Here is a 262,463-nt window from a genome sequence, read left to right as displayed (position 1 = left end):
TGCACTGTCTCGCCTTCCCATGGGTCCTGATCTGGCATTCAATAAGGACGAACTTTTGTGTTTCCATCTGGATGTTCCCGAGCAGCGGGTTGTGGACGGATTCCCCACCACGGGACCGGGACGGATTCCCCATCACAGGGGACCGGCTGGCGGCTGCTACGGGTTCTGATCCTACCCTCTCCCGGGTTTTACATTGTATTCAGAAGGGTTGACCAGATCGTCCGTCTGCTAAGACTTCTGATCCATTGCGGAACTACTACGCTTTGCGTTACCGCCTCACGGCCAGGGATGGTGTTATCCTCCTTTCCACCGAAAATGCTTCGCCGTGTGTTGTGGTACCTGCGTCTTTGCGTGCTTCGGTCTTGCACCTCCTTCACCAAGGGCACTATGGTGTCTCTCGCACAAAATCTCTGGCACGCCGTCATGTGTACTGGCTTGGCATCGACTCTGAAATAGCACACATGGTCGCTGGCTGCGGCCCTTGTGCGTCACAGGCCGCCGCCCCGAAGTCATCTTTGTCACTGTGGCCTTTGCCTGAGACGCCCTGGGAGCGCATTCATGCTGACTTCACGGGACCTTTTTTAGGTACTTATTGGCTCCTTGTAATTGACGCGTACTCTAACTTTCCTTTCATTGTCTGTTGCACGTCGCCTACCACCGCGTCAACCACAAGTGCCCTCGCCCACTATTTTTCTTTGGAAGGCGTTCCCTCTACTCTTGTTACTGAAAATGGTCCACAATTTGCCTCTTCCAAATTTTTGGATTTTTGTGCTCGTCATGGCGTTATGCATGTCACGGCCCCTCCGTTCCATCCACAATCAAATGGTGAGGCTGAATGACTGGTCCGCACATTTAAGGCTCAGATGCAGAAACTCCTGACTTCTTCTGCTGCTGATGATGTGCTTCTCCAATTTCTGGCTTCTTACTGTTTCACCCCCACGGGCGACCACAGCCCGGCTGAGCTCTTACATGGCCGACAGCCCCGCACGCTACTTCATCTTCTGCGGCCTTCCACCTCATGGCGGCGGGTGCCTTTGCTTGGCCGGTTCACAGCCGGTGACCTTGTATGGGTACGGGGATATGGCAGGCGGCAAAAATGGAGTCCTGGCCGCATCTTATGACACTGTGGCCAACGCCTGTATGAAATCCAGACGGACACGGGTGTTGCAGTGCGTCATTTGGACCAGCTTTGGCTTCGTGTGCCGGAAACGTCTGTTCCGGATGCCGCTACACCACCTTCGGCTCTACCTGATGCTCGGGATCCTGGACTCTCTCATTACTCACAACGCAGTTCTCTCACCATCATATCGGTGTCAGCACAAGAACTGACGCCAATAGGAGACGTGCCCATGCAGGAACCAGATGACCATCATCTGTCAGAGCAACTCTACTCGCCTCCTTCTCCTACAGACGCAGACACATCGCCCATGTCTCCTGTTATAACAACCGGACTTGCCGCAATGGGCAGATTGGTGCACGGGGCCCCAGCTGATTCGACCCTTACGTCTCCTGTCATCTCGACCCATTATCATCGAGGACACTTCCGTCCGTATGGGAAGCCTCCTCCTCGAGACTTTACGGCCAGTCAAACAACGCCTATGGACATTAGCAATCTACAGGCCACATCCATCAAGACCAGTGCAACAATTTCAAAGGGGGGAAAAGTGTTGTGACTCGCCGATCATTCAAAGTGCCGTCGCGCAATTACGCGCGTCCTCTACATGCGGCGCTGTCTGCCAGCCATGCAGCAGCCGCGCCACCTAAGCTGCCAGCCAGCCAGTGGCCGCTAGACTTGGACTCAGTGCTAATTTGAATGTTACCGTGTTCACATATTTTGCTTGGTCAACTTGCTCTGTGACTTACACGTGTTGTCTCATTTTGAAATATGTGTGTTTAACTTGACGTTATAACAACTTTATATTCTAATCTTCTTTCTTGTGTCCTACTCAAGTAACCCTTACTACAAACTCCATATTTCGGACACATCAAGAGAACAATTTTCAGTTCATTGATTGTGCTGTTTTCTATTGATTTTATTTACACTGTATCTTTATTGTATGTATTTATACAAGTTATGCTTGAACTATGTACAATTCGACTTGTTCCATATCCTTGGGATTCACTCGCTTCCAGGATCTATGGAACATGAAATAACTAAATAAATAAAAAAGTGGCCCTTCTCCTCATTTCAGAACCACTTACCTAAAACACTCAAGTTGTTGGAGTGCTCAGAAATAAAAAAAGGGATGTAGCTCATGCTAGCTTAAGTAACTAGACCTTTATTGATGCTGCAATGAAATATTTATTCAGATGAACGGCAAAAATCAGGTTATTCATCCTTCAGTTGGGAAGTGTTGATTTGATCGGACATTCGTTCTGAAGTTAAATGATGATGATGATGATGATGATGTTTGGTTTTTGGGGCACTCAACTGCGAGGTTATCAGTGCCCGTACAAATTCCCAATCTTTGCTCAGTCCAATCTCGCCACTTTCATGAATGATGATGAAATGATGAGGACAATACAAACACCCACTCATCTCGGGCAGGTGAAAATCCCTGACCCTGCCGGGAATCACACCCGGGACCCCGAGCTCGGAAAGTGAGAATGCGACCGCAAGACCATGGGTTGTGGACTTCTGAAGTTACGGCATCCCAAGTGGATAAAATATAGTGGAAAAATGCTTTAGTATTAGATAGATGAAGGAAGGCTTTGATATTTATAAAATCTGTAGCATTTTTTGGAGAGAACCACAGTCACTGCAGCTAACAGAAACAGTATGAAATAAGCCATCCTCAATCAAAGTTTCTAGTTTTTCATGGACGGTGACTAGTTCACTTGCACTTACCCACAGCAGTCATGTAAGTTTTCTGTGTTCAATTGAGATAACTAGAACAAGAAATTTATGGACTGTACAGAACTTAACTACATTGGTAAAAACAGACATAATAGTAAAGTCTGAACACAGAATGGTTATATGCACAGGTAAAATAATCCAGACATATAAATGAAAGTATTTTGCTTTCTTTATTATTTCCATTACAACTGTAATTAACTGCACGGATTACAATAGTTATTCACTCAATGCAGAATGAATCCACAAATTCATTTCATTTATTTAGAAAATATGCAGTAATACACAAATGTCTTGCTTATAGACCCAAATTATGTTTCAGAGATGACACGTTACCTCAGGCATTATTATAAAGGCTACTCTATTAAGTTTGAATGAAGCAGCACTGACTCGATTATTCTCACAAACACATGCAACAAGATTACAAAAAACTGAATATTGCATCAACTGTCACATCTGATTTTTTGTGATCTCTCAAAGGCTTTTGATTGTGTAAATCATGAAATTCTGCCAGACAAGCTCAAGTATTGTGGTATGAGTGGGACACTGCACAAATGGTTTAATTCGTACCTAACTGGAAGAGTGCAGAAAGTTGAAATAAGCAGTTCTCATAATATGCAAAGATCAGCACATTCCTCAAACTGGGGAACTATCAAAAATGGGGTTCCACAAGGGTCAGTCTTGTGTCCTTTGTTGTTCTTAATATATATTAATGACTTGCCATTCTATATTAATGAAGAGGCAAAGTTAGTTCTCTTTGCTGATGATACAAGTATAGTAATCACACCTTACAAACAAGAATTAACTGATGAAATTGCCAATAATGTCTTTCAGAAAATTAATAAGTGGTTCCTTGTAAATTGACTCTCACTGAATTTTGATAAGACACAGTACATACAGTTCCGTACAGTAAATGATATGACACCATTAATAAATATAGACCTTAATCAGAAGCATATAGCTAAGGTAGAATATTCAAAATTTTTAGGTGTGTCCACTGATGAGAAATTAAATTGGAAGAAACACATTGATGATCTGCTGAAACGTTTGAGTTCAGCTACTTATGCAATAAGGGCCATTGCAAATTTTGGTGATAAACATCTTAGAAAATTAGCTTACTACGCCTATTTTCACTCATTGGTTGCATATGGCATCATTTTTTGGGGTAATTCATCACTGAGGAATAAAGTATTTATTGAACAAAAGCGTGTAATCAGAATAATAGCTGGAGTCCACCCAAGATCATCCTGCAGACATTTATTTAAGGATCTAGGGATATTCACAGTAGCTTCTCAGTACATATACACTCTTATGAAATTTGTTATTAACAACCAAGCCCAATTCAAAAGTAATAGCAGTGTGCATAACTACAATACTAGGAGAAAGGATTATCTTCACTATTCAAGATTAAATCTAACTTTGGCACAGAAAGGGGTGAATTATACTGCCACTAAAGTCTTTGGTCACTAACCAAATAGTATCAAAAGTCTGACAGATAACCAACAAGTATTTAAGAAGAGATTAAAAGAATTTCTGAATGACAACTCCTTCTACTCCATAGAGGAATTTTTAGATATAAATTAAGAAAAAAATAAAAAACCAAACAAAAAATTATAATTAAAAAAAGAAAAAACATAAAAAGTTGTTATATTAACTTAATTATGTTGTTAAATTAACGTAATTATGTCATGTATTGGAAAATTTGACTCGTTCCACATCATTACGAAATATCATATTCATGATCCATGGAACTAGTATTAATCTAATCTAATCTAATCTGAATCAAAAGTAAATAAATGCGTGAGACCATATATTCTACCGATGTACTCAAGTTATACAACAGTGGCAGATGTAATTGACATGTACATCATCTCCTTCAGTGAGAATATAGAGGAACTATGACTCAAGTTTAAAATACTAGTTGACCATCTACTGATTAGATATGAACCCAGTAGAACACTTCATAATGGGAGAGAACCTCCATGGTATACAGTCACTGTAAGGAAACTAAAGAACAGAGACTACTGCATAGTAGGTGTAAAACAAGGCATAGGACTATAGATAGAGAGATATTGAATGAAACATGTTTGGATGGCAAGAGAGCAATGCGTGATGCATTCAATGAGTACTGTAGCAGAATAATGACAAATGATATTTCACAAAACTGAAAGAAATTTTGGCCATATGGAAAGGCTGTTTGTGGTACTAAAGTTAGTGTTTGGTCCCTAGTGGATGAGACAGGAACTGAAACTGAGGTTAGCAAAACAAAAGCTGAAATGCTTAACTCCATTTTCAGATGTTCCTGTAGAAAGGAAAACCTGGAGAATCGCCCCAATTTAATCCTCATTCAACAGAAAAGATGAATGAAACAAGTATTAGTGTCAGTGGTGTTGAGAAACAGCTGAAATTGTCAAAATTGACCAAAGCTCCAGGGCCCAAAGGAATCCCTGTCAGATTCTATAATGAATTTGTGGTTGAGGTAGCACCTTTCTAACCATAATGTATCATAGATTCCTTGAACAAAATACCATGCCCAGTTCTTGGAAAAAGCATAGGTTGCACCAGTCTACAAGAAGGGCAGTAGAAGTGATCCACAAAACTACCGTCCAATATCCTTGACATCAGTTTGTTGTAGAATCTTAGAACATATTCTGAGTTCAAACATAATGAGGTATCTTGAACAGAATGACTTCCTCAATGCCAACCAGCATGGATTCTGAAAACATCAATTATGTGAAACCCAGCTCACACTTTTCTGACATGACATATTGAAAGTTTTGGATCAAAGCAATCAGGTAGATGCAGTGTTTCTGGATTTCTGAAAAGCATTTGACTCAGTATCATGCCTATGCTTATGGTCAAATGTATTATTATTAGGTATCAAGTGAAATTTGTGACTGGCTTGAGAACTTTTTTGTTGAGAGGATGCAGCATGTTACCTTGGATGGAGGGTCATCGTCAGATGTAAAAGTAACTTTAGGTGTACCACCAAGGAAGTGTGTTTGGATCTTTGCTGTTCATGTTGTGTATTAATGACCTTACAGACAATATTAATAGTAATCTCAGACTTTTTACACATGATGCAGCTATCTATAATGAAGTACTATATAAAAGAGGCTGCATAAATAGATTTCAAAGTGGTGCAAAGAATGGCAACTTGCTTTAAATGTTCAGAAATGTAAAATTGTGCATTTCACAAAAAAATGTAGTATGCTGAGACTATGATATCACTACGTCACTGTTGGAATTGGCCAACTCATACAAATACCTGGGTGTAACACTCTGTAGGGATATGAAATGGAATAATCACACAGGTTCAGCCATGGGTAAACCAGGTGGTAGACTTTGGTTTATTGGGGAAGTGCAATCAGTCTACAAAGGAGAGTGCTTATAAAATTTCACGTGTGTCCAGTTCTAGAATATTGCTCAAGCGTGTGTGACCTGTACCAAATAGAATTAACAGGGGACACTGAACGTAAACATAGAAGGGCAGCATGTATGGACACAGATTTGTTTGATCTGTGGGAGAGTGTTACAGAGAATACTGTAGTCAGTGAACTGGAACACTCATTGAATATAGATGTAAACTATCCTGAGAAAGCATATCAAATTAAACATGTTTCAGCTGTCTAGTTTCCAAATTTATTTTATGTGGCTACCAGTTTCAGTGATTTACGACACCATCTTCAAGCCCTTGACCGATGTGTAGGAAGGTTCCACCTCGGTTCTGAGCGAAACAGTGGCCAGCAATACTGGTATTAGTATTCTGCTTGCTCTAGTAATCACTTCAACAATCATCTGTCAAGCTGGCAGAGGGTTAGAGCAAGCAGAAATCTACTAATACCAGTATTGATGGCCCCTGTTTCGATCAGAACGGAGGTGGCACCTTCCTACACATTGGTCAGCGGTCTAAAGGTGGTGTAGTAAATTGCCATAACTGGTAGCCAAATAAAATAAGACTGAAAACTAGATGGCTGAAAAGTGTTTAATTTCACATCCTGTACTGAACAGCCAAATCCCACAACCATCTCCGATAATATGGAAAAACAGACATATCCTGAGAAAGTCTATTGACAAAGTTTCAAGAACGGACTTTAAATGACGACTCTAGGAAAATACTACAGTCCTCTGTGTATCACTCCACAGGGATCATGAGGATGAGGTTAGAATGATTACTGCACACACAGAGGCAATCAAGCTATCAGATACTCTTCAAGAAGGCCTGTCATTATGGAATTACAGGACCTGTAGGGAACTGGTTAAAATCGTACCTCGAAAATAGGAAGCAGAAGATTATTCTAGATGTTTCAGATAGTGTGTCACAATATATAGTGGACTCTGAGTGGGGAATTGTGCAGCATGGAGTGCCACAGGGATCAGTGCTTGGGCCCTTGCTGTTCCTCATATATGTTAATGACCTGCCTTTATCCATCAATAAGCAGTGTAAATTTACAATGTTCGCTGATGATACGAGCATTGTGGTGGATAATGTGTCAACAACTGACTTAGAAACCGAGGTTAATGATATCCTTAAAGAAGTTCTGGGTTGGTTTAGTATTAACTCCCTTTCAATAAACCGAAAAAAAAAACAATTTTATCCAGTTCCAGACAACCCACAAAAACCCAAAAGAAATAGTTATCACACAGAATGATCAGATGATAAAGCATGTGTACTTATGAAAATTCCTAGGCGTATACGTGGACAGTAGGCTGAACTGGGAACATCACGTTCTACAAACACTAAAATGGCTGACGTCGGCAACATTTGCTTTACGAATTTTGTCATGCTTCAATGACATTACCATCTCAAAGTCAGCTTACTTTGGCTATTTTCATTCAGTCATGTGTTATGGCATCATCTTCTGGGGCAATACACCTGCCGCAAAGAAAATCCTCACAGCACAAAAAAGAGCAATAAGAGTCATTTGTGGTGTACCCCCACGAACCTCATGTCGAAATCTTTTTAAACGACTTGAAATACTGACAGCAACATCTCAGTACATATATTCACTGATGTGCTTCATAATAAATAACCCCACTCTGTATGAAACAAATTGCCTACATCATGAACATAACACCAGAAGAAAAGAGGATTTCCACTGTGAGTTAAAGAACTTGGCACTTATTCAGAAAGGGGTAAAGTACGCTGGAACGAAAATTTTCAATTCCCTACCCAACAGCATCAAAAGTATAAGGAGCAGTACATCAGTATTTAAATGTAGCTTGAAAAATTATTTACTTGAGACCTCACTTTATTCACTAGAGGAATTCTTTCAGAGAAATAAGTAAAACCCAGATTGGAAAGATGTTTTTAAATTTTTTGACACTGTTTACTGTTAAACTAATGTAATAATGCCCTAATGTAAAAATTCCTGTTTTTCTCATTTCCATTTTTGGGTCACTTTTAAACCCAAAGTGGGAAGTTTTGATTACTGTTCAAGGTTAAAATAAATGCAATAATGCCCTAAATGTGAAACTGCTATCTTCACATTTATGATGACTAGTTTTTAAGCTAAAAAGTATGACTTTTGTGCACTGTTATTAATACTATAACAATGTCTTTATTCTATGTATTTTATTATGTATATTGACACGTTCCACATCTGAGTGACTTGCTCACATGTACAGATCTATGGAACAAGTATATAAATAAATAAATAAAAATAAATAAATAAATATCATACTTCCTGTGCTGCAAACGTGTATGAAATGGGAAGAAACCCTAATAACTGGTACAATGGATGTATCCTCCACCATGCACCTCACAGTGGTTTGCAGAGTATAGATGTAGATGTATAATATTGTATTTATCAGTCTATTTACATAATCTTCATTTTTCTGAAATATATATTAATAAACAAACCTATAATGTTCCTTGCTCCTTCCTACGGTTCTTTGTTGCCAAGGTTGTAAGCCATTACTAATCAAAATACATCTAAAACTGTTCACGTACAAACAGTACACTATATTTGACACATAATGCTCCTAATTAAACATATTTTTATTTTCTGATGAGCCAGATACATGCAAATAAAGAATATGCTTACATGCCGTGAAACTGCGTATTCATAACATAATATACAGCAAAAAATAATCTTCATAATGATCTCTCTCTTACACACACACACACACACACACACACACACACACAAACTTGAAATGTTTTTCCTTTGTGACAGAGATCACCCATGCTAACGCAAACTGATAATAATGATATAAACTTATATGCATCTTACGGGACAAGTAGGCCTATTGTATGATATGAATCAACGCCATATGGTTTTCGGTAGTACTGTGTTTGTGCTGATATGAAATGCTTGAGAATTGGTGAGAAAAAATTGACAGTGTAGCACTCTCTAAATACACAGTGAAGTATCTTGAGTAAAATGAATAAACATAGTTTTTAGGCATTTGCACTGAATGTAGAAATTATTCTCAGTATTTTAGAAGCAATAAAATTTACTTAATACCAATACTCCCATAGTTTAATCACTGCAACAAGGAAGATAACAGAGATAAGATATAAAAATTGAGGCTGACAAAGTCCTTAATGTCACATTAATGTGTCCTTACATGTGGAATTACTAAATAGAAGCAAAGAACACAAGTGCATATCGAAAGATCTGAGGGGAGATTTCGGGTTGGTTACACCAAACAACACCCATTTAGCAGTAGTTCATTTATTCACCTAAACATGTGCAAGGCTCACAAAGAGCTGACATGGCGGAACAGAGCAAAGACAATGCTCAGAGTCCAAAGACGATGCTCAGAGTCAAAAGACGAACGCATATCGATGCTGGTGTCGACCTCATTGGCACCACATAGTGACCCCCCCCCCCTCCCAGTATGGAGTACTCTTGAGAGGCCAGGAGGGAAAGGGGGGGGGGGTGTGACTCAGGCGTCGGCAGGGGTGGTTCGCAGGAGCTGGACCACGGTCAGCTTGACAGCGTCGTCGGGGAGCTGTGTGGGTAGATGTGAAGGAAGGTTCGGCCACCGAACCTGGAAGTCGTTGAAGCGAGCCGGGCGTCGTTCTGGGCGTGCTGGTCGTGCGGCGACAGGTACGCCGGCGGTTTGCGGGCGGAACGGAGCAATGACAACGATTTCTCCAGTGGGCGTGGCGAACACACGAAGCATGTCCAGGTTGATGTCGAGTGGGAGGGGAACACATTTCACCAGGTGGCAGGGAATGGTGGAGGTTGTGTCATGAGCACTGGATGAAGAGAAACATACGACGAACAGTGTATAATTGCACAGTATTATTGAGATGTCATGGAATATGTCCAGGGGGACAGGCACAAACACCTCGAGCGAGGGCACGTTCAAGATGGGTGGGTGTGAGAAACCTCGACAGGGTGAGGCAGGCAACGGTGAAGAGATCAAAGGGACCGGCAAAGGGCCCGGCAGCGAGGGTGTGATTGTAGGTAAGCTTGACGTGGGCAGCATGTGGTCACTCGACGGAGTGCGTGAGACCAGAAAACAGGGCGAGGTCGGAGAAGAGTTCGATGATTGGAGCTCGAAGTCACCCGATCGAGTGTGTAAGTCTGACGTGGTGGGAGTGGTCGGAGAGTTGTGAGCCATGACAGTGAGTGGCGTGGTCGTGGCCTGAAGGGGGGTAGAAGCGGGCTCGACATGAGCAGGCTTAAGTCTGTTGAGAGAGACTGTAACAGCTGAATCTTTCATCTGGATGTCATAGGTGTTGTCTGAGCGCCGGAGAACTCGGTACGGGCCGGTATATGGAGGTTGGAGGGGACCACGGACAGTGTCATCTCGGAGCATGACGTACTCGAAATTGTATAGAGCTTTCGGGAGGTGAGCCTTAGGGCGGGAATGGCTGGTGGGTGGAGGGATATGGAGGTTGCTGAAGTGGCGTCTGACGCAGTCCACGAAGGAAGGTAAGCAAGTTCGCCAGGGAAAATGATGTTCTGGCCATATACGAACTCGGCTATTGTGTCTTTGAGGTCTTCCTTATAGATCCCACGAAGGCTGAGTAACACAAGGGGAAGGGCCTCTGTCCATAAAGATTCGTGGCATCGAAGAGCCGCCTTGAAAGTGGGGTGCCACCGCTCGACTAGCCCGCTACTTTGCGGGTGATATGCTGTGGTATGGATGCGTCGGATGCCGCAAATGTTGCAAATCGCGTTGAAAAGGTCCGACTCAAATTGTCTGTCCTGGTCAGTCGTGATGATAGCTGGACATCTGAAACGCGATACCCATGACTCGACAAAAGTCCAAGCAATAGTTTCTGCCGTAATATTAGGGAGTGGGACAGCCTCGACCCAGCAAGTTGTTCGGTCAATAGACGAGAGAACATAACGAAAGCCATAGAGGGGGGGGGGGGGGGGGAGGGGGGGGAGGGGGGGGGCCGACAATGTCAATGTGAATATGCTGGAAACGCCCAGGAGGGATCGAAAAGGCGCCGAGGGGGGGTGAACTGTGCGTGTGTTCTTTGCAGCATTGGCACGCGACGCAGGAGTGTGCCCATTTCTGGCAGTCCTTGTTGACATTTCTCCACAAAAAGTGCTCTGCTATGTGGTGGGCGGATGCACAAACACCGGGGTGGGCTAAATTATGCAATGTGTTGCATACAGCTCGACGAAGCGTGGTTGGGATGAGGGGGTGTATTGTGCCCGTACTGTCGTTGCACCAGATCTCACCAGAAATGCCAGGGAAGGTGGTGTGGACGAAATGTAGTGAAGAAGTAGAGTCTGAAATCAGGTTTTATGTTGGGTTGGAGGTTAGGCTGTTCATAGAGGTCTAACAGTGAATGGACAGTCTCGACTCGTGAAAGGAAATCAGCAACTATATTGTCAGCACCCTTTATGTGTCTGACATCGGTGGTGAACTGAGATATGAAGTCCATGTATCTGAAGTGGTGAGGAGGCAGGTCAGCTGGCAGGTTTGTAATGGCCGCAGCCAGGGGTTTGTGGTCTGTTAACACATAGAAAGCACATCAGTCTTAAAATGCTTCATTGCTTTGTAGACCACGAGCAACTCCCTGTCAAACGTGGAATATTTCCGGTGTGCATTGCTGAGCTTGCATGAAAAGAACTGCAGAGTCGAAGTTTGGCCATCGATTGTCTGGCTAAGGACATCACCGATTACAGTATCGCTCACATCTGTGGTGATGAAAAACTGCACATTGGGATGAGGATGCGCGATGGTGCAGGCCTTGGCAAGAAGATTTTTGAGGGCAGTGAAAGAGTCAGTCATAGCAGGGGTCCATGGAACGGGCTGAGATCCAGAAGTGTTGGTGCCTGCCAAGGCATCCGTCAGTGGAGCCTGAATCTCCGCAGCCCGAGGTAGATGTCAATGATAATTATTAACCGTCCCCAGAAAGTGCCGGAGCTCTTTGAATGACGAAGGTCTGGGTAGGTTTAGTATTGTCTGTACTTTCTCAGGGGGCGGTGAAATGCCGTCGGCAGAGACACAAAAACCAAGAAAAGCGACAGCAGGTTGATGTAGCTGCAATTTGTCCTGGTTGGTCTCGATGCCTGCTGCCGCGAGAGTTTTCATAACAGTTTGCACATGTCGAGGAGCTGAACACAAGAATGTCATCAAGATATGTAAAGCAGAATTTTAGGTCGAATAGCACTTCGTTGATGAAGTGTTGCCAGGTCTGGGCTGCGTTTTTCAGACCGAAGGGCATGGATCGAAACTGAAATAACATAATCGTGGTGGTGATTGCTGTCTTCTCAATGTCTTCAGGTGCCATGGGGATCTGGTGGTAGGCCCGTTTGCAATCAATGACAGAGAACGTGGTCGCACCTGCGAGGGAACTGGTAAAGTCGGCAATGTTGGGTATGGGGTAGGTGCCCATTATTGTTCGTGCGTTTAGTCGACGGTAGTCTCCGCACGTGCACCAGGACCCGTCTTTCTTCGGTGTCATATGTATGGGCGTAGACCAACTACTGGCAGAGGGTTCAATGACGCTGGAGCTTTAGAAATCTGTTTTTCTAAGGTCGGAGAGGTGCTCGGGACAAAGACAACGTGGTTTACTGGAGATCGGGGGACCTGGCGTGAGGCGAAGCTTGTGAACCGTGCCATTGGTGATGACGGAAATGTTGCCGGCAGCGCAGGAGGCAGTTTGTTTGGTATGTGTGGTGGGTGTGGCAGCGAGGTGTAGTTGCGGTGTTCGGAGCCATTCAGCGGATCCGATGGGAGCCGAGGCAGTGAAGTGTCCCAGGAGTCAACGTGACAAGATGGCCGCCGGCGCAAAGCAGTGGCACCTTGGTCGGGTGAGCTCATGAGCCGTTAGTGAGTCCATTGTCCGAGGGAGCGGCCTGTGGCAGCACGGTCGTGGGTGAAATGCTTGGCGCGAGTGCATTGCTTGTTTTGTCAGCGGCAGTTGCATGGTGGCGTGCAGGAGCCGAAGTTGCGTAGTTTGAGGTGCTGTCCGCGAGGGGTGAGGTAGGAGCCGTCAGTTCGGGAACACGTGACGCTCGTTGCGCATGCGCACTTGTGTCCGGCCGAGTGCCAAACGCTGCCGTGTTAGGGGGGGTGTGGCCCTGCGGAACTGTCAGTACATATTATGGCAGAATTTATAGCACAGTTGCGAGGGGTAGTGGGAGGTAAACACACGGAGACTCGATTGCTGGGATTGGAAGCAGATTTGGCGCACTTATTGACCTTGCTTTGTCCTTGCTGTAGTGTCTGTAATTCCTTTGCTGCATCAGAGACCTGGAGCTGTGTTTCGTGGACCTGGAGGGAGTGCTTGAAGTTTTCCTTGCGTAGGTGAGCAATGTGTTCAAGCTCGACAAGGCACTTGTCCGAAGTTTCTTGTAACATTGTTGACAGAGACAAGCATGTACGGATGAGATGAGCCTGGACCGATGTGTCACAGGGGGAGGGGGGGGGGGTTGCTAGACGGAGCACAGGGGAAGTGAGTCTTGGATGGATGATAAAACATGGTGTTTCGCACTAGGTCCGGTGAAAGTTTGTGGTGTCGCAAGAAGTCAATGCCTAGTATAGGTTTGTCAATTTCGCACACTTAAAAAGTCCACTCTAGTTTGCAGTTTGCAGAGAGTGATACGACGTGTGAAGTTGAACCCTAGCATTGTAGTTTAGTTGAATTCACGGCTTGCAGTGAAGTATGATGAGGGTGGATGTTCGACTTCGCTAAGGACGTAGGCAGCAGCGAAACATCGGCGCCTGTGTCCACGAGGAAAAGGTGTCCCGACGAAAGTCTTTAATGTAAAGTCGTCCGCAATTATCCGGTCGTTCCCGGACAGAATGGAGCACTGGGGGGTGCCTGTCATGTTGTGCGCAGGGGGCGGCACCTGGACCAACCTGCGATTGGCGTTTGGGAAGCAGCAGGGTGGTCTGCAGTTCCGTGCCGCCTCACTAAACCATGTGTGGAAGTAACACTACAGGTAGTGTGGTTGCACTTCCTGTGGAACATTCGTTGTCAGTGGCGGTGGCCAAGGTTCGGTGGCTGCAGCAGGCTCGGTTGCAGGAGGGGGTGTGACTGTGGGCGGAGCCGGTGATGTCCCAGTTGCTTGTTTACTGCTTCCTGGAGCGAGCAGAGCGGTTGGCACAGTGCAGCCCTGGCTGCAGGACGATAAGCTTGAACCTGAGACTTGTCAGGTAGGCAGTGGCTGGCGAAATAGAGCAGTGATGCATCGTGTAGCTTGTCAGCAATTGTCATTCTTTGCTCGACAGGTTCAGGAGACCTTTGAGCCAGAGCAAAGCGGATGTGAGGAGATAGTTTATCTGTCCAGATGGCGAGGAGAGCTGTGTCAGAGAATATATCGGCGCTGACCAGGGCACGTAACCGTCTCCAGAGCTGGGAAGGTTTATCGTTGCCTAGATGCTCAACGTGGAGCACTTGCTGTATTGCTGCCTCAGTTGAGCGTGCAAGCCGACGTAGAACTGTCTTTTTGGCTACAGTGTACCGGGTGGATGAGTCTGGGGTGTCGACCAGGTCAGCAATCAAGTCGTCCTGGTCGTGCAGGTGGGTGATGAGGCACAGAAACCTGGTTGACTCGTCGAGTTTGTAATGGTCGAACACTTCATCCACAATTTTGAACCAGGTTGTTGCTCTGTCGGGATTAAACGGCGGCAGCATCGGTAAGCGTTGTAGAATGTTCGGAAGAACAGGTTGAGTTGAGTTCGTCGGGGCACTGCCTGAATCGAGCTGTTGTTGCTGTAATATTCCAGGAGAGTGTGCCTCTAGGGGATGTGGCAACAATGGCTGTTCGGGTGGTAGCGTGAAGGTGACTCATTGTGGTTGAGCATGATCCGTCGCGATGCGGAAGGCCGACGCGGGTGAGACACCTTAATGTGTCGATTGCGGTCACGGAAGCTCAACACGTTGCGGGTGTGTTCGGATTGATGCTTCGCGGAAGACTGATGCGGATGAGGCACTGAGCTGTTCCAAGAATGGTAGCGGAAGCTCAACTGGAGCCGGCATGGGGGCAACAGGTGAGTAAAAGTTCAGAGTTGGAGAACACTTGTCAGTCCGCGGAAAGCTCGACGTATGACCAGAGAGCCGGGGCCACCTGTGTTGCAGGGAGGCTGGGGAGGTGCGGGCTGTCCAGAAGCACAGTGTGGGAAATGATGTCGAACATGGGACGGGGTGTGTGAATGTTCACTGTTCATAGTCACTCCACTCAAAACGGTGTGTGGATAAGGTGAATGTCATGGCACAAAACACTGAGACATAGCAGTGGGACGGAGGTGGGGGTCAGGCACAGATAACAAGTAATTGTTCATGTTGGAGGACGAGGTATCCAAGTAGGAAGGCATGTGCTGATGCTGAACCGAGGTAGGCGCTGGCGTGGTCGGATGCTGAGGTGGTTGACCTGTGGACCAAGCAGTTCCGGCCACGTAGCAGGTATCCGCATGGTACTGCACGGATTTTGGCGTGGTAAATCATTGTCCTGGTAGTAGTAGGTTGTCCGACGAAGCATTTGCAGAAATCGGCATTGGTCCCGCACTGCACAGAGATCCGTAAGAGGTAACTGCTCAGTCGATGAGGGAGGACACATGTGGTGGGAACAAAGGCGTTTGATAGCCGGAGTCATGCACACTCCTAACCTCGCTTATTGTTGCAGGCTCAAAAACGTCCAGCGAAATCGGCGGAATCATCGAGTGAGAGGCATTGTGTTGCAGTCCTGGCGGCTGTACATTGCCCGCAACACGATGCATGTCGATCACAAAATCCAGCATTAGGCACTGGGCCGAAGTCATTGTTTGAATGCTGTGTTGATGTAATACACGCGAAAATAACCGACGCGGACACAGTAAAACTGCGAAAACGGAAGACGTTACAACTTGGGGTCACCAGTGAGGGGAGAGTTCGGGTTGGTTACACCAAACAACACCCATTTAGCAGTAGCTCATGTATTCACCTAAACACATGCAAGGCTCACAAAGAACTGACATGGTGGAACAGCCCAAAGACAATGCTCAGAGTCCAAAGACAATGCTCAGAGTCCAAAGACAATGCTCAGAGTACAAAGACAATGCTCAGAGTCCAAAGACAATGCTCAGAGTCCAAAGACGAACGCATATCAATGCTGGTGTCGACGTCATCGGCGCCACTGATCCAACAGAAATTTGCTAGTTAGTGAAATTATCAGTGCACTTGTGCCTCATCTTACCATCCTTAGTTTCTGTTCATTTGTGGGAAGCTTTTTGACAACAGCAAGGGAAATTTTTTTTGCTATGATAAAAATCTCTCTCTACAGCAATTTTTTGTTTTGTAGTGTCTCACTTTTCTGGGGAAATATGGTTACCTACAAGAAGTAGAGCTGTGCAGCAGGACTGAGAATTAAAATTAATATAACTGGAAGAAAAACAATACCAGTTTATGAGCACAGAAGCAGCTTTCACCACATATATTTCTGTGTGGTTGTCTACATTAAATGAAAATTAACAAAACAGTCATAATTACCACATAAAAAGGTTATATGAGCTTGTAGTACCAAATCATATAATCAAGCAGCCAGTATAATAGGCGTAAAAACAACATTTAGCAATGGCAGGAAAACATAAATTTACACAACACATTAATAAAAGTATATTACTGTCTATCATAAAACAGTAACTCCAGAGGCTCTAGTTCTCAAAACAAAAAATTAAAATAAAACAAACAAATGAAATAGTAGCATAACATGTAGCATATGGCATGTTGTCACAACAGTTTACTCAATTATATTTGCCAAAACGAATTGAGACATTAGCATGCAGTACAAGACAATTGTTTGGGAAGCAAAGTAGGAAATATAGATAAATATTGTTAGCTGCTTGTGTCTGTATGTGTGGATGGATATGTGCGTGTGTGCGAGTGTATACCTGTCCTTTTTTCCCCCTAAGGTAAGTCTTTCCACTCCCGGGATTGGAATGACTCCTTACCCTCTCCCTTAAAACCCACTTCCTTTCGTCTTCCCCTCTCCTTCCCTCTTTCCTGATGAGGCAACAGTTTGTTGTGAAAGCTTGAATTTTGTGTGTATGTTTGTGTTTGTTTGTGTGTCTATCGACCTGCCAGCGCTTTCGTTCGGTAAGTCACCTCATCTTTGTTTTTATATGTAATATATGAAAAGGAAGAGTAATTTTTGTTTCTCTGTGGAAAGTGGCAGTAGCAAAATATTTTTTTTTTTTAAATCTTTTATTCTTGTGAGCTTAGATTTAGAATGCATGGGCTAGATAGTGAAACTTGAAACAGTGAAGATTTAGCATGCTGTAAGATTTCAGAAAATCCAATGCATTCCTTAGTCACATTTTAATACAGATAGTGTGTTCTGTGACAAAATACTGTTTACATAATAAAATCTCATTGGACATTTTTCTAGTAAACATAATTGACTTTTGTGGTAGATTGAACAGAGTAGACATGATCTAATCCTGTGTTAGGCATTTCTATGATACCTAGTTTAATTGCTGTACGACTGTGAGAGGGTACAAGGTTTTCCTTTGTTTTATTAGTAAGATTTAAGGAAAAATGAAACCATTTGATTAATAGGCAAATCCCATACTAGGATGATGCTTAAATGAACAAGCATACATAGCTGTGCATTATGATAAGTTGAGTAGAAAGATTGTTTCGAGGATTAGAACTATATTTATCATGTATCAAGGTTTATTACAGAACATTTTCTATTGTGGTTGTTCTATTTATTGGGGAAGTATTCATATGGTCTTCATGCGGAAACAAGAGCTGTAGCACTGCACTTGACATCCCTGCGCTGCACTGCACTGTAAATAGCATTTTGTTTAGTTGGTTGAATGTCAGAGTCTGAACTGGATGTCAGCCAAACATAAAGACACATGCTAATGAGTAATCTCTTGATTGATGAATAGACAATGTGCAACCATTATTAGGAAAGTAGGGTCCAAATCACCATGGCTAATTGAATGTCACATGAAAATTGAAACGTGCGTGTACATTGACTCCCAGCATGCCTTGCTTGTCAAGCAGTGCTGCTGCACTGGTATTGTCACAGTGTGCATTTACAGTGTCACTTCAAAATTTTTAAAACAACTGATCAGTCCACTGACTGTGAAATACAGTCAGTGACTTGGTTTTTGACAGCAAGGAACATTCCAGCAGTGGAAATTCACTGATAGATGAGTAACAACAAGTGCATAAGTGGGTGAGAGCTTTCAAGGACGGACAGGAAAATGTTCGTGATGAACCGTGATCGATGAACCGTGATCAGGCTGACCATCAGTGATCTCGGAAGATTTGGTCAAAGCTGTGGACAAAAGATTCAGGAACATTGGTGGTTCACAGTGTCAACTTTAGCATTGGAATTTCCGAATGTGAGCCAAAAAGCTTTGCACAAAATTGTCTCTGAGAAGTTGCAGTTTCACAAATTCTGTGCATGTTGGGTTCCCAGGCTGCTTACTGCAACACACAAAATGCAAATACTTGCTAGTGCGCTTGATGTTTTGGACTGATAGCATAAGGAAGGTGATTGTTTTTTAGAGAACATTGTCACTCGGGGATGAGACTTGGATTTCTCACATGACCTTAGAGTCTAAATGTCAGTCAGTGGAATGGTGTCACATGCCATCACCTGTCAAAGTCAAGGCCAAGCAGACAACCTCAACATGTAAGGTTATGCCATTGGCCTCCTGATGTCTGGAGGTTTGTTGTTGCATGAGAATGCCAACCTCATTCTGTCTTTCACACCCAAAATATGATCAGATATTTTGGATGGAAACAGATGTCCACCCACAGTACAGTCTGTCCTTTGCATCAAGTTATTTTCACATGTTCCACTATCTAAAGGAGTTTCACAGTGAAAGAAGCAGTTAAAGACTGGTTATCTTTCCAGGCAGCAGACATCTGTGACTTACAGGTGCAAAAGCTTTTAGAAGGTAATCACAAATGTTTAAACAAATGTGGAAACTACATATAAAATAGACAAACATGTAAGGAATCAAATAAAACAGTTTTTTTGAAAAAAAAACCTTGTAATGATTATGTTTTATGAGAAATTGGACCTTACTTTCTGAATATCCCTTGTGTAATAAATTCTGATTGTAACTGCAAATCATTGAAGTACCAGTTTAGTAGAAGCTGGTCTTGAATAAAGATTTATGATGATTTCATCTAGTCAGGAGTTCAATAACTACTAGAGAGAAAGTGTGTCATTTATTAGTAATACACGTATCGACCAAACTCTTGCAACTGAGATGATGACCAACAGAACTGCAATAACTAAAAGGAGTGCTAGGGCACTAGATTTGTGCACTGGGAAAGTTCATTAACCAAAAGTCAAACAAAAAGTTCCATTGACATTGTGTGTCAATCAAGTCCACACTTTTTAATAAGCAGGACAGAATTAAGGCTTTTTTTATTTGTACAGGATAGCACTTACTTAGGTTCTGGAAGTTATGCAATATATAAAATTTGCAACAGTGTCCTTTTAAAAGAAATAACTTTTATCATGTTTCAAAATAAACTGTTTTCTGTTTAACATTCAAAATGACATAGATATGTCTAAGTTAGATACAGTGGGCACCAGTGAAGTGTGGTGGCAAGGAGGACAGGAATTCTGGTCATGCGAGTATGTAGTGGTCAATATAAAGTCAAATAAGGGAAATACAGATTGGAATATCAACAGTATTATGAACTCTCACTACAAACATGACAATTTGAGTTGCAAACAGGCACAACGAAAACACACACAACTACGGACTCTGGCTCCAGCTGCCAGAGACTGTGGCCACGTGTGTGTGAGTTGCATTTGCATGCATGTGGTGTGTGTGTGTGTGTGTGTGTGTGTGTGTGTGTGTGTGTGTGTGTATTTATTTTTGACAAAGGCCTTGTTCGCCAAAAGCTAACTTTCCGACAGTCTTTTTGTTGTGCCTTTCTGCGGCTCAGCATCTGCGCTATATGATGAATAGTAACTACACTTTTCATTATATTTTTACATTATATTGTTCATTATATTGTTACATTCCATCCTGGATTTTCCATTCTTTGGTTATTATAATATGTTTTTTATTTTTTTTTTTTTTACATGTGAAAATATTATAAATATCTTTTATATAATGAAATCATGATGACCTGTAAAGAGATCACATAAATTCTCATCTTTTTTCTAACATGGAGTAAAAATATCTTAATGTCATACAATGTAAACTCCAGGTTGGAAAATCAACAATATTATGAAAAAGATATATTGGTACTCACCATAATGATGACACGTTGACTTGCAGACAGGCACAATGAAGAGATTGTTACACCTTTAGCTTTTGTTTTAAAGGCTTCTTTAGGAAAGAAAACACACACACATTCACACAAGCAAGCATGCCTCACACACACCTTACCATCATCTCTGGCAGCCATTCCGAATGTCAAGGCATTCTGGTCTGAGCTACCAGAGATGAGTCATGTGTGCATGAGATGTATTTGCTTGTGTTACTCTGTGTTTTCTTTTCTGAATAAAGTTTTGGCCAAAAGCCAAATGGGTTACAGTCTTTTTGTCGTGCCCCTCTGCAACTCAACATGTCATCTTTCGGTGTGTAGCAATATATCCTTCTCCTTAACACTGTTAATAATATTATAACTACTAAAGTACAACTGCCATCAATCTGAAGATTGGTATGAACACCACAGTGCTTCACTAGGTCCTGTTGGAGGATGCCACTGCCTGCCTCCAAACATCAAGCTGGCTTACCCAGCCAATTATAGGGGAACCTACAGCTTAACGTAGACTCCGACCCATGGTACAACTTCGCATTTTTACACATGACATAACACCACACAAGGTAATTTCAGTTAATGTTCTGTACTTGCTTGTAACACAGCTGAGCTGCTTCCACCAATAACCATGCTTACATCATACATAAACAAACTCTGACTCAAATCATGCTATGGAAACCATAGAGGTTTAAAAGTGCTTAGGATTTAAACAGGTTAGTGCAATTAAAAGTAGCCTGGTTCCCCTTTGAATGTGAATCCAATATTAAGACTTCTGAAATAGAGTACAAAGCTACAACATTGGACAGTTCTATGCAATAACTGATTGTTAGCATTCTCCTGTGAGAATTTCAGTTTATTTCATCAGTGAAGTTAGACATTTCTCTTTGTGGTCTGCAAAATGACTTTCGTGATAGAAGAAAGAATTGAAATTGTGAAAGCATATGTGAAAACAGGTTTGATTAGGGAAACTTGCAAAAGTTTTGGGAGCAAGTATCTGGATAGAGGACTAGCAGCAAAGAGAGCAATACAGAGTCTGTATGAAAACTGGCACACCCATGGATCAGTGCAAAGTGTAAAATGACAAAGAATTCTTCAGTCTGTACACCAGAAGTTACTGAAGACATTTGCTGAAGAATTATTCAGAGCCCAAAGAAGTGTACACATAAATCAGCCCAACAGGCAAATGTCAGTAGGGGGAGTTGCCAGTGGATACTGAAAATTCTTAATTTGAAGCCTTGTCATATGACAACTGTTCAGCAATTATGAGGGGATTCCAGTCATAAATTTGTAGATTACTGTGCTTGCCTTTTGCATGACACCAACGATGGTTTTTTAGACCCTTTACATTACATCATGAGTGATGAATCATGGTTTCATATTCCTGGGCATGTGAATTCACATAACAAAAGGTACTGAGCAACTGAGCAATGAAAAACGCTAACGTTTGTGTCAGGAAATACTCCATGATGAAAAAATAGGCTTTTGGTGCACAATAACAGGAATGTGCATCATTGGACCAACATTTTTTGACACTACCCTCAAGACGGAAGCCTGTATGGAAATTTTTATACATTTTGTGCTCAACTCACGGAATATGAAAGACAATACTGCTTCTTCCAGGGCAACATACCACCCATCTAACATATCTCTAGAATGAGTCCATGACGTCTTCACTGAGGAACAAACTGTTAGCGAACATTTATGGCCACCACATTCACCAGATCTAACAGTATGTGATTTTTTTTTTTCCTGTGGGGACACTTAAAGAGCAACACACAGCATATCCGAATATGCTGTGTGTATCTGAATATCCTTAGATATGCACAGCTGTGTATTGATGTTGCAGGGCGTCACTTTCAGTACCTTTTATAACCATATTTTTCACTGTGAATAAATTTTAAGTGAAATTCAGCTTTTCATTTCTGTAATTTCACTGTATTTCCTTTATATTTCAGTGAGCTACATTTATCTGTGCCAATCTGTATATTAATATTAAATAAACAAAGTATAGCAGAATTGCTGCATATGCACCATGCTAACATTTTTAAAAATGCACCCCCTAGATGTTTTAGGTGCTTTACAGCTCTTGCAACTTATGATAAATAATGATGAAAAATGTTAAGGCATAGGAAAACTAATGTGAGATTCATCATTTACATCAGCCTCATTTTACTCTTCATGTTGCACTGTTTTTCACTTTCTTGATCCTTACCAGCCATGAAGCAGTTACGCAACTGGAATCCTCCACGAGACGCTCACTGTCCGTCACAACCACATATTACATCACACAGGCAAAATCAGTGACAGATGTTGCTGGTCTCTCTCTCATCCTCTATTCAATTTCATGTTTATAGTGGTCATAGTGAGTCGTGTAATGGAATACCCATTAGCTGGTACAAACCTCCTGGTGACTCTAAGAATATTTTATGCAGCAGTTTTCACAGATAGGTGATTTGCAGCAATGTGACTCCACTGCCAGATAAGGATACCTGTTTTCACTTTTTGCATCTTATTTTCTTGTGCTGAAAAGGCCTCATGAGGATATGAGATAGTTCTGTTGATACATGTTATACATCTTCAGTCTTCTCATTTAGAAAAAATTTAAACAGAAACTACTGCACTGGCTTGTCTTATATAAAGGAATTTTGAAAAAACTGAATGCAAAATTTTACCTTCCCATATATGACTTTTATTTAGATACTAACTTCTCAGAAAACACGTTTCTGTTACCTCTCATGTAACTACAACATTCAACAGCAAATCTTAACTTCAAACATTTTGGATATTTAAACTGATGCATATAGGCAGCTATGCTACTTTTAATAGTCCAGTCAGGCTACAGCATTGAGGAATGTAGTTCTGTCTGTCCATATGCTGGAGACGAAGACAAATTTTAATGCTTATGACAATATTCAACATCTTACTTATGTGGATATTCACTGTTCATGTTTTCCTATATACCATGCACGATTTATTTTACTATTTATTTTACTCATCATATTACATATAAAAGCTGACTTAAGCAGAAATATTAGGTACCTACTACCTTACTCTCTTGCAGAAATGGTTTCATTGTAGATCAACACACTGTTGTAGACATTATGCATTTATTTAAAATAATATGGAAATAATAAGCAACATTCACCTTAGAAATTCGATAACGGGTATGTTTGTATGTTGTGATGCTCACAACTTGGTACCTTTTGAAGTCATATGTTTGACTGTTAGGAATACAGATATAGGTCACAGGATTGTATAAATTTGGGGTATCTACATAGAAAATCATTTCACATAAGCCTCAATAAATACCATTTTATTTCATGTAGTCATTGACTTTTATCTTCTGCAGCACTGCTTTATAAATATAACCACTAATACACATTTAAAAAGTGAATGAATACATTTCATTCACTTGGAGAGCGGAAAACTTTCCCATTTGTCACTGGCTTGCACTATGTACCGAAGTAAAGAACAGACTTACATAACCAAATTACATTATATCTGACTTAATGGTTGAGTTAATGCTGTAGTGAATACAGGAAACACAATATCCAATGGAGCAAAGCTTCATGCATTGTGCCTTCTATGATTTCTAACCATGTTATATGTTAGACAGAATGCATTCCTGATATGTTACTTTTGATACCCTTGGTACTCGCATACTGCAATAAAGTGGCCCAAGTTATCAGTTCTACATTGTTAAATTATCATAGCAAACAATTTCTGAATATTGAATTCATACACATATGTACATAAGAAAGTACCATAATTATTTTCATAATCATGGTGTAAACTTCTGCCTCAAATAGTACAAACATAACATTAATTAATAATTTTATTGCCAAACTTGCTGCATTATTAAGTAATTATGTTGCCACGGAAGCACCAAACATGTAGCTAATCACATTCATATCACTGGAGCTCTTATGGTGTGAGAAGCATTGACATAAATATGGTTCCATCATTCAAACCTGTGACTACTGTCGCCAGTTGATCAGCAATAGTCCAATCTATAGAAAGACCAGACACACCATAACTTTTAGGGCCAGGAGACTTGTAGCGTTTCAGTTCTTGCACAGGTGACAAAGTACATCCTGATGGCTGAAATAATATGAATACAATGAAAGAAGATTTGCCATCATGTGAAGCTTAGAAACATATAGGAAGCAAATATTTAGAATATGCTTTAGTTATAACAGTACTGTGATCAGTGGAATAAATGCTAAGTTTCATAACAGAAGATGCAGTACAAACATAATCTTTATTTTAATTGATGTGCATATTTCAATTTTTACTCTTGTATTTCTCAAAGAATGCTAAGGAAGCCATATAGTTCCTGTATACAACTTTTGTTCTTCATGTAAATATTTCTTCATCTCTACACAAAAGTGTGAATTGTGAGTCATCTTATTCAACAAATCTGAACAGTACTTACACAGGCCTTTAAAAGTTTCTCTGACACATTGCACAGCCTTGAAGGCAACATCACTTTGGGTCTACAGAAGGAACTGTATACCAGATCTAATCTAGTCTATGACTGACATGTATTCTCAAAAACTTTTAACAGTAAAAATTTATCTGGATGGAGAACATATAAAACAGGTCATTAATTTCAAGTACCTATGTAACAAAATGAAAGAATATAAAACTGTTCAGACTTTCATTGTACTTACTGATGTATTCCATATTGGCTTTATCTAGGGATCTTCAACCAACATTTGTTTAATGATTTTCTTGACTTATGCCAGCATGAGTAGCTGACATTCTCAAAGATTCACGGTCTACTGCTGCTGGTAGACAGGAGTCTAGTCCTTTGCTGGAGGTTATGTATACCCCTCACAGATGTTAGCACGAACATTATGTATAACTTCCAGGCAAGGACTAGACTCTAGTCCACCACCAGCAATAAAGGGTGAATCTTTGAGAATGCCATCCACTTGTGCAGGCAAAATATCAACAAAACATTAAACAAATGTCTGCTGAAGATACCAAAACAAAGGCCATCAGACAATAAATCAGGATATATGAGTTTGTTAGACCATCCCAGAAGATTAAATGCAGAACTCCATGCACTAAAATAGCTTCAGTAATAAGGAGAAACCACCTACATTGAACAATAGTAGTTAAGACACTAGGAAACAATATATAAAACATTTTGTTTGGAGCATTGTTTTCTGTGTCCCAGAGATAGACAGTAAGGGAGCTGTAGGTCTTCGGGACATGGTATTAGGAGTGCTAAAGATCTGATGGATGGACAGAATGGCCACTGAAAAAACCTTCAGCAACATAGGAGAAAAAAAGAGTGTTGCAGAGGACTGTCAAGGAACGAAGGGACCAGTAGATGAGAAACCTGTACAATTTTTTTCGAAAAGAAAACATTATCCCATGATGAGTATTCTATAAACAAAATTCTTGAGTGTGACTGACAGTTTCAGCATTTACTCCTTTTTCAAATACTTGGAGAGCATATCAAGAATCAAGTACAAACAAGCCATGTCGTCGTCACCTCTATTTGATATGTAATCTCGTTTGTGCTTGATCCCTGGTATATATTCCAAGTTTTTGAAAGTCATGTTGTTGTTGTTGTTGTTGTTGTGGTCTTCAGTCCTGAGACTGGTTTGATGCAGCTCTCCATGCTACTCTATCCTGTACAAGCTTCTTCATCTCCCAGTACCTACTGCAACCTACATCCTTCTGAATCTGCTTAGTATATTCATCTCTTGGTCTCCCTCTACAATTTTTACCCTCCACGCTGCCCTCCAATACTAAACTGGTGATCCCTTGATGCCTCAGAACATGTCCTACCAATCGATCCCTTCTTCTAGTCAAGTTGTGCCACAAACTTCTCTTCCCCCAATCCTATTCAATACTTCCTCATTAGTTATGTGATCTACCCATCTAATCTTCAGCATTATTCTGTAGCACCACATTTCGAAAGCTTCTATTCTCTTCTTGTCCAAACTATTTATCGTCCATGTTTCACTTCCATACATGGCTACACTCCATACAAATACTTTCAGAAACGGCTTCCTGACACTTAAACCTATACTCGATGTTAACAAATCTCTCTTCTTCAGAAATGCTTTACTTTCCATTGTCAGTCTACATTTTATATCCTCTCTACTTCGACCATCATCAGTTATTTTGCTCCTCAAATAGCAAAACTCCTTTACTACTTTAAGTGTCTCATTTCCTAATCTAACTCCCTCAGCATCACCTGACTTAATTTGACTACATTCCATTATCCTTGTTTTGTTTTTGTTGATGTTCATCTTATATCCTCCTTTCAAGACACTATCCATTCCATTCAACTGCTCTTCCAAGTCCTTTGCTGTCTCTGACAGAATTACAATGTCATCAGCAAACCTCAAAGTTTTTATTTCTTCTCGATGGATTTTAATACCTACTCCAAATTTTTCTTTTGTTTCCTTCACTGCTTGCTCAATATAGAGATAGAATAACATCGGGGAGAGGCTACAACCCTGTCTCACTCCCTTCCCAACCACTGCTTCCCTTTCATGTCCCTCGACTCTTATAACTGCCATCTGTTTTCTGTACAAACAGTAAATAGCCTTTTGCTCCCTGTGTTTTACCCCTGCCACCTTCAGAATTTGAAAGAGAGTATTCCAGTCAACATTGTCAAAAGCTTTCTCCAAGTCTACAAATGCTAGAAAAGTAGGTTTGCCTTTCCTTAATATAGCTTCTAAGATAAGTCATATGGTCAGTATTGCCTCACGTGTTCCAACATTTCTACGGAATCCAAACTGATCTTCCCCGAGGTCGACTTCTACTAGTTTTTCCATTCGTCTGCAAAGAATTCGCATTAGTATTTTGCAGCCGTGACTTATTAAACTGATAGTTCGGTAATTTTCACATCTATCAACACCTGCTTCTTTTGGGATTGGAATTATTATATTCTTCTTGAAGTCTGAGGATATTTCGCCTGTCTCATACATCTCGCTCACCAGATGGTAGAGTTTTGTCAGGACTGGCTCTCCCAAGGCTGTCAGTAGCTCTAATGGAATGCTGTCTACTCCTGGAGCTTTGTTTCGACTCAGGTCTTTCAGTGCTCTGTCAAACTCTTCACGCAGTATCATATCTCCCATTTCATCTTCATCTACATTCTCTTCCATTTCCATAATATTGTCCTCAAGTACATCGCCCTTGAATAGACCCTCTATATACTCCTTCCACCTTTCTGCTTTCCCTTCTTTGCTTAGAACTGGGTTTCCATCTGAGCTCTTGATATTCATACAAGTGGTTCTCTTTTCTCCAAAGGTCTCTTTAATTTTCCTGTAGGCACTATCTATATTACCCCTAGTGAGATAAGTTTCTACATCCTTACATTTGTCCTCTAGCCATCCCTGCTTAGCCATTTTGCACTTCCTGTCGATCTCATTTTTTAGACGTTTGTATTCCTTTTTGCCTGCTTCATTTACTGCATTTTTATATTTTCTCAATTCATCAATTAAATTCAATATTTCTTCTGTTACCCAAGGATTTCTACTAGCCCTCATCTTTTTACCTACTTGATCCTCTGCTGCCTTCACTACTTCATCCCTCAAAGCTGCCCATTCTTCTTCTACTGTATTTCTTTCCCCCATTCTTGTCAATTGTTCCCTTATGCTCTCCCTGAAACTCTGTACAACCTCTGGTTTAGTCAGTTTATCCAGGTCCCATCTCCTTAAATTCCCACCTTTTTGCAGTTTCTTCAGTTTTAATCTACAGTTCATAACCAACAGATTGTGGTCAGAGTCCACATCTGTCCCTGTAAATGTCTTACAACTTAAAACCTGGTTCCTAAATCTCTGTCTTACCATTATATAATCTATCTGATACCTTGTAGTATCTCCAGGATTCTTCCATGTATACAACGTTCTTTTATGATTCTTGAACCAAGTGTTAGCTATGATTAAGTTATGCTCTGTGCAAAATTCTACCAGACGGCTTCCTCTTTCATTTCTCTCCCCCAATCCATATTCACCCACTATGATTCCTTCTCTCCCTTTTCCTTTTCATGTAAATGCTGAAATTACCAGTCACAGTGAAATCTACACAGGAATTTTTAGAACAGCCTGTGAGGTATAATGACTTGAAACTTATAGCAGCTGAGGACCGTAGCTGCAAAGTTATCAGCATAAACATTATGCTTTTGTAGTAAAAGTTATAAAATGAAAAATGCTAGTAAAGAGTACACAGGAGGTCCAGTGTTTCAGTAGGTACAGCAGGTAAATGAACATCTAAAATCAACAGCTTTGTAATCTGAAGAGACTTGTGGAAGATTGACAGAATTGAAAAGATGTTACCAGGGTAGTTATTGCAGCATAACATATCTGAATCAGTAAATGAGGATTGTTGCCCCAAAAGGCAGTGAGAGTTAGTATGTTCTGTATGCTCGTAATGCTTACACATTACATATATGTGATTACTGATAAATAGTGTGGAAAATGTTTCTCTATGCTATGTCACTATTACGGTACCACACTGCACGTACCCCATTCCCCACAGTGATGACCCCAAATTTCCGTGTTGTGCCACGATTTTGCTATAAGTCAAAAATCTGCTGTGCCAGTTATGCCATAAAGAATGCTGCCATTACAAATGGTACAACCTCACAGTTTGTTCGGAGATGTCGGCAACATCTCTCAACAAGGGTTCATGAATTCCATGAACACCCCTTGTGCAAAATAGCTACATATTCACCAAGGCTTGGATAACACTACAGTGCTGAACGACAAAGTGACAATGCCTTCAATGTTCATCACATCTTCGGACCAACCTCGCATCACTGCCGATACCAAGTAGCAAACTGTGCGACAACGTGTGTCGGATGTACCGAGACACTTCACAATAAACATTCCAGATTTGAAATCAAGTGAATCTATTCCTGGTATTTGAGACAAAAGTGCAGCAGAGAGTCACAATAAACAATGTAGCAAAAGTTAATCTAAGTGCCTTTGACTTCTGCTCAGAAAAAATGTCAAGCGTTCCAGTGCTAGTGTTTAGGAGCGTTCTGACATTTGCATTAATGATCCAAACCATACGGACACCTCTGACAGTGCCATTACAGTTGAACAACAATGGCCTGCATGATACCATCCCTTCTGAACTGAAATGATGTGGTCCTTAGTTGGCTAAAAAAATGAAAGAAAACAATGTGTCATGTGCTCCTTCATCATAATCATTGTTGCTGGCCTTGCCCTTATATAGTCATGGTGCTGAATGTGATGTCACTGGTGCTTGGTCTTTTGCCATATTAGGCACTGTTTTGTTTGGTGTCTGCTGCTCCCTCTTTAGCCTTGTGGTGGTTGAGTTCCACATTGTACTGAACTGCAAGCCACATTTTATTGAGGATGTTGTTGCATAATTTGATCTCAATAACTTCTTTTATTATGATATCCCAGAAGCAGTAAGCTCTTGTGATGACAGAGGTATTGTTGAACGCAATTTTATATCAGTTTCCAAAATAATGTCTAGTTCTTATCATTTCTTTTTTTTTTCTCTTCTTTTTTTGGGGGAAAGTGTAGCAATAGGCACCTCCCATGTTCAGTCCAGCACTGTTTAATCATGTGCACAGACTGCATGAAGTAACACTGCCCTCACTGATGCACTATTTTGTAGAAGCCCAATACATTACACCAAAAATAGTGGGTTATAAATGGCCATAAGCTCTCGATCATCTTAATGAAACTTATGGAATCACTATCAGCCTTAGACTGGAACTAGATCAAATCAATTGTTATGCTAATTATTCTCACAAAAAAGAATAATTAGCATAACAACTGATTTTTAGCAAAGATTCTTTTTAACAAATGCTCAACATACCAGCCATCATTCATCTACAATACCTGTAACCAAGGGGCAATGTTGGGAACATCACTGTACAGCATATCTGTAGGTATAGTGAGAAATTGCCATCGAATGTTGTCTTTTAGCATCCCTGATGATGTCAGATAATCATGGTACACTTGCAACTTTTGGTTATCCCCCAACCAATAATCACATGGATTGAGGTCTGGGGACCTAGAAGGCCAAGCATGACTGAAGTGGCAGCAAACAATGTTTGCAAGAAATCTTTCACTCATGTAGCAATATAGGGTGGAGCACCATCTAAAGGTTGGACCTTCCAGCAGGGGTTTATCAGCCTCGCTAGGGATGATGAGATTCTGTACCATATAAGCGTATCTCGCATAATCACGCTGACTATTTTAAAAGCAGCACCCCATATTTCCTCGAACAAAACAGGTCCAATCACGACGGATGTGATAAATCCACATCACACAGTGATTATCTTGTCATGCAAAGAGATTTCCACTACAGTTCTAGGATTTCCAGTAGCCCAAATTCTGCAGTTGTGGGTGTTGACAGTCTCTTGGAATGTGAAATGGGCATTATCAGTGCACATGCTAGACAACCAATTGTCATCTTCCCCCATTTTTTGAACTGACTACACTGAAAATGCTCTGTGCATCACAAAATCGAAGACTAACAGCTCATGCTGACGCCAGATTTTGTACATATAGCATTGGTGGGCACACCTTAATGCTCTCTTAACAGAAGTGCATCTAACCCCAGTGCAACATGTTACTTCATGAGTGCTGACTTCACCATGCAGAGATGAATCTGCTGAAGTCTCTATTTCTTCCTGAACTGTCTGAACAACAGTAGCACTTATGCCTGGTTGTTCACTATGAAGCCAATCATCTAAACAACCCTTGGCAACATGCCGTAGTTGCTACGGCATATGACTCTCTATATCATTGCAGCTACTTTTGTGCATGATTCCCATGTGGCATCATTGATGTGTTGCTATCCAATGCCATTTCTTGGCCAGATTTTGCACTTGCTTTTGATTTCCGTAACACCTCATGTCTTTTCAGGCATGTACGTGAAATTTTACCTCTATACCTACATTATTCTGTGAATTAGTGCATTTTCAAATGTTAACAGACTTTTGGGTCACCCTGTTCATATGAACAAACATCAAGAATAATGGAGAAGAGAGAGAGAAAGAGAGAGAGAGAGAGAGAGAGAGAGAGAGAGAGAGAGAGTTATTAAGAATCTCTTCCAAGACCACCCATGTTTCATGACCTGCCAAAGGCATTTAGTTATACACACAAAGATGCACTTATGGCTCATTGTTAACACCACTGGAAGGTGATATTATGGTCAGCTTTGATGTGGTGCCATGTCTAAGGTGATATCATCATAGTTCTCCATCAACAGGATAGCTATGATTAACTAGCCCCTCAACGCAACACTGTTCAACTGGTCAAAATGCTCCCTGCCATACAAAAAATTAGTCAATATATGTTTTACTTAACCAGATCAACCATTGTGCCATGAAAATACTGGTAGAGAAGATGTAACAAGTGTTTGATGGGAACATGGGCGAGTAATGAAATGTGCATTTGAAGAAAGGAAGCTAAGACAATAATGTAAATAATCAGTGTGTTGCCATATTATTCACTGGAAACGTGTATTATAATTGTGAAACTGATGTGTTTTAAATCATAATGAGCACCTGCAGTTATGATCCATGGTATATGCAAATAACTAAACTAAACAATATACTTGCTGAAGAGAGGAGAATAGCATCAAGTAGAGAATAAGGCAGAAATGAAAATGTTGCAATGATGCTTAGACAGTGTGGCAGATGAACAGTTTCTTCCCTAATACAAAGGAGAGGCAGAGAAGGAGGCATCTCAATTCCTCAAGATGACTGTGAGAGTTTTTGAAAGTTCACGGCTCTTAAATGCTACCTACTGGTATTGAACTGCAAGATGCTGAACCTCCCTGTGTGCCTATAATGAAGAATGTACATCAGAAAACACTATTTCGAAAATGGTTATTGCATCCAAATGTCTGCTGGCCAGTAGTAACTGAATCAGCATGGAATAGCAGATGTCAAGGAGAACATGGCACCACAACAGGAGAGAAATAGCAAGTATTTAAAATAACTAAGGAAACAAGAGTTATTTTAATCAATGTAGTAGTCTTCTTTCTAAATGACTATGGTAAATGTAGCTGGCCTAAATACAAATGGCACTAGGCAGTATAGTGATGGTTTAGTGTCAAAACAGTGTGCAGATAAGTTTCTAAGGGTTTCTTGTCTTTTCTCTTCATAGATAGGATTTAAAGGACATTATGGCTGAAGGAAACAATGAAACCCTGTCTAATATTACTGATTGCATATATAAAGACTTGAGTAACATGAAATTTTTTCAGTCAATCATATCTACTCCACTAACGGAAGTTCTAATATAAGATTGAGTAGCACAGTAGCTAAGAATCTTGGTCAACAACTGAAACATATAAGCAACAAACAAAGCAGGTTGGGTGACCATAACTGTAACATCTAAGTGTAAGTGCAGTAGTACTTTCATGTCTCACCTCCCACAGACCCTGAAAAATCAGGCTGACCCACAACAACACAATAAAATGCATCCACAGAAACAGGAATCATGTTCCAAACCAGAGAAGCAGGGAACAACGGCAAAGGCCTCCTATATTTTCACAAGTTGTCATCCCACTATCAAACATTTTTGAATAAAGGAGATCCTCAAACAAATTACAATTTTCATAGCAAGCAGATATTTTAGCACTCAGACAGACTTGTATGGAGTTCTCAGGTTGCACACTGTAAACAGTCCACCAGGAACAGCAAGGTACAGTTATGGTTATGCACTGGAAGAATAAGGGGAAAACTGTACTATTCAGTTGCACATGCAATGCTGAAATTCTGCAATAATGTCAAAAGAGAAAGAGGAAACAGCGAGGAGTTTTTGATCATGATGATGCTATGACTAGAGGGTGTCTCACAGACCAGTGCCTGTCACATTACTCTCCGCCGAAGAAATGGTGAAAAAAGTGATGTGACAAAACAATATTTAAGGTTTACTAAAACCAAAAACTATTGTAGGGTTCATATATTCTGGTGAAAAACAAGCCTCACCACCACCAAACACCACCAACACAGCAACAACAACAACAACAACAACAACACTACAGTACAGACAAGCGAATGCAAGTGATTATTGATTGCAATTGATGTTATTTGTAAGCTAGCCATATATGAAATGCACAACATATCTTCATTTCTTAGGAAGACATTTTCCTGATCTCATACCTCCACAAAAAGGAAACAACACTTAACATGACAAGGTGTAATATGCAGTACCATCTGTGTTAGTAATGCTAACAGAATATATACAGAGATCTGATGATGTTGTGTTGATTGTACCTTTTCCCTCCATGTCGTTCCATGTTTTGTGTTTATCACACTTCCAAAAACAGTATAAGCAAACATTTTCTACTTTCAGGTTTCATTAGTTATACTGACATTCATATTTTGATAATTAATGTGATATTTGAGAATTAAATAAATTTCAGTTGCTTAAAAACATTGGCCTGATTTAATTTGGGTACTATTTTCTACAACATAGGCAGCTAATTCTACACCTTTCTATAATAAAATTCTAAATATTATTTTCCATTCCTCCTTCACTAAAAGCAATTGAAATGTCTAATTATAAACATGATTAAGTGCTATGAAAAGACCAAATGTGAAGGTATTAAAATCTTGTTTGAAACCAGTCAATTACACAAGCCACATTTCCTGACAATCTTAAATACGCAAGAATTATATCCACCTATAAAATTGAGATAAACCACATCACCAGTTTCATTGTGTGACATGGTAATGACCTCTTACTTAGGCTTTTGCAGAGGATTCTCTGTGGAGAAAGCACTATATGATATCACAAATCCTGGCAGAGATAAACAAAAATTGTACAGTTAGTATATTGTGTGTCCTTGCCAATGTTGTGTAGACAATAAAATTTTACTTGAGGTACTAAAATATTATGCCAGTAAAGGCATGCCTCTTACATGAATGGAGTCTTACCATCATAACAGGAAGCAGAGGGCTGTACAGAAAAACTGCACTGCAGAAATAAAGCAGCTCAAAATAAAGGTCATAAAATATGGAGTCACTGCTGTCCATAACCAAGACAAATATCACCCCTCCCCCAAATTACTTTCAAGCATTGCCAAAATCTCTTAATTCTTCTTATGTTGTATGCACACCAATCAAGGGTCTAAAATAAAACAAATTAGATAAAGCCCAGATGCTAACTTTATTAACCCCACAGGAACTGCAAATGGAGGAGGACTAGATTAGTGTTTACACCCCATCGACAATGAGATCATCAGAGACAGAGCACAATCTCAATTTAAGAAAGAATGTGGAGGGAAATCAGATTCCTTTCAGAGGAACCATCCCGGCATCTGCCTGAAGCGATTTAGGGACATCACGGAAAACGTAAATCAGGATGGCTGAATGTGGGTTTGAACCATTGTCCATTGTGCTAACTACTGCACCACCCTGCCCAGTAAAGTGCAAATGGAAGAAGCACATGTATACTGTAGTGCTGTTTCTTTTATGTTACAGCTTATGACTGTGTTCTTTTCAAAGAATTTTGACTTCTCATAAATATTGAATAATCTGACCTGAAGATCATTAAATGTGATCAAAACTAGTTATCAAATGTGACCAATTGCAACTGAGGATGTTTTAATAAACATTTTTAAAAAAATTGTACAGTTGCGGCTTCTCTCATGATAGACTGTCATCCATTAGTAGAAATGTGAATTATTATGTACAATTTGTTGCTCAGGCAGCCTCCACATTCCACCTGTTAAATTGTCTCCATAAATAGGGAGCCACTTTTCAACTATCCAAAGTATGCCACTGGGCTTTTTAGGAGTTAAAATCTACCCCCTAATTAGCATCCTGCCTTGTGATTTACCAGCCCCACTTGCTGTCAGTGTTGGCAACAGGTGCATCCCCACACGGCATTATGCCCATTCACTCTCTTAAGTTAGAGGACAGTATGAAGGCATCAGTTGCATTTATGTCAATGGAATTGTTGGCCATCATTTACAGTGTCCATAAATTACACATTTGTTGTGTGGTCACAAATTTAATCTAATTACTGACAATAAACTGCTCAACACCTTTTGGACCTAAGGCAAAATTTGAGGAGCATACAGGATGTTGCCTTCATAAATGGATTCTCTGTCAAATTTTTAGTACTCCATTCACTATCACAGTACCCCTCATCGTTCTAATGCAGATGGACTGTTTTACCTTAACCCCGAATTAGACAACCAACTGAAGCAATCGCTAGGTGAGTTCTCTCAGAATTCCCTAGATGTTGCAACTGCAGGTAGGTATGTCCTGCTACTTCAATGAATCCTGCAATATGTCCAGTTGCACCGTCCTCTGAAGCTTTCAGATGAAGAACCAGCTGACCTTTGCTGTTTTATCATCAGTGGCACCAACTTCACATTTGGCGTGGTATGGTGATCCTAATGACACGTGATGAATGGTATGGGATGGTGGTGTCATTCCCCCTGAAACATCATGTGCTCAAAATCCTGCACTGATCCCACTGGGTAATTTCCAGGACAAGCAACTCACACTCTACTACATCTACTGGCATTTTACGGATGAAAAGGTTGCACAGGCGGTTCGATAATGTGCTGCTTCGCAGGCACACGAGCTGACCTCATCTCAGTTGTTCTCTCTGTGGCCTGTGGTGACAAACCCGAGGTACAGAGCACAAGCTGCCTTCACAGGCCTTTTCTTGGGATTCACGTGGGTGGTCATTGTGGACTCCTCCCCCTCCCACTTCCTGCATGTCATCTGCATCCAGCAGACAATGACTTTTACAGTGGGAGCCTTGATACGGATCTTCTCAACAGAGGGTGCTACTGACTGATAATGGTTCTCAACACAGAGCAACTCATTTCAAAAGGTTTTTCAATCCATAATGGTATTAAATACCTTACCACAATACCTTTCTGTCCAGCCTCAAAAGGGCAAGCAGAATGGTTTGTATACACTCTCAATATGCAAATGTTAGAAATCCATTGTCTGTTAAAATCAGCTTTAGCATTTAACTGTTTCCTATCTTCTTGCAGGCCCATGCCCATCAATGTTTGAGGCACTGTGGAGCTCCAGCAGGCACAGTCACACTGTTCTGTGTATGTGCCCCAGTACGGAAACCTAAATTTGAGCAGAATCCAGGGTGGGTCTGGGGGTCTGTGGTGGAACTGCAGGGGCACCAGGCAGTGTCGGTGGCTGTAACACCCGAGATGCCGTGTCGGCACTACGACAAACTCCGGTTGCGGCAACCCGATCGGTGGCCTATCTCATACGCAAATCCACTGTTGCAAACCATGTCACGGTACTCTCTACTTCCGAGTCACAGAGGATGGCTATCCGGTGCATCCTTCCTGCGAGCCGAGGGGTCTGCCCACGAATGTCGAGCTAGCTTCGATAACAGTCAAAATCGGCAGACCCACCACATCCGGCAGGGGGGCCCCTGTTCCTAGAAGTCTCTGGGGCTATGCGTGACACTCAGAACAGAGCACAGTGATCACCAGAGGACTCAGGTGTCTCATAAATGCCTTCTGTCACGAAACTGCCCTCCTCCTGGTCGCTCCTGCTGCACACTTCTCCCCACACCGACTGGGCACATTCGGAGAGGCAGGGATTCAGCAACCCTGCCAGACTTGCAAATGGAAGATATAGACATATTGTCCTGCACAGTGTTGCTCACATACAGCACGATTGCCTGTGGCAGGAGCATTGCCAATATTGCTGGCCAGTCACATGAACTTTACGTAGTGGACTCCGATCGTGACAACTGTTTACTATTTGCTCTGTGCTACGAATTATGAATGTGTGGTTCCCACCACTGCTAGAATCGATGGAACATTGTTTAATATCAAACTTATTAAAGGCTTGCTAGTGTACTAGTAGTACTGGCAGTGCTCCTGCCACAGGCACTCGTGCCATATGTGGGCAACACTGTGCAGAACAGTACTTTAAAGTATCCAGCCGAAAAGCACGGTCCCTGCTTTGAAAACTAGGGGGAGCCAGTCGTATTACTCAAAAAGAAAACCCCACGACACCTAACAAAATTGCTTTGCACATTGTTAAAACATCTAAAGGGATAAATCACCGAGAGACAACAATACGCATGAACTTAGAAAGCTAAAAGCAACAGCCAGTGTTGACACTAAATATTCACGCGACATCACCCCCGAACAGATCTCGGCAGCAATAAAGGACACAAAACTGAGTAAAGCCCCCACCTCAGATGACATCCTCTCACAGTTTCTTATCAATTCCGCTAAATATACAAAAATATGGTTAGCAAAGTTCTTCACATCACTACTGCAGACAGGAATCATACCACAAGAACTTAAACATGCCAAGATAATCGCCCGCCTCCAGTCGGGTAAACCGGGAAATCTTATGCAAAACTACCGGCCCACAGCACTGCTCAGCATGGTGCTCAAACTTCTGTAATGAGTACTACTTAACAGGATCGGTCAGACGGATAATACTCACGGCCATCCCAGTAGGACAAGCCCGCTTTCGTCCCAACCGAAGCTGTGCAGACCAAGTCCTGGCCCTTACAACACATACTGAAATGGGATTCCAAAAGGAATTTAAAAACATCTGTGGCCTTCATTGACTTGGCAGCAGCCTATGATACCGTCTGGAGACAAGGCCTCCTCTATAAACTGATGAAAATAATTCCCTGTTAAAAAATGACAAAGCTTATTGGTAACATGATTGGTAACAGAGGATTCCAGGTCATCATGGGAAACAAAGTCAGTAGCTAGAAATTCCTTCAAAATGGCTTACCTCTAGGATCAGTATTAGTCCCACTGCTTTACAGCCTATACATTGCTGACATGCCAGAAACAGCTTGTAGGAAATTTAGCTATGCTGATGACTGGGCCATTGCAACAACGCACACCGATTTTGATTCAGTGGAAGAAACCCTGACATCTGATCTGTCAGCCCTGGCAGCATACTTCAGTAAATGGAGGCTTAGGCCTAATGCCATGAAGACAGAAGTCCATCTCAATAACAGAGAAGCTGACACTGCTCTGGAAGTATACTTTTAATGACACATACCTCAACCACAACAAGGAGCCAAGGTACCTAGGGGTCATGTTTGACAGAACCTTGTCATTTAAATCACACTTTACAAAAGCAGCTGCCAAGGTGAGAACAAGAAACAACCTCATACATAAACTCTGTGGGTCCACCTGGGGATCAACACAACAAATCTGAGGATGACTGCAATGAGCCTGGTATACTCTGCGCCACAGTACTGTGCACCAGTATGGCTGAACAGTAGCCATGTGAACAAAAACGATGTTGAACTTAACAACAACATGCGCATTATTTCAGGAACTGTTAGGTCCATACCTACCATATGGCTACCTGTACTGAGTCATATACCACCCCCAAAAATATGACGAGAAGCAGCCTTGGTCAGGGAATACAATAAGATTGAAGCAAACCCTGAACTACCGGTACACATCAATATACTCAATCTGAGTACCAAGAGGCTTTGTTCAAGACATCCTCCTCTTGCTCTCAACAGCCTCACTGGGGCTGACATCAACTGTTGGAGAAGAGAATGGCTCCAAAATGCCCCAACAACTTGCCACCTAATGCCTTGTATTACTGAGGCAGTCCCTGGGTTTGATCAGCCCCACAAGATCTGGTCAACTCTGAACCGACTAAGATCTGGGTGTGGAAGATGTGCTGACTCACTCTTCAAATGGGGACTGCTGTCTTTGCCACCATGTGACTGCAGCGAGCCTAAGCAGACCATCCAACACATCAGACATGAATGCAGTGCCACAGTGTTAAGTACGGACTTTGAAGAATTCCTCATGGCATCCTAAAAATCCATTAAATACATACAAGGACTAGATGTTTGTCTGTGAATATATGTAATGTCGTGTAATGTAGAATAACATGATCCAATACTGAAATGTACTTAAATTCCATACACTAAATAAATAAATAGATAATAGATTAATTTCCAAAAAAGGCAAAAAGAATTTCCAAATGGAAAATAACTTACTTGACATATAACACAATAACTTACTTGACATATAACACCACCTGCATTTCCACACAGTAAGACATAGGTGCCAGAAGGATCCCATGTGAACAACTGCCCATGTGGTTTTGTCATAGCATCCATATTGAATAATTCTGGTAATGTAGCTTCCCAAAGAACCTGACCCCTTTGATTAAGACTCCGCTGTGAAAGCTGAAAGCGATATGTAATCTTTAATAACTGAAGTAAAATTACATTACACAAAATGTATACTACTTGCAACACTTTGCCATTCATCCTACTCTCCACAGTTAACCCAACGTTCACATCAAACTGTGATTAATGATTATGTCTTCAAAGCTGTTTCTGGTGGTCCTGCAGAAGAAGCCTTTTCTTTCAATGATCATCATTTCCAACCAGTTTCCTATAGCCTCCCTTCCAACATCCAAGACATTATAATTTCTTCCATTGTCTCCCCATAGTCATTTTTTAACTGCTGATTGGCACCAGACTCCTTACTTCATACTGTACACCAATACCACCTATGCACTTAGCCTTGCAACCATAGTACACTATCTTTCCCAGCATTCTCCAGAAACCAAATCCACCATCACATTCCTAATCTGTTTGGCCCTTACTTATTTTTTCAAAGAAGGACAAACTTACAAACAAATCCACAAACTGCAAGTGCTTGGAACCTTTCTATGACAACCCGTTTATTTTATGCGCTACCTAGACAAAGCATTTCTATATAATTAAAAACTTAAAGCATCTTACCTGTTTTACATTAATTAATACCATCCTCATTATGTGCTCTTTCTTCTGTAACTTCAACACTGCTTCCAAATTAGCTTCACTTGGGCTTTCTCACTTTAATGAGCTACCTTCCTTGATGTTGATCTCCCACACCCTTATGGCTTCCTATAAAAACTATGTCAACTGACAGTACCATCAGTTTGACCAATATCAGGCCTTCCAGATCAAAAAGTCCTTTGCTTAAAGCCTTGGCTTCTATTCAATGCATTTGGCACTGTGTGTCATGACCATCATATCAACAAATCCACTGTCACTGACGTGTACTCTTCCTATTACCTAAGCCTTGAAAAACTCAATTACATTCTTCCCCTATGCTCCCACTACCTCTAGCCATGCACTGAGTTGAGGGACATTCTACTCCAAATGCTACCCTTATTAACCAAAGAGAAATTTCATCACCTTTCTAACCTATGCAATATCACAGTCCATTTCTATGTGTACAATTGTATACCCCATGGGGCAGTCCCATGCTGATGACCCATATGCAAAAATCTTAGAAATAAATATGTAAAAACAAAAACCAGTCACTATTTTTGAATGACATATTTATTAAAAACAGTCCACACTGCAATTTTTGTAACTATTTACCAATTTTGATCTAAAAATATCATCATACTGGGTTTAATCAACCAATGGAAAGTTCAGTTTGGAATATCATCAATATTATGAAAACAATAGATTGCTACTCACCATAAGGATGACACACTGAGTTGCAGCAGGCACAACAAGCCAGAGCTTCTGGAGATAGTGGTAATGTGTGTGTGTGTGTGTGTGTGTGTGTGTGTGTGTGTGTAAGAGGTATGCTTGCTTGTGTGAACGCAAGTGTGTTTTCCTTCTTTGGCTGAAAGTTCATTGTGTAACAGTCTTTTCATTGTGCTCGTCTGCATCTGCATCTGCATCTCAATGTGACATATGAGAGCTTAGAGGTGGGAGGTAGGGTAATAAGCAAGACAGAGATTACTGACAAATCATCAAAGAGTTAATAAGAGTGGAAAGCAAAGTGCATTGTATGTGGTAAAGGTGGTAGGAGGGGGGTGGGTGGTGGAATAGAAAGGTAAGAAAATTAAAAGATAAAGAAAACTAGGGGGTGAGGAAAGAATAGTTACTAAGAAAGGAATGCTGAGAGCAAAGATATTAACATACATTAAGACCAGATGCATGGTGAGAACCAAAGACATGTTGTAATGCCAGCTCCCATCTGTGGTGTTCTGAGGAGTTAGTGCCTGGGGGAAGAATCCAAATGGACCGAGGTCATGACTGTCATGTTGTAGAGCATGCTCTGCATTACCAGTGTAGAGCCTCTGTCTATGTTCATTCATAGTAACTGATAACTTTGTGGTAGTCATGCTGAGTAAAATGCTGAACAGTGTTTACATAACAGCTGGTACAGGGTAAGTGCCATTTCACAGGTGGCTTTCCCTTTGATAGTGTATGTTTGACAGTTATAGAGCTGGTGTAGGTGGTTGTAGGAAGGTGCATAGGGCAAGTCTCACAGTGGGGACAGTCACAGGGGTAGGAGCCATAGGGTAGGGAAATGGGTGCACAAGGAGCATATGGGAGGGAGTGGGAGAAGCATGAAAAGCTGTTCTAGGTGTGGTGGGCAAAATATCGGGCAGAATGGATCTCACTGCAGGGCATAGTTTTAGGATTTTGTCAAAGTAGCTGATTAATACATTTTTTACACAAATTTTATTTGACACACCATGCAATCATACTTCCTCTTTGGAAGCCAAGAAATACTATATCTACCTGATTGCCTCAATTCACGGCTGTCGAGATGTCATGTCAGAAAAGTTTGAGTCAGGTTTCACACAAGCAATGTTTTCAGAGGTCATCCTGTTTCATATATCACACTATAGTTTAGCTCAGAATACGTTATAAAATTCTGCAACAGGTTTCTAACATTGACCTGGAATGGAGATCTCAGACGCTTGTTTTCTCTGTCATTTCTGCTACTCTTCTTGTAGACAGGTGTGATCTGTGCTTCCTTCTAACTAATGGGTACAGTGTTTTGTACAACAGATCAGTGGTACGTATTGCTTCATCATCATTGACACGCAAGTCGTCGAAGTGGCGTCAATTGAAAAGACTTGCGATACGGCAGCCGAACCCCGAGGGGATATCCTGGCGAATAAATGTCATACAATCATTTCATTTCATTACAAGAAAGTGTAACTCACTTACTGGTTCTGTACAGAATCAGATAGTGATTCCAATGGGCCCTTAGGGCATTTCGCCAGGTTAGATTCCAGGGGTTCCATTGCCCACCTTCTTTCTGTGTAACAGTGTAAGAGGGGAGGGGGGCATGGCATGTACTGTTGTTTGTAATGGGTGTCTAGAGTAGAGATCAAATAGATCACATGGACATGTTTGTGCACTGTTTGGGCTAACACAACATCTCAGTTGCTTCTGAAAAGCAAGTGAAACAGTTTTGTTGCATTCTCCTCATAGTACCTACAAACTATAATTTCTATGAGGATTGGAACTTAAATAGTGGCAACTATTTTTTCACAACCGATACAAAAGAGTTACATGTTTGCACCTGTTGCTGTCCTTCAAAGTAGTCACCAGCATAGTGTAGAAACCACTGCCAGTGATGTGGAAGGTGTAGTATGCTGTTAGCAGAGCCAGTTCTGTTGATGGTGCGAATGGAGTGGTTTACTGCCTGTTGAATCTCTGGAACAGTTCTGAAGCGAATGCCACAAAGTGGCTGCTTCATCTTTGGAAGCAAATCAAAGTCACAAGGACTTAAGTTGTATTACTGTTTGTTTTTGGAGCATCACCTGTGACCAGCTTTGCTAAAGAAGCGGCTACACTTTCTGCGCAACCCACCCATCATTTTGCATGACTATGCGCAGGTGTATACAGCGTAAGCTTTGGCTGCTCTGTTCGGTCGATGGGACTGGGAAGTACTGTACCATCCACCATACTCCCCAGACTTAAGTCCTTGTGACTTTGATTTGATTTCGAAGATGAAGGAACCACTTTGTGTCATTCACTTCAGAGCTGTTCCAGAGATTCGACAGGCAGTAGACTGCTCCATTCACACCATCAACAGAACAGGCTCTGCTAATGGTATACTATGCCTTCCACATTGCTGGCAATGTGTTCTACACAACGCTGGTGACTACTCTGAAGGACAGTAACTGGTGCATACATATAACTCTTTTCTATTGGTTGTGAATAAATAGTTGCCACTATTTAAGTTCCAACCCTCGTATGTAGTGATCAACTAGTGTTATTGACTGTGGATGGTGACTATGACTCAGATCTTCTGTATTTTCTGTCACAGCAGTTAAATTTTTGAATGGTGTCTCTGTGGTGTGCACTAATTTAGTAGGGAATTTTCCATGCTCATAACCATTTTTGTCATAAGGTGACAGTGCACACTCTCTGCGTAAGCATTAGACTGAACAGTGCGCACAAGTTCTGCTGTATAACAATAATGAAAATTCCTGGATGAGGCAATACATAAAATAAAGGAAAGGCAACCATGCACATCACTTCGATATAGATGAATGGTTACCTTTTCCTTATTTTACAAGCTGTATTGTTACAGTCATGGTTGGAGGTGAAACACACACCCATGATCTACACTGTAAATGCAAGTTTACATTTACCTCCATATCACATGTGGCTGCATGTACTAATTCTCTGTGGTCGAAAGATAATGAGAAAGACCAAACAATGGAAAGTCCAGGATGGTATAACAAATAAAATTAGTCTTGCCACAGCAGCCAGAGAGAGTGGTCATGTGAGTGTGAGTAGTGCTTGAGTGAATGTGTGTTTGTTTCCTACTTCAGAAGGAGGTCTTGTGGCTGAATGCTTAAATGTACAGCAGTCTTTTTGTTTTGTTTGGCTCTGACTTAACATATGGTGAGTAATATTGTTAAGTATTGAGAAAGAAGTTTAAAATTAAAAAGCACAAACTATGTAAGACAAGATAATGGTGCAAAATGTTTTTGAGCTGCTTATATGATCCATATAAGGATGAAAGAACAGTATGTAAAGACAAATGACATAGGTTGTCTTACAGGAGACTGACATAGAATTGTGGGCAGATCTGATTTGTTAGCAAGGCTGCAACTACCTCACAAAGACCTAGTTTCAAAATTCCAGGAACTGATTTTGACAAGAAATTTTAAAATAATATATGATTAATTACAGCTTCTACAGCGGTAATCAAGCAGGCCACTTTCCTATGCACCATTCTTGATTTTGACACTAAAGAAAATTAACAATCACACTTCCTGTTAATCATATTCCAGAGATTTGCAGAACATGTATGTTGTTTTTGTTGTTATTGTTGTCTTCAGTCCAGAGAGTGGTTTGATGCAGCTCTCCATGCTACTCTATCCTGTGCAAGCTTTTTCATCTCCCAGTACCTACTGCAACCTACATCCTTCTGAATCTGCTTAGTGTATTCATCTCTTGGTCTCCCTCTACGATTTTTACCCTCCACGCTGCCCTCCAATACTAAATTGGCGATCCCTTGATGCCTCAGAACATGTCCTACCAACCGATCCCTTCTTCTAGTCAAGTCGTGTCACAAATTCCTCTTCTCCCCAATTCTATTCACTACCTCCTCATTAGTTATGTGATCTACCCATCTAATCTTCACCATTCTTCTGTAGCACCACATTTCGAATGCTTCTATTCTCTTCCTGTCTAAGCTATTTATCATCCACTCAGAATTTGAAAGAGAGTATTCCAGTCAACATTGTCAAAAGCTTTCTCTAAGTCTCCAAATGCTACAAGTAGATTTGCCTTTCCTTAATCTGTCTTCTAAGATAAGTTGTAGGGTCAGTATTGCCTCATGTGTTCCAAAATTTCTACAGAATCCAAACTGATCTTCCCCGAGGTCGGCTTCTACCAGTTTTTTCGTTCTTCTGTAAAAAATTCGTGTTAATATTTTGCAAACTGACAATTTGGTAATTTTCACATCTGTCAACACTTGCTTTCTCTGGAATTGGAATTCTTAGATTCTTCTTGAACTCTGACAGGTGAAATACCCTCAGAACATGTACATTCAATTAATAATAGAAAAGTTAAGTTTAAAAACTTCAGAACTGAAGCTAGATGGCCTTTGGTATATTCTTTAACTGGCAGATGATGCTTTCCTATGTTGTTCTTCAGAAACTCTATGTACACCTATAATTATATTCTGTGACCACTTTATGGTGTGTGACAGAGGTTACTTTCGGTACTACTGTCACTTCCTTACTGTCTCGTTTCGCCTGCGAGTGCTCCATAGGAAGAAAATTGTCGGTAAGCCTCCACGTGAGCTTGAACCTCTCTTATTTTACCTTTTTACATTTTCCCAACATATCCATAGAAGGAAGCAATATATTGGTTGGCTCTTCTATGAATGTATGCTTCTGGAATTCAAACGCAAACCGCAATACAGCAATAGGGCAACTGACTGGTTCCAACAAGCAGTTGGCCAATCAACTGCTTTTTCAATTCATCAAATATATGAATTTTTTCACTCTGTCCATGTTTGAGTGGTTTCACTCAATGTGAGACACCCAAATAACACATCTCTGATGGTTAAGTTGCGCATGTGAAGGTTTTCATTCAGTCTCCAGGTGTGAATGATTTCTATTAGATACTTTTGCAGTCTTTTTGGTTACATAAGGTGCTATCCAAAATTTCATTATACGAGGGTTCCCCGAAAGTAATGCATCACATTTTATTTTCTCATCCGAAAACAATGATACAGATTTGAAATGTTACATATGTATTATTTGAAGCCTCCTGAGTGAGCTGGCCAAGTTTCCGTCATATCCGACAGACGGCGTAGCTGCAGGATAGTTGAAAAATGCCATCTGTAGGTGATGTAGCTTACAAGCAACATGCCGTCATTGAATTTCTCACTGCAGAGAATGAAACTGTGAGGAATATTCACAAACATTGGTGCAAAGTCTATGGCACATCTGCTGTCAACAAAAGCACAGTTAGTCGCTGGGCGTGGAGGATGAGGTCATCAGAAGGCGGTTCAGCAGAGCTCCATGATTTGCAGCAGTCAGGGAGACCATCCACAAATGTCACACCTGACATGTTGAAGCACGCCGATGTTGACATTTGAAAGGACAGACGCATTACAACTCGAGAAGACATTTTGAGGACAATGAGAAGGCAATTCACACAATGAAGCACTGGCTCCACCACCAGGATAAGGATTGGTAATGACAGGACATACACGCCCTTGTTTCATGCATGAGGAAGGCCATAGAACAGGATGGAGATTACTTGGAAAAATAGAGTCTACATCTACGTCTACATGATTACTCTGCTATTCACAATAAAGTGGCTGGAAGAGGGTTCAATGAACCACCTTCAGGCTGTCTCTCTACTGTTCCACTCTCGAACGGCTCGTGAGAAAAATGAGCACTTAAATTTGATTTCTCTTATTTTATCATAATGATCATTCCTCCCTATGTAGGTGGGTGCCAACAGATTATTTTTGCAATCAGAGGAGAAAACTGGTGATTGAAATTTCATGAGAAGATCCCATCACAATGAAAAATGCCTTTGTTTTAATGATTGCCACTTCAATTCACATATCACATCTGTGGCACTATCTCCCCTGTTTTGCGATAATACAAAACAAGCTGCCTTTTTTTGAACTTTTTCGATGTCATCTGTCAGTCTCACCTGGTGCAGATCCCACACACACAGCAGTACCCCAGAATATGGCGGACAAGTGTGGTGTAAGCAGTCTCTTTAGTACACCTGTTGCACCTTCTAAATGTTCTGCCAATGAATCGCAGGCTTTGGTTTGCTCTACCCACAACACTATTTATGTGATTGTTCCAATTTACATTATTTGTAATTGTAATCCCTAAGTATTTCATTGAATTGACAGCCTTCAGGTTTCTGTAATTTATCGCATAATCGAAATTTAGCAGACTTCTTTTAGTACTCGTATGAATAACTTCACACTTTTCTTTATTCAGGGTCAATTGCCATTTTTTGCACCATACAGATATCATATCTAAATCATTTTGCAATTTGTTTTGATCATCTAATGACTTTACAAGACGGTAAAAGACAGCATCATCTGCAAACAATCTGAGAGGGCTACTCAGATTGTCTCCTATGTCGTTAATATAGATCAGGAACAATAGAGGGCTTATAACACTTCCTAGGGGAATGCCGGATATTACTTCTGTTTAACTCGATGACTTTCCGTCTATTACTACAAACTGCGACCTTTCTGACAGGAAATCATGAATCGAGTCGCACAGATGAGGTGATATTCCATAGGCATGCAGTTTGGTTATAAGGTGCTTGTGAGGAATGGTGTCGAAAGCCTATTGGAAATCTAAAAATATGGAATCCATTTGATATCCCCTGTCAATAGCACTAATTACTTCATGAGTATAAAGAGCTAGTTGTGTTTCACAAGGATGATATTTTCTGAATCCGTGCTTTTACTTCATCTTCTTCGGTGAAGGAGTTTCGGAAAACCGTGATTAATAATTCTACTTTTGCGGCACTGTCATCGGAGACTTCATCGTTGTTATCACGCAGTTAAGGTATTGATTGCATCTTGCCACTGGTGTGCTTTATGTATAACCAGAATCTCTTTGGGTTTTCTACCAGTTTCTGAGACAGAGTTTCACTGTGGAAATTATTAAAAGCATCTCGCGTGGGAGTACGCACTATCTTTCTAACTTCTGCAAAACTTTGCACACTTTTTTTATTGCTTCTGCAACAGCGATCTGACCCATTTTGTATACCATGTGGGATCACTACCATCACTTATTAATTTATGTGGTATTATCTCTCAATTGCTGATGATACTACCTCTCTGAAATCATTCCATGTCTTTTCTACTCTTACATGATCAGAACGGAAGGAGTGGAGATTATCTCTTAAAAAGGAGTTAAGAGCATTTTTATCAACCTTTTTAAATAAATGTTCTTTGCATTTATTTTTGATGGTTGAGGGTGTTACGGTATTCAGCCTAGCAGCAACTGCCTCATGGTTGCTAAGTCCTGTAACTTTCATGATACTCCCTACTTGTCCAGGACTATTTGTTGCTAAGAGGTCAAGTACGCTTACGCAACCATTTACACTTCGAGTGGGCTCGTGTACTAATTGCTCACAATAATTTTTTGAGAAAGCGTTTGGTACAATTTTGGTATGTGTGTGTGTGTGTGTGTGTGTGTGTGTTTTTTCCTTTCTTTTCTGGAGAACACTTTGGGTGAAAGCTCCGTGTAACAGCTTTTGTTGTGGCTGTCTGCAAATCAATGTGTCACCTTAATTAATGATGTGGTTATAATAGAGGGAAACATTCCACGTAGGAAAAATATATCTAAAAACAAAGATGATGTGACTTACCAAATGAAAGTGCTGGCAGGTCGACAGACACACAAACAAACACAAACATACACACAAAATTCAAGCTTTCGCAACAAACTGTTGCCTCATCAGGAAAGAAGGAAGGAGAGGGAAAGACGAAAGGATGTGGGTTTTAAGGGAGAGGGCTCCCGGGATTGGAATGACTCCTTACCCTCTCCCTTAAAACCCACATCCTTTCGTCTTTCCCTCTCCTTCCTTCTTTCCTGATGAGGCAACAGTTTGTTGTGAAAGCTTGAATTTTGTGTGTATGTTTGTGTTTGTTTGTGTGTCTGTCGACCTGCCAGCACTTTCATTTGGTAAGTCACATCATCTTTGTTTTTAGATATATGTCACCTTAATTAGTTACATGTTAAATAACTCTGGAACAACTTAATACAGAGCAATATATTATTTAGTTTTAAATGGTGAAAAGAAGAATTAGTCTATTTACACATAATTAAGTGAATATGTATAATGCTTATTTCAACTTTTGTGTACCCCTGAGATATCTTTATGTATCCCTGTGGGTAGGACTGCTCTCTAGGAGTATGTGTACCCCATTTGCATACCACTGCTTTAGTTCAACTTATGAAAGTATTACAGACTGGAGAAGAATGAATGGATAACTCAGTCAACTAAAACACTAATGAGTGTATTCGCTGAAAGAAGACATACATTGTTAAAACTGATATAAAAACTACAGACTGAGTCCACTAGAACAGAAAGAATGAATAATTCAGTCACTATGTGTAACTGCAACAGATTGTGTTGACTGTTTTCATTCAGTTGTTGCCACAGGCTGATTTCACTCAATAGAATGAATGAATACTCCAAGTAACGTTAAAAATTATGACTGACTGAACTGACTGTTTTCACTGAGTTGCTCCAGTAGAGTGATTACACTCATAAGAATGAAAGAATAATTCAACTGATATGTAACACTACAATCAAATGCATACGTTGGTTTCCAACAACTGCCTGTATCAATTGTTTTCATTCAGTTGTTCCCATCACTACCACACTGTGATGCTCACCACCTCTCTTGTAGCATCTGTCACTCCAGTTGGCTGAACATTTCCTTGACACTTCTGTGCTTACTAAGTGAAATTGTGATGAAACCTGGCACTCTCCTTTGGATTTTCTTTATTTCCTCTATCAATCCTATCTGATACAAATCCCAGACTGAGTTTAGTTGAAAGAGTGTTTTTTAAGGTGCCTCCTTCATGGGTGGACTAACTTCTTTAGGATACTTCCAATGAATCTCAGTCTGGCATCTGCCTTACCTGCAGCAGTTACTTTTATATCATTGTTGGTCTTTAAATTACTATGTACACATACACCCAAATCTTTAGTGGATGTGACTGCTGCCAGTGAATGTTCTGCAACTATATAGTCATACAGTAATGGTCTTTCTGCCTATTTATGTGCAATATGTTACATTTGTTGATGTTGGAGGTCAACTGTCAATCCCTGTACCAAGTGTCGATTCCCTGCATATCGCCCTGCATTCTGCTGTTTTTTCTACCATTGTAATTTCTCTGTATATAGCTGCATCATCTGCAAAAGCCTCATGAGATTAATGTCATTATGTACTAGTTGATTTATCTGTATTGTGAAAATTATTGGTCCTATTAACACCTGCTTGGTGTACATCCAAAGTTAAAATTATGTCTGAAGATTTCTGGGTGTTATAAATGAAATGTTGTGTTCTGTTTGCTTTGAATATTACAGATACACCAATATCAAACAATGGAAAAATCCAGGATGGAATAATGTACAGTGTTATGAAAAGGATACATTGTTATTCACCATATAACAGTGGAACTGAGTTGCAGATAGGCATAACAAAAAGACTGTCAGACAAGTAAATATTTGGCCAAAAGGCCTTCTTGTGAATTAGGCAACATACACGTACTCACTCAACTGCCAGAGACAGTGATTTTGCGTGCGTGTGTGTGTGTGTGTATTACAGATATAGCAATGAAATCCAAAATAGTGGCAATAAGTTCAAATTTATTGATCTCGTCCACTATGGATGTGTTTGGACAGTGAAAGTACAGTAACACTACTAGTACTTACAGTAGTAGAACAACAAATGTTTTGTCAATATTATATTGGTAAACAATATAACTGAATCAGAGCCAAAACAGGAAATTTTTAAAGTTATATTTTGAATATTACCTTTCCATCTCTTCCCATGGTATAACATGCAGTGAAATCTGCTGTCATTTCTATAGATTCAATTGCACCTTGATGAGCCGGCCATACATCTATACAGTCACTACTGCGAACATCATATATTCTCACCGATCCATCATTACAGCCAGCAATCAAAAGCTGTCCATTATGATTGAAGGTTACATAATTTGCTACAATATCATCAGTTGGAAGAGACATCGATGACTGGAAAAAAATAAAAGATTGTTTAACTGTAAAAGTAACAAGAAAAGTGTCAGATTATTATGCTGAGAAACAAACAGATGCAACAAAACCATTTATATAGGTTTACTATCTACAAAACTTGTAATTTTGCAATTCCATTTTTACTTTTATAGTATATCAGTTTGCTTTATTGAGTAAATTATAGCACCAGGTGTGTATCATACGAGCTAAATGGTTGCCCAAGACAGTAGTGTACCTCTCTCCTTGTGTTCAATACTGAAAATAGATATCTGAAAGATACCAAATCTGAATGTCTTAAAGTCCACAGAAAATTTTTTTTGTTCAGTTATCTTGATAGCAGACACTTTTTGTTTCAACATCATGGCATCCCTTACAATATCATAAGCAGTTAAAACACACACCAAATGATGGTACCCTTTAGAGAAATGGCAGCAAGAGAGAGGAAAGGACACCACATGCAATCAGTGTGTATGCCTGGGATCCTCATTCAACATGATGGAGAGGCTATTCTGGCAGCCACTGATAGAACAGGGTGCAACCAGCTACAGATAGTGGTGCAAATTGGAACTAATGATACCTGACGTCAGCATTCCGAGGTTATACCTGGAGCATTCCAATGATTGCCAGAGAAGGTTGAGAAGGTCAGCCTTCCACAAGCAATCTCAATGAAGCTTACAATTTGCAGTGTTGTCTGCAGAATTGGCTGTGACCCTTTGGTTCTGAGTCTAATTGAGGGACTGAGCCAGAGACTTAAAAAGCTATGCTGCGACTTCCTGGACTTACGCCATAGGGCTGAGAACTGTAGGACCCCCCTAAATGCGTCAGGTGTACACTGCATGTCAGAGGCTACTGCTCAGGTAACTGACTCCATGTCATTCTTTATATTAGGTAACTCTCCATACAATCCAGAAAATGGCAATTGTAGGAAACCCAGAAGTATCAGAGTAAGATCAAAAGAAATACCTCCCACAGGTTAGAGTATTAAAGTCCTAAAGACTTTGCAACAGAGTACCAGAGTTTGAAGTGCTCCTGAAAAACACTGAAGTTTACATAATACTAGGTACAGAAATCTGGTTCAAACCTGAAACTGACAGCAGTGAGATTTTTGAGAAAAATTTAAGTGTATATCAAAATAATAGCAAATGGGAAATGGAGGCAGTGTATTTGTCGCAATGGACAAGAAAATCAATTCTACTGAGGTAGAAATTGAAGCTGCATGTGACATTGTTTGAGCAAAACTCAATATCAGGGATGCACATAAAACAACAGTTGGATCCTTCTGTTGTCCACCAGACTCATCTCTTGATGTAACCAAAAATTTTAGAGAAAACCTCAGTTAACTTGTATGTAAGTAAGAATTATACTGTAATCATTGGTGGAGACTTTAATCATCCAACAATTAATTGAGAAAATTACAGTTTTGTTCGTGATAGGCTTGATAAGACATCCTATGTAACTTTCTAAATGACTTCTCTCAAAACTACCTAGAAAACATAGTTAGGAACCCCACTCATGATGGAAATATATTGGATCTAATGCAAACAAACACACCTGAACTCTTTGAGGATGTCCACATTGACACTGGTATCAGTGATCATGACTCAGTTGTGGCAACAACGATTATCAAAGTACAAAAGACAACAAAAACAAACAGAAAGGTACAGTATATACATTCAGTAAACTAGACAAAAAATCACAACTCTTATAGCTCAATGAACTTTCAGCAAAGGGCAGGAGCATGCAGAGGAACTAAGGCCCAGGTTTAAAAGAATAGTTGACCATGCACTGGATGGATATGTGTCAAGTAGGACCGCTCATAATGGGAGGGAACCTACATGGTATACAGTCCCTGTAAAGATTCCTCTAAAGCAGGGCCTCCCAACCTTTTCAGCAGCTGGTGGACTCCTTCTTCAGTCAAAAATCCATGGCGGACCCCTAGTCTGTTCCCAATGAACCCCTCCTCCCCAAAGTATCAATAGACTTTGGTTTAGAGATAAATGAAAACAACTAGCAGGTCAAAAATCGACTTACGAAATAGGTAGTGCACTGACAAAGCAAGTTTAAATGATGCCTGGGGCCGCATACGTGCCAGCGAGTGCTGTGATTGGTCGACAAAGCTCGCTCCACGCACGCGTAAAAGGTTTCAGCGCATTACCGCCATGAGCCGGCGCACAAACGACCCCCGTATTGTTGTGAAACAGCCGATCAGAGAAGCCGCATTCTCGGGCACAATACTGTGTATGTGTTCTCACTTAGGAACTGCAAAGGCTGCTTGGGAATATGACCGGAAGTAAAAGTACACATTTTTTTCACACGAAAAAAAAATATTGAATTTGATTTTCACACTTTTTATTCAATAATTTTACTCATTATTTTACACGATTTGGTGAAGGGTGGCCGTGGACCCCCTAGAAAGAGCCAGCAGACTCCTAAGGGGTCCGCGGACCACACATTGGGAAGCCCTGCTCTAAAGAAACAGATATTTCTGCATAATAGTTGTGAAAAAAAGTGTAGGGCTATAGATAGAGATTTTGAATGAAAATTGTTTGGCTGTCAAGAGAGCAATGTGTGAAGCCTTCTGTGACTACCATAGCAGAATATTGTCAAGTGATCTTTCACAAAATCCAAAGAAATTCTGGTTATATGTAAAGGCTGTTAGTAGCATCAAAGTTAGTGTCGAGTCCCTAGCAAATGAGACAGGAACTGGAACCGAAATTGAGGGCAGCAAAGCAAAAGCTGAAATGCTTAATTCCATTTCCAAATAACCCTTTACACAGGAAAACCCAAGAGAATTACCCCAATTTTATCCTCATGCCAATGGAAAAATGAGCGAAATAAGTATTATTACTGATATGGTATAATAAACCACCAGAGTCCATGAAAAACAGTAATAAAAAGCAATTGAAATCAAAACTAAAAGAATTCTTAATTGAAAAGTGTCTCTATTCACTCAACAAATTTTAAATGGTTAAGTTTAAGAGCTGTAAAATAATGTATAAAAAATAATTGGCTGTATTAATATGTGTAAGATGTAATGTATTTTGGCAAGCATCAATTCACTGTTTAATTACTACCTGTAAGGCTAAGGTCTAAATATATTTTATGTTTGTAGTTGTACTTGACATTTGCAAAAGCCATCATATTGATGACTCCGTGCAAAAAATCTAAATACATAAATAAAATTGTTGAAACTGAACAAAGTGGTAGGGCCTGATGGAATCCCTATCACTTTCTATGCTGAATTTGTGGCTAAGTTAGCCCCTCCCGTCTACAAGAAGGGTAGTAGAAGTTATCCACAAAACTACTGTCCAGTATCCTTGACATCAATTTGTAGAGTCTTAGAACATATTTGAGCTCAAACATAATGAGTTATCTCAAAAAGAAAGACCTCCCCCATGCCAACCAGCATGGATTCCGAATACATCAATCATGTGAAACTCAACTTGCACTTTTTTCACATGACGTACTCAAAGTTTTTGATCACAGCAGCCAGATAGATCCAGAACCTCTTTATTTCTAGAAATCATTTCACTCAGTATCACACCTATGCTTATTGTCAGAAGTATGATCATGTAGTGTACCAAGTGAAACTTGGTATGGAGAGCGCAGCATATTATTTTGGATGGAGAGTTGTCATCAGATGTAGAAGTAACTTTGGATGTGTCCCAGGGAAGTGCAGTGGGAAACTTGCTGTTCATATTGTATATTAATAACCCTGCAGACAATATTAATAGCAACCTTAGGCTTTTTGCAAATGATGCAGTTATCTATAATAATGAAGTACACCAGAAAAAAGGAGCTGCATAGATATTCAGTCAGACTTCAGAGTGGTGCAAAGATTGGCATCTTGCTTTAAATGTTGAAAAATGTAAAAATTGTGCACTTCACCAAGTGTAAAAACATAGTACCCTATAACTATAATATCAATAAGTCACTGTTGGAATCAGCCGACTTGCACAAATACCTGGGTGTAATACTCTTATAGGAATATGAAATGGAATGATCACATAGGCTCAGTCATGGGTAAAGTAGGTGGTAGACTTCAGTTTATCGGTAGAATACCGGGAAGTGCAACCAATCTACAAAAGAGATTGCTTACAAATCATTTGTGCGACCAGTTCTAGAATGTTGCTCAAGTGTGTGGGACCCATACCCAGTAGAACTAACAGGGGATGTTGAATGTATACAAAGAAGAGCAGCATGAATCGTCACAGGTTTTTTTGATTCATGGGAAAGTGTCACAGAGATGCTGAAGAAACTCCACTGGCAGACTCTTAAAGACAGATGTAAACTATCCCAAGAAAGTCTGCTAACAAAGTTTCAAGAACTAACTTTAAATGATAATTCTACAAACATATTAAAGCCCCCAATATATTGCTCACATAGGGATCATGAAGATAAGATTAGAATACATATAACACACACAGAGTCATTCAAACAATCATTCTTTCCACAACCCATATTTAAATGCAATGGAAAGACACCCTAATAACTGGCACAATGGAACATACCCTCTGCCATGCACTTCATGGTAGTTTGAAGAGCATAGATGTAGATGCAGATGAAATAAATTAAACTAGAAATTACTCTCTATCTTCAGAAATGACATCGAACTGATGTTGGAGGAAAACATCTACTTCGAAACTTCAATTGTTCACAGAATGGCCGGTCGTCCATCAGACCAACACATATAGGAAAGGTAACTTTCTGTCCACCACATCTGCCTCTTCCCCTGAAATTTTGAAACTGTTTCATCACACTTTAATGACCACTTAATTTCAGTGGCCTTTTCAGTAGTTGCAGGGGCAAAAGTAGGGAATTGACTGATCTGGCCTTGTTTACATCACCAAAATGGCCTTGCTGTGTTGGTACTGCAAATGACTGAAAGCAAGGGGACACTACAGGTTTAATTTTTCCCAAGGACATGGAACTCTACAGTACGGTTAAATGACAGTGGCGTCCTCTTGGGTGAACTATTCTGGAAGTTAAATAGTACCTCATTCGGATTTCCAGACGGGGACTACTCAGGAGGATGTCGCCATCAGGAGAAACGAAACTGGCTTTCTAAGGATTGGACTGTGGAATGTTAGATAATTTAATCAGGCCTTTGGGGAAAAGAGAACCACCTGAAATATCAAGAGCTCAGATGGTAAACCAATCATTAGCAAAGAATGGAAAGCTGAAAAGTGGAAGGAGATGTAGACAGGTTATACAAGGGAGACGAAGGCATTATTATAGAAATGGGGAAAGGCACAGATGAAGATGAGGTGGGAGATATCATTTTGTGAGAGGAATTTGACAAACCCCTAAAAGATCTAAGTTGAAACAAGGCCCTGGGAGCAGATGATTTTCTGTCAGAACTACTGACAGCCAGCCATGACAATACTCTTCCACCTGGTGAGCAAGATGTAGAAGACAGGTGAAATACCCTCACACTTCAACAAGAATGTAGTAATTCTAATTCCTAAAAAAGTAGGCGTGAAAATTACTGAACAATCCAATCAGTTTAATAAGTCACATTTGCAAAATACTAACATGAATTCTTTACAGAAGGATTGAAAAACGGGTAGAAGCAGACCTCAGGGAAGATCAGTTTGGATTCCGGAGAAATGTAGGAACACGTGAGGCAATACTGACACTATGAATTAACTTCGAAGATAGGTTAAGGAAAGGAAATCATTTGACAATATTGACTGGAATACTCTCTTTGAAATTCTGAAGGTAGCAGGAGTGAAATACAGGCAGCGAAACGCTATTTACAACTTGTACAGAAACCAGAAACCATACATCAGTTATAAGAGAGTTGAGGGGCATGAAAGGGAAGCAGTGGTTGAGAAGGTGGTGAGATAGGATTGTAGCCTATCATCAGTGTTATTCCGTATGTAAACTGAACAAGAAACAAAGGAAACAAAAGAAAAATCTAGAGTAGGAGTTAAAGTTCAGGGTGTTTCAAGGAGAAGAAATAAAAACTTGGAGGTTTGCTTAGACATTGTAATTCCGTCGGAGACAGTATAGGACTTGGAAGAGCATTTGAACGAATGGACTGCATCTTGAAAGGAGGATATAAGATGAACATCAACAAAAGCAAAAGAAGGATAATGGAATGTAGTTGAATTAAATCAGGCGATGCTATGGGAATTTGATTTGGAAACAAAACACTTAAAGTAGTAGATGAGTTTTGCTATTCAGGCAACAAGATGACTGATGATGGCTATAGCAAAGAGGATATAAAATGTAGACTGGCAATGGCAAGAAAAGTATTTCTGAAGAAGAGAAATTTGCTAAGATTGAATATAGATTTAAGTGTTAGGAAGTCTTTTCTGGGGGTATTTGCCTGGAACGGGGCCATGTATGGAAGTGAAACATGGATGAGAAACAGTTTAGACAAAAAGAGCACAGAAGCTTTTGAAATGTGATGCTACAGAAGAATGCTCAAGATTGCATAGGTTGATTACATAACTAATGAGGTGGTACTGAATACATCTACATCTACATCTACATTTATACTCCGCAAGCCACCCAACGGTGTGTGGCGGAGGGCACTTTACGTGCCACTGTCATTACCTCCCTTTCCTGTTCCAGTCGCGTATGGTTCGCGGGAAGAACGACTGTCTGAAAGCCTCCGTGCGTGCTCTAATCTCTCTAATTTTACATTCGTGATCTCCTCTGGAGGTATAAGTAGGGGGAAGCAATATATTCGATACCTCATCCAGAAACGCACCCTCTCGAAACCTGGCGAGCAATCTACACCGCGATGCAGAGCGCCTCTCTTGCAGAGTCTGCCACTTGAGTTTATTAAACATCTCCGTAACGCTATCACGGTTACCAAATAACCCTATGACGAAACACGCCGCTCTTCTTTGGATCTTCTCTATCTCCTCCGTCAAACCGATCTGGTACGGATCCCACACTGATGAGCAATACTCAAGTATAGGTCGAACGAGTGTTTTGTAAGCCACCTCCTTTGTTGATGGACTACATTTTCTAAGCACTCTCCCAATGAATCTCAACCTGGTACCCGCCTTACCAACAATTAATTTTATATGATCATTCCACTTCAAATCGTTCCGCACGCATACTTACAGAAGTAACTGCTACCAGTGTTTGTTCCGCTATCATATAATCATCAATAAAGGATCCTTCTTTCTATGTATTCGTAATACATTACATTTGTCTATGTTAAGGGACAGTTGCCACTCCCTGAACCAAGTGCCTATCCGCTGCAGATCTTCCTGCATTTTGCTACAGTTTTCTAATGCTGCAACTTCTCTGTATTCTACCGCATCATCTGCGAAAAGCCGCATGGAACTTCCGACACTATCTACTAGGTCATTTATATATATTGTGAAAAGCAATGGTCCCATAACACTTCCCTTTGGCACGCCAGAGGTTACTTTAACGCCTGTAGACGTCTCTGCATTAATAACAACATGCTGTGTTCTGTTTGCTAAAAACTCTTCAATCCAGCCACACAGCTGGTCTGATATGCCGTAGGCTCTTACTTTGTTTATCAGGCGACAGTGCGGAACTGTATCGAACGCCTTCCGGAAGTCAAGAAAAATAGCATCTACCTGGGAGCCTGTATCTAATACACTCCTGGAAATGGAAAAAAGAACACATTGACACCGGTGTGTCAGACCCACCATACTTGCTCCGGACACTGCGAGAGGGCTGTACAAGCAATGATCACACGCACGGCACAGCGGACACACCAGGAACCGCGGTGTTGGCTGTCGAATGGCGCTAGCTGCGCAGCATTTGTGCACCGCCGCCGTCAGTGTCAGCCAGTTTGCCGTGGCATACGGAGCTCCATCGCAGTCTTTAACACTGGTAGCATGCCGCGACAGCGTGGACGTGAACCGTATGTGCAGTTGACGGACTTTGAGCGAGGGCGTACAGTGGGCATGCGGGAGGCCGGGTGGACGTACCGCCGAATTGCTCAACACGTGGGGCGTGAGGTCTCCACAGTACATCGATGTTGTCGCCAGTGGTCGGCGGAAGGTGCACGTGCCCGTCGACCTGGGACCGGACCGCAGCGACGCACGGATGCACGCCAAGACCGTAGGATCCTACGCAGTGCCGTAGGGGACCGCACCGCCACTTCCCAGCAAATTAGGGACACTGTTGCTCCTGGGGTATCGGCGAGGACCATTCGCAACCGTCTCCATGAAGCTGGGCTACGGTCCCGCACACCGTTAGGCCGTCTTCCGCTCACGCCCCAACATCGTGCAGCCCGCCTCCAGTGGTGTCGCGACAGGCGTGAATGGAGGGACGAATGGAGACGCGTCGTCCTCAGCGATGATAGTCGCATCTGCCTTGGTGCCAATGATGGTCGTATGCGTGTTTGGCGCCGTGCAGGTGAGCGCCACAATCAGGACTGCATACGACCGAGGCACACAGGGCCAACACCCGGCATCATGGTGTGGGGAGCGATCTCTTACACTGGCCGTACACCACTGGTGATCGTCGAGGGGACACTGAATAGTGCATGGTACATCCAAACCGTCATCGAACCCATCGTTCTACCATTCCTAGACCGGCAAGGGAACTTGCTGTTCCAACAGGACAATGCCCGTCCGCATGTATCCCGTGCCACCCAACGTGCTCTAGAAGGTGTAAGTCAACTACCCTGGCCAGCAAGATCTCCGGATCTGTCCCCCATTGAGCATGTTTGGGACTGGATGAAGCGTCGTCTCACGCGGTCTGCACGTCCAGCACGAACGCTGGTCCAACAGAGGCGCCAGGTGGAAATGGCATGGCAAGCCGTTCCACAGGACTACATCCAGCATCTCTACGATCGTCTCCATGGGAGAATAGCAGCCTGCATTGCTGCGAAAGGTGGATATACACTGTACTAGTGCCGACATTGTGCATGCTCTGTTGCCTGTGTCTATGTGCCTGTGGTTCTGTCAGTGTGATCATGTGATGTATCGGACCCCAGGAATGTGTCAATACAGTTTCTCCTTCCTGGGACAATGAATTCACGGTGTTCTTATTTCAATTTCCAGGAGTGTATTTTCTGGGTCTCATGAACAAATAAAGCGAGTTGGGTCTCACACGATCGCTGTTTCCGGAATCCATGTTGATTCCTACATAGTAGATTTTGGGTTTCCAAAAACGACATGATACCCGAGCAAAAAACATGTTCTAAAATTCTACAATTGAGGAGACAAGGAATTTGCGGCAAAACTTGACCGAAAGAAGGGACAGGTTGGTAGGACACATTCTGAGGCACCAACGGATCACCAGTCTAGTACTGGAGGGAAGTTTGGGTGGTGAAAATTGTGGACGGAGACCACGAGATGATTGTGTTCAGAAGGAAGGGGTATTCTGTCTATGTTATTAGGTCAGTGCCATCGAGGAAACCATGACACTGTTCAAACAATCCAAGAGGACCAACACATAGCATGACTTACATTCTGTGGTATAACAACAGGTAAGATCAGTTAAGTCCTAAATAGGCTTGGAATCAGAACAGTCTTCCAGCTACTCAGGAAAATTAAAGAAATTTTACAAACCCTTAAAGATACTCTCAGCCCGAGAGTTCTGGGAATATACAGGGTGGTCCATTGATAGTGACCGGGCCAAATATCTCACGAAATAAGCATCAAACGAAAAAACTACAAAGAACGAAACTCGTCTATCTTGAAGGATATCAACTGCGTTTTTTTTAAAAAATAGGAACCCCAATTTTTTATTACATATTCATGTAGTATGTACAGAAATATGAATGTTTTAGTTGGACCACTTTTTTCGCTTTGTGATAGATGGCACTGTAATAGTCACAAATGTATAAGTACGTGGTATCATGTAACATTCTGCCAGTGCGGACGGTATTTGCTATGTGATACATTACCCATGTTAAAACGGAGCGTTTACCAATTGCGGAAAAGGTCGATATCATGTTGATGTATGGTTATTGTGATCAAAATGCCCAATGGTTGTATGCTATGTATGCTGCTGACAAGGGAACATCCCCATCACACCCACCTCAGATTTACTTATAAGTTGGCACAGTGGATAGGCCTTGAAAAACTGAACACAGATCAATCGAGAAAACAGGAAGAAGTTGTGTGGAACTATGAAAAAAATAAGCAAAATATATAAACTGATTAGTCCATGCGCAAGATAAGCAACATCAAGGAGGGTGTGCGTGCAGGAGCGCAGTGGTCCCATGGTTAGCGTGAGCAGCTGGGGAACGAGAGGTCCTCGGTTCAAGTCTTCCCTCGAGTGAAAAGTTAAATTTTTTTTTTTTTTTGAGACAATTATCAACTTCGCTCTCAAAAATTCCAGAACATGTTCAGATTTTCTTGGACATATGCAGGATTTGACGGTCTACACATGGAAAAATTTGAAAACTTAAAAAACATATGTTTTGACAGAGCACAGGGAAAACTGTGCGACTGTGAAACTGTTGCATTCATTTGTTGCAGTTTATGTGACAAACTCTTATGTTTTCATCACTTTTTTGGGAGTGATTATCACATCCACAAGAAAACCTAAATCGGGCAAGGTAGAAGAATCTTTTTACCCATTCGCCAAGTGTACAAGTTAGGTGGGTCGACAACATATTCCTGTCGTGTGACGCACGTGCCGTCACCAGTGTCGTATAGAATATATCAGACGTGTTTCCTGTGGAGGAATCGGTTGACCTATGACCTTGCAATCAAATGTTTTTGGTTCCCATTGGAGAGGCACGTCCTTTCATCTGCTAATCGCACGGTTTTGCAGTGCAGTCGCAAAACACACACACTAAACTTATTACAGTGAACAGAGACGTCAATGAACGAACGGACAGATCATAACTTTGCGGAAATAAAGAAATTAAATTTTTAGCATGAGGGAAGCCTTGAACCAAGGACCTCTCGTTTCACAGCTGCTCATGCTAACCACGGGACCACGGCGCTCCTGAGCTCACATTTGCGTTGATGTTGCCTATCTTGCGCATGGACTACTCAGTTTGTATATTTTGCGATTTTTTTCATAGTTCCATACAACTTCTTCGTGTTTTCTTGATTGATTTGAATTCAGTTTTTCAAGGCCTATCCACTGTGCCAACGTATAACTAAATCTGAAGGGGGTGCGATGGGGAGGTTCCCTTGTCAGTATCCTGGACGACATTATTCAAGTGTCCGGACCGTTCACCAGATAGTTACGCTATTTAAGGAAACAGGAAGTGTTCAGCCACATGTGAAATGTCAACCACGACCTGTAACAAATGATGATGCCCAAGTAGGTGTTTTAGCTGCTGTCACGGCTAATCCACACATCAGCAGCAGACAAATTGCGTGAGAGTCGGGAATCTCAAAAATGTCAGTGTTGTGAATGCTACATCAACATCGATTGCAGCTGTACCATATTTCTATGCATCAGTAATTGCATGGTGATGACTTTGAACGTCCTATGCCGTTCTGCCACTGGGCACAAGAGAAATTACAGTACGATGACAGATTTTTTGAACGGGTTCTATTTAGCGACGAGGCGTCATTCACCAACAGCGGTAACCTAAACCGGCATAACATGCATTATTGGGCAACGGAAAATCCACGATGGCTACGAGAAGTGGAACATCAGAGACCTTGGCGGGTTAATGTATGGTGCGGCATTATGAGAGGAAGGATAATTGGCCCCCTTTTATCGATGGCAATCTAAATGGTGCAATGTATGCTGATTTCCTATATAATGTTCTACTGATGTTACTACAAGATGTTTCACTGCATGACAGAATGGCGATGTATTTCCAACATGATGGATGTCTGGCATGTAGCTCGTGTGCGGTTGAAACGGTATTGAATAGCATATTTCATGACAGGTGGATTGGTCGTCGAAGCACCATACCATGGCCCACAGGTTCACCGGATCTGACGTCCCCGGATTTCTTTCTGTGGGGAAAGTTGAAGGATATTTGCAATTGTGATCCAACGACAACGCCTGACAACATGCGTCAGCGCATTGTCAATGCAACTGCGAACATTACGGAAGGCGAACTACTCGCTGTTGGGAGGAATGTCGTTACACGTATTGCCAAATGCATTGAGGTTGTCGGACATCATTTTGAGCATTTATTGCATTAGTGTGGTATTTACAGGTAATCATGGTGTAACAGCATGCATTCTCAGAAATGATAAGTTCACAAAGGTGCATGTATCACATTGGAACAACCGAAATAAAATGTTTAAACGTACCTATGTTCTGTGTTTTAATTTAAAAAACCTACGTGTTACCAACTGTTCATCTAAAATTGTGAGCCATATGTTTGTGACTATTACAGCGCCATCTATCACAAAGCAAAAAAAGTGGTCCAACTAAAACATTATACATTTACATACTACACGAATACGTAACAGAAAAACGCAGTTGATATCCGTTTGACCTATGGCAGCGCCATTTAGTGGACTAACCATAGCGCCATCTGGTTTCCCCCTTTAAGCTAGACAAGTTTCATTCTTTGTAGTTTTTTCCTTTGACACTTATTTCGTGAGATTTTTGGCCCGGTCACCCTGTATAGTATGCCTTGGGAGTATGGTAAAAGTTGTGTTGGCCAGTCTATGCAGGCTGCTGCTGATTGCTACATGAAGCATCAGTGTCACCTTAAATACAGATATTTGGGGAAAAAAATCAGCGGTGGTCAAATAGAGTCTGTTAAATAAGCAAAAGATTTTGTTTGAACAAATGTGAGTACTTCCTCACACACAAAGTATCAGGATTTGGTGACCATGGAAGCTGTTTGACTATGTGAAAACAACTTCAATAGAGACACCGGAAAACACTTAGCAATGCCAGGAAATGTGTACAGACAGGACCAATTCTCGCAGTTTACTGCCTGTTGTGGGGGAAGGTTGCACCTCAGTAAGCACCAGTTCCATGTTGTCATCATGACATAATCCAGCCAATAAGATGCCACACTCTGGGATAAAAGTGGGAGCCTTGCCAGTTTCACAACAGTCAGACTTAGCTCCTTATGATGATTGTGGAGGCAATCGTCGAAAGTTTGGGACTTTATCCAAATTTGATGCACTAACTTTTTTTGTGATGACTCTGCATAGAAAGAATTTGTAGCCATATTAATGTAGATGACAGTGTCCAATCCAGAGTGTACTCTGTTCTAAGTATCGTCAATATTGTTGTGCCACATACGAGAAGGGGCATCAAATCTCACTTGAAGCCATAATTGGCCAAATTTGGTAATAGAAGGCTGGCTGTCTGCAGAGCCAGCGTGTTCCATAAATAGAGCTCTTCACTGATGGAAACAGATACAAATGTTAAAATTTTACAAAGACCTTAGAGCTATGGTACAATCAAGAATTTTTCAGAAAAGAAGAAACCTGGGAAACTCCTGTAAATGAACATTTATTGTCAGATCCATGGGGTACATCATGCAACGTTCTATAGAAAAAAAAATGGTCCGCAGCTTCTCACTGTAACAGATGCATACAAAACTGTGCAAACCTTGAGTTTAAGTCTTACTTAGATCCTTACTAGCAGATAACCACATTCATGAAAATCCTGTAAACAAAAGCTAATTAGCAAAAGTTTAGTTGACACAAATGAAATTATATAATAGTATTCTTTTCTCCTCCTGTGAACCGAGGACCTTGCTGAAGTGGCAGCAATGGGGAGGGAGGAAGGGAGCTGCCTGAGAGCCTCAATGATTCAGATAACTGTAACATAGGTGCAATGACAATGGAGGATTATCTGTTGAGAGGCCAGACAAACATATGGTTCTAGTTCCTGAAGAAGGGCAGCAGCCTTTTCAGTAGTTATACAGGCAGTAGTCTGGATGACTGACTGATATGGCCTTGTAATGTGGCCAACATGGTCTTGCTGTACTGGTACTGCAAAAGGTGGACAGCAAGGGGAAACTACAGCAGTAATTTTTCCTGAGGGCATGAAATTCTTGTTTAAAAGGTTAAATGATAATTGGATCTTTGGGTGGGGACTACTCAGGAGGATATTGTCATGAGGAAAAACAAAACTAAAGTAGAAAAAGAGACACACATTCACTTAAGTACAATTCACACTCACTTGACCACTGCTGTTGGGCACTGCAGCCAGACACAGTGTTCATGTGTGTGTGATCTGCACATGTGTGAATGTATGTATGTATGTTTTCTACTTCAGCTTAAAAGGCCTTTAGACTGAAAGTTAAAATGTACAGCAGTCTTTTTGTTGTGCTTGTCTGTAACTCAACGTCTCCTCTACAAGGCGACTAGCACTCTACTCTTTTCATAATATTGTTGTTTTTCCATACTGGACTTTCCACTGTTGGGGAAAAAAAACTGGGATCCTATGGGTCGAACCATAATAATAATAATAATTTTATTGTCATTCGGCCATTACAGCAATAGACAACATCATATACATACTAAAATACAATTAATAGTTTGAAAGAAACAACAGGTTTCTTGTTAACATTATAGTATTATATTACAGTTGATAAATTCTCTTATGTCATAGAATGGGTGGAGGACTAGCCAGTCATGAATTGTTTGTCTGAATAATTGTTCAGGTAATTCTTGAACAGATTGAGGAAGATTATTAAATAATTTGTACCCCATGATTTCGTAGCTGTTGACTTTGACAATCTGTGGTAAGGAATATAGAGGCACCTATTCCTTCTTGTATTGTGGCTGTGTACATTTTCTCTGGTTTTTGTTTCTGGTAATTTCTTCTTCGTATAAATTAGAACATAGTATATGTACAAGTTTATAACAGTCATGATTTTCTGTTCACAGAACAATGGTTTACAGTGTGCCTTATATGCAGAACCAGTAATTATCCTAATAGCTTTTTTTTGCAGTATTAATATGTCATGTATACAGCTAGAGTTCCCCCACAAAATAATTCCATATGTTATTATACTTTGAAAGAATGAAAAATAGGATGTTCTAACATATTTTTCAGGAACACAATCCATAAGTCGCCTTAACAGGTTAATAACTCTTGACAATTTACCACTAATATATTGTACATGTTGACCCCAAGATAATTTATCATCAGTGTATACCCCCAAAAATTTGACATAACTTGGATCATCTGACAGAAGCTTGTCTCTAAGACTACAGACCATCTGTTGTGTTTTGTTTTCATTCAGCAGGAATCCATTTGCCTTGGTCAATTGTCTTTGCTGCACAAGTTTTAAGGCTATTGAAATCCTCACTAGCATGAAGAAATGTTGTATCATCTGCATACAACACAGTGGTGGACTTGATAAATGACGGCAGATCATTTATCATTACCAGGAACAAAAAGTGGCCCAGCACAGATCCCTGCGGAACACGTACCTTGACTTGCTCTATGCTCGACATTTCTCTCCCTACACAAACAACTTGCTTGCGATTCTGAAGATATGATTTTATTAATTTAAGGCTGTTATGTCTAATGCCATAGAATTCCAGTTTTTCTAGGAGTGGCTTATGCTTTACGCAGTCAAAAGCTTTGCTTAGATCACAAAATGTGAGTTGAGCATAGCCCTTATCCTTAAACACTTGATGTAAGTATTTGACTACAAAGTCTATAGCATCCACAGTAGACAACTTTTTCCTAAAACCATACTGAGATTCACTAATTATTCCTAATTTTTCAAAATAGACAGATAGCTGTTGGTAAATTACACATTCCAGTATTTTAGAAAAAGCTGGGACTATGGAGATTGGTCTGTAACTGGAAGGTGAGTCCATATCTCCCTTTTTATATATTGGAATTACCCTAGCCACTTTGAGTTCTTCGGGAAAATATCCTTCAGATATGCATTTATTTATACCGAATGTTAAGGGGTACACAATATAGTCTATTACTTTCTTTAGTAAATTACAGGATATGTCATATATATCTACACTGTCTGAAGATTTCATGTGTCTGTTGGTGTTCTGCAAACATTTTTATAAAGTAACTCTGATGAACTGATAACAGGTTTGATTATAGTATTTCCTACATTTTCAACAGATTTAATAAAGAAATCATTCAATTTTTGGGGACTTACATTAATTTTTTTGCTTCTTACATCTTTAGCAACACCATTTATTAATTTCCATGCAGCTTTGCATGGTCCCTTTATTGGAAAGGGAGATTATAAATAAAGATGGAAATGGATTGGTTGTAGTTAGGTATGGTGGGAATTAGTGAAGGAGAACACAATTTCTGTTCAAGTGAGTACATGGTGATAAATACAAAATCAAACAGGGGTACTAATAGAGTAGATCTAATAATGAATAAGAAAATAGGAGTGTGGGTAGTTACTATGACCAGCATAGTGAATGCATTATTGTAGTCAAGACAGACCTGAAGCCAACAGCCACTATAGCAGTAAAAGTTTACATGCCAACTAGTTCCACAGATGAAAAAATTTCATGAATGTACGTTAAGATTAAAGATATAATACAGATAGTTAAGGGAGAGAAAAGTTTAACTGTGATGGGGTACTGGAATTGGACAGTAGGAAAAGGAAGAGAAGGAAAAATAGTAACAAAATATGGACTAGGGAAAAGGGATGAAAGAGGAAGCCACCTGTTAGAATTTTGCAAGGAGCATAATTTAATCATTGCTAACACTTGGCTTAAGGAACACAAAAGAAGGCTGTATACATGGAAGAGACTTGGAGACACTGGAAAGTTTCAGGTTGATAATGTAATGTTAAGACAGATATTTCAAATGCAGATTTTAAACTTTATTTGACGCATTCTGAGTAGAACCCATCCTCAGACTGTTGTGAACACCTTGGTGACTAGATATATAAAGACAGTGAGTAACAGACAAAGCTCTCATGGCAGACTTTGCATTCTGCCTGTGTGACTTTATGTTACAGTTACAAGAAATTGCAAAAAGGTAGGAAATTAAGGAAATGGAAGCTGGGCAGAATCAGAGATTAGCAAGATTTTGAGAGGGAGCATTTGACTGAAACAGCAGAGGTAGTATAGTAGACGACAAATGAGCATCTTTCAGAGATGAAATAATGAAGGAAGGCAACAAATGATAAAACAGATAAAAAGACAAGGCCTATTAGAAATCTTTCAATAAGAGAGACAATATTGAATTTAAGTGATGAAATAAGAAATTACAGAAATGCAACAAATAAAGCAAGTGAAAAAGAATGCAGATCTCTAAAAAATGAGACTGGCAGAAAGTGGAAAATAGCAAAGCAGAAATGGCTAGAGGATGAATGCAAGGCTGTAGAAGCATGTAAAATGAAGGGAAAGATGGCTACCATCTCTAGGAAAATTAAAGAAGCCTAGAGGAAAGAGAAGAAACTGTATAAATATCAAGAGTTCAGATGGAAAGACAGTATTAAGCAAAGAAAGGAAAACTGGAAGGTGGAAGCAATATATAGAGGGTTTCTACAAGGGAAAATGAACTTGAAGCAATATTATAGAAAGGGAAGAGGAAGTAGATGAATATGTGATGAGAAATACGATAATGTGAGCAGAATTTGACAGAACACAAAAAGCACAAAATTTTAGGCCCCTGGAGTAGATGACATATCGTCAGAACTACTGATAGCCTCAAGAGAGCCAACCGTGACAAATCTCTTCCACCTGGTGTCCAAGATATATGAGAATAACCTCAGATTTCACAAAAAATGTAAAAAATTCCCTCTCCAAACAAAGCTGGTGCTGACAGGTGTTATATTACTGACCTATTAGTTTAATAAATCATGGCTCCAAAATTCTGACACAAACAATTTACAGAAGAATGGAAAAACTGATAGAAGCCGATGTCACGGGAGGTCAGTTCGGGTTCCGGAGAAATTTATGCACAAGGCAGCATGTGTAGATATGGAGAAAGATTTTGACAATGCTGACTGGAATGCATTCTTTGAAATTCTGAAGGTGGTGGGGAAAAAATACAGAGATTGAAAAGTTATATGCAGCTTGTACGGAAACCGGGCTGCAGTTATAAGAATCGAAGGACACGAAAGTGAAGCAGTAGTCAAGAAAGGAGTGACAAAGTGTTGTAATCTATCCCTGATGTTATTCAGTCTGTACATTGCAAGCAAGGAAGCACCACCGTTCTGTCCACATACAGGTCAATCAGGACCAACTGGCCATTATGGTGTCCTTTGGATGCGATATGGAGGTGTGGGGTCAGCATACTGCCCTTCAGGTGTCAGTTTAGGAGACCTGGTGCCACTAATACTCGGTCAAGTTGCTCCTCAACTGGTGTCTCGAGACTGAGTGCACCCCGTTCCAGTCCTCCCATGAAGGAAAAATCCCTGGCAGTACCAGGAACTGAATACGGGTTCCATGCATGGCAGTGAAGGAAGGAAGGAATATTACACGTTAACATCCCATCAATGAGGTTTTTAGAGATGGAGCAGAGTTTCAGACTGGATCAATTTAGGGAATTAACAGAAAATCTAAATTTGAATGGTCACATGTGAACTTGAACTGTCATCATCCTGAATGTGAGATTAGTATGCTAACCACTGCACCACCTCACTCTGTTGTGGCAGTCAAGCATGCTGACCACTCAGAACTGTAGGCAGTAAAGACATTGAAGGAGAAATTTGGAAAAGGAATTAAAGCTCAAAGAGAAGAAATAAAAACTCTGAGGTTAGGTGATGACTTTGTAATTCTGTTAGCAAAAGCGAAGGGCTTGGAAGAGCAGGTGAATGGATTGTACGGTGTCTTAAAATGAGATTATAAAATGAGCATCAACAACAGTAAAATGAGGAATGTAATCACACAAAATAAGGAGATGCTGTGGGTATTTAGATTAGGACATGTTTTGCTGTTTGGGCAGCAAAATAACTTGATGGCCAAAGTAGAGAGGACATAAAAAGCAGAATGGCTGTAGCAAGGAAAGTGTTTTTGAAAAACAGAAATTTGCTGAATATAAATTTAAGTGTTATGAAGTCTTTCCTGAAGGTATTTGCCTGGAATGCAGTCTTACATGGAAGTGTAACATGGACAATAAGCAGTTCAGACAAGAAGAGATACCAATGAAGCCTTAAATCAAACTGAGGAGAAAAGAAACTTGTGACAGAACTTTACTCAAAGAAGCAATCGCTTGATAGGACACATTCTCAGGCACCAAGAAATTGTCTTGTTGGTTCTGGAGGAGAAGGTAAAAATTGTGAAGGGAACCCAAGGGATGAAGACAGTAAGGACATTCAAATGCAGGTAGGTTGCAGTAGTCATTCGGAGATGAAGAGGCTTGCCGTGGATAAACTAGCATAGTAAGCCGCACCAAATCAGTCTTTGGACTTAAGACCACAATAACACCATTTCTTTTCTCTGATAAGAAACTTTTAAAATGATGTATACTCCCTTAAAGAGTAAGTACTGTGTCTGCTAGATGTGGTTAGCAATATGTTAGAGAAACTTCTGTGTGGCAGAGCTCATGTTATTGAATATGATACAGAATCAGCAAGTAACACTTTCATTTTTACAACTGTGAGTTGACAGAAGATACAATAAACTGTCAGTCAAATTAGCACATACATCAAAGCAAGATATCTCTGGTGCTTTAATTAATGTAGTGTTGTTTCTGTTCCCTTTGTTACAAAGGATACAAGATTCAAGGCTGCTCAAAATTTGTTTGGAAAATATGTACGAATCAGGTACTGATTCTATCACACTTAGAGACATCTGGAAGCAAAGTAATACCCAAATCCTGTCATGAGTGTGCATATTTGGATCCATCTTTTGGAACATTAACATGGAACCACTGATGGAGATCTTACAAAAGAGGAAGCTATGGAGATCTTACAAAAGAGGAAGCTACTCTGGGGGTAAGATTATATGTAATCAACCTGTATGCATATTTACACTTATGAAACTCATTCAAACTTAAAAATGTTTTGTTTGCATACTTAAATAAAATTCCATTGGTGTACATTTTTGTTTATCTACATCCACACCTACACAAATACTTCGCAGTCCACCATTTGGGGCATGGCAGATGGTACTTTGCTACTACTCATCGTCTTTCCTGTTCCACTTGCAGAGTGAGGGAGAAATGACTGTGTATTTGCCTCTGTACGAGCACTAATTGCTCTTATCTTATCTTTACAGTCCTATGTTAAATGTATGTTGGTGGCATAGAATCATTCTGCAGTCATCTGCAAATGCCATTTCTCTAAGTTTTCCAAACAGTGTTTTGTGAAAAGAACATTGTCTACCATCTGGGGAATCCCCTTTGAGTTCACAAAGCATCTCTGTAATACTCATGTGTTGATCAGACCTACCAATAACAAATATAACAAGAAGCCTCTGAATTACTTCAGTGTCTTTGTTTAATTTGACCTGGTGGGGATCCCAAACACTCAAACAATACTCAAGAATGCATCACAATACAATAGTTTTCTATACATTTTCTTTATAGATGAGCTACGCTTTCCCAAAATCCTCTCAATAAACTGAATCTGACTATTTGCCTTCCCTACTAATGACCTTAAGTGCTCATTTGGTTTCTTATCACTTTGCACTGTATTTAATCGACATGACTATATCAAGCACCAAACAAGTAACACTGTAAAATTCGACAGTGGGGTACTGGGTCAAATGCTTACTGGAAATCTAGGAATATGGAATCTGCCCATTGTCCTACATACGTAATTCACAGGATATCATGTGAGAAAATGGAAAGCTCAGTTCTGCACATGTGATGCTTTCTAAATCCATGCCGATTTGTAGACAGAAGCTTCCCTGTCTCAACTTAAAATATGTTCAGGAATTCTGTTGCAAATTTATATTAAGGATATTGGCCTGTAATTCTTTGAGTCTGTTCTTTTACCCTTTTTATGTAGAGGAGTGACCAGCACTTACTTCAGTCACTTGGGACTTTGCACGGGGTGAGATATTCAAGATACACGGAAGCTAAGCGAGGGGCCAATTCTGAAGACTACTTTCTGTAAAAACATACTGGGATTCAACTCTTTCAGTTGCTTCTCAACCTCCAGGATACCTTCAACTATGTCCTCCATATAGAAGTCTGTGTTACCATGAAACGATGGTATGTCTGTACAATCCTATGCTACACTATGCCACACTATGTTAGCTGATGAGTTTAGATGTGGCAGTAATATGCTATATCACTGGCCACACTTCTTTCAGACACTCAATTGAGATAAGAAAGAAGAGTGGAACATAACAGGTATGTATACTTTCTTTTATGTAAGGTATGTATGCTTTCTTTTATATAAGGTATGTATGCTTTCTTTTATGTATGACTGATTGGTGCAAACTGCATCACAAGATAGTTACATTTTAATTAAGCCACTAGAATCAGAATTTGCTTTGTTACGTGATGACTGAATGTGACCACTGTTGCATGGTGGATAGCTGGTAACTTGCAAGTCACCATGGCAGGGTTTCAGAGCATTGTGTCTGAGTGTTTCTGGGGGGCTAGGTGCAAGAATACAATGGGAAAGATCTAAAAGTTAGCTGCAGTTTGCAGGGACAGACGCCCTTAGCAACAAGCAGGTAGGCACGTCCCAAGCCTGAAGTAAGGGAAAAGAATAACAGTCGATCCAAAAAATATGTTTTTAATGAGTCGGCATGAGGATAAAATTATTACAAGCTGTGTTCTGGAATAATCTCCATTGGAAGGACCAGTGTGGGACAAATTATCATCAAAAGTGTAAATAGTACTTAACTGGTCTGTCTGACATCACAGATGCCTGAAAAGTTATAAACATAAGTGACAGACCACTATGTGGGGAAAAAGCGTTGGGTGTTGGCTGAGGCAGGACGTGTCAAATGGGAGTTCCATCTCAGTTGTGCAATAAGCTTTGTAATAGTTCATGTTGACAAAGTACAACTCCATACAGTCCCATAGGCTGACGTAGTGCACAGCTTGTGGGATAGCGTGGCTCGACTGCGAAATGCGCCTTTCGGCTCCTCTCTCTGGCTACAGTATGCTGTTGTCCACAGTGGCACTGGCGTTGCCCATGGGGCTTCATGTAAGGCGTAATTGGTGTTTTGAAGTTATATTTTGATGATTACAGTATCTATAGACTTAGATGTTGGTAGTGTAAATGAACAAAGCTTATGTTGTGTCATTATGTAATCTCTCACCCTGCTGTTGGTGAGTTGGACAATGCTTATTATCTAGTGTGTACATTCTCAGTGTTGTAATTACTTCATCTCTGATGACCTTCTGGTCGTGACTGTGGGGTAGGTAGTTCTGCATTTATTGCCAATCTGGTCCAGAACTATACCATTGCTTCTTTCCAAGTCCAGTGTGACTGCAACAGTGTTACTTTCATTTTATATGAGAATCTGTATTTACTGTATGGTTAAATGATGATGGCATCTTTTTGGGTAAAATATTCCGGAGGTAAAATAGTCCCCCATTTGGATCTGCAGGCAGAGACTACTCAGGAGGACGTCGTTACCAGGAGAAACAAAACTGGTGTTCTACAGATCAGAGCATGGAATGTCAGATCCCATAATTGGGCAGGTCAGCGAGAAAAATTTAGAAAGGGAAATGGATTGTTAAAGTTAGACATAGTGGGAATTAGTGAAGCTCATTCGCAGGAGGATCAGGACTTATGGTCAAGTGAATACAAGGTTATAAACAGAAAATCAAACAGGGGCAATGCAGGAGTAGGTTTAACAATGAATAAAAAAATAGGAACACAGATGAAGTACTACAGACAGTACAGTGAATACATTGTTGTAGCCAAGATACACAACAAGCACATGAAGGCCATGCCTACCACAGTAGTACAAATTTATATGCCAACTCGCTCTGCAACTGATGAAGAGATTCAAGAAATGTACGATAAGATAAAAGAAATTATTCATATAGTTGACGAAGATGAAAATGTAATACTCATGGGGGACTGGAATTCAATAGTAGGAAAAGGAAAAGAAAGAAAAGTAGTGCGTGAATATGGACTGGGGGTAAGGAATGAAAGAGTAAGCTGCATGGTAGAATTTTGCACAAAGCATAACTTAATCATAACTAACACTTGGTTTATGAATCATGAAAGAAGGCTGTATACCTAAATGAGGCCTGGAGACACCGGAAGGTTTCAGATTGATTACATAAAGGTAAGACAGACATTTAGGAAACAGATTTTAAATTGTACAACATTTCTAGGGGCAAATGTGGACTCTGATCACAATTTATTGGTTATGAACTGTAGATTAAAACTGAAGAAACTGAATTTAAGGAGGTGGGGCCTGGATAAACTGAAAGAACCAGAGGTTGTAGAGAATTTGAGAATGATTATTAGGGAACAATTGACAAGAACAGGGGAAAGCAGTACAGTAGAAGGAGAATGGGCAGCTTTGAGAGATGAAATAGTGAATGGAGTAGAGCAGGGCTTCCCAATGTGTGGTCCGCGGACCCCTTAGGGGTTCGCCAGCTCTTTCACGAAAAACCCCATACACACACACACACACACACACACACACACACACACACACACACACACACGACTGTTACAAAATATGCATGCTCCTTACACAACAGTAGCCAAACAGTGGAAGTGAACTGACCACAAGCGTCAGCATTTCAACAGCGAACAGTTTGGACGTGACGTTGATTGCTCTTGGAGGAAGGCAGCTCCAACATGTGAAATGTCAATTATCAAGTAATTTTAATCAGACTAGAGTGTATTGAACAATGGGAGTAAATCCACTAGTGAGTGTCAGGATACAGTGGGAATTCAAATTGGATCGTTAATTTCAAGTTGTTTTCATTCATGTCTAAACCAAAGACTATTGATACCTCGTGTGGGTGGGGGTGGGGGATCATTGGGAACATAGCACTTGCATTAAGAAGCTTTCAATTCGGATGGGTTTCGCTCTGAAATTTAAAGTTACTGTGCTCTTGACTGACTAGGGGTCCGCCTTGGATTTTTGACTGAAGAAGGGGTCCGCCAGCTGAAAAGGTTGGGAAGCCCTGCAGTAGAGGATCAAATAGGTGAAAAGAGGAGATCTAGTAGAAATCCTTGGATAACACAATAGATGTTGCATTTAAGTGATGAAAGGAGAAAACATAAAAATGCAGTAAGCAGTAAGTGAAGCAGGGGAAAGGGAATACAAATGTCTAAAAAATGAGATTGACAGGAAGTGCAATATGGCTAAGCAAGAATGGCTAGAGACCAAATGTAAGGATTTAGGAGCATATATCACTAGGGGGTAAGATAGACACCACCTATTGGGAAATTAGAGAGACCTTTGGTGAGAAGCTAACCACCCGTATGAATATCAAGTGCTCAGATGGACAACCAATACCAAGCAAACAAGGGAAAGCAGAAAGGTGGAAGGAGTATATAGAGGGTCTATACAAGGGAGATGCACTTGAGGGCAATATTATGGAAATGGAAGATTAGATTAGATTAGTACTTGTTCCATAGATCATGAATAGGACACTTTGTAATTATGTGGAACATGTCAGGTTAATAAAAGGTATCTATACAAGATATTACATGACACTTAATACTTTTTTTTTTTTGGGTGGGGGGGGGGGGTGAGGGGGAGGGGAGAAATTGCCCACTTCCTATATCCAGAAATTCATCTAACGAGTAGAAGGAGTTGCCATTCAGAAATTCTTTTAATTTCCTTTTAAATGGTGTATGGGTATCTGTCAGACTTTTGATATTACTTTTGAATTTGTTCGGATTGTTAATAACAAATTTCATAAGTGCATATATACATATATAAATATATATATATAAGAGGGAAACATTCCATGTGAGAAAAATATATCTAAAAACAAAGATGATGAGACTTACCAAACAAAAGCGCTGGCAGGTCGATAGACACACAAACAAACACAAACATACACACAAAATTCAAGCTTTCGCAATAAACAGTTGCTTCATCAGGAAAGAGGGAAGGAGAGGGAAAGACGACAGGATGTGAGTTTCATCTTTCCCTGTCCTTCCCTCTTTCCTGATGAAGCAACTGTTTGTTGCAAAAGCTTGAATTTTGTGTGTATGTTTGTATGTCTATCGACCTGCCAGCGCTTTTGTTTGGTAAGTCTCATCATCTTTGTTTTTAGATATATTTTTCCCACGTGGAATGTTTCCGAATGAAAATAGGCATGGCAAGCTAATTTACTGAGATGTATATTGCCAAAATTTGCAATGACCCTAATAGCATAAGTAGCTGAACTCAACCGTTTCGGCAAATCTTCAGTGTGTTTTTTCTAGTTCAACCCCTCATCAATGCATACACCTAGAAATTTTGAATATTCTACCTTAGAGATCGATTTCTGATTGAAGTCTATATTTATTAATGGTGTCATTCCATTTATTGTGTGGAACTGTACATACTGCGTTTTGTCAAAGTTTAATAAGAGCCCATTAGCAGAGAAGCACTTAATGATTTTCTGAAAAACATCATTTACAATTTCATCAGTTCATTCTTGTTTGTTGGGTGTAATAGATATACTTGTATCATCAGCAAAAAGTACTAGCTTTGCATCTTCGTGAATATAGAATGGCAAGTCATTAATATATATTAAGAACAGCAGAGGACCCAAGGCCGAACATTGCGGCATCCCATTCTTGATTGTTCCCCAGTTTGAGAAATCACCAGTATTTGCATATTATGTGAACTGCTTATTTCAACTTTCTGCACTCTTCCAGTTAGGTATGATTCAAACCATTTGAGCGTTGTCCCATTCATACCACAGTACTTGAGCTCATCTAGAAGTATTCCATGATTTACTCAATGAAAAGCCTTTGAGAGATCAAAAAAAAAAAAAAATTCCCAACGGGTGACTTCCAGTTACTCAGAGCATTTAATATTTCATTAGTGAAAGTAAATATAGCATTTTCCATTGAAAAACCTTTCTGGAAACCAAACCGACCTTTTGTTAAAACTTTATTTTTACAAAGGTGTGAAGCTACTGTACAATACGTTACTTTTTCAAAAATTTTGGATAAGGCAGTCGGAACAGAGATTGGGCGGTAGTTGTTGACATCAGACATATCCCCTTTTTCATGCAGTGGTTTAACAATGGCATACTTCAGTCTATCTGGGAAAATACCCTGCTTCAGAGAGCTATTACATATGTGGCTAAGAATCCCACTTATCTCTTGGGAACAAGCTTTTATTATCCTGCTGGAAATGTCATCAATTCCATGTGAGCTTTTATTCTTGAGAGTGTTTATCATCTTCCTAATTTCAGAAGGAGAGGTGGGTGGAATTTCAATTGTATCAAATTGGGTGGGTATGGCCTCTTCCATTAACTGCCTTGCTTCCTCTAATGGACATTTAGATCCTATTTTCTCTACAACATTTAAAAAATGATTATTCAAAATGTTTTCGACTTCTGGCTTGTTGCATGTCAAGTTTCCATTCACTTTCATGATAATGCCGTCATCCTGTGCTCTTGGTTGCCCTGTCTCCCTTGTAATAATATTCCAATTTTTTTTGATTTTGTTATCAGAGGTATTAATCTCAGACATGATGCACATGCTTCTGGACTTTTTAATTACTTTCTTAATGTAGCACAGTAGTTTTTATAATATTTGACTGTTTCTGGGTCATTACTCTTTCTTGTTGTTAGATACAGTTCCCTTTTGTGGTTACAAGATATTTTTAATCCTTTAGTAAGGCAAGGTTTTTTGCATGGTTTCTTATAATTAGATTTAACTACTTTCTTGGGGAAACAGTTTTCAAATTCTCTTACAAGTGTATCATGAAATAAGTTGTATTTTAAATTAGCATCGGGTTCCTTGTACACCTCATCCCAGTCTAACTGCTGAAGATTTTCTCTGAAATTTCTAATTGTTAAGTCATTAATTGAATGCACAATTTTAGAGGGTAGTTTTCAATTACTGAATGGAGCTATGTCATATACTATAACTCGCTGAGCACCATGATCAGAAAGGCCGTTCTCAACAGGACAAGAATTTATGTTTTTAAACTTATATTGGTCTACAAAAGTGTTATCTATCAATGTGCTGCTGTCCTTTACTACCCGAGTAGAAAAATTAATGACAGATTTCAAATTGAAAGAACCGAGCAAGACTTCCAGGTCATTCTTCCTATTACACTCTTTCAGTGAATCAACATTGAAGTTCCACAAATAATAATTTACTTTCCCCTATCTGACAGATAGCACAACAAGGCATCCAAGTTTTCCAGGAATAAATGAAAGTTTCCTGAAGGGGACCTATATACTGTTACAATTATAGAAGAGCCCTCCTTCAGTTTAAGTTGTCAGGCACATGCTTCTATATGTTGCTCTACACAAAACGTTTTTGTATCTAAGCTTTCTACACAGTGATAACTTTTGACATATATGGCAACTCCTGCTCTCACTTTATTCTCTCTACTCACATGTGCAGCTAGTTTATAACCACTGATATTTACCTTTTCCATATCAGACATAATGTGATGCTCAGGCAGGCATAGTATATCTATTACACTATCAGATTCAATGTCATCTAAACGAACCAGGAGCTCATCTAGTTTATTCTTCAATCCCCGAATATTTTGGTGAAAAATGGTAACATTATTTTTTACTTTACTTTTGTGAGAATCTACTTTTTTCTTTAATCAACCAATGTTTTTGTTAAATATGGTAACATTATTGTTTACTTTACTGTTCTTAGAATCTTGTGAGTTTTCGCTCATTGGACACTGATATTAGTCTAAAAAAAGAGGTACACCCATGAGTAATAGTGTCCCCCCTTATAGATTTCGCTAACAACCTTGCCAGTTTACCCTTCCCTTTCCTAGAGGGGATGTAGATGAAGAAGAGATGGGAGATACAATACTGTGTGAAGAATTTCACATAACACTGAAAGACCTAAGTTGAAACACAGGAGTAGACACCATTCTGTTAGAACTATGGAAGCTTTGAGAGAGCCAGTCATGACAAAACTCTTCCATCTAGTGAGCAAGATCTATAAGACAGGCAAGACATCATCAGACTTCAAAAAGAATATAATAATTCCAATACCAAAGAAAGCATGTCCTGACAGGTATGAAAATTGCCGAACTATCAGTTTAATAAGTCATGGTTGCCAAATATTAACACAAAATCCTTTACAGACAAATGCAGAAACTGGTAGAAGCCAACCACAAGGAAGATCAGTTTGGATTCTGCAGAAATGTAGGAACATGTGAGACAATACTGACCCTACAATTTATCTTAGAAGATAGGTTATAGCATTTGTAGACTTAGAGAAAGCTCTTGACAATGTTGACTGAAATGCTCTCTTTCAAATTCTGAAAGGTGACACGTGTAAAATATAAGGAGTGAAAGGCTGTTTTCAATTTTTACATAGACCAGATGGCAGTTATGAGAATTGAGGGCATGAAAGGAAAGCAGTGGCTGGGAATGGAGTGAGATAGGGTTGTAGCCTATCTCCAATGTTATTCAATCTGTATATTGAGCAAGCAGTAAAGGTAACAAAAGAAAAACTTGGAGAAGGGATTAAAATACAGGGAGAAGAAATAAAAACTTTGAGGTTTGCCAATGACACTGTAATTCCGTCAGAGACAGCAAAGGACCTGGAAGTGCAGTTGAACAGAAAGGACAGTGTCTTGAAAGGAGGATATAAGATGAACATCAACAAAAGGAAAACGAGGGTAATGGAATGTAGTCAAATTAAATCAGGTGATGCTGAGGGAATTACAGTAGGAAATGAGACAGTTACAGTAGTAGACGTGTTTTTCTATATGAACAGCAACATAACGTCGAACAGTCCACGGGTATACTGCCGGTTCATAGTGTCCAACGGGCACAATATTTCAGCGATCAGACATGTCGCCATTGTCAGGTGCGCCGCTGAATTGAGCTCCTGAGGGCCTGCGGCCGATTTAAATCCCCTCCCCCCGCGGGCCACTCTCTTCGCCTTCCGCGCCCGCGCACCGGCGGTCCCGAAGACGTGGGCATCGGAATCTGTTGTAGCGTTGATGTGCTTGCTATGTCCGCCCTGGTCGCCAGTTCATACTTCTTGCTGAGAGTCTTCTTAATTACATTCAGTGCCGGGTCCCAAGCCTAGCTGAGATTGTAGCTGCAATCTTGGTTGATAAGATCTTCCCTGGTGCGAATTTCGATAGCCTCCCTTATAACTCTGTCCCAATATTTAGAGGTCTGATCCAGGATCTTGGTACGCTCATAATCTATCTCGTGTTTCTCGGACAAACAGTGCTCTGCTACCGCCGAATTATTTGGATATTTCAGTTGACTGTGCCTTTAATGTTCTCGGCAATAATCTTCGATGGTGCGTACTGTTTGTCCGATAAAGTCTTCCCACACTCACAGGGAATTTGGTATATGCCGGCCTTCCGCAAACCGAGGTCATCTTTCACACTTCCCAGTAATGCCCGTGTTTTATTGGGCGGGCAAAATACCATTTTAACTCGGTGTTTCTTTAATATACAGCGAATTTTCCCCAATAGTGCGCCTTAGTATGGAATAAAGGCAGTGGATACCTCTTCTTCCGTGACTTCATCCATCTCCACAGGTCGTGCTGTGGTAGTGGGACGGAGAGCACATCTAATCTGCCATTCCGAGTACCCGTTTTTTCGGAACACGGTCTTGAGGTGTTCCAATTCCTGGGGCAGATTCCCTGCATCTGAGATGCTGCACGCCTTGTGTGCTAGTGTTTTTAGTGCTCCATTCCTCTGAGAAGGGTGGTGGCAGCTGCCTGCATGCAGGTACAGGTCAGTGTGCGTTTTCTTCCTGTACACACCAAGGCTCAGTGTACCATCAGCTCTTCTCTTGACCGTGACGTCCAGGAATGGTAATCTTCCTTCTGCTTCGGTCTCCATAGTGAATTTGATGTTTGGATGTATAGAGTTTAGGTGTGTAAGGCAGCTCACTCTCACCGGTGAACGCAAATTTGTACGTGGAGTACTTCGAGGAGGAAGACTTGGCGTCATCCAATTGGAAACCTACTTGTTTCTTCCATTACGTTGATGACACGTTCGTCATCTGGCCCCATGGTAGGGACAAGCTCCTGGATTTCCTTACACACCTAAACTCTATACATCCAAACATCAAATTCACTATGGAGACCGAAGCAGAAGGAAGATTACCATTCCTGGACGTCACGGTCAAGAGAAGAGCTGATGGTACACTGAGCCTTGGTGTGTACAGGAAGAAAACGCACACTGACCTGTACCTGCATGCAGGCAGCTGCCACCACCCTTCTCAGAGGAATGGAGCACTAAAAACACTAGTACACAGGGCGCACAGCATCTCAGATGCAGAGAATCTGCCCCAGGAATTGGAACACCTCAAAACCGTGTTCTGAAAAAACGGGTACTCGGAATGGCAGATTAGACGCGCTCTCCGTCCCACCACCACAGCACAACCTGTGGAGACGGACGAAGTCACGGAGAAAGAGGTAGCCACTGCCTTTATTCCGTACAATGGCACACTATCGGGGAAAATCAGCCATATATTAAAGAAATACTGAGTTAAAACCATCTTCTGCCCGTTCAATAAAACACGGGCAATACTGGGAAGTGTGAAAGATGACCTCGGTTTGAGGAAGGCCGGCCAATACCAAATTCCCTGTGAGTGTGGGAAGACTTATATCGGACAAACAATACGCACCATCGAAGATCGTTGCTGAGAACATCAAAGGCACACTCGACTGAAATATCCAAATAAGTCGGCGGTAGCAGAGCACTGTTTGTCCAAGAAACACGAGATAGATTATGAGCGTACCAAGATCCTGGATCAGACCTCTAAATATTGGGACAGCGTTATAAGGGAGGCTATCGAAATTCGTACCAGGGAAGATCTTATCAACCAAGATTGCAGCTACAATCTCAGCTAGGCTTGGGACCCGGCACTGAATATAATTAAGAAGACTCTCAGCAAGAAGTATGAACTGGTGACCAGGGCGGACATAGCAAGCACATCAACGCTACGACAGATTCCGAAGCCCATGTCTTCGCAACGGCCAGTGCACGGGCACGGGCAGCGAAGGGAGTGGCTCGCGGGGAGGAGGGGATTTAAATCGTCTGCAGGCCCTCAGGAGCTCAGTTTGTCAGCGCACATGACGATGGTGACATGTCTGATCGCCGAAATATTGTGCCCGTTGGATACTATGAAACAGCAGTATACCCGTGGACTGTTCGCGCAACAAATACGCCGGGACAAACTGAAGAATCACAGCAAAATAACCGATGGTCAAAGTAGAGAGGATATAAAATATAGACTTGCATTGGCAAGGAAAGTGTTTCTGAAGAAGGGAAATTTGTTAACATCGAGTATAGATTTAAGGGTCAGTATCTGTAAGGAGTCTAGCCATGTATGGAAGTGAAACATGGATGATAATCAGTTTAGACAAGAAGAGAAAAGAAGCTTTTGAAATGTGGTGCTACAGAAGACTGCTGAAGCTTAGATCGGTAGATCATGTAACTAATGAGGAGGTACTGAATAGAATTGGGGAGAAGAGGAATTTGTGGTAAAATTTGACTAGAAGAATTGCTTGGTTGGTAGGACACATTCTGAGGCATCAAGGAATTACCAATTTAGTAATAGAGGGAAGCGTGGAGGGTAAAAATTGTAGAAGCAGACCAAGAGATGAATACATTAAGCAGATTCAGAAGGATGTGTAGGTTCCAGTAGTTATTGGAGATGAAGAAGCTTGCACAGGATTGAGTACTATGGAGAGCTGCATCAAACCAGTCTTTTGACCAAAGACCACCACCAACAACAACAACAACAACATATGGGAATCACTATTTTGGTAAAGGGAGATGTGTCTTGTCAATGTTAATATTGGTCGTATAGACTCCATGAATTCTGATGAATGTCACTTGAACTTTGCATCTTTGTTGTGACTAATGTGTTACATACAAACTGGAGGAGATAACGTGTCAACAATATATTATGATTCTATAAGATTAACTTCTTATTTATTTGATGGTGTACCAACTTCTCCCAGAGTTGTGTTGTATTACTGCAAAGCTTGATCAAGTCACACAAAATGGGAATTCAGCATAGGAACATATTCATAACAGGTAAGGGAATGTAAGGTTAACACATCAAATATATGTGGATGGATTTCAATTATACAGCACAAAAAGGTAGGTCTATGTTATCACTACCATACACCCATGCTAGTTATCTGTTTACTGTGTCAAGCAGTTCATTCCGACCTATGCTGCAAGGGATGTTTTGTGCATTTTACTTATCTCTGTGTAACTGATGTACCAGTGCCTTATGGATAACTAGCTTGCAAAGTTCATATTATGCCAGGTCTTTTTCTGAGCAACATGTGTAGCTTTTAATAAATTCATGGGAGGGAATTGAAAATCTGGCAGAGTGACTGGATAGAAGCCTTCAATCTGCTTGTAATTTTTTCAGTTTGTTAGCAAAATCTTTTGCTAAGATATGACAGTGGCATTGTTATATGGTTCACACATTAATCTTTTTACAGATGCACAAATCTCTACTAACTTTTGCCTGTCCACATTTCAGGGTTCTTTTTTGAAACAAGAGTGAACAATCTCTGATTCTGCACATTTTCCAAATTTTGTTATTAAACCTGGTGGGTATTTTCTGTTCTTAACCAATTTATCCAACACATACTTTTCCAGAGCATGATTTCCAGAGCATCAGTTTAAACTTTTTCCATAATTCCTCTGTGTTCACATGTCCATGATACTGGAACAAAAGGATGTACATTCATTTTCTACATAGAACACTAACAACTACTATCCTGTTCTTTTTAGCATAAATATTCTCCTAGCCTTCTTGGTGGACTGATTAATTTTAATAAAAATGTGTGTGAAATCTTATGGGACTTAACTGCTAAAGTCATCAGTCCCTAAGCTTACACACTACTTAACCTAAATTATCCTAAGGACACACACACACACACACACACACACACACACACACACACACACACACACATATGCCCGAGGGAGGACTCGAACCTCTGCTGGGACCAGCCGCACAGTCCATGACTGCAGTGTCAGACTGCTCGGCTAATCCCGTGTGGCAATAAGACAAGCAGTACCTCAAGTTTCCGTGTTTTGATATCATAAAGTAGCAGCTTGCCAGATCCATTTCCTTGGTCACCAACAACTGAGCATACAAATGTTGAGTCAGTTGGACTGCATTGGATATCAACCACCCTAAAGGAATAAATAAAACAAAATATTATGAAATACAAAGTGCACAAATCATCTTTGTACAGTACACTCACTAACTCTTAACTTACTTCAGTGTCATTCTCATCGATTCCATAGGTAATAATCGGAGCCTGTCACTTTGACGTGGAGTCAGCTTACAATTATAACATGATGTATGTATGTATGTATGTATGTATGTATGTTTGGTTGGTTGGTTGGTTGATTTGTTACACATTCAGAAATTCTCCTATGGAAAAGGAGTTGACACCCAAATACAATTTCAATTTGTGTTTGAAGTTGAATTTAACATCTACTAGATTCTTCACATCACTGGGTAAGTAGTCAAAGATTCTCTGGCTGAATATTCCAAACTATGTGGCACTAGGACTGAGTGATGCATAATGTATCACTTCTCTTTCTACTATTTTTATGAATGTTACTGTTGTTTTCTGATTGACTACAGACTTCATAAGTGCATAAATGTACAGTGAGTTATTTTAGTCTCATATCAGTGATATACATGAAAAGAATACTAACAGCAGACATAAATTAAGATTCCTTTAAAAAGCTCTTTTAGTGCTATGCCAAATTTGCCAAAACACACAGTTTCTTGGTCTGAAGAGTATACAAGTAAGGAACAGTAAATATTTCAGACAGATGCATATGGTATCAATAATATTAGTCAGAAATAACCAAATTGTCATTTTACAATGTTTGGAACGTAACACAAATTTTTCTTTTCTATTTAGACTGGAGTGTTTCTCTAATGTAGATGGTACCAATTGTTGTTTTTTGATATTATTTGTTTTCTGTAGGTACACAATTTGCTAAGATGCACCATTAGAGTGGAGCTCTGCATGTTGCAGCTATGAGAACATTTTACACACATGTCAACTGTGCTCCAGCACTGAATTGACAATGGTGTCATTACTTCAATCTCAAAAGACAGGGTACAATTCCACCATTATATGCAATAATGATACTGGTAAAAGATTTAAAAAAAATGGAAAGTGCTTTAAAGCAAGAGGCAATAGATTGGTCAAGGAGTTTTCAAAACACATAAATAAAACAGATAAAATTCTGTAAGTTGTAGCATCCAAATATGCATGTGAAACTTACTACTTCTAACAACTGATCAAATGTATATACTGGGTGGTTATAATTAAACTGCTGCTACTTACAGGGGTCCAATGTGGGGTATAATTATCGTATGTATCTAAAGTTGGTTGATATGTGTTAATGTTGTTGTTGTTGTGCTCTTCAGTCCGAAGACTGGTTTGATGCAGGTCTCCTGCTACATTATTCTGTGCAAGCCTCTTCACTTTCTAGTAACTATGGCAACCTACATCTCTCTGAATCTGCTTACTGTATTTATCTCTTGGTCTCCCTCTATGATTTTTACACCCCATGCTACCCTCCAGTACTAAAATGGTGATCCCTCTTGATGTTTCAAGATGTGTCCTACCAACTAATCCTTTCTTATAGTCAGGTTATACTACAAATTTCTTCCCCCCCCCCCCCCCCAAATTCTATTCAGTGCCTCCTCATTAGTTGTGTTATCTACCCATCTAATCTTCACCATTCTAATGCAGCAACACATTTCAAAAACTTCTATTCTCTTCCTGTCTAAACTGTTTATTGTATATTTTTCACTTCCATACATGTCTACACTCCACATAAATACTTTCAGAAGAGACTTCCTGACATTTAAAGTCCATATTCGATGACAACAATTTTCTCTTCTTAAGATAGGCTTTTCTTGCCATTGTCAGTCTACATTTTATATCCCCTCTACTTTGACTATCATCAGTTATTTTGCTGCACAAATAGCTAAACTCATCTACTACTGTAAGTATCTTATTTCGTAACCTGATTTAATTCAACTACTTTCATTATCCTCGTTTTGCTTTTGTTGATGTTCATCTTATATCCTCCTTTCACGACACTGTCAATTTTGTTCCAACTGCTCTTCCAAGTCCTTTGCTGTCTCTGACAGAATTACAATACCATTGGCAAACCTTTAAGTTTTTATTTCTTCTCTCTGAAACTCCCTGAACCTTAAATCCTACTCCAATTTTTTCTTTGGTTTCCTTTACTGATTGATCAGTGTACATATTGAATAGCTCTGGGGATAGGCTACAACACTGTCACACTCCCTCCTCAACCATTGCTTGCCTTTCATGCCCCTCGACTCTTATAACTACAATCTGGTTTTCTGTACAAATTGTAAACATCTGCCAGCCGGAGTGGCCAAGTGGTTCTAGGTGCGACAGTCTGAAACCGCACGACCGCTACGGTCGCAGGTTTGAATCCTGTCTCGGGCTTAGCTGTGTGTGATGTCCTTAGGTTAGTTAGGTTCTAGGGGACTGATGACCTCAGAAGTTAAGTCCCATAGTGCTCAGAGCCATTTTTTTTGTAAACAGCCTTTCACGCCCTGTATTTAGCCCCTGTCACCTTTAGAATTTGAAAGAGGTTATTCCAGTCAACAATGCCAAGAGCTTCTCTAGGTCTACAAATGATATAAACGTAGGTTTGGCTTTCCTTAACCTATCTTCTAAGATAAGTCATAGTGTCAGTATTGCCTCGCATGTTCCTACATTCCCTGATCTTCCTTGAGGTCGACTTCTACCACTTTTTCCATTTGTCTGTAAAGAATTTGTGTTAATATTTTGTAACCGTGGCTTATTAAACTGATTGTTCAGCGATTTTCACACCTGTCAGCACCTGCTTTCTTTGGTACTGGAATTATAATATTCTTCTTGAAATCCAAGGGTGTCTCACCTGCCTCACAGATCTTGCTCACTAAATGGAAGAGTTTTGTAATGGCTGGCTCTCCAAAGGCTTCCATAGTTCTAACAGAATGGTGTCTACACCTGTGTTTCGACTTAGGTCTTTCAGTGTTGAAATTCTTCACACAGTATTGTATCTCCCATCTCCTCTTCATCTATATTCTCTTCCACTTCCATAATACTGCCCTCAAGTACATCTCCCTTGTATAGACCCCCTATATACTCCTTCCACCTTTCTGCTTTCTCTTATTTGCTTAGTATTGGTTGTCAATCTGAGCACTTGATATTCATACAGCTGTTTTTTTTTTTTTCACCAAAGGTCTCTTTAATTTTCTGCTAGTTGGTGTCTATCTTACCCCTAGTGATATATGCTTCTAAATCCTTACATTTGACCTCTAGCCATTCTTGCTTAGCCATTTTGCACTTCCTATCAATCTCATATTTTAGACATTTGTATTCCCTTTTGCCTACTTCATTTACTGTATTTTTATATTTTCTCCTTTCATCAACTAAATTCAGTGTCTCTTGTGTAATCCAAAGATTTTTACTAGGCCACGTCTTCTTACCTACTTGATCCTACGCTGCCTTCACTATTTCATCTCTTAAAGCCGTCAATTCTCCTAATGTATTCCTTTCCCCTGTTCTTGTCAAACATTCCCTATTACTCACTCTCAAATTCTCTATGACCTCTGGTTTTTTCCAGTTTATCCAGGTCCCACCTCCTTAAATTCCTACCTTTTTGCAGTTTCTTCAGTATTGATCTACAGTTCATAACCAATAAATTGTGGTCAGAGTCCACATGTCCCCCCGGAAACGCCATACAATTTAAAACCTGGTCCCTAAATCTCTGCCTTACCATTGTACGATCAATCTGAAACCTTCTGGTGTCTCCTGGTATCTGTATTAATGTGGAATCAATTTATGATAGAAAAAAATCAGTACCAATTTTGGCCATCAGATTTGAACCTGGAAAATAATCAGTGCCAATTTTGGCCATCAGATTTGAACCTGATTTTTTTCCATAGTAAATTGATTCCACATTAATACGGATACCTGGAGACACCGGAAGGTTTCAGAATGATTATACAATGGTAAGACAGAGATTTTAGGGACCAGGTTTTAAATTGTAAAACATTTCCAGGGGGCAGATGCGGACTCTGACCACAATTTATTGGTTATGAACTGTAGATTAAAACTGAAAAAACTACAAAAAGGAATTTGAGAGTGAGTAATAGGGAATGACTGACAAGAACAGGGGAAAGGAATACAGTAGAGGAAGAATGGGTAGCTTTGAGGGATGAAGTAGTGAAGGCAGCAGAGGAACAAGTAGGTAGAAAGACGAGGCCTATTAAAAATTCTTTGATAACAGAAGAGATACTGAATTAAGTTGATGAAAGGAGAAAATATAAAAATACAGTAAATGAAGCAGGCAAAGGTGAATACAAATGTCTAAAACATGAGATTGACAGGAAGTGCAAAATGGCTAAGCAAGAATGGCTAGAGATAATTGCAACTATTTGACACTTTTATTAATCCAAAATCATTACTGTTGTAACCCTTAGTGTGAGCATGTGTAAACCAACAGCATGCAATACAAGTGCCTCCACGGCTGATCTAGAGAGGACCAACTGTGCAAAAAGCTCTGTGTGTCTTGTGCACAACAACCTAATGTAAGCCTGGCACTTATGTTTGCTTATTGTAGGCTCACCTAAGAGACTGTATATTGATGTGTTCTATACCTATGAGACTTTATACCATTCTATACTTCATTTAGAGTTTTTGCAGATCTGTTCATGTGGAAGCAGAATAAAATTTGGTTTGCTTGACTTTTAATATTGTGTAATGTGGTGTCTTGACAATGAGTGTGGAATTCTTAAGGAGTTCTTCAATCTCTTGTTGAACAACAGCCGGTCAATAGTTGTAAAAAATGACATTTCACAGAACCCAAAGAAATTCTGGTCGTATGTAAAGGCTGTTAATGGGATCAAAGTTAGTGTCCAGGCGCTAGTGAATGAAGCAGGAACGGAAATTGAGGGCAGCAAAGCAAAAGCTGCAGTACTTAATTCCATTTCCAAATAACACTTTTCATTGGAAAACCCAACAGAACTGCCCCAGTTTTATCCTCATAACACTGGAAAAATGAGCAAAATAAGTAATAGTGTCAGTGGCGTTGACAGACAGCAGACATTGTTAAAACTGAACAAAGCTGCAGAGCCCAATGGAACCCCTATCAGATTCTATGCTGAATTTGTGGCTAAGTTAGCCCCTCTTCTAACTGTAATCTATTGTAGTTCCCTTGAACAAAATATTGTGCCCAGTTTTTAGAAAAAGGCACAGGTCACACACCTGTCTACAAGAAGGGTAGTAAAAGTGATCCACAAAACTACTGTCCAAGATCCTTGAAATCAATTTGTTGTAGAATCTTAGAACATATCTTGAGCTCAAACATCATGGGGTATTTTGAACAAAATGAACTCCTCAATGCCAACAAACATGGATTTAGAAAACATTGATCATGTGAAACCCAACGCACTTTTTTCTCATGACATACTGAAAGCTTTGTACCAAGGAAACCAAGTAGATGCAGTGCTTCCTGATTTCCGAAAAAAACATTTGATTCAGTAGTGCACCTACACTTATTGTCAAAAGTATGATCTTATAGGGTACGAAGGGAAATTTGTGACTGAACTGAGGACTTTTGGTAGGGAGGACATAGCATGTTAGTTCGGATGGAGAGTCACCGTCAGATGTAGAAGTACCTTTGGATGTGCTCTAGGTAAGTATGTTGGGATCCTTGGTGTTCATGTTGTATATTAATAACCCCTTGCAGACAATATTCATAGTAAAATCATATTTTTTGCAGATGATACTGTTATCTATAATGAAGTACTATCTGAGAGAAGCTGCATAAACATTTAGTCAGATCTTGATAAGTTTTCAATGTGGTGCAGAGATTGGCAACTTGCTCTAAATGTTCAGGAAAGTAAAATTTCTGCACTTGGCAAAATGAAAAAACATAGTATCCTGTGACTAATGTCAATGAGTCACTGTTGGCATCGGCCAACTCATACAAATACCTGGGTGTAACACTTTGCAGGGATATGAAATAGAACGATGAAATGTGTTCAGTCACAGATAAAGCAGTGGTAGACTTCAGTTTATTGGTAGAATACTGGGGAAGTGCAATCAGTCCACAAGAGAGATTGCTTACAAATCACTTGTGCAACCCATCATAGAATATATCTCAAGTGTGTGGGACCCGTACCAGATAGGACTAACAGCGGTATTGAATGTATACAGAGAATGGCAGCACAAATGGTCACAGGTTTGTTTAATCCATGGGAGAGCGTCACAGAGATACTGAAGGAAATGAACTGGCGGACTATTGAGCACAGATGTAAACTATCCTGAGAGTCTATTAACAAAATTTCCAGAATTGGCTTTAAATGATTACTCTAGGGATATAGTACAACCTCCTAAATATCACTCACACAGGGATCATGAGGATAGGATTAGAATAATTACTGCAAGCACAGAAGCATTCAAACAATCATTCGTCCCAGACTCCACATGTGAATGGAACTGGAAGAAACTCTAATGACTGGTACAATGGGATGTACCCTGTATTATGCATATCATGATGGTTTGCACAGTATAGATGTAGATACAGACATAGGTGTGAAGCAGTTGCCATTGCTTGCTCTCCTCCTTGGCCATTGTTAATTAGCTCACAAGAGGAGAACAACGTCGTAGTCATGCAACCGCGGCCTCCATGCTGCATGGGGTAATGTCGTGCTAAGCAGCAACAGCAGACAGCGTCTTAACACTGGTCATGTGGTCCTCTGCTGTCATGCCCTTACAGTTTTGTTCAACATGAGCAGGCTGTGTGCCCAAATCACTGAGTGATGTGCAACCATTGTAGAAAAAAGGGACATTTTGTGTCTCTGTGCAACTTTCAATCTCTTTCACCAGACACAAACATGGATATGAACAGTGTTTTCCAAGCGATGGTAGCTTCAAACTAACTCTACATACCCATATTGGGACAGGTTCCTACTTCCATAGTGTACAAAACAACTGTTCAGCTTTTGATCTTTCTAGTAGTGGATGACACCAACACTACTTCTACATCTACATGTACATCTGCGTGATTACTTTGCCATTCACAATGAAATGCCTGGCAGAGGGTTCAAAGAAGCACCTCCAAGCTGTCTCTCTACTGTTCCACTCTCGAACAGTACACAGGAAAAACGAGCACCTAAATCTTTCTGTGCGAGCCCTGATTTCTCTTATTTTATCATGATAATCATTTCTCCATATGTGCCAACAGAATGTTTTCAAAATCGGAGGAGAAAACTGGTGCTTGAAATTTCATGAGAAGTCCCATTGCAACGAAAAACGCCTTTGTTTTAATGATAGCCACTCCAATTCATGTATCATGTCCGTGGCACTAGCTCCCCTACTTTGTGATAATACAAAATGAGCTGCCCTTCTTTGTATTTTTTCGATGTCATCTGTCAGTCCCTTCTGATGTGGATCCCACACTGCACAGCAATGCATCAGAATAGGGTGGACAAGTGTGTTGTAAGCAGTCTCTTTAGTAGACCTGTTGCACCTTCTATGTGTTCTGGCAATGAATTGCAGTCTTTGGTTTTCTCTACCCACAACATTATCTATGTGATCATTTCAATTTAGGGTATTTGTAATTGTAATCCCTAAGTATTTAGTTGAATTTACAGCCTTCAGATTTGTGTGACTTATCGCATAATCTAAATTTGGTGGATTTCTTTTAATACTCGTGTGAATAACTTTACACTTTTCTTTATTCAGGGTCAATTACCAGTTTTCACACCATACAGATATCTTATTTTGGTTAGATGCCTTCAAAATTTTTGGGTTCTCTGTTGCTGTGATGAAGTGGATCTGCTATCAGATCAAATTCCATGCCAACAACTGGACACACTCTGCTTGGAATGTTCCTCACTGTTTTTAGAAGGTTTAGCGTGTGCTACCAATTTTAAGGTTCACAACACAATAAAATCAATGGCATGCCCATTTTTTTTCACACCTGTCCAGTACCAGCAGCTTTACAGGCACAAGTCGTATTGGAACTATATCAACTTATGTCTTTGGGTGTTGTCACGCCTGTCTCCAGTAGCAATAGGTCTGCTCCACTGGTAACGGTCAAAAAACCTAATGGCAACCTTCAGCTCTGTGGTGATTTTAAAGTGTGTGTACATTCACAGTCTATTATTGATACCTATTCTTTGCCCTATCTGGATGAACTCTTAGCATGGCTTTCTGGGGACTAATATTTTTCCACAACAGACTTGCCAGAAGCCTACTTGCAACTGCAGCATCTATCTCAATTCTGAAGTCTCTCATACTGGTGTCAACCCTTTATGCCAGCATGCTGACGCCATTACAGATTTGCTGTGTCCAATTAATTTCAAACACTTGCAAGCCTTTCTTGGATAGATTACACACTACCATAAATTTCTTCATGGTGCAGCCACATCAGCACAGCCACTTCATGCTCTCTTACATAAAGATGTTCCTTTTGACTGGTTGCTCACCTTTGAGCATGATTTTACCCTATTAAGGTCCAAATTACACTCACCACCTTGTTTGTATACCTTCAAAACAGGCCAACATCTTGTTTTGTCTACATACACCTATCAGTATGGCATCGGGGCCATTCTCGCACACAGAGATGCAGAATGTTCCGCATGCTCTATTGTGTACGCTCCCAAAACTCTGAATCAGATGCAATAGCACTGCTTGCAGATAGAAAAAGTAGCCCTTGCTATTCTGTACATGTACCAAAAATTTCATGTTTTCCTATACAGTTCTAAGTTCCATTTGATTACTGATCACAAACCTCTGTTTTCTCTATTGAATCCTTTGGCATCTTTACACAAAAGTGGCCCATCGCCTACAATGCTGCACTCCATTTTTGTCACATTATAACTATGAGACTTATTTCTGACCCATAGTGCAATACGCTAATGCGCATTCCTTCCTCAGTTGCTGGCTTGCCCTGATCTAATGTTTGATCAGGATGAACTGTTTTGTTTTCATTTGGATGTTGAAGCCCAAAACACCTCAAATGTTTTTCCCATTACAAGTTCTCAGATTTTGGCAGCTGCTGCGGCCAATCCTATCTTACGTCAGCACAGCTGGCCAGATAAACCACCGGGCTGAGCATCGGATGCTGTGCATAATTATTATGCAGTTACCTTTGCAGATAAAGTGGTACATCACCTGCAGCACTGGGCTCTGCTTTTTTCATGCTGTAACTATGAGACTTATTTCTGATCCAGATCACAACAGACTAATCCAGATGCTATTTCTCGATTGCTGACTGGCCCAAATCCAGCATTTGATAAGGATGAGCTGTTGTGTTTCCATTTAGACATCAAAGCCCTAACCATGTGGATGGTCTTCCCATTACCAGTTCTCAGATTTCAGCAGCTAACATGGCTGATCTTATGTCAGCATAAATGGCTGGTTTAACCACTGGGCCAAGCATTGGATCTTTTGCATAATTATTATGTTCTCTGCCATCACCTATCAGTTTTTAATGCTTTGTTACTGTCGGTTACAGAAGAGTCGGTGCACAGGGTTGTGATCCCATCTGCACTGTGGTGGGATGTCGTGCACCTTCATCATCTGAATCATTGTGTGTTTCTCGTAAAAAATTGCTGGTCCACAACCACGTGTTTTGGCTGTGTACTGACACGAGATCATGTGTGTGTGACACATTGTCTGCAGTGGGTCATCCGTCAAGTGCGGCAATGGCCCTCTCTTTCCCTCTGGACCACCTCCCAGAGTCTCTGGATGGTGATTTTGTGGCTCCATTCCTTCACTCCTTTTGGATTGTAGTAGTTTATGCTTTCTCAAAATTTCTTTATGTCATTTGTTGCCTTTCCACATCCACAGCAGCTATGGTCACGGCCCTTTTATTGATTTTTTCCTTACAAGGATTGCTGTATAGGCTTGTGCTGGATAATGGCCCACAGTTTGTGTCTCAAGATTTTGAAGATTTTTGTACAAAGACTTGCATCCGGCATTTTACAGGCCCCTCCCTTTCATCCCCAGTCCAATGGAGAGGCAGAGTGGCTGATCCGTACATTCAAAACTCGCTCGAGAAAATATATCCCTCAATCTTTTCCCGAGGAAGCCCTCGATAGGTTCTCGCATTCGTATAGGATCACTCCAGTTGGCAACCGTAGCCTGGCAGAGCTGCTCCGTGGCTGCCAGTCCCGTACAGTGCTCCATCTTCTCTGGCCGACACCTGGACACCGGCAGATGCCTGCCTCACCATACGGACCCACGGTTTTGGCCGGCACCCTAAATGGATACCAGCAGTCATCTGTCAATGCTGACGCTGCCACCTCTATGCCGTGCACACCTCTGATGGCTGGTGACACTATGACCAGCCCTGGCCGTGCGAGTCTGTCCACATACGAGAGATCCTTCCATCTCCACCAGCTGCACTGGCTCCTGTGGTGCAGTTCACGCCTCTTTCGACTCTGGCGCCATCAGTGCTCTGGGTGCCACTACTGCCAGGTGACAGGCTGCCTCCATCTCCACAATCCCTGTTGCCTGCTGCCTCCATTGCCAAGTGTCTGCCCTGATGACAAGATACATACAGCACCATCACCATCAGTGCTCTCTTATGGCCTTTTTCGGGGGGAGCGAGTGCCCACGTCTGTCTGTGCCCACAAGATTTCAGACCACATTCTCCTGTGACAGCATAACACTTGCTCCAGCAGTTGCCACCTACTGATGAAGACATGGACATCTCCAAAGTGAACACTTTTCCCCATGGGGGAAGGAGTATTGTAATCCTATAGTGTCAGCGTGCATAATCAAACTGTGCACGATACGAGCGCCTCCGTGGTCACCTCACAACTTGGGCAGATTGTGCAACAAGCATTTTTCCATGTGCACAACAACCCAATACAAGTCCAGTGTGCTGGGCCCTTGGTCTCACTTATTTCTCCTTTCTTATTCTATGCTCACCAATGAGACTGTATATTGATGTGTTCTATAGTTACGAGGCTTTGTACTGTTCTACACTCCCGTCTATACTTCATTCAGAGTTATTCTGAAAACAGAATAAAACTTGGTTGATGCTACTTCTGATATTGTGTGTATACAATGTTACAACAATTATTTTAAAGTTTTATTTGAAAAATGTGTACTTGTAATTCTAAAATACGTCAGAATATAATTCTTTTAAGCTAAAGCATTTTAACAGCTTTTCAGATTGTACATTTTTATAGTTACGATACGCCCATTTTTCTCAAGACATCATTGGGTGGAAAACTTTTTTAAATCTTCTTGATTTATACCGTTTTCATCGATTTATGTTGCTTCTCCACAGCATAATGTAAGTTGTATATTATTTCTGCACTTTTACTGTACGTCTCTCATCTTCTACAATAAAAAACAAAAATATCTATATGTCCATCATATTATGTAGGAACATTTGGAAGTTTCAGACACAGTTAATAACGGCCTAATATAAAGGCAAAACCAGTTGTGTGAACTTGATAAATTTCTGAAAAAGTAACTGGAACAGTGTTTCATTAATTAAAGTGAGCTTTGCTTAGACACAGAGCTTATATACAATGAAATTATTAGATTTCTTTGTTGACTGAGAAGAATTTATGTGGATTATGCAAATACTTACCACCATAAGCTGAAAGTCAAAATCATTTCATCATGAACCGTGACAAACTGTCACGGTCGGTTCTCTGCGTTTCCTCCTTGTCTGTAGTGCATTCCTTTTGAAATTCCCGCTTCGCCCTCTGCTGTTTTCTTACCCTAGCCAAAAGGCGTTGCGGCATTGCTGTGGCCGGCTGCCTGCCGTGTTTGCAGGAGAGTGTCAGTCGGGAGGAGGACTCTGATTGCGGACGTCTGAGAGTGTACAGGAGGCCATGCCATTTTGTTGATGGTTTGGCGTGACTCGTGTGAGGTGTGGTGGATCATTAAGGCCGTGATAGCAGCCAATATTACTGTCTCGGTCACAGGTGGATCCACAGGGATGAGGCCCGGTTGTCCATTGAAACTCATATCCTACGGATGTCATCGGACTTAAAGTAAGACGTTTTGAGCACTATTTGCGCCATTTGCAAGCAACTGGGGATTCCGGCGTCTGCAGTAATTCGGCGAAGATTATTTTTGTTTATTCCATGTGTAAATGATTGAACAAGGAGCAGTTTATTTAATGCTCACCTATGCTTGTGTTCTGCGTGTGCTGCTTGTGAGTGTAAACTTGACTCTCACCTTTGTCTGTTGATTTTAAGCGCATTGTCAAAAACTGAATCCAAGTAGTGACTTTCAATTAGTTAGCTGGATTCTTTCTTTCCTTTTCACGACACGTGTTAATGGCAAAGTAGAATTGTAGACCTTAACTTGCTACATCATTAGGGTGGCATCAGTAACAGAGCCTAACCTGTTAATTAATTAGGGTTTGTGATAAACAAAGGTATTTAAGTATGTTGTTTTAAAATATTATCTGAAATGTGTCAATGATTTATGTTGCGCTAGTTGATTCTGGCATATGAATGGAAGTGTCGGCACGTCTGCCGTGTAAGGGAATCCTGGTAGATTTGATTGTTTTGGAAACTTTAATTGAGAGAGAAACTAGTGTGCTTTAGACCTGTCTTGCGTTAAGGCTATATTCGGGCCCTGGCATTTGTACTGCAAGCTGCAATATCATCCTGTTGTTTCATGGCAGTTTGTTCTCAAACTAGGTGTTTGCACTAAACATGCTTTGGGCTGGGTGTTTCGCCCCTCAGCATTATACTTGGGTTTCAGCTGAATGTTCAGTCTGTTGACTGTCCATTGTATGCCAAGTCGGTAATGGTCAACCTGTCATCAGTTGATTTCAGTGCTGTAGTTAGTTGCCAATTAGTACTGGTTCCATTACCTTCTGACCAGGGTTCTTGCTCAACTCTTGCCTTTAAATATGCTGCTAACCTGTTTAGCGTATGTTGTGGCTAGCTTAAGTTAATCACTGCTCAATAGCCCAACACAGTTTGTCAGTCATCAGAAGCCGTGTACGTGTTATTTATTCCCTTATTCTAGTCAATCTATAAGCATGCTATTTGTAATTTTGTTACTCTAGGTAGCCATAAGTTGCCATTTTTAGGGTGTTTAGATGGAGTGCAGCTCCTTTGAGTATAGACTTGTCAATTTCCAATTTAGTGTTTTTCCACCAGTTTTTAATTGTGCCTATGTGCAGATATGTATTTATATATATACATCGGTGGAATCTAAATTTTTTTTTTTTTATTACTATTGAGCTGTACTTAAATGTCATATTGTAAAGAAAGGAACTTATTGGAGGTTAACTGTCGCCGTAAAGGTGTTGTGGACGGTGCACTTTCCTGTTATTCACATTAATGTTCCAGACAATGTGTAAACTTCTTAGTTATTTTCCCTTTAAATGGAGTGTGCCTGCCTTGATGTTATAAGTGACTGTTTCACAACCAGTTCTTTAATGTGTCTACGCACATATATTTATATTTATGGAAGAACTTAAATTGTGTTTGCCTGTTGAACTTTAAAAGTAAAGTGCAGAAAACTGAATCAGGTGTTTATTATTGTCAAGTGTAACATGTGACATTTTCTTGGTCTGTCACATCACACCACGATCTTCAGTAATCATGCACTGTCTTTGTAGTATGCATCTAATCAAGCAGAAAGATTTATGATTATAGCCATATAACAAACAAATTATGCAGTAATTAACTAAAATGGTTTGCGAACAGTGGCTGAATCAGTATTCTGAATCCCTGACTAAATTCTGAGACAGTGAACTACTTTTAATGTGAGCCGATTCCTCTGTGGCTTCTTGGTAGTGTATTTTTTTAAAATTACTATGGATTAATAATGAGGTTCACTTTATCACAGCAGTCACATCAAAAAGAAAAACTGCTGTTAGTGGTCCGAGGAATTCATATGCACTGCTACAAGATTTATTACTCGGTGTGTTACAACGTGGTGTGGCACCTGAAATAAGAAGAGCCTCTGTATTTTCTTTCTGTGCTTACATGAGCAGCATCTTCTAACCAAACTGCATGCCAACAGAGTATCGCCTCAGTTGTGAGACTGGATTCGTGATTTCCTGTCAGAAAGGTCACATTTCATAGTAATAGATGGAAAGTCATCGAGTAAAACATAAGTAATATCCGCCGTTCCCCAAGGAAGTGTTACGGGCCCTCTATTGTTCCTGATCTATATTAACGACATAGGAGACAATCTGAATAGCCGTCTTAGATTGTTTGCAGATGATGCTGTCATTTACTGTCTTGTAAAGTCATCAGATGATCAAAACGACTTGCAAAATGATTTAGATAAGGTATCTGTATGGTGTGAAAAGTGGCAATTGACCCTGAATAAAGAAAAGTGTGAAGTTATTCACATGAGTACTAAAAGAAATCAGCTAAATTTCGATTGTGAGATAAGTCACACAAATCTGAAGGCTGTAAATTCAACTAAATACTCAGGGATTACAACTACAAATAACGACCACATAGATAATATTGTGGGTAGATCAAACCGAAGACTGCAATTCATTGTCATAAGACTTAGAAGGTGCAACCGATCTACTAGACTGCTTACACCACGCTTGTCCGCCCTATTCTAGAGTATTGCTGTGCGGTGTGGGATCCACATCAGGTGGGACTGACGGATGACATCGAAAAAGTACAAAGAAGGGCAGCTCATTTTGTATTATCACGAAATAGGGGAGATAGTGCCACAGACATGATATGTGAATCGGAGTGGCAATCATTAAAACATAGGCATTTTTCGTTGCGACGAGATCTTCTCATGAAATTTCAATCACCAGTTTTCTCCTCCGATTGCGAAAACATTCTGTTAGCACCCACCTACATAGGGAGAAATGATCATCACAATAAAATGAGAGAAATCAGGGCTCACACAGAAAAATTTAAGTGCTCGTTTTTCCCGCATGCCATTAGAGAGTGGAGCGGTAGAGAGACAGTATGAAGGTGGTTCACTGAACCCTCTGCCAGGCACTTTATTGTGAATAGCAGAGTAATCACATAGATGTAAATGTAGATGAGTCTAGTATGAACACAATAAAATTGACAAAAAGCTATTTTATGATAAAACTCAGTCATTCTAAATGGTAGTTGTTAATCTATTACTGATTGTTTAACGCTGACAATTCGGAAGACATTTTCTAGCCTTTAACAAAATAAAAATGGAGTAAACTTTTGTGACATGCTAAAATTATAACTGGGCTCAAGACTGAACTTACCTTTCTTGGGGAGTGCACTAATTGTAGTATCCTTGCATACTTCATAAACTGACTTTATGTTTCAACTTGTGACATGCTTCTCTCTATACTTTTCACGCTCCATAGTTACGAGGGTCACTCCAAAAGAAATGCACACTATTTTTGTAAAAATACAGTTTTCATTCTGCATGTGAGAAAGTTTTACAGTGTGTAGATACATCCTTCCCACTTATTTTCAAACTTAGTTCAACCTGTTCCCGTGAGTGGCGCCGTCACAGCATGTCTTCAAGATGGCTGCTACACTTGACGTTCGTCAGAAGTAACGTGCTGTCATAGAATTCCTGTGCTGTGAAAATGAGACAATAGGAAACATCCACAAGAGGTTGAAAAAGGTGTATGGAGATGCTGCTGTCGATCGCAGTACAGTCAGTTGGTGGCCAAGCAGGTTACGTGATCAAAGCGGGCACGGCAATATTGAGGATTGTCCTCGCAGCGGCAGGCCTCGTACTGCACACACTCCAGACAATGTGCAGAGAGTTAATGAATTGGTGACTGCTGACAGATGCATCACAGTGAACGAATTGTCACGCTACATTGAGATAGGGGAAGGAAGTGTTTGCAGAATACTGAAAGTGTTGGCGTTAAAAAAGGTTTGTGCCAGGTGGGTTCCCAGGATGTTGACAGTGGCTCACAAAGAAACAAGAAAAACGGTATGCACCGAACTTTTGGAACAGTACGAGAACGGTGGAGATGAATTTCTTGGAAGAATTGTGACAGGTGATGAAACATGGATCCATCATTTTTCACCAGAGACGAAGAGGCAATCAATGGAGTGGCGTCATGCAAATTCACCCAAGAAAAAAAAATTCAAAACCACACCTTCTGCTGGAAAAGTTATGGCTACGGTGTTTTTTGATTCTGAAGGACTCTTGCTTGTGGACATCATGCCAAGTGCAAGTGGAACCATCACAAATTCTGATACATATGTGACGACACTGAAGAAACTTCAAGCTCAACTGAGTCGTGTTCGACCACATCGGCAAAAGCAGGATGTTTTCCTGTTGCACGACAATGCAAGGCCACATGTCAGTCAAAAAACCATGGAAGCGATCACAAAACTCAGATGGACAACACTGAAACACCTGCTTTACAGTCCTGACCTGGCTCCATGTGGCTATCATCTCTTTGGGAAACTGAAAGACTCTCTTCATGGAACAAGGTTTGAAGATGATGACTACCTTGTGCACGCTGCCAAACAGTGGCTCCAACAGGTTGGTCCAGAATTTTACCATGAGGTATACAGGCGCTGGTTCCCAGATGGCGTAAGGCAGTTGAGAGTGATGCAAATTATGTGGAGCAATGAAAATATTGTTCCTAAAGGAAGTATCTACACACTGTAAAACTTTCAAACATGTAGAATGAAAGATGGATTAAAAAAAAAAAAGGGTGCATTTCTTTTGGAGTGATCCTCTTAGTTAGTTAGTTGGATGGTTGGTTGTGTGTTCCATTGATCAATCGCATGGTGTGGTAGCCATTATGATGTGGAAGATGTCAACTGCATAAGCAATGCACATATGAAACAAGATTTAACAATACAGATTTAAAGACTAATATTTCTATTATTTACCCCATTCCCTTAAATGGCACAAAATGCATATACTATATTTATAGATTTATGTTGTGACTCGCCGATCATTCAAAGTGCCGTCGCGCAATTACGCGCGTCCTCTACATGAGGCGCTGTCTGCCAGCCATGCAGCAGCCACGCCACCTAAGCGGCCAGCCAGCCAGCCAGCGGCCGCTAGACTTGGACTCAGTGCTAATTTGAATGTTACCGTGTTCACATTCTTGCTTGTCAACTTGCTCTGTGACTCATATGTGTTGTGTCGTTTTGAAATATGTGTGTTCAACTTGACATTATAACAATTGCCGACGAGGTAGTGGATTTTTCCTTTTCATCGTTGACCCACAGGTTTCCATGGCTACTGTCGAGCAACTATTGCAAGGTCTCATTGAACAGCAAACGCTTCTAACGTCGGCGATTCGTGATTTCATCGCTGCGTCAAATGTGGGGCATTTCTCGTCGTTGGCTATACCTCCTTTTCCTCCTTACGATGAGACGGCGGAAGACTGGTCTGATTATGACAAACCTCTTCGACAGCACTTCTTGGCATTTCAAGTCATGGACGAACAACCATGTAAGTCTCTGTTCCCTTCCTGGATTTCACCTCAAATGTATCAGGTGTCACAATTGGCTCCTTTGAAAGATCCTGCGTCTTTGTCCTTTGCTGAAATGTGCTCATTTCTGTCTGTCTATTTTCAAAAGCAAACACATGTGGTAGCCTCTCGTGTTGCCTTTTATCGTTGTCACAAACAACCGCATCAATCCTATCGCACTTGGGCTGCTGAACTTCACGGCCTCAGTCGAAAGTGTCAATTTGTTACTGACGTTCACAAAGAATCCTATGCCGATTCCATGGTACGGGATGCTATTATCCGGTCGGCGTCCAACAAAGAAGTTCAGCAACGTACCCTTCAGTTGGCAAATCCGACTCTAGATGAAGTCCTATCCATCGCGCAGTCTTTTGAAATTTCTCGCACCGCTGGGGTGCAAATAGAGGCGTGGGGTGACGTCGGGGAAATACAACCTCTGTGCGCTGTTGACAACGCGTGCGGCACAGCCCCGCCGGCCGACGTGGCCGCAGTACGCTCTCACGCGCAGCCTCGGCCTAACTGTAAACAACCCTCTAAGAAACTCCAGCAAAACCCCCGGCAACTTCCGTCATGTCCGCAGTGTTTTACGCAACATTCACGTGAGGATTGTCCCCAACATTGGGCTGTGTGTCACAATTGCTAAAAGAAAGTTCATGTGCCTTCCATTTGCAAATCCGACCGCCTACATGATGTTCATGAACATGGTGCTGATTCTGCTTCTGTGTTGTCTGTCAATTGTACTTCTTCCCTTTCAGGGAAGTTATTCCTCACTGTCCAAATCCTTGGTCGGGATGTTCACATGCAGGTGGATACTGGCTCTGCTGCCACTATCATTAATTCTCAGACGTATCTTCAGTTGGGTTCTCCACTCCTATCACCTGTCACTCGGCAATTGCGGACGTACAATAAGCAGAAGATTTCTCTCTTGGGACAATTTAATGCTGAAGTGTCTTACAAATCCCTCGTTCACACTGTACCCATATTTGTGGTCGACCAGAGTAGCGCAGAGAGTCTTTTTGGTTTTGATGCCTTTCGCGTTTTTGGGTTCTCCATAGATGACTCTGTCAATATTGTGTCTGATGCTATTCCTTATGCTCAATTGGATTCCTTGTCGACGCTATTTTCGTCCCTTTTTTCTCCTGGGTTAGGCCATGCAAACGACTTTGAAGCTCATATCACACTCAAACCCACTGCTCGGCCTAAGTTTTTTCGGGCTCGGCCCATTCCTGTGGCCCTTCGTGATCGGGTTAAACGGGAGCTGGATCGTCTCACTACTTCAGGAGTCTTGCTTCCTGTCACTTCCAGTGAGTGGTCCTCTCCTGTCATTGTTGTTGCTAAGCCCAATGGTGATATTTGTCTCTGTGGCGATTTTAAAGCCACTGTAAATGCGCAATGCCTCATCGACAACCCTATGCCCCGACCTGAAGAATTGTTCACTAAACTTGCGGGAGGCCAGTATTTTTCTAAAATTAACCTGTCAGAAGCTTATCATCAACTTCCTCTCGATGCTGCTTCCCGGCAGTTTCTGGTCCTTAACACGCCTTTCGGCCTCTATCAATACCAACAATTGCCATTCGGGGTTGCCAGTGTCCCTGCTCTCTTTCAGCTATTTTTGGAACAATTATTGCTCCCTGTCCCTGGGTGTATAAATTACATGGACGACATTGTTGTCACTGGTTCCACCACTGAAGAACATCTTCAGAACCTCCACACACTTTTTCATGTCTTACAGACTGCCGGTATTAAGTGTAATATTCAGAAATCAAAATTTTTTCAGGCATCTATCCTGTACTTGGGGTTTCAACTCTCTCGGGATGGTATTCGTCCGCTTCAGCAAACTGTCGCTGCGATAAATGCCCTTCCTCACCCTACGTCTGTTAGGGAACTGAAGGCCTTCTTGGGGAAAATAGCACATTATCACAGGTTTTTACCATCTGTTGCATCGGTGGCTCAGCCGTTGCTCCACCTGTTGCATAAAAACGTGCCTTTTCACTGGTCTGCGTCATGTGATGCGGCTTTCCAGAAATTGAAGACTATGCTGAAACAGGTCCCGTGCCTGGCTACTTATCGACCTGGCCAACATCTTGTTCTTGCCACAGACGCCTCTCAATATGGAGTCGGTGCAGTCCTTGCACACCGTTTTTCAGATGGCTCTGAACAACCCATTGCTTGTGCCTCCAAAACGCTCACGGATGCCCAACAAAAGTATTCTCAAATTGAAAAAGAAGCTTTCCCCATTATTTATGCTCTTCAGAAGTTTGGTGTTTTTCTCTATGGGTCCAAATTTCATCTTGTTACGGATCACAAACCACTTGTTTCCTTGTTTCATCCATCAACATCACTTCCCGACAAGGCTGCACACAGCCTCCAGCGTTGGGCTTGTTACTTCTCTCGTTTCAATTATGAGATTCATTTCCGGCCGACGGTTCAACATGCGAATGCTGATGCACTGTCTCGCCTTCCCATGGGTCCTGATCTGGCATTCAATAGCGACGAACTTTTGTGTTTCCACCTGGATGTTGCCGAGCAGTGGGTTGTGGACGGATTCCCCATCACGGGACCGGGACGGATTCCCCATCACAGGGGACCGGCTGGCGGCTGCTACAGGTTCTGATCCTACCCCCTCCCGAGTTTTACGCTCTATTCAGAAGGGTTGGCCAGATCATCCGTCCGCTAAGACTTCTGATCCATTGCGGAACTACTATGCTTTGCGTTACCATCTCACGGCCAGGGATGGTGTTATCCTTCTTTCCACTGACAATGCTTCGCCGCGTGTTGTGATACCTGCGTCTTTGCGTGCTTCTGTCTCGCGCCTCCTTCACCAAGGGCACTATGGTGTCTCTCGCACAAAATCTCTGGCGCGCCGTCATGTGTATTGGCTTGGCATCGACTCTGAAATAGCACACATGGTCACTGCCTGTGGCCCTTGTGCGTCACAGGCCGCTCCCCCGAAGTCATATTTGTCACTGTGGCCTTTGCCTGAGACGCCCTGGGAGCGCATTTATGCTGACTTTGTGGGACCTTTTTGGGTACTTATTGGCTTCCTGTTATTGACGCCTACTCTAACTTTCCTTTCATTGTCTGTTGCACGTCGCCTACCACCGTGGCAACCACAAGTGCTCTCGCCCACTTCTTTTCTTTGGAAGGCGTTCCCTCTACTCTTGTTACTGAAAGTGGTCCGCAATTTGCCTCTTCCGAATTTGCGGATTTTTGTGCTCGTCACAGCATCATGCATGTCACGGCCCCTCCGTTCCATCCACAATCAAATGGTGAGGCTGAATGACTGGTCCGCACATTTGAGGCTCAGATGCAGAAACTCCTGACTTCTTCTGCTGCTGATGTTGCGCTTCTCCAGTTTCTGGCTTCTTACCGTATCACCCCCATGGGCGACCACAGCCCGACTGAGCTCTTACACAGCCGACAGCCCCTCACGCTACTTCATCTTCTGCGGCCTTCCACCTCACGGCCGCGGGTGCCTTCGCTTGGCCGGTTCACTGCTGACTACCTTGTCTGGGTACGGGGATATGGCAGGCAGCCAAAATGGAGTCCGGGCCGCATCTTATGACACCGTGGCCGATGCCTGTATGAAATCCAGATGGACAGGGGTGTTGCAGTGCATCATTCGGACCAGTTTCGGCCTAATGTGCCGGCAACGCCTGTTCCGGATGCCGCTACACCACCTTCGGCTCTACCTGACACTTGGGATCCTGGAATCTCTCATTACTCACAACGCAGTCCTGTCACCATCATATCGGTGCCAGCACAAGAACTGACGCCAATAGGAGACGTGCCCATGCAGGAACCAGATGACCATCATCTGTCGGAGCAACTCTACTCGCCTCCTTCTCCTATGGACGCAGACACATCGCCCATGTCTCCTGTTATATAAACTGGACTTGCCACAATGGGCAGATTGGTGCACGGGGCCCTAGCAGATTCGACGCCTACGTCTCCTGTCGTCTCGACCCATTATCATCGGGGACACTTCCGTCCGTACGGGAAGCCGCCTCCTCGAGCACTTATGGCCAGTCAAACAACGCCTATGGACGTTAGCAATCTACAGGCCACATCCATCAAGACCAGTGCAACAATTTCAAAGCGGGGAAAAGTGTTGTGACTCGCCGATCATTCAAAGTGCCGTCGCGCAATTACGCGCGTCCTCTACATGCGGCGCTGTCTGCCAGCCATGCAGCAGCCACGCCACCTAAGCGGCCAGCCAGCCAGCGGCCGCTAGACTTGGACTCAGTGCTCATTCGAATGTTACCGTGTTCACATGTTTTGCTTGGTCAACTTGCTCAGTGACTCATATGTGTTGTGTTGTTTTGAAATATGTGTGTTCAACTTGACGTTATAACAATTTATTAATTGCTATTCAGGAATTCATCTATGGTATAGAAGGAGTTGTCAAGGAGATATGATTTCAATTTATTTTTGAAGCTATTACTCCTGTCTGTCAGACATTTTATTTCATCTGGTAATTTGTCGAAAATTTTTATAGCAGCATATTTTACCCCTTTCTGTGTCAAAGATAGTTTGAGTAAAGGATAGTGTAAGTCTTCCTTTTTTCTGGTATTATAATCATGAATGTCACTGTTGTTTTTAAACTGGTCCATGTTGTTGAGAACAAATTTCATTAATGAGTAAATGTACTGTGAGGTGGTGTTAGAATTCCCAATCTTTTAAAAAGATGCCTACAAGATGTGTGACTATGAACCCCACACATTATTCTAACCACTTTCTTTTGAGCAGTGAATAATTTTTGTCTAAATGTTGAGTTACCCCAAACTATTATTCCATATGACATCAGAGAGTGAAAGTATGTTAGCTTACTAATTTCTATATCCTCAAAATGGGCAATTATTCTGATGGCAAAAGTTGCTGAACCTAGTCGCTTTAGAAGATCCAAAATATGAATTTTCCAACTAAGATTCCCATAAAGTTACACATGGTTATAAACTGACAATTGCCAAATAATAACAGTTAGCTAAATGCTGCGTGAATAAGGTCTCTTTGTGTATCAGCTGACTGATGTTACAATTATTTTTCTCTTCCTCATCTAGTCATAAGTACATTCAGCTTTATTCATGATTTGAAAATAATCTTCTCAAGGCACACATACTGAAATCTAATGACATGCACTATTTATTATTTTATATTATCTAGGGAAACGGAATTAATTACATTATCTCAAAGCAATATCAATATCATAATTCGACACCCATTTTATTTAAATTTAAGGGAGAAGTATAAGTAACTATATTAATTTAACACATATTATGTTAAGCTCCTATTACTATTAGCTGAAGTTAGTCTGAATGCACTTGTAACAATGATGTTATAAGAGAAGATGGACAGGTATAAATAGAAATGAGATAGCATGAAAATAGTTCACAGATAGAAAAGTAAAAATAGGAAACATCATTAAAATGATAATCAACACATACCATGAATCTTGTAAGAGGCTGTCGGATTCTGAATTCAATTCCCACACCATCTTACTGTTATCATGCAAACGTATTAGACCTGCCTTATGGCCAGAGATTACAAAGCGTTCATCCTTCATTACCCAGTCCAATGAAAGAACAGAATTTTTTGTAACAAATGTAGCTGCTGTCCTGGAACACAATATTTTGAGTACTAAATTTCTTTTGGCAGAAGACATAGAACAAATTTGTGTAATAATATATGCTATTCTAGCAAACAGTATACTTTTCAGGTCTTGGAACATCTAATTGTGAATGTTTAGCATACAACTAAGATCGCCAAAATGGAAATAAATCATAAAAAATTAACACTTTGGGAGCTTTCAAATTTTAGGGTTTTTATGTTGTTTGTCTGAATATTTTTTATACCTTGCAACAGGAGTGCAAAAAGAACTGCAGACTTCACACAGTGTGCGCCACTCATGCTTAGTATTTTCATCACATTTATTACAATTATTTTGAATTTCATGGCCATACACATTTCCATTTTCACCTCATTTATTTGAGAAATATTACAGTAATTGACAAGCACAGCAACATGTTTAACAGAACAAAGAAAAATCTCAAAGCAACTGGTGTTTGCGTTACGTTAAAGTGTCACATAATACTTTCTGATGATGGAAAAACAAACACACACACACACACACACACACACACATTGTTACGTGCAAAAATCACACACCCATGGCCACTGTCATCTCTGGACACTATAACTAGACTGTGGTGAGCAGCAATCTTGGCTGGGGTGAGTTGGGGATACGGAAACAGCACGGGTGCCGAGGGGGAGAGGTGGCGGAAATTGCTTTAGTCCTGCCTGCGGGGTTTCGCAGGGATGTGCCGAGGATAGTGTAACCAAATATCAAGACAGTTACACCGTGTCTCCTACCACTCAGTTTGTGTATATATATAGAGACACACACACACCCTTGCCTGTTAATGTGCCTCTTACAGTGTTGTCCTTTTTCGTTGCTGTTTTAACATTGTGCCTCGCAGTGCATTCATAACTCAGTCAGGGTGCTAATGACCACAATTTTGAACTGCTTATTTAAATTGTTTTTTTTTCTCCATATACAGGGAGAGCACCATAATGAGACATTGCCAGCATCTCCGGTGCTGCCGCCAAGCAGAAAGTTGATTGCTGTTGTTCACCAAGTGAAGGCCATTACATGGAAGAAGATTCTGTCGGTGTTTCTTATTGCCTTTTGATACAATTCTCTTCAACAAATATAATAATGGATGATTAATGTTTCACATGAAAATGTATTGATGATTAGTTAATTCTTGACCTCATACAACTCGGGGAAGATCAGTTTGGATTCCGTAGAAACACTGGAACACATGAGGCAATTCTCACCTTACGACTGATCTTAGAAGAAAGATTAAGGAAAGGCAAACCTACGTTTCTAGCATTTGTAGACTTACAGAAAGCTTTTGACAATGTTGACTGGAATACTCTCTTTCAAATTCTAAAGGTGGCAGGGGTAAAATACAGGGAGCAAAACTCTATTTACAATTTGTACAGAAACCAGATGGCAGTTATAAGAGTCGAGGGACATGAAAGGGAAGCAGTGGTTGGGAAGGGAGTAAGACAAGGTTGTAGCCTCTCCCCGATGTTGTTCAATCTGTATATTGAGCAAGCAGTAAAGGAAACAAAAGAAAAATTTGGAGTAGGTATTAAAATTCATGGAGAAGAAATAAAAACTTTGAGGTTCGCCGATGACATTGTAATTCTGTCAGAGACAGCAAAGGACTTGGAAGAGCAGTTGAATGGAATGGACAGTGTCTTGAAAGGAGCATATAAGATAAACATCAACAAAAGCAAAACGAGGATAATGGAATGTAATCTAATTAAGTCGGGTGATGCTGAGGGAATTAGATTAGGAAAGGAGACACTTAAAGTAGTAAAGGAGTTTTGCTATTTGGGGAGCAAAATAACTGATGATGGTCAAAGTAGAGAGGATATAAAATGTAGACTGGCAATGGCAAGGAAAGCGTTTCTGAAGAAGAGAAATTTGTTAACATCGAGTATAGATTTAAGTGTCAGGAAGTCATTTCTGAAAGTATTTGCATGGAGTGTAGCCATGTATGGAAGTGAAACATGGACGATAAATAGTTTGGACAAGAAGAGAATAGAAGCTTTCGAAATGTGGTGCTACAGAATAATGCTGAAGATTAGATGGGTAGATCACATAACTAATGAGGAAGTATTGAATAGGATTGGGGAGAAGAGAAGTTTGTGGCACAACTTGACCAGAAGAAGGGATCGGTTGGTAGGACATGTTCTGAGGCATCAAGGGATCACCAATTTAGTATTGGAGGGCAGTGTGGAGGGTAAAAATCGTAGAGGGAGACCAAGAGATGAATACACTAAGCAGATTCAGAAGGATGTAGGTTGCAGTAGGTACTGGGAGATGAAAAAGCTTGCACAGGATAGAGTAGCATGGAGAGCTGCATCAAACCAGTCTCAGGACTGAAGACCACAACAACAACAACAACAATACAACTAACATCAATGTTAATGTAAAATTTATGCTGTAATAAAATACAAGGGCAGAAGTGGGAAGTTATTTATTTATACTTCATGATTTTCTAAGGTGAACGCATATGTGGACAGAGTCATTTGAAACTGAATCTGACTTCACCGTGAGAAGACTGACTTTTTTATGATCTAGTCTTCTTGTGAATTTTGGACTTATTGAAGTCTGAAGTGAATCAACAATTGATAGTTAAAGGAAAGGGCGAGATAATATCCCAATTGGGAAGGCACAGAACCTCTAAGGAACTGGTGACACATAAACTGATTGAAATTTTGTCTTTCTTATGGAATGTTAACATAACTATTTCATTGAAGTACTGTAATTTAAATTTTTTGTGGCATGCCCTTTTGGAAAAGGAGTCTGAAATAATCGAGCAGAATTACCATACGTATTGCACTGAATGTTTTCAAATCAGTTTTAGGCACAACACTTGCTTGTGTTGTACGTTTAAAGAACAACATAAAAAGCAATGTGAAGCAACAGCTGCTAGTTGTAGCATTGAGGGGCTGCGCAGGTGGGAGATGGGAGAAGAGGGGTGAGAGGGGAGAAAAGAAGCATTAAAGGGGAAAGGAGTATGCAAGTTTATTGAATGGGTACAAGGCATGTGTGGCTGGAGTGGGAGCAGGGAAGGTGGAGAAAAGGGACCAGTGAAGGACGAGGCCAGGGAGACTACAAGAAGAAAGGATTATGCACGAGGGAGAGTCCCATATGTACTATATAGGAAAGCTGGTGTTTATGGCTGTGAAGCAGTCACTTAAGTCGAGCACTCTGTGTTGCTTTCACAGATGAACCTGCATTTGATTGGTTGGGAGATAGTTGTGACACAACTGGAGTAGGCGTTAGTGGAAGAATGTAAGGAACAAGTCTTGCATCTAGGCCTATTACAGGGATATGAACCACATGGCAAGAGGTTGGAAACAGGTAGAATGAGGACCACAAGGATACTGCATTGACTAGGTGGGCAGTGCAATAAAACTGAGGTAGGGATGAGAAGGATAGGGGGGAGGGCATTTCTCCTTTCAGTGAACACCAATGATTCAGTTACTTCATTCCTGTATACTACTGAGTCTTGAAGAGATGGGTGACATTGAGGAAGACGGCTTGCTGGCCCGAGGAGGATCTCGTGAAGCGAACAGGGAGAAGGTGTTGAGGTTTCAGAGCAATGTGAGTACTTGGTCCAAATCTGGAGATGTCATCAATGAATATGAACAAGGTGTGAAGTTTGGGATTCTGGGTACCTAGGTAGGATTTCTCCACATGACCCATGAACAGGCTGGCACAGGGTGTGCCATATTGGGTGCCTGTAGCTGTATTGTGGATTTTTTGTTGGTGCTTCCTTGAAGGACAAGTAATTGTGGGTGAGGATATACAGCTTAGCCCCTCCTGCTCACATCTACAGTGACAAATAGTCCTTCTCCAAATACACAGAAGGTCTCACTGAAGTCTTGTTCACACGTGCAAAAATAGTTGAAGTTGACCACCCAGTGGCAGAACACACTGCTAAGCCAATATTCTTCATTTCAATGGCTGCTACACAAACCATGCCTTTTTGTTCCCTCTGTCCAATACCGGCTTCTGTGAACTATGTAGATGAGAACTGGTCTTACAGCACATCCATCAATTCTGCAGTTGTCCTGTCCTCAATCTCTGCTAGTCTCTGTCCCACAGAGGCACTTCTAATCCTGTCTATGAACACTCCCTCCCCTCCCCTCCCCTCCCCTCCCCTCCCCCTTTTCACCCATTCTACACTCACATCCTCATTTCCAGTCTCCCTCTTCCTCTATTTTATCTCTGCACCCAGATCACTCCCCCATCTCACTGTGTGCCACCTGCAACTGTCCCTCCCCACATCAGAATGAGCTCACTGGTGTTACATTTCCTCTCCCTCTCGGCCATCAGTTGCCCTTCCCTCCAACCTCCATACTACCCCTCACTTCCTTTCTCCCCTCGGTCACTCCACATAATCACCCAGTACGGCCCCCGACCCAGTCAGTCTGCTGTGGTAGAACAATTTACAATTGACTGGGACAATGATATTGATTGAACAGCAGGGGACTGTATATCTGTCTGTTCTGTCTAATCAAGAATGACATGTCTCATGTATGTCACACAGTTTAAATTATGATATCTTATTATATTTTGTGTGTGAGGAGAGTTTGAAAACTTTTCAATCTGGCACAAGGGTAACATCTGTATTAATGAATCTGATTTATTTTTGGTATGGGTGTGCAATAATGTAAGTCGAGAGTTGTCGTGACCTATAAAACATTTTTCTCCAGATTTCTTTCTTGAAAGTTGTGGTGTGTGTTTCGTTCATGTGAATAAACTTAAGTACTGCACCATCACAAAATTCTATGATTTGGATGCCTTGTTGTTAAACGAAATTTATCAAAAATTAGAGAAGGGATCAAACTGAGGTTCTTATCTCTCAGATTCGGCATTGAGAAATCAGCAGAATAGCACTAGATTTTTAGATTATGAAGCCACCTCCTTGAAAGAATGTATCAACAGACAATATTATAGAACAGGGATGAACTGAATGAGATTGTGCTGTTTGAAATAGACTTGTCCCTTTATTCTGGAGGATGAATGCTCTAATCCCATCCAGGCCACAGCCAAGTACCTGTCCAGCCACTGTCAGCTAGACCTGTAAGTATGTAAATGTGTGTATGCATGACTCATGTTTTGACCTTCTTCAACACTGTAATAGTAGGGATAAACTTCAACAGGTATATGTTGTGTTTCATGTGATGTAAGTATTACCAATAGGAGTATTCATATACAAAACTGATGAATACTGCTATAGTTCTCTTGGCATTATAAAAATGTTTCAGTGTATCTGCTGCACACTGAAAGTTACAGTCACAGTTCTCTTCAAATAATAGAGTTCCTTAGTGTTCAGCATTTTAACGTAAAGACTGCAACAAAGTTTAAAGTGTCAGCTTCAATACCTTTAGTTAAGCTAAAGTCATGGTCACAGTTGCCAGTCGAATTTTTTCTGTAATTCTAAAAATAGCTGTAGCAATGTTTATCAGGATGTTGAATTTATGAATATGTGATCATTAATTATTAATCATATGAAACACACTACACACATACAAATGTCATTATTATTAGTAATCAGTACATGATAAAAAAAAGTTGAGTTTGGGATGTTTACTCATTTCCACCAGTTTTCACATCTAAATAAATTTGTGTCTGAAAAATATTTTGAGTCCAATTATTGTTTTTCCCCTAGCCTGTAGTAAATTTAACAACTTCATGCTACTTTGGTGGGTTGCATGTCAGTTTTGCTGTTTATTTATCAAAGCACCTTTCAACTGGCATCAGAAGGCTGAGGGTACCCTGCCCCAGCTTTCTCATCACAGATAAAACTGAGGTGGTCACTAGAAATTGAACCCGGGAACATGATGAGATGAAATTATTGCAATTAGTACATTATTGATTTAAATAAACATGCAAACTGTTTACAGAAGGTATTTTAAAAACTTAATAAAACAGATCAAACTGTTAAGCTACTGTATTTGGTTTATATAACAATCTTTGAATAGTGTTCAAATACGAGTACACTGATACTGCACCTGCATCAGTTTTAACTGACAGTACTAGTTATCTCAGATGCTACAGGATTACTAGTACAAACAGTATGAACTGATGCAGACGCAGCACTGATGAACTCTTACATGATTACTGCCAGAAGATAGTTCTGTAAACTGATACTCATTAAATATATTAAATTATATGTGGCTTGGACTGTTTTAATACGAGTTTTTAATGCAAGCAATCATTGTGATTACATGATATAATATAGGTAAAATTAAAGATGCTATAGTGTTGACTTGAAAACTGAGCCTGATTCTTCCAATGATCTTGACACAAAACAAGTGGTTCAAGACACACCATGTATGGTATGTGGTAAATTTAATAACTAAGCAAAATTGTCCTTCAACCTCTGAAGAATCAAAAATGTTTGCCTTTTATTATAATGATATCATCGCACTGTTCTACACACACACACACACACACACACACACACACACACACACCTTACATACAAAGATAAGTAAACACCACCACATACTTCAGTGCAGGAGTGGTTGTCCACAGTTTTATGACACCATCAGTGTCTGCTGTTGCTAGTGCTGTTCCAGAACTGTTGAATTTGCAGTGGCACACTGATCCAGCATGCTGCCCATATTCCCTCTAAAAAAAAAAAAAATAAAGAATTAAAAACCAAATGTTGTAGTACATATGTAATACATCATTTTCAAGCTTTATCTTCTTCTTATGTTCTACTAAACGGTAGACCTGTTTTGTAGAAATACTTGAGTGTTAATAAATGTGGCTCATTGGCTGGCTGCATACATTAGAATTTAGTTGTAACTCTACTTCACTGATTCTCTAGAGGAATATCAAATGCACTGAATATTTATATCAATTTAAAATTGTGAACAGATCAGCTCTACATAGCTAACTTCCCTGAGTTGTGCTATTTGACTCAAATAAGTCAAGCACGGATCATGGCCGAATTCAAAGCTTCAATTGGTCAGCAGCTCATTTTCATTACTTCTGAACTGCACAGACTATATCCAGTTATAGTGTGGGACCATCACCTTGGTGCAAAAGATATAGCAAAGAGTATAGAAGGAAGAAAGAAGGGCAAGGTGCCCAGCGACACTTTGGATCATTTACTAGGCGTGCTACGATGGTTGAAGTGGAAAAGAAAATGAGCAGGTGCAGGACTGCAAGGATTGATCCAGCATATAATTTTAGCTTCTTGCTAATGATCAAATTATCATTCTCCTACAGGAATCGTTATAATTATACCCTAACTAAGAATAATTTGTTCCTGGAGATAAGAGCAGTAATGCATTGTGGTATGGTTAGAAGGAAAGCAGATAAGATTTTCATGTGCTTAGTGAAACTGAAAAAAATCATGACAAAGTCAAACATTTTACTGTCCCGATCATTCTCCTCATTAATAAGTGAACAGGAAAAAAAAAAAACTTTCCAGGAGGATATTGTGAAGTAGGCCTATAAAGTAATGCTGTCATCATAGTCATAAAACTTGCTTAGTCAGATAATCTAGTGATCAGGTCCATTCTTTGGTATGCCATTCTCTGAATAAATAAACCAATTTGCAAAACATGTAATACAATTAAGTCATATCTTTTTTATGGGGCTTCAACTGATGTCAGCATTGGCGTTGAAAGTTAATACTAGATCAGCAGAAAATTGGTAAGTAGCAACCAAGGCACTAAATTTTCTGTTAAAATAAACAGTGAGACAAGGAGCATATACTTGTTGCCTTTTTGTAGAGTGCAATAGAACTGAGAGTCTTTTATTACAGAAAATGTATATCTTGAAGAAGGAATAGAAGCAGCATTACAGTTTGTGTGGCAAATGTGTTGCTCACACCATATGGTGTAAATCTGCTACAGCACTCTGTGATAATGAATCAAAATTGGATATATTGATGTTGGAGAAATCAGTTTCCAATGATACATAGGATCATTCATGGTTAAAGCAAATCATACCTTTTAATTCGTTATATATGACTCTAAACAGAGATTGAATATAAAACACTGTAATAATACTTGAGAATACAGCTTAATAGATAGGATTATATATAAAAAAATTAAGTTTATAAATAAAGAGGAGCAACATGACATGGTCAAATCAGTGATTTTTGATTCTGCAGTTTACACAGAGACATACAAACTCCACCAATGAAAGTATACCTAATAGGAAGAAACTAATATTTATACTACAGTAAATACCTCCTGCCACATACATTACAGCAAAATGGAAAGAATAAATGTGAACGTAGATTTGTCACCAATGAATGTTAATTACAATAGTGGCTGTCTGTGGTGACACTTCAGCTTTCTACAAGTGAATGAAGTGCAGCCTCACTATGTAGTATTATGTGGTAAATTCGTCATAATTTACAACATATAATATTGGAAATGGCTCCAGAAACTATAAATTAACTCCTTCTGCAATCACAAAGTAAAATCACTGTTTCATAGCAAAAACTTGGTCCCTACTGCTACACCTTCCTCAGCTATGAAAATTCATCACTTGTAATACTACATAACATCATGGCAATTAAATGATTTCTGGGCTATCTACATGATAAAATTTCACTAACATTTTCAACAGTTAATCTGAATGCCAAGGTGCTGCTTCCTCATTGTAACTTTAAAGGAAAACAGTGCTTGTTTTTGCACCAATTCCAGTTTCTCTGTTTCTTCATAACCCTCCTCCACATCTTTCCTCTGGCCAGAAACAAAGATAAGCAGAATGTCCTTAGAATTTTTGACAAGAACATACTCATAAAATTCGAAGATACAGTACAAAATAGGATGGTTTCTTTACTTGTTTTGCAGAATTCATACACTCTCCATGCTAACCAAACAAGCAACTGATGGATCATGTAGTTTTGTTCACTTTAAAAAAATATTTCCCCTGATTCTTATTAATGAAGTCCACCAGGTCTTCCAGATATCCAAATCAAATCATTCTAGTCTCTCAGGTGGTGATGGTAGAGAGAATGTCAAATTCATTACTCTATTCTCTATGCCTGATTAGAATGATCAGAGTAAACTATCCAAAGCACATTCTTATAATGTGGACACAGAATGCTTTCACAAACCTGTGATGTCCAATGAATCACCAATTTCACCACCGAGTGAGGTGGCACTGCGGTTAGCACACTGGACTCATATTCGGGAGGATGACGGTTCAAACTCGCCTCTGGCCATTCTGATTTAGGCTCTCTGTAATACTGAGTCCTGTTAAATACAGGGAAGACTGCTGAATACACAATCTATGATGTGTTCAAACACATTCTACTACCCACATCTTCAATTCATACCTGTGCAGTGCTATGCTGGGACTCCATTCTATTCATATAACTTATTTACTTATTTAATGGTTTCCCAGATAAGTGTTTAGCTGTTAATGGCAGATAATTCTATCATTTTATAGGGTCATTTTTGATGCTTCCAAAAATCTACCTCAAGAAAGCACAAATAATTTTCAGATGAAAATAATATCCTTTCTTCTGATGCTTTAGTCGAAAATTAAAATCACATATTTTTTGTTTGTTTACAGGAATGAATTTTGGAAATAGCCTATGGTCCTATTAGATTGCCGTGTGACTGACTTCCTGGTTCAAGTTGACAATATGCAGCAGATACATGTTGCATGTAAGGAAAAGCATGCAGCATTCACCAAGTAGCTCCGCTGGCCAAGCCTAGAGGATACAGGGGGTTTCCAAAGCTACAACCCTCATTCACATGGTTCACTGCTGAACTTTTGAGCATTTTGCAACAGAAAAAAATATCTGTAATGAAGCAGCTATACGAACTATTTATAATGTAAACATTTTGCATATGGATCATTTAGTTTTATGGAGGAGGAGATTAGTGTTTAACGTCTCGTCGAGAACGAGGTCATTACAGATGGAGCACAAGCTCGGATTAGGGAAGGACTGGGTAGGAAATCGGCCGTGCCCTTCCGAAGGAACCATTCCGGCATCTGCCTGAAACGATTTAGGGAAATCACGGAAAACCTAAATCAGTATGGCCAGAGACGGGTTTGAACCGTCTTTAGTTTTATGATCTTCCTTGTCATCTGTCAGCTACAAATGAAATAAAATGGTCGTATGGCACTACTGGCCAGGAGATCAAATCTGGGGTTGTTCGGCTGTCTGGTGCAAGTCTTTCTATTCAGTGCCACTTCTGCAACTTGCACCTCAATGAAGATGGGATGAAATGATGAGAGCAATGCAGCCCAGTCAGGAACAGAACCTGGGATTCCAAGATCCAGAGGCAGTAATGCTAACCACTAGGCCACATACTGTGGACTGATAGCTACAGGAAAGCAGCAATAGTGTGTAAAGATTGGTTTGCCTTGAAACATGTTACACAGCTTATCAATGGCTCTCAGAGTCATCCATGTGTTGTCTGACTTACCATATGCATTGAAAAGATATCCTATATAAGTGGGATTTCCTTGAGACAGTTTGGCAAAAGGCAGCACAATGAATGAAGAAGAGCAACGTGTTAGTCCTGGTAAATTCCTGTTCTACAGTTTATTCCAATTGTACACTGAGTAAGCAATAAAGGGAACCATAGAGAAATTAGGAATATGAATTAAAGTTTAGAGAGAAGAAATAAAAACACTGAAGTTTTCTAATAACATTGAAATGCTATTAGAGTAGGCAAAGGGTTGGGGTGGCAGTCGCTGAAACAAAGGCGGTTTTCTTTGTAGCGAGATCTATTTACGAAATTTCAATCACCATCTTTCTCTTCCGAATGTGTAAACATTTTTTTGACACCCACTTATGTAGGGAGAAATGATCATCATAATAACATAAGAGAAATCAGAGCTCGAACAGAAAGATTTAGGTGTTCCTTTTTCCCCATGCGGCAATCGAGAGTGGAATGGGAGAGAAGTAGTATGAAAATGGTTTGATGAACCCTCTGCCAGGCACTTAAGTGCGAATTGCACAGTAAACATGTAGATGTAGATGTATAGACATGGGAGAGCAACTAAATGTAATGGCAAGTGTCATTATACGATAAACACTAACAAATGTAAAACATGTGTAATAGAGTATAATTGAGATAACTTAAGTGATAGTGAGGAAATTAAAGACTAGTAGATGAGTTTTGCTACTTTGGCAGTAAAATAATTTATTATGGTTGAAGCAGGGATAATATGAAATGCACACTGCCAGTAGCAATAAAAGTGTATTGGGGAAAATTGACTTATTTTAGTATCTAATATAAATTTATGCATTAGAAAGCCTTTGCTGAAAGTATTCGTCTGGTGTGTAATTTTGTGTGGGTGTGAAACATGAACGATAAATAGCACACTTAGTAAGAGGCTAGAAGCTTTTGAAATGTGGCTCTACAGAAGTGATGTCAAGATTACTTAAGTAGGCTGAATAACTAATGCGGTATTGATCTGAATAGGGAAGGAAAGAAATGTATCAGACAACTTGACTCAGTGAATGGGATTGGTTTATGATACACACCATGTTGTTGTTGTTGTAGTCTTCAGTCCTCAGACTGGTTTGACGCAGCTCTCCATGCATACAGTAAAGCTGCATGCCCTCGGGAAAAATTATGGCTGTAGTTTCCCCTTGCTTTCAGCCGTTCACAGTACCAGACATCACAAGGCCGATTTGGTTAGTGTTACAATGCCAGATCAGTCAAACATCCAGACTGTTGCCCCTGCGACCACTGGAAAGGCTGCTGCCCCTCTTCAGGAACCACATGTTTGTCTGGCCTCTCAACACATACCCCTCCATTGCGGTTACACCTACGATACGGCTATCTGTATCACTGAGGCGCGCAAGCCTCCCCACCAATGGCAAGGCCTATGGTTCATGAGGCATCAAATAATTGTCAGTTCAGTAATGTAGGGTAGTGTGAGGCATCAAACTGTAGAGGGAGTCCAATTGTTGATTAAAGTAATTAGGTTCAAGGTCATGTGAGTTGTGAAGAGATGAAGAGACTTGCACGTGGCAGTCTTGTGTGAAGAGGAACAACAAACCACTTTTGGACTGAAGATCACAACAAGGATTTTATGTATTTGGAATATGTTGATAGAGGGAAGAAGGTATAAGAGGCTCCTTGTATGTGTTGTACCATCAGGGTCAATAATGGTAGCCTCATTATGTGGTATTAGTCCAAGGTTTTAGGTCTCACCCGTTTGTAGTTAAGCTGGGTGCGAAAGAACATTCATCTCAATATACGGAAACTCTGATGGTTTTGTGCAGGCATTATTCAACCTCTCATAATCTCTTATTGTGCATACTTTATAGGTACGTTATTAAAGGAATGCTTTTGATTCTACTTTAAAAAAAGTATTATTTTATGAGGAATATTTTTTTGACAGGACTCACAAGAATTTGCATACCTGTAAGCCAAGTAATTAATAGAAATGGTTACTAGTTTGAAATGATTTCAACAAATTTTAATTTCGAGGGTTTTGCAATGTCTTGCTTTATGTCTAAAAATACTTCTTAAAAACTTGCATAAAAATACAAAAGCTCAATCCAGACATGTCTCCAAAGCAAGTAGATTTTTAGTTCATTTCATAATTGGCAATTTAAGAATTAATATTAGTACAGCAAGTGTTCTTGTGGTTGAAATAGGGAAATCAAAAACTAAAGGGCCTTTTGAGAAAAGGAATATTTACTCTAATGTCCAGCATTATGATTCCATCAGAAAAAAAAGTTTTTTGCTTGCATCCATGACCAATTTTGCACTGCATCAATGCCTTCTACATTGGCTGCAAATCATTTTACACTGAGCACTTCCTTCAATGAATGGTACAAACATATGGAAATTGCTGGGAGCCAGGTCTGGACTGTATGGGGGTGTTCCAGCAGTTCAAATCCCAAGTCCTTTATTGTTTCAGCCATATGTTTGGCAGAATGTGGCCAAGTGTTATCTTGCCGCAGAGTGACATCTTTTTGCAATTTTCCACGAGTTTTGGATCTGATTGCAGGTTTCAGTTTAGTTCGCAACACATCACAATAATTCTCACTGTTCACAGTTTTGCCTCTTGGGGTGAAACGGAGGGCTACCACACCTTCCATGTCCCAGAATAGTGTTATCATAATCATATCAGCTGATAGTTGAGGTTTAAATTTCTTAACTTCTGATGATGGTGATGGGTGTTTCCAAACCATGCTCGTAGCCTTACTTTTCTGGTTCGTGATGATGCAGCCGCGTTTTGTGTATAGTAATGATTTGCTGTAGCAATCCATCTCCCTCACAATAATGGGTCAAATGTTTATGAGCGATGTCCATCCTTTGTGCCTTGTGCTATGCCAACAATTCTTTCCGTACCCACCTCACACAAACTTTCCGAAAATTTAACCTGTCCTGTAAGATGGAATATGTTGAACCATGACTGATACGTAAAGTATTGGCGATTTTGTCCACTGTGATTCATCTGTTTTCCATCACTATACCCTCAACGATGTCCATATTGTCCTCAGTTGTTGATGTTGATGGCATGTCTGATCTTACCCTGTCACATAGCAAAGTTCTTCTCTGTTTGAAGCACTCTATCGATTTGTAGATCTTGCTTTGCGATAAACAGTTGTCACCATACTGCGTGTGCATTTGACAAATAATTTCTGCATGTTTAACACCTTTCGCAAACAAACAGCAGATCACTGCCCTCATTTCCTCCATGGTGCCGTGTTTCATGGTCTGCTACAATATGACGACTAACATGGGAATAAGAGTGACACATTGTATAGAATTGTTGCAGACAACAGTACTTCAGCCCCGGATACTAGCAGCATTACCAAGCCCCACAGCAAGAAATTGAAAAAGTCACTTTACTTTTTGACTTCCTCTCGTACATTAATAACAGATGTACATAATTTTAGGACTCAAGGTAAAAGAAGAAAATGGCTCATCAAGAAGATCATTCAATGTACATAAGTACAGCCCAGAATTTGATTTGGTAGGTGATTCTCATGCATATACTCAATATTAATATCGCAATGATAAAACTGGCATAAATATCTTAACTGTAGATGGGTAGTAATTTAATTTACGACTACGAAAAAAAAAAAAAAAAAAAAAAAAAATAGATTGCAAGAGTGAATGCTCAGAAAAAATAAAAAGCTGAACTCATGGCAATGAGATATCACTTGGGTAATCAATGATTAGATATGGATAAACAGAATTAATAGTTAATGATTTTTTTCTTTAAAGGGAAAGAGAAAGGAGAAGAAAAAATATAGTAGAAAGAGAAACCATGGTAAGTACAAGACAGAGAGGAAGGGATGAAGTTACAGTTGACAACAAGACACTGTTAACCAGAGAAGATCAAGAGTGAGACAGATTTGAATGAAAAGAGAAACATTTGTTAAGAAAATGATATATGAACAATTCCTCAGAGTGACTGAAAGATCAATGATGAAATGCATGTAACAAATACCTGTATAGCAATTCATGAGTCCTGCAGACAAATAAATCAGAAGGATTCACATCCGTAAACAAACAAGACTGTAGTGCATAATGAGTGAAGACATCCCATCAATTATGAAATACTGTAGGGCAATAGTAACCACAGTGCTATTGTTGAGGAGTGTTATTTATTGTGGTGTTTCTGAGATCACAGATACCACCCCCAATTTCTTTTTAGTTTTGATTACACGAAACATTAAACGCCTTCCCATTTAAGTTTCAACTCTGAAGGTGCTCAGCACACAAAACAGACCCCTTTTCTCTTATTGTTAGTACTGCATGAAGGAGATAAAGGTTATCCCATTTTGTTCCTACAACCCAACCAAATTCCATTAAGCAAAACGCCTTTAAAAAACCAAAGTGGAAGAGTTCACATACGCACAGACTGTAACAAACTGATTTCCACTTACACAAAATTTAGTTATTTGACTGCAATGTATTAATTCACCAAGCAGTTCCCAGCAGCTGCAAATTCATTCCAATTGTGGCCTTTTTGTCAAAGCGTTGCACAATAGAGCTGTTAAGGCCACATACAAGTGTAAATTATTTCTGGATGAGCTTTAATATTAAGCTGTCCCTGCCAGCCATGTAACACCTCACTTATTGGTGCTGTACGATGAATAGCTTTAAACAAATGCAACACTAACACACACAACATTGTTTAGCTTGTTGCATTTTAATATGATGATTTCAGAGTTATATTGTGTTCACCTTCATTGTATTCTGGAGAAACTATGCTTCACATCCCAGTTCTACTTTCAAGTGAGGCAAGAAAACAAGTGTCATGGACATTTCACAGATATTGCTCCTCTACTGAAGTACTTATTTATCTTTTGAAACATTGCTCAATACAAATCTTTAACCCTAGCGTGACAACAGCCATAACTTTCTCGCTTTACGAAAGACACCCACATTAAAAACAGTATAAATCTCAGTAAACATAAATGCCAAGCAGATTCAGTGAAAATGAACTGCAGACTGCTCTGATCTAGATTCTTCTTTTGACAGTGACCATTTAATCTACTATACATAAGAGAGAAGATAGTTTTGGGGCACCATGTTGAAAAACAAAAGGTAACTGAAATAAACCATTCACAAAATATAATTTAAATGAAATCTAGTAATAGCAGAGAAAGTAATAACATAATTCAGTTTCTGAAGCAGTAGAATGCAACTCATAGCACATAAAATGTCACACCCACAAAAAATCATAGTGATGGTTTCTTTGAGAGTAAAGTTCCTTGTGTTTCAGTGTGGTGCTTACAGGAAAGAAAGAAGATCTTCTTGTCAGGCTGGGTTTGCACTTTAATTGCCAAACATCACCTTTTGATTGTGTGAGTCAATTGGAACAACAAAATTAACGTTTCACTCTGCAGTGGAGTGTGCACTGATATGGAAGTTCCTGGTAGATTAAAACTGTGTGCTGGCCTGAGTCTCGAACTTGAGACTTTTGCGTATCATGGGTAAGTGCTCTACTGACTGACAACAAATCAAACAGCCACGATTTTTTTGCCTCTAACACCACAAATCAAATAGTTACTTGTGCCTTTTTAATTTTTTCACTTGATACATAGATGAAATACTGGTGTATAATCTGATGCTCTGTTACTGTTTATGGTTCCCATATTAACAAATCTTCCTTATTTGCATTGTGTAAATAACTCAAAGAATTAATTACACACAGTAGTATACTTCTGGTACCTTCTGTAGGCCCTAAGGTAGCAATTTTCTCTTCAGCGGAGAATGATGAACATTGACATGAATTGGGACTGTTGTTGAGGCTTAAGTTGCTCATCTTCATCAGACACATTATACCGCAAAACTACTTGCCACTGTTCTTTTGTCCACAATAACATATCTTAACACTAACTGATCAATACTGCAAAAAAATTAGTAGGAAGCTACAATTAAATACACATATATAAGTCTACAAATTCAGGCTTTGATTTGTCAGTCTGAAGCTTAACGTGGTAAAACTTCCATAGTAACTTTAGTATAGTCAAAATGCACTAAAGGCAGTGTGCGAATTTATGTTCTACAGTTTACTTTCTACAGCAGATGCTCTGTAATTATTCCTCAATGGATTGTTATACCTGCCATTTGTCTCTAATGGCAGTGTATGCTATAATTCATCTGCTACTTGAGGATAATTGGCAGTCATTGTGAGCTGGTGTAAACAACCTACATTCCCAAAATTCCCAACTTACTAAAGTAACTGCAAGACACACAAAAATGTGACTTACACTTTGTTCACAAGCTGTATGGCACTAACTGTATTCAAATACTTATTGCAGTTAGAACTATCAGCAGTTTGAGGCCATGGAGTGTTATAGTGTCATGTTAACAGGGGGTATCATGAGTATCCCAACAGTAACAGTTATTTCTGCTGGGTTAAGTTTCAACAAAGTGCTTATGAGAAAAAAAATCCATCGGATGTTCTTCAGATACCTCTGTATTTGTACAGTATGATGTAGAACTATCTTATATCAGTTAATGAGGATTCGAAAAAATACTGATCCTGTGGAATTAGTTACATCATATTGCTCTTAAACTATACTCACTTATGCATAGTAATGTTATCAAGTGTGGCAACTGTTTCACTATCTGACTACATTTACTTCATGATACAATTCTTCCTTCTGCAATATGCAAGGAAGTGCACAGAAGGAAAAGTACAAATAGTATTCAGTTATAGAGCTAACTAAAGAGCTATTTTAATGTTCCATGGACTGTGTTCATGATACCTAGCAGTAATGTGGAATGTTTCACCTGATTATAAAAAAATAGTACTTTTCCCAGTAGAAATATGGCTGCATGTTGACCGTTTATGTAAGTGGTTTCAATTTGTATTTAACCTATGTGTAAATATTTTTTGAAACACATAAATGCTTAGCAAAACATGTGTCCTACACACACACACACACACACACACACACACACACACACACACACACACACACACACCTCCCCCTGTCATCTATTCTCTGTAGTGTAAAGTATAAATATCAGTGTGTGCCTGAAAGTAGTATACAATTACTACAAAAATTTGAAGTGGGTTTCATTTAAAAAGCTATGAAAATTAGAATCTCATGTGAAAGATGCTGCTTGCATAATTTCCCAGAAACTAATGTCTAGTATTGTTCGCAATACTGGGATGCTCCGTACATAAAACTGTAGAAAATTAACAGAGATACCAAAAACACACAGTACCTATTTACGGATAACTGAACTAATGTGACTCATACAGATTCTCCATAGTCTCCAGAAGAAAAGATAGTAGAAAGAAGGAATCAGTAATAATCACTATATGCTACAGTTAAAGATACATTTGCCTGTATCTTATTATAGAACTACTAGGAGCAGATATGGAAGAAACTGATACGAAACACCCTGCATCAAAGCAAGCTGCAACATGTACATAATACATACGTTTGGAGACACTGGGAGATTTTAACAATCATCAGTCACAAACACAGCCAAAAATTTTAGTCCAAGAATAGGTGTAACAAACAAATACTTTCATCACAACTCCAAAAGTTAGGTCTAGTGCTTTCTATAACATTCAAGTAATTTGGACCCTTCTTCCAGAACTTTTTCTGAGGATGCATCTCATTATATTACACAAAGTACAATTTATTTGGCATATTCATCCCACTGCACTCTGTCTACATATTTTTTTCTTTGCCTATCCCCAAAATAATAGCACTAATTATTATTACTAATAATAATTTAGTATTATTCACTTCTGAATTCAAATATTTGTAGTCTGCATTTACTTACTAATGCTTTGCTTCTTATTTTGTCTCCCCCTCTTTTTAATATAACAGTAAACATTGTGTATTAAAGATGGTTCCTACTCTAAAGCAGTAGTGCCCTTCTTCCCTGTCTCACATTATTATGCCTTATGCAATTTAAGCACCACACAGTTTATTTACCGTTTGACCTCTACTCTTGTCCTTTACGCACATCAGATTTCTCTCTCTCTCTCTCTCTCTCTCTCTCTCTCTCTCTGCTGTTCAAAGACAATTAAACTATGAAGACTTCATTAATGAATTAATAAGCTGCTTCCTGTGCAAGAAAACATTTCTTTCACTGCTTGGACTAGTTATGCCTGTCAAATTTGATTGTGTGCTGTAGGTAAAAATCAAAATAAATAAAGTTTTATATTTCTTTTGCATTAAAAATCAAAATGTTAACAAAAAAGACAACTCTGGTTACACAAAAAAGTGTAAAGACTCTCGCTAAATAAATTAGCACAACTTTATGTAAGGTAGATAGTTTCATTTAATGATCACAAAAAAGTCAACAAAACTTTACAAAATGGGAGATGTTTAATGTGTATATAAGCTTTTCACAGGCTGAGCATTATTGCCTAGTGTCCAGTGCTCAAAATTCTGCAGGTGCATCAGAAAGAATTGTCCACTGCACAGAAGAAGCATTAGTGAGTGGTGCCTCCTCCTTTCCTTCCTTCCTTCTTTCCTTCTCTCATTCTCTCCTGTAGAACATCAAAAGGAGAAAGTGTAAGTGTTTTTGACAACCAGAATATGTAAATAACAGCTCATTCTACAGAATATACAACAAACATCTACAAAGAAATACGGACAGTGTCAGGAAATAGGGCCAGAAAACATTACCTCAGTTTCATACACATCGATTATACCTTTCAAAATTATCACAATTGCACACTTTTGCTCTAAACCACTATTAGATGAAACTTTTGTGTTTCTTATATTCCTGCTGGTTCAGCTTTTTTACTTAAACATACAAATTGCAGCCTCTCTCTATTCAAAGAGATATTACTGTAGTTGTACATGTACTAGACTACAAGGTAGGTCATCAGTCCTTCATCCTAGAGGAACAGAGCTGTTACTGATGATGAGGAGAAGATAACAGTGATATTCCATCTCAAATATACGTGCTATGACTTATCACCATAATCAATTACCTGAGTGAAGTAATAACAATCAGGAGAGAAAATTCCAGATATCTAATAAACACCTTGATTCATGGAGGGAAAAAAAAGGAGGTAAAAAGTTTAAGAAAATAGTGGTTGTGTCAGATAGTGATGGGTTAAACTATTAACCCTAGTAATAAGCATTTTCTATAATGAGCATTACTGAGGTGAGAGGCTTTATGCTCAGCATAAAAAAATTAAAAAAATCAAAATTTGTTAATTTGTACTACCAACTGTCATGTGTACTACCAATTTTATCATCATCATAAATTTTTTTTTTTAATGTGAATTTCATTCAAGGTTGTTGAATTTCATTCTCAAAATACTTTTTAAAGAGATACTAATGAATAAGTAAGGTTTTGAACCCAAAAATGCTAAATATGACATTCATTGGGGAAAGTGATATCTATAGCTGAGACCTAAATTTTTGGGTTAAGTTCAATCGAAAAATTTGAAAGTAATTTGGAAACTGGTAGAAGAATTCAATAAAAACAATATTTTTTTTTCAAAATTTGAGAAGGTAAAGACACAGACTAGCTCACAATATTTTTGAAAGGTGGGCATAAAGTACCTCCCCCTCCCCAAACCTGGCAAACAACATACGGGGAAGACCAATATCAAACATATGGTTATCAACTTCTCTGATCAACTACTACGATCCATGATTCCATGACATTTGACTCAGTCTGGTACGAATGGCCATTGTATGTGCCCAAATGTATTGTCGAATGTCACTTATAGTAATAAAGTGCTCGAGTCTTACATTCAGTTGTGTGTTGGTGATCTCCTCTGTCCAACGATTCACTGTGGGATTAGGAATTGCCACATTGGTGACCCCCGATGCCCTCTTTCGATCGTGTTTTTGTGTGACGCATTTACACTTTCGTGCCTCTAATTACGCAATGGAATGGCTTGTGTTTTGTGACTCGGTCTCTGCCAAGGATGCACAGTGTTTTTTGATAGTGATACCCTTTCTGTTCATTATACTGGTCCCACACTCATGTGTGACTACCAACTCACATCTGTCTGTGAATGTGAACTCCAGGTTGCAGCCAACTTGGCAGGAACTGCATGCAGAAAAGTGTGCCTACTTCCACAATGTGCCACAATACCCCAATTTCATCCCACACCAAATCAAGCAAGAGACGTCTTTGCCTTTCCTAGTGGCACTGCAGAAATTGCACTCCCCCCAAGCATACCTCAGGCAATGTACTACTTCCTGGGTCCGCACTGCAATTGCTGCTGCAACACTGTCACTCAACTCCTCTTGTGACGTCGCAACAGGTGCTTGTCGGACATTTCTCTAAACGGCCTCGCCTGCAATCCCAAAATGTGGTTCACCCCGTTGATAATCTGTTGGACATTGACAGAATCCTGAGCAATGATGCAAGATTAATATGCCTGGTTAGCCACTTACAAGACAAATCAGACCTCATCAGTGAACAGCAGCTGAATCTGCCATCTCATCATAAATACACTACACCTCAGTCCTGCATTACCGAGTGCCTGTCATGCTCCCACACAAAAGTAATTCATTACACATTTGCGGCTAGCACTCTCCACTTCCTTTTCGACACTGGGGTCAATGCCAGTGTCATCCCATCATTGTGCTCTCCTTCAAGTCTCCTTCCTGCGTCACTGTTCCTCTACGTATTCAATAGCTCTGACATACCTGTGCACGGCTCGGCGGACCTCCGTCTCCGACTCACACCAGACCGGGTATTCTCTCGGACCTTCCAGGTCGCTGACACTGACTGCCCCATCCTCGTGACTGACTTCCTCAAACATTTCAGCCACTTGCCAGAACTCCAATTGGCCACTCTGCTTCACTGTGCATCTGGCTGTCACATTTCACGTATCTTTGCCTCCTCGCCCCCTTCCTCCACTGCTCACTTTGTTGCACTTGTCTGTGCTACCTCCTAGCACTCACATCTGACAATGGATCTTGTCAACTTGCTGTCCCAACTGATGACTCAGCATCGAGAGATCGCTGACATGACACGGTGTCATCAAAGCTCTGCCTGCTCCTGACCCGTCTCCGCCTCCACCTTTGCCGCAATCTCCGCAGGTTAATGACAATCGAACTTACAGCATTTCGTGTACCTTAACTTCGTCGTCCAGTGTTGTTATGCGTGTACTCGTCTCTGTTGTAGGTGCTGCTACTAATGGCACCTGCCACAGGCTAGTTATTACTGAGGCCCCCCACCCCGTCTGGTATAAAGCTTGCTATCTCTAAGTCACCAAACTCTGCCAAGCTACAAACGCAATACAGGACCTCTTACATTCTGGGATTGTGTGTCATTGCCTATACATCTTATTTCAAAAAAAAGATTGTTCTTTTAGCACATGAAAAGACTATCGCAAACTCAATGGTCGGATGATCTTTGACAATTATCTGATTCTGTACATCCAGGACTTTGCACAAAAACTGCAAGGTGCACAGATTTTCAGTGTTATTTGCTGCTGAAAGGCTTGTAATCAAATCAGTATGCACTGTGATGATATACCTAAAAGAGCCATTATTACGCCATTCAGCTTACTCAAATACTGCTACAAGCCTCACAGTCTTCAAAATGCTATGGAAATGTGGCAATGTTTTATTGACTCAGTCTTGTTCCCCCTCCCTTTCTGCTAAGTTTGCCTTGACGATAGTCTCGTTAACTCCCCTTCTGATGAATAGCACGAGCTCCATTTATTTCGAGTTCTCAAAGCACTCGCCAATGTCGGTGTCAGATAAACCTTGATAAATCTCAGTTACACGCTACTAGCGTCACTTTCCTGGGTCATATTGTGTCTGGCAACAGTATTTTCCCAGTGTGATGGCATCCCACTCATCTGCAATTTGCCGTTAGCCGAGATGTTTTGTGACCTCTGTCGCTTCTTACAATGATCAGTTTTTTTCCAGTGACACGTTCCTCATGCTGCATCCCTCTAAGTCTCTCTGACAGACACCTTGGTGGGCAAGAACACTTTTGGCACCCACAAAGTACTATGGTCCGTTGAGATGTGGAGTGCTTTCGATGCACTTAAAGCTGCACTGCCAATGCTGTTATTCTCGCTCAACCCCTCACTGATGCACTCATTTCTTTCACCACTGATATGAGCGAATCTTCAATTGGCACCATCCTACAACAACACTTAGCCTACTATATGCGACCCCTTCCTTTCTTTTCCAAGAAACTCTCCGCCTCACGATGTAAGTGGTTCACCTTCGATAAGGGAACTGTTGGTAATACAATGCAGTGGTCCACCATTTTGTGAAGGACATAGAAGGCCACTCTGTAACTATCTACAAAGATCACAGAACTGTCACAGATGCCATCCTTAGTCCTGCTGACTTGCCATCTGGGTGCTTTTGTCACACGTAACTGATCTGCCAGTACACCACTGATGTCCATTATACAAAAGGAGCTGAGAACATCACTTCCAACTAACTATTTGTCTTGTGTAGGCATCATTCTTCACTGTTGGACCAGGATGAATAGGTATGGCTCCAACAATATGATCCTGATAAAGACCATTTGTTGTGAAACGACGCTACCTCATTGGTTATCAAATGACAACACCTAACCGACTCTTTGCACTTGGTGCTTTCCGACACTTCTAAGGTACTCTCTGCCCCCTCATTCCTGCTCCCCTATGCCACAAAGTTTTCTCAGCAATCCATAACCTCACCCAGCTCGGTATTAAGGTTACAACTCACCTTGTTACTGAACATTTTGTTTGGATGGGCATTAAGTCAAACTGTTGCACCAGGACAAGCACATACATCCCATGCCAACGCAGTAAAGTGGAACCCCACACTCACCCTCCCCTGTGTCTGCTTAGTATCCCCAAAGGACAGTTTTCACATGTTCATCTTGATATCATTGGTCTTATCCCTCCAAAAACAGTTGCAAATACACTCCATTCATTATCAATCACGACACCGTAGATAACAGTCGATTGTGCATTTGTGGCCTCCTGGATCACTTGTTTTAGTTGCCCTCCATTTACTGATGAGGGGCGATAGTCCAAATCTGTCATCTTCAGCATGCTGTGTGACTTGTGAGGTGCCAATAAATTCCACATTACTGCGTACCATCCCCAGAGTAAGAGGCTGGATGAGTGCCAGTACCCCACCCTTAAGGCAGCATTCTTGTGTCTATCTACTTCTTGGTCTGACATTCTCTCCTACGTTCTGCTTGGAATTCACACAGCATTTAGGGAGAACTTACAGGCTCCCCTGTGTGACATTCTTTATGGCAAACCCCTATTCTTACCTGCTGAATTCCTCGTTTGAGCTTCAGCTCCTTATGATGTCTCAGCTTTGATCGAGGGTGTCTAATCTCACATTGCTCATGTCTGCACCCCACCTGCACACATCCACACTGCCCTGTGTGTCTTTATGAACAAAACCTCAAAGCACTGTGACTATGTAGTGCTCCATGATGACACCACATGATCTGCTCTCCAACAGCCTATTTTGAGCCCCCATAAAGTGCTCTGTCACTCCACTCATTCCTTCAACATCCTCTTACACGGTAAACTACAATCCATCTCCATCAGCAGACTCGAGCCATCTCGGCTGCTTCACGATGACCTCGCACCCACTGATACCACGTCCTATGGCTGTTGAGCTAGCTCCTCCCCCTTCTTTGCTGTCTGCCTCTCCTAGTGCTGCCAATGCATGTGATCCATGTGATTCGTGGGTTTTGATTGCTTCGTGCGACATTCCTTCGTCAACCATTGCATCCGCAAGTGCTTGTTTCAAACTTTCCACATCGGGAACTCCCTCCTGCACTGCACACTTCTACGTTGATGTCTCTTCTCTGTTGGTCGATAACTTCTCCTTGCAGTTACATGATGGCACACTCTTAGTGCTTCACCCACCTCCGCACAGGCTTGATGACAGGTTCGCAGTATATCAAGTGAGAAAAGGGCAAGCTGAGTTTCACATGAGTGACACCTTCTAAAAACAACACTGATTCATGGACACAAGCTTCTCAGTCTCAAGAAAGTTTATTACATTCAAACTGAGAATATGTTCAAGGATTCTTCAGCAAACAGAAGTTAGGGATATTGGTCTCTAATTTTGTGAGTCCATTCTTTTACCCTTCTTATATACTCGAGTCACCTGTGCTTTTTTACAGTTGCTTGGGGACTTTGTGTTGGGCGAGACATTCACGATAAATGCAACCGAGTTAAGGGGCCAATACCACAGAGTACTCTTTGTAAAATTGAACTGGGATTTAATCTGGACCTGGTGATTTATTTGCTTTCTAATCTTTCACTTGTTTCTCTACACCAGGTATGCTTATTACTATAGTGTCCATACACGACTCTGTTCGATGGTCAAATGACATGAAAAAATTTGTATAGTGCATTTTACCGGGTGATCAGAAACAGACTGAAGAGATTGTACGGGTGTTGCAGGGTAGCTTGTGCTGAGAAACGATTGTTAAAAAAAAATCAGTACGTGCCATCTACGTGCCATCTCCAATTTAGTTAGTATTAACGTTAGCGAGTCTGCTCGTTGCGTGCATAAACTGAAACACTTCCACTTACTAAAATGTGGTAATGCACAGACATCTGTGGTCTGTGAATTACCGCATGTTCAGCTGCTCATTACCAGTTAAAATGTGCCTTTTTTGGATGTGATAAGTTTAAGGTAGGTAAGCAAAAGGTATGTTAATTCACTTTGATCAAGCCATATGAAGAATATCACTGGTTACACTAGCTCTGGCAGGCTGCTTGGATTTGGGCACACAACCACCTCACTGACTAACTTCAACAGCAATTACATTGGAAATGGAGCAACAAATTGAATTTTTTTCTTAACATTCATTTGTCAGCACAACCTATCCTGCAACACCCTTAAAATCTTTTCAGACTGTTTCTGACTACCCAGTACAATCCATTACATTGATGTTTTTATGATCAGATTTAGTCCACTGTCACTTTATTTACCAGATCTCAATGCATTTAACTTTTCCATCTGCTGCTTAAGGATGTACGTCATCCGTTATTTCACAAATTACTCATTTTTATTTGTATTACACAAAGGTGACAAAAGTCATGGGATAGCAAAATGCACATATACACATGGCAGCAGTATCGCGTACACAAGGTATAGAAGGGCAATATATTGGTGGAGCTGTCATTTGTACTCAATGTGATTAGTGTGGAAAGGTTTCTGGTGTGATTACCGTCACATTATGAGAATTAATAGACTTCAAGTATGCAATGCATGTTGGACCTAGACACATGGGACATTCCATTTCAGAAATAATTGGGGAATTCAACATTCTGAGATCCACAGTGTCAAGAGTAGAGAATACCAAATTTCAGGGATTACCTCTCACTACGGAAAATGCAGTGGCCGATGGCCTCCACTTAACAACTGAGAATAGTAGTGCTTGTGTAGGGCTGTCAGTTCTAACAGACAAGCAACACTGCAAGGAATAACTGCAGAAATCAATGTGGGATATCCGACAAACGTATCTGTTAGAAAGTAGAGTGTAATTTGGCTTTAATGGGCTATGGCAGCAGATGACTGATCCAGATACCTTTGCTAACATCACGGCGGTTGACCTTAGACAACTGGAAAACCGTGGTCTGGTCAGAAGAGTCCCGATTCCAGTAGGAGCTGAGGGTTTGAGTGTTATGCAGACCCCACAAAGACATGGACCTTAGTTATCTACAGGACACTGTGCAAGCTGTGGGTAGCTCCATAATGGTGTGGGCTGTATTTACATGGAATGGACTGGGTAGTCTGGTAAAAGTGAACAAAAAATTGTTGGGTTCAAATTAATGATATGAATGAAATAGAAATAAACATTCCACATGGGAAAAATATATTAAAAAACAAAGATGCTGTGACTTACCAAACGAGAAAGCGCTGGTAGATAGACACAATAAAAAACACACAAACACACACACACAAATTTCAAGCTTTCGCTACCCACACTTGCTTCATCAGGAAAGAGTGAAGGAGAGGGAAAGACGAAAGGATGTGGGTTTTAAGGGAGAGGGTAAGGAGTCATTCCAATCCCGGGAGCGGAAAGACTTATCTTAGGGGGAAAAAGGGACAGGTATACACTCACACACACACACACACACACACACACATATCCATCCGCACATATACAGACACAGGCAGTCTGTACTTCCGCCTCGACTGACATCTCTGCCCAAACTCTTTGCCTTTACATATGTCTATACATAAAGGCAAAGAGTTTGGGCAGAGATGTCAGTCGAGGTGGAAGTACAGATGCAAAGACGTTGTTGAGTGACAAGTGACGTAGGAGGGGCGGCAACTTGAAATTAGCGGAGGTTACCGTTACCCAGCAGGCCTCAACCTCCGCTAATTTCAAGTTGCCACCCCTCGTACATCACTTGTCACTCAACAACGTCTTTGCATCTGTACTTCCGCCTTGAGTGACATCTCTGCCCAAACTCTTTGCCTTTACGTATGTCTGCCTGTGTCTGTATATGTGCGGATGGATATCTGTGTGTGTGCAAGTGTATACCCGTCCCTTTTTCCCCCTAAGGTAAGTCTTTCCGCTCCCGGGATTGGAATGACTCCTTACCCTCTCCCGTGAAACCCACATCCTTTCATCTTTCCCTCTCCTTCCCTCTTTCCTGATGAAGCAACCTTGGGTTGCGAAAGCTTGAAATTTGTGTGTGTGTTTGTGTGCTTTTATTGTGTCTATCTACCAGCGGTTTCTTGTTTGGTAAGTCACAGCATCTTTGTTTTTTAATATATGAACAAATAATTGACTAGAAATGGTTATGTTCAGATTCTTGGAGACCATTTGCATTGATGTCCCTAATAATGACAAAATTTTTATGGATGACAACACACCACATAACCTTGCCACAACCATTCATGATTAGTTTTGAAGAATATACTGGACAATTTGAGGCAACGACTCAGCCACCCACATCCCTCAACATCGGACATAATCAAGAGGTGAGTTTGCGCATAAAATTCTACACTGGCAACACTTTTGCAACTACAGACGGCTGTAGAGCCTGCATGCCAATGGCCTTGTCACTGTGATAACACTGGTTGCGGTCAGATAACCAAAATTAAGTGTTGTCGGCCTCAGCTAGCACTCGGACGGGTGACCGTCTGGGTCTGTCGAACAATGTTCGCAAGTGGGGTGCACTCACGCAGTGTGATAATAATTGAGGAGCTACTTGATTGAGAAGTCACAACTCCAGTTGTGAAAACTGACAACGGCTGGGAGAGGGCAGTGTGCTGACCACAAGCCCTCCATATCCACATCCAGTGATGCCTATTGGCTAAGGACGGCGCGTTGGTCGGTCAGTACATTTGGACCTTCTGAGGCCTGTTTGGATGGAGTCAGGAGAGGCAAAATTACTCAGTATTTTGCAGGGGACTTCCAACAACTTGCTGAGTCCGTGCCACATCTAGTTGCTGCACTACACCAGGCAAAAGGAGGTCCAACACGATATTAAGAAGCATCCCACGACTTTTGCCACCTCAGTGTATTTTGTGTCTTTTGAGGACAATTTTCATTCTATGTAGGTTGGAACTTAAATAGTGGCAACACTACTGTAGAGACACTATGCAATGGAATCTACTATTGTCGCTGATAGCACACGTTGTTGACATACCTACCTTACCTCCGAGCAACTGGACTCACCCATCCCATATCACCAGCGTGCGCATAATCTAGGGAAACACAATATGAAACTTCCTGGCAGATTAAAACTGTGTGCAGGACCGAGACTCGAACTCGAGACCTTTACCTTTCACGGGCAAGTGCTCTACCATCTGAGTTACCCAAGCACGACTCACACCCCCTCCTCACAGCTTCAGTTCTGCCTGTATATCGTCTCCTATCTTCCAAACTTCACAGATACTGGCAGAAGTGAAGCTTTGAGGACAGGGCGTGAGTCATGATTGGGTAGCTCAGATGGTAGAGCACTTACCTGCGAAAGGCAAAGGTCCCAAGTTCAAGTCTCGGTCCGGCACACAGTTTTAATCTGCCAGGAAGTTTCATATCAGTGCACACTCCTCTGCAGAGTGAAAATCTCATTCTGGAAACATCCCCCGGGGTGTGGCTAAGCCATGTCTCTGCAATATCCTTTCTTCCAGTAGTGCTAGTTCTGCAAGGTATGCAGAAGAGCTTCTGTGAAGTTTGGAAGGTAGGAATGAGATACTGACAGAAGTGAAGCTGTGAAGCCCCGAGTTTGAGTCTCGGTATGGCACACAATTTTAATCTGCCAGGAGGTTTCATATAAGCGTACACTCCCCTGCAGAGTGAAAATCTCATTCTGGAAACATCCCCCAGGCTGTGGCTAAGCCATGTCTCCGCAATATGCTGTCTTCCAGTACTGCTAGTTCTGCAAGTTTCGCAAAAGAGCTTCTGTGATGTTTGGAAGGTAGGAATGAGATACTGATAGAAGTGAAGCTGTAAGGCCCTGAGTTTGAGTCTCGGTATGGCACATAATTTTAATGTGCCAGGAGGTTTCATATCAGCGTACACTCTGCTGCAGAGTGAAAATCTCATTCTGAAGGGATACACAGTCACTTGTGAGTGAGAGGTCTAACGTAATGGTGTCGCTATGTTTTCAAAACAGGAACAATGGAGTTGGATCAAGATTGAATGTGCCAGAGGTCGTATAGCACGACAGTGTTATCAATGTCTTCAAGACACGTGCGGGGAATTGGTATTGCCGTACATAACAGTGGCATGTTTGGTAAAAGCCTTCAACGAAGGCTGGCAAACTGTGGCAGACATGCATCGGGCAGGTCATCCTAGCATATCTAAAGAAGAAGAGCATGCTGTTGCCACCTTAGTGGACATGATCGATGCCATATGATTTGTGAGCTCACCCACGAAACCGGATTAGTGCATACAACTGTGCTTCACATCCTGAAGGAGTGTTTGGGCGTGTGAAAAACTGTCGCGATGGGTTCCGCATGAGTTGATGGAAATGCAGAAATGGATGCGTTACGATGTGCTCAGACATACTTGGAGCACTATGAGTGCGAAGGAGAGGCTTTTTTATAACGTATCGTAACACTGGATGAGACATGGGCCACATCGTACTAGCCAAAACTGAAATGGCAATCCAACGAATGGCATCATTATGGGTCACCATGAAAGGTGAAAGTGCGTCAGAGCCCCAGTATGGTGAAAGATGTGGTGATTCTCATGTACGACTGTGACGGTGTTATCCTAACACATTATGTTCTTCCATAGCAGACCATCAATTCACAGTATTACTGTTCGTTTCTGGAGCATCACCTGCAACCAGCTTTGCGAAAGAAGCGGCGACACTTTCTGTGCAACCCACCCATCATTTTGCACGACAATGTTTGGGCGCATACAGCACAAGCTGTGGCTGCTCTGCTTGGTCGATGGGGATGGGAAGTACTGTTCCGTCCACCATACTCCCTGGACTTAACTCCTTGTGACTTTGATTCGATTCTGAAGATGAAGGAACCACTTCATAGCATTCGCTTCAGACCTGTTCCAGAGATTCAACAGGCAGTAGACCGCTACATTCGCACCATCAACAGAACAGGCTCTGCTAACAGTATACTACGCCTTCCACATCACTGGCAACAGCTTCTATAAAACACTGGCGATTACTTTCAAGGACAGTAACAGGTGCAAACATGTAACTATTTCGTATTGGTTGTGAATAAATAGTTGCCACTATTTAAGTCCCAACTCTCATATTAAGCAGATACGTTTCTTGTTTTTCTTTTTATTGACTAATGTTACTGTCATCATTTAGAGGGAAAAAAGTATTTCAATTCAATAGCTACACCAGGCAAATAACATCATTTTGATGGTGAATTATGGAACCAAACAACTTTTAATCTATTACTCGATATACAGTATCAAGTACTGTACTATTTTAGGACCACATTTCATATTTGTTACCATTATTTAATATTATATGGAGGAATTGTAGATTATATACCTATTGACACTAAACACAACATGTCATAATCAAAATCATAAATTTTAATAATTCGTAATAATGTATGAGTGTCATTCAATGACTAATGCTACTATATTTTTCTGAAAGCAGGTTGGTTTTATCTGGGATTCCAATACACCATATTTCTGCCCCACTCTTCTGGCTACAAAACTCTATTTTTGAACATAATCTCCGATGTGACAGCTTTATGCCACATTACTGGGGGGGGGGGTCTGTATGCCTGCATGGTACCACTCTGCTGGTCAACATCAGAGCCAATGTCTTGGTGCAATTAATCACCTCCCTGCCATTCAGTACTGCTTCGCACGGAATGCATTCTTCACTGTGCCAAACAGATGGAAGTCAATAGGTGAAAAATCTGGCTGTAGGGTGGATGAGGAAGAAGAGTGCAATGAAATTTTGCAAGCTCCTCTCGTGTGTGCAGACTTGTGTGAGGCTTTGCATTGTTGGGGAGAAGGGGAAGTTTGCTTGCATTTTTGTGGTTACAAACGTGCTGAAGCCATTTCTTCAATTTCCTGAGTACAGCACAACACACTTCCAAGTTGATTGTTGCACCATAAGGGAGGACATCAAACAGAATAACTCCTTCAGAGTCCCAGAAGACTGTCACTTGACTTTACTGGCAGACGGTGTGGCTTTGATCTTTTTCTTCAGAGGAGACGTGGTGTGGCAGCACTCCACGGATTGCCATTTTTTTTGCAGTTTGAAGGGATGAAGAATGTTTCACCACCTGTGGTGATGTTGGACATTGTCATGATCAGCCTCATAATGCACAAGCAATTCCACACAAATGGTCCTTTGCTTCTCTTTATGGTCGTCTGCTAGTCAGCGAGTAACCAGTGGGTGTACACCTTTGAGTACCCCAACTGGTGGATGAGTGGGTCAGTGCAACCAATGAAGACACCCAGTTGTGCAGTGAGGTGTTTCATTGTGATCTGTTGATCGCATTGAATGAGTGTCGGCACATTCCAACATTGCAGTAGTCACAACTGTATGCAGCTGGCGCCTCATCCAATGACTCACCATGCTTTTGTGCACTGGCAGGTCTACGTTCATGTTCTGTAAGCACCTATGAATTTCTGCGACACACTAGTTTTTCATCAAAAGAAACTTGATGGCAGCTCTCTGCTTGGAATGCACCTCTGTTGCAGACATCATTCTGAATGCTTCTTCTAGTGCTGCTATCTATCAGAACTTCATGAAACAACAGCAGCTGAAGTGGGAATATTCCACCATGTCCCACAACAAATTCTGCATTTTTCAAGTAAAACTGGCTGAGGAAAAAAAATGTGTTACATTACTTATTGAATGTCTCTTGGAGTTACACCTTATAATTAGCTAAAACAAAAATTGTCAAATTTAAAGGAATATTAACTGAATTTTGTAATGAAGCAATTTTCATATAAAATTACTGTTTCAAAAGTTCCAGAATATCAGCATAGAAACAGCAAGGTCATTTAGTAATGTATGACGTAAAGCTCAAAATAATTTGCTGGATGAAAAAACGCAATTCTTGAGTGAGAACATTTGTAAATGTTAGTAATAAAAATAATTATGTTACTTACAAGAAAATTAGATTTTTTTCAGAACAGGTTATAGTTTTTTTATTAAGTTTAATTTTGGAAAGTTCTGTACTTTGCAAAACTTTATACAAAAAATATGTTTTCTGCTGAGTGTATCATTGTACACAAATATTCTGTGCATGGTTTTCTCCATTGTAAATTACACAAAATACTGTTTGTAATCATACTTAAAACTGACTGCATTGTCAAGGTTTTATACAAGTGACTGTAGCTGCGACCATAAGGGAAGTTGGTTACTCAAAAAAGCAGTTCAATACAGTACCATTGTAAAAGTTTGTTAAAGACTGTAAGGTAGAGTGAATGAATGAAGTAGTTATCAGTTAAGTGGTCTTGGATTGTTTCATTTCAAAATGTTACCCTCTCTGAATTATAAAATGGGTCCACTACTTCCAACAGCAACAACAGAATTTATGCAGCCAACAGTTCAACCAATTCTACGAGTTAATTGTGAACATTAAAAGTGATATTTTCCTGTTTTAAGAATTATATGACTCAATTGGTAGCTGATGCACACGGAATCAAAAATCAGAATTTTAGGACTTAATTTTTTGTATGTCTTGTAAAAAGCAGGACTGTTACAACTGCCATGAAAGCTAATCTATTTAGGAGGAAAAAATAGTGAAAAGTGATAATTATATTAAACTGCAATAATCAAATAGAAGTGCTAAAGATGGCATATAATATCTATGAGATGAAATTACAAAGCACATAGAAAGAAAAAAGGAAAACTACCACGGATGTGTTAAGAGTCATGGTATATGTTACATAAGCAACCATTTGGGATTTGATTTGTACACTACACTGCTTAAAGTAGCCCATTAATTTATATGGTTAGCCATTGTGTGAAAAAAAACTGTTGCTTTTGCAGTTACATTTAACAGATATTGTCTATCTTCTATTGGTAGGCTATTATGTACTTCATTACATTAGTGTTTATATAAAAAATAACTATCTATGTTTGTAAGAAAAATTCGCTACTATCTATCATGAAGTCTTGTAAGGCACCGATTCTCAATTTCTTGCTTTATGTTAAATTGTGTCGTGCTGAAGACCTAAACATCAGAGTACATAACTCCACTCTGAATCTTAGACAAGGAAGAATGGTCTATACAAAATTAGTGTTTTGTTTTATGTTGTGAATGTGTCATTGCAGTTCAGCTGGAACTGATTTTTATTTTCGTTCATTATAATCAACATTTTTGGAAAGCCGGCAACTCTGTCATTCATTATTTATATAATAATGAAAAATTGCACCAATTCCTTATTTTTTCACACTTAGCACAACATGTATCGAGAATTTATTCTCATTTTCAGGTGCATTTATTTACATAAACATCACAAAAACATTTATGTAAAGAAATGCGCTTGAAAATAGAATAAATTCTCAAAATATGTTGTGCTAAGCATGAAAAAATTGGTAACTGGTGCAGTATTTCATTATTTAAATTACCATTTTTATTACCAGCAACAAAGACTATTAAGGAAAAAATGTACTGTGCAGTGAGAGTAAAAATTCCAAGTAGCCTCTGCAAGGAGTGCAGTTACCAACTTTACAAAATGTTCCAGCTGCTTGCTTCCACTGAGTTCAGTACTTCATTGCTTTAGAGGAGGGCTGCCCACAACAAGCAGCACACTGGCATGGCACGGGCCAAGTTTCGACCTATCTCAGCTTTGCTCAATACTTTGCGGAAGAACATGGCACACCATGATATTTAATTTAATTTTGCAGTGTGGTTTTCTGGCTGGCATGTCTCTTCATTTCAGCATAATCTTGTTGTCAGTGCTGTTTACCTTTCACTATTTATTCATGGTATGACAAACATTCACAAATCCAATGGCTGCTATCATGAAAAGAGGCAGTCTAGCAATCTATCATTAAAAACAAATGTGAATTACAGAAAAGAGGGATGAGAATTTTCACTATCTATTATGCAGTTGCATAACTGGTGTGTACTGCAAATTTGCTATGAAACATTACAACACCATGCAGGAAGAATTAAAAGACTTATCTGACAATAAAAAAGCAAAAAATTACGATTGACAGAGGGGATCCAATATTCAGTACATCAAGGAGTATTTTGTGCTAAATCTGCAGGCTTGGAGCACATGAAGAAATTGAACTGAATTTCTGAAGTCACATGCCTTGTATTGTCTGTTGCAATAATTTCTGATGGAACTGGATGAAGAGTATGGAGACTTTATATGAGGGTTGTCCGTAAAGTGAGGTCTTTAATGAGCTCTCATTGGAACGGAGTGAGCTGGTTTAAATCTGACAATAGCACTATGATCCTTGTGTCACACACCAGTATTCTTGCCAGTTCTTATCTCTCTGCAACGCTTATTCTCGGCACGGCAGCCGTTAACAATGGAAGAGAAAATCAAAGCTCGCATCAAGTGAGAATTGTGTTCTGTGATTAGATTTCCGTGGCATAAGGGGTCAACCCCTGTTAAAATCCATCGCCTATTGACCGATGTATATAGAGAAAAGTGTATGGGCATAAGAAATGTGAGTAAGTGGTGTAGGGAGTTCGCAGACGGCTGTACAAACGCGCACGACAAGGCTGTCCATCAGTTTCGGACGAGACAGAGACGAAAGCCAAAGAAGTTTTGCTTGCGCATCGGCGTGTGACTGTGCAAGAAATTGTATCTCTAAGACTACTGTGGACAATTTGACAGATATTTTGAAGTATCACAAGGTGTGTGCGAGACGGGTGTCGCAGATGCTCACTGATGAACATACAAGGAAGCACATAAAAAGTGCCTGCAAATTCCTGCACCATTACTGGGAAGAGGGTGAGGAATTTCTGGATTCAATTGTAACTGGGGATGAGACTTGGGTCCACTATTTCATGCCAGAGAATAAGGAACAATCAAAACAATGCAGCATTTCAGTTCTCCAAATGTCAAGAAGTTCAAGCAAATGCTGTCAGCAGGGAAGGTGATGGCTTCGATATTCTAAGATAGGAAAGATGCACCGCTGGTTGACTACCTGGAAAGAGGTGCAAAATCAACGTGGCAAGGTACTCCGAATACTAACAAACTACAGAACAAAAGGAAAGGGAGTTCATTTTCACCATGATAATGCCTGCCCTCACGTCACCAGCACCTCAACAGAATTCATCACCAAATTTGGGTGGGAAATCATTGACCATCCTCGATACAGCCTTGATTTGGCTCCCAATGACTGCTATCTGTTCCCCAACTTGAAACAACACTGGGGGGTGGGGGGAATGAAATTCTCAAGTGCTGAAGAGCTGAAGGCAGCTTGCCATTCCTTCCTGCACAAGTTGGCGGGAGAGTGGTATGATGCGGGTATGAAAAAGCTCCTGGAGAATGTCCAAACAAAAATGCATCGATCATGACGGGGGCTACATTGAAAAATAGCTTAAGTCCAAGCTTTCCGAAACTGTTCCTGGTTTTGCAATAAAAAGATGTTTACTATGTGAAAAAGCATTGGAGACCTTAATTTATGGGCAATCCTCACATATTACTATGAAGTAAATTGGTTAAGTGAAGGGGCATGCTTGGAACAATTTTGTGATTTAAAGCCCACTATTGTTGAATTTATGAAGCTCACATACATTAAATAAAAGACAAGGTTTGAAGAAATCATTGCGACCTTGAAAGAATTACAGGGATTGTTTCCTAAACATTCTTGAAGATACTAGCAATCTTACACCTGTTTTCAAGACTGTTTGCATTTCAGTATAAAGCATTCCTATGTATGTGCAGATGTAACTGATTGATCTGCAATGTAATTCCTGTTTTTAAAGACAAATTCTTTTACATCAAAACTGTCTGGGACATCTAATTATTTTCCTGGGGGAGAGTTTCCACATCTCCATACCGAATTTGCAAACATAGTAAAATATTTTGACTACAATATGGGTATAAGGTGCTTCTCTCTCTCTCTCTCTCTCTCTCTCTCTCTCTCTCTCTCTCTCTCTCTCTTTTTAATTATGAAGCTAAATAAGTGATGATTACAAGGCAACATGAATGCAAAAATCTGTAAAATTTTCTCTGTGTCTGTATGTTGACAGTTTGTACAAGATAAAAATTATATTATGTCTTCAGCATGCCCAAAATAATTACATAATACTGCACATTTGTTTCATTTGTGATCTATGTAGTTGAGAAAATGAAACTAAGTTCCATGCAGTATGGCTGCACTGCCATTTAAATACAGTGCATTTGCCGTTTCTCCCTCTTCCTGGTCAGACAGCATGGCTAAGCAGTGTGGGAAATGTGTAGTCTGACTGAGCACTATGGCATGAAACCAGGGCACAGCATGTGATCCAAATTCTTAGACACCGTTGTTATAGATGCATTCCTTAGAGATAATTTCATATGACATGAGCTAATATCCTTGCATTTAGGTTAGCATAATAATAGATACTTTTAAGGGAAAAACATGACAAATACTTGGTTTTCAATAAAGGGATCACAAAGGGATTTCTCTATCCTTCAAAATGATGTTGTTTGTTGTATAGACAGTACATCCACATTAATGATTGTAGTGTATGAACATGAAACAGTAAACAGCAGCAACATTTTAAAAAGTTTGGTGTACACATGGTCAAGATTTTAAATTAAAAAAAATAATATTGAGAAGATGCTTAAACACTCAGTTTTGGCAATCTCTGTCATAAAAATAACTAGTAATTTTGGTTACTTTGAAATCAGTAAGTTACTGTAATTTGCTACTTCTTACAGCATAATATTTTAGCCTACCTCCTTAGTAAGGCAAAACATAGACATTTGTGAATTGTGAGTGGGGTTTATACAAGAAAATCTTATTTGAGATTGGAAACTGCTATAACAGCAACAATGTATATTTCTTCTGCTGTCAATGGCCCACTTTAGTTTGATAAGAATTGTAATACTTGTGAATGCAACATAATGACACACAGACTACAGTCTGGCAGGATGAATGTAATTATGGCTCAGAAAAGAGTGAAGTACACATGGCAACAATTATTTGGGGCAATTTACGTGCAAGTATGATTCCTTCACAGATAACGCAAATTATTTTCATTATAAATTAAACTTGTTTGCCCATGACAAATCTTTATTGTAGAAAAATTAATAAATAGTAATAAGTAGTCAATTACAAACACGAGACCAGCATGAAATCACATACAGACCTTTGTTTCAAAAAATATGAAGTTAAATGTTAAAACCAAGTGTCCACTTGGAGTACAGACTTTTCTCGAGAACTGAAATTTATTGGTAAATCACAAATAGCCAGCCGGCCGCGGTGGTCGTGCGGTTCTAGGCGCTCCAGTCCGGAGCCGCGCTGCTGCTACGGTCGCAGTTTCGAATCCTGCCTCGGGCATGGATGTGTGTGATGTCCTTAGGTTAGTTAGGTTTAATTAGTTCTAAGTTCTAGGGGACTGATGACCACAGCAGTTGAGTCCCATAGTGCTCAGAGCCATTTGAACCATTTGAACAAATAGCCAGTTTCATCATCAGACACAATTTTGATACTAGGAAGCTATCAAATACATAACTATTAAATCTTAGAAACAGATTACAGCATGTCTCAATCACAGTGATGCTGCCAGATAAGTCATCTGTCTAATTTGGGAAACAAGACACAGCACTTATGTCTGACATATATCAGTTCCTCTCACAGAACCATGATTTAACGCTTTTGATGGAATGGACATGGTCTCTGCATTCAACACTCAAGTGGTTTTTGTTATGGCTGTACTACCCATCAAAAGCCTGTGTTGAGATGGCATTCCAGTCAATATGAAATACCTATTGTCTAAAGTTTTCAAAGCTATTAGGAGAAAAAATTTTATTTTTACAAATCTTACAATCTGATATCTTCACTCAAAAAAGAACTGAATTTCTTTTCTTTTCATTATCTATCATGCTTGCTGCACTGCATCAAATGATGTAAAATATTGCACAAAATTTAAAGAGTTTGCAGAGGTAAAAACTCATTACTTGAACTTTGTGTAGGGTTGATTTCAGCTCCTACATCGCAGGGAATGAAACGTAGATCGGATATCAAAATTCCATTTAAAATTGAGAGCAAAATGATATCTCACTTTGTTCTCAAGTTATTTTGAATTATATTTAACAACAAAAATAATCAATTTTTTTTTCTTCCAAATCTCATCTGATGCAGTCCCCAAAAATCATTCTTTCCTTCTCATCCCATGCAATAAATCTCCTGTGGTTTTGGGTGGCTTTCCCAAAATATAACCACTTTCCAAGACCTCACCAGTCCTTTTCCTTCACCCCTCTTCCTTCCCCTTCAGCCCTTCTGCTTGAAGAAAGAGCCACTGGTTCCAAAAGCTTGCCTAATTATAAACTTCTTTTATGTGTGTGTTCTGCCACTGCTTAGTGAGAAGATTTGTTTTATATTTGAAGGACGGTCACGTGCAACGTTAGCTAACTATATGCTCCATAGGTTGTACCCACAATAAAGGTTATGATATGGAAACAGTTTCCTGAGCCACCAACCTCTCACTGCTGCAGATGAGTTACTTGCAAATCTTCGTGAATAAAAAGTTTTGAGTGTTTATTATACAACACATGTGCCTCACTGTGTGCTACAATTTGCAAAAAATTGAATTTTGTTTCTTGAATTGTTTATGAGATATGACTGTTGTTATGACCATATGATTTGTGATGCACAAGGACATGAATAAAACAGGAATGAAGGAACTACTTCTAGGAGTGCGTCAGGACATAGCAAGCACGTGTACCACAGGACGCAGACAGGAAAGATAAACCCAAGATGCATCTAAAAAGCTTGGTGAATGGTTTCAGAAAATAAAGGAACAAGAGTTGCAAACAAAATACCTTTACTTCTCTTCAAAGTAATCACCATTAGCTGAAACACATTTCTGACTAAGTTGTAAGGCTGCATCACTACAGCAGATCAATGCTATCAATATGATCTGCAGACAAAACAACAGTCAATGGCTAGGTGTTTATCTTCCCCACCTTCCATGGGCAGAAATTCCTGACAGATCAAGCACTTCCTGTCAAGAAAGGTGATCAACATTGTTTGAATCTTGGATTTTGTCAGCCAACTTGTCTTGGGAAGCAGGTAAGATGATGAACACCCTCCTACTGACGGTCTGAATCATATCGGTAGCACCAGGTCTCATCTCCTTTAACGGTGCGATTAACCAACAGTACGTGACCAGTGTACTTCGAGTGATTCCACAAAAGGCATTTGCTGACCATTCCCAACAGTTTCATAACTAATTTCAGGAAGTGTGCAGCAGCTAATGAAGACTACCTTCGTTCCGGTGTAAAATCAAGTGCCAGCACAGCAGCACCCTCTACACCAAGAGGACGTAAGAAAGCGTCAAGACCAGCAACCGTGATAGTAGCATCCACTATATTCCTTCACTTGTATTAGAATCATCATACTGAAAAATATTGATTACATTGCACTGGCCTTTGCTTGTGACACACATGTATTTCTCAAAGTTAAGTACTGTCATTTATTTTCTGCAATAAAAACTCTTTAATATGATTTGCTTGAAATGTTGTCTAGTGATCCAAGAAGCAGGTTCCCTAGGCACCCCATATTTGATGAATTGGCAATATATAACAACTTTGGAGGCCAGAAAAGCTCTTTTGTTTGCAGCTCTTGTTTCCTTTATTTTCTGAGACCATTTAGCGAATTTTCCACACACATCTTGTACATAGAAAGATTCATTTATAAACTTTCTACAATCATTGTGCAGTACTCTACAAGGGCATTACCTCCAATTTGCTTTCTATTCACACAGCTGACCAGCACTATAATACAATAACGGCCATATAATGAACCACACAACAGTAAACCATGCTATTCCACACAACACAGATGACTACACAATTGATACAGGGTCATTGCAATCTAAACAGTTGTCCCCAAAATCAGCATCTCAGCACTGAAAATCTGAGACCTACTGTAACATCTTTACAATCTCGCAAATCACTTACCTGAAGTCCCATTTGTCTCTATTGTTCATTTTCCACTTTGCTGGCAGCTTCTATTGGTTCTTCTCTTCATATTTCCTTCTATCATTTCTCTCCTCTTCCTTTCCTTTGATTTTATACTACCCATTTCATTTTTCCTCTTTGTCATTTTTATTTACACTGTATATTGTCCACTTTACCTCTTCCTTGGCTATCTTTCCTTATTTAGTCACAGTTCTTTAGGCCATCTCTTCCTTTCCATAATGAATGTTCACTCTACAGTGGTGTTTGTACTGATTTTAAACTGCCATGCAGATTAAAGTTGTGCACTCAACTAGGACTTGAACACTGGCCATTTGTGGGCATTAGCTCTACCAACTGAAATACCCAGGCACAACTCGCAAAGTGCCCTCCCAGCTTTACTTCTGCCAGTACTTCTCTCTTACCTTGAAAAACGTTACAGAAGCTCTCCTGCTTACTTCCTGGATGAGCTGTGCATGAAAATCTCAGTTGTTTGAATATTTGCTCGCAAAAGGCAGGGGTTCCATGTTCAAGAGCTGCTCAGGCACACAATTTTAATCTGTCAGGAAGTTTCACCTCTTCCTTTTCCACTGTTCCCTCCTTACTTCCTTCTTTCACCACCTTGCTTTTCTGCCATGTTTTTGTTTATACACTCCTCTTTTCCAACCCTCCCATCCTCACCATTCCCACATTACTGGCCATCACTCAGTCATGCTGCAGAATCAGAAGCTGTGTGTGTGTGTGTGTGTGTGTGTGTGTGTGCGCGCGCGTGCGATGTAAGCAATGACCAGTGAAACAGTATGAATATATATGGTGTACGAGTATTAAATTGGGTGTAACTGTAACAAAGTGCACAAGGGAAGACAGATCATGCAGTTAAAGGAACTTTTAAACACCATGAATGACATGTGAATACTAAATAACCCAGCAAGTCATCTGTAGTGGAAAATAGTGAGAAATGCGGTCAGTGTACCGACTGCTAATGTTTTAGCAAATGCACTGCGCACCAACGCAAATGAAAAGTCATGGAGGCATTCAAAGTAACTGAATACCTGTTCATACTCAACCAAGAGATTATCTTTCAACTACTGAAAGCATGAGCATCCACACTCAATGCGATGAAGATGCTCTCACTGGAAGCAAATACACACATCAAAAAAATTTTTGCGTCACCTCAGGTCCAAGAGTTCCGAAACCTGTACAGAAAATTGGAATACCGATCAACATAAACATCATTTCTGCCCTTTTTATTGCTCATGAAACCCAACATTGCATGTTGTACCACCACACAGCGAAACCTTCAGAGGTGGTGGTCCAGATTGCTGTACACACCGGAATCTCTAATACCCAGTAGCGCATCCTCTTGCATTGATGCATGCCTGTATTCATTATGGCATACTATCCACAAGTTCATCAAGGTACTGTAGGTCCAGATTGTCCCACTACTCAATGGCGATTCAGTGTAGATCCCTCAGAGAAGTTGGTGGGTCACATCGTCCAAAAACAAGCCCTTTTCAATCTATCCCAGGCATGTCCAATAGGGTTCATGTCTGGAGAACATGCTGGACACTCTAATCGAGCGATGTTGTTATCCTTAAGGAAGTTATTCACAAGATGTGCACAATGGGGGCACGAATTGCTGTCCATGAATATGAATGCCTCACCAATACGATCTCAATAAGTTTGCTCTATCGGTCAGAGGATGGCATTCACATATCATACAGCCATTATGGCGTCTTCCATGACCACCAGTGGCATACGTCGGCCCCACATAATGCCCCTCCAAAACAGCATGGAACCTCCATCTTGCTGCACTCGCTGGATGGTGTGTGTAAGGTTTTCAGCCTGATCCGAGTTGCCTCCAAACACGTCTCCGACGATTGTCTGGTTGAAGGCATATGCGACACTCGCCGGGGAAGAGAACGTGATGCCAATCCTGAGTGGTCCATTCGGCATGTCGTTGGGCCCATCTGTACTGTGCTGCATGGTGTCGTGGTTGCAAAGGTGGACCTTGCCATGGATGTCGGGAGTGAAGTTGCGCATCATGCAGCCTATTGCACACAGTTTGAGTCGTAACATGACGCCCTGTGGCTGCACGAAAAGCATTATTCAACATGGTGGCATTGATGTCAGGGTTCCTCCGAGCCATAATCCGTAGGTAGCGGTCATCCACTGCAGTAGTAGACCTTGGGCGGCCTGTGCGAGGCATGTCATCAACAGTTCCTGTCTCTCTGTATCTCCTCCATGTCTGAACAACATTGCTTTGGTTCACTCCAAGACGTCTGGACACTTCTCTTGTTGAGAGCCCTTTCTGGCATGAAGTAACAATGTGGACACAATCAAACTGCAGTATTGACTGTCTAGGCACGGTTGAACTACAGACAACACAAGCCACGTACCTCTTTCCTAGTGGAATAACTGGAACTGATCGGCTGTCGGACCCCCTCCATCTAATAGGCGTTGCTCATGCATGGTTGTTTACATCTTTTGGCAGGTTTAGTGACTTCTCTGAAGAGTCAAAGGGACTGTGTCTGTGATACAATATCCACGGTCGAAATCTATCTTCAGGAGTTCTGGGAACCAGGGTGATGCAAAGCTTTTTTGATGTGTGTATAAACAGGAACAAGGTGCCATTCACACCTCACCCTCCGGGCACTTGTAAAGATTCCACCACTCCAATTATGTCATACTACAGCCAATCATCAACATTGGTGTTGATAAATGACGGAATTATTGCCGGTAAATAAGCACAAGTTTGACAGTGAACTACTGTGTGCAGACTGTTTCTGGAAAACCACCTGAGCTGAGACATGGGAACAGAAGATTCATCAAGAACGAGGCATTACCAATATCCAAGAGGTTTTAACATCAACATGTAAATCCTCTGCCAGCTAAACCAATTAGTAACAATGTCACTGTAATGAATTAATATTTTAAGTGTTTCTCTCTTTCAACTAAGACGACATGTCAAATATTATTGTGTTAATGACCTGTGGGTGAATAAACTAATCAGCTAAGCAACTAGCCAACAGCATTTAAATCATATAAGCAATAATGCATACTTCATTGAAATCCTGACTATGGTGAAACATTGTAAGGTCTTCAATGAGGTACCGTCAAGACATTACAGTAAAGTTAATGATTAGATTAGATTAGATTAGATTAGTTTTTCGTTCCATAGATCCATGCTGAGGAGACCCTTGTGGATGTGGAACATGTCAGTACAGATGTTCACTTTGTTTCATGAACAATAGAAAATTTATAGCTACTACCCAGTTCTGATTAGCATAGGAAAGCTTTAGAATGTCATTTTACTAGTGACCAAGCAGTAGTAAAAGTTAAGACAAGGGCACACACAAAATAACATCAGTCAGTATTGTATTTTAACTGCCAAGAATGTCTAAAATTGCATTGTTGGAAGATGGAAGGTCAATTAAAACAGCACTATAAATAGTATAAGTATGGTATGATCCATTAGTGAATATAAATTTTGAGTGCAAAACAAAAACAAAAACATTAAATCACCCACGAAATACATGGTTTACCATTTATGGCTGTACATTATGTTGGATATATGTACTATATAAGAAAAATGCTTTCTGTATATACAGATTATTAACCTACAGCACCATAACTAGCAATTGTCAAACATTGTTTCCCCATTTTAAATCACAGGTTTTGATTAGAACTGAAATCTCAAAATTTCACCTTTATCAGCAGCAGAAAACGCGGAGTGTCACTGTCTTCATCCAATGGAACCGACTTCTGAGCACTTCTTCGATCAACTGATGATGATGACGGAGATTCTGAAGATGTTCGCCGCTTTGCATCTGTGGGAGCAAGCTTCCCAGCTGACACAGTACTTCGTGTCATACCACCACCAGGTCGATGAGCTTGCTGCTGCTGTTTACTTACAGTACGCTTCTGTGGTTCCTCCACACTCGGTGAACTGCTCATCCTGCGAGAAACAGTACCTGAAATTTTAAGAATTATTTTCCAGTCCCACACATCAGAAACCAATACAAGTTATTGGCTAGCCAATTTAACACTTGTGGCACTATCATAAACTATACACAGTAGAAAATAATATTTTTGAGACGTGTAAAAATGAAACTGAATTATGCAATTTGCAATGGTAGCCAAGTTTAAATTTACCTTATCTGCAACACACAATGTTTTCAAAAAATAATTATACCTTGTATAAAAATCTTATCCTGCAGGGCTACATTACAAACTTTGTTTAATTAAGCAACAGAAACAGTCAAAGATGGCTGGAGAGTTTCAAAACATATACTCCAATACAGACATTGAGCACAAAAAATTCATAATTTGAGATGCTTCATTAAGGAATTTACAATTTAAAATAATTTGTAAATTTATTGTGAGCAGCCAACTCACAGACTGTTTCATGTGCTTCTCTTTAGCAAAAAAAAAAAAAAAAAAAATGAAAAATTTGGTTTCAGGTAGTGGCACTGTACTGAAGATCACCATTATATGTGCTAGGTTTTGGCAAATGGCTGCTTTCAAGGATCTTGACCAAGCTGTACATTTTGAGAACTGAAAAGCTGTAACCATGTCAAGCATCACAGATGACACTGACATTTGTATTATTGTACATTTATTGTCCTACAACCAATTTTGTTCTTAGAACATCTTGAAGTATGACCTTATTGACAGTGTCAGTATTAAGATGAGGATTAGTGATCATGATGTCATCATAGCAGCAATGGTTACTAAAGTTAATAAATCCATCAAGAAGGCTAGAAGAGTTATTATGGTGGAGGGAGCACATAGGCAGCTATCAGCATGCTACAAAGACAATGAATGGATATCATTTTATTTCAATAAGGTCAATGTACAGGAATTGTGGGCAAAGATTAAACTGATTGCAAATCACACACTTGAAAAGTATGTGCCAAGTAACTGCATTAAGATGAAAAAGACATGGTTTATTAACAAAATTCGGAAAATTCTGAGGAGACAGAGACTGTTACGATGCTCTCAGTTTAAAAAAGAATGCAGAAATCTCGACAGACAGAAGTTAGTAGAAATTAATGTTAAATAAAAAAATCAATGCAACTTCCAACTTCGAACATTAGCAAAGGATCGTGATGAGAACATGAGAAAATTTTCGTCCTACATAAAACTGCTATACAGGCCTAAGGCTTCTATTCAGTCACTCATCAGCCAGTTTGATGTGACAAAAGAAGACAGCAAAAGGAAAGCTGAAGTTTTAAATTTTGCGTTTACAAAATCATTCACAAAGGAAGATCATACAGACATACCATGATCTGACCTCAAGCAGACTCCCATATGGATGACATAGAAACAGACATCCCTGCGATTGAGAAACAACTGACAGAGTTGAAAACAAATAAGTTGCCAGGTCTGGATGGTATCCTGATTTGGTTTTACAGCATGTGCTCTTTGGCATCGGTCCCTTATTTATCTTCCATTTGTCGCAAATATATTGTGCTCTCCAAATTCCCGAGTGGCTGGAAAAACTACATGTCACTGCTCCATTTAAGAGTGGTGAAAGAAAGGACCCACAAAATTACAGGCCGTGCTTGCCTATGCCCCTTCATGATGCTGGCTGGCCTGTTCGTCGGCATGTTCTAAGGGCATAGGCATGTGTATGGATGCACGTGCATGGACCATTCTGTGTGTGTGTGTGTGTGTGTGTGTGTGTGTGTGTGTGTGTGTGTGTGTGTGAACACGTGCACCACATCCAAACTGAATAAATAGGTCTTCACATGCAAATTATTGGAACCACAAAACAGGGAGGATTTTGCAACTTAGCTAATGCTTTAAATTGAGTGAAAATGTTACACTCTAGCAAAAATAAAAATTTTGTGGTTTACAATTTATTTATACATAGTGTTTAAGAAGGAATAGTGCACATTTTAGGAGGTGGTAGAACAGACCAATAAAAATAAATTAACATTCCATATAACGAGACCACTTTTTCTCGGTACTGAGATACAGCTGGTTTCAGGAATAAGTTTTCATTTCCTGTATTAGTACTCCAGTTGCTGTGTGTTAAAAATCAACTATCACTTTTATTTTGAAGTTCAAGTTGTGAAATTGTGATTGAGTGATGTAACTGAACTTTTCAGCTGTGATTGTAATTGTGATTTGTTGGCTGATTCTACTATACTGTTTAAGCACACAGCACATATTTACAAATATTGAGCATGCTGATGAGGTATTTGTGTATGGGTTTTGAGAAAACTGTAGATGATTTCCTAACCACAGAGTACCAGATTCTGAAGTGCTGCCTCGTACTTTCACTAAACTGTGTGAGACTGATACACTGCCTAGCATTCATTATAATCTGAAGATGCAAATTAACAGAGTTTGGATGAAGTAGAAGACATTATTCAATCATTAGAATGTAGGCTTTCAACAAGCTCAGGCAAAATTCCTGAACAGGTCTGTGATCCATGCACAAGAATGTTATATATGCACATCCTCCATCCTCATCATTTGCAGCAGATTCAGCACCCTTCAAGAAGGAGATGAAGGTACACAGTTGGAAGTTTGTTGTTGGTTAATTGTTATCTGGATTAATACTGTTTATTTATGAAGCCACTTTCACTCAAGACAATACCAAAAACACTTTCAATTTGCACTGGCAATCCAACAAAAACCTAGGTGCCTTCGTGGAGAGACATTTTCACAAAGATTTCTTTGTAATTGTGTGATGTGATATGACAGACAATCAGCTGATTGGGCCTGTTGTGTTACCACATCGTCTTACAGGGTCCCGTTATCTACACTTCCTATGAAACAAGCTTTCAGCATTACTGGAAGAGATTTCTTTGGTTACAATGGTGGATATATTCCTTTAAAATGATGGAAACCCCGGCACATTCTAGTAATCAGCTGACACATCATCTCAACCTTTTATTCTCCAGCAGATGGATCAGCAAAAAAGATCACGTTTTTTGACCTCCAAGGTCCCCTGACCTAACCACTTTATATTTTTGCCTGTGGGGATAGTTGAAAAGTGAAACTTACAAGAAAAAGTAAGCACAAGATACAAATTGATCACTTGGATTTTGAATAAAAAGAACTGTGACTGCAAGAAAGTTCAACACACAGAGCGTAAAAACATCGAGTCACTTATTATCAAGAGAAAGGTGGGAAGAAGTTTCTCAATTGCATGACACCAACAAAAAGGTTGAACTGCATGACACCAACAAAAAGTTTGAACAGTTCTCTGACATTTTCAGCTATTACTTTGAAACAGCATTCCCTGTCAAAACATGGGTGGTACAGAACACAAATCTAAAAGCAAAGTCATAGGTAACTAGAGGCATAAAAGTCTTGAGCAACATAAAAAGAAAATTGTTCACTTACCAAAAGAACCACAACATATTCCAGCTCCTAGTTATATTACAATGTTTATTCAGGTGTACAGAAAAGTCATACGCCAGGCAAAAATAATAGCCAATGATAAGTTTATATCAGAGTCAGAAAACAAAAGCAAACTGGGAAGTAATAAAGCAGGAAGGAAATAGTAAAAATGAAAACATCGCCCTGAACTGAGATAACAAGATAATTACTGACCCCTGTAGACTGCAAATCTCTTCAGGCAGCACTATGAAGACAGTACAAAAAATCTAACAATTAATAATAAGAGAGACAGTCCAACAGAACAAAGTAAGTTCTTGCCTCCACTCAATATATCACTACGACACAACACCGAAGGAAATCATTCAGGTAACAAAAACCTTTAAAAAAAGTCCTCAGGAATAGATGGTATTCCAGACTTTGTCATAAAGGAATGTATTAAAAACATCACAACACCCCTTGCAGAGATAATCAACTCATCCTTCTTGACAGTCTTAAAATTGTCAAAGTGATCCCTATTCATAAAAATGTGACAAAAAAAATTTAGAAAACTATATACCAATCTCATTATAATCAGTTTTTGCCAAAATCACTGAAAAAATCATGTGTAACAGATCAATAGAATTTCAGGATAAAAACAAAATTCTCACGAATGCCCAGCATTTCGGAAAAATAAATCTATGACTAGTGCCACATATAATTTCTTACAAAATGCTCTAGATACACTGGATAATAAACAAAATGCTGCTGGTGTTTTATTAGATCTCAGCAAAGCTTTTGACATCTTGGACCACAGAATCCTGTTGGAAAAACTCCAAAAATATTGCATTGGAGGCACCACATTAAAAATATTCTCCTCATCATGAGAATCTTCAAGAATATAGAGTGAGTCGAAGTACTGCTACATATCATGTGAAATCCAACTTGCAGTTTCCTCAGATGGCATTGATCAAGGCAATTGGTTAAATTCAGTATTTCTGGATTTCCCAAAGGGATCTGATTCAATGCCACATTTACACTTATTATGAGATGTTCAACTGTTGGGGTACCAAGTGAAATTTGTGACCGGACTGAAGATTTTTAGGTAGGGAGGATGCTGTAAGTTATGTCACATCGAGAGTCCTTGACACAAGTAGAAATAAGTTTGGAAATGCTCCACGGAGGTGTGTTGGGAACCTTGCTGTTCATTTTGTATATTAATAACCTTGCAGACAATGTTAATAGTGCCCTCAAACTTTTGGCAGATAATGCAGTTGTCTATAATTAAGTACCGTCTGAACGAAGCAACACAAATACCCAGTCAGAGCTCGATAAGATTTCACAGTGGTGAAAATATTGGTAACTTGCTTTAAATGTTCAGAAATATAAAATTATGCACTTCAAAAAATGAAAAACATTTAGTATCCTAAGACTATAATATCAGCGAGTCACAACTGGAATTGGTAAACTCATACAAATACCTGGGTGTAGCAATTTGTAGATATATGAAATCAATCAATCATACAATTTCAGTCATATGTAAAGCAGGTGGGAGAATGCAGTTCATTGGTAGAATACTAGGGGAAAGCAATAAGTCTACAAAGGAGATTACATAAAAAATTCTCATATGACCCATCCTAGAATGTTGCACAAGTGTCTTGGACCTGTACCAAATAGGACTAATGGGGGATATTGAATGGACACAAAGAACAGCCACAAGAATGGGCACACTTTTTTTCAACTCACATGAAAGTGTTACAGAACTGATCTGGGACACACTTGAAGATAAACGGAAACTATCCCACGAAAACCTATTTACAAAGTTTCTAGAACCAACTACTTTAGTTTTACTTTTATTACTATTATTATTATTATTATTATCATCATCAGCAGCAGCGTAATCACTCTTATTACCACTGTCTCATACTATCATACACTACTCATCTTGTCACCATGTATTATCAGTCTCTCGAAAACCCACACAACTTCAGCCTTCATGCTCTGTGACAGACGTTGAATCTTCTACTTCTACTGGCATCTCCATCCCACTTCCTACCTGCCTTTTACAGCTCTGTGCACTCTCTCCTCCCCTGCCCACTGCATTCCACAAGGCACTGGGTTATGACTCACCCCGGGACAGCTGTCCCTCCTACCTGCCATCAAATAGCAAAAATGACTCGGGATAGCTCTACTCTAAAGCTCGCTTACACAAATGTGCAGTCCTTACCAGCCCGGTAGACTGAGTTCAGATGCATACTTCACAACCTCGGTTATCATGTCACACTCTTGTCAGAGACATGACTGAAGCTGAGTATCCCCTCCAATTCTGTAAGCCTTGGTGGTCATATTTTTCTGAGACATGACCAATGTGACAGACAAGAGGGCAGTGTGACAGCATAATTACATATGCAGAATTTTGTTCCCCAAGGTCATGCTCATGTGTAAAATTGAGAACAAACAGCCCAAATACATGTTTATTGAGATTAAACTGCTCAATAGGATGTGTGTCATCTGTGTAATATACAGCCCACCTAAAGTTGGACAGCTATCTAGCTTTGAATCTGCATTCTCAAGGCTTGACTCTTTGCACGAACAGCAATTGTAGCTGGAGACATCAACATGAATTTTCAAAACAACGGTCCTTCTGTGTCAAAATTCAATAGCATATTTTCCTGTTAAAACTTTACATTGATTCCTTTTGGGCCAACTCGTCATACAGCAGACACTCATATGCGTATCTATATATTTCTTGCCAAATCTTCAGAGTAATTTGTACCAATTAGATTTCTGCACCTGGCTTGTCTGCTTGTATGTAATATCATGACTTACTCACTGCAATGCCCAAAGAACAAACCTCAAGTGATGACTTCTAGAGTTTTTAAGCTCTTGAATATGTCTGAGCTTAGCTGATGCCTGTGATATTTCTTGGCAGACATCGGCACGAAATAACTTCAACAAAAATAATGAATTATCCAATTTCACTGCAATTTATACGACAAACATGCTCCTCGAAGAAAAGTTAAGAGCGAGGAGAAAAACCGCACTGTGGCTTATGGCCCATCTTGAGCACATTATGAGTGTCCAGAGATGCAACACACAGGACATACAAATGGAACCTGACATCTGACATTCATCTCACATACAAGCAACTACACAGATGAGTCAGTCAATCTGCTGGGAATGCAAGGCTAAGGTACGCCCAGGCGCTAACCGACGACTTTCAACGACCCGGTGTTCTACAGAAAAACCTACGAATAGGCAAACCCAAATCTGCAGCTGAACCTCTAGTTCTTATTGATGATCTAAATGAGTATTTCCCATGCTGATATCTTTACTCGACCAATGCAAAATGGCAGAAACCATCGATGCTCTTAAAATGTCAGTGGTTGGTACAAATGGAATTTTTTTTCTGCAGCCAGTAAACCCTAACATGGTCTGCAAGTCAATTGCAAGAATCCATTTGGCAGCTGGAGGGCACAATAATATAACAGTGGAAATGATCAATCTTCTTGTAGATCCTCTACTGCCCAAAACAACAGGCATTTTTAACCATTCTCTGACCTCCATCACCTTCCCAACAGCCTGGAAAATGGAACTCATAACGCATAAGGGACCTGCCAAACAGCCCTCCAACTGCAAACTAATTTTGATTCTACTAGCATTATCCAAGGCTTCAGAACACATAGTTCACAAACAGCTCACTAATTATTTAACAATATTATGAAAAGGATAGTTGCTACTCACCATATAGTGGAGATGATGAGTCGCAGATAGTTACAAATAAGAGATGTCAGAAAGTGAAGTTTCAGCCAACAAGGCCTTCGTCGGGAATAGACAACATACACACACATACTCACATAGATGCAACTTGCACACATGAGTACAGTCTCTGACTGCTGTGGCCACACTGTGAGTGGCAGCGCATGATGGGAGAGGCAACTGGAGGGAGGGTGTAGGGAAGAGGCAGCGACGGGAGGGGGAGGGGAGTTATAGCAGGGTAGGTGTGGGGGACAGTAAAGAGATGATTGTGACTGTACAGGGACAAGAAGGAGAGAGGACAGGGCAGCTAGGTGCAGTCTGAAGGTTAGACAGAGGTTGGGAAAAGGTGGGAGGGGGGGGGGGGGGAGGAGCAGGTATTGGAAAAGGAGATGAGTAAAAAAAAAAAAAAAAAAAAAAAAAAAAAAAAACTGAGTGTGTTGGCGGAATATGGAATAGAGGGCTGTGTAGTGCTGGAATGGGAACAGGGAAATGGCTAGGTGGGTAATGACAGTGACTAACAAAGATTGAGGCCAGGAGGCTAATAGGAATGTAGGATATACTGCACGGAGAGTTCACACCTGCCCAAATCAGAAAAGGTCGTGTTGGTGGGAACAATCCAAAAGGCACAGGCTGTGAAGCAGTCACTGAAATGAAGAACATCGTGTCGGGTGGCGTATTCGGCAATAGGGTAGTCCGGCTGTTTCGTGGCCACAGTTTGTTTGTGGCCATTGTTGCAGAAAGCTTGTTGGTTCTCATGCCCACACAGAATGCAACACTGTGGTTGCAGCTTAGCTTACAGATCACATAACTGGTTTCATAGGTAGTCATGGCTTTGATGGGATAGGTGATGTTAGTGACCGGACTGGAGAGGATGGTGGTGGGAGAATGTATGGGACAGGTCTTGCATCTAGGTCTATTACAAGGATATGAGCCATGAGGCATGGGTTTGGGAGCAGGTGTTGTGTAGGGACAGATGAGGATTCTGTGTAGGTTTCTGTACACATTTTAGGGCATGACGAGAGGTAGTCAAAACCCTGATAGAGAATGTGATTCAGTTGCTCTAATCCTGGGTAGTACTGAGTCACAAGACTGGATACTGGAAGGATAAGGCACGGGATATCTGTTTTTGTACACGGTTAGGAGGATAATCGAGGTCTGCTAAGGCCTCAGTGAGGCCCTCGGTATATTTTGAAAGGGACCGCTCGTCACTGGAGATGCGGCACCACGGGTGGCTAGGCTGTACAGAAGGGGCTGCTTGGTATAGAAAGGACGGCAGCTGTCAGAGTGCAGGTATTGCTGGTGGCTGGTAGGTCTGATATGGACACAGATCCTGATGTAGCAATTGTTGAGGTGGAGATTAACAATGAGGAAAGTGGCTTGCTGAGTGGCACCAGGAGATGCGAATGAGCGAGAAGATGTTGAGGTTCTGCACGAATGTGGACAAGGTGTTCTCATCCTCAAACCAGATCACAAAGATTTCATCAATGAATATGAGCCATGTGAGGCGTTTGGGATTCTGGGTGTCTAGGAAGGATTACTCCAGATGGGTCACGAATAGACTGGCATAGGATAGTGCCATGCGGACGTACCCCAAATTCTTTTGTAAGTAACATCTTCAAAGGAGAAGTAATGGTGGGTGAGTATACAGTTGGCCATGACTACAAGGAAGGATGTTTAGAATCCATTAGGTGATGGGAAAGGTAGTGTTCAATAGTGGTAAGGTCATGGGCATTAGGGATGTTAAGTGTAAAGGGAGGTGGCATCAATAGTGACAAGCAGAGCACCATGTGGTAAAGGAATAGGAAGTGTGGAGAGTTGACAGGGAAGGAAATGGTTGGTGTCTTTTATACAGGTAGGTAGGTTGTGGTAGTAGGTTGAAGGTGTTGGTCTATGAGAGCAAAGATTTTCTCAGTGGGGGTGCAGTAACCAGCCACAATGGGGTGTCCTGGGTGGTTGGGTTTATGGACTTTAGGAAGCTTTCAGAAGGTAGGCATGCAAGAAGGGGTAGAGGTGAGGAGACAAAGATGCATTCCCGCAAGAGATTCTGTGATGGGCCTGAGGATTTGTGGAGAGACTAGAGATCCAGCTGGATTTCTGGAATGGCATCACTGTGGCAGGGTTTGTAGGTGGATGAATGTGACAACTGGCAGAGTCCTTCTGCCACATAATCATTGCAGTTCAAAACATCAGTTGGTGGAGCCTCCGTCAGCAGGTAAGATCATAAGATCTGGATCAGTTTTTAGGTGGTGAATTGCAGTTCTTTCTGAAGATGCAAGGTTAGTTTGCATGCTGAGGGATTTGGGGAATGGTGGTGAGGCAAGGTTCAAAGTTAAGAAAGTCTGAAAAGTAAACACAAAATGATTTGGGGGCAGTGGGGATGGATCAAGGTTGGATGGAGGAATGAACTGCATCAGGCAGGGTTCAACATTGGTCTTTGGCTGTTGGCGAGTTGGTGGCAAAAAAATGTTTCTACTGTACAGACCAGGAGAAGGAGAGAAGGTCTTTAACAAAGCCTGTATGACTGAATTTGAAGTAGGGAAAAAGGTGAGGCTTTGGAGAGGACCGATACTTCTGCAGGACTACAGCTTTCGGAGGAAAAGTTCACGACTGTGTTTTGGGTCTGTTTAGGTTCTGGATTCGGTGTGGTGTTGGGAGGAAGTTTTTGAGGTTGTGGTAAATGTAGTAGGCCTGCAACACAGGGTTTGTCAGCTATAAGGAGATGTGTGAGAGGTTAGGAGGCTGTTGTAGAGATGGTGAGTATGGCAGTCCAGGGTGGGAGTAGGAAGTGAACAGGAGGGAGAGTTTTTTAGGTGGCATTGAGCATGTTGCTCTAGTTCCTGGAAGGCAAGAGTTTCATTGTGTGATGTGGGATCCAGGAATTTGGAATTACATAGTAGGAGAATTTTGTGGATGGAGATAAGGTTTGCACCTGATTGATATGGTTTTGCAGTCTATATTGGTGAGGCTTAAGGACTGGCAGAATCTGAACAGATGGAGGTCATTGTAGAAGGAAGAGGGGCAGCTGGGGTTGGGTAATTTGATGGTAACACCATTTGCAGGGATTCCATGAGCCAAGCAACAATGCAGGAACTGTTTGTAGGACTGGGTTCTGGCTAGAGATAAGGAAACTTTTCTGTATTGATGCAGATTGAAGGAACGAGGATCCACAGTGGTGGATAAAATCTATATGGTGAGTAGCAACTATCCTTTTCATAATATTCCTATATTCCATCCTGGATTTTCCATTGTTTCACTAATTATTTAACAGCAAATAACATTTTACATGACTAATAGTCCAGTTTCCAGCAAAACTGCAGAATGATGACTGCTTTTATAAAAGTGGAATATGAACTGAAACAAGTGATGGATACACAACAAGTGACTATTGTGTGATTTTTGGGTTTCCGCCAAGTTTTTGATATTGTTGACTTTGACATTCTACTAGTTAAAATCATAAGTCAAAATGTTTCTTCAAGTGCTGTACAGTGGTTCTACTCATATCTTACATCTCACCAACAGTGTGTAATGATCAAAACAAAAAAGTCACAGTGGAGGGATGTACTATCAGAAGTCCCACAAGGGTTAGTATTGAGCCCATTACACTTATCATTATACATTAAAGATGTATCAACTATTCTCTCCCACTGCAAATATCACCTGTATGCTGATGACATTCAGTTATACCTGCATGCAAGTCCAACATACCTGTGCATAGCCATCCAACATGTAAATGCCAATTTACCTGTCCTGTCAGTGTGGATGCAGTGTGTAAGTTTAAAACTTAACCCATCTAAAACACATGCAACCTTAGTTGCTTACAAAAGACTTATTATGCTTTAGTTCAGAAAATTGCTTCCACCACTAATCCTAAATGGCATGGAAATAACCTTTTCTTCCTCTGCAAAGAACTTGGGGTTAATTATTGGCATTCATTTAGACTGTACTGAATACACAATTGCAATCTGTAAGAAAGTGCCAGCACCATCTCACACACTACAGAAATATAAAGAAGTATTTCCTTTCAAGCTCAAGGGGAGTTAGAACGGAATTTTTTTTTCACATTTTCGGATTTTTATCTCATTCTAAAATTTGCAGTTTTCCTAATAAAATGATATACATACCACTTATAGACTCACATGGGAAGTATTATATTTTATTTTTTTAAAATATAATCTACAACAGTTGAAAATGTTAATATTTTTACATGCATTACTTCAAGATCTAATAAAATCAGTAATTTTTTATATAGGAGGCAGTGAATTGCTGTGTTATAAAGGTCATGTCCAGAAGAGGATGGGCACCAGGTTGAGGAAGCTGAAACAAAGTCTTAGAGACAATAAATTTTCTGATCCCAAAACCATAAGAGAGAGACTGACAGACAAAATGATAGATGAACTACAGCAGTATTATGGGATGAACATTAGATATAATACTGAGGATTTGTTGAAAATGAAGCAGGCAGTATGGGTTGCCTTCTTCCACAGACTGTCAACTAATGAAAAACCAGTACACCACCTTTCCCCTCCTGGACCTGATTCATTGTGCAATTACCACAATGCCCAGTACTCAAACAATTCATACAGCCATAAACATTCCATCCCAGCTGCAGTCGTGGATGTCATAAAACCTATTTACAGAGACCTGGCAAATCCTTAATTTCTGAAGAAGTGTCTCCATGGCGAGACTCAAAATTCCAATGAGTTGTTCAATAATCTTATAAGGAGTGGCTTACCAAAAAATGTTTTTGTTGGAATGAAGACACAAAAGAGGGGGGGGGGGGTCAGTATTGCTGTAATTGCTTTTAATGATGGCAACATTGGTAGGGTCAGAGTGCTACAGCATATGGGAATCAATCCTGGAGCAAACTGCATCACAGAATGTGAACAGGCGGACAAGGTTCACATTGGTAAAGCAGAGTATGCAACACAGCTGGCCACTAAGGAGTCCAGAAAGAAGAAAAAACTTGGAAAAAGATCAAGAGGATGATATACAGTACAGTGCAGGGTGCTTCTGAGTGACTAAAATTAAAAAATTAAGCATATATTAAGTTAGTTACAGTCTTTTGAAACTTTAGAAGCTGTTTCTGAAAATTTACATTTTCTGTTGCATTTTTCCCTAAATTTCAGAAACCACTTCGAGTAGAGTATTCAAATTTTCAGGGAGTAGTAACATACATATCCTGAGTCTACTGAACTAAAAAAAGGACATAATGTTATGTATAATTAAAATTATTTAGGATAATGTATAAAAAAAAGTACACAAACTTTTACAAAATTGTATTTCCGAAAGCAGTGGCTGAAATGCAATTACTGCAGTTCAGTAGACTCAGAACATACAGTTTAATGTCCTGTAAAAGTTTAATGTAAATGGCTACAGTGGTTCTTGAAATACAGGGAGGCCACGTCACTAAATTGAACATTGTCGGAATAGAACTCCCCTTAAAAAGAAGCTCACAGAGATACTACTCCCAACATTTGACTATGTTAATGCCATTCTCCTACTGTTTCTGTGCTTGTGACTTATGATTTTTCAACCATATCACACCAGCCTACAAACAGTTATCATAGTTATGTTCTAATAACCACAGAGACTATCATATTCTATGTTTGCTCTATCATCTTTTCAATCACTGCGCTCCCTCTTATTTGTCTTCAACTCTTACTCTACTATCTAAACTGCACAGCAAAAATACTCATTCTTAACCAAGTAAAATTCTCTCTGTACCATCACATAGCTCTGTCTTGTTTTCTAAATCATTTCCGATATCAGGAACCCAACTTTGGAACAGTTTTCCTCAAAACACCAGAGAAATTAAATTCCTTCCACACTTCACCTATCAGTATAGCCATCTCTTCTACATTCTATGAAGCTCATTCTCATCAGTCCCCCTCCCCCAGGTCTTGTCCCTACCCCACGTTGGCAGAGTTCTCTGTTTACTTGCTGTTCTTTCCTAACTGCCACTGTCGGTATCATTTCAATCTTCTCCTCTTCCTTTATCCATTCCACTTTGGATAATACCAAACATGGCTTCAAATGTGCTAAAGTAATCTATACCATTCTAAAGGCTTCGTACTATAATAATAATAATAATAATAATAATAATAATAATAAAGGCTATTAAGTCCCTAACATAGTCAGACTAAATAAGCAATAAATAAATAAATAAACAAATAAATAAACTTTAAGTAATGAATCTAGGAATATGTTACAACACCCTGAGTATCAGGACTGTAAAGACAAGTTCAGACTAATTACAGCATGCACAGAGGCATTGAAGGCATCATTCTTCCCACAGTCCAAATATGAAGGGAAATGGAGAAAGTCTCAACAACTGGTACATTGGAATGTACCCTATGCCACACACTACACAGTGGTTTGAAGAGTATAAATGTAGTTGCAGATGTACATGAAATATTCTAAAATATTAGTAGACAATTCAAGGTGAAAAGTGTATCATTGAATTTTGACAGGAGTCAATACATATTGCTCATAACATTTTACAGAACCTCAAATAGCTATGACTATAATCTGTCCAAATAATAAAATTCAACAAGTAGAAAGCATTCAGTTTTTGAGACAGGAAATAGATCATTATTTGGACTGGAAAACCCACATCTTAGACTTTACAAAGTGTCCTATTTTATGATTTGCAGTATGCACATTATTATGCATACTTCTGTTCAATAAAAAGTTTTAGAATATTATCTGAGAAATATCATATATATACAGGAATAACATTTTCAGAATATGGAAATGGTTTTCAAGAATTATATCTTGGGATAACACTACAATATTCAGCAGAGATGTTTAAAAAAGCTTGAAGAATTTTCTGAACTGAATTTTTCTTGTTTAAGAAGCTCATCAATGTTTTCAAGACAGACACATAAACATTAAGGTCCTTCGTTGTTATCAATATTACTCTCTTCACATTTTTAATGTTAGTTAAAATGTTGTATAAGTATACAGATACACATTAATGATATGAATAAAATAGAAAGAAACATTCGACATGGGAAAAATATACAGGGCTATTACAAATGATTGAAGTGATTTCATAAATTCACTGTAGCTCCATTCATTGACATATGGTCACGACACACTACAGATACGTAGAAAAACTCATAAAGTTTTGTTCGGCTGAAGCCGCACTTCAGGTTTCTGCCGCCAGAGCGCTCGAGAGCGCAGTGAGACAAAATGGCGACAGGAGCCGAGAAAGCGTATGTCGTGCTTGAAATGCACTCACATCAGTCAGTCATAACAGTGCAACGACACTTCAGGACGAAGGTCAACAAAGATCCATCAACTGCTAACTCCATTCGGCAATGGTATGCGCAGTTTAAAGCTTCTGGATGCCTCTGTAAGGGGAAATCAACGGGTCGGCCTGCAGTGAGCGAAGAAACGGTTGAACGCGTGCGGGCAAGTTTCACGTGTAGCCCGCGGAAGTCGACGAATAAAGCAAGCAGGGAGCTAAACGTACCACAGGATGGTGCTCCACCGCACTTCCATCATAATGTTCGGCATTTCTTAAATAGGAGATTGGAAAACCAATGGATATACAGACACAAGCAGACATATTTAAAGGTCTTTAAATATGTCTGCTTGTGTCTGTATATGTGTGGATGGACATGTGTGTGTGTGTGTGTGTGTGTGCGCGCGCGCGAGTGTATACCTGACCTTTTTTCCCCCTAAGGTAATTCTTTCCACTCCCAGGATTGGAATGACTCCTTACCCTCTCCCTTAAAACCCATATCCTTTCGTCTTTCCCTCTCCTTCCCTCTTTCCTGATGAAGCAATCGTGGGTTGTGAAAGCTTGAAATTTTGTGTGTGTGTTTGTGTTTTTCATTGTGTCTATCTACCAGTGCTTTCCCTTTCGGTAAGTCACAGAATCTTTGTTTTTAATATATACAGATACACACATTTTTAACAGCTTGTTAAAGCATATTATCTGCCTTGTGAGAAATACAGTGGTGTTTAACTTTTTATTCATCATTCCTGTCTACTCCACAAAAAAGCACCTTCACGTTGATCCTTACAACAATTATAAATTGGATTAACATTTAATAACAGAATTTTTTATTAAGATTCATATTAATACTTTCATATTATACTATATTTCAGATTATTTCGTTTGTTTCATTTGACTGTGTGGTACAAGTTGTCTTCTTTGTTTTTCAGCATCTTTTCTCTGCAATCGCAGTTATATAACTTACACAGATTTTTTTTAAAAAATACCGTCTTTCGTGGCCATAACAAAGTATCATAAGGACTAGACATGTCTTGCTTTATCTTAAAACTTCTTTGGTGGACACTGTAACAAAATAATTTTCCTTACAGTTTTGGTATGCTAAGACCATGAACAGTTCCCATGCATCACCACACTGCCATAAACAATATTAATTATTATCACTGCTTGTGGTTTTTTGGTATCAGGACTCATCAACACTAAATATATTCACATTTTTGTGTTGTGAAGAACCATTTCCATCACACCACTTCATGCACTTTTTTTTTAATATGTGGTATGCATTTGTCTTTTGTTTATTTTTGGTGATAGCTTGAGCTTCTGCTATCCCCCCCCCCCCCCTCTCTCTCTCTCTCTCTCTCTCTCTCTCTCTCTCTCTCTCTCTCTCTCTCTCTCTCTCTCTCTGTGTGTGTGTGTGTGTGTGTGTGTGTGTGTGTGTGTGTGTGTTTTGTAACTTACTGCTTTACTGTGGTATATTGTGTGTGATCTAGGGTGGGGATATTGCCCAGTTTCTGTAACGCTACTTTGTGGTGCCTAGGGGGGTTGTAACGCTACTTTGTGGTGCCTAGGGGGGTTGTTCTTTATCTACTATATGTTTTATTAGTGTGGTAGCTGATGTTCGTTCAATCGTTGATTAAGTGTTTCTTTTCTATTATTGACTTTTGGATGTAGAAGTTCTCTTTTAGGTTTAGGAGACGTTTCTTATTACAGTAGCTGACTATTTTCATAACTGTTCCTATTTTGGTAGGGAGGTGTTTTTCTTATCAGAGGTGTTCCACAAATGTTGAATGACTGGTACTATATTTCCATGCACTTTTATGCTTTTTATATATTACTTCAAAATTTACGCTGGTCTGCTACAAGTACAGAGCATTACAGCTGTTACAGTGGAGCTGGCAGATGTCAGACTTTTGGTATACATCAGTGTCGTCTTCCTTCTTTAGACCTTTTTGTACAGAGTTCTTGCTTTGGTAAGCTTTTTATTCCTTGTTTCTTGCGGATGCTCCCAAAACTGTGTGTCAATTTGTTTCTGTATGTGAGTGTGTAGTACTAGCTGGTCTGTTGAACTTCTGTTTTGTGGCCTTGTTGTGCAGCAGTGGTATTATTGGTTGGTTGGTTGGTTGGTTGGTTGGTGTGTGTGTGTGTGTGTGTGTGTGTGTGTGTGTGTGTGTGTGTGTTTGTTTTTGTGGTGGATATTCTAACTCTTTGGATATTTTTTCTAACTAGAGATTCTTTACATTCATTATTCTTGCTATCTGAATTATTATGTCATGCCTGTTATTATTGTTGTGTTTGTCAAGTGGTACTGTGGTTAGCCTGTGGAGTTTATATCTGAAAGCTGATTTTTTTGGACCTGTTGGTGGTTAGATGATTGGTATACTACTGTGTCTGATGTGTTTTTCCTGTAAATGCTGAAGGAGTGTTGGTTATTTTCTTTGTGATGGATATATCTAGGAATTTTATTTGGCTGGATTGTTCGTTCTCTAAAGTGAAATTTATTTTTCTGTGTTGTGTGTTTAACTACGAATGTGTGTAGTTGATCTATCTTATTCTCTGGTTCACTACCAAGCAGAGGATGTCATCCATTTTTCTCTGCCAGTACTGTATTAAGCGTGCACTTATATCTGTTGTGTGTGCCTCACTGTAATTATTTAGGTATTGTTCTGTTATCTTCATTGTTTCTTTGACTGGGACTGTTGAGCATATGTTTTCCACATCAAATGAGACCAACATAGCTGTACCCAGGACACACAAGTCTTTTTTGTGGCTTATTAGTTCATCTCGGCTCTGTCATTTTGTGTTTCATATAGCTATGTTAGTACATTTAACATGTCTGGTGTGGATGAATGTGGGTGCCTTCCCACAATTTATGACTGGTCTTATGGGAGTATTTACTTTATGAACCTTGGGTTAGCTCTGGAGTTTTGGAGCACTAGCTTTCATACGTGACATTTTTATCTGTCATAAAGTGTGTAATTTACAGTCTTTAGAATATTTTTCATTTTTGTTGGAATCTGTTTATGGGGTCTGATTTTAGTTTTGTTATTTTATTCTGTGGTGTAAATTCTTGTGTCTTGTGTATTCACAAGAATCACTGTGTTCCCCTGTCTGCCTAAGTTGTTGTTGTTGTTGTTGTTGTGGTCTTCTGTCCTGAGACTGGTTTGATGCAGCTCTCCATGCTACTCTATCCTGTGCAAGCTTCTTCATCTCCCTGTACCTACTGCAACCTACACCCTTCTGAATCTGCTTAGTGTATTCATCTCTTGGTCTCCCTCTACGATTTTTACCCTCCACGCTGCCCTCCAATACTAAATTTGTGATCCCTTGATGCCTCAGAACATGTCCTACCAACCGGTCCCTTCTTCTTGTCAAGTTGTGCCACAAACTCCTGTCTCCCCAATTCTATTCAATACCTACTCATTAGTTATGTGATCTACCCATCTAATCTTCAGCATTCTTCTGTAGCACAACATTTTGAAAGCTTCTATTCTCTTCTTGTCTAAACTATTTATCGTCCATGTTTCACTTCCATACATGGCTACACTCCATACAAATACCTTCAGAAGCGATTTCCTGACACTTAAATCTATACTCGATGTTAACAAATTTCTCTTCTTCAGAAATGCTTTCCTTGCCATTGCCAGTCTACATTTTATATCCTCTCTACTTCGACCATCATCAGTTATATTGCTCCCCAAATATCAAAACTCCATTACTACTTTAAGTGTCTCATTCCCTAATCTAATTCCCTCAGCATCAACCGAGTTAACTCGACTACATTCCATTATCCTCATTTTGCTTTTGTTGATGTTCATCTTATATCCTCCTTTCAAGACACTGTCCATTCCGTTCAACTGCTCTTCCAAGTCCTTTGCTGTCTCTGACAGAATTACGATGTCATCGGCGAACCCCAAAGTTTTTATTTCTTCTCCGTGGATTTTAATACCTACTCCGAATGCCTAAGTTATGATTATGTTTTTTATGTGTAGTTTTTCTCTGAGGGATTTAAGAGTTTTAGCTTCTGTGATTATCTCTCATTTTACTGTGTCCACGTCTTGTATCTATCATGCTTTTGATTTGTTTGCCTATTAATTCTCTTGTCAAGCTTATGTTCACAGTGCTTGTGTCCTCTTTTTGTTCTCAAATTTCACGATCAAATTTTCTACATAACATTCATTTACTTTTGTGTTTACACTGTGTTTTAAACCTTTCTGCACTAGCTGTGTTTCTTCATCCTTAAGTTTGTTGTCTGCGTGGTCTATATGGCATGAGTAGAATTAATGTGTGTGTCTCCACTTGTTTGGTGTGTTTGACATATTTGTTTGCCCATAAGTATCTTTTGTTTCTTAAACTGACTTTGCTTTAACTGCTCTATGACTTACACATGTGCTCTTCAAGTTTGTCTAATATATATCAGGGGATGGTGCTGTTATTTATAGTGTCAGTTAAGTGCAAGCATGTTTCATACAATTTATGTTTCACTTCATGGTTTTTTGTGTACTGTTTTCTTATTTCACTTGCAGGCTGGCATTTTTGAGCTAATGACTTTGCTCTTTGAGTTGCATGTGAACTTTTCTGATAATTACATCACGATATTTAGATAACAGGTTATTAAATTTACAGTGTTTAGTATTGAAATGAATCGCATCTTTTTGTCCCTCATCTCAAATACTTCGGAGCAATATATGGAGTACAGTTCATGTACCGTAATATAAATCACTTTGCAACCACGAGAAGTCACATCATCAATCACTCTTTCAGTATTATGTTCACCAATAAAATAGAAGAAACATTTGCAACCATGATACATTTAATGTAGCTTGTAGTTTAAACAATGATGTTCACAGATAATAAACAGAAGTAATAAAGTTGTACAAAAAAATAAGATATTCATGCACAAAATTTCCAAGTAATGTTCAATTTTGTATGATCATTTAGCATAAAATAATTAATAACTATTTAGTAAATGTTGTCAGGGTTTTAATAACGGATACAAATGTTCACAGCCTAATTTTACACTCTAGTTTGAACTGAATGTTGTCACACTTGTAATTTAAAAAGTTGCATTTATAGCAGTGTGAAATTATCTTGTTTTAGACTACTTGCACTGTCATTAAAACAATATATTTTATGTACCTGCCTGGGAACTCTTTCTGTTCAGAATTGGACTTGCAGGCAAACCACTTCCAATATTGCGAATAAGATTCTTAAGAGTTTTACTTTGACTCTCTCCTGAGTTCAGTGTTTCTCTGGAATTAAAGTGTTTCAGATATTAAAACAGTAATTTCTGAAACATCATTTATATAATATAAATCCTCTAATACAAAGTGTTGCATATGATGCAATAGAAAAATATATCACAAAACTGATCACACAATTTTGTAATGTTTCTAGTTCTGCACATTCACAAAGATATCTTTAGTTATCTGATAAATATGATGAAATATGTCTGCAAAATTTCGCTCCGATTTTCAATTATTTGACATTTATTCTGGATATACAATGACTAAGAGCAGTCCTGTGCTATCCCAACCACTAGAGAGAGAGAGAGAGAAGATAGGAGGGACAGAGAAGAGGGGGGCAGAAGTGGATGCTGAAGAGGGGGGGGGCAGACGCAGAAGAGGTGGGGGGTCCGACGCAAAAGAGGGGGGGCGGGCGTCCGACGCAAAAGAGGGGGGGCGGGCGTCCGACGCAGAAGAGGAGGGGGGGGGGGGTCCGACACCGAAGAGGGGGGGCGCGGGTCCGACGCAGAAGAGGGGGGGCGCGGGTCCGACGCAGAAGAGGCGGGGCCCGGGTCCGACGCACAAGAGGGGGGGGGGGGCGCGGGACCGACGCAGAAGAGGGGGGGGGGGGGGCGGGTCCGACGCAGAAGAGGGGGGGGCGGGTCAGACGCAGAAGAGGGGGGGCGCGGGTCCGACGCAGAAGAGGGGGGGCGCGGGTCCGACGCAGAAGAGGGTGAGCGCGGGTCCGACGCAGAAGAGGGGGAGCGCGGGTCCAACGCAGAAGAGGGGGGGGGGCGCGGGTCCGACGCAGAAGAGGGGAGGCGCGGGTCCGATGCAGAAGAGGGGGGGCGCGGGTCCGACGCAGAAGAGGGGGGGCGCGGGTCCGACGCAGAAGAGAGGGGGCGGGGGTCCGACGCAGAAGAGAGGGGGCGGGGGTCCGACGCAGAAGAGAGGGGGCGGGGGTCCGACGCAGAAGAGAGGGGGCGGGGGTCCGACGCAGAAGAGTGGGGGTCAGACGCAGAAGAGTGGGGGGTTCGACACAGAAGAGGGTGGGGGGGGGGTTCGACGCAGAAGAGGGTGGGGGGGGTTCAACGCAGAAGAGGGTGGGGGGGTTCGACGCAGAAGAGGGTGGGGGGGTTCGACGCAGAAGAGGGTGGGGGGGTTCGACGCAGAAGAGGGTGGGGGGGTTCGACGCAGAAGAGGGTGGGGGGGTTCGACGCAGAAGAGGGTCGGGGGGTCCGACGCAGAAGGGGGGGGGTTCCCACGCAGAAGAGGGTGGGGGGTTCCCACGCAGAAGAGGGTGGGGGGTTCCGATGCAGAAGAGGGTGGGGGGGTTCCGACTCAGAAGAGGGTGGGGGGGTTCCGACTCAGAAGAGGGGGGGTGTCCGACGCAGAAGAGGGGGGTGTCCGATGCAGAAGAGGGGGGGTACGCAGAAGAGGGGAGGCCAACACAGAAGAGGGGGTGCGGACGGGGGCGGGCGCAGAAGAGGGGGGCTGGCGCAGAAGAGGGGGGAGGGTGCAGAAGAGGGGGGGCGGGCGCAGAAGAGGTGGGCGGACACAGAAGAGGGGGCGGACACAGAAGAGGGGGGCGGACAGAGAAGAGAGGGGGGCAGACAGAGAAGGCGGGTGGGGGCGACAGAGAGGAGGAGGAGGATGAAGAAAAGTGTGATGGAGCAGAAGAGGAGAGAGTGTGTGTGTGTGTGTGTGTGTGTGTGTGTGAGAGAGAGAGAGAGAGAGAGAGAGAGAGAGAGAGAGAGAGAGAGAGAGAGAGAGAGAGAGATTACAACAACAGAATTCACTTGGTGAAACTTCTGTTATGGAATTATTAAAATTATATGTTGTTTTACCTTTAACAATCTTTAGTCACTAACCATTGTAAGGAAAGGAAGAACTTTAATTTTTCAGTGATTTATTCTCCAAAGATTGAACATCTAAAAATATTATAACTCACTGTGCAATGATGTAAAAATCATCCATGAGTTCTGTAGGCTGTACTCCTTCTATGAGTGATGGCCCATCTGATGGGGTGGCTTTTGTGTTATCAATCTGTGCAAGTTTATGTCTCAGCATGTCATTTTCTTCCTGCAGACGACGCATTCTAGCAGCATCCTCTTCGTAGTTTGCAAGTGTAGGAAGGGGCATACACTGCACAGGAAGACAAGACTATTAAATACACAAGTTAAACATTATTTTAATTTTAAATTACAGTCACCAGGCAACATTAATTTATCTTTGACACAAACACATTTTTAATCTGCAGCACATATACATCATGCAGAATGGCAATAAATTCACATGCAACAGAAATTAATCTTCTAATTATGTCCAAATAAACTTTTTCACTTACTGTGACAGTATGGTGTGAAACAATAACTGAGTTCCAAGCGCAGGGATGAAACAATTTACATTTTTTGTAACTGTGGAGGTTTATTTCATGGGGATTTATATTAACTATGAAAAGTATTTCCCATGTAAGTAACAGGGATTTGCTTTCCTAGAATCTAAACAATTATGGAAAATGTGGTTAATAAAGTATACATATAATTTGTATCTTTAATTACCCATGTCAATCCACTTTCACATTTTATTTTTAACAAAATTCTACACCTGAGTATACTGTACCACAAAGAAACACAGACTTTGATGAGAGAGTATATTTGCTTATTAGCATTGAAAACTAACATTCATAGAAAAAAAACCTCTGCAAAAATAAGTTTTGTCACATGCCTGAGCTGGTTTGGTGTGTGTGTGTGTGTGTGTGTGTGTGTGTGTGTGTGTGTAGTATGCTTGCTTGCATGAATGACTTAAGTGTGTTTCTCTTCTTCTGATGTAGACTGTGGTCAAAAGTTTAAATGTAAGTGTCATTTAATTGTGCCTGTCTGCAACTTAACATGCCATCTTTATACTAAGGAGCAATCTATCTGACACTTCCTGGCAGATTAAAACTGTGTACCGGACCAAGACTCAAACTCAGGACCTTTGCTTTCATGGGCAAGTGCTCTACCAGCTGAGTTACCAAAGCATGACTCACGACCCGTCCTCACAACTTTAATTCAGCCAGTACCTCGTCTCCTACCTTCCAAACTTCACAGAAGCTCTTCTGCAAACCTTGCAGGACTAGCACTCCTGGAAGAAAGGATATTGCGGAGATATGGCTTAGCCACAGCCTAGGGGATGTTTCCAGAATGAGATTTTCACTCTGCAGTGGAGTGTGTGCTAATATGCAACTTCCTGGCAGACTCAAACTTGGGACCTTTGCCTTTGATGGGCAAGTGCTCTACCAACTGAGCTACCCAAGCACGGCTTAAGACCTGTCCTCACAACTTTAATTCAAGTAACAAATTAGGAAATATTGAATACAATTAGGCAAAAAGAAATTCATGGCACAACTTGGCTAAAAAAAGTGTTCAGTTGATAGAACAAATCCTGAGGCATCCAGGAGTTGTCGATCTGGTAACAGAAGGAATTGTAGCAGGAGAGCAAGGGTTGATTACTGTTACCAAGTTGAAATGGATGTAGGCTGTGGCAGCTATGCACAGACTAAGAGACTAGCATACGAAAGACTAGCATTGAAAGCTGCATCAAAACAATCCTCAGATTGAGGAGCATAATACAAAAAACAACAACAACCGCCAACAACACGTAAGAGCAGTTACTAGTACCAAAACTAGTGCCCGGTGTCCAGACATTCACAGGTGACACGGGACTCAAAGTGAGGGTTGCAAAGCAATAGCAGACATAATGAAGCCTGTCTTCAAATTTTCCTTTACAAAAGAAACTCAGGGAGAATCACCACGGTTTAACCTTGCACCACTAAGAAGATAAATGATACAGATATTAATATCAGTGGTGCTGGGAAACAGGTGAAACCAGTAAAACTGACAAAAACTCCAGGGTCTGATGGGATCTCTATCAGATTTATGCAAAATTTTAACTATAATATACTGTAAATCCATCAAACAAAATGTTGTGACCAGTGACTGGAAGAAAGCACAAGTCACAATCATCTTCAAGGAGTGATCAACAAAATGAATTGTCCAATATCATTGACATCTATCTTTTGTAGAATCTCAGAATACATACTAATTGATCAAAAGTGTAAAGGTGCCCATATGTAAAGCAGAACTGATCACTAGATGTCATAAGAGGTGGACTCACTAGTATAAAAGTAGGCTGGGAGTAATCTGTTGTCAGTAGAGAAGTGGTAACAGCAGAAGCAGGAGAGCTCAGCGATTTCGAATGTGGATTAGTAATTGGATGTCATCTAAGTAACAAATTCATCAGGAACATTTCAATCCTCCTAAAGCTGCCCAAGTCAACTGTCAGCGATGTGACTGCGAAGTGTAAATGCGAAAGAATAACTGCAGCAAACCAAGACCAGGGAGACCTCAAGTACAGATAGAGAAGGCCTGCTGGACTTTGGGGAGGGTGATTGTAAAAAACTGCATGAAATCAGTGGAAGGAATTACTTGCGAATTGCAAAGTGCTATCAGCACACACTGACTGTGCACAGGAAGTTAAGAAGAATGGGGTACGTCGGTCAAGCAGCTCCTCATAAGGCACGCATTTCTGTATTCTGTGCTAAGTGACACTCAAGGTGATGTGAAGAGTAATGACACTGGACAGTGGAAGAATGAAAACAAGCAATCATCAAGCTAGACCCTATGGCAATCTAATGGAATGGTTTCAGTCTAGAGAATGTTACCTACCATTATGCATAGTGGCAACAGCGAAGTACAGAAGAGCGGTATCAAGGTGTGGGGGTGTTTTTCCTGGTTAGGGTGCGGTGCACTGACTGCATTTAAGGAAATGCTAAACATTGAAGGACATGGACACATTTTATAGCATTGTGTGCTGTGTACAGTCAATAACAGTTCAGAGGTGTTGATTTGATCAGCATGATGATGCACCACATAATAAAGCAGCAACTATGAGGCAACGGATTGTGGACAATAACATTCCTGAAATGGATTGGCCTGCACACCACCCAGTCTGAATCCAATGAACACATTCAGGATGAGTTAGATGTTGACTTTGCGCCACATCCCAGCATCTAACATCACCTTATTTGGTTTTGTCTTTTGAGACATAACGGGCTGAGATTCCTCCGTATACTTCAGACACCTCATTGAAAGTGTCCCAGGCAGAGTTCACGCTGTCATATAGGTGAAGGATGGACACACACCACACTAATGACCGCTAGTAAGTGTCCAGACATTTTGGATCAGATAGTGTGTTCTGAGCTACAATGTAATGAGCTATTTGATCAGAAGCGCTTCCATGCCGAATCGTATGATTCCAAAAACAATGATCACATAAAACAAAACCTGCCTTTTTCTCCTGTGATATCCTGAAAGCGATGGATCATAGCAGTCAGACAGACAAAGTAAACCTCAACTTATGAAAAACATTTCACTCATTACACACTTATGCTTGTCATTGAAATTATGATCATATAGTATATCAAGCAAAATTTGTGACTGGACTGAGGACTTCTTGGTAAGGAGGATGCAGTATATTGTCTCTGATGGAGAGTTATCACAGACGTGCAATTAACTTCACATGAGTCCTAGGAAATAGCATTTGGGCACCTCCTGTTCATGTTGTATATTAACCACCTAGCAGGCAATGTTCATAGTAAACTCAGACTTTTTGCGGATGAGGCAGTTGTCTATAATGAAGCACTGTCAGAAAGAAGCTGCACAAATATTCAATCAGATCTTGAAAAGATTTCAAAATACTGCAAAGACTGGCAACTTACTTTAAATGTTCAGAAAAGCAAAACTGTGCACTCTGCAAAATGAGGAATAAATTGCATCATATGACTGCAATAACGACAAGCCACAGTTGGAATCACTCAATTCAAACAAGTCCTGGGTATAATAATTTGTAGTGATACGAAATGGAACGATCACATAGGATCGGTCATGGATAAACCAGGTGGCAGTCTTTGGTTTATAGGTAGAATACTACAGAAATTCTATCAGTCTACAAATGAGACTGCTTAGAAAATACTCGTGTGACCCATTCTAGAATACTGTCCAAGTGTGCGGGACACGTACCAAATAGGACTGACAAGTGATATATATTGTTTACAAAGAAGGGGAACACAAATGGCAACAGGTTTGTTTGATCCATGGAAGAGTTTCACAGAGACACAGAAAGAAACTCAACTGGCAGATACTTGTAGACAGATGCAAACCAACCTCGTGAAATCCTACTTAGAAAGTTTCAAGAACCTACTTCAAGCAACGTTTCTAGGAATACAACAACTCACTAGATGTTGCTTCCATAGGGATCATGAAAACAAGATTAGTGTTTCAGCCATCATTTTTCCCCACACTTGATACATCAATGGCACAATAACAAGTCCTGATAACTGACACAATGGAAAGCACCCTCTGCCATGCACTTGCACTTCAAAGTGGTTTTTTGAGTACAGACTTGAACAAAGTAATCTTCGTATAGTTATGCACACTTTTAAAGCTTTGAATCTCTCCTCTAAGCACTCATGTTTCGCCACAGTGTACCTTACGTCAGTCTAATTTTTTGTATGACTGTATTCTCTTTTGTGTGCTTCATTTTTTATTTTTTCTCCATTTAACAATTAAACTTTATATTTCCTGCCTTTATCAAAGAATTTCTATTGAACCTTGTCACTCAGGTAAGTTGTTCCTCACCTTCCTTCATTGTTTCCTCTCTCAAAGCTACCCATTCATGTTTCATTGGTTTTCATTTGTCTATTTCTGCAGTCTAATGCTAACTCTGAAACACTCCACAACTTCCAATTGTTTCAACTTATTCTAGTACCATCATCTTAAATTCCACATTTCTGCAATTTCATTAGCTTTAGTTTCCCAATCATAACCAGTAAATTATGGCCAACAGCAAGCTCTGCTAGAAGAGAAATTCTGCAGTTTGCAATCTGGTTTATAAATATCTGTCTTACCACTATGTAATGTATCTGATGTTTTCTTGTACCCCCAGTTCCCTTCCCCATATACAACCCACTTTCATTATTTGAAGCTCAGTGTATGCAATGATTATATTGTGCTCTGTGCAAAATACTACCACGAGATTCTTCTTTCACTGCTTTCATCAACCCACATACTCCTACTGTGTCCCTTCTCTTTCTTTTCCTACTTTTTGCTTATTTTCAGCCCAGTCAATGTCTTATGATTAATAATCTGGGATAACTCATGGCCCAAAAGTGTTCAGGGTTTCAAAGTTTGATTTGTTTTGTTTTGTTTTCGGGAACAAAAACAACTAGAGTCATAAGTACCCATGTCAGAACCAAAGAACATGAAAACGAAAAAGGAGTTAAAAGCGACTAAATGTTAAGCCCAGTTGATGGAAGGAAAGACAGCTAAAAGCAAGGACTTGGAAAAAGGTCCATAAAATACATCATAAAGACAATGGAGGCCCTGAACTAAAGATAGAATGTCCTTCACCACATTGCTACAATGGACAAAAACGCAGTCAACAGCTCACGTGTCGTTTGCTAAAACAGCTGATAACTCAGATGACAAACATAAATGAGAATGTAAGTGTTAAAAAAGGAGCATTCTACCAGGAAATGGCAAACCATCACAGGCTGAGGGCAACGAGCACAAAGTGGTGTGGGATCTCCGCTAAACAAATGGCAATGGCTAAAAAGACAGCACCCAATATGCAATCTAGCTAAAATGTTCTCGCGGTGAGAGGGCCGAGAGGAGGTCAGCCGAGCCACTGGGAGAGGTTTAATTCCCCAGAGCTCGTTCCCATGAAGGGAAGCCCAGTGCCGATGTTAAAGTGACACCACCTGGTGACAGTCGGCAGCACAGAGATCATCGGAGGGAACGGAAGAACTAGCGGGCCGAGGAACGAGGACTGCAGCCTCGGCAGCAGGGTCAGCAACCTCGTTCCCCATCACACCCACATGATTAGGGGCCCACATAAACATCACAATGGCTCCATCAAGAGTGAGCAAGTGATATCTTTCCTGGACTTACTGCACTAAGGGATGGACGGTGTACAGCACACAGAGACTCTGCAGGGCACTGAGAGAGTCGGAGTAGATGACACGGTTGAAAAGCCTGTTTCGCAGGATGTACTGCGTCGCCTGATACAGGGCGAAGAGCTCCACTGTAAATACTAAGCAGCGTTCCGGAAGCCAATATCAAAAATCATTGATGCCAAACACAAAGCCACACCAACCACCACATCATCCCGAGGGCCATCAGTGTACATAAAGTACTGTTGCGAAGTTCCGTGCGAAGGTTGAGAAACTTACGGCGATAGAGCAAGTCTGGAGTAGTGTCCTTAGGAAGCGAATGAAGTCCAACGTGAACACGGGTCGCCACACGAAGCCGAGGTGGTAAATGGTTCACACCCATTGGGAAAGAGGCAGGGAGCGTGAAAATGGGCTGCCAAAGCAATAGCCAAAGTGAACTACATTAACTAACAGAGAAGAAGGATGTGCTCCATATTGGCGGTCAAAGGAGTCATTGAAGAAGGAGGCATAGGATGGGTGGCCACGCATGGCGGACAAATGGCATGCCTACCTGCGGAGGAGAAAATCACGGCAGTATGACAGCATTAGTTCGGCAGCTTCTGAATACGGACCTTCAACTGCATTAGTGTAAAAGGCACCAGTGGCCAAACAGATGGCATAATGGTAGATTGTATTGAAACGGTATAAGATGGATGGACGTGCAGATGCATAAATGAAACACCCACAGTCTAGTTTTGAATGGAAAAGGGACCAGTACAAATGGAGGAGGGTGATCCAACCTGCTCCCCAGGAAGCACCACTGAGGACACATAGGACACTGAGGGACCGCATACAGCAGGCGGCCAGGTAAGACATGTGGGAGGACCAAGAGAGTTTCCTAATGAGCATGAGCCCCAGGAATTTCATAGTTTGAACAAATGGAAGAGCAAACGGCCCAAGATGTAAAAACGGTGGAAGAAATCAATTCCGCCAGCAGAAATTGATACAAATCGTTTTGTCAGTGGAAAAGCGAAAGCCATTGTCAATGCTCCACAAGGGCAAAGGTGATTGAGACAACGCTGAAGACGCCGATGAAGGAGACAAGTCTGTGAAGAATTGCAATAGATGGGAAAATTGTCAACAAAAAGGGAACCGGAAATGCCTGGTGGGAGACAGGTCATAATACAGTTAACGGCGATAGCAAAGAGGATGATGCTCAGGTCTGAAGGCTGGGGCACACCGTTTTCCTGGATAAAGGTGTCTGACAAGGCAGAACTGATACGCACCGTGAAAAGTCAGTCTTTTAAAAATTCCTGAAGAAAACGAGGCATGCGACATCGGAAGCCCCATGTGTATGGAGGAAACCAGTTCTCCAGCAGGTGTCGTGCACTTTCTGCAAATCGAAAAACACAGCCGCAGTCTGGTATTTCCACAGAAAACTATTCATGACCTGGGTTGACAAGGTGACAAGATGGTCAACTTCAGAATGGTGCGCTCGAAATCCACATTAACCAGCAGTTAGTAAATTTCAAGACTAAAGCCACCATACCAGCTGGGCGTGAAACATATGTTCCATCGGCTTGCAAACACAGCTGGTGGGAGAAATGGGGTGGTAGTTAGAAGAAAAGTGTTTGTCCTTACTGGGCTTAGGTGCAGGTATGAGAGTGGCTTCACACCAGCATCTGGGGAACGTGTCCTCTGCTCAGATGTGATTGTATGCATGAAGGAGGAAGTGCTTGCCTGCAAGAGGAAGGTTCAGCAACATCTGGACGTGAACATCGTCTGGCCCTGGAGTGGAGAACTGGGATAAAGTGAGAGCATGATCTAGCTTCCTCACAGTGAAGATGGCATTGTAGCACTCACGAGTCTGAGAAGAGAAGGGTATTGCCCGACACTCCCCCACTTGTTTCCAATGGAGAAAGGCAGGGTGACGGTGGGTGGAGTTCGAAATCTCCGCAAAGCAGCACCCCAAGGTGTTGGAGATAGCAACAGGGTACACTATGACACTGTCTGCTATGGTAAGGATGGAAATTGGGGAATGGACGTTGGCCCCAGAGAGCCGTCAGAGGTCGGCCCAAATAACGGAAGAGGAACTGGAACTGTTAGAAGAACTAGTAAACGAAATCCAGTTACCTCTTTTTTCTATCCTGAAGAATATGATGACACTGCAAGTGCAACTGTTTATAATGAATGCAGTTTGCCATCGTACGATGACAAGTAAAAACATGGCGAGCATGTCTCCACACACGAATTGCATCTTGGCAAGTCTCAGTCGACCAAGGGACTGGGTCACTGAGCAGTGAAGATGAAGTGCCAGGAATGGAATGTTCTGCAGCAGTAGGGATAATGTTGGTAAAGTATTCCACCTGGTCATCACAACTGGAGAAATGTTGTTCTTTGAAGGTCACCAGGGAGGAGTAAAACCTAGAGTCAGTCTTAGAAAGCTGTCATTTGGGTGTGCACATAGGTGAGGTCTGAGTCAGCAAATGGATAGGACACGGGAAATGATCACTTGAGTACATGTCAGAGGGAACGGACCACTTGAGACGACAGGCAAGCTGGGCAGTGCAGAAGGAGATGGACCAAACAGGAATAGGTGTGCATGGAGCCTGAAAGGAATGTGGGTGCTCCTGTGTTAAGGGAAACGAGGTGAAGTTGACTGAGAATATCAGCCAAGAGGGTACCTCCTGGACACGTTCTGGGAGAACCCCAAAGGGGATGGTGCACATTAAAGTTACTAAGCAGCAGAAAGGGGTGAGGGAGTTGCCCAATAAGCTGGAGGAATTCTGCCCTGATGACACTTAATGATGGAGGGATGGAAACGGTACAAAGGGAAAAGGTGAAATGTGCACTACAACAGCTTGAAGCTGGGTAGTCAGCAACACGGTTTGACTACGAACATTATCCCGCAGAAGCAAGATGACTCCCCCATGAGCCGGAATGCCATCCACGGGGTGAAGGTCAAAGCAGACCGCAAAGAAATGCAAGAGGTCAAAGCGGTGGTGAGGATGCGATTTTGTTTCCTGGAGCATGACTCATGACCCCTCCTCACAGCTTCAATTCTGTCAGTACCTTGTCTCCTATCTTCCAACCTTCACAGCAGCTAGGAATGAGATTTTCACTGTGTAGCGGAGTGTGCGCTGATATGAAACTTCCTGGCAAATTAAAACTGTGTGCCAGACCAAGACTCGAACTCAGGACTTTTGCCTTTTGTGGTTAAGTGCTCTACCATCTGAGCTACCCAAGCACGACTCTCGCCCCATAGAACTAGCACTCCTAGAAGAAAGGAGTGAAAGTCTCAGTCTGGAAACATCCCCCAGGCTGTGGCTAAGCCATGTCTCTGCAATATCCTTTCTCCCAGGAGTGCGAGTTTTGCAAGATTCGCAGAAGAGCTACTGTGACATTTGGAAGGTAGGAGATGAGGTACTGGCAGAATTGAATCTTTGAGGACGGGGTGTGAGTTGTGCTCAGGTACCTCAGATGGTAGAGCACTTCCCCTCGAAAGGCAAAGGTCCTGAGTTCGAGTCTCAGTCCAGCACATGGTTTTAATCTGCCAGGAAGTTTCATAACAGACATGTTCCTCAAGGGAGGGAAAAAAGAATATCAAGTGGACAGACATGCAGCACGGAAGGGAAAAGATCGTGGTAGTCAAGCACAATCCTGCCAAAGTGCCGTGAGCCATGTGGGGGGAGGTTCCAAAGCATAATGGGAAAGCCTCTACTGGGACTGTACGGGTCTTTGAATAATGTAACTGGTAATGCACTGCTCATACAGTGTAGGTATCTACATTCAAGTCCTGATGCAGCACACAGCTTCAACTTGGCATATGCAGGAGTTGGACAAAAGTGGGAGAAATGCTTGCTTGAACATAAATGCAGACACTAGCCAAGCCTGCAGCTTGGGGTGTTGTATTTGACCACAAGTGGCACCTGCATAATGTCTGAAATAAGTTGATAGTATCAGTCATGGTTATAACAATGTTCTGCATAGCTGTGTGTCCATTATGTCAGAGCTAAGTGAATTCGATTGTGGACAAATTTTTGGTGCATGTATCGTGGGTGCTTCCATAAACAAGGAAGCTGCAGTGTTTGGTGTTTCAAGAGGCACTGTATATCGAAGATTTATACCGCACACACGGGAAGATGGAAAACATAATCCAGTAAGTCACAACGCAAGTGAAAGAATGTGATGAGTGATCATGACAGACGGTCATTGAAGAAGACTGTGATGAAAAGTAAGAGGATGAAGCTGCAAAAGTCACTGCAGAACTAAATGTCACACTCGTAAACCCTGACAGCAACAAACAACATGAACGAAGCTTGATAAGCAGGTTAACTGCAGGGTGAACTGGAATTCCAAAACCACTAGTCAGTGATACAAATACCCATAACAGAAAAATGTGGTGTCAAAGCCATAAAATCTGGGCTATAGAGCAATCGAAGAAAGTCATTCAGTCAGATGACTGTTTCCAACTTCTGGCCAGTGTCCCAACAGTGAAATACGGTGGGGATTCAGTGACGATTTTGGCAGCCATATCGTGGTATTCCATGGGCCCCATGGTTATTCTGCAAGTCTGCATTACAGCCAAGGATTATGTGATCATTTTGGCTGATCAGTTCCATCTCACAGTACATTGTTTGTTCCCAAGTAGTGACACACTGTTGCAAGATGAGAAGACCCCTGTTCACAAAGTTCACATCACCCATGACAGGTTTTGTGCGCACGAGGATGAACTGTCACATCTCCCCTGGCCACCACAGCACCCAGATCTTAATATTATTAAGCCTTCGTGGTCTACTTCAGAGAGAAGGGTGCATTATCACTATCCACCTCTGTCATTGTCAACTGAACTTGCTACTATTTTGCAGGAAGAGTGGTATAAGGTTCCCTTGGAAACCATACAGTACCTGAGTTTATCAATTCTGATACGACTGGAAGCTGTTTTCAATACCAACAGGTTTCCTACACCATATCAGGCATTGTAATGTGTTGTATTTTCGCGTTTCCATTTTTTGTCCCTCCCCTGTATAAACATAACTGTTTTCTCCATCAGTATTTTTATAGTACAACTGGTGAGACAAGAGGGTGTAGTTAGTTTTAAAAATGGTCTTATCAACAAAACTTATGGATGAAAGAGGTCTTATCACAACCAATAGAATTAAGCTGGAGGGCACTACAAACCTTAGGTAAGAAATTTAGTTTTCTACATTTATCAATAGAAACACTCACAGAACCTTAATAGCTATAGTTTATGTTTGAGACCAGTGAACAATTAAATATGTCAAAGCATATCATTAAAGTTTCCACAGCTATAACAAAAAATTCATTCATATATACTTGCACTCTCAGCCAATCACAGGTGTGAAACATCTCGTACACTGGAAGTAGCATATGGACAATTCTCAGTATCCAGGATGCAAAATTGCACTAAACAATCATGTTGCTGTCAACCATGCCATGATAGTGACATTGCCAGGTGAATATTCTCAAAGATGTCTCCAAATGCTCAGTATTGTAGAAATTCATTTTAATGCTAGAGAGTGATATTATGACCAGACTGTATGGGGTGCATGTGAAGAAATTAACAACTGCACTCTCAGTTTTGATACTGAACAGCATTAATGTAAAGGAAATATTACACGTACTCAATAAGCAACTGAGGTCCAGAGCTCAGATGATATTGATAAACTTTTTGATTTTGTTATATTTGTAAATAGCGCATGACAATGCAATTCATGACAGCTTGCTCTATGGAATACTTTTGTTTAGATGACTTTTTAAAGTAGGTATGTTGTCTGTATTTAGTTCAAATTAACAGACAGACACAAAATTCATCCATACCTGGCACAGAGCTACCTCTCTAAAATTATTTAACAAGGGCACTATATGCTATTGGATGAACAGCAGTTAAAAGTGTATAAAATGGCAAACACCAAAGGCACAGCAAAAGAAGGAGTATGACACATTTTACATGAATAATTAACAATGAGAAAATTTTGTACAAACTGATGCAAATTTATTGAACTCTAGCCAATAATGAATATCTTTGCAATGTTCATACTGAAGATTTCAGCACATTTTGTGCACTAAATTGTTGCTGGAGGATACTGATCCATTACTTCATGTCAGGAACAAAGTAGCAATCAAAACAGTGGATGGAAGCTCGTGGCTTTGTTACAAAAGCTAAAGCTTTAAAGTCTATTGCAAATTGCAGAAAGTTAAAGGATAAAATAACTGGTGGATTTATTAAGTCCTCTGGAACAAATGGATGATCCAATATATGAGAAGATGACTGGATGATATGTAAATAAATGAGAATAAAAAAAGTATCACACAATACACCTGACCACAAAGATGTTTCGGGAGGGGAAAAACAAAAAAAAACAAAAACAAAAAAACAGGAAATTTGAAATACTAATGGTTGAAATAACCAGCCTAATTGCCATATTTGGTACCCTCAGATTTCCACCTAAAGCCACAGCTGGAAATTAGGGTCTTGAAAATGTTTCGTATCCAAATATGAGATGAAAGCAGACCAGTCTTTCACTGCCAAGTCATGAACTTTTTATCCTTCCTTCATACAGCATCTGTAGATGAAGGTTAATGATGTGGAAATACTGGCCAATTGCAGCTACAATTGCACTTTTCTTATTGATAGACAATAAAGCTTACCTTTTCTTACCTGAAAAATCATTGCAAGGAAATTGTGTAAGGATACAAAGAGAGTATCCTGCCACTGGCGTGTAAAATGAACAGCAAAGGTGGGGTTTTCCTCTGGACATTTAATGAATGGCAACACTGCGAAGGAAGAAAGATTTAAAAATTATATTACACAGGGGAGTACACAAAAATACATATACTGTTACAGAGTAGGTTCACAAGAGAGAAAAAGCAATAACATGAATCTAGTACTTACTAAACCATTCTTTCCACTCAGACTGACTACTGAGTTCAGGAGTCATTTTCGCGAAAAAGTCCGTAACTTTCTCAGGTTTGTTATTAGTGACAGCATTCACAAGGTACAATTTCAGTACAGCATTCTCCATTTTTTTAACGGCTGCAAATACAAAAAATGAAAAATTGGTTGGATTAGTTGATAATCAAACAATGAAAACTCAAATGTTGTGTGAAACTTATCATGTGTCAGGGACAAAACTTAAGCAAGAAAGTCACGAGGAAGGCTGCAAAATAGCGAAAATGATACACCTAACACATCAACAGTGGTCTTTACTTCATACGTCATATACAACTTATGTCTGAAAATCAAGTTCAGAATGACAATTGTTCCTAATATAACACAAAGGATACACATATATGTAAATAACCAAAGGCACCCAGAATGGGTGATATGGTCGTCATCACCATCATCAACCACCATCACCACCACTATTACTGTAAGGTGTATCTGAAAAATAAAATCCCCTTACTCTCTCTCTCTCTCTCTCTCTCTCTCTCTCTCTCTCTCTCTCTCTCACACACACACACACAGACACACACACACACACACACACACACACACACACACACACACACACACACACATGCCAACTTTTATTGACAGTTTTTGTTTCCTAGAAACCTACTTCACCTTTCCATATAATCATTGTCCTGATCTATGCACATTTCACAAAGCTGCTATAGTTGCTTCATCTGATCTGTCTAGAAGGCCTCAACCTGAGAAATGAGCCAGCTGACAACAGTGGTCTTTAGCTCTTTGTGGCCTTCAACTTGTCACTGAAGGTGAAGTCGGAACCTGAGGAGTTTTCCCTTGTTGTGAGTTGACTTTAAGTGATCAACATATTGCAAGACACCAAGTTTTTACTCGTTCCCGTGTAATAACGGTTAACTTCTTTTCCGAATTTCCTGGTCGCTGTCTTGTAACTGAGTATGTAATTTGTGTGTTCATAACATCTCAGAAAATATGTATGTAAGCTCATGTTTGTGTAAACTTTTGGCGTATTACTTCATGCCAGCAAATTATCATAATGTCCAACATCAAATGTATGTTTGTGCATCACAATGTGCATGTCATGTACAGTATTGATTCAGAGGACAATAAATAAATAAATAAATAAATAAATAATGCATGCTTTTTGTCTAAGTAAGGAGATAGCACAGAATATAATCCTGTAGCACCCCAGTGAATGAAAATGTTTTCTTACTAGCACCTATATTCCCAAAGATGGCAATTATTCTTATGGCAAAAGTAGCTGAACCTAAAAGTTTTAGCAGGTCTGCTATATGGTTTCTCTTCTTTCAGTTTTCATCAATATGCACACCTAAGAACATAGAATTTTCTACTATGTTTATTATTTTTTGTTGGTACACTAGGTTAATAGGAAGTGAAATCAAACAATGGAAAATCTGGCATGGAATAATAATAATGAAGACACAGAAAACCTCACATGTTTATGGCCACTGTCAATGAGAATACATATATATCTGTGTGTGTGTGTGTGTGTGTGTGTGTGTGTGTGTGTGTGTGAGTGAGTGAGTGAGTGAGAGAGAGAGAGAGAGAGAGAGAGAGAGAGGGAGTGAGAGAGAGAGAGGGGGGGGAGGGGGAGGGAGAGGGAGAGAGGGAGAGAGTCAAGTTTTCATTATTTTTTGTGTGTCTCTTGACAACTCATTTCAGCTATTCAGGAAGTTTATACTTCACTTCTAATTATTGACAATCTGCCAGAACTTTCCTTACCACACTAATAAGAAATGAGATACTTTCGACAGTACAAAAGTAAATGAGCTGTGTTTTGTCAAAATTTAAAGCTAGCAAACTTGTGCAAACCAAGTCAGTAAGTTTCACAAAAATATAATTTACTATTTTCTCTGTTTACGGTTGGTTGTTTGGCTTCACAACAATGCTTTCATCTTCAACAGACAGGATCCTTTTCTACAGAATAATCAAATTGCAGCACGATTTCCACAATTGATGGAACCAACCATTTTTGAAGCCACCGTCGTCTGCTTTCACCCACAGTCAAATGAGTATTGTATCAAAACAATGTAATCTGTAGCAGCACAAAAAAATGATAGATGGTACAGCATTCATGTAATTTTATTCACAGCTGTCAACATTTACACTCTAAGTGGGGCACGGGGTCGGTGCACCACAAAGCAATTAACCGAATGGGATGGAAATCAGCAGATGCAATGGGCATGTATGGACAAACAAATTACAATTTCAGAAAACTTAGATGATTTTTTTTTTTTTTTTCAAGAAAAAGTGTTTCACAAATTGAGCAAGTCAATAACACATTACTCCACCTCTGGCCCTTATGCAAGCAGTTACTTGTCATGGCATTTTGATTCACAGAGTTGTTGGACTTCCTCCTGAGTGATACTGTAGCATAGTCTGTCCAACTGACACACTAGATCGTCAGAATCCCTCGGTGGCTGGAGGGCCCTGCCTATAATCCTCCAAAAGTTCTCAACTGGGGAGGGATCTGGTGACCTTGCTGGCCGAGGCAGGGTTTAGCAAGCACAAAGACAAGCATCAGAAACTCTTGCTGTGTGTGAGCGGGCTTTGTCTTGTTGAAATGGAAGCCAAGGATGGCTTGCCATGAAAAGCAACAAAACAGGGCATAAAATATCACTGACACACTGCTATACTGTAAGTGTGCTGTGGATAACAATCAAAGGAGTTCTGTTATGAAAAGAAATTGTATCCCACACCACAACTCTTGGTAATCAGGCTGTAATGCAGGTGACAGATTGGCATCCCCCTGCTGTCCTGGGCACCTCCAGACAAACCTTCAGCCTAGAACCTCAATGACTGGAGTAGAACTATCTCCAATGACGTGCCCCACTTCAAACTCAGCACCGATGACCAGCAAAGACGTGTCTGGAGGCACGCCGGACAGTAGTGGGATACGAACTTGGCTGTTGCTCATCGTATGGCCCGACACCCAGGAGTGATGGTCTGGGGTGCCATTTCTTTTTATAGAAGGACCTCTTTGGTTGTCATCTGTGGTGCCCTTGAAGCACCAACGATATTCTATCCCCCATTTTGTTGCCTTTCATTGCAAGCCATCCTGGGCTTACATTTCACCAAGATAATGTGCGCCTGCACACAGTGAGAGTTTCTACTGCATCAGTGACAGAAGTTCTGGCCTCAGATTTCTCACAGAAACTGGTTCTGACCTCAGCATCCTGCCACAGTCTTCACTGCATCGCTGTAGGCCACCGACTGCCTTCTGTCTGCCAGCTGCCAGTAATTCGACTATTGCGACACACGGAATCTGGTGAACGGAGCTGAACTTAGGTCTACACTGTCTGTCCAAATGGAATTTCACCGTTGCAGACGCACAGAAGCGATCATCGGTGCGGATCTCCCGGCACATTACTACCTCTTGTCAGACTTGACAAACGCACAGTTGTTGGACAGCGTCACAGGTTTATCTGGACTGCAACCGTCCACAGTGGAAAGCTTGTACAGACATCTGAGGGTGAACACACTTTCCTGTTAAAGCAGTTACTGAATTTGGCCAGATCACCCGGTGTATCTAAACAAATTCAACACAAAGCAGTGCATCACATCAAGATGATGGATGGACCATCAGAGTCATGCTGAACTAGACATTTAGCACTGGACCTTGCAATCACGAAAACTGAATTTGACCCCATGCTACAAGAGGGCAATCAGACCATCGAACAGTCCGTGGTTCTCCGCCTTACGCCTGGTGAAAAAAAAGTGGAGCCTAGAACCCACGTGGAGATTATTGTGTGCTGAACATGAGAACAGTGCTGGACCGATATCCTCTGTCATCACTAAGTGACTACAACTACATATTACACTGTGCATCAATATTCAGCATCTTAAGACTGTGCTAAAGCTTACACTCAAGTAAAGAGGACATTTTGAAGACCGCTATTATGACACTGTTCAGCTTGTTTGAGAGTATGTATATGACATTTGCATAATGAAATGCAGTGCACTTGTGGCAAAGATTCATTGAGCCTGTTCCTTAAGGCCTCCCATTTTGTTTTGCATACCAGGACGATGTGCTCATGTTCTTTGAGGAACAACACCTACAAATGGTGTTCAAGCATTTGGAGTATTACGGAGTCGTGCTGAATGTTGCTAAATGCATTTTTGGACAATCTAAAGTGATCTTCTTGGGACACAGAATCTCTGCTGTGGGCTCCCTAGCTCTAACATAGAAGGCTAATGCAATTTTAAAATTACCTAGGCCAACCACAATCAAGGAATTGCGTCGATTCCTTGTTATGTTAAATTTTTATCATTTCCACACGTCTCATGCACCTGAATTGTAGGAACCACTGACTGCGGTGCTCAGTGGTCACAGTGCAGTGGACTGAGGCTGCATGTTCCACATTTGAGGCTGTGAATCTGAGCATGGCTAATGCAGAGCTTCTAGCTCATCCTAAATTCAGTGCACCTCTTGCATTAGTTGTAGATGCAAGCTACACAGCTATTGACAGAACTCTACAGTAGTGGCAGATGGTTCATGGCAACCACTGGCATACTCTTCCCGAAAACCATCACCATTCAGAGAAAGTGGAGCACATACGATCGTGATGTCCTGCTAAGTACATGACACACTGAAATACTTCCATCCTGAAGTTGAAGCCCAAGTGTTCACGATATTCAAGGACCACAGACCATTGACTTTTGCATTCAGATGTAACAGTGCCAACTGCTCTCCTCATCAGTTCAACCATCTAGAGTTCATAGCACAATTCACTTCTGACGTCAAAAACATCTCGGGTATCTATTACATTCTGGCCGACCTTCTTTCGTGTGTCAGCAGTGTGACAAGTCCTATTGACTTTTCCGCACTGGCCTGAGCACAAGAAGAAGACAGAAACTCCGGACATTCATTGACGACAACACATCAGTGTTACAATTGCAGCTCATCGATGTTCTGGGCTGTCAAGCTCTACTGCAGGGTCTCTCGCGTGTCACCTTTCCCGTTTCTTCCACCACTGTTCAGGAGACAAGTTTCGAGAGCATCCATAGCTGTGCCAACCATGAGTACATCCCACTTTACGACTCATCCCTGATGTTTTGTGTGGCCAGGCATGGAAAAGGGCTGTTGAGAATGGACAATGCCATGTTTGCAGTGTCAAAGTTGTATAGTGTCTCGTCAAGTAGACACTTCAGTTGGAGACTTTCCAGGTACAACTGTATGTTTTGCCCATGTATATCTGGATGTTGTGGGGCCAATTCCTCCATTAAAAAGTCAACACTACCTTTTCACAATGACTGATCGTTTTACCTGCTGGCTAGAGGCAGTGTGAAATGATAATATCACCACCGAAACATGAGCCTCTGCCTTTGCATCAGTGTGGTTAATGGGCTTTGGGTGTCCACTGCATATCAGTACCAACCGTTGACGGCATTCTGAGTTAAACCTGTGCGTGCAGCTTGCCATCTTTTGTGAGTATGTTCTTCACAGCACCACCAGTTACCAACGCAGTAGCAGTGGTCGAACACTGGCATCATTCCTTGAAGGCGGTCCTGATTTGCGATGAAAACACATTGATTTTGGCTCTTCCAATAGTTCAACTTGGCCTACGAACAACTTGTCTGTGAAGTTGGTCTACAGTAAGACAATGCATTCGCCTGACAAATTTAATGATGATGATACACTGCAAAGTTCCTCATAAGACCAGTCACACTTCTTATGCTGCCTGTGGAACCACATCGCACGGATCCATCCTCCAAGGGCTTCACAGCATGGCATACCATTTTGTTACATGCATTGGGACCTGGAACACTGCTCCTATGTCATGTTCCATACTGACAAGTGTAAAACCAGCCTTACAATCCCCGTACACTGGCCCGTACCACATGTTACAGAGAAGTATGTAGACAATGGACATATGGGTGAACAGCAAGTCAATAACCATTTTTCTGAAGAGAGCAAAGCCTGCACATATTTTTCAAGAGGCATCACCATCCGCAACCCAACAGAGACATCAGAACCTGCACGAGCAAGGCACCAAGCCACAAGCACCACTACCGCAGCAGCCGCCCGCAGAACATCCACCGGTTTAGACGACCCACTCCGGATGCCATGTCCACTTCCCTACCCATTTCCTTGACACCGACACTCCGCTTCTGCCAAAGGAGCTGATACAGCGTCTGACATGACAGCTGTTGTGCGCTAGTGTGGAGAAGTGAAGCATTCACATAGTGTGCATATGTGCAGTGTCGCGACTGTCAAGTACTTCCACACCCACCACCAGAGGCACTGTGTTTTGCATGAAACAAGTGAATTGTGGCTGTCAAAGAGTCCTACACCCAGCCGCCAGGGTCATTGGTTTTTTATTTTTAACATGTGCTTGTGCCTTCTCCATGCGTGATGTTTATTCTGTGGTTTTATGTTCCATGTTTTTCGATGGTTTTATGTTCTGTACTGTTGCTCTAGGTTACAAGTAATTAGCCCCCTGCTCTGATTGAATAAAGAGTTTCCTATCATGCGTAATCCTTTTGGTGTCAAGTTAATCAGTATTATTAAGTCGATCGGTTCTAATTACATTGGTCCCGATGAGTTGGGTCTGTAACCAGTCAATGTGTCAAGATGTATTACATTGAAGACTGAAGTATCTGGCAGTAACACCCATTTATAAAGGTACAGGTAATCAAGAGACCTCAGACTTGTCTCCCTCCTTTCTGTGCTCTCAAAATTCTGAGAAGGTAACTTCAACGGATTATTGATCTACCTTCCACAGGATAACCTTTTGACAACAGCTCCTTGTGGCTTCCATAAAGTTTGTCTAATCAGAAAGCTACACATGATCTAACAAATGCATTTATAACAGAGATGAACAAGAAAAGTTTTCATGTTGGCTTTTCCTGTGATGTTGCTAAGGCCTTTGATTCTATGTATCATAAATCGTACAAGAGAAACTAAAATGGTATGGAGTTTAAGGCACTCCCTTCACATGAACAGTCATTTATTACCAACCAACAACAAAAAAGGCACATCAGCAAATAATAACACTGGATTAAACTACATGGGTAAACACTAAACATTGAGTTCTGCAACTTTTGTTACTTGGTCCATCCCTATTCTTTATTTACAGAAATGAATCACCTGGAACATCAGAGGGTAGTTAAAAATTGTAATGTTAGCAGATGATGCAAACAAACTAATAAAGGGTCCAAATAAATCCATACCAACAAGCACACCCAGAAGAATAATGAAAGAGGCTTACAACGTAATCGTTACCTTTACAGAGTGATCTTTATTTACTTATTTGTTTATTTCACATGGAAGGAGTATTGTAACATCTCCTAATCAAATTACAATTGTAATCAAATTACAATTGAAGTCAATTTGAGGAAGGAAGTAAGTTGGTGTTAAGAACAGAAAATATTCAAGATTATTTTTTCCAGCAGATAATTTTGGCACAGTAGAGACTGGCTGTATGGAGGAAGTAACAGTTACTTTGATGACATCCACATTCATGACTGGACATACAATGAATAGCAGGCCGCATCAGTCTGACTGAATGTACGATAGTAATTGTACCATGACAGATCAAAATCGCACATTTTATTTTTATTAACACTTTTTTAGTACCTGAGATATGATACTGAGCTACTGTAGCTATGATATTAAATTAAATGAATTAATGTAATTAAAAACCTACAGTGATCAGGAAAAAGACATCACGAGACAACTGTCAGGAAGGATTATTTCACGAGGGGATTTTGAAAAAGCCGTGCAAAAATAAAAACTACTCAAGTGTTTGGGGTAAACCTTTTTTTATTTTTTGAGATAGTCTCTTTTTCGACTTATACACTTCGTCCAATGCTGTTCTAATCTGTTGATTCCTTCTGAATAATAGGAATTGTCCAAGTCTGCAAAATAGCTATTAGTTGATGCAATCACCTCCTCGTCTGAATAAAATCTTTGTCCCGCCAGCCATTTCTTCAAATTGGGGAACAAATAGTAGTCCACGGGAGCCAAGTCTACAGAATTGGGGGGGCGGGGGGGGGGGGGGGGGGGGATGTGAAACAAGTTGGAATCCTATTTCCATTAATTTTGCGACCACAACTGCTGAGGTGTGTGCTGGTGCATTGTCGTGATGGAAAAGGACTTTTTTGCGGTCCAATCGCTGGCGTTTTTCTTGCAGCTTGGTTTTCAAATGGTCTGACAATAATTAATAATATGCACTTGTAATAGTTTTACCCTTTTCCAGATAGTCTATGACCATTATCCCTTGCAAATACCAAAAGACAGTCACCATAACCTTTCCGACCGAAGGAATGGTCTTCACCTTTTTTGGTGCAGATTCTTCCTTGGTATCCCATTGTTTAGATTGTTGTTTGGTCTCACATTTTTTGGTGCAGATTCCCCCTTGGTATCCCACTGTTTAGATTATTGTTTGGTCTCAAGAGTATAGTAACGTATCCAAGTTTGATCCACAGTGACAAAACGATGCTTTAAGTCCAGTGGATTCTTCCTGAACAGCTGCAAACCATCCTTGCAACACTTCACACGATTCCATTTTTGGTCAAGCGTGAGCAACTGCAAAACCCATCTTGCGGATAGCTTTTTCAAGCCCAAATGCATATGCACAGGGCGTCCAGAACATTCAGCATCATTTGTGCTCATATGGCCACTCCGAAAATTTTGAAACCACTAATAAACTGTTCTAATCGAAGATGCAGAGTTACCGTAATGTTTATCAAGCTTCTCTTTAGTCTCCTGAGGCATTTTGCCTTTCATAAAGTAATGTTTAATCACCACACGAAATTCTTTTTCGTCCATTTTTTTACAATCGCTCGACTTCCTTGATTCACACGAATACCAAACACAAAGAAATAGACTAATATGACTGAAACTTGGTGTGCATTCTTTCCAAAGATGCTACTAACTAAACATGATCTCGATACACGCCGATGGTGCCATCTCTTGCACTTTGCATGGACTTCTCAAACGCCCATCGTATCTCATAAACTGAGGTAAGAATGTAAAGTAATTTACAAGTAATTTTTGTAATTATCAGTGTGAGCAGATTAGCAACAGTTGTAAATTCTTTTTAGTATACATTGAAGTAGATGCATGCAGTAGCTGCTTCTGCTCTTAATGTATAACTTGACTCCTTGCATATACTTGAGAGCTCTCCTTCATGATGGAATTTGAAAAACATGATGTATGCTTGTATGAACTTATGTATGGTATTTATAGCAAGACAGCAAAGTGACACAGTCAGTATAACTGCATAAAACATGTTTTCTACAGCTTTACATGGTCAAGTGTGGATCATGCAATCTAATTATACAAGTTTTACTTGTAGAAGTACACAAAATGTAAATTGTTGTGTACACTGCTTATGATATGTTACCTATTGTAATTAAATCCGGAGAAGATTGTATAGAAATCAAAAAAGGTAATCTCAATTTTAATTTGTGATCACGACAAAACTTGCATACATATGGAGTGACAGGAGGAATGGTCAGTATTCAGGAAATTGACAGGAATGATCATTCAAAGCAAAAAAGTTAGTAAACATGGGCTCTAACATGCATGCCTTAAGAGCTATGAGCACTTCATCATCTTCGATACTGTTTAACAAATCTCTGGAAAATTCTTACTCGTTTTGCTCCATGCAACCTCCTCCCAAAACATGGAATATGAGCTTGATTTGTTTCATAGTATCACAACTGAAGAAGTGCTCACAGCTGTTAATATAAGCACTTTAGTGTCAACATTTCCTACTTTTTTTTATGGTTCTTCATGTCATATCCCTGAATATTGACCATTCCTCCTGAAACAGACTGTATTACTGAATGACACTGGAACCTATCAAGATATAATGAGTACATACTATGTATAAAACATTCTTGGACTTCTCGCCACATCAGTCCAACATAACACCTCAAGTTTTCGACAATTTCTACCATCGCCGTCGTCAGGAACAACTGACTTGTCAACATTACTGCTATGGTGGCCATATATAACCCAAGGACAGCTTCTAATTGGTTGCTAGTTATGTCATGCTGTCGCATGTGGTGTCAACATCTGTGCTGGTGACACCACCACTCCCACCGTGGCATAAACATTGTGACAAAAATCTATGGTTCTTCTCTGCACCGAAAGCTCGCTTCCATGCATTGCTAAGATTTTATCTGCCATCATGCTGATGGTTTTCTCACACATTCTTATTTATACAGCCTCTTTAATTATAGAGCTCCAGTGTGTGAGAGCCTAGCAGTTGGCCTCAATGGAAGACCTTTGTTGTGGGCTTTAGGTAATCTGCACAGCCTAGGAGGTCTGGAGCTTGTGTTCGAAGATTTTTGTTGACGAACGTGATGGCAGATATAATCTCAGCACTGCATGGAAGCGAGCTCTCGATGCAGAGACGAACCACAGATTTTTGTGCTGCGGCAGGAGTGGTGGTGCCACCAGCACAGATGTTGACACCACCTGTGACAGCATGATGTAACTACCAACCAATTAGAAGCTGTCTTTGGGCTATGTAAGGATACCACAACAGCAATGTTGACAGTCATTTGCTCCTAACAAAGACGATGGTGGAAATCATCAAAAGCTTGAGGTTTCACCCTGAACTGATGCGGCAAGAAGTCTGAGAATGCTTTATACAACAGTGCCATTATGAAAGACTTTTTTCTTAAGTAGATATTATTGTGAACGCTACTGGATTCCAAATCCACGAAAACAGTGATGCACAAGCAGTAAATTTGTATAGTTTGCCGTGAAATATACTTTACCTCACAGAAATTTGCACACAAAACAGCAATTATCAAAATAAAATTGTCAGGCAAAACGATAAAAGTTCATCTTTGGCATGCAGCCAAAAACAATAAGGTTATCACGTATTACCATTGTAAACAATGTCCATCTTTTAAAAAATATGCTCCTCAGCTTTCTGTCTGCTTGCCACTCTGACCTCCTACACATCATACATTACAGTATTCGGTTAGCTACTAATAGTTAATATTGCTACTCATTTAAGTTCCCAGCATGTACTTAGATTTCTATTTCAATGTGGCTGCAGTTTTAAAACCACATGAGTGAAACATCTTCAGTGGACAGTAAACAGTACATGAATTTGAGAATAAAAAATGTGTTTACCTGGCGAAAAATGATGTTCCAGTTTGGAAAACATTTTCTGATCGAGGTGCTGCCATAATTCGCGTAAGGCGAGAAGGTCATAGGCAGATATGTACTGTGCCAGTTGTTCAACAATTCTGTCAACCTGCAAAAATTTATTGTGTAATTTTATTATATGTCTTTGAAATCCTGATAGTGAAAAATTTTAGATAACAAATATTTGTCCTTTTGTCTCCTACATATATTTCCATTAAGACCCAAGGAAAACCTAACTACAATGATGTTTTTGAACAAGATCATTCTTTAAGCAGCAAATTCAGCATTAAATAATGATGAAATTAAACATACCAAAATTGCAGCTGTTAGCACTGGTAATGCATCTCTAACACTAATGTGGAAAATAACAGAGTGTGACTTACTTTCCTTGTATTTCTATTAACCACACGCAGGATTTGATGCAAAAGGCATCACTTCTATTTCATCTAACTTATAATTTTTGTTTGAAATTATAAATAACCCGAGACCAGTTACCTATAAAAAGACTATCACTAAATTGCATCCTTCAATTACAGCTCTACAAAGAAAGAGAATAAATCATCAATAGTTCATCACAGGCATGTACACAACATATCAGTGATGTCAACTATGGAACATGTCACACCATAAATAATTGCCAGCCACTCAAGAAATATATTACTCAACTGATCAGATAGATATACATGACAATGTAGTCATTGAGTACCCTGACACTAACAGTCACAAAATTTAGTATAAAATCAAAATTTAAATTGTGAGAGAAATATGAGAGAAATAAAATTCTGCTAGTAAAGAATTTCAGTGTCCAGGTGAAGTATATGTGACAGTGTAGTCGTTCAAGTACCCAGATGCTAACAGTCACAAAATTTAGTATAAAATCAGTCACATAAATAAATTAAACATACCATTCTAGCACTCTAGAAAAAGGTTAAAAATGGACAAGTGCACACAAAGATGTTCAAAAACATGTAGAGTTCTAAAAGAAAATATTTTAAAACTTGCCTTTCAGTCATATTAAGCGGTATACTTTTTCCTTCTTCCAAGCACCTTAAGGACGATGACAGGCAAAATTTATAAATGCTTGACATTTTGTGTTTCATCAGCAAAAATGAAGGACAATCCACCAGTCAAAATGTGGGCTAGTGGTGTTTGTATGCCCAAAGGACCCCATACCAGTGGGCCATCTCGCCAGAAAAGAAAACTATGCATTACAAAATATGTCCAATTATGAATACTAAAGCTGACTGAAATTCATTTTGGTGCAATGGCTAGATACAGCCCACTGTGACTGGAAGATTAGTTTTACAGAGTGCATTTTGTTGTTCCTCACATCTAGCTTTTCCTCCTCCCAATGACATATGATCCAGTACTTCATCAATAAGAATATTAAATGTGAGACAGTACTAAAGTAGGGATCTTGCTGGTCTCCTCAGTTGTTGCATCTGTCACTGCATTATTCCATCTTCCCAAATGAACTTGTACACAGCAGAATGTCATCTTCTTCCCTAGATGTTGTACATATAAAAGGGTGACCTGCATAAACTAGTTTCTATGATGGGTACAGGCACCATATACTTCACAGTGCACACAGGGAATCACACCAAATAACAAGATTTTGTAGCTGAAATATATCTCACATCCTCCAGTGCCCTCAAGGTTGCATGTACCTTGACATTGTAGACTGTTTGGTAAATGGACAAAGAGAGGACAATCACAGAAAACCACTCAGTGACCACGATTTGCTCTCCTCTTAATATGTCACGATTTCTAAATGAATTCCAGACACTACCATAAATCTAAATCAATTCCAGGCCTCTTGAGCTTTAAGGATGGCATTCAACACTGTCACCAGAAGAGGAATGGAACCTGGTCCATAACAAGTACCAGGTAGGCAGGATCTATGATCTTCAGATGTTTAGGTCGGTCTGATCTATACACCTGGCACTGATACCCCATGGCAAGCCCACAGAGGTTTTGTGAAACTGGAGCAGATATCCTACATCTGCTACACATGACCTGTCGCTGAGGGACTTTTGGTATGTTAGTGCCTATGGGGACCTGGTTTTCATGTTTCTCAGGTGTGGTAACCACTATTTCAGATAAACAAATTTGGTGGTTTCCCAGTCCCAGTGCCTGATCTGCTACTACAACCACTTTTTAAACATAGTAGCAAATATAGGATTAAACGGTTCAGATGAAGAAGCAAGAGAATATATTAAAAGTGTCATTCCACAAAACTTTAAGCATTTTGAAGCAGTACCAACATCCTTGACTGAAATTAATACACTTCTAAGAATTCTAAAAAACAGATGCTCTGGTGGGGTTGATGGTACTTCATACAGAATTCTGAACAGTTGTTCCAACTTAATATGTAATGTCCTTAGTGATATATGCAATGCATCACTGGCACAGGGAATTTTTCTAGATAGGTTAAAATATGTAATTATTAAGCCACATCATACGAAAGATGACAAGACAGACTTAAACAGTTATCATTCAGTTTCCTTATTGGCATCTCCCTCTTAAATAGTTGAAATGTAATGTACTCAAGAGCAGTTGCACACTTGAGTGAAAACAATTTGTTAAGCACATCAAAGTTTGGGTTCCAGAAAGGTTGCAGGATTGGGAATGATATTTATACAGTCACTCATCAAACAGTACAGGCCTTAAATAATAATATATCATCTGTTCATATTTTTTGTGATCTCTCAAACACCTTCAACTGTGTAGATCATGATACTTCCTTAAAAAACTCAAGTTTTATGGAACTGATGACACAGCTGATTTGAATCGTACTTGACATACGGAATGCAAAAGAGGCTGCGGTGAATAATTCAGACAACGCTGGAAAGATAGAAAAGTTTAGTGACTGGGATACAAATCACAAAGGAAGTCGCACAGGATTCAATTTCGGGTCCACTTCTATTCCTTATATATGTGAAAGACCTTTCACTTAGTATTCAACAAACAAAATTGGATTTTTTGAAGACAAAACTAGTGTTATAATAAATCTCATTTCAGAGAAAGCAACAACTGATGTAGCACAAAAGCAGGAGTCAGTAAGTAGGACAGCATGCTCTAAATTTTTGGGTGTACATATTGGAGAAAACTGGAAGAAGCATATTACTGAGCTTCTCAAACAATTAAGTTCAGCTACTTTTGCTCTTCGTGTAACTGCTAATATTGGAAACAAACACATCAGCTTCCTCACATATTTTGCATATTTCCACTCAATAACACCATACGGAATGATTGTCTGGGATAAGCCTTCACTTAGAAAGAAAGTATTGATTGCATAACAGTGCGCAGTAAGAATATGTGGCATTCATCCATGAACGTCATGTAGGCATCTCTTCATGGAGCTATGCATTTTAACTGTGCCATCACAATACATATTTTCGCTGATGAAATTTGTCGTAGATAATCCACCAAAATTTGAGAACAACAGTGATGTACGTAACTACAGCACTAGAGGAGAAAAAGACCTTTATTAGCCATTTTAATAGTTGCTCAGAGAGGAGTTCAATATGCAGCAATAAAAATTTTTGATCATTTGTCAATAATATGAAATGTCTGACAGGTAGCAAAGCAACATTTAAATCTAATTTCATATAATTTTTGCTGAACAACTCCCTCCATTCCAATGATGAATTTCTATTAAAAACTAGTAGTCAGTAAAAAATAAATAAATGAATAAATAAAACACTTGTCTTTAAATGTAGTTGTATGAGTAGGAAAAAATGAGAATGTGTTCATTAATTTTAACACTAATCATGTATACACATCATGTTAACTGACTCATTCCATATCATTTCAATATAAGAATCGATCAAGTGATCTATGGAACATGTAACTAACTAACTGCCTAGCTACTCTCGCTTTATCCATGTTGCCCAGACCACAATTGCTCATTATCTTTAAGGCAGGAGTTAATGCTCCTTTTTGTAGTTCCTATATACATTTGACCATTTCTGCAAGGGATTTTATATACTCCTGCTGTGACAAGCAGCAGGCATAGGTGCTTCACATTGTTCAACTGTATGATTCTCCCATTAAATTTTGTCTTATAAGACTTGCCTGACTTTATATTGGGAATAGGAACAGGCCAGGAAACATCCCTGGAAGCCCAATTGCTGGAGCTTTGCAAGTATCTTATTCCTCCAAGAGGTATCACATGCCTCCTTCTCAAGGTAAAAAAAGGGACATCTATAAGGTATTATTCATGTAGGAAAGACTGTTATACTGCCACTTCCAGTAGAGTAAGATTGTCAGTGGCAGGTTATTTCTAGAAGTAGAACTGGAAGTGACAAAAGAGCTTCCTAGAATCAAGAACCCACACAAAATAGTTGTGCTCCGCCTGCCAAGGTCTTTTCTATGCCGTTCACAAGAGTAACACTATGACATCCATCTACATCTATACCCTGCAAGCACCTTATAGTGTGTTGGAGGGTACTTCTGGTATCATTATTTGCAGACCCCTTCCCTGTTCCATTCACAAATGGTGATTAGGAAGTACGACTGTCAGTTAACCTCTGTATTAGCGCTAATTTCTCAGATTTTCTCATGCAGTCTTTTTGCGAGATGTATGTGGGAGCAAGTAATACGTTGTCCCACTCTTCCTGGAATGTATTCTCTCAGAATTTCAATAGTAAACCTCCCTGTGAAGTACAATACCTATCTTGCAGTAGTTGCCACTGGAATTAGTTAAGCATCTCTGTACTGCTGAAACGATCAATGCTTTGTCGGATCTTGTCTACCTCTTCTATTAATGGAACCTGGTAAGCATCTGATACAGATGAGCAATATTCAAAAATCAGTTGAACAATTGTTTTGTAAGTCATTTCTTTCATGAATTAATTACAATTTCTTAAGATTCCTCCTATGAATCCCAGCCTGGCATCTAATTTGCTTACAATTATTTTTATGTGTCATTCCATTTTTGGTCACTGGATGGTTACTCCCATGTATGTTTACGGTAGCTACTGTTTTCAGTGATTTGTCACCAAAAGTGGAATCGTATAGAAGTGGACTATTTCCCCTATTTATGCACAATATGTTACATTTATTTATGTTCAGGGTCAATTGCCAGACCCTGCACCATTCGTCAATCCTTTGCAGGTCTTCCTGCAATTTTGTATAGTCTTCTGGCATTGCTAATATCTTATAGACAACCACACCACACCATCTAATAGCAGTCATCTCACACTTCCTTGATGTACTACTGAAATTATTTTTTTACATCTGTTGATTTTGTTCTGTTAAGAGAGAGACAAGTTGAATTCTATCTGCAAAGAATCCTGAATCAAGTCACGAATCTGGTCTGATAATCATCTCAGATTTTTTTCAGTTAACAACATTGCAGAATACATGAGCATAAAATATGTACCATGATTCTAACAACATACTGACATCAGCAATACAGGCTTATAATTATGTTCATCTGTCCTACGGCCAATCTTGAGAATGGTAATGACCTGTGTTCTTTTCTGGTTGCTCAACACCCTTCATGATTGCTGAAAGAGGGACAAGCTCTTTCATGTACTCTCTGCAGACTCATTTGTTCCAGATGCTTTTCCATTACTAAGTGATTGTAGTTCCTTTTCTATTCCACAATCACTTCTCTCAATCTGTGCCATGTCAGTATTCATGGGATGATTGAAATAAGAAACCATATTATGATCTTCTGCAGTGAAACAGTTTCAGAAGACTTAATTCAGTATTTTGGCCTTCTGTCTGTTATCATCTGTTTCAGTGTGAGTATGGCCACTGAGTGAACAGATGATTTCAATCGGCCTACTAACTTTACTTAAGAACAAAACTTCTTAGGGTTTTTAGTCACATTGGTTCACCAAATTTTAATTTCCATTTCACTGAATATTTCTCTCACTGTTTTGCTCATTTTTGCTTTGTTCAGCTTTTGATTGTCGCCTACCTTTGGCCCGACTTAAATGTGTGATAAAGTTCAACACATACTTGTCTAAATCAAACTGAATGATGCTTTTGCATTTTATCTTCCACATGTTCGTCTTCAGGACTGAATTTTTGATACTCAGATACTCATCAATTTGTATCTAATCCCTCTTGTTAAACAAATACATTTTCCTACCTTTCTTGATTTCTTTGTAATGCCCATAGCCACTGATGAAATCACAGCCTTATGCTCACTGATGTCTTCCACTACATAAACTGATTTTTAATGTTCAGAGCTTTTTGTTGCTATGAGGTCTACGAGATTACCCTCACAGATTGGTTCTTTAACTACCTGCTCGAAGTAATTTTCGGACAAGACGTTCTGAATATCTTCACACGAATCCTTGTCTCCAGCATCAGTTTTGCCCACATAGCTCTCCCATTGTACAACTGACAAACTGAAATCTCCCCCTATTACAGATCCCCTATACAGATTCCATTGTTGGGGATAAAGCTCATATTCTTCCACTTGACAAAAAATATGCCGCAATGGCAAGATAATGATGGCAGTTACTTCTGTTGAATGTTTTACCTTTATTTAGGGTATGTCTCCTTAACTGATCCAGAGACTTCCACTGCATATTACTTCTGTAACTGTGACTTCCCACACTGCGCAGAAGTCCTCCTCAGAATCTCCCATATTAATGTATACTTTGTAGGATGATTCATGGTGTTCAGGAATCTCCTCTTATTCTCCTTTATTAATTGATGGCATTTAACCTCATTAGTTGAAAGATTGTAAAGTCTCAGCAACTGAATCTCGGAAGAAGTGTGTCTCTGCTGCTGATTGGACAGTAGCATTTCTCACAGTCCCAGTAATCAGATGGTCTTCATTGATGACCAGAATACTATGGGATGGATTAATTAGAAGATCTGTAGTTCATGGTCATGATGTAATATTCCAATTTCTGGGTCACTAAGACAATGTTCAAATACAGACAGCTGGGTGGAAAACACAGTTTAATAGTTTCATTTAAGACACTGCTTGATCTCCACAGTGTGCCATTACTGACAGGAGATGTCTGTAGTGGCACTTTTCAACCACTTCCTACTGAGCAGTGTCTGCAAGGATGGGTGAGCATATCACGAGATAGATAGTTGAGAATGAAGAGTGTGCTTTACATGGTGACATAGCAAAATTTTTGAAGAGATTAAGCTCTCGACTGCTAAATCTCTCACGTAAATGGTGGTACAGCCCCCCAACACATGCATTTAAATCCCCACAAACAAGGAATGGATGTGGGAGCTGATTTTTGATGCCAGGAAGAGCCTCTAGACTTAAAAAAGGAAGCAAGATATAGTTCGATGTCTCATCAACTGCAATGTCATTGGAAGTCGACAGTTCAGTTAGAAGAAGGAAATCAGCTGCAGTTTATCGAAAGAAACCGACACAGCATGTTCCTGAAACTGTTTAAAGAAACAGCTGGAATAAAAATCAAGTTAGGCAGCTTAATATTTACAGCCTAGTCCTGCTAAACCCAAGTCCATTGTCTTGACCACTATGGTTGGTTGGTGGGTTGGTTGATTTGATGATTAAAGAGTCCAAACTATATGGTTATCAGTTCCTCTTATTTAGAACAGGCAAGTCAACAAAAACACATCAAAGAAGAGCCTAGTGTGCAAAACCCAAGGAAGAGAGACCCCAAGGCCTAGTGAAGGTAAATGAAGCCTATAGAAAGGAACATGGAAGAGGAAAAAGGGGGGAAAAAAAGAAAAGCGTGTAGGGTGCCCCATCCAGAGAGCACCTGCACCTAGAGGCCTCCAAAGGCAGAAAGTGCAATGGGGGACATAACCCAAGTCACTTACCAGAGACATCTCACACAACAGAACCCAGAAAATCTGGTAGTGATGATATTAGGTTTCATTATGGAATACGGGGAGTAGCTCACAACTGGTTCACCTCTTACTTTAGCAACAGACAGCAAAAGGTCATTATTCACAGTGCTGAGAATGGCTGTAATGTGGGGTCTGAGTGGGGCATGGTCAAATGGGGGGTGCCCCAGAGATCAATGTTGGGGCCACTCCCGTTCCATATTTATGTAAATGATATTTACCTAGTATTATGGGTATCTCTAAAATATTTTTATTTGGTGATGACACCAGCTTGGTAGTAAAGGATGTTATGTGCAGCACTGGCTCAGTTTCAAATAGTGCAGTTCATGACTCGAGTTCATGGCTTGTAGAAAATAGACTAATGCTAAATCACAGTAAGACTCTGTTTCTCACACACAATTCAACAAAACCCGACATTTTAATTTCACAGAATGGGCATATGATTAATGAAACTGAACAGTTCAAATTTCTAGGTGTTCAGATAGATAGTAAACTGTCATGGAAATCCCACATTCAGGATCTTGTTCAAAGACTTAATGCTGCCATTTCTACTATTCGCTGCTGCATCCATTTTCAATAAGCTACCACAAGAATTAAAAAATCTTAGTAGTAATCCACGCCCTTTCAAATCAAAACTGAAGAGTTTCCTCATGGGTCACTCCTTCTATTATGTTGAGGAGTTCCTTGAAAAATTAAGCTGATTCTTGTTGTACTGTTGATTGCATTTACTTAAACATATGGCTTGACTTTTTTCGAGTTCATAAACATTTTATTTTGATCTGTTATTACTTTTATGTTGTAATTTCATGTACTGACACATTCCATGACCTCGGAGATTTGCTCCTCAATTTGGTCCTAAGGAACTCGACATGTAAATAAATAAAAAACAGTGTGATCATCACCACCCTGACGAAAAGTCAGCTAGCCAATCTCACGGGTGGGGATGAAGGCTGTCCCCACGTGTGTAGCAGTTTATAATGCATTAACGTCTGCCTCCCTCCCCCACCAGTTTAGGGATGAGGCTTGACAGTTCACAAAATGTCACCACTCTTTTAACACAGGAATCAGTATCTGCAAGGATGGTGGGCATATCTTCATACAGACTCAGTGATGCCCTGATATCAGTATATAAGACTCACATGCCAACATATGCTGAACTGAAAGTGGCACACCGCAAACCTCACAGAGTTGTGGATCCTCCCGCCGGAGGAGGAAGCCATGTGTTAAAGTACTATGTCCGATGTGCAAAAACCTCCATCCAGTGCTGAAGCTAACATTAAGTCCACCATGCCTGTGTGGTCAATTTCAGCAACCGCAGTTTGTTGCCTGTCACCTTCAACCAATCAGGCTCCCACTGATACATGATGCGTCTGTTAAAAAAAGAGATGATGGTGTACAATTGAATGGGTTACTGACAGACAACACCATCCAGACATGTTTCCTCGGTTGCTCTGTTGGCTATGTCCTTTCCCTGCATCCTGATGCGGCCAGGTACCCAGCAACAGATCACCTCCTTGCCGTGGTGTTTAAGCTGCTGTAAGGAGTCGTGGATGAGCTGAATCAACTAGTCTATTGGATACATTTGGTGAAGTGCTTATCACGCAGTAAGCGAGTCAGAACAGACAAGAAACGATGTACAGTGATGCTTGTGAGTTCTCTCCAGTGCCATTATAGTGCCATACAACCCCACATCATAATTTGTAAATTGTTCTGGAAGATGCACTTTGAAACCCTATCCGTGTAAACAGTGGAACAACCGCGGACATTCTCTCACTGGGATCCATCTGTATAAACAATGATGAAACTGTGGTATGTACTTAAAATGAAGAAAACGAAGTTGTAAAACCATAAGTACAAGTTTTCTCGTGCCGCGTCAAGCTTAAAATCATTTTCGGCTTCTCAAGGCACCAAGGCAGCAACGCTTTCCATCCCTGGCTGTGTACTCAGAGGTCTGACAAATCCAGATCCTTAAGACAGTCAGCAGCATGTATCCCAAATGGCTGGTTCACTTGGGGCCAATTTGTGAACAGCCATTCAAAGTTGGATTGGACCACTGTACTAAATGCCAATGACTGAGATGATGCTGAGGTTTTCAGTGCCTGTCAAGCCAAAAGGATATGTCACCAAATCCAAAGAGGTGGTGCACTAGCCTCTGCACACAGACTCTAAACTGGGCTAGTCCAAAAGGCTCCAGTCAATATCGGACAGCATGTAACATCTTGAGGTAGGAAAAACAGGCTGATTCATAGAGCACGCTGCCATAATCTAAACATGATTGAACAAATGCTTTATAAAACTGCAGGAGGTGGGACCTGTCAGCTTTCCATGCTTTTCTGCTATGGCATTTCAAAATACACATTCACTGGAAGTCCTTTATTCGTGTGTCTTTCAGATGTGGGAGACAAGTTAATTTTGAATCAAATAATAAACCCAAAAAGTGCACAGTTTCCTGAAAATGTTAAATACTGTCCCCCATTGTGAGCACTGGTTGGTTAAAACTTCGATGGGCATGGTCAAAACTGACACATGTAGTCTTCTCTGGTGAGAACCGAAAGCCAGTTGCCTTGGCCCAGGTTTTGCTGCCTCCTGATGGTCAACTGTAGCTGTCTCATCGTCATTGTTAAGATTGGAGGAAGAGTAGAAGATTGTGTAGTCATCTACAAGCAAAGAGCATTTGACAGGGCTGCTGACTGTGGAGCAGATGCCACTGATAGCAATGGCAAACAATGTGACACTGAGTACACTACCTTGGAGGATTCCATTATCTTGAACATCGCAGTCAGACAAAGCATCACCAACAATGTATTGAAAGCACCGGTCCTTGAGGAAGGGATTGGATAAGAAACACCGATGTCCACATAGTTCCCACTCATGGAGTTGGTGAAGGATGTTGTACCTCCAAGTAGGATCGTACGCTTTTTCAAGTTAAAAAAACACACAAACCAAATGGTTTCAGCATAAAAAGGACAGGAACTCATGTATCACCATCTTCAATAGAATTAAGTTGTCAAGGGTGGAATGGTAGAGCCTGAAATCACACTGGGAATTGCTAGGGTGACGTCAGGATTCAAGCAACAAGATGAGGTGGCAGTTGGCCATGCATTCAAGAGTTTTACCCTTATAACAGCTAAGGGCTACACTCCGGTAACTGTTAGGGATGCTACAGTCCTTGCCTGGTTTCCATAATGGAACTAATATTGCCTCCTTCCAAATCGTGGAGTACTGTCCATCAAACCAGATCTGACTGAAACAAGAGAGGAGTTGTTCTTTTACTTCAGTGTAGATATGATGGAGCATGGCATAATGAATCTCATCAGATTCTGGAGCAGTGTCTCTGGCCAAGGAAAGGGCTGATTCCAGTTACCACATGGAGAATGGAAGGTTGCAGACTTCCTCATTATGTGAGAAGAAATGGAGCTTCCTCATCTCCACAGTCCTACAGAACACCTGAAATGCAGGAGCTTGTCTGGATGACACAGTGACTGTAGAAAAGTGTTCAGCAAAAACTTGAGGCATATCTTTTATTGTGTCCACCAAAACCCCATTTCTTGACTAGGCCGTAAGAGGACATATACTGCCCTTGCCTGAAATTGACATTAATCCCCAAACTTGTGCAGTGGATGTGGACCGATTAATGGAAGTTGCGAATTCCTCCCAGGAATCCCTCTTCCATTCTTTTATCACTTGTCTTGCATGTGCTCACGCAGATCTGAAGGCATAAAGGTTTTCTGTAGTTTTATGTTGTTCAAAATTCTGCAGAGCTGTTCATCTGGCTCCGATTGCCAATCGACAGCACATCATTCCACGAAGGTACAGGTTGTTGTTTGAGGTGGTTGCTAGACTGGGGGATGGAATCTGTGGCAGCCCATTGGATCTCAGGCCACTGTCTCCTGTGCACAATCCTTTTTGATTGAAAATAGCCTGTTGACTGTACAGCAACCAATTTGCCCTGTGAATCATCCATTTTCATGGTCTAATGTTGACCACTGTCTGACTCGGCACACTGGGAAGTGGTCACTAGAATGTAAATCTGTTGCCACTTCCCACTGAACCAAGTCTGCAATAGTTGAGGGAGCAAACACAAAAGTCAATGGCTGAAAAAGCCCTGTAGCTGTGGAAGAATGTGTCATCTGACTCAAGTTCAAGAGGCAGATATTCTCATAATGGAGCAAGTGATGGCCAAGCCCCACACTACATCATGTGCACTGAAGTCCCCCAAAAGGAGGAATGGGTTCGAGACTGCCCAGAGGAGTTCTGTCAGTGCATCCGCATCCAAAGGATCATGAGGTGAAAGGTATAAACAACACACTGTGATGTTAAATAGTGCTAGGACTTTCTTGGTAACTGCTTGTTAGGAGGGACATGAGAGGAGTGGTATCTGTCATCAATGAAAACAGGTACTCCACCTTTAGCCCTGTCTCCAGTAATATCCTCTTTCATGTAAGGGTGGTAACCCCCTAATGTAGATGCATAGGTGACTTTGAAATGAGTTACTTGCAAGCAGATGCAGAATGCTTCCTCTTGGACCAGGAGCTGTAGTTCTGCCAAATGCAAGCGGTACCCATTTAAATTCCACTACAACACAGAAGTGTTGGAGCCGTTGATTAGCATAGTTAGTCCTGTCCTTCTTCCTCGGAGGCAGTTATTTATCTGGGAAGTCAGGTGGAACATTAGCCGATGCCCATCTCTCCGGTTCCTCCAATTGGAAATCCATATTCTCAAGAGTAAAGTCCCCACCTCAGAGGGAGAAAGCTCACCAATCTGAACATTTAACTGCCACTTTCTTTGACTTTGAACTACTTTTTGAAGGATGTTTTTCTTTACTTTTGGGGGAATTGGTTGCTTGGGTTGAGAGGAAGGCTTAGTAGGTTTCCGATGGTGGGCAGCAGAATGTGCCTCAGGTTGTAAGCCCATCACCGATGTCTTCCAAATGATTTCTGGTTCAAGTGCACAGTACTCACCACAGGTACACCAACAAGTGCATGTGCACGTACTTGAATCTGTGGTGTGAGTTCGTCTGGAGGCATCACATTTGGCGATTGGCTTTTTAAGGGCCGAAGCAAAAGAAGTAGCAAAACCCAGAGGTTGCATAGCTTCGAAAGCTTTCTTAGTGTCACCATAGCATATGCAGCTTGTGACTTCCAACTCCTGAATTTTCCTTCCCTCATCGTAAACCACAAACTTTCTGCTCCGTACTGAGTGATCTACAGAGCAGTTTATACATTCGGAGTACAAGAACTGCCCGATTTGTGAACTGAGCCTCCACAATTTTCACATATAGCCCTCCCATTACATTCCATAATGGTATGGCCAAATCTCTGACATCTGAAGCATCGCATTGGGTTAGGAAAAAACAGGTGAACCTTAAGACAGATATAGCCTGCAAGGATGTGTTCACATAATTCAGGAGTGCTAAACATTAGAATAAATGTTGCACATTTTTCCACTGTGTCATTGAATCTCCTCATATAATTCTGCAATTCTATGATTCCCATATTTTTCCATTCTTCACGTAACTGTGCAGGGTACATCTCCATTACATCAGAGCAGGTAACTACGCCTTCAGCCTCGACTGGGTAGTCACCTACGGCCTTACGTCCCAGAAGCTTAAATACTTGGCTTGAATTAACAGTTTCAACTGGAAGTGTTCCATTACAAAGTTGTTTGACACTTTTAGGGAGCCAGCAATACCCTCCAACGCCTTGTGAATATAGAAAGGGGAGACCTTCTCAAAGGTTCCCTCCATTCTCTTGCTTGCAATCAAAGCATTATAGCACACTAATGCCCTGTTACTATGATTCTGAGACTACTTCTTGGGAGGACTGACAATTTGAGCTCTCTTTGATGGTACACCCAGTCCATCAGATGTAGTAGTTTGATGAGACCATTCTATAGGCATTCCACGAGATGCTAGATAAACAAATGTTGACCCAGGCGGAGCCCTGCATGCCTGAGCAAGCCTCATACAACTGTGGGCAGCAGGTGCCCCAGAGGATACCCGTTAGAGACCATTTTACCACCTCAACTGCCATTCACCTCATCAGCATGTAGCACACGTTGGAGTTGGTTTTTTTTAAAATAGAAGTGTGTATCTTCATTGCTGCCCAGGCAGTGAAGCCAAGGCCCCCATCCTCTGAAACATACAATAATCCACCACCACACTGCACGGTGGTCGCTGAAGCATGGTCGGAGCTTACTGTAACAGAGGGCTGGTGGCGCTTACCAGTAACCAGCTCAGGAACCTGGGGTCGCCAAGCCCGTTCCCAGCAAATGAATGCTGAGCTCCTGGGGGACCCAGAAAAGACTGGTGATACGGATAGTGTGAGTGAAGTAAAGGAAACAAAGAAGAACAAGTCATGCAGAACATGTGAGAAGGGGGACAAAGAGCAAAAGAGTGGTTAGAGCAAGGGCTGAGGCAGACCACCAAGCCCAGACAGTTGTTTCCTGTTTGGGGCAAAGGAGGCAACAGGGTGTCCCGCCAACCCCTCAATGAACCGACAAGGCTGAGACACCCTCCCTTACAGAGAGTGGTAAAAACACCCTTCACGAATAAGCCATAAAACAAGGTCAGCTGCTGAGGCATCGTCTGCTAACAAAAGTGGTAGTGAGTCAGGAAGATTAAGAGTCCACTGCAGGGCATATAGGTGAAGTCCAGCAAGATGTGGACCACAGTCAAATACACCAAAATGAAAGTGAGGTAGATCCTTGCGACAGAGGAGATGACAACGAGTCAGCCAAGTACGGCCAATGCAGAACTGGCAAAGGACGATGGAGTCCTTGTGAGATGCCTACATGGAGGACCTCAACAAACTCGTGGTGTCCTTTATCACTTGTAGTTTGTTTGACAAAGTCAAAGTATGCTAGTCCGCATTCCAAATCCTTAGAATTTGATGGCATAATACAAATTGATGGTCCAATTCTTGAATACCAATCTCAAGAGGTGGCTTTCCAGCAGTCAACTTGGTCAGCTTGTCGGCAAGTTCATTCCCCGAGATCCCAACATGACCCTGGGGTCTAGACAAAGACCACTGAGTGGCCGCTCGTTTGAGGGCAAAAAGGGAATCCTGGGTAGTCATAAATAAGAGAGGGCAAGGGTACTACTGGTCAAGAGCTTCAAAACTGCTCAAAGAGTCGCTGCAGCTGCAGCTGAAGAAGGACTCACCAGTGCAGGTATGGATACATTAAAGAGCATGAAAGATGACTACCAACTCCACAGTGAAAATACTGCAGGTATCTGCCAAGGAACGGAGTTCATTACATCCCACACGAACGTAACCAAAGCTAGTGTGAATGGCAACTATCGGGTCGTCAGTGTACGCCACTACCAAACCTCAGGGACCGGACACAGATAGAAATCATAACCCCAGGTCTGGGCCACCATTGTAGGAGGTGGATCTCCACATCTGGAATGAGGGTACGGCAGTTTGGGTGCTCTGGGGAGCAGAGGATGCATAATGCATGAGCGATTAACTGTTGTCAGCACAGAGCCCGTAATGATGGAACCCCTGCCTCCCTTAGAATTCTGATCATGGAGCTACTCTGAAAGGCATCAGTTGCCAGTCATACCCCACAATCGTGAATTGTGTGCAGCATCTGTACCATTGGAGGTGATGCTGAGTTGTATGCGAGACTCCTGTAATCTAGACAGAACTGGACCAATGCCGTGTAGAGCCGTAGCGGAGAAGAATGGTCCGCAACCCAGCTGGTCTTGTTGAAGAATCGAAGAGCATAGCAGTGGAACCAACGTGTCTGCTTTAGTTGACAAAGATGGGGAAACCACGTCAACTGGGCATCAAAGACCAGTCCCACAAAATGATGAGAGGCCACCGCATTGAGGGACTGGCTGTCGAGGTACAGATCCAGATAGGTATTGACTGTATGGTGACATCACAAATGCATAATGCAGATCTTGGCAACTGAAAAATGGGATACATGAGTAAGAGTCAAGATTGCACTCAGTGTATAACTCCGTGCGGTCACAAAAGAACAAATATAAATACGAAAGTCATCAGCATATAAAGAGGGTGACCCATAGGTCCCGCAGCCACCACCAGACCATGGATAGCCACTGAAAGGAAAGGGACACTCGAAACAGAATCCTGTGGAATCCCATTCTCCTTCAGATGGAAGTTGCTACACTAGGTGCCAACCTCTGAAAGTGCGACTTGCAAGAAGATTCTGGATAAAACTCAGGCGCAAGCCACAGGGGCGTCAGTTATGTAATGCGGCAAGGATGTGGTGGTGTCACGTGGCAGATCGAAAAGATTGCAACAAGGTGTTGACAATGGGCAAAAGCCATTTGGATAACAGACTCCATGTGGACTGAATTATCTGCAGTAGAGCCACTTTGGCAAAAATCTACCTGAGTCGAAGCCGAAAGGTCCCAGAATTCAAGAATCCAATACAAACTCTGAGACACCATATGTCCCAGTTAATTGCAGAGGCCATTGGTTAAACTGATCAGATGATAGCTGTCCATCTGAAGAGGCAGTTTGCCTGATTTCAAAACTGAAATATCAACACTTTCTCACCACTGGGAAGGGACTTCCCCCTTGCTCCAGAGATGGTTGAAAGGGAAATACGGAAGCGTCCGATCCTGCCTGTCTGCTTTGACCCATGACATCACAAATATGGCAGAAATGACCATAAACCACAATTCCAATATGGCGCATATAAAGTCGTTACGTACACATTATGGGGACGAAAATACATCGAAAAACAAACATACACATGTTCCACAAAAAGCCTAATGACACTAACGAGACAAGCGCAGGAAATAGGGGCGTTTTGGGTGGGGACAAACTAAATATAAACAAATTTAGACACACACCCCCATACAAAACCACGCAAAATAACGAAAAGAACCGACATCACAAAACTCCCCAAATACCACTAAACACAATATCATCTGGAATCGGACACTTCCCTTGACCTATATAGCTCAACAGAAGCTCCCGATCCCATAAATTAGGACCTAACACTTCCCTTGACCTATATAGCTCAAAAACACCTCCCGATACCAACATTCACAGCCACACATTGGGATCGAACACTTCCCTTGACCTGTTATCCTTACGACATCTCCACATACAGGCGTCCCTGGTCCAAGACGCCGGAACTTTAAGTAAGCCTGATTTCTTCACGACACACTGAACACTTCACAACTTCATCCAAATATCCGAATAGTTGAAGAAATTTTATTAGAGACAACGCACTGTCCCCATAATAGCCGACAACCGAAAACTGTTGACCCTGTCAGTCATATCCATCCATACCTACCAAAGACATAAAAAAAGCAATTTACCAAAATTCACACACAACGCCACACTCGCAAACTAAACCAAAAACATCAGCTAACACACCACCAGAGAGCACCACCGATCGCATCAGAATGACACCTACAAACACGCCACTCTCACAAACTAAATTCCGTGCCGTCATGACGTCACACACCACAACAGCCTTACGTCACGGGTCAAAGCCGATGGGTGGGATCGGACGCTTCAGTCGACCCGTTGAAAGGGTCAAGTACATGATGTTGGCTAGCCATAAATAAGTGTTGAAGCATTTGGTTAAGCACCTAGTCAAGTCCAGGAGCCATGTTGGGTCAGAGAGCATGGGAACTGGCGAATACCCACTTGCTACACGGGGATTTATATGTCTCCAGGTGGTGAAGAATGGAAGATAAAGGTAGTCGTTCTAGGCAATGTTTGAGAACATGAAATATGTGCAGACAGTAGACCGACACCGAGGTCAGAGCAAAATGCTCAGCAACGGAGTCCAGACTGGTAAGGATAACAGCATTCAGGGCAATTCCCAAACACCAATAGGAGGATGGCGGTCAAAAATGTGACTTATCTCTGCCCATATCTGTGAAGAGAGAGTATGTGGCTCTATGGCAGCAACATATTGTTCCCAACAAATCTCTTTCTGGCATTTAAGAAGGTAATGGTCCTGGGCACAAAGCTTTTTATTGTAAAGGGCAGGAGGTGGCTGCTCTTTGTAATGTTGGAGGGCACAATGGCAGTCTTCAATAGCTGCCGTAATTTTGGGGATCCGTCAACGGACATTTTTCCTTTGGGGAGAAATTGAGGAAGAAGAAATCACTGAGGCTGCTGTCGAATGGATGGTGTCGGTCAAATGCAGCAAGGATTCATTAATGTCGCTGTGTGGTGGAGCAGTTGGCAAGCAAGCTGAGGAAAGGCATCCCAAACTGCATTAGGAAAGGTCCATCAGGAGGGGAGTGATGCTGGAAAATGGATAATGATCACTGTCGCACAAATTGTCATGAACTTTGTCACTTTGAATGGAGGGGAGGAATCCAGGGCTACAGATGGAACGATCATTGGCTGAGAGAGTGCTGTGTGACACACTTAAGTGTGTGAGGGCTCCAGTGTTCAGAAGGCAGCGATCAAGCCCTGCCAGTAGGTCTCCAACAATCCTGTCCTTGTCAGTGGTCACATTAGCACCCCACAGAGGGTTATGGGTGTTAAAAATTCCCATGAAAAAGGGGGGGAGGGAACAGTCGAATGACGGCAGGAAGCATACGAGGCTTGTCCGGAGGAGGAGATAAAGATTGCACATCGTTACCACATAGTCTAAATGGATCTGAACAGCCACCACTTACAGCACAGTATGAAGAGGAACCCAGGAACTAACAATGTCTGTGCAGACCAACATACAGATACCAACTTGCTTGCTAAGGGCCAACCTAGTTCTGGCACAGCACAAGCAACAGTGTAGAGAGAAAGAAGAAACTGCAATTCTGGGAGATATGAGAGTAACCACTACATGTCCATTGAAGGACAGTAGTACACGAGGCTGAATGGACATCAAACGGGCCAGAATTGGTCATTGTGCCAATTCAAGTGTCCGTCACTCGTAAGTATGGAATGACATCTATGAATGTAAGATCAGAACCTGATTGAGAGGAAGGGGGCAACACCCCCTGGGATGTCAGTGTATATGTGTGTGTGTGGGGGGGGGGGGGGGGCACATCCCAAGACTTAGACATCTTTTCGTATCCTTTGGGGGAGGGGGGGGGGGGGGGGCAGAGGAGGTGTCATCAAGAAGAGAACAAGTTGCAGCAACATCACGATCCAAAAGAGAACAAGTGGCCTTGAGGATCACTCAACATGAGTTCTGCATCCAACTTGAAGCAACAGGCTTGTTGCCCTGGAGACACTGGGGAGGGCAGTTCCTGGAGGGAGCCCCATTTCCAGCAGGTGCCAGAGAAGAGGGTTTCTTCTGTGGACAAGGAGAAATAGCAGTCCCATTAGGGGAGGGAACAGGAACCTCTAGGAAGGAGACAGGATGGAGGTAATGAGGAGGAGTAAAGGGTGCAACTGAAGGAAAGGCAGACATTAAAGGTACCGGGTGGAAATGGTCAAATTTCTGTCAGACTTCAGAGTGGGTAGATAGTTAAGAGTTTTGAATTTCTTAAACTTCATTTCCTTTTTATAGATTGTAAAATCTGGCAAGCGAGCAGAATGTGGGCTGGAACATTCCAAGCACTTGATGCAAGGACTCCTCACATGGAGAGGTTGCCACAAATAGGATTCGCCTCACATCATGAAGATGTGTGACCAAACCTGAAGCACCAGGAACAGTGCATGGGAGGTGGGATACAGGGATTCAAATCAAACCAGCAAACCATTCTACGTGTACCTCTACAAAAATAATCCACAAGCCACTGTACAGCATGTGGGATTGCTTTTACTTCTAGGATTCGCCTCACACCATGAAGATGTGTGACCAAACCTGAAGCACCAGGAACAGTGCATGGGAGGTGGGATACAGGGATTCAAATCAAACCAGCAAACCATTCTACGTGTACCTCTACAAAAATAATCCACAAGCCACTGTACAGCATGTGGGATTACTTTTACTTCTTTTGGAAGGGTATCACCCTCAAAAGCCAGGACAAAAGCACTGGTATCGAAATGATTGTCCTTAGGAGTTCTCTGGACTCACCAGATGAAACAAATGCCATGGCATACCATTAGTCCTGAGTTTCATGTCAGATTGAAGCTCCCTTTGGAAAACAATGCCTGGGTCATATTTACAAAGGGAAGCCAAATGACTAGAGGTTTTAATCAGTAGGCAACCAGATTGCATCTTGCTAAGTGAGTCACTTTCACTAAACTTATCTTTGGTATGTTTTACAAAAAAAAAAAAAAGAGTGGTTTGGTAACTGCAAAAGTCCCCTCTGTCAGTCTTGAAACAAACCAAGTAACAGGGAAAGGATTTCGTGCCAGAGAGTGGCCAGGGAGGGGAAAGCTGAGGAAGCAAAAGCAGGAGCAGGGAGAGAACCGTTCCTGTCAAAGAGACAGCCAAGGAAGAGCGGTCAGAAATATGGAGCCTAGCATACTTCAGGGGCAGAGCATCTGCCCTGGTACCACCCACTGTGATCAGGGGCCCACCCCTTGGGCACCATCCAGCTGCAGCAAGGGCTGCTGCGCACGGCCGCCATTGCCGTGAGTCTCTATGCACCAAAAAGGCGAGCAACACACATACACTGACATCCCAGGGGGTGTTGCCCCCTTCCTCTCAATCAGGGTCACTCCTAGGCATACACAAGGCAGTGACAGCTCAGGAACCAGAAGTATGTTCTCTGTGTACTCAGGGGGCTCAGCCAGAAGGGTGCATAACAACAACACCACACGGACTGGTTACACGTGCTGGTGACCTAGTGTGGAGGAGGAGGGGGGGGGGGGGTGGACGACGACAGTAGGTGGGCTACAGGTGGTAAGGAAGGGGGAAGGTTGGGGGTGTGGGGACGGGAGAAACCCATGCCGGAGAAACTAGGCAGAGAGTTCTTCCCGAAATGGCTCACACTTTGGAAACAGAATTCAGAAAGAAACAGGGGTCAAACCTCAAAGGTGATGAGAAAAAGCAAACAAAATTGGAAATCGGGAGAGTGAAAAGAAATAGCAGAAACTAGGGAATAGATGGGTCATCACAAGAGGAAACACCAAGGGAGAAAGAGGGCCAGGGAGCAGGAGGGAGAGGCGTTAGGGTGGGAAGGAGTGGATACAGGAAAGAGAATGCTGCCCAGGAGAGAAGAAAGCCTGCAATAGCTCGGGGCCCCATGCGCGCCCCACACATACCACAAAAGAGCTGTGGGACTGATCGCTGGAGGGTCTCGGTCACTTTGTCATCTCACCTAGTCTTGAAGATTAATTCATCATTAGGAGGCACACACAGGGAAGAAAAGTTGAAATAATTGGATTGCATAGCATGTGCACTGTGACAACAATTGCTTTTAAGACTTGCTGAGGGAGAAATGTGATGAATCCTATTAATTGTGAGTAAATGTACACACATGGCATTTAACTCTCTCTCCATTGAATTTGTCTTTCTGTGAAGGGTGCGACCCATTAATACATGGGTGTCGGAATCTCTTAGATTTATCTATTGAAGGCCCTAGCACTGTGGTTTTTCCCGTGATAAGAGTCTCAATTCCCCCAAAATCAATGCTGAACACATTTAGATTCCAGTGTCATATGCAAGATATTTTATCGGAGACGTTTTCTATGCCTGGCTCCTTACCCTGCAGCTGTAAGTATAAGAGTGTGGCAGCTATGGTTGAACAGGAATAAAACTATAAGCAAACCACCTCAGAAATACAACAGTAACATTCCAGTAAACACACCTCTGCCCCCCTCCTAACCCCCTTCCTCTCTTACTATGTTATCACAACCAACACAATGACAAATTTAGAGATCTCCAATATTCCGGAGGTGAAGCAGGGGAAATGGTCTTTAGTTGCATTAGGAAGTCTTATTTATTTATTGGTGGTGACTAGTTTTGGACTTTCATCCATTCTCAAACCATTCCTCTTCGTAAGTGATTAATAGAGATATGTATGAATGTATGTTGGTATAGATACTTTACCATTTAGATTATATGCTATGGTTGTCCACACATGCATACATAACTGTATTCTGTCAATTGTGAGAATGTATGCAAGTCCAAAACTAGTCACCATCAATAAATAAAGGACACTTCCTAATGCAACTTACGACAGTGCTCCAACAATTTTTTTCATCAATGATGAATGCCCACCAATAGTAGCCTGAAGAATTTTACTCAACAATTCCATCTCTTCAAAATAAGAATAGAAAAACAGTCGTTCATAAATAAAGGCAATTCTGGTTTTGGGTGGTGTTCAGCCAGCTGGAAAAATAAGAATATTCCTGAAGAAGAAGTTCCTGGAAGACTCTTCACAATGTTGAAAACTGAAGAACATGATGCAGCTTAATAACATAAAAGACTTTAACTGAATGACAAATGTTGAATTAATGACAAAAAGATAAAATCAGTAGGTTCACACACATTGGTGGTGTCAAATATGTGGAACCAATGGACTGCAAGAAGTGACGTTGGTAGAGTAATTGACACAGATGTTTGGGGTGAACATACGGCAAATGCATTAAGGGTTGGTTTTCCAAATTTGACACATGAAACTTGTCCCTTTCAAACTAGTGCAGTGCACCCATATCATAGGTTCTTAAAACAATGACAGTATGGACAACATGCAAATGCAGGAAGCTTGCCTTGCTCTAAAAAAGTAGGCAATCAAACATCATAATAAAATACAGCAGTTTTCTCAGCCTCACCATTTAGTAGTTTCATGATTTTTTACCCTTCCATTACATAATCATAAGACCATTCATGTTTTAATTTCTTAGTGCCAATATTCGTTGTATAATGACATGACACAACCTCTTTACTGAAATTAAGTGTACAGTGTTGTTAAACAACAACTGGATAGTCACCCAGTGTTTGGCACTTAAGGAGCTGTCCTGCTCATTTGATTACTGATATTCCTATAAGGAGGATTCCATTCTGAGGATACTTCGCAGACGTGCAGTTCACACAGCCACTGCTACAAATACATGCTAAATACAGAACAAACTACTCAGAAGTTTCTTTTTCCCTTTTCAAGGCAACAACTACATTTAGGAATGCATGTAGCCTGTTACTGTTGGCCGCTGTATCTTAATGTACCAACAGTTCCAGAAGATTAGCCTCCCAAGCTTTCATAGATGGGTGGGTGTAAGAGTCAACTAGCTCAAATGAAGCCAACAATATGAAAAACCAAACACAAATCAAAAATCCAAAAAACCCCAGGGTCACCTGAGCAATTAAAATATATAGGAAGCAAACATAAGTAATGCATTAAAAACCAAATGAAGAAAAAAAATTACTTATCAACCAACCAAACCCCCCCCCCCCCCCCACACACACACACATGAACAAACGAACAGAACAAAATCCTCCAAACAACCCCAACCTCCCAGTCCCCACCCTGTTTAACCAACCCCAACTCACCCAATAATCAATACCACTCCTCTTATGGGAAAACTAGGCCTCATGAACCAGGTTCCCCATCAGAAAGATTGACAAATATTGTCATAGTGACACTGCCATATATACAGGTCCCTGGTGTGGAGTAGCTGGGCCCCTAAGTAACTTCATACTCTCATTACACACACCACCACACACAGTCAGCAAACAAGCTGAACTCCTGCAAAAACCATTATATAATATCTATCTCTAACAAAAAACACTATTACATTTTGGTCCATACAAAACACACAATACCTAACAGAAACACAAAAGCATAAGGCCCCAAATCAATAAATCAATGTAAATCACTGGAAACACAGCACGCTTTTCCAGCAACAACTCCACAGAATGATTACACAAAGTCACACAAAGACCAAGTATGGCACAAAACACAAACATCTTCAAACATGACCACATTACCAAATGCAACAACACGCCATCTACAAACACCACCCAAATCAAAAACACAGCCCCACAATGAAGTCACAAAACACAACACACTTACGTCATGGATCAAAGCAGATGAATGGAAGTGGATGCTCCCCTTGACCCGACAGAGAGAGAGAGAGAGAGAGAGAGAGAGAAATACACTTACACATAATCAAAAATTTCTTATGTTTTTACCACCAGGGTCATTATGTATAACATACATAGCTGGAAATAATGTTTCTCTTGACTTACCTTTGAACACTTTTCACAGATTGAACTTCTTTTTTGGGGTATCTACCACGGGTGTTTGTTGAACATATGATGGTGCCCGAAAAGACATTTGATCTTTGCCAAAACTTGGGAAGGTGACATATGGCACATTATGGTCGACGTATCTCTCCCAACACTCCTGCTTCCGTTGTTTGAAAAGTTGGCGAATGCGAGCATGGAGCCGTTTAAAGGCCATGAGGTGCTCCAGGGACGGGTGCCACTTATGCCGCTGTAGAGATCGCTGACGCTCCTTAATTGCTTCAGCGACTTCCGGCGACCACCAAGGGAATGCTTTTTGCCTTGGGCACCCTAAAGAGCAAGGGATCACATTTTCTGCCACAGAAACAACTGTTGTAGTCACCTGCTCAACCATCACAGCGATGTTACCACGTGGAGGAGATTCAACGGTGACAGCAGAGATGAAAGTTTCCGAGTCAGGGAGCCTAGTTCAAGAGAGCTAGATGGATAATCTGATAAATTGGTTTACTTAAATATCATTTTTGTTGTCATTCGTCTTGACGTCTTTGAGGAGTTTCTTTCATTTTCTGGGGACTGGCTTGGTGCTGGGTGTTGGGTTGTTTGGGGTTGATTAAAAAGGGTGGGGTTTGGGTTTGTTTAGAGTATTCTGTTCTGATTGTGGGTGTGTGTGGAGCAGCATGTGGGGGGGAATGGTCAACACAGCTCTATTTTTTGGTGGTTTTAGCTGGTAAATAAATTTGTGTGTGATTTGATTGTTAATGCATTAGTTATGGTTTGCTCGTTTTGGAGTACAGTTTTTTCTTTCATTTGTTAATTGGTTAAGTGAATCTGCCAGTTTTGGGTTTTTGATTTGTGTGTGATGTTTTGGTATTTTTCACTGCGTTTGAGCTACATAGGTGAATGGAATTTTGCGATATCACCTTTTTGGAGCTGCACGTGTCAGTTTTTGGTATTGAGGCCTTTCTTTGAGCAATATAGGTGAAGAAAATTCTGTGATGCCACGTTTTTAAGTTGCATTTATTGGTTTTTTGGTATTGTGGGCTTTGGTTGAGCTATATAGGTGATAGGAATTTTGTGATACCGTGTTTCACAGTTGTGTGTGTTGGTTTTTTGGTATGGAGGGTTTACTTTGGGCTATATAGGTAAAGCAGAATGTACAATTCCTGTGATTTTCATGTTTGTAGTGTTATGTCGTATGATGAGTATATTTTGTGATTGATTTTGTGGCTAATATTTGTTTAGGAAGGTGTTGTTTTTCGCACTGTCATGTATTGAGCTTGTCCTCACCTTAAACTCCCTACCTTCCCACAATTGTTCTGTTAGTTTCTTTATACTGCTGGAGTGAAATATTCTTGTGTAGTTTTTATTTTTGTTAGTGTGTGTATGTAGTGATGTTAGGGTGGACATATTGTGGAGCTCGTACACTATGTGATCAAAAGTATCCGGACACCCCCAAAAACATACGCTTTTCATATTAGGTCCATTTTGCTGCCACCTTCTGCCCGGTACTCCATATCAGTGACCTCAGTAGTCATTAGACATCGTGAGAGAGCAGAATGGGGCACTCTGCAGAGCTCACCAACTTCAAACATGGTCAGGTGATTGGGTGTCACTTGTGTCATACGTCTGTACGCAAGATTTCCACACTCCTAAACATCCCTAGGTCCACTGTTTCCAATACGATAGTAAAGCGGGAATGTGAAGGGACACGTACAGCACAAAAGCGTACAGGCTGACCTCGTCTGTTGACTGACAGAGACCCCCGACAGTTGAAGACGGACGTGATGTGTAATAGGCAGACATCTATCCAGACCATCACACAGGAATTCCAAACTGTATCAGGATCCACTGCAAGTACTACAACAGTTAGGTGGGAGGTGAGAAAACTTGGATTTCATGGTCAAGCGACTACTCATAAGCCACACATCACACTGGTAAATGCCAAACAATGCCTCGCTTTGTGTAAGGAGCGTAAACATTGGACGATTGAACAGTGGAAAAACATTGTGTGGAGTGACAAATCATGGTACAGACTGTAGCGATCAGATGGCAGGGTGTGGGCATGGCGAATACCCAGGGAATGTCATCTGGTAGTGTGTGTAGTGCCAACAGTAAAATTCGGAGGTGGTGGTGATGGTGTTATGGTGTGGTCAGGTTTTTCATGGAGGGGGCTTGCACACCTTGTTGGTTTGCATGACACTATCACAGCACAGGCCTACACTGATGTTTTAAGCACCTTCTTGCTTCCCACTGTTGAAGAGCAATTTGGGGATGGTGATCGCACCTTTCAACACAAACAAGCACCTGTTCATAATGCAGGGTGTGTGGCACATTGGTTACACGATAATAACATCCCCATAATGGACTGGCCTGCACAGAGTCCCGACCTGAATCCTATGGAACACCTTTGGGATGTTTTGGAACGCTGACTTCATGCCAGGCCTCACCGACCAACATCGATACCTCTCCTCAGTGCAGCACTCCATGAAGAATCGGCTGCCATTTCCCAAGAACCCAGCACCTGATTGAATGTATGCCTGTGAGAGTGGAAGCTGTCATCAAGGCTAAGGGTGGGCCAACAACATACTGAATTCCAGCATTAGCAATGGAGGGTGCCACGAACTTATAAGTCATTTTCAGCCAGGTGTCCGGATACTTTTGATCACATAGTGTATAATACTAGGTGCAGAAAGCTGGTTGAAACCTGGATTTGAGACCAGTGAGATTTTCACGGAAAATTTAAGTGTATATTGAAAGAATGGGCAAACAGGAAATGGAGGTGGTTTATCCACTGAGATAGAAATTGAAGCTGCATGTGAGATTGTTCGGGCAAGGGCATAACATGATAATTGGATCCTTCTGTCACCCACCAGACTCATCTCCTGATGTAACCGAAAACTTTAGAGAAAACCTCAGTTCACTCGTACGTAAGTTCCCCAACCATACTGTCATTATCAGTGGAGACTTTAACCATCCAACAAATCTACAATTAATTGGCAAAATTAGAGTTTTGTTAGTGTTGGGCACAATAAGACATCTTGTGAAACTTTACTAAATGCCTTCTCAGAAATCTACCTAGAACACATAGTTAGAAACAACACTCATGATGGAAATATGTTGGATCTGATGGCAACAAACAGACCTGCGCTCTTTGAGGATTTCAACATCGAAACTGGTATCAGTGACCATGACGCGGTCGTGGCAACAATGATTAGTAAAGTACAAATAACAACAAAACAAGCAGAAATATATATATGTTCAGTAAACTAGATAAAAAAATCAGTAATGTCTTATCTCAATGAGGAACTTGAAACTTTCAGGTCAGGAGCATGTAGAGGAACTGTGGCTCAAGTTTAAAAGAATAGTTGACCATGCACTGGATATATATGTACCCAGTAGATGAGTTCATAATGGAGGGAACTTCAATGGTAAACAGTCACTCTAAAGAAACAGAGATTACTGCATAATAGGTGTAAAACAAGGTGCAGGACTATAGACAGAGAGATGCTGAATGAAATGCATTTGGCTGTCAAGAGAGCAATGCGTGATGCCTTTTAATGACTACCATAGCAGAATATTGCCAAATGATATTCCACAAAATCCAAGGAAATTCTGGTTATATGTAAAGGCTGTTAGTGGCACCAAAGTTAAGAGTCCAGTCCCTAGTGAATGAGACAGGAACTGAAATTGAGAGTAACAATGCAAAAGCTAAAATGCTCAACTTCATTTTCAAATGTTCCTTTACACAGGAAACTCTGGAGAATTGCCCCCATTTAATCCCCATACCACTGAAAAGATGGATGACATAAGTATTGGTGTGAGTGGTGTTGAGAAACACCTGAAATCGTTAAAACTGAACAAAGCTCCAGGTCCTGATGGAATCCCTGTCACATTCTATACTGAATCTGTGTCTGAGTTAGCTCCTCTTCTAACTATAATCTATCATAGATCCCTCGAACAAAAAACCGTGCCCAGTACTTGGAAAAAGACACAGGTCACACCTGTCTCCAAGAAGGGTAGTAGAAGTGATCTACAAAACTACTGTCCAATATCCTTGACATCGATTTGTTGTAGAATCTCAAAACATATTCTGAGCTCAAATATAAGGAGGTATCTTGAACAGAATGACCTACTCAATGCCACCCAGCATGGATTTCAAAACCATTGATCATGTGAAATTCAAGTCAGACTTTTCTCACATAACTTACTGAAAGCTTTGGATCAAGGCAACCAGGTAGATGCAGTATTTCTTGATTTCCAAAAAGCAATTGACTTAGTACCTTGCTAATTGTCAAAAGTATTGTCATATGGGGTATCAAGTGAAATTTGTGACTGGATTGAGGACTTTTTGGTAGGGAGGACACGGCATGTTATCTTGGATAGAGAGTCATCGTCAGGTGTAGAAGTAACTTCGAGTGTGCCCCAGGGAAGTGTACTGGAACCCTTGCTGTTCATGTTGTACATTAGTGATCCTGCAGACATATCAATAGTAAAATCAGGTTTTTTGCAGATGATGCAGTTGTCTATAATGAAGTACTATCTGAAAGAAGCTGCATAAATATTCAGTCAGATCTTAATAACATTTCAAAGTCGCGCAGAGATAGGCAACTTGCTCTAAATGTTCAGAAATGTAAAACTGTGCACTTCACTTCACAAAATGAGAAAACGTAGTATCCTATGACTATAATATCAATGAGTCACTGCCGGATTCACCAACTCATACAATAACTTGGGTGTAACACTTTGTAAGTATATGAAATGGAATGATCGGATAGGTTCAGTTGTGAGTAAAGCAGGTGATAGACTTCAGTTTATTGGTAGAATACTGGGTAAGTGCAATCAGTCTACAAATCATCATGCAACCAGAGTCTGGAGCATCCTGTTCAGCTCAGTGTTAACATGCCTTACAGCAGTGTTCACCCAGGGCTGATCATGGTGCTCAAAGACCTCCACAAACCCCACATTTGTGTGCTCAGTTTCTGCTCCTATTTTATCCAGGTCACTCCTAAAACTGTATCTTGGATTCATAGCCAGGCTGTTTCCTGCTCCCCCAACTGCAATTACATGAACTTTCTTCTCAAAGTTCCTGCATAGCTGACCTAAGTTTTCTGTCACCTGGCTAAGACTAGCACTTGGTTTCAAAAAACTTGTGACCTGGTACCCTACACCTAATTTCTCCTGAATCTGCTGGCCCACACACCTCCCATGACTGCTGACTAAAAGCAGCAATGTTCTTTTCCTATTCTCGTTCGATCCTGACCTGTCTTTTTTCTTTAAGGTAATATTCTGCTTCAACCTAGTTTCAACTACCTCTGGATGAGGCCCTTCCTCCACTTCAGATAGCATGCCAAACTGATTTACTAATTGAATTTCTGGAGTTTTTTCAAGTGTTTCCCTTTTTCGCCCTTTGCTTGCTACCTTTTCCCAGTGTCTTTTTCCTCCCTTAGCCTACATAGGTCTACTTCCAAGTTTGCGTTTTCTAATTCAGCCTTTAGGGCACAAATTTTTGCCTCCTGTTCAGCGATTTTTTTGTCCTTTCTACATAACCTACATTGCCATGGAAGAGCCTCATTTTCTACCCTCGTTTCCTCGCCGCTACATTCGCCCCAATGAAACCATAACTTACAGTCTACACAGGACACCCCCTCTTTCAAATTTCTACGGCAACCACCACATTTTCGATGGAGTACAGCTGCTGGTTTTATATATGCGACATAAAAGAATGCGATGAGCACGATATGTAATAAATGAGATAGCAAATGTGCTTCATAACGTCATAACGCCTCACGGCCGACATTAGCTAATAGCACGATTTTAATAAAGCACAATACAGCTTACATCGGTCAATGTATTCTATTATTAAACTTACTGGTGATATAAAAAAAACCTACGGGCCATTTATGTCATAGAAATAAGTGAAAAATGAGATCACACTACACAATGCACCGTATTTATGGAAAATACGAATTATTTACGTTAATTTTGACAATTACAATGGCATTTTATAAAACTTGAAAGTGCGTTCCGCTGGTCAGACTGATAGTTCACCACAAGTTATTCCAGCAAAATTTATATACAAAATAGTTACTACCCGGACCTATGAATTACAACACGGCTATAACACGAGTTGAGAAACATTTCCTGAGGAACTGAAGAAGCATGATATGAAAACACCTCTTACCCGAAAACCTTTATCCTTTTCGATCTTCAGATCAGAGTCAAAGGCTTTTAATGTGCTGCTGAATCCTCTAAACACGAGATATTCTCTAATTAATTCATCCAAATACTGTACATGAGACATTTTCTGAGTGATTTTCTTTCAGTGACAACAACAATAAACGTCTTCACATGCTCTTCGATGATAACGCATCCAACTCAGTATCTCCATACACACAACACAACACCTACTACGCTTTTGACAACTGACGCAGTTTACATAAACAAAGCCAGAGATGTGTATATGCTAAAATTTTCTGACAGTCTTCTGATTAATCGATACACGATTCGAGTTATAGCCAGCACGATAGCCAGTTATAGCACAGTGTAACATGTTAAGACTGTGGTTATAGCAATTCAACGCTCAAAGTCGTACACAGGGGACATTTTTGACATAGCCTCAATTTTAAATGATTCAGTTATGCGAGAATTTTTGCATTAAACGTGTTTAAGGTCGAAAAGGGTGATTTATTGTTGAGTAAGGCAGGTTCGTTATGATTTTAATTAAGTTAGTTGCATTTTGCATTTGCGGTCGCTTCCATTAAGGTTTTGATATATACTAAAGCGCCATTATCTTCACTTTATAATAGACACACGGCCAAAATGGCAGTAGTTGGTCGTACAAATAAATAACTGTATAGTCAAAAAGCAAGCATGATTTCATTTAGATACTAGTCATTGCACCTAGTATCAGCTTGGTTTGTGTGGGCAGTACAATGTATTGCAAAGGCAGTGATGAGTGCAAAATACACACACACACACACACACACACACACACACACACACACATATATATATATATATATATATATATATATATATATATATATATATATATATATGGGGGAGTATACGGTGTGAATCATCTAAAACTTGCACCGCAAATATTGAGGAAATAGTAGGTGCTACTGAGGTGCGGTCTTCACAAAATGGAATGGTATTCAAAGGCTCGTATTTTTAGCTTATAATAGATTTTAATAGTATTTAGAAAGTGTATTTTTGTGCAAACATACACTTTTTTAAATGGAACAGTGCCTAGAGACACAAAAAGACTAAAAGTAGGGCAAATTAGAATATCAGTGGTTTTGTTGCAGGATTCAAAAGTGTGAGTCGTTTACAAGATATTGTATTTTGAAATGTTCCCACACTGACTCTTGTACAATAACTGTGATAGCGCACACAAAAGAACAACAGAAGTGCATCCGCTAGTTATGTGGATTTTGACCAATAACGAGACAACTGATCATCACAGGTTGTGTTGAAAATGACCACTGGCACTGGCAATACAAGCTTCCAGTCTGGTATGGAACGACTGCTGCACACGTGCTAGCATTTCAGTATGGATGTCTGAACAGGCTGCAGTAAGACGCCACTGCGTATCATCAGGCGTTGTTGTTATGCCCTTGTAAACAGTCATTCAGCTTTCCCCACAGAAAAAAAGTCTACAGCTGCCAAGAAACTGGTCTTCTGCGTCCAACCTTGGAAACAATTAAAGAAGACATGCTGCAGTACTTCATGCACTATGGGCTGGGCAGCCACCATGATGGCATCGCAGGTTCCTCCTAGACGAAAGTTTCTAGCATCCAAGGAAGACGGTCTGCTAGCAGGCTGCAGTACACTGCATGTTCAGTGTTCCTTCTATGAAACACAGGCCTGAGACAAGACGTTTCACTAGCCCACACCACACGTCCCCATCCCATGGATGCTGATGTTCCAGCTGAGGAAGTCAACGGGGATTGTCAACAGACGAATAGTGCATGTTTCGGTGGTTTATCTGGCCATGATTGGTAAATGTGGTTTCATCACTAAATAAAATACATGATACACCTGGAGTAGCCTATCTTAATGCACACATACAGGAGTAAACATGATTCACAAAATCGTTTCCATGCTCTTGATCGAGAGAGATGTTACAGAGATGGTACCTTTGTTGACAGAGAATTCATATAACAGTTCCAAACTCATGCCACTTTCTTATGCAATTCTGTGGGAGCTAATATGTGGATCAACTGCAACAGCAGCAAGAACATTATTTTTCCTCTTTTCTGTCATCACTTGTTTTCTTCTGTTATGTTGTCTAGGTGTTGCACTACCACTTTCATGTAACTAGTTGAAGAGGGTGATAAATAACTGTCGAGATGGTTGACATCTATTGGGATATCTTGCCACTGGCACCATACTATCCATAAACCTAATGCACATCGGCTTTTTCTGTGTTGGCAAATCCCATAGTCTGCTCTCGACTTACTGCTTGGACTGTCACACACTAACTGACTAGCATGTCCCACTGCACTCAAGGAACATCCAAGCACACTGTAAGCAAATACAACATCATACCTAGCAACTACACACGTTAAATGTCACAAACAAGTGTCGGCGTGGAAACTTTTCACAATGATGCATCTCGTAAACGGCTTTGTGAATTGTGAATTGTGGTTTATTAGTCTCATAATATACATAATCAAAATCATTTGATTCGGGTACAGGAGCCACGTCAAAAGTTTGGTAACATTTATTGTAAACATACGAAGCTGCTGTTTACATACAGCGTAATAATAATACAATTTTGTTTCATATACACAAAGGGCAGAAATAATAATAATAAGAATAACAAAAATAGTATCTAAAAATCTTCCACTAAATTACTGCAGCTCAAATTATTATGTCATCTTCTAAAAATTCATCTATCGATTAGTACCATTTTTCCCCCAGAATCTGATGTAGCTTTATTTTTAGGATCTCTGGCATAATATTAAATATATTATTGCTCATTAATTTGTTATATATTGTTGAGTGGTACTTAAGATAACTAAATAAATTAGTGAAATCAAAGTGAAATAGAAATTTGAAAATAAATGAAAAACTTAGTTTAGTTTAGAAGAATTACACACTGGCAAACAGCGGGCAGAGCAGAAGAGACAATGACCGTGAAGTCAGCAAGTTCAGAAGCCATCGCCCTCCCCACATAAGTGGACGCTGTCGATTCAGCCGTCAGGGCATCGCCCTACCGGCTCATGTGTTTCTCAGTTGTCACATGTGAGCAAAGGCCCTCACCTACATTCCGAGAGCCAATGACCGACGTTAAGAAGATTCTTCGAGAAGCTTTTCAACGTGACAGAAAAGGCAATGACCGTGAAGTCGTTCACCTCCAGTAACCAGAAGTGAATAAATATGCGAGACGCAGTGGGCCCGACAGACGAAGGAAGAAGAGAAGAGTAGCAGTAGTTTTCAGTCAGTTTCGGTGCTGAAGACCGTCATGCAAGAAGAGACTACATCATACACAGACGCACCAAGTCCACCGCTGTAATGGAATAGCAAGCAGCAGCCTCGCCGCCAGAAGACAGAAGTCAGAAGGTGTTTGATTTTTACGTACCCGGATGACTCGTGAGGACGGGAAGGAGACGGCCTGACATCAGCAGTCACCTGTGAGCTGGGATGAAGATCTGACAGCCGAAGACTGGCAAGCGGGAGTCTGTTGTTCGAATCCGGGACACTGGCCTTCCACCGCCGCGCCGCTCTGCTGGCCGACGCACAACACACGTGGCCGCTTAGAGAAGAGAAACACTGGGACGCCACATCCAAGGTATCACCATCCGATGCACGACTTTGCTCTCAATAATTACGGGCCTCCGCACGAGGCGCGTCTCCAGTCAATTGGGCGAGACGGCGACACGAGATACACAGCGCCAGGCGTAATCAGATGCCGCCTCTGCCGCAGCAGAAGGCTTCGCAAACGACACAGCTGCCGCTCTCTGAGCCAGAACGTCCAGTAAGATACAGTTGTACAAAACTTTCAATAAATGTTATCTTAGGCCCCGGGAGTAGACAACATTCCATTAGAACTACCGACGGCATTGGGAGAGCCAGTCCTGACAAGACTCTACCATCTGGTGAGCAAGATGTATGAGACAGGCGAAATACCCTCAGACCTCAAGAAGAATATAATAATTCCAATCCCAAAGAAAGCAGGTGTTGACAGATGTGAAAATTACCGAACAGTCAGTTTAATAAGCCGCAGCTGCAAAATACTAACGCGAATTCTTTACAGACAAATGAAAAAACTAGTAGAAGCCAACCTTGGGGAAGATCAGTTTGGATTCCGTAGAAATATTGGAACACATGAGGCAATACTGACCTTACGACTTATCTTAGAAGAAAGATTAAGGAAAGGCAAACCTACGTTTCTAGCATTTGTAGACTTAGAGAAAGCTTTTGACAATGTTGACCTGAATACTCTCTTTCAAATCCTACAGGTGGGAGTGGTAAAATACAGGGAGCGAAAGGTTACTTACAATTTGTACAGAAACCAGATGGCAGTTATAAGAGTTGAGGGACATGAAAGGGAAGCAGCGGTTGGGAAAGGAGTGAGACAGGGTTGTAGCTTCTCCCCGATGTTATTCAATCTGTATATTGAGCAAGCAGTAAAGGAAACAAAAGAAAAATTCGAATTAGGAATTAAAATCCATGAAGAAGAAATAAAAACTTTGAGGTTCGCCAATGACAATGTAATTCTGTCAGAGACAGCAAAGGACTTGGAAGAGCAGTTGAACGGAATGGACAGTGTCTTGAAAGGAGGATATAAGATGAACATCAACAAAAGCAAAACGAGGATAATGGAATGTAGTCGAATTAAGTCGGGTGATGATGAGGGAATTAGATTAGGAAATGAGACGCTTAAAGTAGTAAAGGAGTTTTGCTATTTGGGGATCAAAATAACTGACGATGGTCGAAGTAGAGAGGATATAAAATGTAGACTGGCAATGGCAAGGAAAGCGTTTCTGAAGAAGAGAAATTTGTTAACATCGAGTATAGATTTAAGTGTCAGGAAGTCGTTTCTCAAAGTATTTGTATGGAGTGTAGCCATGTATGGAAGTGAAACGTGGACAATAAATAGTTTGAACAAGAAGAAAATAGAAGCTTTCTAAATTTGGTGCTACAGAAGAATGCTGAAGATTAGATGGCTAGATCACATAACTAATGAGGAGGTATTGAATAGAATTGGGGAGAAGAGGAGTTTGTGGCACAACTTGACAAGGAGAAGGGACCGGTTGGTAGGACATGTTCTGAGGCATCAAGGGATCTCAAATTTAGCATTGGAGGGCAGTGTGGAGGGTAAAAATCATAGAGGGAGACCAAGAGATGAATACACTAAGCAGATTCAGAAGGACGCAGGTTGCAGTAAGTACTGGGAGATGAAGAAGCTTGCACAGGATAGAGTAGCATGGAGAGCTGCATCAAACCAGTCTCACGACTGAAGACCACAACAACAAGCAACATGTAAAAATGCTGTTTCACTCTACCTCATCCCCGAGCCAAGGAAGAACCCACCCTGCCCACATGTTGTTAAGAGAGAAAAAGTAATTTATCTAGTATTTTCACTCTGACATAATGCTTTACAATCAAATGCCCTTTACAGTAATGCTCATCCTGACAACTGACTAGCATCAAAAGAGAAAACCCAGTTACATTTAGTGATAGAAGTGTTACAATACTGTCAACCCCATATAGTGTGGAGCCTGTTCATATAATTTCAATTTGTGTGTGGGAAGCATTAAATTATTTTTTTCTTGTGTTGTATGTGTTGTTAAAATGATTTTCCTCAAGTAATTTTTGCCTGCTGTGTAGGAAGATAATAATTTCATAAATTTATATAGAAGGTAGAGTTAGGAATTGCTGTTGTCAAAATAATGGGTGACAAGATTCTGTTTTCTGTGTGGTACACACATATCTGATATTGTTCCTGAAGTTTCAGTATACAAGATACTCTACTTGAACTTCCCCAAAAAATTAAACCATACCTTATGACGGATTCAAAATAATTATGTTATGCTATTTTTCGTGTACTCATGTCAGCAGAATTTGCAAATATCTGCATTTCAAATAAAAAACTGCTTAGTTTATTTGATAAGGAATCAATAAGTGTGTTCCAGTTCAAGTTGTTGTCCACATTTGGTCCTAGGAATTTCACAGTGTCAACTTCTTCCATAAGTTGATTACTGTGTTGTATTTTAAGCTCTGCACGTTTTGAGTGTTTGGTTTGGAAATGTACTATATGAGTTTTTGTAATGTTCAGTTTCAACCCATTTAACTGGAACCAGTTTTCTAGGGTATCCAGTGTGCTCACAATGAAACTTGGAATTTTTTCTGCATCACCATATTCAATTAAAACGGAAGTATCGTCTGCAAACAGAACTGATGGGCAATTGAAATTTGTGGATCAGTCACTTACATAGAATAGGAACAAGATTGGCCCCAAAATGAAGCCTTGAGGCACTTTACACTGATACTCTACTATATCAACATCTGACATGCCACATTTATGAAGAATTCATTTAAACACTCCGATATTTGATATGGGTTTACAATAAGGCTATAATTTACTTCAATCCTAGATATTTCATTTCTATTAATTCTAACACCTAACTCTGTTTTGACAACAGAACACACTCCCTTTGTTTTACTTTTATGTTGTGAATTGACTTATTGTTTGCCATTTGCTTGGCTGCTTTCACAACTTTTTTGATGGTAGCTTTATAACATCTAACATATTCAGTAAAATACTTATTTTTATTATATTTCAGTTCATTATGTAGTTGCCTCTTCCTAGCACTAGAAATTTTTATACCATTTAACTTTCCTGGTGATTTTGTTACTTGTGGTTCTAAGTGGAAAAGCTTCATTAAACACCCCAAGAACACTGCTTAAAATTTGTCATAGTTACTACTACTTGAAATACAGCTGTATAAAGCCATTCAATCTAGTTAAATTTTTTTCATTGAAGTTTCTTTTTAATAAAGCTTCTGTTACATGGAATGTCTTTGTTGATTTTTGATAGTTCAATGAATAAAGCAGAGTGGTCAGCTGCAGCGGAACAGCCCTCAGCGTACTGGCGGCGAGGTGAATTGGGTGTGGCGGAAGAGGACTTTGCATGGCATTGTATACATTATGATGTAGGGAAACCCTCTCCACCACCAATCAATACAAAGAAGATGAAACACACATTTTCAAAAGAATATCTACATTTTAATTATATTTTTAAGTTTCTTTATAAACATTTTATATTAGTGTAAATTATATCGGTTCATGGTCTACTTGTAAAAGATTACTCATACATTATTACTCTAAAATTTGTTTTATTAAAAAGTATATTTGCCATTAATATGCACAGTGGAAACATAACATATGCACAATTCTTGTAGGTAGAGTGCACTTTTTACTGTTTCCAATCAGGTTTCTCCAAAACTGCAATATAAGCTTTTAACAGATTAAAATTTACTTTAGTTATGGCAGCAAACCGATAGTTCTGTACTGACAAGTTACTCTGCAACTGCAATATATGGTATGTTTGCATTTAATACATTCCAAAATTTCTTGTTTTTGTAAACTAAGATATTTCTATTAGTAAATGTAACTCTCTTGTTAATTATATTTTTAACTTTGCCTAACAGATCTGAAGATGGGCAGCTAGCCTGAAACCGGTCATTGAAAATAAAAAATAGCGATCAGAGACTGAAATGCCATATTTTTATTTAAAGAACGATCACGGAAATACCATTAAGACAATCATGTCTACTTTTTATGAACTTGTGCCTAGTCAGGCTGTGGGAGATGTGAAAACATTTTTTAAAGATAAGCTTAATATTATGAAAGTTAATTTAAAAATACATTCAAATAAGAACTGTTTGCAATTAAGTGTTGTACCAAAGTATGCAAGGGTGAAGATAAATGATAGCAGTATCTCAGCCAGAAAAGTTTAGAGGAGAGTAGAACAGCCATGGATAAGACAGGAGATCAAATCAGGGTACATCGAGAAAGACAAGAGGGAGCAGAACAGTCATGGATAAGACAGGAGATCAAATCAGGGTACATCGAGAAAGACAATTTCAATAAGCTAGCGTTCGATTTTCATATGAAGTTAGGTAACCTATTGTGGCCACTGCAATTTACACAAGTTGAATATGAGATTGATGCAAGGATTCAGTTACACAGGGATGAAATCATCAAGAGACATAACAAGAAAATTACTAATCTGTGTAGAGCAACAGCAAATGCAGAAAGGGAAACATAAAGGGCAGTGTGTACATATATTTTATGACACAACCGTTAACCTAACACATATTGTCTTTTCTAATGAAGAGCAGAAGCTTTTAGATAAGGGGCTTAACCATAATCCACGCATGAATTTGCAAGATCGAGACATTAAGAGAATGATCGCAGAAGTGGAGGTAGCATGTAGGGACGCTAAGTTAACTAAATTCCAGGAGACATGTATCGCCACCAATGCCAAAGAGGCAATTGAATGCCAGAAAACATTACATAACGGTAAATATAGTGAGCTGAGGTTAGTGAAAGAAATTAACTTAAAACTGGATTCTAACAATGTAATTGTGATTAAGTCAGATAAGGGCAGTACCTCAGTTGTGATTTACGAAAAAGATTATGTAGCTAAGACAATGCAGTTTTTTCAAGAAAATGGAATTAAAGAAGTCAAAAAAGATCTAACAAAGAAGTTTCAGACAGATTTAAAAGCTAGGGTGGAAGCAATACAATTTTTAATCACCCCAAGTGAAAAAGCTAGATTAGTAAAGATTGTAATAGGATGAGCAGAGTGGGTGACGTGGTCGGAGTTGTAGGGTGTGGCTGGGTAGAAGGAGGTGGCTGTTTTGAGCAGTCTTCCTCTTTATTGTTGGTTTTCCCGACACATTTTCCGGTAGCTCAGCCCCACCGCTCGTGTCGTGGTGGAGACGTGCTGATGCACGCAGTCCGGGGAACGCGACGCCGCCCCCGGGGGGGGGGGGGCTGCACAGGCGGTAGGAGGTTAGCAGCACGAGGCACGGCCCAGCTCACCCCCTGCAGACGCAGTGGCTCGTGATGACGCCGGGAGTCGCCGGTGCAGGAGCGGGCAATGACCTCCGCCGGCCGGTCCTCAGAGACAGCGACACTGTTGACGACGACGTGACAGCGACCGAACGCCCAATCGGTCGAACCGAATGCCGATGCCCACCTCTGATGCCCTTAAATAGTGCAGGCCGCTGCTGAATCCTCCGGTTACGCGGCGGCGTGTTTATTAGAAGGTTCTCGATGAGTTGGCTAACGCAACCGCGCCACACGCGGCCAGCGCCTGCGTAATTCTGCTAATGCTGCGTTCTGGAAAAACCTGATAAAAAATAGGTCAATGAGCATGGGTGAAATCGTTGAACTCGTGGATATGATAGAGTTCACATTGAGTTTTAATAGTTTCATCTTTAACGATAAGATTTTTATTCAAGATGAAGGTTTAGCAAGGGGAAACAGTCTATCAGGCATTTTAGCTGAAATTTTTATGAATGACTTTGAGTACAAAGTTTTCTGGTCTTTTCCAGAAATTAAGGAGAAGTTAATATTACAGACGGTATGTTGACGACACTATTTTATTATTCAAAGGGAAAAAAGAAGAAGTAGAGGAAATGACTAAAGCTTTAAACGAGCAGCATCCAAAAATTCAATTCACGCTAGAAATGGAGAACAATGGGGCGATTAACTATTTAGATTTGACAGTCAGAAAGGAGGGAGGTAGGCACGTTTTCGGCGTCTATAGGAAAGACACTTGTTCCAACAACATCATAGAAGCGACGTCGTACCACCCGGTACAGCATAAAAGAGCCTACTTTCATGCAATGTGCAACACAGCCCTGAGATTGCCACTAAAGGAAGATGAGTCACAGAAAGAACTAGCTATTATTAAGCAAGTAGCAGCAGGATACAGGACACAAGATGTTACACGTATGTTTAACAGGATCAAAAACAAATCGCGGGTATCAATAATGATTGTAGGAAAATTAAAGTTAAGAAGAAGTTTGTCACCATGACATACAAAGGGCGTGTGTTGGAAATAATTGCTAAATGCTTTCCGAAAAACATCGCTGTGGCATTCCAGAATGAAGGGCAAATGTCACATAGACTAAGACATAAACCAGCAATCACAAAACAAATGAAATACAATTCCGGAGTATACAAGATCAAATGTGCTGAATGTGACAGTTACTATATAGGACAGACAGGGCGGAATTTTGAAATTCGATACAGGGAACATAGCAGTCATAGCTATCAGACAGCATTTGGAGCGTATTTAAAAGATAGTAAACTTGAAGTGTGTAATACAAATGAACAAATGGAGATGCTACATAAATCTCCAAAAAGTCTCTGTCTTAATGTGCTCAAAGAGATTGAAATATACGCTAATCAAAGAAAAAACCCAGACCTACTACTTAATGAGCAAAGTGATTTTGTGCACAGAAGTTATTATGAGATTTTTAAAGACCTGTTTTAGACTTACTCTTGAATGCAACAGCACGCTCCAGTAAGAACAAGCTGCAGCGGAACGCCCCTCAGCGTACTGGCATTGTATACATTCTGATGTACGGAAACCCTCCCCACCACCAATCAATACAAAGAAGGGGAAACGCACATATTCAAAAGAATATCTATATTTTTATTATATTTTTAAGTTTCTTTATAAAAAAATTGTATTGGTGTAAATTATTTTGGTTCATGGTCCACTCAAAAAAGATTATTTATACGTTATTACTTTAAAAATTCTTTTATTAAATAGTGTATTTGCCATTAATACGTACAATGAAAAAATAACATATGCGCAGTTCTTATAGGTAAAGTGCACTTTTTACTGTTTCCAATCGGGTTTCTCCAAAACTGCAATATAAGCTTTTAACAGATTAAAATTTACTTTAGTTATGACAGTGAACTGATAGTTCTGCACTGACAAGTTACTCTGCAACTGCAATATAAGGTACGTTGGCATTTAATACATTCCAAAATTTCTTCTTTTTGTAAACTAAGATACTTCTATCAGTAAATGTATCTCTCTTGTTAATTATATTTTTAACTTTGCCTAACAGATCTGAAGATGGCAGCTAGCCTGAAACCGGTCATTGAAGATAAAAAATATCAAAGACTGAAATGCCATATTTTTAGTTAAAGAACGATCGCGGGAATCGCATTAGGACTATCATGTCTAGTTTTTACAAAACTTTTTACTATGTCAGTGAATTTGGACTCGCATTAGATCCCTGCAATAAGCTCCATTGACGTTCCAATTTAACCCACTTTTAGTTTGTTACATCTACACCTACATAGACACTGCATAAGCCACCGTACGGTGGATGCATGGCTGTCGGTACCCTGTACCACTACTAGTCATTTCCTCTCCTGTTCCACTCACAAATTGCGTGAGGAAAAAAATACTGTCTATATGCGTCCAAAAGGGCCCTAATTTTTCACATCTTATCTTCGTCGTCCTTACAGGCAATGTATGTTGGTAACAGTAGAATCATGTGGCAGTTTGCTTCAAATGCCTGTTCTCTAAATTTTCCCAATAGTGGTGCCTGTTCTCTAAATTTTCTCAGTAGTGTTTCTCGAAAAAAACGTCGTATTCGCTCAAGAGATTCCCATCTGAGTTCCTGAAACATCTCCGTAACACTTACACAACACGTGCATGTTGCTCGAACTGGTAACAAATCTAGCAGAGCACCTCTGAGTTGCTTCGATGTCTTCCTTCAATCCGACCTGGTACAGCTTCCAAACATTCGAGCAGTACTCAAGAATAGTCTCACTAGCGACGCATATACAGTCTCCTTTACAGGTGAACCACTCTTTCCTAATGAACCGAAGTTCACCATTCACGTTCCTTACCGCAGTTCACACATGCTCGTTCCACTTCATACTGCTTTGCAACGCTATACCCAGACATTAAAACGACTTGACTGTGTCAAGCAGGACACTAGTCATACTGTATCCGAACATTACAGAAATGTTCCTCCTACTTATCTGCATTAACCTACATTTTCCCACATTTAGAGGTAACTGTCATTCATCACACCAACTAAAAATTTTGGCTAAGTCGTCTTGTATGTTTCTGCAGTCAGTCAAGCTCAACACCTTATCATACACCACAAGATTGTCAGAAAACAACCGCAGATTGCTGCCCACACTGTCCGCCAAATCATTTATTTTTATATAGAACAACAGTGATTCTATCTTGCTCCCCGGGGGCACTCCTGACGATACTGTTGCCTCTGATGAACACTCGCAGCTGAGGACAACATACTGGATTCTATGCTTAAAAAGTCTTCGAGCTACTCACATATATCTGAACTTACTCCATATGCTCGTACCCTCATTAACAGCAATGCGGCACCATGTCAAATGCTGTCTGGAAATTTAGAAATATGAAATCGGCCTATTGCCCTTCATCCATAGTTCACAGTATATCATGTGAGGAGTGGGCAAGCTCAGTTTCACATGAACAATGCTTTCTAAAACCATACTGATTCATTGACATAAGCTTCTGAGACTCAAGAAAGTTAAGGTATTCAAACTGAGAACATGTTCTATGATTCTGCAGGAAACCAAAGTTAGAGATATTTTTCTGTAATTTTGCAGGTCCATTCTTTTACTTTTCTTACATAATGGAGTCACCTGCAGTTTCTTGCCAGACACTTTGGACTTTGTGTTAGGCAACAGATTAACAAAATGAGATTCCATCAACACCTCGTGATTTATCTGCTTTCAAATCTTTCAGTTGCTTCTCTACACCAGGGATGCATATTGTAATGGTTAGATTAAACAAAAGGTTTCGAACGCTAGACATATTTTTTGATTTAACTGTTGTTGTTGTGGTCTTCAGTCCTGAGACTGGTTTGATGCAGCACTCCATGCTACTCTATCCTGTTCAAGCTTCTTCATCTCCCAGTACCTACTGCAACCTACATCCTTCTGAATTTGCTTAGTGTATTCATCTCTTGGTCTCCCTCTACGATTTTCACCCTCCACGCTGCCCTCCAATGCTAAATTTCTGATCCCTTGATGCCTCAAAACATGTCCTACCAACCGATCCCTTCTTCTTGTCAAGTTGTGCCACAAACTTCTCTTCTCTCCAATCCTATTCAATACCCCCTCATTAGTTACGTGATCTACCCACCTTATCTTCAGCATTCTTCTGTAGCACCACATTTCGAAAGCTTCTATTCTCTTCTTGTCCAAACTATTTATCGTCCATGTTTCACTTCCATACATGGCTACACTCCATACAAATACTTTCAGAAACGACTTCCTGACACTTAAATCTATACTCGATGTTAACAAATTTCTCTTCTTCAGAAACGCTTTCCTTGCCATTGCCAGCTTACATTTCATATCCTCTCTACTACGACCATCATCAGTTATTTTGATCCCCAAATAGCAAAACTCCTTTACTACTTTAAGTGCCTCATTTCCTAATCTAATGCCCTCAGCATCACCCGATTTAATTTGACTACATTCCATTATCCTCGTTTTGCTTTTGTTGATGTTCATCTTATATCCTCCTTTCAAGACACTGTCCATTCCGTTCAACTGCTCTTCCAAGTCCTTTGCTGTCTCTGACAGAATTACAATGTCATCGGCGAACCTCAAAGTTTTTACTTCTTCTCCATGAATTTTAATACCTACTCCGAATTTTTCTTTTGTTTCCTTTACTGCTTGCTCAATATACACATTGAATAACATCGCGGAGAGGCTACAACCCTGTCTCACTCCTTTCCCAACCACTGCTTCCCTTTCATGCCCCTCGACTCTTATAACTCCATCTGGTTGATGTACAAATTGTAAATAGCCTTTCGCTCCTTGTATTTTACCCCTGCCACCTTCACAATTTGAAAGAGAGTATTCCAGTTAACGTTGTCAAAAGCTTTCTCTAAGTCTACAAATGCTAGAAACGTAGGTTTACCTTTTCTTAATCTTTCTTCTAAGATAAGTCGTAAGGTTAGTATTGCCTCACGTGTTCCAACATTTCTACGGAATCCAAACTGATCTTCCCCGAGGTCTGCTTCTACCAGTTTTTCCATTTGTCTGTAAAGAATTCGTGTTAGTATTTTGCAGCTGTGACTTATTAAACTAATAGTTCGGTAATTTTCACATCTGTCAACACCTGCTTTCTTTGGGATTGGAATTATTATATTCTTCTTGAAGTCTGTGGGTATTTCGCCTGTCTCATACATCTTGCTCACCAGATGGTAGAGTTTTATCATGACTGGCTCTCCCAAGGCCATCAGTAGTTGTAATGGAATGTTGTCTACTCCCGGGGCCTTGTTTCGACTCAGGTCTTTCAGTGCTCTGTCAAACTCTTCACGCAGTACCTTATCTCCCATTTCATCTTCATCTACAACCTCTTCCATTTCCATAATATTGTCCTCAAGTACATCGCCCTTGTAAAAACCCTCTATATACTCCTTCCACCTTTCTGCCTTCCCTTCTTTGCTTAGAACTGGGTTGCCATCTGAGCTCTTGATATTCATACAAGTGGTTCTCTTTTCTCCAAAGGTCTCTTTAATTTTCCTGTAGGCAGTATCTATCTTACCCCTAGTGAGACAAGCCTCTACATCCTTACATTTGTCCTCTAGCCATCCCTGCTTAGCCATGTTGCACTTCCTGTCGATCTCATTTTTGAGACGTTTGTATTCCTTTTTGCCTGCTTCATTTACTGCATTTTTATATTTTCTCCTTTCATCAATTAAATTCGATATTTCTTCTGTTACCCAAGGATTTCTATTAGCCCTCATCTTTTTACCTACTTGATCCTCTGCTGCCTTCACTACTTCATCCCTCAGAGCTACCCATTCTTCTTCTACTGTATTTCTTTCCCCCATTCCTGTCAATTGTTCCCTTATGCTCTCCCTGAAACTCTCTACAACCTCTGGTTCTTTCAGTTTATCCAGGTCCCATCTCCTTAAATTCCCACCTTTCTGCAGTTTCTTCAGTTACAATCTGCAGTTCATAACCAATAGATTGTGGTCACAATCCACATCTGCCCCTGGAAATGTCTTACAATTTAAAACCTGGTTCCTAAATCTCTGTCTTACCATTATATAATCTATCTGATACCTTTTAGTACCTTCTTTTATGATTCTTGAACCAAGTGTTAGCTATGATTAAGTTATGCTCTGTGCAAAATTCTACAAGGCGGCTTCCTCTTTCACTTCTTCCCCCCAATCCATATTCACCTACTATGTTTCCTTCTCTCCCTTTTCCTATTGACGAATTCCAGTCACCCATGACTATTAAATTTTCGTCTCCCTTCACTACCTGAATAATTTCTTTTATCTCGTCATACATTTCATCAATTTCTTCATCATCTGCAGAGCTAGTTGACATATAAACTTGTACTACTGTAGTAGGCATGGGCTTTGTGTCTATCTTGGCCACAATAATGCGTTCACTGTGCTGTTTGTAGTAGCTAACCCGGACTCCTATTTTTTTATTCATTATTAAACCTACTCCTGCATTACCCCTATTTGATTTTGTATTTATAACCCTGTAATCACCTGACCAAAAGTCTTGTTCCTCCTGCCACCGAACTTCACTAATTCTCACTATATCTAACTTTAACCTATCCATTTCCCTTTTTAAATTTTCTAACCTACCTGCCCGATTAAGGGATCTGACATTCCACGCTCCGATCCGTAGAATGCCAGTTTTCTTTCTCCTGATAACGGCGTCCTCTTGAGTAGTCCCCGCCCCGAGATCCGAATGGGGGACTATTTTACCTCCGGAATATTTTACCCAAGAGGACGCCATCATCATTTAATCATACAGTAAAGCTGCATGTCCTCGGGAAAAATTACGACTGTAGTTTCCCCTTGCTTTCAGCCGTTCGCAGTACCAGCACAGCAAGTCCGTTTTGGTTAATGTTACAAGGCCAGATCAGTCAATCATCCAGACTGTTGCCCCTGCAACTACTGAAAAGGCTGCCTCCCCTCTTCAGGAACCACATGTTTGTCTGGCCTCTCAACAGATACCCCTCCGTTGTGGTTGCACCTACGGTACGGCCATCTGTATCGCTGAGGCACGCAAGCCTCCCCACCAACGGCAAGGTCCATGGTTCATGGGGGATTTAACTAAGGCATCTGATCATGTTGACCACAAAATATTGCTCAGAAGTTGTACCATTACAGAATAAAGGGCTTAGCTCACAATTGGTTCACCTCTTTAACAACAGACAGCAAAAGGTCATTATTCACAGTGTTGAGAATGGCTGTGATGTGGGGTCTGAGTACGGTTCGGTCAAATGGGAGATGCCCCAGGGATTAGTGTTGGTGGCACTGATTTTCCTAATTATATAAATGAAATGCCATCTAGTATTACAGGTACCTCTAAAATATTTCTCTTTGCTGATGACACTAGCTTGGTAGTGAAGGATGTTGTGTGCAACATTGGCTCTTTTTCAAATAGTGGAGACCATGTTCTAAGTTCATGGGTTGAAGAAAATAAACTAACGCTAAATCACAGTAAGACTCAGTTTTTACAGTTTCTAACACACAATTCAACAAAATCCGACGTTTTAATTTCACAGAATGGGCATATTATTAGTGAAACTGAACAGTTCAGATTTCTATGTGTTCAGATAGATAGTAAACTGTCGTGGAAAGCCCATGTCCAGGGTCTTGTTCAAAGACTTAATTCTGCCATTTTCGACACGAAAATTAGTCTACTTTGCTTCTTATCATTTGCTTTGTCATATGGGATTATATTTGGGGTAACTCTTCCCATTCTAAAAGGATATTTTTCGCTCAGAAACGGGTGGTTCAGGCAATAAGTGGTGTAAGTTAACGATCCTCTTGTTGACCCCAGTTCACTAGTCTGGGTATTTGACATTGTCCTCTCAATATGTATTCCTTACTATCATTTTTTGTTAACAATATTAGCTTATTCCCGAGAATAAGTGTCTTTTACTCTGTTAATACTCGGCAGAACTCCAACCTGCATTTGGATAGGACCTCCTTTACTCTTGTGCAGAAAGGTGAGCAGTATACTGCTGCATCCATTTTCAATAAGGTACCACAAGAATTCTAAAATCTTAGCAGTAATGCACACGCTTTCTAATCGAAACTGAAGAGTTTCCTCATAGGTCACTCCTTCTCTTTGTTGAGGAGTTCCTTAAAAATTAAGCTGATTCTTGCGTTACATTCTTGACTGTGTTTGCTTAAACTTATGGCTTGACTTTTTCTGGGTTCATAAACATTTTATTTTTATCTAGTGTTACTTTTATGTTGTAATTTCATGTACTGATACTTTCCATGACCTAGGAGATTTGCTCCTGAATATGGTCCTGTGGGACTTGATGTGTAAATAAATAAGAAATAAATAAATATTACTATGTGATCCATATGGAGTCTGTCCGATGGTCAAATAATGGTATGTTTGCACAATTCTCCTGTGTTAACGATTTATTGAATGTGAAATTTAAACTTCAGCTTTCGTTTTACTATCTTCAACAGCCACACCAGGCTGATCAACAAGGAACTGTATAGGAACATCAGACCTGAGAGAGGACAAGTAACTCTCACATATTTTTCGCATATGCAAAATCATTAAAGATTTTATTACAAGCTGACACACCTTGAGCGAGACTCTAGGAAGTTAATGGCCTGAGCAGATGATGGAGCCTGGTAGGGCGCTAAAAGCATGAGGTATTTTTATGATTCTTAGCTTGTAGAAACGGCTTGTTGGGAGTTGAAAGCAATTGGCAGTGAGCCCAATCCTTAGTACCTCTTGCCAGACAGGCCCACAGCTATACAGGGCAACAGGGCAGCCGCTCATTGAGACAGGACTCCAGAGGAACAATGCCGCACTACCTTCCGCGGCACCATTAGAAGCCTAGGCTCGGGCGATGGTCTAAAGGAACGCATCTACACACTGGAGTCGTACACTGGGCATTATGTCCAGAACCACGTGTAATAAAAATTCAGACGTTTTCTCGTTCACTGATAGTGCAAATAGGCCAGCGAACCACTTCCTTGGCTGCCTCAGTTGTATAAGAAAAATCCAGTGCCTGAGAAACCTCATAGCTAGGACTAACAGGCTCCAAGGCGCAGGCGCTTTTGATAAACATCTTTGAGATTGTATCTGTTCGCTTGTTGGCTTGGGAAGGGGCACAACTTTAGAAAAAAATCATCCCTTCCCCCTTTGCGTAAACTTAAAAAAGCCAGTAACTGGCGTTTTTTTTTTTCAGAGATGCAGGTTTCTTAACTCCTGCCCTGGTTCGACATGAGTTTGTGCTGTCGTGTGGGAGTCGAGATATAGCGTCTCTGGAGCCCTGTGATTGGTTGAAGATGGAGTGAAGGCGGTGTCGTTCGTGCACTTTGAGGGAAAACGGAATTTTTTCTTGAGAGTTGGGAAGCACTCAGGTGCAGGACATTGATCTGGTAACCACTGCTAGTCGAAGCTCTGTCACTTGTGGTTGGTAATTGGGACCTGGCCTGAGACTGACTTCACTTACGAGTAGTTTAGACTGGGGAGCCTGTGGTGAAGTTCTTACTGTACTGACAGTGTGACTTCAAACGTCACGGACTACTCGTTTGCGAAGGTCACACTTATTCGTTTCTGGTTTCTTAACGTTTGGTATCCTTGTGCGCTCTGTTGTATAAGTGAGCCAAATTGGTCATTGGTATGGCAAGTGAACAGGTGTGTCACACACTGAAATCTACTGTGACTTCAGGGCTCTGGTAGAGAGTAAATTGCGATCTGTCTGCCTGATCGCTAGACGGTGAGATTTTTGCATTCCTTTCGTGGCCGCGATGGATTCATAGGTGCCGCCTTCACGTCTCACCTCCTCTGCACACATATCGCCAACTGCAAGTTACATCGCCATACGAAGTAAACAGGGTAATGTACTGCTGCTCCGGCAGTGTTAGGGAGTACAGATCTCAATCGCCACTTGCTCGCAGCTGCACCTATGTAGAGAAACTTCAGTAGATTTGATCAATCAAACTCCGCTCAGCCTCAGATCAATTCAGCTTGCATTATTCACATTTTTAGGGCCAGGGTACTTGACTCACTGTTCACCTAGATTCACTGTCTCTGCCACCCAGGATCCACCCAATATAGTCTTAAATCACCTGTTAGTTGTTTACGGTATTCAATCAATAACTTGTTTAGCATAATTTATGTCGATTTTGGGAAAATAAATTTTGCCTTCATTCTCAATCATTTAAATAGTCCCACCAGAGTTACCTTTCAGACTCACTTAGCGATATTACATAGACCAGAACCTTATGTCTTGTTAATGTCAATAGGCATTGTTTCATTTTAAAAAAGTATACATTTGTGCAATAAATACGCTTTGTAAGTATTATTACAATCTGTTTATTGGCTACAATACGAGCTTCTGACTACTAATCCATTCTGGAAAACCACACATTAATATCAGTTTCCATTTCCTCAATATTTGTAGTGGAAGTTTTAGGTGATTGACCCTGTATGTATAGCGAACGTACTGGCAAGAACCATATTTTAATGTAGCAATTTGTAAGGTCCATCGATTTAATTCTTTCTCCAAGAACCACATCCAATAAAATGGGTAAAATTTTCATGCTTTTAAAAATAGGTACTCTAGAGCCCAAAGAGTAGTTAAGTAAATTTAAGTTATTAGACAAGGATTTTCCAAAGATTCACTGCTGCACACGGTTTTGCCTGCACTTTGCAAGGGAAAATGTTTTTAAGGGGAGGCACAAACTGTGACTAAATGTCACAACATTCCCAACCATAACAGGAGCCCACAAAGAGAGCCTCTCTAAGCTCACACACCTGACAGTGACATCGCTTGTTGAAATATGCTAATTAATATCGTCTGTTTTCTGGTCAAACGTTGTATTTACAATAATTTGCTGTTATCTGTGTAACACTTTACTGATATAATACTGTACTAGGATGAGACACGTGGATATTATATATTGTGCTGTAGCCATGGACACGTTTATTTTGTAGTAGATCTCCAGGGTGAGAGGGTAGTGGTGTCCTATGAAAAATGGAGGGAGAGTGGTGACCTTGTGAGTAATGTCCTTTGTTACACAATGGTGGAGGGGGGGGGAAGGTGAGCTTGAGAGCCCTCTGTTCCAGAAGAATGGAAAGAGGAATGGGAAGGATGACCTTGACCTTGAGAACACTAGAGGAAGAAGGGGGAGGTGGTTGGTAGCATTATGTGCACTAGAAACAGCACAGCTATACTACTGATGGCTACAGTAACATATGCAAAGCACTTCGCAATTTTATTAAAGTGCATTTAAAGTTCTTATAGAGTTAATAAAGTATGATTAATGAAATGCCAGTGTATATATAATCTGTCACATAAGCTGCTTGATAAAATCTACTGTAAAGTTCGTTGGAGCACAGATAGTGTGATCTAGAGAAAATGATGTTAATTTATTTGATTATTACATTAAAAAACATTGTAAAGTAACAGTGATACATTGATAAAGTAATTACAGCTACAATGCACGTAAGTAATGAGAACAATTAGGTATTTCGTATATTTCAAATTTTAAATCAGCATAATTGAACCAATTAAAATATAAGAGACAGTGAAATGAAAAGAAATACATGAAAAAGGTAAGTAAACTGTTTATTATTTCAAAAATAATCGACATAACTGTTAATACACTACTGGCCATTAATATTGCTACAGCAAGAAGAAATGCAGATAATACATGGGTATTCATTGGAGAAATATATTATACTATAACTGACATGTGATTACATTTACACGCAATTTGGGTGCATAGGTCCTGAGAAATCAGTACCCAGAACAAGCACCTCTGGCCATAGTAACGGGCTAAATACGCCTGGGCATTGAGTCAAACAGAGCTTGGATGGTGTGTACAGGTACAGCTGCCCAGCAGCTTCAGCACGATACCACAGTTAATCATGATCAGTGACGCGTATTGTGACGAGCCAGTTGCTCGGCCACCATTGGCCAGACGTTTTGAATTGGTGAGAGATCTGGAGAAAATGCTGGCCAGGGCAGCAGTCGAATATTTTCTGCATCCAGAAAGGCCCGTACAGGACCTGCAACATGCGGTCGTGTATTATCCTGCTGAAATGTAGCGTTTCGCAGTGATCGAATGCAGGGTAGAGCCACGGGTCGTAACACATCTGAAATGTAAGGTCCACTGTTGAAAGTGCCGTCAATGCGAACAGGAGGTGACCGAGACGTGTAACCAATGGCACCACATACCATCACGCCGGGTGATACACCAGTATGGCGATGACGAATACACGCTTCCAATGTGTGTTCACCGTGATGTAAAAACACGGATGCGACCATCATGATGCTGTAAACAGAACCTGGATTCATCCGAAAAAATGACATTTTGCCATTCGTGCACCCAGGTTTGTCGTTGAGTACACCATCGCAGGCGCTCCTGTCTGTGATGCAGCGTCAAGGATAACCGCAGCCATGGTCTCTGAGCTGATAGTCCATGCTGCTGCAAACGTCGTCGAACTGTTCATGCAGATGGTTGTTGCCTTGCAAACGTCCCCATTCGTTGACTCAGGGATCAAGATGTGACTGCACGATCCGTTACAGCCATGCGGATAAGATGCCTGTTATCTCAACTGCTAGTGATACGACGCCGTAGGGGTTCCAACAAGGCGTTCGGTATTACCCTCCTGAACCCACCGATTCCATATTCTGCTAACAGTAATTGGATCTCGACCAACGCGAGCAGCAATGTCGCGATACGATAAACCGCAATCGCAATAGGCTACAATCCGACCTTTATCAAAGTCGGAAACGTGATGGTACGCATTTCTCCTCCTTACACGAGGCATCACAACAACGTTTCACCAGGCAGCGCCGGTCAACTGCTGTTTGTGTATGAGACATCGGTTAGAGACTTTCCTTATGTCAGCACGTTGTAGGTGTCGCCCCCCAGCGCCAACCTTGTGTGAATGCTCTGAAAAGCTAATCATTTGCATATCACAGCATCTTCTTCCTGTCGGTTTAGTTTCGCGTCTGTATCACGTCATCTTCGTGGTGTAGCAATTGTAATGGCTGGTCGCGTACATTTATCCCACTGTGAGACAAGATGGACAATTCCTTTATGGAATAATATTTGAGTTTGTTCCATAAAATTTCGGGCGTGCAGCCGCATAAATTCAGTTTCTTCTTATAATATTTCTGCTGTGCGCCATCCAGCCATCTTCAGAGTGAGCCAAGGTGACTAATGCTCCAGCACTTGCTCTGTCCTTTTAAACTCGAGGAACAAACCACTGCGTATGCGCCCAAAGAAACACAAGGCGCCAGAGACGTTGATAGGCGGCAAAGAGGTGTAACATATGCATGGAAATTAAATCTATGGCTGCACAGTCGATCCAATGGTGATACCAATGTGTCACGGAGAGCTGTACCGTCACGATGTCTTTGTGATTTAATTACAGAACTTGCCGGATTCCATGGTTTGTCACCTCGGCTCACTCTGAAGATGGATGGACGGTATTTAGCTGAAATATTAGAAGAAGAAACGAATTTATGCGGCTGCACCCCCGAAATTTCATGGAACAGACTTCACGCCACGAAACCATGAAGACGCTCATATTTGAGGTTGTCTGTGGAACTATGATTGTACCCAGCTGTGCATCTTTTTGTCTGTAGCAAATTGATGTCTACGAATGCCTTCCTTCAGGACTCCAAACATACAGAAATCGCGTGGGGAGAGGTCAGGACTGTATGGAGGATATGTAAGGGCCTTTCAGTGAAACTTCTGAGCATAGTCGAAACAGCCTTGGTGCATGACTTGTTCACAAAACACCTTTAGAAGGACTCATTATTGGGCATTGAAGATGGCATCACTATCTTCTTCATATTCCCGTTTGAGTTGATACATGAGACAAAGATGTGCTTCGTCAGCAAGGTTGATTTTCACGTCATCTAAGTATGCCTGAACTCCATATTTATTTCCAAGTAATGTGAAGCACTCCATGTTAGAATGGAGGCATTTCAGGAGTTGTTAAATGTCGCATGCATATAATGTCACCTACAGAGGAATCCTCATCTTAGACGTCTGTGGAAGAGTATGAAAGATTTGTGGCACTGACTAACAGTAATACTGGGTTTGGTGTGTGCTGTGTCGAGGACTTATACCTACTCAGCCAGCAACCAACACCACAGATGGGTTATGTGGGAATGGACCTCGCAAGGGGCAACTCTTCAGACGACAGACAAGAGATGACCACACTCCACCAGTAGTTGTCAACTGAAGCACTGCAAGAAGTCACTGGCCCCACACACCTTCTCTCCTTGTGGGTCATGTGACCGAACATAGTACCTGCAGTATCCTGCTGCCTGCACAGTATTTAGGCAGGCACCTGGGACATTCTCCAGCAGATCACTCTGGGTGAGTTTCCTATAGCAGGTGCCAATTTCGAAAGCATTCCCACAATCAGGATCTCACAATGGAGCCATCACTATGATGATACCATCGCCGCCTTTTGCCTCTAGGAGCTGCTATCTACAGACCTACACCGTTCATGGCCTCTACACCATAGAGATATGGCCATCAGTCCTTTGACAAGCAATAAATTGAACTTTTTAATATTTATCTTTATTTTTCATCGGCAGTACACTGGACTTAAGATTTCGTGAGTCCCTTCTGGGCTTTAGCTTTTGCTCGTTTTCTTGGGAATTTGACTCTTGCACATGCCTTCCGGATTTGGATTGCGGTATGTTTAGTGTATGGACATTGGATTTTGGAACTGTTAATTTACTTTGACACATTCGGGCATTGAGGGTTCAGATACTATTGTTGTTGTTTCAGTATTCAAGACTTGACTTGTTTTCAGATGTGTTACAGACTAACTCCTATCAGAGAAGATTCTTTGTTTGTTTTACAATAAACTTCATATGCATTTTATACCTGGACATTCTTCCTGCACTGACTTCTGCAGACACATTAGTGTGTATGATTCATCTCATTGTAGTCTCAAGGCAGTGGGGCTCAAACTCATAAGTCAGCATGCACTGTCTTAAATGGGAATAGTCGATAGGAATTTCTTAGGTCTAAATATGCAGAGAGCAAAGGACCTGTTCACATGCCATGCCACGGAGACCACAGACACAGTCTGGATGTTGGTTTCCGATGCCCGGACACTTGACAGACAGCGAGTGAACCTCCATGACTTTTCATGGTGGTTTTTACCTGTATTTGCTAGGTGCCCATAGAGATTGACGCCACTTCTAAAATTCCACCTTTTTCATCAAAACTTGTTAGCACAATCTTTTATTTTCATCAATTTTCACAATCATTTTTGAAAGTACTGTGGTTCTAAGTATTTGTTCTTGCAAATATATTATCTATATTACTGAATCTCTATCCCAGAGCACAATACCAGTTGCAGGTTTCCTATTTAATGGCTCCCAGGTACAACAAAATTTTTTTTCCATACCTTGTGTAATTATTGACTGAATTTAAAAACTGGAAGAGATACAATCTTATGTTATAAGTTTAACACAGTAAGACAAACATCACAGCTTTTAGAAACTGTGTTTGTCTGAAGGGAGTGTAACTGACAACACGCAAATACCGGGTGGTCAAAAAGTCAGTATAAATTTGAAAACTGAATAAATCACAGAATAATGTAGAACCAAAAGAAATACAAATTTCAAAAAATGTCATCAAAATAGCGCACAATAAGACTTTGTGATAGCTTTCCCTATTAGGTGTGGGGATTGTACCAATAGTGGAGGCGATGAATTGATATGATAGTGCTGCTATATTGCTTGTAACCTGATGTACAATGTTCTAAACCGAACTGACTGAATGTATTCTCTAGTCAGGGGCATTACTCGCGCTGGTGTCCCGAAAGAGGTCCTCCTCCCCCCCCCCAACCCCTTAGCTCGAAGCACTAGGGATAGCGGTGGTTCATGGGCATCAATGAGCAGGAGGGTCATGTGCAGATGCAATTGACCAGCCATTTCATAGCCAGATGCTGATTAGGACACAGCAGGACCATTTCTCTGTGTCTGTCAAGAAAGTGACCAATCATGATCATGCCATGCTTGGCTGCAAATCAGGACTTGGATGGACTGTTTCTCGTCTTGGACTGCCATGCAGCACTGGTGTTATACACGAGCAGAGGATACAGTGCTAAATGTTGAGGAGGTCAGAGGTGACAGTACCAAGATTCAGTTGGCATGGTTGGCAGCAGAGGATGGAGCAGCCAGGATGGCGCATCAGTAAGAGTAGGATGAAATTGTATGTTCTGGGACAGTAGGACAATTTTATAAAAAATAAAAAAATCTCTCGTGACTGCATCACTCACGATTTTCTTATTTTTCTCAAAATTGTCCTAATCTCCCAGAACATACAATTTCATCCTACTATCCCTTTTACCTAATAATATAATATGCTATAATAATACAATAACAGCTATAATAAAAAATCATTTATTTACATACATTTCCCATAGGTGAATGTAATAAATATATAATAAAATAAATATATAAAATTATTTACTTTCTGCTTTAGCAGCCATAAGATTATTGTGAGTTGTTGTTTCTAAATATTTTTTGAAGGAAGATTTATTTGCAGTTCTGCTACATTTACAAGTATCTGTAATTTTATTACGTTCCTTACAGCATTCTTTACATACATATTTATGTCCACCTGTTCGATATTTATCTTTATAAAATTCCTTAATACCTTTTCTAATCATACAAAGACAACACTGTGCTAATTGTGGCTTAGTGTTGTCAATTTAAATAAAATAAAATTAATGAGAAAAATAATTTAACACTGTGAACATAAGTAAATGTATTAGTTAACAGAAGTAATTTTTTTACATTGTGAACTCTATATCATGCAATTCATTATTTCTATTTTTAAGTTTCTTCATTCCTTTATATTTAATTTTCATTTGTCCTTTTTTAATTACTTCAAGTTCCCAAGGATCAATTAATTTGTAAAATCTATTTGGTAAAATAACATTAAAATCATTATTAAGTTCCATACAATTTTTTTCTCCTTATCTAGTTTAAATATTCACACTCAGTAACATTATATAAAACATTAATCTCTAGTTCAGTTCTTTTTCTAATCTCTTTCGAGACACTAACATCATTGAGTTTATTGATTACAGTCTCCATTTATATAGAAAATTTTTTATTAGATTTATATATCATAATTATTTATTAGATTTTCAATAATGAGTAATGACCATGTAGTAATCTATCTATTCTATTTTCTAAAACATATCGTTTATTATCATGAGGACTTAGTGCTTTTTTGTTTACTTGAATTGTATATATTTCATGTTTTTCACTTTTAATTAAATTAAATTTTCTGTATTGTTTTATATTGTTAAACAAAAAATATTCATAATCTTCTAAACTTATTTTGTTTTTAACAACACATTTTTTAATTCATTTAGATTTCTTTTCTATTTCGTCACCAACTTTGTGAGCATACATCTTTGCTCTTAAACCACAAAATTCTTCCATTATTTTTCCATTACATTCATCTTTCATTTTACCAACAACTTTTTTGTTTACTTGTGGAATATTATATACATATATATATATATATATATTATCTGTTGGATAATCACTTGTATCAAAATAATCAATCATTGATTTCATATCTTCATAGAAATCTTCTGTTTTAATATTGTAAAAATAACTATCTGTATCTTGATAAATTAATTCAATATTTTCTTCATATTTAGGTTTCATAACTCTATAGTGAAAATCGTACATCAGTTCTACAGATAGACCAAGTATACTTAATCCAACATAAATATGTTTATTAAATTTTATTTTAGTTTTATTCATATGGATAGCAGCTAGATTGTCTTAGAGGTTTTGGCTGCGTTTAAACTTGCAATGAAGCTCTCTTTGCTTTCGAAGTAGTTTCCTAACTTTGTTGTTGAACCACGGTGGGTTTTTCCCGTCCCTCACTGTTTTACTGGCCACGTACCTGTCTAAAACGCATTTTACGATTGTCTTGAACTTTTTCCATAAACACTCACCATTGTCAGTGTCGGAACAGAAATTTTCGTTTTGATCTGTTAGGTAGTCTGAAATCTGCCTTCTATTACTCTTGCTAGACAGATAAACCTTCCTCCCTTTTTTTATATTCCTATGAACTTCAATATTCAGGGATGCTGCAACGGCCTTATGATCACTGATTTCCTGTTCTGCACTTACAGAGTCGAAAGTTTGGGTCTGTTTGTTATCAGTAGGTCCTAGGTGTTATCTCCACGAGTCGGTTCTCTGTTTAATTGCTCGAGGCAATTTTCGGATAGTCCACTCTGTATAATGTCACTCGATGCTCTGTCCCTACCATCCATCCTAAACATCTGAATGTCCCAGTCTATATCTGGTAAATTGAAAACTCCACCTAAGACTATAACATGCTGAGAAAATTTATGTGAAATGTATTCCAAATTATCTCTCAGCAGTTCTTCTGCCACTAATGCTGCTGAGTCGGGAGGTCGGTAAAAGGAGCCAATTATTAACCTAGCTCGGTTGTTGAGTGTAACCTCCACCCATAATAATTCACAGGAACCATCCACTTCTACTTCACTACAGGATAAACTACTACTAACAGCGACAAACACGCCGCCATCGGTTGCATGCAATCTATCCTTTCTAAACACCATCTGTGCCTTTGTAAAAATTTTGGCAGAATTTATCTCTGGCTTTAGCCAGCTTTCTGTACCTATAACGATTTCAGCTTCGGTGCTTTCTATCAGCGCTTGAAGTTCCGGTACTCTACCAATGCAGCTTCGAAAGTTTACAATTACAATACCGATTGCTTTTACATTAAGATGTGTATCATAACCAGATAAATTATGTAAATAAATAGGTGCAAAATCACTTGGTTCAGGTTTTTGATATTTCATTGTATATGGTGTTTTGGGATTTGGTTCACAATTATCCATTTTTAAAGTAAACTTTCAAAATCAGCATAAATAACAAATGGAACTATTTGTGTGAATCCGTAATTTTGAAAATATATACATTCTCCTTCACCTGACATTTCAACTTTTAATAGTTTATTAGTTAAACAATTTTTTGTGTGCTCATCTAATTTTTCTTTACTATTAAAATGTAATAAATGTAAATCACAAATATATTTTTGTTCAGTACATATACTCATTTGACTTGATACAAGTCTAGATACATTTTTTATGTAACAATTATGTGAATTATTATCTTTCTTGAAATAAAGTAGATTTACATCTTTTTCCTTTTTAAATTTTGTTATATTTAATGGATATACTTGATAACTTTAATCTTCATCCTCAAATGAGTAAACATTAATAGATACATTAATTATATTTTCAATTTTTTGAATATGACCAACTAATATAGGAAATTCTATATTTTCAATTTTTTTAACAAGATCAAGACCAGCATTTTTATATTTTGTTATTCTCTCTGGATGTTCATCAACAGGAAACAAAGCTGCTTTTATAGACCATAAAAAACACTTTTAATCATTATTTTTCACATTGACACATGCTTTTTTATTTTTAATATTATCTGGTAAATCAATATAAGATGATCCCCTCAGTGTAACATATTTATTAATTTCTAGTTGTAAAGCAATTATTCTGTTTAATAACCATCCTGATCCTTATGCTTGAAAACTAGATATTTTTTCTAAAATATGTCTTTTAGCATATTTGAACTTTTTATTTAAATCACTTTCTGTTAAAATATTAGTTTGGCGTTTGTTGTCCAAATTCTTGAACTTTTTCATTTGTTTCATCTGTTTGTAGTTTATATTCACAATATAAATTAAAATTTATCTTTACACCATGATGTACTTTACAATAGTCTTTAAATATTTTAAAAATTTTTGTTTCTACCACATTTAAGAAATGTTTAGGATCAAGTATATCTATATTATTTTCTAAATTTATAGTTTGTGATCTGTTTCCAAATGCCTTTTCAATTAAGTAATCTTTAATTGATTTTCTATCTCTTGGTTTCTGAAAAATATTTGTAGAAAATGGAAATATTCCTTTTAATGGTTTACCGTCTTCAGTTAGAAAAGCATCATTAATATCATATAATGATAACTTTTCCAAAGATTTTCATTAGGTTCAGCTTTATTATTTTTAACAATATTTATTTCATTTTCACTTGCTTCTTCAGGTATAGAAATATTAACAATATTTTTATTTTTTTACTTACTTCAGTTAAATAATTTTTATGATTTTCACTTACTTCAGACATATTATTATTTTTAACAATATTTGTATTATTTTCAGATGTATTATTTTCACTTACTACAGGTGTATTATATCTAACAATATTTGGATGATTATTAATAATAATTGAACGATTACTAATAATAAATCTAATTAAATCAGCCTTACATAAACTTGAATATCCTCATAAATAATGTATTCTACAAACTGGCTCACGTCTGTGGAAGTAGTCCACACAAGCACCCTGGGTAATGCTAAATGAGCTAGAATGATAGCTGGCACCAGACTTATCTTCTCTTGAGGATCTCCTGGCCTTGCGCATATGGAAGCAAGCTGGTCTGATAATGGCTCCTGCAGGAGCTCCACGACAAGAAATATCAGACCTAGCCTTCAAATTTTCCAACTTAATATTGAAGGACTAAGCAGATCCAAATGTGAGACTCTGTCTTGAATTCTCCGTGAGAGGAACATTGATGTTGTTGCTATACAAGAGACTCTTGTAACTAGTGTGGCTGATCTTAAGGCAAGAGGCAGAATATCAGGATACGAGATACTAGGTGCGACATACCATCAGTCACATGGCTGTGCAACTTATATCTGCAGCAACATAGAAAATTCCCAAGTATTATACTCTGGCATTGACAGTGGAATCCACACTGTCACAATAAAAGTGGAAGAATTTTCAATAACTAATGTTTATAAACCTCCACTCATCCAGTGGCCTCCAGAGGTACTACCCTGATTCCCCCATCCAGCTCTGTACTTGGGAGATTTCAATAGTCACCATACAATGTGGAAATACAACATCAGTGACCAGAATGGCATTGCACTCATAGCCTGGATGGAAGAAAACAGCTAAAGTCTCATATTCGATGCAAAGGACAAGGGAACATTCAGATTAGCAGCATGGAATAGAGACTCAAATCCAGATCTATGTTTCTCCACCCAGAATCACAGTGGGCAACCAATTAGCATAAGCAGAACTATCCTACCAGATTTCCCACACAGTCAACATCGTTCAGTCATATATGAGATAGGCATACAAATCCTGGTGATCCGATCTATACCAAGACCTAGATGGAATTTCCAAAAGGCAAAATGGGAACTGTTCTCCCAAGAACTTGATAAGGTCATAAGATGGATCCCAGCAACACCTAAAAATTACAACAGATTTGTAGGTGCAGTGATTGCATCAGCAAATAAGTGTATCCCACATGGGTACCGCAAGGAATACATTCCGCGCTGGAACAAAGATTGTGAGAAACTTTTTGAAACATACGTAAAACATGGTGATACAGACGTAGCCGATGAACTGCTACAGACACTGGATGAGGCTCGAAGAAGTAGATGGATTAAGACAACTGCTGAAATGGATTTTAAGAGGTCAAACAGAAAAGCTTGGAGCTTACTAAAGAAGTTGGGAGGAAGTAAACCACCAATCAAATTAGCTCATGCAGTGCTACCAGACCAGATAGCAAGTCAGATTGTATCACTATCTAGAGCACCACGAGACAAACACAACACTCAAAAAGTAGAAAGGCAATACAGAAACATACAGCGAACAACACCTTAAGAAACTGAGTAGTCTCGGAGCTTCACAATTGAAGATCTAGAAGCTGCTCTCAGTGATGTTAAAACGGGTAAGGCGCCTGGTTATGATGGAATGCACCCTGAATTCCTGACTCGATGTGGGAAGGAAACGAAGAAATGGCTGACCAAGTTTTACTCATGCATACTAACATCGGGCTGCCTGCCAAAAGCTTTTAAAATTACTAAAATAATTGCTGTGCTGAAACCGAACAAACCATCAGATAAAGCCGAAAGTTACCGCCTTATCGCTCTTCTCAGCTGCTGCTACAAACTTGTGGAACGGTTACTCCTCAATAGGCTGGGCCCACAAATCCTAGAAGTCATTCCCACCAGAGCAGGCAGGTTTCAGACCCAACAGGAGCTGCACAGAGCAGGTTCTAAGTCTAACGACATATATTGAAGCAGGTTTTCAAAAACAAATAAAGACTGCAGTAGCTTTCATAGACCTAACAGCTGCCTATGATAATGTATGGAAGGAAGGACTTCTGCACAAGCTGATAAAAGTAATCCCGTACCGTATGATGCTGAGACTTATCAACAACATGCTTTCAGATTGATACTTCCAGGTGATGCAGGGTAATGACATAAGCAAACAGAGGAAACTGAACAATGGACTGCCTCAAGGATCAGTTTTAGCACCAATGCTCTTTAATCTTTAGATCTCTGACCTGCCTGAAACCATGTCAAGGAAGTTCAGCTATGCTGATGATATGGCCCTAGGTATCCAAAGCAAGCAGTTTGAAGACACTGAAAACATCCTCACAACTGACGTAAAAAAATGTATAATTATTTCACCAAATGGAGGCTAATACCAAATCCCACCAAGACTGAAGTCAGCTGTTTTCATTTGAACAAGAGAATGGCGGGATATGAGCTGAAGGTTCATATGAATAACAGTCAACTGCGATATCAGCCATATCCAAAGTACCTAGGGGTCACTTTAGATAGGACATTAACATTCCAAAGACACCTGGAAAATGTATCCAGTAAAATAAGTTCACGGAACAACCTCATTCACAGGCTCTGCAGCACTAACTGGAGAGCAGCAGCAGACACACTACGAACCTCTGCGCTCGCCTTAGAATACTCTGCAGCCGAATACTATGCACCAGCATAGTTAACCAGTAAGCATATAAACAAGGTGGACACCCAACTCAACGCTGCTATGAGAACCATAACTGGATGCATAAAGACTACCCCACTATTTTGACTTCCAAAACTTAGTCATATAGCTCCACCGTCCCTACGAAGACAGGAAGCTCTGATGAAGGAATACACAAAAATAATGAATAACCCCCTACTTCCTATCCATGAAGATGTCCCAACATTGGAAAGAACATGACTACGCTCCAGAAATTCTCCTGTAAGACTGACCCAACAACTGTCTGCTGACAACTTCAGCATGGATACTAAATGGTACGAGAGCTGGAGTGATAGTGTCTCCCCTGACAACTGTGAACTTACCAGTCCATCAGAGAAACCTAAGGGCTTTGAACTTCCACGACAGCTATGTAAATGCATAAACAGAATCCGAACAGGACATGGGCTATGTGCACACAATCTACACAAATGGGGAAAGCTTCCCAGCCCTAGCTTTGACTGTGGGGCACCTAATGAAACAATACAGCACATCGCCCAGGACTGTGAATGAAGAGCCGGCCAGGGTACTCAGGCTGACTTCTTCAACGTCACACTGCTCTGCCTCGAATGGATCGCCAATTCGGACGTCAGAATTTGAAGACTTGTGTAATGCAAAATATCTGCTGTGATGTTACTTTTTATTGTGTTCATGTATTATATTTTATCTGAATATGTATCCTTCATTTATGTATTCTATAGTGTATTTTATCATATAATTTCATAATGTAATAAGTGTAAACCATATGTGTAGCGCCATACGCTAAATAAATCTACAACATTCACAAAGTCTTACAACAGTATATCGTTGTAGTCGATAAGCAATTTGTTATAGCTGAACAGCAATGTTACTTTCCATTTTGCTCTTATATTTATTACAAAAAAATTAATTAGATATGTAAAAAATATTTTTTTGAATGAAATGATAATTATTTAATAGATGGATAAGGATTATTATTTAATAAATAGTTAATCGAAAAGAGAATTACTTTATTATTTAGTTTAACATTCAATTAGTTTACTATTTATTTTAACAATCAATTAGATTATTAATTAGTTTTAATACAATTAGTTTTTAAAAGAATTAGTGTACTATTTAGTTTACTATGTAGTTTAACAGTCAATTAGTTTGCTCTTCTATTTATTATAAAGAAATTCATTAGATTTGTAAAAATTATTTTTTTAATAAACTGATTATTATTTAATAGATGGATAGCTAATTAATCATAAAGGATTACTATTTTAAGTTAAAAGTTTCTTATTCTTAATATATTCAAAGGTACATTTCTCACATTTATTACTATGTTTATCTTTATGTGATGGATTTGTATAAAAACAATTTAAATCTTTAATTTCTTGACAAATTTAACATTTCTTTCTTTCTTAAGTTATAACTTCTTCATTATTGACTGTAGATTCATTTTCCATTTTTGTATGTTCTTCACTTGGATTTCGTCCTACACATTCCTTGAAATAATAATTAGCAACAATTTCTACACATTCACAAGGAATTCGATTTTTATTGTAATATCCTACATGATATGTATTTAAACATGGACTACATATAGTTCAATAATCAACTTTTGTATACTTTTGTAAAGTGAAATTATCAATCGATTTCTCTTTATTACGATATTTACAACATTTAGTTTTCACAGATCAATCTTGTTGAACCTAAATGTGCTACATTTATATAGAAAAAATTTTCATAGAATTATAAAAAAGTAAATTTTAATAATTTTTATAATTTTTGAAATTTTAATTTTAAGTTATTCATATTATATATTTTAAAAATAAGAATCATCAGAATCATAAGAATCATCATTAGATTCATAGTCCTGATTTGTTAATTGTCGTTATCTATCAAATAAAGGATCATTAGAGCTTCTAGTTATATGTAAAGAATCAATAGATTGATCAAAAGGTCTAATTATGTTTACTGGTAAAGAAACAAGTGTTGTTATTATGTCAACTGATCTTGGTTCTTTATTTTAAATAATAGATCTACAAAGTGGACAATTTTCTTTTTCCTTTACCATTCATCTATACATTTTTATGAAAAATATGATTGCAATTTGTTTTAACAAATTGATTATAATTTCCATCACTTAAAGAAATAGGACAATCAGAATCTTGTTATCATACATCAATTAGTTCATAAGTTTTTTTTAGTTTAGTTTGCATTTCGTTTTGGTTCTCCATTTATAAGAAATAATTTTTATTAGATTTATAAAAAAGTTAAATTCTCAAATTTAATTTAATTATAAATACAAACTGCAAATTTCACATAATATTTATTTTTGCAAATCTAATAAAAACATTTCTCTTAAATGGAATCGATTGTAGATATGTTCAACAACAAGCTTACATACAACAATAAACAAGTTTTCATGATTACTGATCAAGAAAATAATCCATGTTTTAAAGGAACAGACGTAGCTAGAATTTTAGAATATAAAAGACCTACAGATGCAATTTATGATAACATAGACAAAAAAAGACACAAAAATATATACTGAATTAAACATCGGTCAATCACCGATGGTTCATAATCTGAAACCAAACACTGTTTTTATCAACGAATCAGCTCTATACAAACTTATATTCAGATCTAAAATGCCTGCAGCTGAAAAATTTTCTGATTGGGAATCTAAAGAAGTTTTACCATCAAGTAGAAAACATGATGAATATAAGATTAGAAAAGACATGATTGATGCTTACCAATATCAAATAAAACACAAAGATAATTGTATACAACAACTACAAGAACTGAATAAATTAAACAAAGAATTAAGTCAATTAAAAGATGTTAGAATCAAAATGAAAGATGATAGAATTAAAATGAAATATGATCATATTCAAAATTTGACAGAAACAGTTAATATTGCTTCAGAAATAATAGCTAAAAGATATGAAGAAATAAATAGTTTACTACCACAGATAGTTCCTAAAACAATTGATGAATCTGAATATAACTATAATGTTATTAGAACACAACGAAAAAAATTATGGAAACAACTATATAATATTTAAGATAGACATCCAAATTCTGAAGAAAAGTTAAGTTTGAACTATAATCCTAATTCAATAAATCTGTATCAAAGAATGAAAGAAATTTTAGACTTGTCTGACATCTGAACTATTTCCATAATTTGGATAACTATATACAAGAACAATTGATTAATGATTTAATTAGCCTTCATGATCAAACTGAGCTATTATAAAATTACTTTATCTTTATTTACCCAATTCTTATGTGAATTATCAAAACCTAACCATTTATGATAAACTTTATTATCTTTCTTTTTTAATATTTTCTCAACTAAGTATACATCTGGATATTTTATTTTCTGTAGTTCTTGTTCATAAAAATTTCCTTTGATATCTTTTTCATCTTTTAATTAATATGTGATTGGATTAGAATAAATAACATCTTCAATTTCAAATATTTCTGTTGGCCAATGAGCTGTATATCCTCTTTCAAAAATGTCTTTAAATTTACTAATTCTAACTTCATCGCCTTTTTTAAATTTAGCTATCTCATTAGCGTTAGTGACTAGATACAATGTTACTTATTTTTTAAATTTTTGTCTTTAACTTCTATCGGTTTCATTTTTATTGTAGTATATTATTATATTCATCAATTAGATCTTTAACTAATTTTATCTATTGATAATTTCCTTGTAAAGCAAATTTCTTCCACATTTCCTCTTCAAGTGTTCTGTTAAATGGTTCAGCAACAGATGCTTTTAATTCTGAAAAAGTTGAATAATTGTTAATGTTATATTTCTTTAACAATTCTTTAAATTCTTTATTATAAAATTCTTTACCTTTATCTGTTTGTTAATTATTTGGTCGTCTATCTATAAAATTTTTTTCGAATGCATCAACTATATTTTTAGTTATTTTATCTTTAATAGGAACAGCCCAAGCAATTTTCGAAACGACATCAATAACAGACAGTAAACATTCATAGCCTTTATTATTTTTGAAATTCCTTTTAATTTACTGTAATCCATTTCAACTAAATCAGCCTGCCATAAATCATCTATACCAAAAGAAACAACATTTCTTCTTTTAAAATTCTTTCTCATTGGTTTCTGTAATTCATTTATTATTTTTTCACGAATATTATTGAAACCTTCACCAGCACTCACAAAATTTTTTAAACAAATTAAGACTTTTTAGATTTACAAATTGTACAAAGACCTTCGATTCTT

At 40.3% G+C, this 262,463-nt stretch overlaps 1 protein-coding gene across 1 annotated transcript; it reads right to left on the bottom strand.

Annotated features, from left to right (window-relative positions):
* Positions 1-23,802: 23,802 nt before the first annotated feature.
* On the bottom strand, positions 23,803-226,715 carry LOC126473963 (WD repeat-containing protein 91). Its single transcript, XM_050101334.1, has 13 exons — positions 226,457-226,715; positions 196,426-196,549; positions 185,271-185,411; positions 185,037-185,152; positions 172,334-172,527; positions 170,297-170,409; positions 150,532-150,797; positions 113,430-113,551; positions 106,773-106,943; positions 83,928-84,045; positions 50,801-51,022; positions 39,500-39,667; positions 23,803-24,611 (listed from the first exon to the last, which is right to left on the bottom strand). Exons 1-13 carry the CDS (start codon positions 226,574-226,576, stop codon positions 24,435-24,437), a joined length of 2,052 nt encoding a protein of 683 aa, XP_049957291.1. The 5' UTR covers positions 226,577-226,715; the 3' UTR covers positions 23,803-24,434.
* Between the last annotated feature and the right edge of the window lie 35,748 nt (positions 226,716-262,463).

The sequence above is a fragment of the Schistocerca serialis genome, chromosome 4, assembly GCF_023864345.2.
Source record: "Schistocerca serialis cubense isolate TAMUIC-IGC-003099 chromosome 4, iqSchSeri2.2, whole genome shotgun sequence".
Taxonomy (NCBI): Eukaryota; Metazoa; Arthropoda; class Insecta; order Orthoptera; family Acrididae; genus Schistocerca; species Schistocerca serialis.
The sequence above is the reverse complement of the archived record's forward strand: the minus strand, read 5'-3'. Positions and strand labels throughout refer to the sequence as shown.

Coding starts and splice junctions, on each gene's coding strand:
- LOC126473963 (XM_050101334.1), bottom strand. CDS start 226,576: ATGTCTCATGTACAGTATTTGGATGAATTAATTAGAGAATATCTCGTG. Junction 196,550..226,456: donor AAAAGGATAAAGGTTTTCGG/GTAAGAGGTGTT, acceptor AAATTTTTGCAG/GTTGACAGAATTGTTGAACA. Junction 106,944..113,429: donor ACAACCACTCCTGCACTGAA/GTATGTGGTGGT, acceptor ATTGTGTTCCAG/GACAGCAGCTACATTTGTTA.